Here is a 264663-nt window from a genome sequence, read left to right on the forward strand (position 1 = left end):
CATTCCTCACAGTCCAGAAATCCACGAGGGGGCCTTTCGTCCTTAATTAGTAGGAACAAGTCTAGACAGGAGAAAGTAAACAGAAGCTAATTTCCTGTGTTTTGGCCTCGTCCCGGGGTTAGCCTTGCCACTTAGCTTACAGAGCTAGCCCTCCTTCTGCGTGTGGCTGCTGCAGCTATTGTTCTGCTGACAGGCCTCTAATAAACAGCTGGTTGAGGCCCGTGTTACTGGAGCTAAACAAGCCACAACCGCTGCAAATCACAGGCCCACGGCCATTTGAACATGTTCCCATTGTTTTAAGAGGGAGATCCTTTCTTCAACAGCTGCTTTCAAGTCCTTTTATAGAGTGTTTTGTCTGCAAGTGACAGGCGCTGACACCATTCCTTAAGAACAACTCATGTGTGCAGGAAAAAATATATACAGTGGGGTTCACGGGAAAGTGGTCTAAGAGTTTTGGACCCTACTGTATGAAAGCCACAAAAACATCCTCCTTCTTTGTAGTTTCTAGCAAGAGAAGTTCAACTGTCGTAACTTAGAAGATTGAAATCAAGGTTGGAACACAAGTGACTCTCAGGAATTAAAAACCCATGAAAATGTGATGGCAAAAATTGTTCAGGACTCAGAGAATTCAGTCCTGAACAACTAGACTTACCGCACTGCACTTGAATGCCTCCACCAACCTGTGCAGTTTATCTTTGAACCAAGTGACAACTGGTCAGAATTGGAAGAGATTCCATAAAGACAGACTTGAGACTAAAAGGTGTTCTTGAGATATTGTGTTCACAAGACATGTTGCCTTTGGCCATTGGCTGCATGTCATTTCAACTTAAACCTCATTCAGTTGAAATCATCCTTCCGAACAACCTTTCTAGACTACTGTGTGTAAAGTATCTCCCTATCCATCTGCCTTGTTTCAGTAATTAAAAAGGAGAGAACAGACACAGTCGATATGATAACACAACACTCTCTGATTCTAGTTCTCTGGTTATGACGGGTAAACATTTCTCTGCATGCTCATTAAATTAGATAGAAATACTAAATCAAAAGAGCCTGGAGCTGAGATCCATAAACGTAGAGGAAGTTATATGAACCATCTGGAGTGAGTCCAACCCCCCCCCACACATCTCATCCTGCAGTATTTCTTCAGGAAATGAAAAGAAGACTGTGAGAAAAGGAAGTAGAAGAAGACATGACTTGACTGCTGGAGAACGACAAGCGGCTGGCGGCCTCAGCGTAGCCCCCAGAGAATACTCCGGAATCTCAGCCCCTCTGGGAGAAAGTAAAAATGTTCTCATACCAGTGTTCACACAGGTATTTAATCCTAACTGAACACAGAATGTATTCATCCAAATACCTGATCAATGCATGAAACCACATGATGGTTCAATAATGAGCTGCACTTCTGGGGGGACATATAAGTTTTATTGGTTGCAAAGTTAGTAGGAGCAACATTTAAAGACCGGATGTGCGATATGTTAAAACCTGGACTCAAACCTGCAGCGCACATGGTGTTCATTAGTGCACTGACCCATGAAGAGGAGCAGCTTCAGGCTCATGGTCTGTGAACACAGCTTCATGGTGCTGAAATGACGGGAGATGAATCTGTCTAGTGCCATCAGCCCAGTTTCTTATAAGCAACAAGAGCTGAGGCGACAGTTTTTAAAGCATTTTGCCTTTTTATGAATAATTTTGATCGTAGATACTGACAAGATATATCGGGAGAGAAAATTGTTGTTTTCAGGTGATCAGGTTGTTTGAGCAGCTTTAAGCATGACAAATATTTACTAGAGATGTTACGAAACGATTTGTCCCCTTTAACCAAGTCCCGGTCTGATACCAGTGCATTTTACAAAATCGCCAGAATAAATATAATTTGCATAGATTTGAGTCATTTTCACATCCATGACTTTGACTGAGGAGCGCTGGTGAAGCAGGATATTAAAAGTTGTCTAACGCCTCTTATATCGTCCCAGTTTTATTGTCTCCATGTGACATGTGCTTGTGTGCTAGTACACATCTGCATGAGTGTGTGTTGTGTGACACTACAGTCGAGGGGATAAAAAAAAGGCTTGTTGACATGTCTCCTGATGCTCGGAGGTCGAACGTCCTCCCCGGGCCTCGTTACAGCTCTGGAGACCATGTCGCACTAAAGGCGGCTTGTCCCAATAACAGGCTGTAAAAATGACAGTGCATATCGCTGGCACTCAGACGCTCAGCAATGCTCTGGCAGATGTAAAAATAACCTTCAAGTGTATTTGCATATAAGAGCATATGAAAGATATATATACATACGAATGTCAGCGGTGTGTGTATGTGTGTGTGTGTGTGTGGTTTACATTGTTAGAAGTCACTAATATTGTAATATAGCATCGATAAAATCTTAGAATAACTATATACTAGTCCTATATTTATTTTAATTCTATTATATCTCACGTACGTGTTATGTCATGAGCAGTTTAAGGGCACAATGTCCGTCAGGCTCATGTGAGGTGAATACACTTTAAGCACCCTGTCACTTGGAATTAACCAAAGAAAAGTATTTTTAAAACTCGCTCATTCATCCAGTGCGATGTGTCTTCATGTCGTTGTCGTGTATTTGCAGAAAATGACTAAAGCAGTGTCCGCTGCTGTGAATGCCACAGCCGGGGGTCACTGCAGCAATGAGCGCCGAGCACACGCTACACGCTACACGCTGTTTTAAACACACAAACACAATGTGGAGGGAAAGTTGGGTGCGTGTGCCTGTGTGTGTGTGTGTGTGTGTGTGTGTGGGTCCTCCTGCTCATTCGCTGTAATACTCCCATAAGCCTTTACTCTGCGAAATGACACAGCTGCCAGACATATCCTCTCTGCTGGCGCCTCGGACCTCCACTCCTTTCCTCTCTCGCTCACACACACACACACGTGGATGCACACACACACACACACACACACACAAACACACACACACACACTCACTCACTCACTTAAACCACAGCGTATTTTAAAACAAAATCAATCCCGATGGAGACTCATGATATATTTATGCACTTTACAGTCTTAATAAATGACTTGTATATTAAAAGCATTCAATCAACTGAGCGCGCATTCATGACCATGAAAGTCGATAATTGGAAACAAACAGGAACTCAAGTCATAAAGTACAACTTGTCAGCTCCTAATTCTGATGTGTTGGTGCGTCAGCTTTAGACTGGAGGAGGAGGAGGAGGAGGAAAGAGGAAGATGAAACAGCATGCTCACTTCCTGTTTATAATAACAGGACACACCCTGTTTATGCAGCACTTTTATTTCACACAAAGTCAGATATTCACGTGTACACTTTAAATATGTGCATGTCCCAATAAAGTTCCTGTTTGAAAACGGAAGAGACTTAGTTTGAGTGTGAACCTCACGACTCAACATTTCTAAAACAGAAATGTGATCCATAAGAAACTAAAAACTAAACTCCAGTCCTTCTCCAGGAAGAGCAGGAAGAGGAGGCTGGCGAGGGAAAAGAGCAAGGGATCAGAATGCAGAGAGGCCCCCCCCCCCCCCGCGGCGTGGTGATGCCAGTCTGTCCATCCATCCCCCTAGCAACCCTGTAACCCGGGGCGACGGGACCTTGACGATGAACAGACACAACAGAACTCTGGTTCTCCATTCGCTCGTTGCCAAGAGGCTGATCATGCAGACCTTTCAGACGTGCACACACTCACACACTGACAGACTCGCACGGGCATAAACATACGAAGACACAATTCCAACACATGGACTGACACCTCCTGCAAACACATACATGTGCTCCAGTACATTCACTGACACATGTGTGTACACCTGTATACACACATACAGTCTCTCCTCTGAGCCGTCATTGGAGCGATTACCTTACAGTCGATGCGCTGCCTCGAAGCGAGGGCAGAGAAATTGATGCCGTTACTGAATCCATGCAAGTCATCATCGGCCAATCCAAGAAGAGACAGAACAAGAGCATCAAAGTGAAACCCAACTTTGTCACACACATCCTGTTGAGAATAATTATGTCCAAAAACATGACTCTAACCCGTTTCTAGGCCCTGCACGTTTATTTGTGGAGAGCTCAGAGAAGGAGCAGATTGCGTGTTTGCAGGCAGGCTCACAATGCTTGGATTCTGCCGCTATGTGATTTGCTCTCTTGCAAATCTGTGTTGATATAAATCTGTGCGTGCTCGCCTGAGGAAGCCAGGTTTGGGGGGGGAAGGCGCACGTCGTCTTGAATAGACGAACGGGCCGCACGCTCGCACGCAAACATCAGCGGAGGGGCGATGACAGCGCGGAGACGGAGTGCTAAAAAAGCTCGGGAGCGACGACATCACGACAAATGGGATGTGAAGTTTCTGGAACAGCGTCGATATTGTTGGGAGCAAGTGGGGGGGGGGGGGGGCAGGGGGGTTATGTTACAGTGTGTGCAGAGCTTCTGCTTATTGATGGATTTCCGGAGAAGCACAGAATCCGTCCACATCAACTTACGGCTTCTTCGCTGCTAGTCGGCTCAGGCCGGACGTCACACAACTCTCCAGGACGTGTTCCCTCTTAATTCACTAAACAGCTGGAGCTGCAGTTACCAGGGCACTAAGCCTGAGATATTGTACGTGTAACAGGCGATGCAGAGTCATTAGCCATGTTGCTTTCAGTGTACAGCACGTTTAATGAGAGGGCACGGCCGCGCTGTCCGAGTGATTAGTTACCGCCGAGGCTGAGGGCCAACACTGTGTGTATGTGCACGAGGCAGGGGGTTCATTCGCTTGAATGTGTGGAGGGGAAAAGGGGACACGTCTATAAGTGTGGGTAAAACAAAGATGTAATAAAGTAGGGACTCGATTCAGATCATCTAATCTCAGTTTTAAAACAACGGTTCATAGCCATGGTAGAAAAAGAAACGGAGAATACAAGAGATTTAACGTCTTGGTGCAATGAAAAATTAAGCAGCGTTTCCCACTGAATCTATTCAATCTATGGCGGCAGCAGGGGTGCACATGCCCGTGCACAAAAGTCCAGATAGTTATGACAATGTGGTGCTGATACACAAAAAGATTAAGTATGACGTTATTTGTGAAACCTATAAAAAAGGTATAAGTTAACAGGATGCTCATCATTTTATCACAGGCGACAGACGCACCTTCTGGGATTCCCCCTCTAAAACAAAACATGGCCTAAAATGATGACTTTATTCTTGTAATATCGTGACTCTATTCTCGAAATCTCCTTTTTGTTTCCCTTTAAGTGACCATAATCCTCCATTGTATAGTTTCGAGTCTATAACAATTCATGTCATAAGTCACAAGAAACTCCCTTTCTCATCACACTCTTTGTTAAAAAGACTGGCAGTCAAATCTCAAGTATCAATGTCAACCCCCAGCCCACTGAAACCTCAGCCAGACACAGATCTGAACTCAGATCTGAGCTCTACCCCCTTTGTTGTCTCTTTTTTTTTTTTATGTGGCATTGTGTGCCAGGGAGGAGACTAAAAATAACTTTCATAGCACGGTTGAAAAGAGGCTAATCCCCGCAGCCTCATTTGTCGCTGTGACTCAGGCTTTTAATTTACCGGTTTATGAGCGGATGTGTGTTTATTGCCTTGGGTCCCTGTGAGTGTGTGTGTGTGTGTGTGTGTGTGTGTTTGTGTAGCGCCAGGAGAGGAGAAACACGACAAACAATGTAAAGAGGTGAGGCTTCTGTGGAATCCCCCAGCCCCCCCTCCCATCCTGCGCCTCCTCCTCTAGCACTGCAGCAGCCACTGCAGCCCGCTCTTTATCACACCATTTTTTACTGCTCCTGACAGCTGGGGAGAGAACAATTCTCCCAAACGTTTATTCAAATCAGGGAAACAATGCAGCCGCAGAGCACAGAGCGAAAACCAGAAACACCTCCATCAGTCATGTGTGGGCACGGATTCATAATCAGCTCATATTAATAACTGTGACCATCTGTCAGGATTCTTTTTACTGCAGGTGATGGTCAACACATCAAGAAGCTGATCAACAGAAGAGAAAAGAGCAGAATGATGTATTGTTAAGATAAAATTAGAGCCTTTCACTAGAGTAGTACAGTGATAGTTTGCCAATATGCACCAATTGCAAGCTGTCTTAGTTTAAATTGTTCTCTCTGTTGGTTTAGCTGAGCGACCCCCCCTCCATCCCTGCAACACCTCAATGCTGGATACCCCTCAACCCGTCCAATCAGAAGCCCCCCTTCAGTCCCCCACACGATGCAAACCTCCTTCTCATCCCCTAAACCAGGTTCCTTCATATCCGAAACACCTAATCCAAACGACTTCTTCCATTATCTTCTATTTCCCAATAGGGTCTAAGCATCAAAATCCATTCCACTGTTCAAATTCAATTCAACTTCAGTCTTATTTACTCAGTCCTCTGTTGCTCTAAGTCTCTCTTGACTGAAATAAATGTGAGCTGCAGCCGAAACATAATAAAGAAGGAACCCAATCTTCTGCTCAGACGCTCATTCAAATTTCATTGATGCTCAAAAGTGTTTGAGATGATGCAATTTCTTTCACAAAACTGCATCGGATTACATAATCCTTGTGGAGTTGAGAATCTGACAAGACGTACAGCCCGATATTACAAAGTTTAAATTGTTATTTCTGCTCAGAAATACTTGTACTAGTATTTTTCAAGTCAGAATCAAGTAGCTGTGATTCAAACTTGGATTTCCTGCTTTCACAGTCTGCTCTTTTGCCATTGGCTCATTTCCCCGAAATTCCTCCTCCTCCTCCTTTTCTTTCCCAGTCCCCTGTGCCATCTGTCCATTCCTACATTCCTCCGCATTCAGGGACGCTCCTGAAATAATTTCTAAAAGGCGTCATATCCAAACCTCCACCCAAAGCTAGAGCCTTTAATTCAATCAATCCTCATAACTTCTCCTGGTGTTTGCTTTTCTGCATTACGTCTCCACCTCTGCACAAAGACTGTTTGCACTTGGTTATAAAAGAAAGTCGTCTCCCAGTGAGTTTAAGCCCCACATTAGAAATCTGTCTGCTCCTCCGAGGTTCATCCCAAACTCTGTCAACTTAATAGAAGACACTTTACTTCACTTGACTACCCAAGGCTCCATTTTTCCTCCTCGTTTCATCTTCAGCCCTCCCCGCTAATCCTCCATTTTCTTTACCTTTTCTCTCCTCTCATCATTTCCTGTCTTTTTCCCTCAGTATTCGTAGAGAGCTCAGGGGGTTGGCTGCGGCTCAAAACCTTTTATGTCGCAGTTCAGTGCAGCTCAGCCCAGCACCCTGCTGCGCTGGCTCTCTTGGTTTTTCACGCTCAGGCCTCTCTCTTTCTACAAATTCTCCTCTCTCCCTCTCTCCGGCACTGAGATCACATCCTTCACCGGGAGTTGAGAGGTAAACCACTTTCATCTTCACCTCCTTCTTTTGCTCCCTCTTGTCAAAACTCCCACTCGCGCTATCTGAAGAAAAGGAGCAACTTCCGCAACTCAACCCGGGCGTTTAGGCTTTGTCTGCATTTTTCAAACGCGCTGTCCTGTGCTCCCTGGGCTGCACCTGAACTCATCACAGCCGCTTCACTGAGCCGTGAAGAAGAGATTATACAAGTGAAAGACAAGCATTCTGACAAAACTCAAGGAAGATGCTAGGGTCAGCTGCCGCACATGACCGGAACTTTTCCCACATCCTCTCATACAGTAGATTCTTTAGATCCCACACGGTATTTCAGGACTGCAACCACAGAACATATCTCGTTTTTGGTGAAATCATCTGAACAATTGACTAATTTCCACTCTTCTCTAAGACTTGTTATTGTTTTATTCTCTTACAGATATACCCTGTAGCACTGCCTTATTATAATCAGTTGCATGTTATATTTGTCCAAATGAAAACTTGTGCTGTCGTCCTCTGTTTGATCGGTTGGTCGCTCTACTCTCGTCTGACCAAATTCTCAATGATTAAACAAAAGCAGTGTTAAATATTAAAAGGAGAGCAAACACCGCAGATTTCAAAATCCATTATTTTCCACCAAAGGTTTTCACGTACACTCAGACAACCTTTGGTGTGTAGCTGCGTTATGTTAAAACAGATGATTCAAAAATACGAGTGTAAACATTGTCGATTATTTAAAGATGATGAGATGACTGTTCTGCTCCATCAGCCATGTGTTTAGAACATAGAGGCTTTGAGTGGGATTAATCAGCATTCGTATTTCTGTATGTTTGGTTATGATTTGAATCATTAAATAGGTCAAAGAATAAGAATAGACACTATGATTTCAAGAGGCACCATATCATGGGTCTGTAATTTGTAATTCAACACTTTAATATGAGTTATTGAATCAATTCATTAAGTTATAAATACGGCAAATAGGGTTTTGCCAAATCGTGAAAAATCTCTTTGGCTTTTTTGCAACAACACATACAAAACAAACATTACGAAATAACTGTAGGTAATTTTTTACAAGACCTGGCAACCAATACACTTTTGTTAACGTTTTGACGTTGACAGCATTAGTGAATGATTTAATCGTAACTGTTAAAGCCCATGGTTACCACATAATGAACCTTTTACAAAAAATATTGAAGAGGTGAGCCATAACTCAAGGCCAGACTTTGGAATATGGTGCAGATGCATTTTCCCAAAAAGTAGTGAGGCCTCCAACTCTTATTACTCAGATAAATAATAGCTCTTACTGAAAAATCACATTTTAACTAGTCCAACATATAAAGTTTTCGTCTGGGAATCTTAGAAAAACATCAGGGACAAACTGGCCAGGAACTGAGAGGTCCCTCATTTCCCTCAACAATCACATCTTTGTGCTTCCACTTGGCTCAAACATCTTTGCTCTTATTCTATTTACTTATTCATTCAAGACTCTTTATAATTCTCGGCCTGTGCCACTCTCTCTGCTCTGTAAGTCCTTCTTTTCTCTCCGTCTTCCTCCCTTTATATTCTGCTATTGCCACTGTCTAGTCCTAAATAGTGAAGCATATTTACCCGACGCCAGCGCAGGCAAACAAGCGGCCTATTCAAAGAGCTCGGCTCTGACAGAGATGGAGAGAGGAAGGAGGAGGCAGAGGACAGAGTAGGAAAACAGAAGGAGACAGAGTAAATTCCCTGGATGACTTGCAGTTACCACTGAGCGATCAATCCCCTCGGTTCAAAGAAACAGTACATGTGCAAACAGTCCTAATGGCTTTAATTGCAGCTTGTTGCAGGTTGTTGCAGTCTGACTCTCGCCCTCCCAGACACACATCACGCTCTCTGGTGACATTAGGCCCTGCAGTCCATTAAAAAATATACTCCCCGCTGTAAACAGTCATTTGCAATCAAGCTTGAGGCTTCTCTCTGGAGAAAAATTGATAATAGCAGGCAGTCATTTCCTCTGCGCCGGCTGGATAATGGCTTCAAACAATCACGCAGTGAGGCAAGACAGAAATCAAAACTGATCACTTCCTTTATTGTCAATTTCAAAGTTAGGGCAGAGTTGCTCAGCGATCAAAGAAATCACTCAAAATATAGGAAGTTTTTTAGTTTTATAGTTGTTTTTTTAGAATTGTGTGTTCAACGCAGAGACAAAGCATTTTGTAAATGTGTCCTTTTATATATAAGTGTTGCCAACAGACAATAACAATTTGTCTGACATGACCTTGCTTTTGTCTTTTGTCTTACACACACACACACGTGCGCACACACACACAGGAAACTGGAGGTCTTCTACTCTCACTGATGACCCTGCCCTGACCGCAGCCTCTACAGGCCACATTTTCTGGTAATATGATCAGATTTAATGTTGTTGATGCAGTGAGACAGCGGCAGCAGTACAATACATCACAGTCAGTGGAACTGAGTGTGTAGAACTGGCACTCCAAAATGAAGGCCCGACATTAAACAGTTTACAGCACAAGACATATTGGATCCATAAATGTCCACCATTGGCCAGGGAAAGCTGCCTTGTCCCTTTGAGGGAACGTGGAGGTAGAGATTCTCAAAGCTAGTTTGATGCACAGCTTTTTTATTTAACCTCTGTTCGAGTGTGAACTGCTTCGCAGATGAGGAGTGAGTGAGTAATGACGCAGGGGGGATAATACAAATGTGTCTTTCAATGAACTGTGTGAAGTTGAGACTTAACAAGGGAGGAGACAATTAACCACTAAGGGAATAGAACAGCGTCGGTGGTTGTATGACACATGTCCCACCCCTCCCCCGAAACAGCCAAACGTCTGCTGAACTAGGAACACACAAAGCCAGTTGTTATATTACATTGACACTTGAGGTCCACAACTGTTTCAACTGAAGGTGGCAGTGAGGGAATATCAGAACAAGAACTTGAGGGACGCACCAATTGAATTTAAAGATCAAACACATAGTTTTTATGGCCTGGTGACCATTGAAAGTCCAGTTATGGCTCTCAAACCATTCATTTAAGGTCCTGGTCATGTAATGTCGTTAATGTTTGCCTGGGTTGACCTATATTCCCATGTAAAGCCAACAAGCTTGCTAACGGGAAGTTAGCAAGATCAAAGAAAGTATCAAAGGAATGACTGAAAATACAAAATGGCTCTAGGAAGTTTCTTCTGAGGATTTCTAATGAACAGTAACAAAGTTTGATTGCACTATTTTACCTCAGGGAGTTTTTCTGCTTCTTCAATTCAACTCTTTATCAAACTAAATGATGCACAATACGATAAGGAAGGGGTGGAAATGACCCGGAATAGAGAAACTAGCAAAAAGCATGGAGAGCTGTGGAGATTAGTGCTAGCATATTGCCAGCTGGGTAGCATGTTAGTAGTTAGCTCACCAGCTAAGGAGCTTGACAGGTTCTTATCCTACAGACCTATATTTCTGATGCCACTTTGCTTCCACATTTTTTCTTTTTTTAAACTGCTAATTGTGTGTGCCATTAATCAAGCAAAATAGCAAATCAGAAGCTGGTATGATGCGAGAACAAAAAAAGCAATTAAACGACCAAACAAACATGACAAATAATTAAAATGAAAATAATCATTAGTCCCAGCGGTTTTTTCCCCCCCATACAATGAAGCATTTACAACAATGTGAGACTGACTCTGGCTGCAGATTCCTCTACCATCCACTCAATATTCAGTTCTCTTACCCTCTACATAAAAAAGGCTGATGTTTGACCCCTGGAGATCTCCATCTTTCACTTCCCTCATTTCCCCTCTTCCCCTCACACCTGTCTGTTGTTCACCTTCTCTCGCCCCAGCTCTACACAGATGAGTGCAGCAACCTCGGGGAAAACCGTTTGAAAGGCCTGTCCGTGTAATATCAGCCTCGTACCAGAGTGCAGGCATAGCAGAGCATGTACCCACACCTTGTTTGTCTACGGCTTATATTAATACGCCGGTGCCTGTAGAGATAACGGGGGCATTTCCTATTATGAGCCAGCCCAGGGAGAAGGGAAGAGGGAGGTACTCTTTAATTATAAGCAGGGCAGACTACATTTGTGTGTGAGTGTTTTTGCATGAGTGCCTCTGCTGAAGATTAATGCAAATGGTAGAGTTAGTTTTGCATGTTTTCATTTTTCGTATTCCTGCTGCAAAATAGAGGATTTGAGATAGGGTGATACATGATGACAGAAGTAACCGATTTCTGATCTTTTAATCGCACGAACAAACTACTACTGGCATCGTCAGCTGGTTCCAGGTGTTTGTGCAATGGTTTCCACAGACAATAAAAACATGATAAAGCAAAAAAACACCCATACTGTTACCACAATTACACACGTTTGTCCACCTGGCAAAGGAAACGAGACTCTAATGTACGCTGTAGGCAGTTTCGGTTATAAACACAAGAATGCGACATGCAGCTGGTGACATCTCCCTGTAAGCTCGCTGTCATTGTCTATGGAAGTTATCACTGTTCCTGTTTAGAGCTTCTCCAATTCTCCATTTCTACAGCATCGTTTTGCCAGATAATTGGTTTAGATCAGCCAAAAATCACCCCTGCCAACGTTGGGAGGGCAGAAACAGACCTGAAATCAACCAAATCTAGCATGTGGAGTGAAAATAGAGACTGCAAGGGAGAGTGATTAAAAATATAGAAAGAGGAATCGAGAGGAGACAAACTGAAGGGGGAATGTGAATAAGTGAGAAATGGTGACAGAAGGTCAGAGGAGGAGGAGGAGGAGGAGGAGTGGTATGCAAGTAGAGATGAGGAGGAGGGACAGGTGAAGATAGAAAAGTGTCAGGAGCGAAGCAGAGGAAAAACAAGGCGGCGGGAATCGGAAGGAGAGAAATGGAACAAACTGACAAACAGATGGAGAGAAAAGGTGTAAAATAGTGTCAGCCAATCCAGGGTCCTTAGTGATGTATGGCAGCCAATCCCGTGGCCGAGCCATCCTTCATCTGACGGAGCATACAACCACCCTGCAGAGCCCAGATCCTCACCCTTATTCAGTTTTTATGAAATAAACACATGTTCTTTAACTGCATGCATGACAAATACTAAATATACACACACAGAGACGTCAAAGAGCTCAACAACAATCATCTCTTTGTGTTTTCACTTTTCATTATCTGTCCAATAAGCCTCATTCAGCTGTGGCTACAAAACGCCCAAACACATGATGCTGAACCCCCGACCACATGAACACATGATGACTGCAGCGCTGACAGAACACTGCCTTATTGTATTATTTCTAACACGGCTATCAAAACACAAAAAAGCACAAGATGAAATTATCACTTGTCCAGAAAACGTGATGCCGCGAAAGAAATCCAGAAACGGAAAAAAACGACCAACAGATGTCACACAAAGAAACGAGATATTGTTCTCACAATGACAAAACACAAGCAGAACACAGACACGGCTCGGTATGTGCATGCAGGCCTTTGTGTGTGTGTGTGTGTCTAATCAACATGTACACAATGTGTGTGTATGCATGTGTGTGCCCACGCTGCAGCATTTTAGTCAACAGTTTGAGTTGAGGATCATCCCCTTGGGTGACATTGTAGCCATCAACCCCTGCAGTGTGTGTGTGTGTGTGTGTGTGTGTGTGTGTGTGTGTGTGTGTGTGTGTGTGTGTGTGTGTGTGTGTGTGTGTGTGTGTGTGTGTGTGTGTGTGTGTGTGTGTGTGTGCGTGCGTGCGTGCGTGTGTGTGTGTGTGTGTTAGTCTGTGTGTGTGCTGCTTCAGCAAAATCTCACAGCAAGGACAGTTTATACCCACCCTGCTCACTGAACCACAGCTACTGTTCATTACCGCTCCCCTCCCAATGGCTCTTAATCATTTGTTCACTTTGTACCTCAAGGTGTTTTACGTGACGTATGTTTATCAAAAGTAGAACCACACTTCCCACTAACCCTAGAGCTTCTGCCACAGAGAGGATGTTTCCACTTGTTCCCTCCCAGGCCTTGGCGTCACTCAATTTGACTTGAAGAGAGCAAGAGGCAGGAGACAGCGTCCCTCAATAGCAGCGAATAAACATTCACACGAGAGAAACCAACGTGAAACTGGAATCATTTACATCAGCGGCACAAGTAGAGTAGAAGCACTGTCAGTGGCTGCAACTCTACTCAGAAATGTGATGTTTGCACCTAAGCAAGAAAGATTTGGAGGCATTTTTTTGTTGGACATACACTCAGGAGCACCAAGGTACTATAGCTGTGTCTATTTCTCCAACAGTAGTCTAAAACCTGTTCTCGTTGTGACAGTACCTTGTTATCTGGACTAATCTGGACAGTCTAAAAAACACGCTCCACTGTTGTGTTTCAAAAATGCGCCTCAAGAAAAATGACTTCCATTCAAAAGAATTGGCGACAGAAATCTTGGAGCCAGATCTGAAAAATCTTATCGAACAATCGACATAGCTGAAAAACCAAACTGGGTTCCAACAAGCTCAACAGGTGCTGGGAGGTCGACTGTGTTTCCTCTGGGTAGAGTTCATTCTTTACTTAAGAAATAGTGATTTCCAAGAGTAACAAGCACTTTAATACTAAGATCCATATTCACAACCTCTGAGCCACCTCCATGAACTGACGAAGGCTACATCCACACTACCACGTTTTAGTCTTAAAACACATCACGGTTGCTACGGTTATGCCTGGTAGAAACAAAGACGTGTGAAAACGATAACGCTGTCACTCTCAGTCACATCTGCTTCCTTGTCGTCTGTCCAAGAGAGGAAGTCCTTGCTCTTACTTTTCACTATTGCTGTTTCTCATTATTTTTCTGTAACTAAGAAACCGATTGCAGAGTTGACAATCTGCCTCCTGTTTAGACCAGTGTGTAAAAGCCCAGTGTAGGAGAATGGTCACCTGATATGGGTTTTCTAGTGTGTTAGAATGGACGGAGATTATTTTTGAAACAGAGCTAAACACTCGTCTGGAAGAAGATAAAAAAAGACGTATTAGCACGGATGCAGCTCACGTCTGGGTCATGTGACTGAAAGCTCCAGATAGAGCTTTAATCTCTCCATACATTACACAGCAATGACACCAGAATGCAAATCATTTGAGATGCCTCCACCCAGCGTGTGCTTTCCAACACGGGGGGATGAATACAGAGCGGCCTGAATTTCCCACAATTCTTGAGAGGAGGGACTCTGATTTCCCATTCGAGCTGTCCCGAGGCGATCTCAGCTAATCGCATCAACACCCCCACTTCCTCTGTGTCGGGCTCGGTCTCGCAGCAGCACCGAGGTGAGGTGGGTTTCAGAGCTGCAGCAGAGAGCACACAACACAAGCACAGCAGCAGAACAGGTGAATACAAACTGAAACACAATGTTATCCTTGAGAAAATTGCTTCGGGCTGCACTGACTTGATAAAAGTGTGTGTGCACGCTCTGGTACAGATATCTTTGTGAGGACCATTTTAAGACTATGTCCTACAGAGTAAGGACATTTTGACAGGTCCTCACTTTCTGACAAATCTTTAATGGACTGTTCTGGGGATAAAGACTTGGTGTTAGGGAAAGAATTAGGTTTAGGTTGTCCTCAATAAGACAGAAGTACAAACGTGTGTGGGAGTGTGTGTGTGTGGGGGTGGGGGCTAGTCTCAGAATGAACAGGCAGGATTCCAACAACTGTACAACAGGACAAACAAGTCAGGCTTTTGTTGCAGTGTTTCAGAAAGGCCATTTTACAATGTGTGACATGTCTCTCGCGCACACACACAAAACAACCACACGCACACAAACAAAACAACTACATGTGACATAGGGTATTTCTAAGGTTGGCATGCTTACATAATGAGAGCAGCTGCTACTTCTCTCAAAGGTGTTGCTACTTACTATGGGAGACGCATGTGCTGTTTATAAACAAACACACACACACACACACACACACACACACACACACACACACACACACACACACACACACACACACACACACACACACACACACACACACACACACACACACACACACACACACACACACACACACACACACACACACACACACACACACAATTGATTAACTGGAGCAACGTTTAACATCTTAACTGAGCAGAGCATCGGGTAGTTTCCCCGCTTTGAATATGAGGACAGATGAATTTCCTGGTTTCACTGAGGTGTGCTGAAAAGCTGTTATAATTCGAGCGCCTCTCAACTGTCCTGAATTAGCATATCTGAGGCAAACGCGAATCTAAACCTGTTGAAAATGCAGAAACTCTGTCAAGTGCAGGCTTTGAAGATAGCATGCTTGTGTCCCTTCAGAAGAAGAAGAAGAAGAAAAAGAAGAAGAAGCTGTACAGCTTCTCTAACAACTCTCACAAATGCAATTTCAAAAAGCGTAACAAGTGCCCTTCAAGCTGCACAGAACAAATGAAAAAATCAATTCTGCAAGAGTCAATCGTGCTGAGGAGACCGAGGGGAGCAGCAGTGATAACCCGACTGATGCACGAGAATCGCTCCCTCATTTCGTATTCTGCTTATCTGTCATGGCCTCCATCGCATGACTTTATTCTTGCTCAGTCCCCGACTATAATTGAAACGGTTTCACTTGATCTGAATCGTTTGATCTGAACAAGCAGAGGAGACAAGGCACCTCTAATCCAGCTGGAGTGAACAAGTGCAAAGATAAATAGAAGGATACTGGAAGAGTGTGTACGTCCGCCAAGGCAAATGCTCATGCAACACGCAACTTCACCACTAGATGTCACTCCATCCTACACACTGAACCTTTAAGTTCACCATCAAAATACAAAAATGTTTGTCTGTCTTGTAGCTTTTATCACCAGAATCCTCTCCTGGCAACACGAGGGGGAATAATTCCATTTAGCTCCTCTACCTTCAGATCCATGAGAGAACATGTACTCTCTGCATCGCCATCACAAATTCAGCATTTTCTATTTTCATAACAGAATCCTGCTCCTGACATTTAACAAACAATTCAGAGCTCTGGTAGTCACACACTATTCCTTCAGACTGGATTGTCCGTCTAATTCCTTGAGGTGTGTGTGTGTGCGTGTGTTTGTGTTTCACAGATGGACGGGGGTGTCAAACAGGGCCGGGTAAATGCAAAAACCTGGGATGCAGAGTCTCACACTCCACTGTTTGCCCACAAATGATGGGGATGGGGTCCTCGCTTGTTGAGGCTTAAGTGAGTGTGAAATGTGTGTCGTCTCCTAAACATTGCATATGATGGAACTCTACTTTCACAGGGATCGGACAGAGCGCGATTATACCGTGTCCTCGCAGCAGCAGGACCTTCAGGCCCAGTACAGCAGCATCACTGTGTTCTCGTTCAGCCCACCACACACATCAAGCCCTGATTGATTGAGTCAAATCACAGGCAGCTGTTCGGCCGCCTAAACAGGGAACAGCTAAGGTCATGAGGAAAATGACTTTCCACAAAGTTATTTTACCACAAGGTCAGAAAACAATGAGAGTTACAGCGTCCTGCGGAGGTTAAATTGTTCTGTTTCTAAATTGTTTCCTGAAAGCGATCGACCCGTTTTAGCTGCGTTAATAAACCAAAATCAACATTACAGAGATAGAAAAACACGTCAGTGAAGAGGATTGTTCGAGATGCTCATGCTGCCTCTTATCTGCTGTCCATGTGTCTGAGTGGATACAATAAATAACCAGGTCTAGTGTGGGCATGTCATTTTTACACATAAACGTTCAGATTAAGGGCACTTTCAAAATGACCTTTGACAGTTGGTCCAGCCCCTCTGACTCTTCAGTTTAGTCTGAACCAAATTAACAGGTGTGAAAGGTGCCCCGGACCACAGTCCAGCCCAATGGATCAAACCTTTGTTCGACCAAAAGAGTTGAACTCTGTCTGGATCAAACTGAACCATGGTTTGTTGCTTTTGATATATTACAAAAAACACTTTTATGGATGGTATAGACTTTATATACAGCATTAACAGGACATACCAATGTCATAATAAAGTCTTCAGTGTGCTCCATGCATTACTATCAAATGTAACAAGGACACCAACCTTTGTTTCAGATGTCCAGGTGAGGGAAAGTCTCTTTATCAGCTTCATGTGTATGATCTGAGGAAGGCGGTGGTACACTTCCTGAAACGTATTATTACTTATTCCTATCATCCCCTCATACAACCTGCCATTGATAAGTCAATGGCAGGTTGACGGTCAATCGCTCACAGACTGACCTGGATTCAGACATTCGCAGACATCCAGCTTTAAACACTGAATGTGTTGTATCAGCCATGTGATGTTTGAAAAGGGGGGCTTGTTTTATCTTAGTCATGGTGTCAAGATGTCAGGGAAATACCAATTTCATTCAATGTTTAACACACAACACAAGGAAGTGAAGTGAATAAACCGGGAAGCAAATTGTATTTGACGAAGTGGATGTCAACTTTCTGTGAGAGCTGCTGCGGGGGAGATGTGCTGCCAACGGCTCCTATTCAACCACTGAGCGAGAGGCTTTCTACTGCTGGCATTTGGCTCTATGTGCCTGTGCGTGTGTGTGTGTGTGTAGAAAGAGAGAGAGAGAGAGAATTGCAGGGGGAAAAAGGAGAAAACTCGAGTAGAACTGACAGACTGTAAAAAAGGATGTTTATTTTTTTGGCAGGTCAGCGGAGAGGAAATTCTTATTTACAGTTAAAGAGAGGGATGTGCGGAGAATCATGTACGTCTGTGTCTGTACGTGTGTGTGTGTGTGTTGGTTTGTGTGTCTCAGCACGTGCGTACAGACATCGCATATGTACATACGGCATGTGCGTTTATCCATGCATGCAAGGCTTTGAGCTGGGCTGTACAAGAGGGGAGGCTGTGTACTTGTCCGCGTCAATGAGGACAGTGCTGTTTGTGCACATCTGAAATTGCCCAGGGGGGTCAGCGGCATATACACATGACCATCCATTTACAGTGCACAGAGAGAGATCGTGTGTGCGTGTGTGTGTGTGTGTGAGTGTGACTTGTGTACTGTACTTGTCACCACCGGGCTGGGAACTTGATTTGCATCTCAAAAACCAGTGCAGCTGTTTCTCACGGTAACGAAAGACCATTTGGTTTTTCATAACTGTTCTGAGCCAAGCCTTAAATGAACCAATCACATGGAGCGGAAAGCAAAGTCATATCTGATTTCCTGGAGGGATGCGTAGGCACTGCAAACTGGGAGGAAATAAAGAAGCAATAAGGACAAATTAAGCTACAATGAGATGGGAATGTTGTGGTGGTGGAGACCCTGAAGGTAACAGCAAGGTTACACAGTTGTATTTTATATCCAGTAAAACACAAGGATGGGCCACTGCAGCAGATGATGGGGAGAATAAGCAAGGAGACTATCAAGCTCTAAAGAAGGAATGTGCAGAGGATTATCAGCTGCAGATGCATTCAGACGAGAACATCTTCTTTGCATTTCAATGCATCTGCAGCAGCAACAACAGGGAAACGTGATATGAGGCTTAATTTGTTTTTGCAAAGGCAACAAGTCCCTGCTCAGGCTCCACAGTCCTCGCCGCAGGTTTCACTGCGACCGCTGAGGCTGCCGCAGTCACAACTACTGTCAGGGAAGTTTCCCTCCACACAGACACACACAGCCACACACTCTGATGAAGACACAACCACAAGAAAACAGAACTTTTACACACACACACACACACACAAACGTGAAGATCTGGAGGGACTCACCAGTCAGACAGGGGGGAGAGACGGAGGAGGACTCGTCCAGAAACCAGCATTCAGCGGCTGCTTGAAGGAGAAAGTGGTTCGGGTCTGTTCAGCGGGTCTTTCCCTGTCCTCCTCCCGGGGCTGCACCTGAAGAGGAGCGGCTCATGTGTTCGTCCGCGGCGGCTACAGGGAGCGATGAGTCCCGCTGCTCCTTCTCCGGCGCTGGTGTGGACACACCGAGATGTACAGTTCACTCTGCTCCGCTCCGAGCTCCGCCAGTCTGCAGGAGGAGGAGGAGGAGGAGGAGGAGGAGGAGGAGGGCCAGCAGAGAATCATGGGAAGTGTAGTCCGCAGCTTCGATGACAGTACTGCATAATGCTGCAGCTGTACTGTGGATCGCTCCTCTGCAGTCACTGGAACTCTGGTGTATTTCTCCTCATTCACAAACATATATCAGTCAATCAGTCAATCGATCAAGGTGTATCTGTACAAAACATAAAAGGCAAACCAATAAATAAAAAATAAAAATATCAAATTTATAAAGAAGATAAAAAAATCGATAAATAAAATAAAAACGAATGAATGAAACAAAAATTAATTCAATAATAAATCTTTGAAAGGGAATACACACTGTAAAAAAATAAATCTGTGTCAAAGGATGATGGGAAATGCTCTCAAACTGGATCTGGTATTTGATAGCTTCACATCAAATTTCATTACAACATAAAGTAGCTTAAAGACACACCACATAAAAAGAGAAGAGTCTCCTTACTGGGAAGTTTCACATAATGAACATATGTCATATACTGATTAAATAAACTGGATACAGATACATTATTCACTTTTATTGAATGTGCCTGCAGGCAATTTTTAATTAAATCTAATTAAATTAAATTAAATTTAATCTAAATTGACTAAATCTAATACTATTCGTGACCAATACATTAGAGCTAGATATAGTAATTAAGAGTATACATGAAATAATTGCTGTAAAATTCAATTATATTAGTAATATTCACCATCAAATCAACAAGCAAAAACAGTGGCTGACACATTTCCTTGTTTACATCAGAGACAGTTTGAAAGACAGTTTGAGCTCCATGATTTATGATTTTCATTATGCATGTTCCTGACAATCTGTTTAGTTGCAAGAGTAGTAGCATGGAGTAACAGCACTAGTAGTTTGAAAAAGACACGTTAAACAGCTTAAACAGCCTAAACACGCTATTTCATTATGGAAAAAATTTATATTACATAACTTGTTGTCATGCTCAGGCAGGGATGAGACCCTGCAACAAGACAGTACTGTTTTTCTTCTCTGGGGTCAACCGTCCCCTTGAGCATTCATTGTTTCCCAGCGCCCTCTCACCCACTTTCTTATTACTGTAGTAAAACTACACTTGTGTACAAGTATGTGTGTGTGTGTGTGTGTGTGTGTGTGTGTGTGTGTGTGTGTGTGTGTGTGTGTGTGTGTGTGTGTGTGTGTGTGTGGTAAGGTGGGTGGAAGTCGGGTGTGTATAGGAAATGCTTCTGCCTCTCAGTAGCCGTGTGCGTCTAAATTTAGACCCCCGAGCCTCTACTGTCTAACTGTCACAGGCTGGGGTCGGATTGTCGGCCTTTCAGGAAAGAGATTTGCCGCGTGTTGAAGTCAGGATAAATTGTGCGAGCTGGGGCGTGCTGGACATTTTGTGTTCGTCAAACGCCCTCGAAAACAGCGAGGCTATAAATAAAAAGCTAAACTGCACAGAACAAAAAGGAAGTGCAAATATAGAAGAGTTTTACACAATGTGTACATGGGTTGGTTAGTGTGTAATGTTCACTCTCTCTTCCCTCAAGATTTTTCCTGTCTTGGAACTTAATTATCAGTTTACTGAGAATTCATAACAAACTCACATTCACTTCAAAGTGAGAAGAAATGGCAGGAGTATAAATCCGCCACCACTTGCTCTCAGTTTCCAGCTCATACACTTCCACAGAAAATCTAATTTGACAAGCTTCCCTTCGCAAGAATTGCAAAATGCCAGTTTTGATTTGAGGCTTCAAACCTCTCCTCTTATACGCAGACGCATTCAAGCCATTATTGGATTTGACTCAAGTGCTAACTCAGTCAACATTTCAAATGAATTTCCATTACAGACCTTTTTTTTTTCTTCTAAAAAACCTTGATAGGCTTTTGACCTTTTTTCATCTGCAGAGAGCAGGAAGTGGCAGCGGCTGGGGACCATTTTGTCCATTTGATTATGAGATGTGTCGGTTTGATTGTCTATTTGGAGAGCAGCACCTCCTTTATTGACTTGACCGACCCACCATCCTAATTCTCTTCTTGGACACTGCTTGTCTGATGGTCGCAGGGAGGTGCCACACTCAGTTTATTTCCGATTCCATAAATGAACTTTGTCTCTTTGTGAAGAGTTTGCTGCTGTGTTCACACCTCTAACTGTGTTCCAGTTAAAAACCACAAGCTGGTAGTTAATGACGCCTGTGGTCACTCTAATCTACTACTGTGAGTTTCATAGACGACTAACATTACAGGAGAGAGCAGGAACCTGGTTGTCAGTGATGGCTGCAGAAATCTCAACACTAAAGTCTGATGTTAGACAAGCAAAAACACCTCATCGCCCTGTGTTGGAAATATGTTTACACACAAGACTTACAACATCCATTCCATCTATCATCTGTACCGCTTTTCCTTTGAGGGTGACAGAGCTGGAGCCAATCCCAGCTTGGGAATAGGGCGAGAGTCGGGGTACAACCTGGACAGGTCGCCAGCAGAACACTGGGAGACACAAAGAAGCTGGGATTCAAACTGGGAACGTCACAACATCACAGCTAATAGATTTAATACCTCACCTCAAAAATACAAGATCCGCCAGGAGAAAGTGTTATTGTATAAACATGAAATATTTATATTTATTTAAGTTGATCAGATATGAAGATACTTAAGTGTTTGTTTTGTTTTGTTGGATATTGAGTTTTGGGGATTTTAGTCTGACGGATGTTTTTAATGTCAAGAAATTAAAACGATGAAACGATTTTGAAGGATGTATAAATAATATATATAATGACACTGTGGAGGTGGAAATACAAATATAACCAAAAGTATCGTTGTGTTTCAAATATTCAAATAAACCCCATTAATACTTCATCCCCTTTACCTGTTTGCCTGTCGTTCTTCTTCTGCCACTCGAACACCTGATTTACTTTAATCCTCTGGCGCCCCCTCGTGGTCTTTACTGAGCAGCACCTGTCTCCTTCGGGGTCAGAGGTCAGCGCAGTAAAGATGGCGGCTCCCACTAAAGCATCAGTGCTGCTGAAGGCTGTGAGGACAATAACGGTCCGGTTCTGTCCGTTCGAGTCCAACGTCCGGTCCACGCGGTAAGAAAAGTGTGTGTGATGTGACGGGTCGTGGGGCGGCGCCATCTTGTTTCCGCTGGACTGTGAATAGAAGCAGAATCACGGTCATTAGGGAAACATCAGTGTTTCCAAACAGCAGCGGACACAGGCTGGTTTCATCTGAACGCTGCTGGAGGTCACTGCTAGTTGAACTGAAGTGATTATTAACTGTTTAGTTGAACCTGAGAAGACGCTGCTTACATCTCTTTGTCTTTACTTTGTGTATGAGCAGCTGTCAGATGTCACGTGTTGTTATGAACTTTTTATGTTTATATCTTCTTCTCTGTTAAAGCGAATTCCTTATCAATCTATCTGTCTGTCTATCTATCCATCTATTCATCTTTCTGCCTGTCTGTCTACTGGGTCTATCTTTCTATCTATCATATCTACTGCATCTATCCATCTATCTGTCTGTCGGTCTACTGGGTCTATCTATCTATCTATCTGTCTATCTATCAAGCTGAAACATGTTTATGGTTGTGTGATGCTGTTAAGCTATTACGTAAAAAGTATTATTACAAGTCCTGGTTTCATGGTTTTTCCTTAAAGTATTTTCTCGTCAGTGAAATTCAATTTAACTGTCTAAATAAAAAATGCCTGTTATGTAGAAATGTATGATATTGCTCAGAGTACAACTTCTACGGTCTATGAGTACAACGAGATTGACTAACAATCCTGTCGGTGCATTCACAGAAATATTAAGAATAAACACTTAACTTAATGAAAAAATTGAGATAGCTTATTTGGTTTTAGAATAAACCATAAAATGTGTCAGGTGCTGTTGGATGTAAACATGAATATTCAATTAATATAAGATTCTGTAGGGTAAAGAGTCAGTGTTGGTGTTGATGGTCACCGAGATCGAGACAGTCAGTGTTTAACAGTGTTTCTCTAAGACGCTGTTTTTGAATCTGTTTTAAAGTTCAATTTAAAAGGTGCAGAAAATGGAAAAAAAGTGAAGTAAAAGTACCTCAAAAGGATACTGAAGTGCAGTACTTAGTAACGTTACTTCTGCCCCTCAGGGAGTTTCTGGCTGCGGTGAGCTCAGAGAAAGTCCGGTCGACCAACATGAACTGTGAGGTGACATCCATGGTAAAACATGACCGGTCTGAACCAATAGTGGATATATCTTATGGTAAGTATTATCTGATTAACTGTGTAGGAGAAGTTAGGCTGCAGCTCACACACTTTGATTTAACAACCCGTGCATTTACTAGAAAGTATTTACCTGAGCCGGTGTTTGTAATAATTCAAACTGAAGGAATTGAGGAAAACTTGTGAGTCGTTTCGCTGAAAAACCGAAAATGACACAAGCAGAATAACAAAAATAGATGTCCACGTGTTTGAACACAATTTTAACATGAAATTACAAAATTATTTATTGAGAAGAAAATCTTTAGTTTAGTTTTTACATACATTTATAATGGCAAGAGAAGCCTGCAGGTCCCTTTTTAATTTTTTAGTCTGATAAACACCCAGAGCTTGAAGACATTTTTACTTGTTTTTGCTCTTTGAGACATGTCTACGCTGAAAGACAATATTTCAAAGTAAACAAAGCTGATATAAACTTGCTTCATAGCTTATGACTTACTACACATTAACCATCACTCTCCCACACATCGTGAGTCAAGCGCTCACCAAAAGCAGGAATATCTGCCACAGGTCAGCAGAGCATGGTACGGAAGGAAGAGTGTGTGACTTGACTGTTGCTCAGGGTTAACTGAAGCACTTCTTACACACAGATGTGTCCCTGTGGCTGTGTGAGTCATGTCTCTTTGTCTTTGTCCACCACAGCAGATGGAGAGCGGCTGGTGATGAAGGGGGCACAGTTGACCAGCAGAGAGATGCTGGAGGCGTTTCAGTCCCGCTGCATCGCCAAGGACCCGCAGGGAAAAGCTGCGGCAAAGAAGTGACGATCCGTGTGTTCAACTCATCTGTATTTATCTGTGTACATTTATAATAAATATTCATTTATAATAAACATATCTTGATTTAAATGTGAGGTTTCTGGTGTGAATTGACCTTTGATTCACTGAAGCTACGTAGAAGTTACTTTGGGGTTTTGTGTATCTTCTTCCTGTTAATCACTTGATCTAAATTTCACAACTGTCAACATTTTAAACAACACTTTACTACACTCAAACAAAAAATATCAGAATACTGCGAACTCGTACTAAAGGGGAAATGGTTTGGACATTCCTGTGTGTGGGAGAGGCATCAATTGAAATGCGTTAAAGTCAGTGCAGGGTCGTGGGGGTGTTTTTGCATAATATGTCAATCTGCTGATACAAAAAAAAAGATTGTTCCAGCATTTTATAGAATGTTAAGCAAGCTTCAGTTAGCTTACGTGTCATTTGGCAGAGTTTTAGATGCAGCTTCTTTGAAAAGAAAGAAAAACAACCTTTCACTGAGTCACGGAAATCTGAAATCCTGTCCTCTCCTACTCACCCAGGATTTTATTTAGCGGCATAGTTTCCACATAGAAGTCCCTTTATCTGATTAGCTGAACATGTTCATATGGGAGGGTTGGTAATTCATGTTTTAAACTTAATAGCTACTATCTTTCTCTATAGAGGCAAGTAAAACCGGTATCACCTACCAATAATGTGTTGTTTTATTAGTAAACGGATTTTAAGGGTTAAAAAAAAACCTGTAACTGGTATTTGTCTTTTAATTTTTTAATATAATTTACAACTAAATGCAAATAGATGTATCATTTAATCTATGTTAGTGTTAATAAAATGATTCATAAATGGAATACAGTGTTCAGATTATAACATTTGCAGATGATATGAAGATGTTAATGTGTTTTTCTTTTAGCACATGAACAGAAACAATTACTAAAACCACCAGTCTTAGGGATTTTGTGCAACCTTGTCAAACCCTAAAGCGTTTAATGACTCTGGATAAATTGTATTTGAACAAGTAGTAAATTCTATTTACGATTCACAACCCAGGGGAATCCTCTCACTACACTTCCCATGAAGCTTCACCGGTGGGCCTCTGGTTTATGACTTGTGGGACGCATTCCAACATTTTGGGGTTATTTTTCCGTTAAAATAAAACTGTGACTGTTCCAACATTTGTGGGGGAACAATATAATTAATACAGAGAAACCAGGAATAACATATGTACATATAATATTTTGAGGGTTAAGGGAAGAGGATGTCACACCTTGTCAAAGCGATTTGTGAATATGGGCTTTACCAATAAAATGTGATTGATTGATATAGAATATAAACTAGAGAAGAGATCGACAATATATGCATATAGATGAAAAAGACCAAAATTATTAATAGTAATAACACACACACCAACATTCACGAGTCTAAATAAAGCAGGATTGCTTTGTGGTTTCAGGGAAAATAGTAGTTGCAGAAAACAGATGATTACAGATGCTGCGTTGCCACCGTGTGACGTCTCGGGCTGTGATTGGCCGCTGCCGTGTGGGTCCGTGTCGGGCTGCTCCTTTAAAGAAAGCCAGTGATCCTGTTCCCACACTGGAGCAGAGTTGAATCCGGAGTCAAGCCACCGGCCGAAGTCTGAGGAGAACAAATCAACCAGAGACTGCAAACATGGTCGACAGTTTTGTTGGGACGTGGAAGATGATTTCCAGCGAGAACTTCGATGACTACATGAAGGCCATCGGTAGGAGAGAGTTTCACATGTTATCAACTTGGGAAATAAAGGATTTGAAGTAGTTGGATTTGCAAAATGTGCAAATGCTGCAAGTGAATTACACAGAATGCATTTTTAATCTTTTTTGCTCCTTGTTCTCTGCAGGTGTGGGGTTCGCAACCCGGCAGGTGGGGAACAGAACCAAACCTAATCTGATCGTGAGCGTGGACGATCAGGGGTTGATCTGCCTGAAGTCTCAAAGCACCTTCAAGACCACCGAGATCAAGTTCAAGCTCAACGAGCCCTTTGACGAGACCACCGCCGACGACAGGAAGACCAGGGTTAGTGATGGAGCACAGAGAACTCATCCTGATACCGCCACTGAGTGTTTTCTGTGTCCGTGCATGAGGGTGACAGTTTGTCTCATGATGTTTTCCGCCCCGCAGACCGTGGTGACTCTGGAAAACGGCAAACTAGTGCAGAAACAGAGCTGGGATGGAAAAGACACGAATATCGAGAGGGAGATCACAGATGGGAAAATGATAGCGGTAAGAAAATGATTCTTTTACTCAGTTATTCATTTGATTTTGCACATGAAACCAGGTTACTCGTTGAAAGCTCCACTGTAACTTTTAATAAGTTCAATTAGTTTATGCAGGAGTCTGTAATCAACCAATTCTAATAACCATAACCATTCGATTGATAATAACTTATATTTTACCAGTTTGTCCTTTTTAAATATATGCTCATTCATATTTTACCAAAGCAAAAAAATGAAATTTGATATAAAGTATTTTTTATCACATTATAATTAACATGATGCAAAAAAGACACACTCTTCTGTGTCACATTTAATTTTTAACACGCTGTGAAAATATTGCAAAGAATGACAATGTAAAAAAATACTCATTTCATATCACATTATATTATTGACATGCAATGTCAATAATGCAATATGTTCATAACCATTTACTCCTAATGTATAAACTTTAATGCCCACATATGGGTAGCAAGTAAAAATGAGTATACATGAAGGAATAATGAATTTTAATGTAATTTTAATACTGTAGCTCCTAATTAAACAAGAAGAAAACACTTCATTGTTGTAAATTCACAAATCTAAAATTGAAGTAAGTGAAGTTATATCATAAAAGATGATTTTTTTTTTTTAAAAGGACCACAGACATTCCTACAGGATTAATGCAGGATTAACTCTACACAAATTCTTCAGCCCCAATTCTTCCCTAAATCCAAAGCACGTGTAGGAATTCATCTCCACCTCTTTTTGACAGAAATGCATAATGGGCGACGTGATCGCGGTGAGGACGTACGTGAAGGAGGCGTGACGGAGGTCGTCCCCCAGTCCTCGGCCCGCTCCGTTGGATGCTACTGCTGGATGACAGGCTCAGTTCAATGAGCGTAGCACCAAGCTAACATCCACGGCGTGTGTTCGGCCCCTCTCACTTTCTCTCTCTTCACTGTGTTGCCAAGAAAAAAAGAAGAAGAAAAAAAAAATCACATTTCTGTGCCTCTGTTTTCCAACATGACACATTTGGGTTCATTTTGGAGCTGTTGTGGTGATTTGAATAAAAGACCTTTGGGAAATTGTTTCTGTCGAGAATGGTGTGTGTGTGAGTGTGTGTGTGTGTGTGGTTTGAATCAATGTCAAAGCAATGTCAGCAATTCATTAGGTCAAGCTGAGGAATGTGTAGAGAAAAGATAGGCCCTAATGGGAACATACCACCGAATCTGAAGAGCTGGTTCCTGACTTTAATGGTTTATTCCCAGGCTCCTAATCACTCCACATGCGATCACATTTTCCAGCTGCTTTGCTTTTTTTTTACGCTTCCAGAAGACATAAAGGGTCCGAACATACCCCCCCCCCCCACACACACACACACACACACCCACACCCACACACACACACACTCAAAGGTCAAGAAGCCGACAGTGGTGATGGATGATGAGCGCTGGCAGGAGCTCTCAGAGGAATGTGAACTTTGATTTAGAAGAGAGCGGCATCATGCAGAGAGTTCAGCGAGGAAACGGGTTCCCTCTTCCTTTTTAGGGAGGTCGAACATTTCCCATCGCACATGTATTGGCAGCTGCACGTACAGTACACGAGCAATCTAAAAGCAATATGGGTCATCCCTGTAGACGTTGACGCCTTTGGCTGCCGCTCAAATGTGTGTCTGTGTGTGTGTGTGTGTGTGTGTGTGTGTGTGTGTTGTGAGTGTGGGATTGTTCCAGAGACGACTGCTACTTTCCCATGACAGGAAAAAAGGAGACGATAGCACTGATTGGACGTAATGGCCAAAGCAGCTGAAAACAGGTGGTGGTTGTGGGCTCCTGTTCCCCCCCCAGTGCGGACAATGGTACCAGCAACAGTGGAGGACGCACAGTGTTTGAACCTTTGGGGAGAAGCCAAGTGGATGAGAACATCACTCTGGATGGTTGAAAAAAAGGTCATGGCAGCCGTGTTAGTTCATCATTGGCTGTGTTTTTACGTTTCACCTCTCTGGGGCCATTTGTATTGTTGATAACAGGAACGACAACAGTAGTGGGTTACACGGACCTTTGCACCAGCCTGAAACAGTTACAGGAGGAACCGTTTCCTCTTTACACTGAGCATTTCACCTTTTCCCATTTGTTACCACTTACTTGGCAGTGACGTGGTGGAAAGTTCACCGCGTCGGTTGGTTTGATGACTTGTTTTGTTTCTACCATAAAAGTACAGTATCGATCGCGACTTATAACTTGGGAAAACATCTGTGTCTTTCCCAATGTGTCTAATTCTAGCACCTTTATAATTTTGTTCTCACAAGGCGCATTTTCCAACATGAGATATCGTCCATGCATTCGTTAGCTTGTCCTTTTAGGGTCACAAGGGGAGCTGGAGCCAATCCCAGTTGACATTGTCCGAGTCGTTGCGACACAGAGGACAGACAGAGATGAGAAATCCTCAAAGCTCTCATTCGATGGTCTTTTTGCTACTTTTTTTCTCTCCCATTGAACCTTACACTTTGGACTGTGGGAGGAAGATCTCCCCGGATCTCCCACGCAGATACGGGGACATCCTCCAAACTCCAAAGTCCAAGGACGATCCTCATGATCCAACCCAGAGGATTCTGACTTTGAATAAAAAAAAAAAAAAGTGTTTCAGGACATTATAAACTTACAGACATAAGAAAACCGGGAGAGTTTCACTATATGAATACTGATACAATAAAAATACAATGCAGACATGTCACCAACTGTCCAAAATAAGGGATACGTTTTTGTCCTTGTTGGTCATTAATAACATAATAAAGTAGTAAAAGGTATTAAAAGACATTAAAACTGAGCTTTGACTGAAGTCCTGTGTGTCTGGTCTGACAGAGGAATCAAATTCATCTGATAAATCAAAGGTCACTCAAAGGTCTTTACTGTACAGTTTATATTCACACACATTCATATTGTGTATCTATGTGCCTCATTTTCTCTACCACACACCGGCCACACAGCCGTCAGGGGTAATCTGAGGTCCAGTGTCTTGCACGCAGAACGTGGGAGACTGGGATCGACCCACTGACCTTCTGGTTGGTGTACGACCCACTCCACCACCTGAGCCACGGTCGCCCTGATGAGCCCTTTGCTTTGTCTCTCTGGTTCTGTGTATTCACTCTGCACTTTGTAGAAGTGCTCTGAAAACACTGGGATTTTCTCACAACCAGAAAGAAAAGATCACATCTGCTCCGGATCGACTTACAGGTGCAGTGCTTGTGATCCACAGGCATCGCCGTCACTTTGTTTGGCGAGCGGCGGGGGAGCGGGGCCGAGCACCACCCCCCCATTTTATCTCAGACATCTTGATTTGATGCTCCGTGGTGTTTGCTAACGATGGGAAATGGATCTTGGAAGCAGGAGCTCGAAAAACAGAATACGAGTCACATGCTGGAACTGCCTGTCAGTGATGACTTTGAAATGAGCTGCAGCCTCACTCTGTGAATAGGAGCTGCACACTATCAAACACATTACGGCGCAGAGGTTCCCTCCGAGCATCTGAAATAATATTTTCCAGCCGTGGGCCCGGCAGGATACAGAGGGAGGTATTCCCCTGCAGAGGAGAGGTCCTGATCTTCCTCCGCTGCCCACGGTCAACAGAGGTGAAGCTCGTAGCAGCACAGAGGTTTCAGAGAGCGAACCAGGAAACTGTTAGTGAGGAGGAAGGTAGTGAGAGGCCTGCTGAGAGTTCAGTGTTAACGTCCCCAGGTTAGAATACTTATAATGTCGTGTAAGGTACATGAGTAATGTGACACATAGTGTAGAGTACACAATGCAAACCGCTGATTCCCCCCCCGTCGTTGCATGCTGCTTTTCCCATATGTTTGAGTGTATGTGTGTGTCTGTGTTCTCATGCCTGATAGACAAAGGTATCTTGTTGACACTGGGGGATGTTGTGTGTCGAGGAACGATTATCTCGGGCTGAAGAATGAACTCACATCCTTTGCACAACATCTGCAAAGCTGCACTTGAGCGATGGAGTGGACTCCCTTCCTCTGCTTGTCCTCCTGTCGCCGTCGTCTTAAAGCTGTCAAACAAAAAGCGTCTTTCATGTACGAGTGGATCAACGCGGCTAAAGACACGCTGATGTATGAGCCATAAATTCTCACAAAGCGCAGGATGTATCTAATTTTACTTTTATTTATCGTGCGCTGCCAAAACGCATTCAAAGATTGCTCCAGTAAGAAAATAGTTCAACACAGGTAAACTTCTATTTATATGTTCACATTATGTTCTGCCTTGGTCTTGAACCATGTGAATAGGTTTTAGGCTTGTTCTTAATCATTGAAGTCTCAAATTGTTTTCTTTGTCCCAAAAACAAACTCTTTTCTTTAACTGTAATCTGTTTTAGGACATTAATTCTATAGTGGACTGCTGTATATAAGGAATGGAGTTGGAGATTGTGTAAGTAACACGTGTTCACTGCGGTTGAGCCTGGGTGGTGCATGAAGGATCCAGAACACAAAACGTCTCTTGGCTACCTTGCGACTTGTTTGAGAATTTTAGCGTCGGCCTTAATCCCCAAAAGCTCTCAAATCACATTATTTTTCCAAATTGACATCCTCTTCAGCATCTTGTGTATTAGTAGTGTTATCAACACGTTCACTCACTCGCTGTGAGTCTTCCAGAAATGTTCCTGCTTAATTCAGGGGCTCGCTCTGACAGTTTCCATATGGGTGGCGGGTGGGAAAAGTTCTGGAAAATGTCCGGAGCAACTGACTTGGAATCATTTCTGGAAAACTTCTGGACTTCAGTGCCTGTCTGAAAGTAGCTACAGATACCAGGTTGAAAATGGTACGACTGTAACTCTATATCTCAGTGTTAAATGATGACACAAAAACTTTGCAACAACTGGATAACAGTTCTTCTCGTTGTTTTTTTGCAGTTGCATCTGAATGAACTTGGCCTCAGGGAGGTGAACAAGCAAAAACCAGAATGAGTTTTCTTTCTGTGCTTACAGCTCGAATCCCTCTTCCACTCTGTGTTGATCAACTTGAATGTCAGCTTGTGGGAAGGGGTGGCCTTGAGATCCACCTCCGACTCGACACATCTCACCAGGTGTAGGAGGGTCGCTGTGAACTCGATGCCTCAACGTTCACTCGTGCTGTTGTGCGTTCATCGGGTTTTACCTCGATCCTCTCCGCAGGGCGCCGAGCCGCCAGGATCAGTCTCCAAGGGCAACCAAACAGCTGGGCAGAGCTATGTGGGATGAACTGTGGGGGGGGGGGGCGACAGGTTGCCACGCAACAGGCTTTCTCTCCACTAAACCTCGCCATCCAGTTATACATAACAGTGAACTTGGATTTCTTCAACAAGCGTCTGAGAGTTATGCAGCCTTTCTGGACCCTCTATCCATCCATCCATCCATCTATCTATCTATCTATCTATCCATCCATCCACCTATTTATCTATCTATCTATCTATCTATCTATCTATCTATCTATCTATCTATCTATCTATCTATCTATCTATCCATCCATCCATCCATCCATCTATCTATCTATCTATCTATCCATCCATCCACCTATTTATCTATCTATCTATCTATCTATCTATCTATCTATCTATCTATCTATCTATCTATCTATCCATCCATCCATCCATCCATCCATCCATCCATCCATCCATCCATCCATCCATCCATCCATCTATCTATCTATCTATCCATTGAACTAGATCAGTGGATCTCAAACTTTTTACAGTCGCGTACCCCTTCCGACATTCAATCTCCAGCTACGTATCCCGCGCAGCACGTGCAATAGGAAACAAAAGATGTTGAGCTATGCAAAACCTAAATAAAATATTTCCCCTGCGTACCCCCTGAACCACTTTGCGTACCCCTGGGGGTACATGTACCCCGGTTTGGGAACCGATGAACTAGATAGTGAGCTAACCCTCTTGCCATGTTCACCATGTGTAAGAAAGTCCATCCAAACACTGGTTCCCACCTCTCCAATCGGCCTTGCAGTCACCTGACCTCTCCCCAGCGGTTCCTCATCCCCGATCATCCCGTCACCTGTTCAGCCCTTTGTCCTCTCACTTTATCACTGTGTTTGTCTTCGTTCCTGCTCGTGGAATCTAGTGTTCCTCACGTGATGTATCCTGTTTTTTCCCTGTGTTTTTGTCCACATGCAAGGTCATTCATTCCCCCGCCTTCTTGTTCTTCTGTTCACCTGAGGTATGACCATAATGGCCTGATTTATATCTATGTATGTATTGTACATGCCAGAGAGGGAATGGACAAAACAACAAACTGCAACAATCATTAAATCCGCTCCACTCTAAACACAAACTGATGATGATTAAAGTAGGACAGCTTAGTTTGAGTTGTTTCAGAGAGAGAGAACCGAGCATAGGTTGCTGATGTTGGGTTGGAGCATATGGAAATAAACAAGTGTTAGAGAATTTTTTTCAATACTTTCTGAGTTGTGATTCAAAGGTCTGGAGTTGGGCAACTCCACGGGGATGTCAGAGGTCAGAGTCAGTTCAAGAATGCAGACAGAAAGTCCAGCAGTGTGAAACGCATTAATATGTCTGACCAACTGGATGGTTAGTGGTTTGCCTTTATACTGGGCTAGCGGGTTCCAGTCATTCAGCAGAATGAGAAACGATCTTCAACGTATCAACCTTCAATGCATTTAGTGTTTTCAAACTTCTCAACTATGTGGAGTGAGCTCAACAATATAACTTCCAAATGCAGCTTCACGGTATATGAGGAAATGCAATTTAGCCTTTTGAAGGGACCACAAAGAAGCACTGCTTTTCATGTCCTTCCACCAGGAGTTCCTGTCAAAGTTTAACTTGGAGCGAGGCCCAAGGGAGCGTTTGCATAGCGCAGAGGAAGGAGGGTGGAAATCTTTCAGGGGAAGCTATATAAACCCGATCCTACACAATGGGTTCCCCCCCGAGAGCACTCATACCCTGAGCTCTGCACCAGAGCTTTTATGGATCTATACATATACACAAACACTGTTTACCTGCCTGTTCTTTTGTCCGTGTGTTTGTGCTCGGACGTTTCTTATCGTGAACAGAAAATAATGTCCAGCTAGGCAATAAAAATAACAAAACCTGCCAGTGTCATCTGAGTTCACCACGAGTCGCCACTGGGTTGTGCAGCCGTATCCATCCCTCCTCCTCCTCCTCCTCCTCCTCCTCCTCCTCCTCTGTTGGACAGGACATGTGATCTGTAATCTGGAGGTGTGGTAGTCGCTGGAGTGAGGAATGAGGTGATCTTTGAAATGTGTGCAGTTGAGTCTCTGCTTGAATGTGTGTGTGTCCGATTGTGTTGAATCATACTGTTAGTGGTTTGAAATTGTGGTGACAACACGAGCACCTTTGATGCAAATTTAGCGAAAGAAAACGAGGGAAAGAGTACGAATAATGTGCTTTTATTAATCCTTGTGAATAATTCAAAACGTTACAGGATTCAGATTTTAAATCACTACAAATAAGTTACACATAATAGTTATTAAAGCAGAAGAAAGTTAAAAGAAAATCACAATTCGAGTAAAATCAGCAATAGTTTAAGTCTTGATGAGGGAAATTAGTGAGTCAGGTTACCTGATTTCCTCGGGCAGATCGTTCCACAGCCTCCGGGCCCTGATTGCAGATGCTCCTGTCGCCTTCAGTTTCCGACAGGTCTCTGGGACGGGCTGCAGGCCTCTGCACGGAAAAATCAAGGCTTGAACAGTGCACTAAAAAGGTCCAAGGAAGAGAGGTTACGAAGAGACTTACGATTAATCAGTAGATTTTTTTATGACATTTAAGCAAAGGCTAAAAATGCAAAACTCTCACAATAAAGTTAACAATAGCGGGAGTATTTTGGCTTTTAGATTTATTCAGGGCTCTAATTGGCTCTTAAATTCTCAAAGAATAAAGTATTTGAGTCATTTCTTTGGAAATCTCGAATTCAAAGCTAAACAGGCCATTAGGCTTTGACCTAATAGAAAAGTGTGTTTTCTTTACAAAAAGGAGCTAAAATTATAAAGGTTTGTCAACAGTGCAATATATATATATATTTACATATAAATTTAGTGAGTGTTACATGTCATCACTGGCTCGGTACAGACAGTTCGGACCTGACACAGGAAACTTTTGTCAAATAAACAATAGGCCATCAGGAAATTTGGCTCGATGGTAACTTTGAGACGTGCTGCAGGCAACAGGCACTTCCCCACAATGCACTGGAGAGATAACCGCAGCCCGTGATAGGCGGTAAAAGCACGGAAGCCATTAGTCACGGGCTGACCTTTTCTCCGAGAGGCATACGAAGCCGTACGACAGGCCTCTCAGCGGCATGAGCCGAACAACAAACGTGTCTAAGGTCAGAGGCATTTTGGGTGAAATTTATGAACCGTCACACTTTTCTCTTCATAGGTTTACTGTAGTGTCTGTTGCCAAGGAGACAATCGATGGGTGGCCATGGCACTGTAAGCGTTTTGTCGATGTGCAGTGAGACTATAACAGCTCATCAACAGTCCATAAAAACCTCCAAAGTTATTTGCTCTTACATTTATAGGACAGTCACGTTGCTCTATTAAGCTGAACCGTATGACCATAAATCGGAGGTCTACGGGTTTAGAGCAGCTCGGGTCGAGGCCTTGAGAAACTCGCAGACAGAAGAACTCAGCTGCCTCCTCTGCAATGCACAGCTGCACGTTGAACCAACAAGCAGCCTCTGTGGGTCGGCCCCCACGTCGGCTCTTTGTCTCGTCAGGAACGTCTGACGGCCAAAAAGCAGAAGGGAGAGTAAAGCATGTGACTAAAATCTGGATCCTGACACGCCAGTAGGTGACAGTGGAGTTTAGAGGGAAACTTTCAGAGAGAGCTGCTGCAGTGATTTAAGACGATAGAGTTGGTCACATCTCGGACTAAAGGTGTCAGCCCGTGACCCCCAGAATAACAGTGGCTGAAAATTAGTAACCAAAATAATCTCACAGGATAATAATTTGAACTAGTTCATGGAAATTCTCCTTTTTTGTACGTGGTGTTACGTGTATGTATCTATAAGTTTATCTGCTGCAACTGATGCTATAAGACTGATCTGTCATAATCGCCTCAGAGGTTATGTGGGGATACTCACAAGTAATATCTCTTTATTTGCATGGGTTTATCTTAAATTGAACTATTATGGCTTAAACGTGCTACTTTTAATTGGTTTTTAGTATTGATTTTGTTTTATTTAGTTTGGGAACCACTGTCCTAAAGTAAATAAAATAATATTTAACTATAAGCAGCTAAATTCACTTTCTTCCACTACAGTAGAGTAGTAGAGAAGTAGAAAGAAGTAGTAGCTTTGGTAAAATTAGCTCACCATTCAATATTTAAACCAAGATTACCAAATTTGCATGTGTCGCCTGTAAAAATCAAGATTTTAACCTTTTATTATTGTTTCCAACAAACCCGCAATATGTTTTTCAACAAGCTGTAAACACATCACTGATGTATCATCCATTTGTTCTGATCTTGTAGCTCCGCTTTGGTCTCCACCAGCCCCTGAAATAAACAAATGGTTAAGTTCATGCCTTTATTTAAGTTGCAAATGTTCTTTGGTGCCGGGCACATATGGCACAGTACAGTACAACAGTACAAGTTTTTTATTTGATAAAAACTGCCTGAAGCTCTGGGCAACACATTGATGAAAGAGGTGAGATGGAACTGGACATGTCAAATTGCGAGCGGTACAACCATAACACTGAGATAAGGATTTCAGAGCTGTTCTGTGTATGATTATGAAGAGGAAGGAGAAAACCAACATGAAAACAAAATTGAGAAACAAGGAAGAGGGGAACTGAAAAGAGCTTGCTTTTAAGGACAGAGGAGGGTCGGTCGTGTTACATGATAGACCCCCTCACCACAGTGTACCAGCAGCAGGGGAAAGGTGAGTGTGTGCCAGGATGTTAAAGGAGGCAGGAAATAAAGAGAATTAGGTGAGGGTTAAAGCAATGAGGGGGAACAAGATGAGGGGGATTTTCTGGAAGAAGGAGCCAGTGGTGGTGGTGGGGGCCGTCGTCCTCTCGCTCTCCCCCTGGGTGTTCCTGTCGCGGCTCCAGGGAAGCAGACATAATTCACTTAATTGGTTCTTACTGTTACATGTATCAGACAAAAGCAGCCGAGTCTCAGAGAGACTTTTTCTCCTCTCTGGGACAAAGGGAGCGAGGACTTCCCTCGGTCGCCGTATGAGGCGGTTTGTCTTCAAATCTCTGTTCCAGTCACATTTTCCACTCATCAGCTGCACAAAGTTGTAATTGTAACTCTACTATGCTGATCTGATGCACAGTAAAAGGCAGACTGTGTATTATTGACTCTTTCATTGCTTCATGAAATCAACAAATCAAGAGGATTAATCCCGTTTGTGACTGCTAAGAACTACTCGGACCACAAGGTCATAATGTTGGTGAATACCGCCTGTTCCTCTTATAGTCTGCTCTGATGGATTTAAACCATCACATAAACAAGTCTTAGTGATTTATACACATGACAGCCCCCCCCCCCCCCTGCTCTCTGAAAACAGGATGTGAGTGACCTCTTTCACTACATTCTCTGACCAGCACTTTGTTGGTTTCTCTACCCTGCGACCTGCTGGAGACATTGGGACTGGGCTAAGTCAATGTGTGTTCACCTTTGTGTGCGCAAAGAACTCAAATCAGTGAAGGATTTTGCACCACAAAAAAACATGCATGAAACCAAATCTGCAGAAACCTAAATATTGAGAGTGCGATATTTCCCGCTGAGTTTCCTGATAAACTAAGCTGAGTGATGGATTTGAAAATCCAAGAGTCACTGCTTAATGTAAACTGTGTTTCTCCCTCACAAATCACTATGAGCAGCGATAGGCTGTTATCTATAGAGCCTTTACATAAACTCTGGTTGGATTCAACATGACTTATTGTAAATAAGTCATGTTGACATTTGGCCTGCTAAAAAGCAATTGTCACTTTCCACTTTCCAAGATTTTGTGTTTCCTATCTGTATTAGTCAAGACACATAAACAGTCCTCATGAATTTTCTTTGAAAGTTTTGACCTTGGTTTGCAAAACAACAACTGTATGATGGGGGGGCCAGACTATAGTGCCTATAACGCAATATTTCAATGAAGTCTGTTGATCTTGGTCCCTGAGTGTGTGTCTAGAAGGATGGTGCACACCCTATATGAGTAACGCATCCTTCACTGCTCTGTCTGACTCACACTCAGTGGTGTGTTACTGAAGAGCAAAATGAAATGAATGGAATGAGGAGGCATGTCCTCCCTGCACAGTAGGGCTGCATGTGTGATCATCGGCAGGCACTTTGGGTGCAGCCACAGTAGAGTGGACTATTTTTTCTTCAGGAAAATGTAGCATGCAAACGTCCAATCGTGAGGCTGCAACAGATGAAAAATGGGAGGCTAACTCTACATTAAAACTTGACTCTGATTGGCCCAAGGGCTCCTCACAACATCATCCCACTAGGGTCATATGTAGTATTTGATATATAATACTTGTTAAATATTTTTGCTTCAATGATCAGTGTGTCGGCCTGTGTTTATAAAGGCAATAACAGTCAGCTGGAATGTGTTTAGTTTTTTTTGTTCAATAAAACATTATTTTGTGGGTTCATCATAGATCTTTCATATAATATTTGACTGAAAAATTCACATAAGAGATAAAGTGATTCCTTTCTACGTTAAGTTAAATGGTCCAAACATAAACAATCTAACAACATAAAAACACTGGCCACCTCCGTCCTTTGAGTGAATGTTCTTAGTTACTTTACAACTCTGATACAATGCCCAGCCGCCGCCAGTATAGTCACCAGTCTCCCCCATTCACTCATCCCACTTCCAGTGATCACACGCACACAGACACAAACACACACACCTCCACGCCAGTAATCCCAACAGGTTGTTGGGTTTCTATGGGGGTCAGCGTTTGCCGGCGACAGCTTTTATCTGGGCCCGATTACTTTTGGGCACAGTCATCGTATGGCCTCTGTCGACAGGGATCACGCCCATTGGGGTCGGATTGGCGTTCGCCTCACTGGCTCCATTCAGTGGGCCCGGCACAATCTTTTAGGCAGACCTGACTCGTAGCCCGCAGAGTGGGGGCCAGCCCAGTCAGCAAATATGCCCCCCCCACCCTTTGAATTAGATCAGGGGGGAAGAATAAAATGAGAGAAAGGGGGAGATGGAGAAAGACACGAGTGACTCCTGTATATTAGGGGGTCACAGGGAAAGAGCCTGTGTGTGCCTGTGTGTGTGCATGTGTGGTCCTGTACTTGTTGCTTTGTGAGGAGCATTTTAAGCATAGACCCTTTTGAGGACTTTTTAGGAAAGTGAGACCATTTTGGCCAGTTCTCACTTCTTCATAGGGTTTTTTGAGGGTGAAGACTTGGTTTTAGGGTTAGGGGTTAGAATCAGGTTTAGGTTAGGAATTAAATTTGGATGGTTATGGTTAGGGAAAACAGCTAGGGAATGCATTATGCCGATGAGTGTCCTCAGAGAGAGAGAGCGAGAGAGAGAGAGAGAGAGTGAGAGAGAGAGAGAGCGAGAGAGCTTTTTATCAGCTGACCGATCAGCAGGTCTTTTGAATCAAGGCCACTTCCACAAGAGCAGAGTTTTGAGTTTTTGACCCCAGACGACCTTTGTGGCAGACAATTGTCAGCGAACTCAGATGTTTGAGATTCCTAAAGGCTGCAGACCTAAACTCTCATCTCACCCCTGGGATGTATGTGTTCATCACATGGTCAAAAGTTCTGGACAGTAAAAAGCCAAAGTATCATTTTATGTTAAAATCAAAACACAGCCAACGTAAAGAGGATAAAAGTTAACCAGAACAACAAATACAGCGTATATCAGTTAGAACCATATGTGGACATTATTCTGCTGTTTGTATTTTATGTTTTCAATTTGACTCAATAGGCCTCTGCTGCCCTCTTGTGGTACAATTAAAAGGTTGTAGTCTTTTACTTTGGGGGGCATGGGTGAAGAGCAGTGGCGGTTCTACATGGAATTGCGCCCCGGGCGAGACCCCCTCCGAGCGCCCCCCCCCCCGAAAAAAAAAAAATCAATGCACACAATTCTGCACAACACAGTATAAGTTACAACATATAAGTGGCAAAAATATATAATATCAGATATAGAAAAAAAGTTAACAAGAGCAGGGATACCATAATATAAAAATATTAAGAATAATTTATAGGTTTTTGATGGCAGGTCAGGGAAGTTCTTAATTTGTTTTTGTTTCTAAGAGTCTTCTTAATTTGTTGGTTCTCATAGAGTTTTCAGACATAAATTACACACTGGTGTCTCCTCATGTCCTACCACATTGACTGTGAACCCAAGAGCAAGACAGTCTTCATCATACTTTCTTTTCAACTTGGTTTTTGAACACCGTCTCTTGTTTGTCCCTGACCGGCTGCTTCACGTGAACGAGCTCTGATCTCACTATGTGTGTCTCTGAGCGAGTGAGCGAGGCAGGGGGCGGAGCCCCGGCGCCTGTGTGTGTGCTGTCCACGATGCCGTTAAAGAGATGCGGACGTTAAAACATTGGGCACGCCACACAGTTTGATAATCACTGCTCTATACAGTGGATCCCTCCCTTGTCCGTTCCATTTGGGAGACCCAGAGGTGAACTGTCCCCCGCGCCCCTCCCCTTCCTTTTTCTCAAACAGCATCAAGCAGGGCCGAAAATGATGGTTCCTGCTGCAGCCCAAGTGTGGCGAAACCCCTCTGTGTCCTTCAGGCCTACTATAACTCCTGGAGTAGAAGTCCAAGATGTAGAAATGACCCCAATAGAAGAGGTCAGGCACATTATAATGCGTTTCTGTCAACAACATGTACTGATGCACTGATTAGTTATCAATATCTATAACATTATTTATTATCTATATCTTAACTCTCAATTCTCTCTATAGTTGGTATTTAGAAATAATTTCCACATGATAATCAGCTTTTAAAGCATTTACATTTTTACTGAGATGGTTTTGTTCTACACACTTTTGATGTGCTGGTCATCAATACCTTGTTTGGGTGGTTGGGGGGGTTGAATAAAATATATGTGTTAAGTTTATAGTTGACTATTAAGAAAAGGAATTACCTTTGGTCGTTATGATTATAATCTTCCCCTCTTGAATTCAGATGGATTCTATAACTCCTGGATTACAAGTCCAAGATGTGGAGATGACCCCAATAGAAGAGGTCAGGCACATTATAATGCGTTTCTGTCAACAACATGTACTGATGCACTGATTAGTTATTAATATCTATAAAAAAAAATATTATCTTAACTCTCAATTCTCTCTATAGTTGGTATTTAGAAATAATTTCCAAATGATAATCAGCTTTTCAAGCATTAACATTTTTACTGAGATGGTTTTGTTTTACACACTTTTGATGTGCTGGTCATGATAACCTTGTTTGGGTGGGTGGGGGGGTTGAATAAAATATCAGTGTTAAGTTTATAGTTGACTATTAAGAAAAGGAATTACCTTTGGTCGTTATGATTATAATCTTCCCCTCTTGAATTCAGATGGATTCTATAACTCCTGGATTACAAATCAAGATGTGGAGATGACCCCAATAGAAGAGGTCAGGCACATTATAATGCGTTTCTGTCAACAACATGTACTGATGCACTGATTAGTTATTAATATCTATAAAAAAAAATATTATCTTAACTCTCAATTCTCTCTATAGTTGGTATTTAGAAATAATTTCCAAATGATAATCAGCTTTTCAAGCATTAACATTTTTACTGAGATGGTTTTGTTTTACACACTTTTGATGTGCTGGTCATGATAACCTTGTTTGGGTGGGGGGGGGGGGGGGGGTTGAATAAAATATCAGTGTTAAGTTTATAGTTGACTATTAAGAAAAGGAATCACCTTTGGTCGTTATGATTCTAATCTTCCCCTCTTGAATTCAGATGGATTCTATAACTCCTGGATTACAAATCCAAGATGTGGAGATGACCCAAATAGAAGAGGTAAGGCACATTATAATGTGTTTCTGTCAACAACATGTACTGATGCACTGATTAGTTATTAATATCTATAAACAAATTATTATCTATATCTTAACTCTCAATTCTCTCTATAGTTGGTATTTAGAAAGAATTTCCACATGATAATCAGCTTTTCAAGCATTTACATTTTTACTGAGATGGTTTTGTTTTACACACTTTTGATGTGCTGGTCATCAATACCTTGTTTGGGTGGGTGGGGGGGTTGAATAAAATATATGTGTTAAGTTTATAGTTGACTATTAAGAAAAGGAATCACCTTTGGTCGTTATGATTCTAATCTGCCCCTCTTGAATTCAGATGGATTCTGTAACTCCTGGATTACAAGTCCAAGATGTGGAGATGACCCCAATAGAAGAGGTCAGGCACATTATAATGCATTTCTGTCAACAACATGTACTGATTAGTTATTAATATCTATAACAAAAATTATTATCTATATCTTAACTCTCAATTCTCTCTATAGTTGGTATTTAGAAATAATTTCCACATGATTATCAGCTTTTCAAGCATTTACATTTTTACTCAGATGGTTTTGTTTTACACACTTTTGATGTGCTGGTCATCAAAACCTTGTTTGGGTGGGTGGGGGGGTTGAATAAAATATCAGTGTTAAGTTTATAGTTGACTATTAAGAAAAGGAATCACCTTTGGTCGTTATGATTCTAATCTTCCCCTCTTGAATTCAGATGGATTCTATAACTCCTGGATTACAAGTCCAAGATGTGGAGATGACCCCAATAGAAGAGGTCAGGCACATTATAATGCGTTTCTGTCAACAACATGTACTGATGCACTGATTAGTTATTAATATCTATAAAAAAAAATATTATCTTAACTCTCAATTCTCTCTTTAGTTGGTATTTAGAAATAATTTCCAAATGATAATCAGCTTTTCAAGCATTAACATTTTTACTGAGATGGTTTTGTTTTACACACTTTTGATGTTCTGGTCATCAATACCTTGTTTGGGTGGGTGGGGGATTGAATAAAATATATGTGTTAAGTTTATAGTTGACTATTAAGAAAAGGAATCACCTTTGTTCGTTATGATTCTAATCTTCCCCTCTTGAATTCAGATGGATTCTATAACTCCTGGATTACAAGTCGAAGATGTGGAGATGACCCCAATAGAAGAGGTTAGGCACATTATAATGCGTTTCTGTCAACAACATTGTTCCTACATAATAACTATATCTAGTTTGTGTCTAACACATTCTCTGATGCTAATTATGTTCTTGTTTTATTCCCACAGCTCACAATACAATGGCCTAAACGACCTAGGGCAACCCAAGGTCTATTTCAGAGGTATTGATGCAACACTATCAGAGATGCTCTGATTGATTTGGTATCAATACACAAAATTAATTTGTGATTATACCATAAAGACAATATATATATAATAATTATTATTTCAAAGATTGCTGGAAATTCTGTCAACTTTTTTCAATGTAGATTAAATGTCAACAAGTTGTCTGTGCTTCCTTTTATAATTATTTTGTTGTTCAAAATCTTGTCTTTTGCGATCGTTTCCAATGGAAACAAGATAATTTCCCCAACATTTTTGTAGTAATAAGTTTCAACAATGATAAGGAAATGAAAATGAAAGGCAAGACAATTACAACAATTTTCAAACGTTTTGCATATGTCCGACTTCTTTTTGTGAAGTTTATGAAGTTCGGTCGTACTTACTGTACCCTTGTTACCCATCTATCAGGACAATTGGCCCGTGTAGCCCCATCTATCCTCTGACCAGCAGGCCTGCAGCCAAATGCGGTGGCTCTGGACCAGGGAAGATTATGATTAAATCATCCACTACACGAGCCTTCAAAAAACGCGCCGAGGATGTTGAGGTAAAGAAACCATGTCTCTGTTTCCAAGATAAGTTATTCATTTCTAATACATTATTTATTATCTATATCTTAACTCTCAATTAGTTTTCCAGTGTTTATCATTTTTATACACAGCTATACAATGTACTTTTACACCAGGGCTTATTTTCAGATCAAGTCAAAAGTCATAAATACAGATGAGAAAATCATACACGATTTTATCTCTTTCCATAATCAGCCTGATAAATACACTCCTCAGAAATGGCAGTCATTTTCTGGGTGCGCAATTTCTCAATGTAGAGTATGTTATCTCAGCCCAGCGATTCTCATGTTTGTTTCTGGCTTTAGATGGTTGATGTGTCAGACCCTCCGGCCGTTTACCTTCCCCTCGGCGCCTCCATCTTACCCACTGCCTCCAACATCACTGCTGTCACTCCTGGTATGGCTGTGAGTTTACACACGCAATTTAGGGTGCATCAAAAAACAGAGTTCCAGCATATTGATCTGTCTGGGTGCTCAAAGTGTTACCATCCATGCAAAAACAATAAATGCAAAATAGTTTGGCGATACGTGGTGATCTAGAGGTGGAACGGCACACAGTTTACTAGCTAGCTATCGATAGTGTTGAGATATCTATGTTTCTCTGTATCTTGTGATTATATTTTACCTATATCCTGTGAACAAATATTAGCTGTATAATCCATATAATCAATAATGCTACAACAGTTACTTTTAGTTCGAATGATGTATAATCTTTTTGACTCAGACGCAGGGTCAGGCCCAGAGCACGACCACAGAAAGAGCAGGTGTCAACCTGAATGTCAATCTGACCCAAAATACAATTCGGAGAAAAGTGTGTGATGGAAATTCATCTTGAGATTTGGAATAATGAAAGCACGGATGCTCAGAAAAGAGAGAGGACGTGCCAGAACTAATACAATAAGGTGCTTCATGAAATATGGTGAGAAAAAGATATGAAATCCTCCGGAAAAGTATTATCTGCTGGGTCTCTCCACTGTGGCAGGCTCCCTGTTTGCCAAGGCCACAGTGGTGGGACACCTGGTCAGTTGAAAGTGATGTGCTTGCAAAAAACTGCACTTTGAGGAAACAGTATACATCTGGCCAATAACTGGCCAGATGAATTCCCTCAAAGAAAAAGAACCGCCTCTGTGCCCACCCTGTGTCTGATTATATATACTGTGGACTTAGGATTGAACGGGGCTTCTTCTCGACATGATCCACTGAACCTGGTGACGTGTCCGGCAGAACCCCAGAGACTCTCTGTAAGTATTTCAGTGAATACAATAAATGTTCAATTTCCAGAACTTCATGTATAAGTGTCTAATTATTCCTTCTCAAATCCTGGATCAACAAACACGCTTGTCCAATCGCCGGAGGCGAGTTCAAGTTTAAAAGCCTGGCGACGACAAAATCTAGCATAACTTAGCTCAGCTACCTCATCGTTAGCTAATGCTAGCTAGCTAAAGGTTTTGGAGATCATTTTGGCCTGTCCTATGGGCCTTATTCTATTCTTGACATTTGTTGTTTACTTCCAACCTATTTTGAAGCCACAAGTATTCACTCCCGTTATTGCAGTGCATTGTGTTCTATTTTCTGTCAAGTTATAATTAAAGAGTGTAGAGATATCTATAGGTAAAATGAGTTAAAAGGAGGCCTTACGCCGGGTTCACACCGGACGCGGAAGCGACGCCGAAGCGAGGCGTAAGCGCAGCGCCAATCCTCTGGCTCCCATCCACTCCCATGTTAAACCGCAGCGCTGAACACACCGGAGGCTGAAGCGTAGCGTTGTGCCGCGGCTGCCTAGCGCCGTGAAGCGATCGTTTTGGCGTCGAGTCTATTTTTTCCGCTTGACGCGAGCGTATCGCGACAGGAAACACACTGAAAAATGATTTTAAACGATATTGATGAAATATTTTATGTGATATAAATTATCTAATATGCATCCCACACTTTGTATTCACCTTCTGTTGTCTAGGAGTTTTAATTTTACCACTTTTACCAACCACATTATTAAATGTCCCCCTCTGCCCATCCACTACAGCCACACAAGCAGTGATAAAGATAAAAAGAGAGAGAGAGAGAGGGGGGGCTACGTATTCTCCACATAGGCTTGGGTGGAGAATACGTAATTTACCCTCGACACCCGACATTTAACTGAGCAAACGGCGGAGAAGTTCTTCAACATGGATGACATTAAATTAATAATTGAAGTGGAGAAGTAACTTGAGAATTTGATTCTCAGCATATGTTGTATAAAGACAACACCAAAAAAGACACATGTTGGGATGCTGTTGCTTAATGTTGGAGCAACAAGTAAGTATATGCTTGAAAAAAATGATTAAATGCCGTTTTTGCTGCAGGCTGATAGCAGCAGAAGTATGTGATATTATTAGTAATGCGCGGCGCTTCGGCGTCACTACCGCGTCCTGTGTGAACCCGGCGTTATGTAACACCAGGCACGCAAGAGACTAGAACTAGAATGAGTTAAAAGGAAAGTGTCGTGCAATGTGTCAAGGGGTGAGTAAGGTATTAACCCTTGTGTGGTGTTCATGTTTTGGTCACTCAGCCAATATTCGCGGGTCTGGTGGACCCATGGCATTATTCGGTCTTTCAATCAATACAGCTACAGCAATATATGTAAAAATACATAACAGAGGTTAACTTTATCCCAATTACAAGCAATATAAACAGCATATATGGTTAATTTTGTTTGCTTTTCGTTTTTTGTGATAAAATGCAATTAAACAAAGAAACATCAATTACAATCAAGATATGATTGGAAAAAACGAATATGAAACAAGGTTTTTCATCAGTGTTGAGGTCTATTTCTTGAACTTAATTAGAAATTTAACACACTCATGTCAGTCTACCTAAGACAATGAAGGGGAAGAGTTTAGAGAATATGAAGATCCTGTTTCTATCAATTCAGAGTCTGACAGTGAGTTTGAAGAAGAGGATGAGATTGACCATCAGCCAGCTACGTAAAAAGTTCATTTGCAGCCAGCTCTCACTGGGTCGACCACTGCTCTGGTCCGGACGCCGGCACCAAATAGGGGAGGTGCTCCTAAGCCACATTTTCACCGACCTCAAGGTGGAGACGTCCCGTTCGCCAGATTTTACATTGTTTACACGGCTCCGGGTAAACAAGTCGTCTTCCTTTTATAATTATTTTGTTGTTCAAAATCTTGTCTTTTGCGATCGTTTCAACTGGAAACAAGATAATTTCCCCAACATTTTTGTAGTAATAAGTTTCAACAATGATAAGGAAATGAAAATGAAAGGCAAGACAATTACAACAATTTTCAAACGTTTTGCATATGTCTGACTTCTTTTTGTGAAGTTTATGAAGTTCGGTCGTACTTACTGTACCCTTGTAACCCATCTATCAGGACAATTGGCCCGTGTAGCCCCATCTATCCTCTGACCAGCAGGCCTGCAGCCAAATGCGGTGGCTCTGGACCAGGGAAGATTATGATTAAATCATCCACTACACGAGCCTTCAAAAAACGCGCCGAGGATGTTGAGGTAAAGAAACCATGACTGTGTTTCCAAGATAAGTTATTAATTTCTAATACATTATTTATTATCTATATCTTAACTCTCAATTAGTTTTCCAGTGTTTATCATTTTTATACACAGTTATACAATGTACTTTTACACCAGGGCTTATTTTCAGATCAAGTCAAAAGTCTTAAATACAGATGAGATAATCATACACGATTTTATCTCTTTCCATAATCAGCCTGATAAATACACTACTCAGAAATGGCAGAGTCATTTTTTGGGTGCGCAATTTCTCAATGTAGAATACGTTATCTCAGCCCAGCGATTCTCATGTTTGTTTCTGGCTTTAGATGGTTGATGTGTCAGACCCTCCGGCCGTTTACCTTCCCCTCTGCGCCTCCATCTTACCCACTGCCTCCGACATCACTGCTGTCACTCCTGGTATGGCTGTGAGTTTACACACGCAATTTAGGGTGCATCAAAAAACAGAGTTCCAGCATATTGATCTGTCTGGGTGCTCAAAGTGTTACCATCCATGCAAAAACAATAAATGCAAAATATTTTGGCGATACGTGGTGATCTAGAGGTGGAACGGCACACAGTTTACTAGCTAGCTATCGATAGCTAGCATAACTTAGCTATGCTACCTCATCGTTAGCTAATGCTAGCTAGCTAAAGGTTTTGGAGATCATTTTGGCCTGTCCCATGGGCCTTATTCTATTCTTGACATTTGTTGTTTACTTCCAACCTATTTTGAAGCCACAAGTATTCACTCCCGTTATTGCAGTGCATTGTGTTCTATTTTCTGTCAAGTTATAATTAAAGAGTGTAGAGATATCTATAGGTATAATGAGTTAAAAGGAGGCCTTACGCCGGGTTCACACCGGACACGGAAGCGACGCCGAAGCGAGGCGTAAGCGCAGCGCCAATCCTCTGGCTCCCATCCACTCCCATGTTAAACCGCAGCGCTGAACACACCGGAGGCTGAAGCGTAGCGTTGTGCCGCGGCTGCCTAGCGCCGTGAAGCGATCGTTTCGGCGTCGAGTCTATTTTTTCCGCTTGACGCGAGCGTATCGCGACAGGAAACACACTGAAAAATGATTTTAAACGATATTGATGAAATATTTTATATGATATAAATTATCTAATATGCATCCCACACTTTGTATTCACCTTCTGTTGTCTAGGAGTTTTAATTTTACCACTTTTACCAACCACATTATTAAATGTCCCCCTCTGCCCATCCACTACAGCCACACAAGCAGTGATAAAGATAAAAAGAGAGAGAGGGGGGGGGGGGGGGGGGCTACCTATTCTCCACATAGGCTTGGGTGGAGAATACGTAGTTTACCCTCGACACCCGACATTTAACTGAGCAAACGGCGGAGAAGTTCTTCAACATGGATGACATTAAATTAATAATTGAAGTGGAGAAGTAACTTGAGAATTTGATTCTCAGCATATGTTGTATAAAGACAACACCAAAAAAGACACATGTTGGGATGCTGTTGCTTAATGTTGGAGCAACAAGTAAGTATATGCTTGAAAAAAATGATTAAATGCCGTTTTTACTGCAGGCTGATAGCAGCAGAAGTATGTGATATTATTAGTAATGCGCGGCGCTTCGGCGTCGCTACCGCGTCCGGTGTGACCAGCCAAGCGCCGGTGCGCCAGGGATTAGCTCTTACGCCACGCTTCGGCGTCGCTTCCGCGTCCGGTGTGAACCCGGCGTTTTGTAACACCAGGCTCGCAAGAGACTAGAACTAGAATGAGTTAAAAGGAAAGTGTCGTGCAATGTGTCAAGGGGTGAGTAAGGTATTAACCCTTGTGTGGTGTTCATGTTTTGGTCACTCAGCCAATGTTCGCGGGTCTGGTGGACCCACCGCATTATTCGGTCTTTCAATCAATACAGCTACAGCAATATATGTAAAAATACATAACAGAGGTTAACTTTATCCCAATTACAAGCAATATAAACAGCATATATGGTTAATATTTGTTTGCTTTTCGTTTTTTGTGATAAAATGCAATTAAACAAAGAAACATCAATTACAATCAAGATATGATTGGAAAAAACGAATATGAAACAAGGTTTTTCATCAGTGTTGAGGTCTATTTCTTGAACTTAATTAGAAATTTAACACACTCATGTCAGTCTACCTAAGACAATGAAGGGGAAGAGTTTAGAGAATATGAAGATCCTGTTTCTATCAATTCAGAGTCTGACAGTGAGTTTGAAGAAGAGGGTGAGATTGACCATCAGCCAGCTACGTAAAAAGTTCATTTGCAGCCAGCTCTCACTGGGTCGACCACTGCTCTGGTCCGGACGCCGGCACCACATAGGGGAGGTGCTCCTAAGCCACATTTTCACCGACCTCAAGGTGGAGACGTCCCGTTCGCCAGATTTTACACTGTTTACACGGCTCCGGGACAACTGGGATCTGGTGCCACATAAGGAGCGCAGCCCATTGTCCCGCTACATTCCTGACGAGGCCAAACCACCGTTCCTGGGCAAGTTGCGTGCTGAACTCATTGCGTGCACTGCAGGAGTGCTCGACTACAAGCGAGGCGACTACTGCGAGTTCATGCAGCTGTGTCTTGTGTATCTGGGTGCAGACGGTGCAGCACACACTCCAGTTACCTTCCAACGGCCAGGACCACTGCACAAGGCACGGTGGATGGCCAAGCTGCTCTACACTCTCAAGCAGGCCTTGATGGAGCAGCACATTGAGTTGCTTCCTCAGGGGACCATCACAACGTGGCAGCAGGTGCGGAAGATTCCGACGTTTGCCAACTTCATTACGCACATCTACGCATCATGGTGGCTGACCTGTGACATGGCCGTAGATGCCGCATGGAATGACCTCACACTCTACCACCACCTGTACGCGTACAAGTCTGTTGACGAGCGCATTGCAGCATCAGCGATCACGGCACTGGAGCGGCACCTATGGTACCTGACAGGCGAGATGCTGCCCCTAGCACTCTTCAGCACCAAGGTGCCAGTTGGCGAGCGGCGCGCACTTGCAGATGCCATCTTGGAGCACAAGCCTGTGGACATTCTCTGATGCTAATTATGTTCTTGATTTATTCCCACAGCTCACAATACAATGGCCTCAACGACCTAGGGCAACCCAAGGTCTATTTCAGAGGTACTGATGCAACGCTATCAGAGATGCTCTGATTGATTTGGTATCAATACACGAAATTAATTTGTGATTATACCATAAAGACAATATATATATAATAATTATTATTTCAAAGATTGCTGGAAATTCTGTCAACTTTTTTCAATGTAGCCGCTGTGCTTCCTTTTATAATTATTTTGTTGTTCAAAATCTTGTCTTTTGCGATTGTTTCAAATGGAAACAAGATAATTTCCCCAACATTTTTGTAGTAATAAGTTTCAACAATGATAAGGAAATGAAAATGAAAGGCAAGACAATTACAACAATTTTCAAACGTTTTGCAGATGTCTGACTTCTTTTTGTGAAGTTTATGAAGTTCGGTCGTACTTACTGTACCCTTGTTACCCATCTATCAGGACAATTGGCCCGTGTAGCTCCACCTGCTATCCTCAGGACAGCAGGCCTGCAGCAAGCAGCCGTGGCTCTGGACGAGGCAAGATGAAGAAACGCCCCAAGAAGAATGAGGTAAAGAAACCATGTCTCTGTTTCCATGATTAGTCATTAATTTCTATAACATTATTTATTATCTATATCTTAACTTTCAATTAGTTTTCCAGTGTTTATCAGTTTTATAAACAGTTACACAATGTACTTTTATACCAGGGCTTATTTCCAGATCAAGTCAAAAGTCATAAATACAGATTACATAATAATATATGATTTTATCTCTTTCCGTAATCAGCCTGATAAATGCCCTCCTCAGAAATGGCAGAGTCATTTCTGGGTTTGCAATTTCTCAATATAGAATATGTTGTCTCAGCTCAGCGATACTCATCCTTGTTTCTGACTGTAGGTGGTTGAGATGCCAGACCTTCCGGCAATTTCTCTTCCAATCAGCGCATTCAACCTACCCACCTTCAGCTTCTCCCCTCTTTCTGCTTCCACCACCTCCACTGCCTCAAACATCACTCCTGGTGTGGCTGTGAGTTTACACAGGCAAGGATGAACACTGCAGATCAAACTTGATTTAAGCTGCATCAGTGGTTTTCTATTTTGATAATGTCTTTAACATCTTATGAAAGCAGGTGACTAATATTCTCAAATGAATTGTGATGATGGCCAAACACCAGAATTAATTTGATCAGTTATGTCCAACAAAAATGTCCTGGAGTAAGATGAAATGTGGACAGGACCCCAAGAGAAACAGTCAGTCACATAATGCTGTGTTTCTGTCCACAACATTGTTCCTACACACTAAATATAACTAGTTTGTGTCTAACACATTCTCTGATGCTAATTATGTTCTTGTTTTATTCCCACAGCCCACAAGGCAATCGCCTCCACGACGTAGGGCAGGCCTAGGTCTATATCAAAGGTACTGATGCAACACTATCAGAGATGCTCTGATTGTTTTGGTATCAATAAACCAAAATTCATTAGTAATTATACCATAAAAACAATATATATAATAATTATTATTATTTCAAAGATTGCTGGCAATTCTGTCAACTTTTTTCACTATAGATTAAATGTCAACAAGTCGTCTTCCTTTTATAATTATTTTGTTTTTCAAAATCTTGTCTTTTGCGATCGTTTCCAATGGAAACAAGAGAATTACCACCACATTTTTGTAGTAATAAGCTCCAACAATGATAATGAAATGAAAATGAAAAAAAAGACAATAACAACGATTTTCAAACGTTTTGCATATGTCCGACTTCTTTTTGTGAAGTTTATGAAGTTCAGTGGTACTTACTGTACCCTTGTTACCCATCTATCAGGACAATTGGCCCGTGTAGCCCCATCTATCCTCTGACCAGCAGGCCTGCAGCCAAATGCGGTGGCTCTGGACCAGGGAAGATTATGATTAAATCATCCACTACACGAGCCTTCAAAAAACGCGCCGAGGATGTTGAGGTAAAGAAACCATGACTGTGTTTCCAAGATAAGTTATTAATTTCTAATACATTATTTATTATCTATATCTTAACTCTCAATTAGTTTTCCAGTGTTTATCATTTTTATACACAGTTATACAATGTACTTTTACACCAGGGCTTATTTTCAGATCAAGTCAAAAGTCTTAAATACAGATGAGATAATCACACACGATTTTATCTCTTTCCATAATCAGCCTGATAAGTACACTCCTCAGAAATGGCAGAGTCATTTTCTGGGTGCGCAATTTCTCAATGTAGAATACGTTATCTCAGCCCAGCGATTCTCATGCTTGTTTCTGACTTTAGATGGTTGATGTGTCAGACCCTCCGGCCGTTTACCTTCCCCTCGGCACCTCCATCTTACCCACTGCCTCCAACATCACTGCTGTCACTCCTGGTGTGGCTGTGAGTTTACACACGCATGGATGAATATTCCAAATCTCTGCAGATCAAACTTGATTTAAGCTGCATCAGTGGTTTTCTATATTGTTAATGTCAACTTAGCTTCATAATATTTTAGTATTTTCCTTGATAATTATGTTCTCTTAAAATATTTCATTTTGGTTTTTTTCATCTGTAGGATGCCAAGAGAGTCCCAGCAGCAGCCTCATCCCCCCTGTCACCAGTAAGTGTTTATTTAATAATGCTCCTGTAGTTGTCTAAGTTGCTAACAATGTGGAAGTGTCTGAAGTACATACAAATGTCTGTGGCCTGTCTGAGCCATACACATTGATTATCCCATTCTTATGCTCAATTGTCTTTGAAATATTAAGCTTTTCTGCTGTAGAGAGGTTGACTCAACTCTGCTGGTTATAAAGCAGGAGCATGATAAGACATGCAGTGTTTGCACCATCACAGTCTTTATTCATCACTCCACTTTCCTGATGACTTAGTCTTAACAGTGGAAGTCTTTATCGTCTTGACATGGCATTTGGCGTCCACACATTTCTTATTATGGACAATTTGTTGTACACAATGGCCAATGTTGTTTTTCCTTTGTAGTTCCTGTAATACCTATTTGTGACCATACTGATCTATTCTCACTATAGTTGGTGTTTAGAAATAATTTCCACATGATAATCAGCTTTTTTAAGCATTTACATTTTTACTGAGATGGTTTTGATTTACACACATTTGATGTGCTGATCATCAATACCTTGTTTGGCAGGGTGGGGGTGTTGAATCAAATATATGTGTAAAGTTTATAGTTGACTATTAAGAAAAGGAATCACCTTTGGTCATTATGATTCTAATCTTCCCCTCTTGAATTCAGATGGATTCTATAACTCCTGGATTACAAGTCCAAGATGTGGAGATGACCCCAATAGAAGAGGTAAGGCACATTATAATGCGTTTCTGTCAACAACATATACTGATGCACTGATTAGTTATTAATATCTATAAAAAAAAATATTATCTATATCTTAACTCTCAATTCTCTTTATAGTTGGTATTTAGAAATAATTTCCAAATGATAATCAGCTTTTCAAGCATTAACATTTTTACTGAGATGGTTTTGTTTTACACACTTTTGATGTTCTGGTCATCAATACCTTGTTTGGGTGGGTGGGGGGGTTGAATAAAATATATGTGTTAAGTTTATAGTTGACTATTAAGAAAAGGAATCACCTTTGGTCGTTATGATTATAATCTTCCCCTCTTGAATTCAGATGGATTCTATAACTCCTGGATTACAAGTCCAAGATGTGGAGATGACCCCAATAGAAGAGGTTAGGCACATTATAATACGTTTCTGTCAACAACATTGTTCCTACATACTAAATATAACTAGTTTGTGTCTAACTCATTCTCTGATGCTAATTATGTTCTTGTTTTATTCCCACAGCTCACAATACAATGGCCTCAACGACCTAGGGCAACCCAAGGTCTATTTCAGAGGTACTGATGCAACACTATCAGAGATGCTCTGATTGATTTGGTATCAATACACGAAATTAATTTGTGATTGTACCATAAAGACAATATATATATAATAATTATTATTACAAAGATTGCTGGAAATTCTGTCAACTTTTTTCAATGTAGATTAAATGTCAACAAGTCGTCTGTGCTTCCTTTTATAATTATTTTGTTGTTCAAAATCTTGTCTTTTGCCATCGTTTCAAATGGAAACAAGATAATTTCCCCAACATTTTTGTAGTAATAAGTTTCAACAATGATAAGGAAATGAAAATGAAAGGCAAGACAATTACAACAATTTTCAAACGTTTTGCAGATGTCTGACTTCTTTTTGTGAAGTTTATGAAGTTCAGTGGTACTTACTGTACCCTTGTTACCCATCTATCAGGACAATTGGCCCGTGTAGCTCCACCTATCCTCTGACCAGCAGGCCTGCAGCCAAATGCGGTGGCTCTGGACCAGGGAAGATGATGATTAAATCATCCACTACACGAGCCTTCAAACGCGCCGAGGATGTTGAGGTAAAGAAACCATGACTGTGTTTCCAAGATTAGTTATTAATTTCTAATACATTATTTATTATCTATATCTTAACTCTCAATTAGTTTTCCAGTGTTTATCATTTTTATACACAGTTATACAATGTACTTTTACACCAGGGCTTATTTTCAGATCAAGTCAAAAGTCTTAAATACAGATGAGATAATCATAAATGATTTTATCTCTTTCCATAATCAGCCTGATAAATACACTTCTCAGAAATGGCAGAGTCATTTTCTGGGTGTGCAATTTCTCAATGTAGAATATGTTATCTCAGCCCAGCGATTCTCATGCTTGTTTCTGACTTTAGATGGTTGATGTTTCAGACCCTCGGGCTGTTTACCTTCCCCTCGGCGCCTCCATCTTACCCACTGCCTCCGACATCACTGCTGTCACTCCTGGTGTGGCTGTGAGTTTACACACGCATGGATGAATATTCCAAATCTCTGCAGATCAAACTTGATTTAAGCTGCATCAGGTGTTTTCTATATTGTTAATGTCAACTTAGCTTCATAATATTTTAGTATTTTCCTTGATAATTATGTTCTCTTCTAATATTTCATTTTGTTTTTTCTCATCTGTAGGATGCCAAGAGAGTCCCAGCTGCAGCCTCATCCCCCCTGTCACCAGTAAGTGCTTATTTAATAATGCTCCTGTAGTTGTCTAAGTTGCTAACAAAGTGGAAGTATCTGAAGTACATACAAATGTCTGTGGCCTGTCTGAGCCATACACATTGATTATCCCATTCTTATGCTCAATTGGCTTTGAAATATTAAGCTTTTCTGCTGTAGAGAGGTTGACTCAACTCTGCTGGTTATAAAGCATGAGCATGATAAGACATGCAGTGTTTGCACCATCACAGTCTTTATTCATCACTCCACTTTCCTGATGACTTAGTCTTAACAGTGGAAGTCTTTATCATCTTGACATTGCATTTGGCGTCCACACATTTCTGATTTTGGACAATTTGTTGTACACAATGGCCAATTTTGTTTTTCATTTGTAGTTCCTGTAATACCTATTTGTGACCATACTGATCTATTCTCTCTATAGTTGGTATTTAGAAATAATTTCAACATGATAATCAGCTTTTCAAGCATTTACATTTTTACTGAGATGGTTTTGTTTTCTGATCATCAATACCTTGTTTGGGTGGGTGGGGGGGTTGATTGTTGAATATATGTGTTAAGTTTATAGTTGACTATTAAGAAAAGGAATCACCTTTGGTCGTTATGATTTTAATCTTCCCCTCTTGAATTCAGATGGATTCTCCCTTCCCAAAGGTGCAGAGTTGATGGTTCTTGCTGCAGCCTCAGTGTCTGGAAACCCCTCTGTGTCCTTCAGGCCAACTTTAACTCCTGGAGAAGGACGACAAGATGTGGAGATGACCCCAGTAGATTCGGTCAGGCATATAATTCTGCGTTTCTGTCCAGAACATTGTTCCTATATACTAAATTTAACTAGTTTGTGTCTAACACATTCTCTGATGCTAATTATGTTCTTGTTTTATTCCCACAGCCCACAAGACAATCGCCTCAACTACCTAGAGCAACCCTAGGTCTATCTCAAAGGTACTGATGCAACACTATCAGAGATGCTCTGATTGATTTGGTATCAATACACCGAAATTCATTAGTGATTATACCATAAAAACAATATATATAATAATTATTATTTCACAGATTGCTGGCAAAAAAAACATTTTTGTAGTAATAAGTTCCAACAATGATAATGAAATGAAAATGAAAAACAAGACAATTACAACGATTTTCAAATGTTTGGCATATGTCTGACTTCTTTTTGTGAAGTTTATGAACTTCGGTCGTACTTACTGTACCCTTGTTACCCATCTATAAGTCCAATTGGCCTGTGTAGCCCCACCTATCCTCTGTTCAGAAGATAGTTATTTACTGTAGTATATATAAATAAATAAATTAGTGAGTTAGTAGTCACGCAATGAAAAATGTAAATGTGATTGTGTTGTGGTATTGTGTGTGTAAAACCTCCTAATTTTCAGACTTTTAAAAATGGATATTTAATTTTATTCCAATGGTTTGCATCACTGTCATATTTAAAAGATAAAAAATTACCAACAACATATCGAACTCAACAAAAATATTGACTACTCTCTATTTTTTCACTTGCTTGTTTGTTATTATGTCCATGACATCATACTTGTAAGCCTGATGAGGGCGCTCTTACTGACCATAAGGAGAAATACAGATGCGGCTCCTTTAAATGGCTCATACCATTAATGGCGGAAGAGGGGTGGTGGTAATGTAAGTGTTTCAACAACATGTTGGCTTTATCTTCTGATATATGCTGCACAGAGGGGAATATGCGTTGTATTAATATCTGACACGTTGTACACATTGTGTTAACGTGGAAACAAACACATGTGTTAGTGTTGTGCCTGTGAGCAGCGGGGATCTGAGGAGCGGAGGGGGATTAACAGAAGAAGAAGAAGAAACTCTCATGTCAAACAGCCCGAGTCGGTGAAGAGGCGCAGACATGTCGGGTCACAGCCGAGCTAACGGCCCCGGATCCGGCGGCAAACCGCCGCAGCCCACGGTGACAGCGGAATACTGCGCGCAGCTTCAGCAGTGGATGTGGGGCTACTACTGGAGCTACACCGGGTGGCAGAGCTGGCTCTCCCTGTCCGCCCTCTCCTTCCCCCCGCCCGTCCGGACACCGGCTGCCGGTGGTGGTGTAGGTGGTGCACCGTGGCTCAACTGGAACCCTTATCTCCCCGGCCTCCCCCCGCCCCCGGGGTCCTCCCCTCATCCCGGGGGTGCACACATCCAGCACAGCGCGACCCCTGATCCCCGGGCAGCCCAGGAGCACGACCCCCCTCAGGCAGGTGAGTCAATGCTGGGAGCCCCCACAGCCCCCTGACCCCCTGACCCCAGGGACTCCAGACCCCTGTATCCCAAGATATTGAGTAGAAAATAACAACAACAATAATAATCAGCAGGTGCAGCAGCACATGCTCAAATGTTTCCTTTGTTGCTCTAAATCCACCTTCATGCAACAGATGCTGTCACTTATTTGTCTCAATCACCGAAGGAATCACTTAATGAAGAAAATCAGAAGGCTGATAATATTCATTTGGAACAACTTGTGCAAACAACATTCACCGACATACAAGTTACAAGGGAGTTAAACAAGGGTTAATACGAATAAATAACAAAGTGACAATGACAATAAAAACAGATGAGAAAGTGGATCAGAAGATCAGCCACTAACAAGGCGGGGATCTAAGAAAAAGAAAAAAAGATTACAGAGGTGAGAAAGGATTTGGAGAATTCACAAGCAGGTCAAACACAAAGACGTCTTAGAGACAACAAGGAAAATCTCATATAACAGCCTCATATATAACACATGAAATATATATCTCACAAAACAAGGAAGTCTCACAACTTGTTCAGGAGGCCATGTTCTCTGTGCTGCCCCGGAGAAAAGAACACGCATCTCTTTTGTTTTACTCCAGTGACCTCAGAACAGTTTTTAGCAGATGATTTTCAGAAAGTATTCTTTGGGATCCGCTGCTGTAGCAGACAATGTTCTGCCTCATCCTCCACTCGCTGTGTGAGGGTTATTGTGTCTAAGCTCGGTCATGGGTCTGTTAGGAAGCAGGCTTAAGTGAGGAAACAAGCTTATATGCTTAGAGTCGGTGTAAGAGCTCTCTGAAGCTTTGTTAGCTCTGATCAGACCTATTGTACCTGGTCAGTGATTCAAGTTTATACATTAAGTTAATGCAGAATTATAAACTGTATTCATTTAGCACCTTTCAGCACAGCTTGAAGCTCAAAATGAATAATTGAAGGCAAACAACTGGAAGCAATTCAAAAGCATTTGAAGATCACACAGGAACTTTGCACAAATACAGCAATACAAAAATTGGTATTGATACTGGTTGTAAGATAGTAAGGCAGAAGAAAGCACACCTATAGAAGTTGGTCTTTAAGGAGTTTGCCAGACGGATCTTGTCCTGGTCCTGAGCCGGGACTGGGGAAAGGTGAGCAGGGCCTCAGGTTCTGACCGGGAGTATGGTGTCAAAAGATCTGTACTTAGGTGCAGGTGCTGAATAGGGCCTTTAAACGTCAGCTATAAAATCTTAAAATCAATTCTAAAATGTACTGGGAGCTAATAAAGAGCAGCTAAAGAGTAATATGCTCTCTTTTAGCAGATTGGAGTCTGGTTGCTGCGTTTCGGTTGATCAGTAGTTTATGTCGACTCTGTTGCTTAAGGCAGGTGAAGAAAGACCTGCAGTGATCCAAACAAGAGGAAACGAATGATCATCTCTGAGTTTCTTCTGGAATATAAAACAATCTTGATCCCTTGCTCGACAGGACGGGAGTACACCATCCCCTCTCCTCTGCAGAGGTTCCTGGCAGAGACAGTGGACTTCTTCATCCTGTTCTGTGTGAAGGCCACCATCGTGCTGTGGATCATGCACCTGAGTGGGATGAAGTGAGTGAGAGGAGCTCGGGCAAACAGAGCGGATGGAAGGAAAGAAAATAACAGACGACAACACGGAAGTTGGCGACAGTTGGTGTGACCACGTGATTTGAAATATTCCTCAAGTTTTTCAAGTTGCATATTCTCTTTCTCTTTCTCTCCCTCTCCCTCTCTCTCCCCCTCTTTCTCTCTCCTTTTTAAAGGGACATCACCGTACTGATCACCCAGTTCATCGTGGAGGAGATCGACGAGAACACGTCCATGGAGGACCTGCAGAAGATGATGGCTGTGGCTCTGGTCTACAGGGTGTTGGTGTGCTTCTACGAGGTGGGTCACACTTTAATAACTGGGTGTATAAAATAACACATATATATCATAGAGATATATGCAGAATTGATCTTATATGATTATCAAATGACAGTAAATATTCAATCTTATTTGATTAATTAAAAATGATTTAGTTGTAAGGAGCAGGACTGAACAACTGTCCTAAAAGCAGTTTGAATAAATGTGGTTCAGGAGATGTCAATCAGAAGGTTGGCAGTTCGATTCCCTCCACTCAAAGAGTAAGAAACACAGTTTGTCCCTCACGCTGGGATCGAGCCGCCTTGTTGCCACGTGCTCTCGTGACATGAGAAGAGTCATTTTCTCCTCAACACAACATTGGTTCCCAGGACACTGATGCAACGCTGCATTCACAGTTGCCTGAGATGAAGTCATGCATCATGTCTCCTGTTTGACTCCTGAGTCAGTGGCTGGTTTTCCCAGGTGGGAACCAGCACTGGGACATTTGGGCACCTATGCGCTGACTAATGACATCACACACTGTAAACCTGAAAAATGAATTCCATCCTTTTCTAACTGCTGTGTTGTAAAGTACTTTTTTAAAGACATTGTCAGGCGTCTTCTTGGTCGTTGTTTGATTGCAGTCCTTGTTGTCCAATCAGACGATCTGTATTTGGGGAGCCGGTGGTGCCACTCCGGGGAAGTTCCTGCTCGGCCTGCGGGTGGTGACGTGCGACACATCCACTCTGGTGCGACCCAACCGAGTCTTCGTCGTCCCGGCGTCTAACGTCTCGCTCTCTGCGTGAGTGATTACATTCTGAATAAGCTCCTGGTTAATGCCATTCACTTTAATGTCATATAATTGCACAGTGTTTAGATGCAGGTACTGAGAGTGTAACTTTTAATAATACACTTTACTTGATATTATTAATATATCCTTTGATACCTGCTTATACTGCTGGACAAGTACAGTTTAAATCCTCGTGAAATCATCCTGATCTTTACTCAAATACATTTCTGGACAAGCAATATGTCTGTAGTGAAAGGTGTATATTATGTACAAAGTTGTATTTTTATTTAATTTATTTCTTTTCTATTGCCTTTATTATGTCCTTATCTTATCCTGTTTGTTTTGTCTCGTCTCTTGTGTCTCGCTGTTCTCAGATCTACGGTGCGGGCGTTGAACAAGAACTTCTCCATCGCCTTCCTCTTTCCGGTCTTCATCACCCTCCTCTTCTTCCAGCACAACAGGACTGTGTACGACATCGTGGCCGGCACCATTGTCGTACAGAGACGAGGGGGCAGATAGCCTCTCCTGCGGCAGGGGACTCTATTGGGGTAATGATAAAGTGCGATAGCCCTGAAAATGAAATCAATCAATCACCAACGGCAGCAACGGCAGGAAAAGAGGTTGACCCATTTCTGCAAATCTAACATGGACATGAGTGCCCTTAAAATGGGGGGGGGGGGGGCATGTTGATGGAATTAAAAAGAAAATCCATACTGACTTCTTTTGTTGTAAGGTATTCATTTAGCTACAAAGAAAGTATTGTGACTTTTGATGATGTTAATATAAGTGTAGGAGAAGGTGCTGTCCAATGTTTCCAGAAAAACCTGTGACTCATAACATTTGAATTAGTTTGTGTTATTTTATTTTATCTTATTTTTCCAAAATAGCTCATCTGTGTATGATCTGAAACCTTTGGTGACACCTAGTGGCTGCACCGAAAAATGACTCCCGAGATGCCTGTTAATATTCATAGTGATAATTTTATTTTTCTACAGAGAGAAACTAATAATACTTAAAGATGGATTAAACATCAGGATGTTGTGAATCTCTTCAAACGTTAAATCAGCCAGTATAACCCTAAAGTAACATTTTTATATATATACACAACTTAAAAAGCTGCAGATGAATGGAACTTCATGCACGAACCTGTTTGCTTTGCTTATGATTTTTATGTTTGTGAATGTGATTATTGTTATATTGTTCCCAGGCTTATTTGTTTCAGTGGATATTTTGATGAAGCACTGTTAAGATGTATCTGCTGAAAAGTAACAATAACTCAACAAGCCGAGGCGCTGTTTGTCTCGGCGCCATCATTGAAATAATGATTGTCCACATGGATGTTATTGTATTGGTCTGGTATTGTCCACATACTAGAGCATCATACAAACTGATGCCGATGTTGATGTATAGTTAATATCTTCACAATTAAAAACACATTTGAAAATGACCATAGTGCAGTCAATAAATAAGTACTGCATGACTTTACACTATCACACCTGTATAAACAGCAGGAATGAGGGGAGACTGTTTAATTAACAGTAAATATAATTGACAGAGGATTTTCAGAATGAATTAAGAAAAACCAATTTTCTTTGTGTCACGCCTGAGAATGTGGTTGAGTCAGCAGCTGTACAGTATATATGCAGAATTAAGGAAGGATGAGTCTTAACTGAAAGAGCTGTGAAGTTAATCACGTGTCATGAGACACCAAGCATGTTGTGTTTAAACTTAAGAAAATCTATTGATGTATAATGCCGGTTGTTGACACTGATTTGATTACTTGTGTGTTTTCTTTGTAAATTCCCCTAAACCGCATTTTCATCTTTATGATAATTTCATCCAGAGTCTTTATTTTGTCATCTTTTAACTTTTCCCTCCACTTGCTGCACCACTTGTTGCCACATGGGGGCGACAGTAGTCAGCACAGATTAACTTGTGGTCTAAATCCAGTGAGAGGAAATAGACTCTAGTTACTTGATGTTGACATTTTTATAAAGATATTTGTTCTCATAATCTTAATGGAATGGTGAAAAGCATGTATCTTCATAAGTGACCAGATTTATTATATATAATTAAAGTAAGGTAAGAACACAAGCTGTCTTCCTGTCGTTGAACACTATCCCAGCTCCTGTATTTTTCCTGTCTCGTCAGATGTACCCTGCCCAGCTAATGATGTGGACACACATTACACACGTACACACTTTTCGTGACACACTTCCCTTTTTAATCCGCAGATAATATTATCTTTGCTGCGTGATATCTGAAGCCGCCTTTTTTTGTCAGCTGACGTCTGCAAACTCCCGACTGGAGCAGAGATATCAGTGTGTGAGGAATCATTAGGCCACAGGTCACACCAGGCAATGTTTTACTAGGAGATAAAAAAAAAGAGACTGCAGCTGTTTACAAAGCCTGTAACTGGTTTGAAAAAAACGGTTTCTTTCACGCAGGGTTGTTATGTTCTCGGTCAGGTGCAGATATTGAGTATATTACGATCATGTGTGCGTGTGTGTAAATTTAAATGTATATCCCAAGACCCAGTATTGAGTTGTGAGATCAAAGTAAATGCAGTTCTTTAGTTCAATATACTTTGGCAACCTTTTTTTTGCTGTTGAAAGGTTTTCCAGCTTTTAAACTATTAAATCTGTATTTCTCACATCATATATTTATCACTGGCGATAAAGTGGAAAAAATATATTATTATTTATAGTCTTTACACTCAAGTTGTGAGGTCAGATCTTATTTTTGCACCAAAACAAATCACCAACTTTCAGCAGACCTAACTGGTTGCTGAATCACAAGAATGTGATGTCGTGATGAAAAGAGAAAATCTCTTGTGAAATAATGGGAAATTATTTGACCGTTAGCTTAAAAAGCTGAGTAGATGCAATAAGAGCATTTACTTTGTTACTTGAGTACTATTTACGTGTATCTGTACTTTATTGAAGTTGAGTTATTTTCAGAATACTACTTGTATCAGCAAATATCTGTACTTTCTTATTGATGGATCAATCATCATTAACGAGAAGGGAGTTGATGCACTGATCCAATCCAAACGAGCAGTATTAGATGATTTTTGTGCATAATATTGTGCAGTTTACAGCTATTTTCCTCATGATGCTACAATGTCTGATCCTAATCGAGCTCTGCAGTGATAGTACAGTTTCAAGGTCGTGTGTGTGTGTGTCTGTGTCTGTGTGTGAGAGAGATTCGCCTGTAACCCAATGATTAAACTACCTGATTGGATAAGAAACAAAAATATCAACAATCTACAGGAAGTCAAGTTATCGATAATTCAGCTCATCTAGATCTTATAGTAATGATGAAGCAAACCAGATAAATAACCTTTTTGTTTTTTTGATTTATTTAATGTAATCCCAGATAATCAATAAATATTTAAAATGGCAGACAAGATGCGTTCACCAGAGACGGTTCATTTATGTAACATGATTTAATTTTGTGATTTCCAGTGCTGAATCGCTGCCGAGTTCAATTTTGAAGTGCTGCGTTCATGTTAAAATTAGCCAGGGGCATATCTTGTCTCAGGGTCCCAGTAGGAAGTGCGTTTGCTCGGCTCTTCTCAGAATGGCGAGGTTTTTAAATAGCAACCATTAATCCTTATGAATTGGTAATCATCAGCGGCCTCATGCCAACTTTCTCAAACCAACATGCGCACAAAACACAAATCACAGCCAATAATCAGGGCTTTCTATGAGTCAACATGTTCCTACATTCATTTCTGCCTATGCATCAGTTGATCAACTTGCACCCAAATGTGGCCTAATGCATGAACCTATGTAATTGCACTCTCTGAATTATAAATGTAACATCTCACATAAATTTTAAGCTTGTAGAACTTAGATATAAGTATTAAAGTCCCTGAAGGGGCTGTGAGGGAGTGAGAAAATGAGCTTTCTGTTGTATAATCTCTGTGCATTGGGGGAAAAAGAGAAACCAACCAAACATTTTGTCAGCCATTGTGCGCGATTTTAAAAAGTTCATCACAGCATTTTGTCCTTCAGTGGCAAGTGTTTTTTTTTAAACGCTGGGAGTCATGAGTTGTTCTCTGTGCCGGGGAGCTGAGAGAAGCTTAGCAATAATTACGCCTCAAGTGGCTCTAATACAAATTTCACAGGGAGCCGGAGTGGCACAGAGAACGCTACAGAAAGTGTGAGACACAGAGAGAGGGATTAAGAGAGAGAGAGAGACAAAAAGCCCAAAAGGAAGGGAAGGTTTGGAAACGGGAGTTCAAAATCAGTAAGGAGGGAGTTTGCAAAAGATGGGAAGAGAATTTGAAGGGAAAAGGGTGGAGGAGGAGAGAGAATGAGAGAGAGAGAGAGTGAGTGTAAGCGGCTGAGGGACACCATGCTTGGAAATTCTCTCTGATCTTTGAGCCGTGGGACCAGAGGCGATGGAATACCCCGCAGAACTCCATTAAAATTCAACCAGCCCCACTAAAGCGCTCACTTATTATACAAGAAGTACACTGCACAGCTCAGCTCTCTGTGTTTGCTCTCTGTCGCATGTACTCACAGTGCATGAACACGCATGCAGATGGCAAACACACACACACACACACACACACACACACACACACACCATAGCCAACGTTTTCCTTACTGGGAGACAGACAGAGACACTTGAGGATTTCTGTTGCAATTCTTGTGAACTGAACTCAAGCACAGAACATGACATTTGCAAAAACAGAGCTACCAGAGCCGGAGCTTTGAAGGGAAGTTGTTCTACAAAATGATGCATGTGTTGCTTTATGCCTCCTCTTTGAGTCTCTCAGTGGATTTGCATTGGCAGAGCGGCTTGTGATTGTCGAGTCTGAACCAACTTCAGATGTTTACTTCACTGAAACCGGTTCAAATGGAAATCATTGGCAGTTTCGGGACATAGACATATCCTGGCCACCATAAAAATGGACACCACGTTTAATCTTCTTTCGTCCAATTTTGCCAGTTTGGAATAATCAACATTTCTGCTTATTCACTCTTATTTTACTTCTACAGCACCAAATCTTCACATGCATTATCTCAAGGCACTTTATATCACAAGGTCGAGAAATCGTATCTCCCTCCCAGACCCGAACTGTCAGCTGGTTTCACAGGAGAACAACCTGACAGCCGGAGGCTCAATCTCCCGTTCTCCATCCTCTTAGAGATTCTGTGAACCACAAGTAAGCCCACGAACAGATCTGTGGGGATACACACGGACTAAAAGCTCTTCCAAGATACTTTGGAGCTTGTTCTTAAAAGTCTTAGTATAAGGACAGGTGTTTTTTTTCTCTTGTTCAGACAGCCAATGCAGATACGCTATAAGCTTTTCCTACTTCTTGTCAGTACTTGCACTGCAGAATATTGTATCAGCTGGAGGATTTTTACAGACTCATCGGGGGCATCCTAATAATAAAGAGTTATTATATTGCAGAAAGGAAGTATATATAATGTGAAAAGTATCAGTCCCAGCACAGAGCCTTGTGGAACTCCATGACTAACTTTAATGTGCATGGAAGAGTCATTGTGAACTTGAACAAACTAAAATCTATCAGATCAATACGACGTAAACCAGAATATTGTTTTGTATTAAGATAAAGGCTGCTGTTTGACACTGAAGCACTGACATCTTATCATCTTGTTAACTTAATACCGTAAATATGTTAGCAAAAAATAATCTTAGTAGAGACAGACACAAAGCAACAATATCATTTATTCGAAGTCGTCTCTTAGGAAAACTGTCTAGTCCTGGGGGAATAATCCCCCAGGACTAGACAAACACACACCAAGAGAGAGAGAGAGTTACACAACGTGATCCACCTCCGACAATTCTGTCACAACTGGTCTTTTCCTCTGACTCAGCAGACTGATATTTTCATCACTCCACCCTCAGATACCTCACAGAAACACCTTCCAGGCCTTTGAACGCTCTCCAACACTGCAATGGTTTCAGCCGCAGGTCGTTGTGCTTGAACTCGTGACTCTGCTGCGTCTGCATGACTCTATGCAAATCATGTGGATCATGTGAAGTAATAAAGAAACCCTTTAGTGTGTATGTGCGTGAAAGGCTCAGCTTACTTCCACCCACGGCCTAGGGGCATGGCTGCAGCAGTCTTGACTGCAGGTCCACTCTAATGAAGGTGTATGAGGAAGATTTAATCTAGAGATTTGGAAGGAAAAAGAGAAAATTGTAAATAGTAAAATGTCAGTGGAGGTGGAGTGTGGGAAAGAGAGCAAATACAACATAACAATGAGTGTGAGTAAATGTTATAACACACACGTAACCTCTCATATGGAGTATTACATTACACTCCATGAACACACAGTTGTGTTTGTCTGGAAAAACCCAGGCATTCTCTCTTTTGCCCAGTAGATGGCGTCCTCCTTGACTTTACAGTCTTGTGTCTTCACTCCACGTAGCAGGCTCCTCATTGGTTCTCAGCAGCCTCCGTGCCTGGCCGCTCGGCCAATCAGCGAGCCTCTGGGCCACAAACATCTGAAGTAGTAATAATGTGGAATGTGCTGGCTCGGCATGAGCTGTCAGCCAGAGCATGTAGTACTACACTATATACGGATGGAGGGAGGAGAGACTAGAGAGGAGGAGGAGGAGGAAGTGGCAAGCAGCCGACGACAGAGCAGGAGTCTCATTGTGCAGTGGGATAATGCCAGTGTGTGTGTACGTGTGTGTGTGTGTGTGTGTGTACAAAGCAGCTGCTCTGCATTGCCCAACATCCACGAGCGCCCCACCCTCTGCCTCACCCTCTCGAGAGTTCACACTCACACAAACACATCACATCATTTCGCTCACGTGCATACTCTTACACAACTTAAGCTCATGCAACGTGAACAATAACACCAAACCTTCACTGTCACTCTTTAAATAAACACAAAGAGTCACTCCTCAGAGAGTTTATTGTTCTTACGTCCAAAGACAAATCCCTCAGGGCCTCGCAGAGGGTGTCAGTGTGTGTGTGTGCATGTGTGGTCATCATCAACATACTGAACATACAGTACAGAGTCGTGAATTTAATCCCTCGCCCGACAATCTCTGTGGAGTGTGTGCGTCATCTGTGAGGCTGCGTGGACGCTCAGCAGCAGGTTGTGTTTTTACGAACAGAAGTTTTTACGATCCAGGCCACAACAGCCAGCAGTGAACCCAGGATTAGTGGCTCTTCCCTGGGGCCTCAGCAGACCCACCACCTGGTCCCCCCCCTGGTGGAGGTATGTACTGTATGCCAGGGGTCCCATAGAGAGCTAAAAAAGAAATCCCTCATGTGTAGGCGCACTGTATGTCCTTATGTGTAGATGGGCATGTCTGTGTAGGCAGAGGATGAATGCATATGATTGGATGTTTTTATTGAATGGCTTGAAGAGTAGAGGGACATACAGAGGACCTGAATGGAAGGTTAGAAAGTGGGAAGTGTTATCACTGTAACATGCTGTGACATACAAATCCATTTCCCTCACTGGTGATGTGTACAAAGCTGTTGTTTGTCCTTCAAACAATCTACATTAAAACAAAATGGGATATTTAATCATCCAATTTTGTTCATATCCACTATGTTGGCATAAGTTGCAGAAAAATTAACTTTATAATGTGCAGGACTGAGATCTCCTCCATACATATTTGATGATAGTGAAGTACAGTATGTACAGTGAGCATGACAAGTGGGTTTTAATGTCTATACGTGTGTGTGTTTGTGTGTGTGTGTGTGTGTGTGTGTGTGTGTGTGTGTGTGTGAGTGTGTGAGTGAGTGAGTGAGTGAGTGTGGGTGGTGCATCTGAGAAATCCCATCCCAGATGGCAGAGCGACAATCTGATGGGTCATAATCTGGCCTGCTGACTGACAACATGTGTTAATGCTCGGTCAGCTACTGGAGGTCTGCTATTTATAGCAGGGCAAGCGCATTCATGAACACAAGCACACACACGGTCATATCACACGCATGCATATCCTTGCAGAAAGTGCACAGATCTAGAAATGATATTGTAATGTTCACTGTTATATTAGTATCCTAGCTTTATTGAAGTACTACGTTCAGAAGACCATATGTGAAATGATCTCACCATAAAGGTCAAACTTAGATTCTGTAACATAGATTCCCGTTTTTAGATCCTCAATAAGGAGTTGTATGCATGCAGGTTTTTAAGGTGTTTTGAGTTGTAGTTTCACCTCAGCACTCAGATGGCATATCTGAACCATGGACTGACGGTAAAGATGGACAACATGACTGAATCCAAAGCATCCCAATCGCTACCTAGTGACTGGCTGCAGTGTAAGTTATGAAACCATCTCCACCATGTTCAGGGATGGGACACGGACCAAACTAAAAAGTCAAAGTACATGTCAAGTACATTCTTCTCAAAGATGGTTTCGGTCGTTTTAGGTAGTTCTTATCACGCAGATGTTTGTCCAAGTCTTCATTTGCCCATTAGTTTGGTTTGTTATGTGTCAAATGTTTGCTATGCCCGTCCTGTTGCCACAGCGGACACACATACCATTCATTTCCTGTACGACATAGAAAGCAGACGTCACAGTCTATGAATAAATCATTTCATAATCAGCTGCTGTCTTAAATGTGTCTTTGTTCCAGGTAGAACTTTTACGAGTGTTTAGTGCACTGTCATATTTCTGAGAACCAGGAAACCCCTAGTTTTCCACTGTATATGAGCTGTGCATTCTGTCTACACACACACACACATACGCACTCACACAAAGAAAAAGAGACCATGAGTTGCAGTATATGACTCAGATACACACACTTTGGAGAGGGGGTGATCGTAAGCTTGTGTCGCGCTCTGGGGGCATTTATAGGACAAAGTGTTCCCTGTATTTTATGCTGCATATACAGCTTTATATTGAATACAGCCCGCTGTGGATACTGAAGCCAGCTAATGATCCATGGCCAGGCCTGAGTTATGTTATGCTACTCCAGCTAATATACTTAAAAGAATCTGCATAATTGAAAATCCAGAGTACTGAGAATTGAAAGAGGAAGTGAACTATAAATAGAGACTAAGGGTTGTTTGAATAGGGAGGAGAGAGCCGAGTGAAACCACTGCAGGCCTTGCAATAAAACTAGGCAGCTTTTATTTGAATCCAAAATTCTGAAACTCTTTTCACTGTATTTCTTTGCATTAATATTCTACAGAGGCGGGATGTGCAATCATCTCTGTGTCCCTATCTGATGAGTTCATCTATAGTTTATAACATTAATCCGTTCATTTTAGAGTTCAAACACTGACGTGCTCTCCGTGTTGACAACACGTTTGAGGGTGACCATCAGCTGATGTGAACATCAGGAGGTTGCAGAGGAAGCCTGCCAACAGAATACCGAGCTTGTCTAACTTGATTCAGATGAAAATGAGAGGCTGATCCAGCAGTGTGACGTTGATAGAGTGAACACACGATGAGGCGATGAGGTATCGAGGCACACAGTCAACAATCACATGCAAGTTGTGGAGCATAACATGGGCCAAAATGATGAATATACACACATCTGTGCAGTAGATTCTGCCTTTTTAAAGATAAACCGCTGCTTCATTTAGACTTTATGATGTAAGTGATTTTTCCCAAACCTCAAAAACCTTAATTCACAGGCAGACACTGAGACAAAAGGTCAAGAAATGACCTTTGAGGGAGAATGTCACTTTTCTCAGACACAAATTAACCATGGGGAGTGTGTGAATTCACAAATAGCTACCTCATATACTGTAATAATTGAATCCATTGTACCCCCCACGCAGAGACAACACATAATCCCACATAATCACATGCAAACATTAAGGTTTGACTCTCGTCCAGTGTAAAGAAAACAAGTCAGAACACACTCAGCAACTTTGTACTGCGAGTCTCTCAATTAGAGAGCTTTTCTCCACTTACGCGAGCGCTCAGACGCGCACGCACCAAGAAGCACAGTGATAAAGATTAATCGATGGTGTTGCAGAGTTTTCACAAGCACAACGTTTTCAGGCCTCTTGTGGCGTGTGTGTGTGGGGGGCGGGGGATTGGGGGGGGAGCTTGGTGTTGATAACTACTTTATTGATTGTTTTTTGAAAAAAAGGCTTTTAAAATTGAATATCCTTCTACACGTCCAATTTGTTTGAAGATGGCGGCCTCTTCGGTCAAATAACTTTAGTGGCAGAATCAGAGGATGAGTGAGATTACAGATAGAGATGCAGTGACCAAAGTCTAAATATTGAACTAGAATGACACTCAGCCCATGCCTCCACCAAGGCTCAACAGTCCCCTTAAATTCAATCAAGCTGCACCGCTAGCAGACGATTGCAGTTCCTTAAACATGCCTGACTTTTTTTATCAGTGAAAACGTCAAAAACAGCTTCTCACAATGTTAAAGAGAGTGAAAAAAGATTCCTTCATCTGCCCCCTCATCCGTATCCGCAACAAAATAATAAGACATGCAAAGATACAAATACAGATGAAAACATAACCACCTTGGCGAATGTTACTGCATGGTTCACACTCTGATAGGGAGAAGCAGTAAATCACTTTAACCTGCACAGACTAGAGTGAAATGACTGTGCTTCAAATATAACCATAGTTTGAAAATCAGAGGAAACCGAGGAAGAGATAACATGAAAGCTGCGGTAAGACTCAGTCCTTTAAATAAAAATGTGTCTGATTTCTGGGGGAAACTCTCACTCACCTTCTTGCCATTACTGAGATGACAAGATTGACTCCACTCTCAAGCTGGTGCGGCATCCACTTAGCATAGCATTAGACTGTAAACGGAAGATTTACTTTTCAGTTCTCTCAGAAAGTTACAAAATCCGCCCATCAGCACCTTTAAAGCTCGATAAAAGTGCCTGTAACTCCTCCCCGCAAAGAAAGAGGAGCTGCTGAGACAGGTGGCTGATGGCGTCGGGGGGGGGGGGGGCTACAGAGGTGGAACGCGATGGAAGGTGCTAATGATGGCGGTCAGCAGGTAAAGCCGCAGAACAGTATTGATCGACGGCCGTGACGCATTGTGATCAATGCCCGGGGCAAGACGGGGCATCTGCAGTAGTGTGCTGTCTTCTCGCTTCACTTGTCCTTTTACAACCTTTACAATAATGCAGGCCTGAGAGCTACAGGACAATTCATCTGGTGTTAATCAAAATTCAGCATAAAGATACTGAGAAATAACCATAGTGCAGATATATCTTCAAATAGGTTTCGAACAGCAGTTCCAAATCCAGCTCAGTTCACAGTTGTGTAAAATCCTCGACTGTTTCTGGAGGTGATCCTTGTGAAATAAATGAAATAATTGTTTAAAATTCTATCATTAGCTTTCTTGCTACATTTCCTTATCGGTCGATATTGATAATTATCACGATAAATATCACAAATGGACTGGGTGAAAACATCTTATGATCCTGAGGTGGATCCATTATGTATTGAAGCTCCTCATTGTGCTTTCACGATCCACAAGGACTACATTGATATATATTTTTGACCTTTCTTATATTGCTATTGATGAAAACGATATTGCAATAATTATAAATATTGTTTTCTGGCCCAGCCCTAAGTCTAACACATAGTGCTGCATATGAACTTTTTCTAATTTATATGCTAAGCTAAGCAAACTGACCGCTGGCTAGCGTCACACTGATGAAACGACGCTAATATAAGAGTATAATATCGATCTCGTCCAGTTTTTCTATTTCCTAAAATGTCAGACAATAAGCTCTCATCGATTGTCAGAGTTGTTGAAATTTTTCTCAAAGCTGCTCTCGCCGACTTCGCAATAGATCAAAAGGGAGATTCTGCTCCACTTTCCCTCCTTCGCTGCTTGCTCGCCGGCTCCTAGCGCTGTCACTGTCTCTCTTTGTTCAAACACAGTCACACTGTCTCGCACAAACAAGCGGGGGGGGGGGGGATATCAGACAGGCTGGGGTGTACGAGGCGAGCGCCGCAGATTTGTGAGAGGCCTCTTCCAAGCTCATGTATTATCCAGCTGACTCCTCGCTGACCCCGGAGTTTGTGGCTGTGCACTGCAGAGACCTGTCCTGATATCCCTGCTGTTTGCACAGGGGTGTGCCTACAGGGTGTTTGTGTGGGTGTGTGTGTGTACTGTAGTGTAGTCTCTCCCTCGCCAGGTCAATAATTAAAGTCACTGCTCAGTTGGAGGAGGGTGGCTCAGATATGACAGTGTTATCCATGTACAGCCCTTATTAAACCAACACAAGCATGATTTACAAAGCATTCTCTTTTTACCTCGGCCAAGAAGGAGGATTGTTTATTTCTTTGCAGCACTACATAAAACTACTTAATGGCTCATTATAAAACTCAGTGGAAGGATGTTGTACGGGTGAGGGGAGAACCCGTTGGTGCTGATTCAAGGATTTAATTTTACTTGGGTGTTTATTTGGGGCATTTTCACCAATTTCCCAGATTAATTTATGAATCTTGAAGAGAAAATCAGTGTTTACAGGACTGATATTTATATGTTCAAGTCCGGATGAGGTGATTTTAAATGTTGTTTAGAAGGGAACTTTATAGAACTGACGCCTTCAGCAAAGTCAATTACTATAAAGGTTAACGTGGCATTAAATATTAGCACCAATCTGATTAGAGATTCAAACAGGGACTGGAAAGGGTAAAACAACACTTCAGAGTCTGTGTAATAAGTAAAAAATATATATTATGTGTTTCTGTGATATTGCAGTCTCATCTACAAAGGCAGCAGTCTAATAATAAGTTTCTGGTCTAGAACTGAGAGACAATTATTTTCCATACAGAAGGAGCTCAGCTGAAACACACCATACCCTCCTCTGCTCTGCGCCTCCCTTTCCAGTCGTCTTCATGTTTTATCAAAGACGAAAAAAAACATAATGTCACTTCTGATCTCCTGCACGACAACATTCAGATGTCACGTTTCTCCGTGAGCATGCAGGAGCAGAATGGAGTGAGCAAACTATGTCTATGTTCCTCAATTCCAATTAGCTCTGGGATTCTTTGACACAGATCACACTGAGGTTCTCCAGATTAGTTCCCAAAATCTGACGGCCCAGGTCGGACAGATTCAATTGGCTGCTGTTAATTCACAGATTAGGGAACTCTCTTTGCATTCTAATCCTCGCCGCTTCGTTCTCCCTCCTCGCAGAATGGGGAAGGTGTGTGAGAACAGGTTGGCCAATAGCAGGCGTTTGCTGTAGGATTACACTTGCAAGGGCAACTTTAAGCCTGTGTAATTTGGTTCATAGAGAAGTGGTGTGAAAAATTTGGTATTTTAGAGAGTTTGTGAAAGTTAATTACTGATTCAGATGCTACTGAAACTCTTCTAACATTTAGAATTCAACATGAATATCACAAGTGACACCGGCATTATAGGAGAGGAATGGGAAACAAGATTTAAGAAGTGAAGTGATGAAGCTGTCGTACGAAAGCAAGAAAGAATCAAATTAAGACTAGATCACACATCATACAGACATGCCTTTGTTGGGCGGTATCAATCATTAATTATGATCTGGATCTTAAAGATAACATTGAATAATTGAGTTAGCAGTAACCTGAACCCAATTTCTTAGAGAATACAAGTGTTAGCAAGTGAAACCGGCAGCTCACCATGTGAACTCATGGAAAAACAGATTGAACATTTAACATTGTCTATAAGTGGAAATCTGGAAAAAATCTGGAATTCTTTTTTAAGTAGTTAAAGTTAGTTGTCTAATGGTCAATTGAATGAAAATAAACAGGTGACACGGAAAGCTAACTGTAAAACTGGGCGATATGACTTGCAATTATATCAAGATAAAAAAAAATCACATCTGTCAAAATTCCCATTTATTTAATTATTATGAAATAATTACAAGCCCTAGCTAATGCTTATGTAGGAGTATGTTATCTATGATTTATAAGCAGATTATAATGAATGAAAAGTATTTGAGGACAATATATACATGCATAGTGTTTGATAGGACGCTGTCTAGCATTTGACCCTGAAACGTGGTAAACACTTCCATATTTGAGCAAAAGGGGGAGCAGTGAGCAGCTGCGAGACACTGTGGGGAGAGAACCTCAGCCGACATTGGCCTTGAAATCTGAAGTGACATTTGCTTTCAAAGCACACTGCACCAGCGTTACTCTTCCACAAACAAAGTCCTTATTGGATATCGCTGAGAATGTGAAGAGCTAACATGTCAGCGCTCTGGCTCACCCTTCCTCCCTGATCATATTTCACACCGGCCGAGCGGGTAAATCATAAAACACTCACACACAAACATGAAGAAAATGAAATCATCTGAAGAGAGCCCAGGGTGCTCAGTAACTGAGTGTGTCATAGTAAGTGGCGTGCACTTTAGACACTGTCGGTCCGTCCTCCAGTAAAGTCGACATGTCCGTGACCATCAACATCTCAGAAAATCCCCTATGAGCAGGATCCAAAGGCTGATGATGATGAATTATTTATCGATCTCGGTGCATGTTTTAAGTTTGGTGGGTTATTTATTCATATCCCAGGTGAAGTGTCCAATCCCTTGTTTGTGTTGACTTGTTGGTGAAGTGTATAACTCTGATTAGCTGAACATCTATGGTTGAGTAGACTTGTGCAAGTTTAAACCAGACTCAAATAGTCTGGCATTCGCTTTTCTGCTTTTATTTTCATTGACTGGTTCGACTGCTTGATAATCTGTCTCTAATAATTAATTAAGAACTCTTTCCCCTGAAATAACCTTTTAATCGCTAGGATTTAAAAAACTTTACATTTCAAATGTTAGTCATATCACCTTACAAAATGGTCTTAGAGGGATGGTTTAAACAGCCGCTCTCCATATCTGCGGGCCCGTCCCATTCAGGCCACACCTTGTACACTTTGGTTGTCCCTGGCGGTGTATGGTTCACACCTTCTACAAAGAACACAGGAACATCTCCAGGGAGTAAGCCAACCCTCTTAGAATCTGCTCCTCCTCTGAGAGTACTTCTTTATTATTCCTCAGACACGCCATGGCCCTGCACACGCCCACATACAACCATAGAATGCATTCCCATTGTGCTCAGAATGGTGCAAGGCATTGGAAGTAAGACTTTAACAGATTTCCTCTGCCTGCGTTGCTTTAATTGTGGATCCAAATAGCATACGGATGTGGGCCACTTCAGGCGATGATGCAGCACCCTCTCTGTGGCCAGCACAAAATGGATGTGAGCCCAAAGTGGCTCTCTTCTAACATAGCAAACGATAGCCTCAAATAGCCTGATACAAGTGTGGGCTGTTTTTGGCAAATGTGTGGAGCTCTAGGCATGGTGTAATCTGGATGTGAACCTAAAGCAGCCCAAGTGGTAAATGGAGAATATGGCCCAAATAGCACAAAACAAATCCGGGCCACATTTGGTTGACAACTGGCAAACAGGGGTGGGCCGCCGCTGTGCCATCGTTCCGTGCCGCATGTGGGCCGGAAGTCAGTGTGACAACATGGGCCAAATCTGGGCCCAAACAATTTTGCTATAGTAGTATCAAGCCTTCTATATGTAAAGCCTTGCATCCTTCTAGAGTGAGAGTAAGAGGGTGTATACCTGTAGGCACACGTAGAGTGGGACTGCTGCAAGTACATGCTTGTGTGAATGCAAATGTGTATATGCAGGCAGCTATGTGAGCAGGCAAGACACTAAGCAGCACTGCAATTAAATCACTAATCCGGTAACTCTGTGATTTATCCAGAAACAAGTTGTTCTGTGGGCTCTTCCTTTTCTCAAGGTAACTCAAACACAGTGCGACAGGGAGCTTCACAGGGACGTCAGGTATCACACAGCAAATTACATAGTCTGCAGGATAAATGGTTGTGAACTGAGACATTTCCATTCAAATATCAAAGTCCATTCACCCGCCAGACTGTGCCCCTTCATTTCTATGCATCCAGGCCATGAATGTAATGCTAGCCTCCTGGCACACAGGGCCGTCTACCTCTCCGGCCCTTTGTTTGGCGTGCATGTGACAGGGGCACAATGGAGTGCTGCACAATAGGCCACTTATTGAGTGACTGGCAGGGAGTGGAATACATCCCTGATCGTCTGTCACTCTCCGCGGCCTCGTGCACCCTGAAGCTCATGGTCAGTGTCAGGTTGCACTCTCCCGTGACGAAGAGGCGAAGACGCTCGCTGCCATATTGGAAATCTGGACGAGGTCACTGAGGTCAACATTATAAAAAGATATGCTCAAAACAGAGGGGAGGGGTTAAATGGACTGACTTTGCCAGCTGATTCAACTCTTTCCTGTGTGTTTGCCAATTCTGTATTTGATTTGAACGTGGGTTTTTTTAAATACTTGTTCCTTAGTGTACTAACAGATCATGTGTAGGAAACTGCTGAACCTGGCAAGCTTATTGAAATGGCCAAGTATGTAAAGTCAATTGAATTTAGCATCTTAGAGTGAAACATAATAAACTGAATCATGAGAACACATATTTCTTTCAACAACATGAATTCCAGTAAAGCTCCATCATGGTTTATGTGTCTTTATGGGTATTTGTGTGCATGTGTGTTTGTGTGCCTACGTGTTTGTGTGCGTACGTGTGCTTGTGTGTATGAGATTTTCCACCTTGTCACGGTCAGCTGACTGTCAGTCGTTGCCTCCGGCTGAGAGCTGAGTCTCTCCACGATCCCAAACTCTGCACCTCAGACGCCTGCCAGGACCTTATGGCCTGACATCGGCATTCTGAGAAAGGCCAAAGGTTTAGGGTGCAATCACATGTAAACATGGCAAACATGTGATATCACATACAGGCCTGAGCTCAAGATGTAATCAATAGCAACCAGTGTTTCGTAAAAATCAGATACATCCTCAACATGTCTGTGGTGACCTAATTAGAGCAGTGAATGTAGCTCAATGATGTAATGATTTGTTTCATATATATATTTCATATTACTGATGCTGATTATTGTATACATTCAAAATGTGTCTATGAAGATTTAGAAAATGCTAGTGCAAAGGTAAACAGAAGATTCAGGTGCTTACAATCCAATGATGTAGTTTATAGATTTTTTTAACATGACAAAAATATCTGATTATTTGATTTCTCTTTTGCATGTTAATTGTCAGATTTTAATGAAAAAATATAAACACTGTTATATTAATTGATGGTCATGAGAAAAGATGGGGGCCAAGACGACTGCCCTGGGGTACTCCTGTGCAGTAACTCAAAATGCAGCCTGTTGCATGAACTGTTCAGATTTCCTGTGTGTCCTGACCTGAGTAAAGATGACATCTCTATGTTTGGGTCCAGGTATTTGTAAACCACTTGAGCTAATGAGCTATTGCATTGTATAAAAACTAGTGCTCTAATGATATTTACTCACTTTTATTTACTGGCTTTTGTTATTTGTATTGTACACACTTACATTAACAACAAATTCATCCTATCTTATGCAGTATTGGTATATAAATAATCACATCTATTACTTTTATTTACCTACTTAATTTAAAGTAGTAACACTAGAATATACCTGTATACTCAAGTACAGAAAAATTACTTTTAGAATTTAGAATAGACATTTTAAAATACAGTGAAACATGAAAACATCAATTCAAATGTAAAATATGTTTCCTCTTCCTCTTTTTATCCTTTTCCTCTCACACACACGTGTAGCTACATTATGATCCACTCTTCTTTTGTGTCACAAAACAAATCGACCTATGAAAAATATGGTGGAAAATTAGCAGAGAATAGTTCATCAAAGCTGCACTCGTGAGTCTCATAACTTAAAAATTAATGGCGCTGAGGTTTGCAGCTTTTAATGTTCATTATCACTGGGTAAAGAAACTGATATATATTCAACTTTTTAGAATTTAGAATAGACTTGTTTACTAGAGTCAAACCTTAAACTATTATTTGAAACACAGACACACACTCCTGGTGCTTGGATATATATGTGAATTTATGCTGGTGGCTACTGTCACTGAACTTACCTTGTAATTCTTTGTGTGTTTGCTCAGTCTCACACACTTTTGCATGAGTAGCTTACAAACTGCTCCATTTCTGCTCTCTCTCTCTCTCATGGTGTATCTTTCTCTCTCTCTCTCTCTCTCTCTCTCTCTCTCTCTTCCTCTCTCTCTCTCTCTCTCTCTCTCTCTCTCTCTCTCATAGTGTATCTCTTTTTCTCTCTCTCTCTTTCTTTCTCTCACTCACTCTATCTCATAGTATTGCTCTCGGTCTCTCTCTCTCTCTCCCTCGCTCAACCGCTCTTTCTCTCTCTACCTCGCTCAGCCTCTCTCTCTCTCTCTCTGGAGGTGGGGGCGGGCAGAGAGCTATTAGCTGCCAGCCGCAGACATCATTAGGCGGGGGAGACGCTTTCCACCGTCAGCGCCGGAGCAGAGCCGTGGAGCCCTGGCAACAAGGAGAGACACAAACTCCGCAGCAGCCCGTTACACACCACAGTAAGTCCCAGTGAACTCCTTCCTCCGGCCTGTCATTGCTTCTCCTCCACCTCTACTTGTTCTGTATTTGGGAGCTGGGTTAGAGAGAAAATGGCTGGAAGAACCGGGGCAGGGTGGCGCTTTGGTTTACTTAAAAAAAAAATGTTTACTTCGCCTCCTGACCTCGTTTTTAAGTGCCCGAGCGGTAGCGGGTCGTCCGGGGCTCATGTGCGTGTCCCTGTCACGTCCGTCCGAGAGCGCAAGTAGTGTTTAAGAACCTGGGAAGGCAGCGGGACCTGCGGCCGGGCTGTGACCGAGCGAGGCGCGCAGTCCGCGGGGCGAGCCGGCGTCGGGCGGCCGCTGCGCTTCTCACTAACTGCGCCACTCGAGCTCGGCTCTTCTTACTCTGTTCCTCGGCAGTGAAACAGCGACAAACACCGCTGAACACCACGAACCCGTGAACCGTCTTCTTTTAAAAACTCTTTTCGCACTTGCAAGCACTGTCAAAGACGGAGTGGGGCTTTTTTTATTCACGGTTCCCCATCGCGGAAGTGTCGAGACGAGCAACTGCTCTGTCTGTCCGGCGCTGGAGAAACCGCTCCATCGCTTGTGCACGTTCTGACTCTCGGTTGTGTGTCCGTATTTGTGTTACACGCTGCCCCTCGGTGTTTTCTACATTGCCCCGCTGGCCGTAAAGGACATAGGGGTTGTGATCGCTGGACTGCCCGTGATGTCATTCATCCGAGCTTGGACTATTATATAACGGGACCGTAGGGAAGCCTGTGATCGCGGACTATTTTTACTCTGTTTACACCTCGGAGTTGCACTCGGGGAAGGCGGCGAGTCCCCGGTGGATCCAACACTGCAAATCCAAATGAGATAGACGGACACGTGTGAGCGGGAGAAGCCGCAGCTCTCACGGAGAAGCTGCAACCAGTTGTTCTGCTCTTTGCGATGGGGTCTGTGTTCTGCACAGAGGCAGTGGTGCAGCTTCCATGTACTTGTTGATTGTGTGTATTCTCATGTTCTAAGCATGTCCTGGTGCTTGTTGACGTGTTTCCCCTCGGGCTATAGACTACACAAACATGTCATCACAAGCCCTGAAGGCACCTGAACCAGGAATATAAATTATAAATATATTGATATATGCATCTTTAACTTAATATTTGGGAACATAAAACTGTTGCACATGTATTTTTTAACTCCAATCTTTACTTATTATCTTGAACAAGGAGGCTATGTTTTCACCCCCTGTCTGTTTGTTTGCAAGATTACACAAAAACCCACTGGAATTTTTCCAAAAGACACTCGGTGGAAAGATGTGAGTCAGAGAAGAGAAGATTGGTTAACCTCTAGATCAGGGGGTGGAACTGGGAATTTTTGAGCACTTACTTTAATATTGGGAGATAAGACTGTTTTCAGCTTTTCCCCTAACATCTCAGGGAATAATTCATGGGTCTTGATGAAAGAAATCAGCTATACAAATGTCTGCAATTCAAAGCAGATCCAAATAGAAATCTTGATCTAGTGAGTTAATATGTGGTCTGATAAGTGGGCTTTGGGGCCTTGGTGGAGATATGCACTCCACTGAGTGACATTCTAGTTTGTTTGTTTGTCTGGTAGTTTGTAGAATTACACAAAAAAAGGGACTTCACAGAAAACCACAAAAACTTGCTGGGGGAAAATTCTGGTCCAATCTCTGTGAGCGTGTGCAAATTGATGCTGCTGGATGGAATTTAAGGGGATGGTTGGACCCTGTGTACTTGACTAATGCTATTCTAGTTTTTTTTTATAATTGAGTGTCTGGCAAGAAAATATTTATGTGATATAGTAATTTACAGAAATGTGGCTTCTCACGCCGATTGTATCATTCAAGCACTTCCATTATCCATTAAAACGTATTAATTGACTTCAACGTTTTGGTAATTTCATCTGCTGCCATCACATTGTGTCTTATCTTTATTGCTTGAGGAAAAATGGATGACTGCTTTTAGAAGCACTGTTCGCTGTGAGTGACGCAAGTAAACATGTTTAATTATGGAGTGAATACCGATATATTGAATTTGTTTTTTATGCTGTAAACACAATTTTCTTCGACACTTAATTAGTCAGTTTACATGACTTTAACAAGTTTGAATATTTTTTCTAGTTTTCTGTGATCAGGTTCCAATTGCTATTTTCTTTACCAGGAGAGGAAAAAGCTAATAGTAATAGCAATCTACACTGCAACGTCTGTTTAGCACAACTTCTTCGCACTGTGCTTATTAATAAACATTAGTAGAAGAGAAATGACACGTGATCTTATGTGGTGGTCATTAATCAGTTCTCCTGATATAGCTAATTCGTATGCCCTCAGCATATCAATATATTACAGGGTATATTTTGTATGAGCTAGGAGAACTGTCGATACATTTGTGAATAATTTAATTTAGACCGCAGCCATAAGGTGATTTTTCATGATCAGTGGTCTGTTTGCCCTATACATTGACGGATGCAGCAACAGGAAAAAGAATAAACATACTAATAACTTGCTATACCTGCTTGTGTTTGTAATGTTATACACAGTTTGTCATCGGCGTAAATCAATAACAACAACAAGGAGCAGGGCGAATCTGTGTTGTGTTTTTAAAAGTGAAAAAGAGATGGATGACTAAATATCCTCAGGTGTAAGGAATACCATAGAGAGGAAGGTTTATTTCAGTCTTAGGTCGATGGCTGATGACAAAACTGTAGGTGACAAAGAGGTCACTGATCTTGAGAGTTTTTCTGATAACCTGAGACAGGGAGCGGAACTATCAAAGTCAAAAGACAGACATAAAACCCCATGTCTTATCTTGTGCAGAGAAGGAACTCTGATCAATAGAGATGTTAAGACCATGATATTATATTTTACAACACATTATTCGATTTTCAGTTTCCTGTACTGCAGTGGTGGCAGATTGCAGAAGGGAGCGACAAGTTGAAGAGGGACGTTTTTGGTGCCGTGACAGATATTGCCTCGCAGATGTGAGTTAAGCAGAGTGGAAACTGTACATGCCATTATTTTTAAGAAGGAATTTCAAGTTTGAGGGTGAACAAAGGTTAAACTCAGCTGTTTGGGCAGCAGGTATTTCAGGATGGAGGCTGACAGCTAACGTCTTGCTGTCTTATGGATGGTGTGTAAATGGCCAGAGGAAGGAGATGTTAATACATAGGGTTGAGTGTGGAGATAGACAGGATTTTTGACAAGGTGGCTAAACAGAGGTTCGAGGGAAAGTTTGACCTTGTGAGGAGCTTTCAGACATGTCAAACTTCGACACTAGAAAATCACCATTAACTCCGCCAAGGAGGCTATGTTTACACCCACAGTCAGCAGAATCACACAAAAACTACTTAACGTTAAACTTTGTGCAAGGATGGGACATGGGCTTAGGATAAACCCAATAAAAATGTGCACAGATCCAAGATTTCTTTTATCACTTTCTTTAAAACTGCAAGATTGGACATTTTCACAGATTTCCAAGGGAATAATTCATGGATCCTGATGAGAAGAATCACGCTATCTATGGGTGTGTGAAATTTTGTGCAGATCTAAATATTATTTCAATAGGGAAGTAAAGAAACTATAGGGAAAAGTACAGGGAGTATCTTTTGTCGGGATCTGGCTGGAGTTCCAGAGTTTCAGGTTGGACTGGCAAAGGTTCTGATTCAGTTTCTAGGAGAAGCAGATGCAATACTTTTTATTTGATCAAAGTCAGGGCTTAGTTATTATGGAGAACCTGAAGGTTTTGAGGCAGAGAAAGACGACACTATAGTACTCTATTGTGCGGTCATGCGTTTGAGAATCAGGTTTGCTGTTCCACCCACCCGCCACACACACACTCTCACACTTACACACGCGTGCGAACATGCACCGCACTGCACTTGCACTGTGCTGCACTTTACCACTGCCACCGTAGCCTTTGATTTCAGCCGCCACTCACTTTCAAATGGTAATGAGAGGCAATTAGACGCCAATGTGTCCTAATCACAAGCCATTTAACTGAGCCTGCCTCATTTGTCAGAGACATATGTGTGCGCCGATGCACACACTCAGACCCACATGAATACACACATCTGTGAGACCAAGCTAGAGTGTTTTCTTTGGAATTCGATGCCTACAAAAGGGAAAATAGGGAAATCGTGTGTTAGTGAGTATGTGTGTTGTGTTGTGTGTTTAAGGGAGATAGAGAGATGTCCAGGTAACTACTGGGTGGAGATTTCAGGGTTGAATGAACTCAAGAGACAGAAATGGCTTTATGCTTAAACCTGCAAATACTGGCAGTGGTAGAGTGAGTGATGAGTGGGAGGGGCAGACAAATCAAATCAATCACCTGAAAAAGATGGATGTGGGCTTCTGTGTTTATTTATAGAGAAAATAGCTGGAATGGCAGAACTTACTCTTAACTTCTGCATAGAGAATAACTTTGACAGGTTACACGCTGCAGGCAGATGTGAAGTGGAGTGTAAACTCACAGAAGCACCTTTTTACCCATCTCTCTGAAAATCTGAAATTGCATTTACTCAAACCCCCCTGAGATGTTTGGAGTCTGCATTGGTGAGTATGTCACATCAGGGTGTCTACTTATCAGCACCAATGAAAACAACTCTGCACTGCACTTAAGTCTGCAAAGGCTTTTAGTGGTTCTGGGGCAGAAGAATTATGACATTGGTTTCCTCTTTGGCCACACAGGAGTATTTAAATCATGCTGCATCAAACACTAATCTGTATAATACGACATCAGTATAGTAAGAAATAAGACAGAATTTGACTTAGCTGTGACCACTTTGTCTTAGGAGATAATTGTACACGGAAAAGAGACACAGCAAGGCACAAAAACCAATTCCACACAAACGATGTGTGTTTCAGAAAGACGCAGTGTTAAGCATATTGATTAGACACCCTGCTCTCCGGTCTCCTCCCTCCCGCCTCTCCTTCAGACATTGTTTCCATGTTTTCTGTTACTTTCCCAAACAAACCTTACGTTTTATGTGGTATAATGAAAATGATGTCAACCCAGATTTTCTGCGACCGCACGCGACTGCCGTCACGAGTTAATCCTTCGTCGTCTCCTTGAACACAAGACGCATGAGCTGCACAGGAGAAGATGTAGTGTTGTAGGTAGTATAGGGGATCGAAGTGGGACAAAACAAAACGTGCGTGTTTGTGTGTGTGAGAAAAACGACTTTTTGTAAAACTAAAGCATGGGGGCAGATCTCGTTGAGCCATGCAGTGCGCTCAGACCTTTCAGCTTTTTCCTTTTCATCCTGCTCTATTCATGAGGGCACAAAGTACACATGCATGCATCCAATAGAGAGGACACACACTCACATTCACACAGAGCTCTGATTTTAAAGGGGATCAATGAAAGTTGTTTTGTATTTTGTGTTGTCATTGTGTGTTTCTGAAGCTGCTTTTAGACATTCTCTGAAGTCTGAACATTTTGGAATTTTCTGGAAAGCATCCTTCATATATGAAAGGCAAACTCCAGATAATGCCTGTGCCCAATTTGCCCAACATTTCCCAGAGTCATTTCAGAGAACAAAAGCATTAGTCTTCTGTGAGCACGGAGATGCCATTGCATATACTGGAATCTGTTTTTCATCTATTATGCTAATGTACCTGAAGTGTCATTAGTTGTTTTTAAAGTGTAATTCACTTAAAGCACTCGTCTTAATATACTCGTCCTTGGGGATTTCTGCCTTGTACGTGTGTGAACATTACACTGTATTTACAAATGTGCAGCCCTGTTGATCCTATTTCCGTGCCGTCTCTATTTTGAAGTGGCGACATAATCTTACTTGTCCCAATGTGTGAATGACAGAGACAAAGGGAGGGGGATAGGGAACTGAAGCAATCCTACAAACTTGTGGCGGCTCATCGATCATGAGCTGCTTCATGGTTTAGTAACCATGTGATAAAGGGAAGCTGGTGATGGGACTTAAGTTGGCTGTATGTTTGTGTTGCCTCTATAATGGTCTTCAGTCTAGCTGACAAGATATACAGTTGTCCATATGTCAAGCAGGCTGCCTTAAGAGGCTAAATTGGATTGAAGAGTGCAAAGTGTCCAAATGATGACCGAGTGCTTACGCGGGCAAACAAACAAGCGAGTCAGGCTGGAGATTCAAGTTTTCCGCATCAGTTTCAATCTGAGCAACTTATCAAGTCAGTGAAGATCCTCAGAGCCGCTTTAATAAACTCTCCCTAGAAAGATTTCTGTGCCTCAACTCTACATCAAATGTGAAACTCCATGTAAATCATCATGCAATAGTATATGCAGCATGCTCGTCCTGTGATCTTGCTGCCTTGATTCATATTTCATCGTATTCCATGTAAAGCCTGGCGGAGAAAGAAGTTTTTTTTTTTTTTAAGCATTGGCCAAGTTAAATGAGGGAGAAACTGTTAACTGCTCGCTCTTTATATGACATTCAGATGTGGCTGGAGTTATTTTCTCTATGCTTATTGTTATTATATAGTGCATTATAGAGAAGTGGCTCTTAGCTCTTTCATAAAAAAGCCACTGCAGTTTTCGGGAATTGGAATCTGGTTTTGTAGCTGAAATTGTTACCCTCCCTCCTTCGTCTCAATACTATTTCTACTCATCTCACCACTTCAAAAAACGTTTTATTGTGTCATGTACTTTTCTGCGTCTGTTGCTCCTTTCGATCTGCCAAGTCTACATAGCTGGATCCTTCTCTTCTCTCCTCTCCTCTCCTCTCCTCTCCTAGACAAGTCGTCTCTGCCTTATCCTTATCAGAGGCAGTTGAGGATTACAGTGGGAAGTTGACAAAGACTGGCAGTCAGACAGCTACTACAGGCTCTTCTCTTCCCTGCAGAGCTCCCGGCCTGGGACGTGGATAAGCTGACAACCTGGGACACAGTCAGATAGATTGTGATGAGAAGGAGAGATGAAAGAAGAATTCTAGGAGCTGGGGTCATACGTACTGTCGAGATTAGAGCGCAAACATTAGCATATATCCGTGGGATTATGATAAAAGTTTATGGGACAGTGACAGCGGAGGACAGGAAATTTCCATGAATGCTCTCTTTCTCGCTTTCACCAACAAAAGTTCTCTTTTGGGTTGCAAAGCCCCCTGGACCCTGAGCTGTAAAGTGGGTGTGTATGACAATTACTTAAGTTGAAGCCAGGAGGATATGCATTGAGACAGAGGAATTCAATAACAGGAAAATGGCCAGTGATAGAAACAATCCCTGGAATACCAAAACCCACCCTTCATCAGTGTTGTTCTTGGCACAAACTTTCTTTCCATTACTACTGTTTACTCCTTCGGATGCTGATGTCAAGTCTCAGCATGGGACTGTGTGGGCAGCGTCCATGCAAAATATCTGATTTCATTAATGGTAAGCTCTATCGATGTCAATCTGACAATACCTCAGTGAATGAGAACAAACCGGCCTGGGTCATCTTATGGTCTGGGGTGTTTTTGGTTGGGCACTGAATGAGCGGGTGAGATAGCATCATGCAAATCAGACCCCATGCACTATTTTACAAAAGTGTGTATACAAGGCTGAAAATATTCCTCTTCTTACATTAGCTGCAGTGTGGTTTCAAGAGAGCAAGTGTCTGGTCTGTCTCTCCATCTGGCAGACTGGTTGCTAGCTGTGGCTCGGCCAATTCATCCTTTTCACTGGATGACTGAGTGGCTGACTGGCCTTGGATCAGCTTCATCTTGCTGGACATTAGGCTTGATGCTTGGCTGCAGTCTCGCTATAGCTGACAAGCTTTCACTGACACGCTGGCTGCCTGACTGACACGCTGGCTGCCTGGCTGGCTGACTGACTTACTGGCTATTATTTCTATCCCTCCCTTTAGCTATGTAGTAAGCTCATGACATTGGAACAGGGACTGGCCATGACTGTCAGGGAGCTGTGCTGTAACACTGCAGCAGAGATAAGAGCCACCGAGCCGGGATGTTCCCTGCCTCACGTTTCCATCACCAATTACAGTATCAGAACCTCTGTGTAGAGAATCTTTCTCTATTTGTCATCCGCCCTCTGAGACTGTAATATTTGATAACAGATTATATTCTAACACATTTCTCCAGTGGCCTGCTAGTATTGCTTGACAAGCACAGAACCATCCCTTCAAAGCAAATGGATTTTATACATTGTTGGCCGAGGAGGGGCCATGGAATTGGAGCGATAAATTACACAGACATGTTGTTGGACAGTCGTATCACTTGCACTGCGTTGAGAGTAGAGACAAAAGCTCAGTGACATACTGCACCTACATGGAATTTATTTCTGTCTATGTTTGCCCGGTACAATGCTCCACCATTCCTTTCGAATGACCTACCCATGTCGACAAATATAATCCTTTACCATTCAATTCATGGCCTGCATAACAAAGCCATTTTAAATATTCATGACTGTATGTGTCTTTGTGTATTTTTGTCTTTAATATGTCTAGTGCCCACTGTTTGGAATGTGCTGTATGCTGTTTTTGAGGCCTGTGGTGAAGCTGGTTGCAGCTTTCTTTATCAAACTGTAAAAATTACCTGCAGTAATTGAGCTGTGGCAAGTAAAGACCTGGTGCCAGACTCAGTCTGCAGAGTCTTGTAGCTGTGCCACGGCCAATGCTCAAATATCTGTTCACCTGTTCGACAAATCGACAAACTGGAAAATCAGTTGTCATTGCGGTTGTCATGATCGCCGTCACCCATGTTTATGAGTCCCAGCTGCGGCTGCTTAAGGGCACTGGTCACCTGTTTATTAATAATTAAAGTATCACATGTCCAAATCGCATCATATTTGACACTGCACTTCCTTGGGCCCTTAACAATACACGGGGCAAGTGTGAGATATGTGTTCCACAGGCAAACAGGGAGATTTTAAATTATATTATAGATACTGCTCTGCATAATTGCCTCCTCTGCACATCAATCCCTTGTTTTTGCCGTTGTGTTCATCAGAGAGTGAGTGAGTGTGTGTGTAGCAGGGTCAGGTGAAGAGCTACGACTCAGATAAATGAGGTTAATGTGAGGTTGCACTGTAGCCCGGCTAGTTCTGCTTCTTTGACACTGTCATCTCCAATCAGCTGCCACAGTAGGAAAGGAAATTTGGCTGCAAAATAGCCTAGGGCCACACCTGCCCTGGATGTGCACTACACATTGTTTAGAGTAATGCATACTGTAAGGTAGCACTGTTTGTACAACCCCAGACAGACAAACTCATGTGCCGTCTGACAGTTCACATCATTCTCAATGACTGCCTCTTACATGACTTTCATTATACACACACAGTCACAGCAGATGTGTATATGGGCATACAACAGACACACAAACTATTGGTTCAGCTGTGCTTATGTATGTGTGCACGCCCATTGCAGGGGCTTGCCCAGGGAAAATACCTGTGGTAGGAGAAGAAAGTTGACCTAATGGGAAATTACTAGGCATCATCATCAGACCAAAATAACTTTTCTTTTACATTCCATAACCTTAATGGCTCTTACGGGAACGTTTCAACTTCCCACGTGTCAGATTTCAGAAAGCCATGGTTAACGTACCAAGTGCTTTGAAAATCATCATCAAAGCAAGTAAACAGATACCTCATCTAAGGTGGAAATATGTGTCCATATTGTGTATTTATTGACTTTCAGTATTGCCGCGTTGCAGTATGTCTGCTGTGTTGATGTGGATCTGGATGATTCATTCAGTTGTCGAGTAGTAGACCCTTGTGTAAGTATGTGAAGGTCTAAGATTTTGGAGAATAACCCTCCTAATAAAGAAGCTGAGTCCCACTTTGTTTGTCAGTTGTTGATGCAGCTTCTTTACACTCCACTCTTCGCCTCTGATAACATGCACCATGCATTTACTCCAATGTGTAAAGGGTAATACATTCTGAAAGTGTTATTACAATTTTACCACACCACTTCTAGACATCCTGCATCAAGACAGATTCTGAATGGTTTCTTACTATGCCTGTCAGATGTGCTGCATTAACCGCTAACCTAAAAACACGCGGAACTCCCCCCGTTCTATCAAAACTCTCACCGCCAATCAGCCTCAATACCCACCAACAGAATATAGTAAAAAGATGCTTTTCTCCCCCCTTTCCTCTGCTTCTCTCAGCCCCTTGGCTTTTGGGTTTTTGAGGCGAGCGCACAGTCATCTTGGCTTAATGCTACATGACGTGCCATTAGCTCTGCTAGCGATGTGCCCCCACACTACCTCTAGCGCAGCTGCCTGAGATGGATAGCTGAGTGCATTTGCAACCTGACAGGACACGCTACCTAACTGTAGACTACGGGGGGTGGGGGTTGGAAGTACAGGGGTAGCGTAACGCTTTAAGAGGCACTTCATGGATACCATATACACAAAAGCAAGGGGACTGGTGTTTTAAGAGTGTCTATGTGTGTTAGGGGTGGGGCGGTCCGAGCATGTGGGTCCCAGGTGCAGTCATTGTAAGTAAGGGCCTGCAAAATTAATGTAGTTGCAGAGTGTCAAACTAAATACGGCCTTCAGAGCCACCATCTTTAATGTAGCACATATTTATTACATATTAATATACCTTTATCAAAATGAGGCAATCTCTCCCTATATTTATAGTGTAGGAACAATATGTCTGATACTGAAGAAAAGGATTGCCCTTAAATCTCATTTAGAGCTAAATGGGAAGCGTGACAAAATACCCAGTATGCTTTTTAAAATGGTGTTCCTTGTTTATGTGTGTTTGTGTGTGTATTCATACGTGCCGGTGTATGTTTCACATCCTATCTATCTGCTGACCGGCAATAAATATTGCCCTTTTCACCATGACCTGAAGGCTATCTGCATTTCATAAACGCTTCTCGTGGAACTGGTAATTTGTGGTGTCAAACTTTTTTCTGTTTATCTTGTAGAGATGTTGAGACCCGGTGATCAATAATTAAAAAAATGGACACTTACACAAGTTCAAAGATTCACATAGAAAAAGCATCCTTTCAACCCCAAAACCACAGCATGGTGTTCCCTCTCCCACAATCACCCTCTGATGTAATTCTCGGAAACCTTGCACAAGGCTGCTAAGAAGTTGCTGGATTTGCAGGTTTTGGTTTGAACTTTTTGCAACGGTTTTCCTCCGTCCTAGGTGCGTTTGCCAAGCGCAACACATGATTTGAGGCCACTTATGGTAATACAGCTGAGTTCCAGCTTTGGAGGAGAGATTTGTAGGGTTTTATGTTGTTGTTGTTTTCTTCTAATCTTTTAAAACGGAGGCACAGTTTCATAATACCTCGTAAAAAGTAGTAAGCTTGTGTCCTGTAGAGAAGAGAATTACCTTTTGGCTGTGATTTGTACCTTCCACCAGTTTTCATCTGCACTACCCTGGACAACTTGTGTCAGTGGCTTTAATCTGGAGAGCTGATGTTCAAGACAGATGTGACCCAGTTTTTTGAGTGAAAAAACTAAAATAAACAAACACTAGTGGTTCCCCCTAAATTCTGATGAATCTGAGATATACTCAGTGTTTGGGGAAAAATCCTGCTCATGCCCATTTTAGGTCAGTGTTAGTAGAACAACGGTTCATCTCAGGCAAATTTTCTTGTAAATCCACAGAACTGAACATAACAGAAGTTTGTCTCTCTCAGTCCAAGGAGCCCTGAGTCATTACAGATTTCCAGCCTGATTCTCAACATTAGGGTATGACTGTATGAGCCGAAATATGTATGTGTCTGATCAGCTCAGGAGATATGAGATTTTATCAGTGGTTGTTTAGTTTGCTTTTGGGTACAGAACAGAGAAAAGTGCTTGGTTCCAAGCAGTATAGGTCCATGTTTTGGAAAATGATTGATTCTTGAAACTGTGGTTCAAAACAACAAAATGTTCTATTCTAAAAAGGTATGAAGCATAACATCAGGCAACTCCTCCTACTTTATATCAGAAATCACAATATTCAGAATCCCAGGTGTTATCTGAGGACTGTTGCCTGATTTCTGTTAGATATCTAAATAAAGAGATTTGTTTTCCTTCACCAGATAAGAATTGACCAGTTCAGAGTACAGCTAAAGCAACGTGACATTTGACTTCTACGAGAGCTAATTTTGGTGCTCACAAAGTTTGCAGATGTTTTCCGTGAAAAGTTCAGAGGTGACAAACGAAATGCCCCCATGATAACTTGACAGTGGAGATAAAGTTTGAACACAAAATGCAGTGACGCAACTTCTGCTGCTTGGCTTTCAAACTAATGTGTGACAGTTCTATTACCCAAGAATGTCTCAGTAACCAGCATTTTGCAAAAGCAAGACAAGCTTCACGGCCACTGAATTTGACTTTAATGGGGCCTTTCAATTCCCCAGGATATTTTTTGAATCCTTTGAATTGATTATTTCATTTCTCAGCTAAAATGCTTTTTAAAAGGCGCAATGATATGCAGTGAGAACATATTCTATTCACAGACAACCACTTGGAATTAAAAGCTGATTTATTACAAGAAATCCATAAAAGATTTCTAGATCGTATTCACATATTTTGTGCAACATGGAGGTTTCTTGGAACAGTTTGTGGACCCTTGCAGAGCCCTTGATGGGTGGGGGCTTAATGTCTATTTGAGGTATTGAGAATGCTGTTATAAAAGAATTGTCCAGAGTCCTGTCAAGTGCATAGCAGCAGGAAAGCATTTTGTCTTGGGGGATGAGTAGAAGGGAGGGGCTGAGGTTTTAACATAAGGCGTCTCTCTTGTCTGTCCAGCTCCAATAAGTTGTTGGCTCTTGCGCTCTCCGCTCCCCTCCCTCGCTCCTTCATCAGGGGAATCACTCAGTTATTGAACCAGTGCTATGTGTATTGGACATGGAGCTTCTTGGATGTGTGTGTGTGTGAAGTGAACTGGAAGAAACTGCAGTAATTTTACAGAGCTAGAACTGTGAGCCTGCCCCACTTTCAGTCTTTTAATCATGTATAGACACTTGGGGCACTCCTGTGAGCGAGTGTGTGTCTGTGTGTGAGTGTGTGTACACATGTATGTGTACTGTAGCTGTGTTAGGTGGAGTACGAGAGAGGGTTTTGGTACAGTATGTATCAGACGAGATTGCATTTAGAACTCCCTGACCTGGGACTACTCTCTCTCTCTCTCTCTCTCTCTCTCTCTCTCTCTCTCTCTCTCTCTCTCTCTCTCTCTCTCTCTCTCTCTCTCTCTCTCTCTCTCTCTCTCTCTCTCTCTCTCTCTCTCTCTCTCTCTCTCTCTCTCTCTCTCTCTCTCTGTGTGTGTGTGGATATGAGACTTTCTAATGCATATGTATTCCCCTGTACAGAGAAAATTGAATATGGTAATATTATAAATATGTTAAATGATACTGTTTCGATACTACATTACACACCTATATCTAGACTAGACAACACAGTCTTTTCACTAAAGGACAGTTTTTCACCAAACTCCTGGTAATATAACCTGGGATGGTATCTCCAGATGATTAACTTTTGGAGCTGATCAGTTGAAAAGGGCGGCAAACGTTGACACTTGCACACAGTACCCTCTCATAGAGTGGGGGCCAGTATTAATCTGTAGAACTGGTATGCTTATCATGCGAACGTGCACAGCTAAAGCGAAATCTGCTGAGTTTCAGGTGAATTTTTATAGCCTGCAGCGGACGGTAAAACGTTAGGGTTGTTTCAAAGTGCCACTGATGCAGGCAAGATTTCTTCCAGTGCTTCTTCTGATTTTGACAGATTCGTCTACATGATTGCCTGAGACAGTGAGAGCCCCAGTGACAGCGGGGTCTCAGATCTGTTTTTGCAAAAAAAGTTAAATATTATGAAACCGTGGCAGGACACATAGTGCATACACCATTTGCACAGTAAATTCCTTTCATTTCAATCTGGATATAGCTCATTCTTTGTTTATCTGTAGTAAGTAGTAACACCTATCCACAGCTAACAAAATTCTCCTTGTGACACAGTATGTGTGTGTTTGTGTGAGCACACATTTGACGTAATTGGTTCACCTCCACAACAATGAAATCTCAGTATGACCTTGCAGCAGTTTGTAGCCCCATGGTGCCCATCCCTGTGACTAACACCCAGTCTAACAAGCTGCCACAAGCAACTGCACTATTTTACTTGACAAGAACACAGTATAATATATAGTAGGGCAGTGAGCTCCCACAAGCCTCCTCTGTGTGTGAGGCACAGCATGTTGTATTTTTTTTATATATCTGTGAGGGTATAACGTAATTCCCTGGCTCAATGATTACAATTGTAAACTGGAGGTAGACATCATCTTTTAAAATAGAGCAGTATTAACTCCTAACACTGTGCAAGTATTTAAGCCAAAACAGTGAGCTCACTGAAAGAGACAAAATGCTCAAAGATTACATGTGACTCTCACACTACTTCGTGTTTCCTCATTCCTTGACATACCTGTACAAACCAAACATTGGTCTATTTGCTTGGAGACATTAGTCATTGGAATAAAAATTGCAGCAAGACTTTCCAGAATTTGTTTTGGATTTGACCAATGAGCTTAGTATTTTTATTTACCCTCTACTCCAAATGGATTGGCGTTTTCTCATGGCTGCAGGGATAGAAGTCACACTAAGCACTAGATGTGCCTGGGCCCTGGAGACAGGAGAGCTGTGCAGTAGATCTCCCATTTGACACGCATTGACAGTGTAGCTCACTATGGAATGCAAACAGCCAGGCAGGGTGTGGCTACGCTATGTTAGCGGCTCTGACCCTGTGACCTTGGTTATATAACCGATTGTAAGTGCTCTGTCGGAGTCTGATGTGTCATGCAGCTGATATAACAAGACTGCGACATAACCTAAAGTCGCAAGAACCGACAACACTGGCCTGAAACGCCTGAAAAGTTATGATTTCTGAGGAGGCTTTGTTGTCTTTCCTGATGATTTTGCAGATTTAAATGAGCACCCATGATGCTCTTGTACTTTGTCAGTGGTCACAAAGGTCATGGTGTACAAACACACACAAACGCATATGCACATAAATATACACAAATGGCACATAGCAGCCAAGGTTAAATAAAGATAACTGGACTTTATTTGGGTTAAGGGCAGTGCAGCATGCTGGAAGTGAGCCATGACCTGACACACACAGACACACACAGACACACACGCACACACTGTGCTGTCAGTGTTGGTCTCTGCTCAGTCCTCTGTCTTGTAGTTCCTCTTTTCCCTTCGCCCTCTCTGTCTTGTTCATCAGACCTTGGAGCCAAATCTCGAGGGACAGCTGGCGGTGCAGCATGAGCACCTGCATGTTGTGTGTGTGTTTTTGTGTGCATCTTTATGATTGCGGCTATGTACATTGGTGGGTCTGGGAGGGGGTACCTGCAGTGATCTTGCCAAAAGTCTTTGTGTCCGTGTGTGTGCATTCAGTGTGTGCATGTGAGCAGCTGTGCTGCCAGCAGGAACCTGCCACAGTTGTGATACTTTGTGACGTATGCTGGTGACTTCCTAAGGTCGTGCTGTGAACCCTATAATAACTATTATCTACCTGCGGTCCACTCACCTTCGTGTCCAGAGAAGGGTATTAAAGTATTTGGTGCATTACAGATACATGATCGAATAGATCGTAAATCAAGAGGATTTGTGTTAGGGCCAGACAGATATATCAGTTGGTCAATTGATTTCTAGAGGCAGCAGCGTGTATGTTAAACGATGTGCCTCGATATGAAAACTTTTTTCTGAATATAATGCAAAAAAAAAGACGCATGGCCAAGAAGTGGTGTCATCATTGTTTGTTTAGCAAGGACCATAAACTTCTCCCTTTATATTGCATAGTATTTGTCGTCTCTGGGCAGTTGAAAAGAGGCAATAACACACAAAGAAGACCTGTAATCTGCACCACTAATGGACCAACAACCTCTTACAATCTACTTGAGTAAGAATATTGATCAATATATCTATCAGAATTCTTTACTCCCTAATAGTGTCTTCTAGCCTGACGTTGTCAGACTCACAATTCTAGTCAGAATATCTGTCTGAGTCTGAGACCGCTCCATTGGGCTGTGATTATGGGGCGTGTTTCAACTGACCAGGAAGTAAAATTCTTCTTCGCTCAATTGGATAGACCTACAACCAATCAGAGCAACGTAGTATGTGACGTATGCTAAGCAACGCATTGTGAGTTATTTACTAACGCCGGGTTCACACCGGACGCTTCAGCGCAGCGCCAAGCCTTAAATAACAGCTGGCTCCCATCCACTCCCATGTTAAAACTTTGTGCCGGTCACACCGGAGGCTGAAGCACCACGAGGCAGCCTTGGCGCAGCGCGGTGCTTCAGCCTCCGGTGTGACTGGCACAAAGCCGTGCAGCGATCTACTGGATCAACGGGTGATATTATTAGCGCTGCCCGGCGGTTCAGCATTGCTTCAGTGTCCGTTGTGAACAGCCAAGCGCCGGGGCGATAGGGATTAGCGCGGTGCTTTGGCGTCGCCTCCACGTTCTGTGTTCCTCTTTCAAAATGAATGCGCTGTCGATGTCTTCTAAAACAGACTCAATGGCAGCATCTACACATCTCAGCTCGCCAGCGGCAGGCATGTTTGTTGAAAACGAATTCAACCCAAGGGCACTTTGATGACGTGGTTGATTACGTTACCGTTGATCATCTGTCAATCATCGTATAAAGCCCACCGTGACAATCTGATTGGCCCGGTCGAGCATAATTTTTTCCCAACGGAGCGACTCCAGACCGAACCGCCCGACCTAAAATGTTGTGGGCGGGGCTAAATTCGTCTGGCATCCAGGCTAAGTGTCTTCAGCATTGTCTCTAATAATCCAGTATCAATCAGGTTCTAATTCTGCCTGTGGGTCTCCACTATCAAATATTTGCTCTTCTTAGTTAAATCTTTTAGCCATTTCCTTTTCTATTTGACCCACTTTCTTTCTATCAAGCACTATGGTTTTCGACATGTGCTTCTGTTATGAGTGGTCGAGTCTGATACATTGGCAAATTTAAAAATAGCTCAATCTGATCCTTCTTTTAACTCTCCACTGTGTGCTGTCCTATCAATTAGATTTGCCTTCAAACATAGAACAATCTTTTCTTTTACTTTTTAAGTTGGGTTTAACTTTTCAGCAATGCAGACAACTTTGAGATATGACAAGGACTGTCTGATACAAATTATATTTAAGCGAGTTCACCCATGATGTTCTTTTTTGGAAAGTGCCACTTCAAAATTATTTTCAGTCTGAACCATTTATCTTGTGGCTTGTTCAAACAACGGGGGCCATTAAAATGAAACCTGTTAATGCATGACATACAGGATAATAAAAAGATTACAGGTCAATTCAGCACACTCTGACAGTGAGTGGAGTTGTGGGGCTGAGTGCGACTAAAGGTTTGTGTCAAGGAGTTGAACGAGGGCTCATGAAAGCTGCTCTGTCAACCCCAGCTTGTATCTCCTTGCTGTAATTCTGTGGTAGAACATCTGTAATCCAGCCATTATACCTGCCGTCTGCCTCGTTGTCAGATTACTGCCGCAGAGGAGTCCCATCACATTAAGACTGTTTGCCGCCATTTTACACATCACTTATTTCTCGATTTGATCAATTTGAATGCCTGTTTTTAATTATATTCATTATTTAACTAAATGAATTGCACATAATGTAATGTGCTTCCATTTTTTCTCTTCTATCTGCTGGGTGCACTTGATGTTTATGTTGTGCGCTGAAGTATTTGTGTGTTATGCAGGTTGGTGAGATGATTTACTCTTTGTGTAGATGACATTAAGAGCTTTCCATATTTATGTTTTTCAGATTATATGTACGTGTGTGTGTGTAGTGTAATGTACAGTCTGCATGTGAGACAGGGAGAGAAAGACTTGGAGAAGGATCAAAAGCTGCAGAGAATTACTATGCATGCATGGGCAGGATATGTCTTTCGAATGTTTGGAAACGTTTACGTGGACGAACGTGGTGTGTGTGCGCATGTGTACATCTTTGAAGATGTGACTCTGTGTGTTCCCTGCAGGCCCCCTCGGAGCATATTCCCCTTATCCCAGTGTTGGGATCTTTAGTGGACGATCAAAGCCCGGCTCCCTGCGACTTCCCTCTGCGCTGTAACGCGGCTCAACTGAAGAATGCTGCGTAATTCCCTTAGGTGGCAGCTTGTGCTCTGATGTTCGGCGTTGGCGCACTCTGTCAGTCTCACATTATACCTCCCCACACACATGTACAGTACGTTCACATGGGTAAATGCTGTACATCCAGCACACACAAACATGGAAGAAGGCATTTCCTTCTCAGTTGCTCAGTAATCTTTTCTCTCAATACTGACAGCTTTTTTTTAAATACTTGAATGTAATAAAAAAGGCCAAACACAACCTTGACTTAGTAGTTCCTACTCATCATCACATTAACCAGCTGGTATTATTAATTCACAGAAGGTACAAATGCATCAGGAGAGGCTCAATTAACGTTGTGAAGACCTGACACAGAGGAGTTGGAGATTGCTTAGTTTCTTTTAACATAAAGGTCTGTAGTGTTTTTCCTAGAGAGCTGGTTCCAGATGATGTCTCAATACGGTGTGCGTGCTAGCCGATATATTTGCTGGTGTATGTAGTATCATCTTGATTTTATCTTGATTTTTTTTCTGGATTTATCGCCCTACACCAGGCTACCTTATCTAAGTTGTGTACAGAGTGTTGTCTATCTTAGCTGCAACGCTATCTACCCTATCATGGTTGCTAGGCATTGTGTATGCATGCAGACTGTATGAATGGTAGTGGGGACGTGACTTGTATTTATCAGCAGCGAAAAAACAGCATGATCATCAGGTACACAGAAGCACATTTGGGCAGCTTTTAACAGCCCTGAACTTTGACCTGTACTGATTGTGTTAGCGGGTGAGTTGCATAACCAGGAGGCAGTTCATGTTTCTCTTTGAGACTCATTGTACATGCAGGTCCCCTGTCTCCCGTATGCTTTCCAGTTTAACCATACCAGCATAATAGTTCAAAAAGAGTATTGCAAAAGAAAATAGATGTGACTAAAGTAGAGAATTTAACTTGTTGTTTTAACTTATGTCTGCAACTGAACTGATGAAACAGATAAATATTTAAAACAGTAAAAAAATATTACGAAATATTTCATATGGGTTCAGTTGTTTTGAGAATTTAGTTTTTAATATATAATATTTAGGTAAGTAGGTGGAGTAGGTGTTTGCCTATTGATATATCGTTGGCCCTTTTATTCCACACCCTTAAGCTTGATGTAGTATTTACAGACAGCATTAATTTATTAATCCTGACTTTACAGTCATAAATGGGTGATTACTATGATAAAATTGTATAATATTGATATAGTGGTTCGTTCACTTGTTGCTTTACAAGTTGAAACCTTAATGTTGTAGGTCCCCAATCATTTGGGTCATAGTTATACCCCTCTTGCATATGTTGCAGACACGTTGTCGGGCTCAATGCACCTTTTATTGGCCTCTTAAGGTTCATGCTGTTTTAAATACGATGTGACCATCACTATACGCCCATGTGTCATACATCAACTAGAGGGCAGCGCAGACAACAACAAACATGGCAATGGTGGAGGAGGTTGTGGTTAAGGTCAAATCATATAGATGCCTGTAGTTTCTTACCGACTCTTACCTATCTGTCCTCAAATAGTTCGTTCAAAGTTCTTCCTTGTGTCCTATGATTGTCTTGCTTGACCTATTGGCTACACTGCCCCCCACAGTATTTTCAACGGTACTGCTCTGTTTAATCAGTTTCGTCTGGAAGCTTTTAGAAGCTGTGCACAATTACAGACAAAATTAACTCAGAGTACAGGCTGACGGCTTTGTTCATTTTTCGTACACTTATCTAGCGTTGATTTTAAAGGAGCCCTAAAGTTTTGCTGCAGTGATACAGCCAGTGAATCCAGAGCCCTCAATGCAATCCCACAAACCTTTTCATGTATTTTCCTTCACATTTGATAAGGAACATTTATTTTAAACATATTTGTTTGGATAGCACTGTAGCTTTTGCAGAATGGCCAAGTAAAAGTCAGATTCAGTGGAATTCCCTGCTGAGGCCAATTGCCTTGGTGCATTTGGTCCAATCCTTTTATTATAAGCTTCATTAATTTGTTGTTTTCATCCACATGCAAAGATACAAATAAAGAACAAAGGCAGCATAAGGAAGGACATGCTTACTGAGCCAAACAAGCTCTCAAGGGAGCATGGAGTACCCTTCTATAACCTCCGGAGCAAGACTTTAATCACATTAATTATGCACACAGAAGAAGCTAATGTGACTTGAAATGTGACATTGATCGAGAGGTACAACTTTCACATAAAAGAGAGGGATGAAAAAAATACTGTAGCGTGCTGTAAATACCAAGAGAGTTGAGTGTCTGGTGTCTGTCTGTGTAGTAACAGTGTGGATGTCGGTGGTAACAGACGCATTAGCAAAACAAGCTAGGTCAGCATGTTATGGCACAACCGATACTGCTCTGTTCCTCATTACACACACTCACATGCACACTCACATGTGCACGCCCCACCTATGGCTCTGTGTTCTCTGTTGACAGCTGTGCCTGCTGAGTCTCTTGAGTGTGCTGGGCATGTGGGTGGGGACACGACTGTCCAACCCTGTGTGTGACTGAGGGACAGCAGGCAGGGGACCAATAGAAAAGCAGAGTGAAAGGGGTAGGGAACAGTCCGATAGGTGGATATGGACACACACACGCACAAAAGAAAGTGTGTGTATGTGTACAACTTTCGCAAACAAGGTGAATCCAGGTGAAAGCTTTGTCCCAATATTGATTTCCATCATGAAATCGACCAAAGGTAGATATTGAATTGAATAGAATTGAATTTAAGACAGGTGAACAGCTCTAAGAGTTTTTTATACTTTATGTTCTGCTTGTATTTCCATGCTGATTATTCTTGCATTATCATAATTAATATCTTGTCTACCTTTGTGAGTAATTTCCTCATTAGATTTTTGGCACAAGTTGCATCTTGAAGATCTTTATTTTCATAATCCCTGTGGCAGTTACAGTATAGTAAAAACTGTTCATTTGCTGCAGGTTGTTCAGGTTCAGGTATGTTTACTATGATGATTAAGCTGTTAATCTCAGCTTTTAGCACAGGCAGCCACTACAGTAAATGGTTTCTAAGCTGTAGTGTAAATAGAATAATAATTCTTTGGACCTGCGAAGCAGTGAGAATCAATAAATATTAAGTATAGAAAGGTTGTATTGAATATCTGGTCCAATTTGTATTTATATTTTCTTAAATGTCCATATATTCTTGATTAAAATAAAAAATATATATATTTATTTTTTTCCGTATCGATGCAATATTTTTGAAATACTCAAAGAAACAAAACATATGACTGTCACAAGTCAGCAGGTCTGAAGCAGATGCTGAGTCGATCTTGTGTCCATCAACCAGCCTAAGACAAACAGAAAGCATCACATTCTCTAAAGACTAAAATAACTAGTTTGCCATCCTTGCTTAAAAAAATGTTTTTATCAGTGTTTTCATCTTGTATGTGTGTTATGTCTCTGTTTTGGGTTTGTGAGGCTGTACGTGACTGTAAATACAGTGTGTACGTGTGGTGTTCTGCAGGTTTCACAGGCCTGAATGCCCGTCAGTCCCTCAGTATGTGTGTGTGTGTTTGTACACTTGTTGCGTTTGTGTCAACTTAGTAAAAACAAGAACACGCAGTGTGCTTTAGTGGCAGTTTCTGTCCCCAGGGCCTGGTTGTCACATGATCAACTGACCTGATTTTGTGTTTCCAAGGAGATGCCTTGTTTCAGGGTTCAACTAAATGCTCAGCTCTGCCCTGTGACCTTGGGACATGTCTTTGTCGCTGTAGTAATAGCCTCCAGGGTTACTGTAAACGACACGATTGCAGTGGGTTGGTGCACTTAGTATGACTCCCTCCTCCTCAGTTTAGGCACATATAGATACATTTATTTACCAGGGAAAAAATGTACTTTCTGATTTTCAGGGCTACACCTGGATGACATAAGATACAAAAGTCTTCTTGGGTTTTCACTATTCCCCATTTTAATGCAAAACCTAAACCAAGTCAGACAAACGGTCTAGAGTTTGATACCACTGTATAGAGAGAAAGTAATAGCTTTAAAACAAGACAATGTCTTATGTTTCAGGACTAGACAGTGTTCATCGATTCCAACTATAGACCTTATATAAAGATGGATTACACGACAGAGGCTTGCATACGTATCATTAAAGCCGTATTGTGTTACTAAGAGTAGTGTGTGTTTTATATAGTGAGACTTAAAGAGGTGACCTGCCCGTGTTTCCTTTGTCCAGTTTAACTCACAGGAGTTTCTGAACGCTGGTGTAACATGTTCTGCTGCCACAGTGAAATTATTTCACACCAAGTGAACACCACTCTTTGGCTTCACCCCCGACGTCTTTTACTTTGCAAAAAACAGGCTGAAAATCGGTCAAACAGTTAATAATTACCTATTAAACATATGACCTCAAAGAGAGTTTTTAATATGTCAACTGTCAGAGAACATATTTAGTCGGTCAACTGACTTTTGGAAAGTGGGCCGTCTGCAGACTTGCAAACTAAGACAAAGTTTGGTAAGCAGCCAAACGCTGATACATTGTCGGATGACTTTGAGAGGAGAAGAAAATTGCAGATCAAATCAGCAGTTTAATTATTTTAATACTGGTGGTAATTTGTTTGGTGCGCATTGCAATCAGTCACAGAAATGTGGAGAATTACTTCAGAATATAAAGATCACTTCATCAGCAAGTATTTCCCTCTTTCTTCTTGCTTATATCTTACAACAACAGTGTTTTTTAAAAATACTGTTATGATAATGATCCAACATGAGATGAAAATGCATATTTCCCCACTGCACAAATACCTCGGTCAAAAACAGTCCTCACCCACTGTTCCCCTCGACCCCACCAAACATATTTGTGACTGTTAATCATCGCTATAGAAGAAAAACCACTTACTATTTGTTGTAACTACTCCGTCAGGCTAATAACCAAACAACAACAAAATCAACACATTTGCTTTCCTCGGAAATATTAGTTTTGTCTCCAGCTCTTCATCTCATCACAACAGCCCTCAGCTTACCGGAGGCATTTGGTTCAAGTGAGACGCCGTCCTCGCCAGAAAGGAAGCCAACCTCATCAGAGGGACCTAAATGCCTCCAAATAACTGTTTTTGTTTGGAGGAAAAAAAGGAGGACACATGCCTCAAACCAGTGTCTCTTGCGGGTAAACAAAGTGTGGTTGCCATGCTGATGGGGCGTCAGTGTATAAATAGCATGGGTGTTTGTTCTGATACTCCTAAGAGAGAGCGGCACGAAGAGGGAATCGCAGGGGGACAGTGATAGTCACTGAACGAAATCACAAGCACAGTCTGAAATGAGAATCTTATGAAGGAACAACCAATGCAGACATAGACTGTGTGTGTGTGGGCGTGTTTGGAAAAATGGACTCTGCTCACATTGTAGATACAGGAGCAAATACTATGGAGTCAAAGTTAACAGGTTGCCTCTTTGAATTTACAAACCCATGTGTCATGGGAGAGCATTGTCCTCATTGGTTTTATAGTTATTTTATTTTAAGTCTCTGCTGAAAGATTAGTTTAGTTTAGTGAGTTTTAAAGAAGACAGTAGATGATCTGAATACAATAGATTTAATGAGACATCATTTAAATTTGGGTTATAACTTGAATAGGTTTACATTCTCCAATGTTCAGAAATCTCATCACTTTCCTCATATTGTGAAGATACACAAAACACCCATATAACACACAAGAGGAATGCTGAACTGAAAAAGCATCATATGTCTAATTTAAACTAAGTTTTTAATAAAATCAAAGTATTCTGCACAACTGCCATTAAAACTGAAAGCAAACCCTTTTGTGAAAAACCACACTTGTCTGAAGGTTAAGCTGAAGATTGTGATTGCAAAGTGTGGCCTCTGGTTATTATGCAGTGATAATTGAGGTAGAACAAGCAATAGCTGTGACCTCAATACATTCTACAAAGTTTTTCAGAATACAGACGAACACATGTATTTTAAATTTGGGTTAATGTTTACTCACTCTCTGTTTTTCCTGTAGGGAATGGTGACAGCACCTGCAGACAGACAGACGTGGACAGACAGCGCTGTCATCTGGGACGCTTCCCTCCCACTGGTGGAGAGATCCAGACTTAACACCAGGAACTGCAGCTCCAATCGGGTGACAGCTCTCAACTGAGCGGCAGGCTCCACCTACTCCGCCCAAGTGGCTCTGCCTCCTCTGCTCAGGTAGGATGGAACTTCTGTTTGTAGCGTGAAAGTAAAACTCATCAACCAAGAGGTCAAATGGATTGTGAGGGATTAGTGATGACAACTGGCATCTTACATTTCTAACCTTCCACAACTCATTGACAGCAATGTGAGTTAACACTCTACTGTATGATTCTGTCCTGTGTCAGGTCACACTTATTGTTGGAACCCTTGGGGGTCTAAGTCCCCAGCCAGGAAACCTTGAGTCATGGAGCATTTAACACAGTTGTAATGTGGAATAGTCACAAGAGCAGAAGTACTGAGTGTTTTTTGGGGGGGTTTATGTGTATGTGGCCCAGAGGATATTCTTGTCCGGCCCCTTTCTGCTCGTATCTTTCTTCATCCCTCTTTCTTCCTCCTTCATGTGATTTTACTTTTCATTGCATTCTTTAGTGTCTCATTCTTCAATTTGACCCTCCCACTGTGATGTCTCTCAACTCAGTTTTTGCCGATTTATCTTCTGCCAACCTCCCTCCCTGTCGGTCTTTCGCCCTTCTCCTCTCTCAGTGTCTCGACCCCATTCTCTAACTGAGCTGGATCCCCCCGCCCCTCTTTTCACTGTATCTATTGAAGCCCCTCCGTCAGTCCTTTATCTCCGTCTCACCAGCTGTGTGTTGAGGCTCTATTCTGTCCTACGAGGGAGAGGAGGGTGAATAGAGTGACTTACTGAGGACAGTGAGGAAACCAGTCTTCCTCTCCTCTCCTCCTCTATTTACAGTCTAATCTGTTTTTAAAAAGTTACAAATCCCAAAGTATCTTCAGAGTCTCATCCCTGCTTACCTGCTTTTTGCTTAACAGTTTTTTGTATATTACCCTTCAGCATTATTATACAGTTGCAATTGACCCACCAGCAGCATCATTAGATTTTTCTGTGTGTACTTCAGTGTGCTCTGGGACTTGCCTCATAACTATACAAATATGTTTTGAAGTACAGCCTAATTAGTTTATTAAATTAACTAATTCAAGGAGGGGGATAAAAGAAGGAGAGCATCCGAGAGAAAGTATGAAGCAAAGGTAAGATAGATGTAGATGAAACAAATGCAAGACAAGTATATAATTACATCAAAATGCTGTTACAAAAGAGCATCATTTGATAAATTTAATTCCATGTCTTGGCTCTATTTTGCCTCCCTAGTCTCCTCCTTCCTTCACACATCAGACTTGGGCTGGAGAGAAGTTAAACATTTCACTCTTGCCATCAATCTGTATCCTCTCTACCTCTCTTTTGTAAATCCGCCGCTGACAGTCGGCTTTCTCTGAGCAGAAAGCCTCAGAAATGAGCAGATGGAGGGCTGACAGTCTCGAGGCTCCAACAATGACGCCGGGCGGCACTTTGTGGTGATCAACACATGTCAGAAAATGGCTGTTAATTGGAGCACTATATAGAGACTGTCAGTCATCAGCTATACGTGGGCTGGATCCATTTTAGTAACGCTGCCTTTTAGCGAGGTAGAGTCAGAAATCCCGGTTTGTGTTAAGATGTTTGCCTTAGAGCATTTTATTTACTCATCTTTGCAAGTGGTAAAAAACTATCTTTTGAATTTTAGTTTATAAAATGATGATTATGTGGATTCTGTTTTTTTTGACTGTGTTAAAAAGTTGTTACTTTTATACAAGTCCATGTTGAATCCACTGTAGCTGTTTGGACAATTAAGTGTAGTAAACAACACATGACTGTTGTTGCAGTTCCCATTATTTAATTGTAATGCATTGTTTGTATGTAGGTCTGGTAAACATGCACACATTTGACACATTGGACACATTTGACACTTAACTTCCATTTTCATGGCACTTAATGTTTTTAAATATTAAATATGTATTTACTTGGGTTTAATTGGAGCTTTTCTTTAAAGGAAAATAATTTACGAATTTTTTATTAAAAACATACAATTATTCAAGATGTTGCGATATCATGTTTTTAGTGTCGGATAAAGGTGTCTATCTAAATTTAAAGTAAAAACTTTGCAATGTTTTTTGGTCTATCAAAGGTTAGATAATGATGAATTATCAGTTGAATGTCAGTCAAACAAAAAGATACTTTAATCTTTACTTAGGTTATCTCTTGAAGGAAACAAAATTGAAATGAAAGGGTCGTCCCTTTACTTTCCTCCCTCTCAGTATGTGAGCATGGTTTCCCCCCCTACTCTGCCCCCTTGTGAAAGCTGTGCTCCAGTTTATTTGATCTGGGCTCGGATTGAATTGGTTTTGAGGAGCAAGGGAAATGCACACTCGCACGTATACACACACCTGAGACTGCCAATGGCAACAGCAGCTGCCCCAGACCACGGAGAGAGGGGAGAGTAAAGCTGGAAAGTGAGATATATGAGGAGTTTGAGGAGGTGTTGAGAGAATAAAGATGAGAGGAAAAGGTTTTGTGCTGACCACAGACAAGCAGAAGGAACTACATTAATACATTAATTCCATTTCTCTTTTTCTCTCCTCTGTTCTCTTCTTTCTGCTGTTTTCTCTTCGGTTCTCTATCCATGACCCCTCTGAAGTCTCACTCAGCCCTGCTTTTGTCTCGCAGACACACACAAACACACACACACACGCACACACACCAAACAATTACATAATTACCCTGCCCCGTGTCGCTGAGTTCGCCCGGTCTGCTGGTTGTTTCTGAATCATTGAGAGAGCGAGAGAGAGAGAGAGAGAGAGGTAGAGGAGACAGAGCGATGAATGAAAAGAGAGATGTTTTCGAGGTTTTGCATATACAGAATTATCTTAACAAAAGAGAGAGAATATAACACATTGAAGTGAAAATGTTTTTTAATGTATTTTCACCAAGGTTTGAAAAATGTATAATCATGTCTCCTGTGTAAAGATATTTGTCAGGACACAAAAATTGTATGAATGTCAGAAAGTAGAAATATTGTTTTAACACAGGTGGGGGATCATTATAGAAGAGATTATATTTGAGCTCAGAAGTTTTCTTTTCTTTATTTATCCTAAATTAAACGAGGAAGGTACAGTGTTCACACAAACATGGTAAAACACAGCAAACAGATTTAAAACTATACATAGAAGCATGTAGCTAAAAAACATAATAGAAAATAAAAGGCACATGACGGGGGTTCCTACATCCATCATAAACTACAGACCACGCTTGCTGTTGCCATGGCAATAGCAATGAGTGAATTGAGACACCACTTGATGACATCACTAATTGCATCATCAAAGGTCACACTCCAGCTTGACGGGCTCTGCACTTGTCCAACTAACAAACTTGTTAACCTTTGCAATCTCTCTAGATCTAGTTTCCATATTAACTGAGCTCATATGTGGTGCAGACCAAAAACTGCAGCGTTAACCTTTCTATAAGGTTTTAAATTCCGTAGCAGAGCAGTACGATACATCTTCTGTTTTTCCTGCCAAACGCCATTCGACAAAGCAGTTCTGTCGTAGCACTGATAAAGACAGAAATCTTTTCAGCACAGTTGACACAATCGTAAAAAGGAATTTTCCCCCACATAAGAGGAATAACTCTTTTGCAGCAAACTCCAGCAGCAGCGCCTTATCTTCCATACAGCTGCCGTCTGTTTACAAAGGAGAGATGTTGAAGTCGAGCTCAATAATCTTACGGAAGGTCCAATGGCTTCTCCCATAGGAGCTAATCAGCGTGTATATCTCTGCTCAGCTTCGCCAGTGTGTTCCATTACTCCGTCCCGATAAACATCACTGGGTGTACTCTTGTACTCTCTTTAAGTGTGTGAGTCAGTGTCTGGCTGCCGGCATGTTGGTTGTGTTAATACAGCATATACCTTCATCTATACCTGTTTGTGCGTGTTTTCAGTAAAGTACATGGGTGACCATACGACAGAGAGACAGTTTGTCTTTGTGCTCCATAACATACTGAATGCATATGTATGTGAAATGTGAAATGTCATATGTAGCTGTGGGGTATTGAATGGAATTCAGCCATCAGCATGGAAAAAAAACATGATGATGATGTGGGGCCATTACTAATGAGCCATACATGTGTGTCTGTCAGCGTGACTTTATGCAGCGGGATGGGGGCTCGATGCCCTATGTCTGTGTTCTGTATCTTTGTGTGCATGCACTCCTTAATATGTACTTTAGGAACTTAAGACTCTCTGTGTGGGCTCCATTATTTACACAGCCGGGTTTGTCTACTGTCTGCATGATTAATCCACTGTCCTTCCTAACTCCGACCCACTTTTGCTGCTCTTTTCTTTGTTTGCTCTTGATTACCTCCTGCTTTATAGCATTAAGCAATGAGAAATGATGACTGGAATCATCTCTGGCTGGGCTACACTGACTAATTGGCCAGAGCGATCTGATTGCATTAGATGTTATTCCTTCAGGGTATCCCTGTCCTCTCGCCCCCGCTTTGAAAGATATCCCACGCTGTTTGCAGCTTGTGCAACATATTGCTTTTGTGAAGCATTTGTTTTTATTTTATTGTATTCAGAAGAGGAAGACACCCAATCAGCAATTGGTTGTAAGCAGGTCTGGAAATTAGCACGTATGATTTATGGTATGTGTGTTTTATCCTGAAAAGTGAATAGTGCTGAAAGCTATCATTGCTGTTGAGCCTCTTCTGATCTTGTTAATGGTTTATAATCTAAAATGCAAGATATCTCAAGAAAATTACAAACATTCTTTAGGGACTGAAAAGTATTTTGTTGTGTGGATGCTGTGGGTGATCCTGCGAGAAAGCAATAAAAGCCCCAAATCTGCATCTCCTCGCCTGCCTTCTCTTTTGCACAGAAGCCCCTATAAGAGTCGCCATTTCAAGTTAGCTAAAATGTTTATAGTAATGGATGCCCAACACTCCAACCTCTCTCTTGCTCTCCTTCAAAGTAACCACTCACTTGTACATTCTGTTCTGTACATTAGCGTGGCCCCCGGGATGCCCTTGCTCACTGTGGCTTAATGCAATCACACCTCCAGTACAAGTGTACTATGAGAAAGAGAAAGACAATTGAGAAAAGAGATGGAAAAGTAGGGGAGATCCAGAAGGGGACTTGTGGGTGGCAACTGGCAGGAGTGATCACATCAGAGGATTGTAATTACCTTTAAATGGGATCCAGACCTCATGCAAATTAGATAATTTACAGGTTTTCCTGTAACACTATAGTTTCTTTGAACAAATGTCATCGGTACAATCTTGAAACTACCTGTTGCCTTTATATATTTAAGTTTTCAAGGCTGATATATGTGGAGCATCTGTGAATATGACACAGGGTATCAGATTAAAGCATCTTTAACACTAAAAAATACAAAATATCTCAGCATAAGAAATAGGGAACAACTTCAGACCAGCTTTAAATCATTCTTTCATTAATTACCCTGCATGCCGGCAAAGCATCGGCAGATTTCATAAAGCATGGTAGGAATTACTTAGGGGGGCATCTCCAGATGATTAACTTTGGAGATGATCGGTCATGGGAGGCCAGGGAGATGACGATGAGCAGGGCCGGTATCAAACTGAGTTCTGCCCTAACGCATGATAACCGTATGCTTCATGGTGTGAAAACACGCACAAATAAAGCCATATCTATTAAGTTTTTACTAAATACTGCCTACCTGCTGATGATTGTAAACAAATCAGGGATGTTTTAACGGGCCACTGACGTGACTCTGTTGCCTATATGGACCTTGCCTCAGAAATTGTTTCCTATTCTCAGATATTTTAATGGTTTATGTGCCTGGATGTTCTGAAAGAGTTAAGAGTTCATGATGATAAACAATTTTCTCCAAGAGGAGTTGAGCTCAGTTCAGCAACATCAGCTTTTAGTGAGATGAATGGGGATGGCCTTTGTGGCACCTGGAAAGTCCTTATGCTGAGACCTATAGAGACTTTATTGCTTTAACAACTGATAAATGATAAACTGTCGTCTCTCTCACCACCCACATACTTTTTTCTCTTTATATCCCACTGTCTTCTGTGTTACTCCAACTCTGTGCCCTGTGTGGCTCTGTTATCTTGTTATTTTTTTTTCACCTCTTTGTCAATGTTCCCTTCATTTTTCTCGCTGTCATCTTCCTGTGCTCTTATATCTCTGTCCCTTTGCTCTTAGCTGCATCGCTCAGCGTCGTTGACTTTGCCAATCCCTCCCCTTGTCTCCCTTCCATATCCTCTGCATCCCTTGTCTCCATACTCCCTAGGTAACAGTACCTTGACATTACCAGCCACTGCTTTTTAGTCGTATGTATGTTAGTGTCTGTAGTGGTCAGCATGGGCAGACTCAGAGGAGTGTTTCAAAGTGACTCACAATAAGTGCATTCAGCTACGAGGGTGCAATTAGCTTAAAAAAAGCCAAACTACAAGTGCAAGTTTGTAGTTTCTGAAGTCTTAATTATCTTAATAATGACCTGAGAGACAAATACACTTAATTTTAAGACTATTTCCGTCAGTAATCATGTAGAAACACCACTTCACCAGCAGGCATACTTCTTTAGAAACATTTATTTGTGTCTTTGCTGCTGAGAATTTTCATTTCTACAGAAGCAGCAGGATCACTTTAGTTCTTGTCACAAGAGCTTTTACAAGTTCTGCAGTGGGATCTTTTGTTTGTCAAAAAAGAGGGCGGCCGTCTAGTACATTATAGTACTGTATATACCAGGCCCTCCTGCCATCACGTAATTGTTGGTGCTGTCAGTACAGCAGTGGTGATGGATGGCCACTTACCAGTTTCCCCATATACTCTCCACTTACGCTCCACTATCCTTTTATGTGTGGAGAGGTGAGAGCTAATAGCCCATTGAGCTAAACTAGTTTCCCTTCACTTGGGGGGGGGAACAGAGAGAACTTGGGGCTAATGTAGCGCCCTGTGGTTCCCTCAATGGTATAACAATGACAGACGGGCCTCAGTTGAGCGATTTTAATGGAAAAATGCAGAGTTATTATAACATGCTGCTACCTTAGAGGTTTTTAAAGCCCACGGTATGTGTTGGTTCACACCTCAACATCACTAGACCACTATTTGACGTTTAGTGAAAGTTTTACTTTCCCTCAAGGTATCTGTGTGTCTTTTAAAGCTATTTCTCTGTCAGTCTGAGCAGAATACTGATTCTGCATTTATTCCCTGTGTATGGACTATGGTACTCCCTCTTCCTCCCACAGTCCAGAGACATGCAGACCCAATGGGGACTCCAAATTGGCTGTTGATGTGAATGTGAGCGTCAATTGTTGTCGCCATATGTTGGCCCTGTGATATGCTGGTAAGCCTTCCAGGGTATATCCCAACTCTCGCCCAATTTCAGCATGGGATCTGCTTCCGTTCCCCTGTGACTCTCAAACAGTTCAGAATCTATAACGTATGCCATACGGCAAAGAATAGAAACTGAAACAAGGGAATATTTGCGATTTGTGCTTGAAAAGTGAGTGATGCAGCAACTACCTGTGTTTTCATCTGTTATAATGAGTCCACACTGGTTTGTTGCCAGAATAAATTGATTTGGCCTCTGAAGAAAGAATTACACTCAAGAAAACAAATCTTCTCAGTCCTTTACATATTTGTATTAGTTCTCTGTTAAATAAAATATCTTTGTTGGACCAAAATCCCCAGACCTTTTAATGAATGCATTTGTACAACCCAGCCCCACTCAGTAATAATTCAGTGCTGTGATGCTACGCTCAACTGGGACTTCATACAGTATTGTGATAACCTTAGATGGGGAACGTGCTGTTCACATCACAGAGCAGCACAATGCTATGAGCCTGCCACTGTACATAACTGTAGGCTGTGTTGAATGGTGCGTGGGAGGTTTCATAAACGAGAGAAAGGGACTGCCATAATGTCACATTCATAAATGTGTGGATTACAGGAGTTCACGGCTGGAAAGTGGACAGTGAATCGAAAGCAAGTCTAGTTGCTCTTTGACTATACAAAAAATTATATTGTGCAAAGTAAAACAGACTTTACTTAAGTTGCTTTCTAAAAATGACTGAACAATAAGTTTGGGACCGTGCTATGTTTTCTTTTGATAAGATTGAACACATCCATTCAGTCTCTATACCACTTATCCTTAAATGGTTAAAGGGGATCACCTGGAGCCAATTTCAGCTGGTATTGCTCGAGAGGTGGGGTACAAGCTGGACCAGTTGCCGGTGTATATCTGACATACAGTGAATGCTCACATTCACACCAACGGACAATTTAGAGTCTCCAAATAACCTGACCCCAATCTGCAGTGCTAATCACTGCACCACCAATTTCAATGTCATCCTTAAAATTCTTTAACCATCAGTATAAATAATGACTAGAGAGCAGCAGTCTTGCAGACATCAGAACCATTCATTTCACTATTTAGTTATTTAGAGCGCCTGCTGTATGAGGGAGGAACACACGTCTTGATGGTGCAGAGATAGCACGCAGGGTTTTCTCACCATGACTGAAGAATAACCACAGGCAGATGTTTGTGTGTGTGTGAGTGTGTTGTGTGTGTGTGTGTGTGTGTGCACGCGTATATATGTGCACTCATGCAAAGTGTGTTTGTGTTCCAAGTGTGTATATTTGTGTGTGTGTGTGTGTGTGTGTGTGTGTGTATATATACGCATTTGCGGAGGTGTGTGTGAACGTGTTTGACAGCAAGTATTACATAACAGAGATGCCTGCTGCTGTAGGTCACATTGAATGAAACACACACACACACACACACACACACAAACACACAAACACACAAACGCGCACACACACACACACACACGCTTTCCTGTAGGGGCTAAACCATGATTAGCTGAGGTGTTTTTTTACACAATGAAATTTCCCCCCACACAATAGTACGTTTTTCTGCTTGTTGTCTTCAGCACATTGACATTTTAAGTAATGGCTTTCAGTCAACATTGTCTTGTTTCCTTCCTCCTGTAGTGTCTTAGACACATTACTGAGTGACACGGTACAATTCTTGGAAAGTGTTTAGCATGGCACAGTTTATGCAAATCATCACATCAAATGAGAATACAAGAACAAATCGGCTGAAAGGACTGAACACAGACATGCTCAAAGGGAGAAGCTCAGGCCTCCTGGACAAACACACGCACGCACACGCACACGCACACGCACACGCACGCATACATACACACTCAGAAGCATCCTTCTTTTTCTGCATGTTACTACGTTCAGGATTGTGGACTTCTGTTGCTCCACATATGCACCAACCCCCAGGAGCAATGGAGTAACCAGCTTTATGGAGACGGCTATTTTAAGGTATTTTTAGACTTTCTTGGTAGAATGGTTGTAGCTGTGTCTATTTTTTATTGTGTCACACTTGAGACATGAACTGGACTTTGCCTTTCAGTAATGAAGAACATGGCAGAAGATCTTCCGGGTTTTGCTGCTGAAAAAACATGTTTTTGTTTCAATCACATCCACGCCTGAATCGTCCCTCATCACCAAAATGTCTCGACATTTTTCTTAAAGATATTTAAATACTTTATAAAATTTTTCTTTTTTAGTTTTGTCTTTGTCACATGTTAGAAACTTGATCAACGCACCCGTCTAGCAGTGAATCCACTAGACAATATCCGGCTGTATTTTCACATGAACTGATATATATGTCTAAAAGTAGCTAGCCATTTGGGCCATCGCAGGCAGAAAAAGGAGATATTATATAAAGATATAATGCGGTCTGTTTCTCAGCCCTTTCCCCTCTCTCCTCTCACTGCACCAGTCGTACTAATGAATCTACATTACTCCTTTAATAGAAATCCATATCTGCTCGTCTGTAGAGCTAACCTCCATGCACCCACACATTCATCCTCACACGTGTTGTTTCTTGCACAAATCCACACACAAATCCACGGGCAGAGTTTGTGAGTGAGCCCGACCCAGTGGACGATGTGTCATATGCAGAGGACACACGGGTCCAGTTTGGGCACTGATTCTGTTCTAAATGAAGCAGGAGATTGTGAATTATTGAAACGCCTGTCCTCTCTTCTCTGCCTCCATCTCTCTTTTCTTCCCTCCCTCTTCAGATCTTTTTTTTGCCCTCTCTCTCTTTCTATTCTACTCTTTTTCACACACAAAAATTCCTTTCCTTTCTTTCCTCGCCCCTTCCCTCCTTCTTCTTTTTCTTTTTTTATTGTCCTTTTGTTAAATAAGTGGGAGGAGGGCTGGGAGGAGATTGATCCTCACTACTACAGTGTGTGCGTGTGCATTTATGGGATTTGAGTGATGTTGGTTAATCCAGGGTTGTCCTTGGGGACAGATTTGGCCCATATTACAGCCTGCTATTACAGTTTCTAAAAATCTCTTGTGCATTGAGACAGTCATTATTTACTGCTGTGCGTCCTCCCAGCTCCCTCACTAAAGCTCCACCCTGATCTGCAGAAGCACAGACCAGGAAAGAGTTTTTCACAATATGTTTGTATTTCATTATACTGTACTACACTGGCTGCTATACTGCACTAGATGCAAAAGAACATCTTCAGCATTACAACTCCTATCCAATGTGTCTTTGTCGTCTATTTTAAACCCATTAAGCTGCATTATAAAAGCTTTCTCTAAACAAGTAAAGAATAATTTCCACGATAAGAATCTTAGATTGCCCTAAAAGGAAAACTAGTTTTTAATTGAAAGGACAAAGAAATAAAAGGTCGTCAACATTTAAAGTTTATCTTTGACCTTGAAATCAGCAAATTACAATTTCATCTCAACAGGGGGTTCACTCATAGAGCTGTTCTGGTCCTTTAAGTCATATCTTCTAATTTCACTTTTTCTGAGCGCTTTAAGAAGTTGTTGATGTGTTGCCTTTTAAAGTTAAGATGGAAATTTCACTCTGGACTTCAGAGACCGCAGTCGTCAGTCCCTAAAGATGTTAGCAGAGGAATCGCCATCGATAACTTGAAATTCATAACTTTTAAAACCGCTGCGAGCCCATCAACATGAGTTGCAGGGGCTTTGCAAGACAATCTCTATACCTAGCTCTCAGTCCCCTTGGTATAAGAGGGCTCTGTGGAGTGGCAAACAATTTGAACACAACCCAGGGACTTTTATATATGACACACACTGAGTTGAAGAACAAAGATTAAGAGTGAGAATGACTCTTCAGAGGTCAGATTAGCTTTAACAACACCATAAACCACCCACTGGTTATGACTGACTGGGAGTCACAGGAATGTCGGAAGTGGTGGTAAAAAAAACCCCTTTTATTTACAGTATCTATGATTTTCATCACCCAGAACTTATTACTCACAGTGGTTGTGTCCATTTTGCATAGATTTGGTGTCACCAATCAATACATGGTGCCATATCAAATGAACGCTTGAGTGCGGCAGATGGATTCTGTGGTTCGGCGTCGGCAGTACGACAGGTCTCTATCCAGTTCTTATACTAGGAGTTGATGGATGGGGCACTTCTCACTTTTTTCCCCTTTAAACAGATCAGCTGTTAAATGTAACCTTTAATGCCTGCGATGACATTAACAATTTAATGCAGAGGCATTTAAATGCACAGTGACAAAAAAGTCACAGCTAACATCACAGGTTGCATTTTGTAAATGGTGGTTGGTTGTTTATCAGTCAGTCAGATTAACAACATGTCTGTGTGAACTTTGACGAGCTCAATCTGGCTTAATTTGTGAGAAGAAATTGATTGCAACACTCAAGTAATGTAGTCCCTCAAATTTGTATACAGTTTTTGAATAAATGTACTCAGTTAAGTTGTTTACCCCACACCAGTATAAATCAACAACAATAATAATATAAATAAAATACTATTTTGTTGGACTTTCAGTTGATCTAGTCTCCTAGTCTTTATGTAATATTGTATAAGGGTGACTGTCCACCCTTTTATTAACGGTGTGAGAAACCTTCTTTATTTTTTTTTACCACAACAGCATTCTAATAACCACTGCGGCTCTACAGGGAAAAGTATGTTGAACATGTCAAATGGCAGCAATTATTACTTTGTGCTGAGGTCTTCACTTTAAAGAAAATGTAAGCGAAAGAGATGACACCCGGGATGGATACAAAAGATAGATATACCCAGATGATGTATGGACGGAATTATTTTCTTTCATTCAAATCACAATAAATGTTCTATGGGCTCTGGTACAAATCGTGTTCGGAGAGGGAAGCTAATGTGGACGACTGTTTTTCACCAAATATGATAGAGAAAAAGCAAGAATATAATCATCAGGTCGACTGTAAATGGAAACCATACAGCTCTACTGTCATGTTCAACACTTTGAACACAAATTCCTGAAATGACTCCTGTGCTTCTGTGCCCCTGCCTCCTTTGCCCTCTCTGCTCTTCAATATTGATAGGAGCTGTCATTTATCCAGTTATTTATGAGGCCCCTCCCTGGTATTTTTCCATTGGCCTAAGCTCTGCAGTCAAAATTCTTCTGTAGTCAAATCCAGAGCAGCCTGATATATATATTTTTTGTAGGAACATCTAAAACGGACTGACCCTTTCAACAGACATGTAAAATATCAATGGCATGTTGTCAGTCTCCTGTTTGATTACATGCATGTACTGTATAGATGTTTTACAGGCCACCTGCGCTCTTTTTATTGCTTTCTTCTCTCTCTCTTTCACTACCTCCCTTTTCAAAACGCAGCCAAAGAGTCTTTCCCATAACCTTTTCAGACCCGTGTGTGTATTTCTGTGTGTGTTTCTGCACAGTCTTCAATAAAAGATCGAAAGGCATGTACTGTAGGCCTTGCACACACCCGTGTGTGAACACACACATATACACTAGCATTTGTACAGCTTAGGCCTCATTACACATCCCCCAGGGATTTTGTGTAGGAAATATTTCCTGTCTGGAGTCAGGGAGAAAGAGGAAGTGAGGATGAAATATGACGTGACAACAGCCAATGTCTTCCTGTGTGCTCTATAGGGCCTGGGTGTCACCTGGAGTTTAGTTTTCTATGTTCATTACTGGAACGTTTGTGGAGCTGGCATAAGCTAAATTAAATTAAAGGTGACCTAAATAAAACACAACACTAGTGACAATGTAAGAGTGTGATATGAGTGTTTGTAGCTACTGCTTTCCTGTGTGTATTTCAGAAGCAGCACAATCTTCGACCAGTTGTCTCTCCTTGTGTGTATGAGAAACACCCTCATGTGCTTCGGCAGGTGAAGGCATTAGAAATGCAGCGAGGGGTTTCATTTCCTCTTTTTAGACGACACATAACTTTACAGTTATTTTGATTTCCACATATTTCACACTTTCCCCCACTTTTTAACACCTCGAGTGGTTCCTTCCTGACGAGGAATAAAATGTACCACCTAAACGTAGGAGTGGAAGATTCATTGAAGTACTTGTTTTGATATTAGTCTGTTTTTCAACGCACAAATAACTGTTTGTAGTTGTCATAAATGTTCTTTGCCATTTGCCGTCAACACACTGGTTCCCTTTCAAGGTTTTGTTGTGAAGTACTTAGGCTGATATGAGTAATACAGGGAAGAAACCTGTAATAACCATACTAAATGCAAACTACTAGATAACCCCAGACAAACAAGTGTCAAAGCCATGCATTTGCATTCAGGAAATAATTATTGAAATGACTTAGGTGATGGTTGCAGGTAAGAAAGCTGGGATTCACCATTACATCAGGAAGGCTGCAAGCTCCTGTGCCTTTCTACCGAGGTGTGAAGCCGTCTGCTAAAAACACAGACAATGTTAACACCTCATCAACTGTGTGGATCTTACACATTCACCTTGAAACTAAAAACTGCACACAGTCTCTCAAAATAGGCGACCAAATCTATTAACTCTTCATGCAAACGACTTAAATTAAAAGTTAGCATGTCACACAAAGTAGGTGAGTGGGACTGTTCCGGGCATAATGCATGTAAGTGGAATTTTTCTGGATTTAATAATTCTAAGATAAAATGATCGTTACCTCATTGTGTTTATAAGAATTCATTACACAAATAGACTCGATTCACAGCCTGATGTCTTCATTTCATTTTGGTAGACTTGATTAGTTACAGATCAGTAGCAGCAGGGAGGCAAATAATTAAGCCTGGTAATTAAAAAGCATCTCACACTTGCTTTACAGTGTTGTGGCGATGCTTGCCATCACAGTTTGTTTGATTCTGACATATGTAGCGGAAAGAAAGCAACACCAGCTACCTTAAAATAGACCAGAAAGCCATGTTTTTCCTCTCCATAGCAACAGTTCGCTGTTGAAGACTGAGTCGGAGCTGATGTACTGGATTCTTTCAGCGCTGTATTTGCTTTGTGTGTATGTGTTAGTGTGTGAGATAAAGGGTGTGTATCGTCCTCTCCAGAGTGTTTTTGTTTATTTGTGGATGGAGACGTTGTTTCCGTGGCTGATCTCTGTGGGAACCCAGAACCAGTAGTCAAACAGCGAGGGTTTGGCTCCTGCTAAGCCCGATAATGAAGTCTTCACCATCTGTTGTCAGCTGTCAAACACCCAGAGGACAATACCACAAAGAGATAATGGAGAATTACCCTGGATACATTTATTGATGCATGTACCCTAGCAGAAATACGTGTGTAGTCCAGATAGACACAACAAATACGTACAGTAAAAATGCAGCATTGCACTCAATTTCCTCCCTGTAATTCGTCATGTACATGAACCCAGGAACCTAACTACTGTAGATGACGCTGTATCTATTTGTAGCGGCAGGGAAGACACAGACACACAAACACACTTAAAAAAACGAACATAGACACACAAGCAGTGTGTAGTGTCAGGGACGTCAGCGGTGGCATCTTTCCAGATGGTGGGAGCCGCCCACACACTGCCAGTTGTTATACAATATGTATTGTGTAACAACAGAGAGCAATAGCAACCCTCCCTGCAGCAACAACACAGGGTCCAACTCACACACACACACACATACACACGCTCACACATACACACGCTCACACACACACCCTAAACATGGTCATTCAGGGAAAAAGTGGGCTGCAATGAAAAATGTATATAGATGTTTGTCTCCATTTATTGCACACACGTATTCATAAGAATGTGGTCGACTATTCTGTCAGTTACTCAGCTAATCACGGACACTAAAAACATTGGCGGCTCTCAGTCATCAGACAGCTCGATCGGTCAGCAAGACAGCTGCTCGGTAACCAGCCAGTCAAACAGTCAGACAGATATTCAGTTTGTCTGTTATCCAGCCATACTGCTGTGCAGTGAGCCAGACAGCTGTTCAGCTAACCAGGCTTTCAGCCATTCAGACAGCTGTGCAGTCAGTGAGCCAGTCAGACACATACTCTCTCTCTTTGCCAGTATGAGGTGTAACATGCTAGTTTTCAGTGCGTCAGAGTTAAATGACTAAAAGCGAAGTTGCACTAATTAAAGTTGTGATTGCATTGAATTTCATAGGATAACCTTTTACTGAAGCTTGCATTGCATGGGGAAGATTCACTGCTTCACTGTTTTCTTTCTTTCATCCTGTCTCGCTTTCTTTATGTCTTTCTCTTTCTCTTTTCACAGCCTTCATGAAGCAGGACCATACTCACCTTTCTTTCTCAGGAATAAACAGATCTTTGACATGGCGTGTTTACTCAGTGTTTCTGCTTTACCTAGATCCTGTGTCTATCTCCAGTCAGTAGTAGGTGAGGAATGTTACCTTTTCAGCCAATTTCCTCATTCAGACCTTGAGCAGATGCTGAGCAGACATTCCTCTCCTCTGTGGAATGCAGTCGATTTGTTTCTGCACTGTGTCACAGACCTGATGCAAGTTGTAGTTTTTCTACCAATGATTAAACACAATGGCTTCATTGTAATGATGCCCCCTCCGTTCTGTCTGTCTCACTCACTCCATTTCTCCCTCTTTTGTCTCCCTTCCCTCCACCTTTCCCCTCCTTTGTGATCCACCTGGATGCTACCTCTCTCCTCCTCTCTCTCTTTACAAGCATTAACAGATTGATATTGAAAAGGTATTATAAAAGCTCCAGTGTGCCCCTGCAATCATATGACTTCATTACAGTGTATTCACACTAGCACATACACACAATCACACACAGCTACAGATAAAACATTGTAAGTACTTTTGTGTTTGTGTGTGCATATACTGTCTTTGTATTTTTGTGTGAGGTTTCTCTTTGTGTGTGTGAGTGGACCCACAACACCATGTGAGGATGTAATGATACACAAACACACACACACACAAATTGTTGTTGAACTTGAAAGTAGCATATAGGAAAGTCCCTTCAGTAAAATACGTGTACCAAGTTTTTTTTACTTTATTGGATCTGCTGCAATGTTGTTTTAGTGGCTCGCCTCTGTGCACTAGACTTCCCCACACACACATACACACACACACACAAACACACAAACACAAACTTACAACTCTCTCACATTTACTCTTTGTTTTATCTCTGGGTGTGTTTCTCTACAACACTATAAGTCTGAATGACAGCAGTGTCAGCTTTATGATCGCACTGTTTATGCGCAAAGCAAGAGCGTGCATATAAATGTGTGTGTGTGCGTGCGTGTGTAAAGTGATACTTTATGAATATCACTGGGGGTAGCTCACCTACCAACTGAGCGACAGTCAGTGCATAAAGGTGGGTTGGATGGAGGGTGTGGTCTGCGGATACAGGGAGGTGAAGGACGGCGAGGGTGGGGGTAGACAGATGGAGGAAGGGAGGAAGGAGAGAAAGTGGCAAGGAGGACGAGCATGTTATGGAAAGGGAGGGAAGGGAAAGAGAAGAGGTGGAGGAGAGGGACAGGAAGGGAGATATTTATGTTGAGAGGGAGAGAGGAAAGAAAAAAAAAGAACATTGCTCAACGGGGAGAGATAAAAAAGAGGGAGGAAAAGAGGAAAAGATCAGACAACGACTATGTGTTCTCTCTGTGTGATAAACACCATCAAAATACCTGCTAAATGGCTGACTATACAAATCAATTTACCTTGGCTTGCCTTAGATTTCATTTGGTATGCGGCACGGCATTGAGATTAGACAGAGTAAAAGTGCCAGAGGGATGGATGACATGTAGGTCGTAAAGGAAAACAAGGAATGGATAAAGAGAGAAGGAAAGAGAGGAAATGGAAAGAAGAATGTAGAAAGACAGAATACACACCCGTACACTCACACACAGACACACACACACAGACACAGAGGGGGTGATGTTCACACTCGCACATGCCCACAAACTGAAAGCTTGTGGCAGTGAGCCATAACGACCTTCCTTCAGCCAGCGCCCAGTCATAGTAATGATGTCATCCTTTTTACACACACAACTCTGTTTCTCTCTCTCTCTCTCTTTCTCTCTCTCTCTGTCTCTCTGTCTCTGTCTCTCTCTCTCTCTCTCTCTCTCTCTCTCTCTCTCTCTCTCTCTCTCTCTCTCACTCACTCACTCACTCACTCACTCACTCACTCACACGTACACCCACACACAATGGAACCAATGCATGACACATATTAGCACTTCAGTCTTTCACAGCACTCACCGGATCTTGCAGCACTGCCTTGCAATATCGAAACAAGGTATTAAAGTCATGAGAGCAGCTTGACTGAGAAGTTTCTCAAGGTCATTTTTATAATTTAAGTCACGCTAGATGTGATGTATACAGATGTTTAATATTATTTACATTATAAGGGCAATCTGATGTTATTTCATCATGATCGATCTTGAAGACGTCCTTGTTGTTCTATAAAGTGAAATATTATCACTTTAACATTCAACATGTAATTTTAACCATAATAATGAAGATCCATGCTACTTTCACATACTAACATAATGTTTGTCTAAAATGGTTTTGCTGACTCTCCAAATCACATCAAGTGTGTGTCATGGGGTCTATTTCATGCATGACCCATCAGATAATGAATTCAACGTGAGCTAGCAGCTTGACAGATGAGGAGCCAGTGTCAAAGTTATATGTAAACTTCTGGTGATATAACAAATCTATTGAACCAGCTTAAACATATAGCAACCGTGGAAAATACCAAAGATCATTTTACTCCGGTCACGACACCTGAACACAAACAATATAAACAAGTCTAACCCCATCCGTCTGTACAACAGAGGGAAAATCACAAAGGTGCATGTAGATTTATTCTTTTTCCTAGTGCATTCATTTTTGTTGTACTGTCGTTCAGTACTGCTCTTTTAATGCAAAGGAGTGTTTGTGAGACTGCAAGCTTGTTTGTGAGTCCTAAACTACAGTGTTATTAATAGATGGGTCTCAGTGTGTATCTGAAGAACACACACTCTTAAATAGGGCTGTAACGATACTCCAAATCCACGGCTCGGTTTGGACCTCGGTTTGTGTTTTTCGGCGACAACACACAGTCATGACATGAAGACACTACTCACTTCTGGGTGTTGGTTCAGATTACTCAGGTTTGTGGTCCTGGGGTTGTGATTGGAGTGTGATTGGACACGCAACAGGCTGCACCAGCTGCTGTGGCAGTGTGTTGGGTTGGGCAGGGAGACGTATCGCTGCTCTAACCGTGGATGTCTGGACCACGATTTCGGTTTGGGTTTGAGAAACGCTACAACCCTCCCCTTTAAGGAGTAACACGCCAATTTATCTGCCTCTGTTCATCTTGTCATCTTTTCATTAACATGAACGACAAAGTGCAACTTGAGTCAGGTGCCTTCTCTGTGGTAGATGACAAAGTGGAGCATTAATAACCTATTTGCTTTTACCATCTCTCGTTTATCCTCTTTTTTCTTTTCCTAGTGTTAAAAGTACCTTTACTTCTTATATAAAAGAGTTGAAGACAAAGTTTTCTTTACATTGTTGCTTCTTTCGTTTACATAATATATTTTTCATTATAACAGGCACTAAATGGTGCTTGTATTTAATTCAATTCTAATTAATTTAATTCATTACAGAAGTATTTTAAAAACCTTCTTGAGTACAGCCAGGCTAGTGACATAGCTTCTTTTGGTTATTGTCTGTGTGCAGTAGCTTAGAGCACACATGCTGCACAGTCACCAGCAACATACATAGTTCTCTTCAAACACAACAGCCTGTTAGTTGATCAATTGAGCGTGGGAATTGAGCTGTGTATAAAACATCCTTTGAGTGCTTGTTTGACAAGTGTATACAGTGTGCAATAGGCCACACATGAGTAGACTGACTCAGAGAGCAACAGCGTTGTTATACCCACAGGGGGGTGGGGGGTGGTCGATGGTGGGTGAAGGAGAGACAGAAAGCGGGAAGGTCAAACAAGGAAGAGCGAGATGCACGCAGCCTGGGGCTACAGTACAAGGCAAAGTGAGGGAGATTGAATGACAACAGTGAAGAGGCGGCGAGGGGAGACGAGAGGGTTCGACGGGTTGAGCAGAGAAAGACAGAGACAAAGAGAGAGAGAGAAAAGCAGACGGTGAAAGAACTGAGGAGAAACAGATTGAACAAAGCGAGCAGCAAATAATGAGTCTGACTTTATCGGCCGTGCAGATTTGTGATAAAAGCTGTGTGCAGCACACACTTTCATGCTGCCGAATAAGACTCATCTGCTAAGATGTGAGAAGTAATAGTCTCTTTGCTGCTTTTATATTTTGCTGTGTTTTATTGAGGAATATTGACATATTTTGACTAAATTGGTCACAAATAATAGAGAAACATGTCGCTATTGATGCAGCTTAACTTTTTCGGAAAGAAATTATTACAATTTGTGATGTTTCATTTTGTTTGCCTTTTTACAGTTTGTTATTAATTTTACCTGTGGCTTTGCCCGTCTAGGTCTTTTATAATTGTTTTGATTGAGTTACCGATAGCTGCCCAAGTTAAACATCGTAAGGTAAATTGCTGTTTTTGAGTTTTTCCGCTTCACTTCTCATTAGATGCACATACAGCGGTTTGGTAAACTGATTCTGTAAACATACCTGACTGGCATTTGGCCTGCAGGTTTCCTCCCATCACTTATCTTGAATATAGTTTTATCTAATTCCTTCCTCTTTCCTTTCATGCCATCAGTGTTTTCTTCTTCTATGTGACTCAGCCTCTTTCTCCCTTTTCATCTGTCTGCCTGAGTTTCTAGTGTATCATTACTTTGTTTCAGAGGAGGGAAGCACAGAGCTTGTCTCGCATCTGGGGGTATGTGTGTGTGAGTGTGTGTGTGTCCCACCAGTGCAGTGTCTCAGGAGTGCTGCATTAGTCTTTGAAGATCTTAGAATGAGGGAGAGAGAGCGAGAGAACGAGAGAGAGAGAGAGAGAGAGGGAGAGAGAGAGAGAAACTCAATGCTCTTTTATCATACTCAGCCTCAACTCTGTTTCTTCATTTCTTCTTTTGTGTTCTGTCTCTTTCTCTTATTCATTCTTTTTGTTATCACCCCTCCCTCATCTGCCAACGCATTTTTTTTCCACTTTTCTGTCTCTTTTTTTCCATCTTTCTTGGGTTCAAAGAAACTCTGTTGTCATTCTGCAGCAGTGCAGTGCAGTTTGTTTGAGTCTGAGCTGAACTACTTTTGATATTCTCACTTTCTGTGCAAGGAAACTAGTTGGCTTATCGTCCACATCACCAAATACTCTTTAAGAAATTGTGACCCACCAGACAACCACTAAGATAATTTACCTTTTAAGTGATGCACCTAAGTTGACAGAGAAAAATAAATGTATTTGTAGAGGATAATGCTCTATCAGTAAAGGACACATGACTCTTGCATTAACCGGTGACCTCCTTTATCAGATGATCAGTATAATCACAAGGTTTCACTGTTGCCCTATTTATAAAATGGGACATAATCAGCAAGAGGTTTCATACGATGACCTACTGGATTAAATCTGCTTTGTCTTGGTAGCCCTTTGACCTCCTGTTTAGTCATTTCAGATTCCTTTTTATGTGTGAAGTCTGCCGAAGAGCCTAATAAGCCCCAGCCGCTCAGGTGTCACCAGAGCAGGCCAGGCCATGGTTGTTGTTGTGCGACGTGATGCCAGCGTTGTGTTTCATTCATTTGCTTCTCAATGGGTGGTCATCTGAGAAGTGGGCCGGCGCGTATGTGTGAGATCGGTAAACCGATAGGGCGCATGTGACAGGTCGAACAGAGTATCTCCTTACAAGTCAGTCAGGGTTGTACTACCTAGAAAGAGAAAAGAAAAGTCTACCTGAAAGCTTTGCGGCGACCTCTTCATCACCTTAATTTCAGACTCCTCATGAATTAGCCCGCATGTAATCTGTGAACATGAGTTATGAAGGGAACCACTTATAGTGCAAACTGTAAAGAGGGTCATTCAATTTTGGAGCTACATGTCCTGAAGTGATCAAAAGTTTTTCTGATATTAATTTCATATGGAAACCATTAAAAGCCATGACCTGCTGACTCTCAAGCACCAGTTTAATATGTCTTTACCATCCACAGACCTAAAACCCAAAGAAATTGGTGTCAACTCTTTTATGAAATATTGACCACAGGGAGAGTCTGTCAGAAAATCATAACTAGCCAGACAGGAAGCAGAGTTAATTAGGACACATAATCCAACATCTAATGTAATTACAATCAAAACTAGATGCAAACTTGAATGTCTGCAGATTAAGTCCTCACCTGCCATCAGTTTAGAGAGAAATAAAACCGGGCAAATAAATACATTTTGAATAAGAGAGGCTGGAAACACACTGTAAATAATGTTCTAGAGCCAGATGTTTCACGTCAACTGTGTTTAATTAATGACACTGCAGCATTGTAGTAGTTAGAGTCAAAGCCAGCATGTGGTCACATGTTCAGATACTGGTGCATCTGTGTGTGTGCTCTTGGAAAGTAATCTGCTCATCTGATTGATTATCTGCAGAGCAGTAGGATACGGGGATATCCACACGTACCACCGCACAAGCACACGTGTCAGTGCGTGAGACTCTATGTCCGGTGTTGTGTGAGTATTTGTGTGTGAGACAGGCTGACGTGTCCATCCTGCGAGTTGCAAGACTGCGATCACACATAAAGATACATGCTCACAGAAACAGTGACAAGGTCCAATTGTCTGGTTGCGTGGGAGATGAGCTCACAGCATTACTGACCATAACAACCTCTCCCTCCATCAATCAGCTACAGAGTGCTCTGTTGTAGTAATGATGTCATCACTCACACACACACAAACACAGCAAGAGAGAGACCACACGCACCATCCTCTTTGTTTTGACCTTGAGGTGTGTGTGTGTGTGTGTGTGTGTGTGTGTGTGTGTGTGTGTGTGTGTGTGTGTGTGTGTGTGTGTGTGTGTGTGTGTGTGTGTGTGTGTGTGTGTGGTGTGTGTGTGTGTGTGTGTGTGTGTGTGTGTGTGTGTTAGTTTGCAAGAGAAAATAGTGGTGATTGCATTGCCTTGCCAAATTTGCCTGAAGAGGATGACTCCGAGGTGCATCAATCTCAAACACACACACACATTGTTGAACAGACAGTATGAGGTATGTCTACCACATTCTGTTCAATCCAGTTGACTTTAAACTATCACTTCCCTCGGAGTGTCTGAGTCTATTTTCTTCTTCTTTCTGTCTGAGATGCTCTGCAGCACACCCACGTGGTTACACACGGTCATACTTTAAAAGAGTCCCAGTTCAGCAGATCGTGCTCTGTGAGACTCTGAGCAACACCACTGGAACAGCTGGGCCACAAATCCTGTGTAATGTCCTTTTGTAATAACCTCTGGTTAACACAAATGTGTCGGTGATACTTCTACGCTGCATGGCTGCAGATAGCACAACTAGAAAGTGTATGAATTGGAAATGACACCATCCTACATGTGCACGTATACACAGGAACACACACACTCTTGTGGAACCAATTACTTCAGGATGCCCACTCATGCTCACATTCTTCAGGTCCAGCTGTGTCCCTGCCAGGCTCTGGGGCAGGGGGCCAGCACAGTGAGGTTAAGAGAGTGGCAAGAACACTAACTGGCAAATCAGCAGCCAATTAAAAGCACTCCGCAGTGGGTTTGTAGTGGGTGTGTGTTTTTGTGTTTGTGTGTGCTTGGGTGTGTGCATGTATTTGTGTGTGTGAGCGTCCTTGTGTGTGTGCCAAAGAGAGGGTTGGCATAGAAAGCATGCTTCCTATTCTCTCAGCGTGCCCTCTCAACGCACAGACTGAACACTAAATCAGAGCCTTGGATTTTTCTAGCTCCATTGTCTTCATTTGGGACAAATGAGTGCCTCTGCTCTCTCTTTGTTTGTGCCTGGAAGAATGTATGCGTGTGTGTGTGTGTGCACAACACCCACCAGGGAAAGTGTACAACCTTACAAAGTACAAAATAGCTTCACTAAGGACACAACACCTTATGCATGTTATTATACGACAAGAGACGTTGTCATGAATATAGAAGGAGGGTACGAGGAAGTGAAAGAAACCATGGAAACAACACCTCCTTTAGCTGATCAGTCAATTAACCAAATTTGGTATTTTTTCATCTTCTTCGTCTTTATCTTTTAATTGATAATGAGCAATGAAGAGTCATTTCCAACTTTTATCCATATTATTGGATGGTGTGTGAATTAGAACTATAATCTCCATCAGTAAATCCATGTGAAATGAACCAGGTTGATTTGATTCCAAATATCCCTGATGGTCCCTTTCAGGATCTTCCGTCTTGAGGGAGAGAATTGTAAACCTGGAAACGCTGGCCTCTCTTTTATGTTTTTCTCAGCCGAATGATTTGTACTTGCATCCTGGCTTCTGATCTCTCCCTCTTTGCCCCTTAAAATCTGTATTTAAAAATAGTTCAGGTCAGTTACAGGAATTCTTTTCATGCCACTGATGCCGCCACGCACACACTTCCAGCAACAAAAGAGTGTGGCACGGTAGATAGAAGATGGCGATAAGTACGAGGGCCATAGGCCTTTTGCAGACATGTGTGCACCCGTGATAACGTTCCTCCCTGCTCTTAAGCACCTCCAGCCTCCAGAGGGTTGATTCTCAGAGGTGGTGCGGCAGATGCTGAGTGAGTCCAGGAAAATGGGGCTGTGGTTGAGGAAGGCATTTCCCACGCATTACAGTGATGGTCAGTCACTTGGGCTGTACACACACACACACACACACACACACACACACACACACACACACACACACACACACACACACACACACACACACACACACACACACACACACACACACACACGTTAAAAAAAAGTCACTGCATTCTTCGGCCTCAACCAACCAAGTAGCACTCAGACACTACGTCAGCTCCAGAAGAATTCTGTCTATGTGTGTATTTGTGTGTGTTCGAGATCCTGTAAATGTGTTTGTTATATTTATCATAAGTCAGGCCTTTGTACAACAAATGCTATATTATTTATAAATGCTTAAGCATTCAAACATTCAGATTTACAAGTTACCCATCAACTTATTTCCAAGGAGAAAGTAAGAAAGAAAGAAAGTAGATATCCCAAAAACCACCACCTTGTAGGAAGGATGTGGTACAGATCAGAGAAAAACACATCAAGTTTTGGTTACGGATATGACTCATAGGGCGGATCCCGGATATTTTTCTCTCACATTTTCGACGTTGCGAAATTTTACCAATAATTTACGGATCTTGCTGAAAATAATGAGGCACATTTAGGGAACTGATATTTATGAGTGTATGAAAGTTTGCACATCTTGATTGAATTTATTTGTTGAGTTTATGGTAAGACCTTGACGGAGGTATGCGCTCAACTACTATTAGTAATGTTTGTATCATCTCCTTAAAGTTACATTTATCCACAGAGGGTTTGATGTTTCACACTGTATTTTCTCTGTAACTGGGATACAGTGGCGAATGCGACCTTCAGAAGCATTTTTGGGTAAACCCTCTGCTGATGTTAGTATTTGAACCCAGTACTTGTGGTTCCACAGTCTACAGCCATTTAAAAAAAAAGAGACTCCTCTGCACTGTTATAGGCAAAGCTTGTTCGGTAGGCAAATGATTTGGCAAGAGCCACAACAATTGTGGGTGGACAACATTTTTTTGTGGATACACTTGGCGATGACAAAATGGCAAGAATGCAGACACTTAAACAGATGAAGTGACGGTCGAGTGGACAGAAGTATTCATGGTGTTATCATGCCAGCCTGTAGTCAAGTACAGAGAAACGCTCACACACAGGGAACATTTGTGTGGCATGTTGAACGTGATCGCTGCTTGATCCAGAGCGCCATGCAAAGCCACACAATTTGTTTGTTTGTGTGGAGGTTGAATTCACTTTTACTTTAGACAAAAGCATCTGCTAAATGAATGTAATGGGATGTGGCGTAGGTACAATGAAGAGAAAAACATACAGGCACCTTGATAACACACACACACACACACTCACTCATTCACTCACTCACTCACTCACTCACTCACTCACTCACTCACTCACTCCTCTCCTGGAGCTGTCTGCACCGATGTGCTTTGCAATTCAATCAGCCCTTCACTTAATGTTGTCTACACTCAACCATTCACTACTAAATTAGCCTGCCTGATTTCTGGTTTGGACATGATAGATTGAGACAAAGTGTGTGTGCGTGTGGTTTGTGTTGTGGGGGAGAAGCTTGTAATGAGGCAGAAAATATATTAGGTTAATGAGCATTTAAAGGTTTGGTGTGAAATATTTAGTGACATCTAGTGGTGAAGTTGCATGTTGCAGCTGAACACCCCTCACCTGAACCTCCCCTTCCAAACATGAAGGAGAACCTGTTGCAGCCTTCAGTTGTCATAAAGACTCAAAAGGTCTTTAGTTTGCCCAGTTTGGACGACTGTAAAAAAACTAAACATGGCGGCCTCCGTAGAGGGGACGAGCTCCCGATGTAAATATGAAGTATTTAAATAAAAAAGACCCATTCTTGGGTAAAAAAACAACAACAATATGTACAATTTAGATAATTACAGAGTAGTGAAAACATCACTAGGATTATTATATATTAAATACATCCCAATAGATCCCTTTCAACTAAATCTTACACACTGGACCTTTCAAAGTCACATCTGATTCACTGCAGGCCCATTCCTCTCCATAAACAAAGTGCTTCACAGAACAAGTATTACTGTGAGACATTTTCTTGCTTTATGACATTAAGTTTGATGATTTTGTCTGACTTTTCATTATATGGTAAAATGTAGAGATGAGCCGGATACTCGGCTGAAACGAGTATCCGGTACGGATAAAGCACTTTTGCCGAGCACGAGTATTATACGAGTAATACGAGTCAATATCTGTGCTCGGACTGAATGAAAATCCTCACACAGCGTCACAGCGCTCCTCCCCTTCACACACCGCTCTGCTCACTCACTCAAAGAACAGCTCTCTGTCTCTCAGTCACTCAGGTTCGCGGGTCTTTTCCGTTAACGTTTAGGGTTTCTTCAGCTTGAAGTTTGTTTTTATTTCAGTTTGTACTTACTTATTAACCAGTAGAGTTCTGTTAAACGTGGGTTCGTTCAGACGTGGTGCTGGTAGAAAGCGACTCGCGTTGCGTCTCTGCCTGTCGGAGATTTTTTTTTTTTTTTTTTAAACAGTTTTTTTTTTTTTACTTTAACGGTTTAAACTTTTTTTAAACCGTCAGTTGGCTCTAACCAGTTTTATTTTACTTCACGCACTGAGTGTCTGACAAGTTCTAGGTAGTAGTGGTATAAAAAATATTACAAATTAAGCTACACACACACACACACACTCCCCCTCTCTCTCTCTGTCTCTCTCTTACTCACTTACACACACACACACACACACACACACACACACACACACACACACACACACACATACACACACACACACACCTGGTGTGGAAATAAATTTAAAAAAATTCAAAGTTAAAAAAGAAAGTTATGTTGAGTATGAAAACACTTGTTATTACATTTCACTTCATAATTGCAACAGCATGTGTTGTATTCATTGTTACAAAACTTGTTCTGTAAATAGTTCGTTTGCTATTGTGATCAAAATCATTGATCTGAAGCTCAATGCTGATGCTGTCCTGTAATAGTTTTCTAATCAGCAATAAATATAACAATTTCTGATCAACCCATATCAATTGCATGCTTAAAATAACATACTGGTTAAAGCCCCGCCCATTTCAAGACAACCCGACCCACTTCCGGGTTAAATCACACCCACTTCCGGGTTAGGCCCCGCCCACTCCGAGTACGGATACGGATACAGATAATTGATATGGTTAACAGATACAGATACAGATACAGATAATGCTGTACTCGCTCATCCCTAGTAAAATGTCTGCCAAACTAACAAGTAAGACATTTTACAAGATGGCTCTTTACTTCCAAGTGCCACTTTCATGTCGGAGTGTTAAGAGCTTCTTGGCTTTGCCTGAGCTACATTTATCACTTTTAAAGCATGCGGGTCTGATTAATCTGTCTCATAATATTCTCACCAGTTAGCTGCTTTCTAAATCGATACTGGAACTTTTTCTTGAACATTTGAATGGGTAGCTAGGCAACTTGGTATTTCCTTAGTTGTTTTATTTGTAATCAGTTGGTAACTCTAAATGGATGAGTCATTAGAGAAGAGCAGGAACTGAACATTTCCAGATAAACTTAAAAAACCCTTAAAATATGGTTTAAAACAACACCTTGAGTCTAAGGTCGGTATGTTTGAACTGAACAGAGTTTTTATAGGATTTTGGAATGAATCCTCCTCTCTCTCTGTTCTCCCTTTAACCATCTTCCTCTTCCTCCTCCCTTCCCTCTGACATTTTTCAGCTTGCCATACTCCCCACCGTGCCTCGCTGGCTGAGCCAGTGTTGTGCTCCCATTGAGTTTCTATCTGTCTCTTCTCTGCCACCATCTGTTTCTCTCTCTCTTCTTCTGTGTCCTCTCTATTTTCTCCATCTGTCTTCCTTTTTTGTCGCCTCTGGATCCCCTCTCTTCCACTTTTCCTCTCCTCTTTTAACTTTTATTTGAATGCGATTTGTCATTGTTTTTCACTTCATTTATGCCATATGATGGATTCAATTGCCAGTTGGTGTCTGGTAATCCAAGCCCTCAGTAGACACTTTTTTCCTCGTCCTCTATCTCTCCCTTACATTTACACTTTACCAACATCTTAAGTGCATACAAACCCTACAGCTTATCATGTGCTGGTACATTTATCTGTCTACATATAGTACATGCTTAGCTTAAGCAGCTGACTCTACACTATATCCCCTTGAGACCTATTGATTTTCCGGCACCTGAAATACTCGACGTTCTCTCTCTGTCTCATTCCCTCGCTCTTCCATTATCGTATTTCACTTTCACTGTAGCACTTAATCCCCAGAAGACTACAGTCGCTGTGCGTAACATAAAAAGTGTGCATGAAATTATGTATTTTACTGTAACTAATGTGGCACAAAACAACCGGCCACTTACTCTATTTTCCTTCTCTGTCTTCTATAAGCTGCACCAAAACACAATTTTTTTTAGATCAACAGCTACAATCACACACGTCCCTGCCTCTTTTCTTGTTGTCAGGCATGTAAGATGTGGGTCAGTGTGTTTGACATCCCACACACCTCCACAGACACACACGCAAACACGCCAGCTGCAGCTTACTATCAGCAGGGAACATGTCTCTTGTATCCTCACAACATCCCCATCATCCCACCACAACCTGCCTAATTAGTCCCTCAGAGTGGGAGCACTCTGTCGGTTTGTCTCTCCTGGCGGTGTGTGGGCGTCTGCATACATCAGCTTGTTGCACATTCAATGTTTTTAAAGACGCACCGACAATTTCCTTTTTTATATATAAACCTGGCATGACCTCAGCTTGCATTAAAAAGATACTCTTAATTTGAACTTTGAGTTTCGCCTGATTCCTCTATGTGAATCTCTGTTCTTGGGCCAGTCACCACAAATGTGTTCTTCCTTGGCCCGTATCCCCCCCTTCCACCACGTTATGAGAATATTGGTTCTGTAGTTTCTGCGTAATCCAGCTAACACATAAACTAACAAAAATGAAAAAATGTTGACCTTGTCAGAAAAAAATATATAGCATGTTGAAAATATTTACACATGATTTCCTTAAAAAATATATTTAAAGCTTGTTTCATTTCATTTTTGACATGTGTAACAGTAGTGGATATGTGTCAGCTTGTTGAACAAAATGTAATCATAACAAATCCTTTACTTAACTGTCTCTGCCGTTACAGATATTTTCTCCAGATATTCCTTATACAGTGCCTTGCATAAGTATTCACCCCCTTGGACTTTTTCCCATTATGTACTGTTACTAACTGGAATTCAAACTTAAATAAATGTTTTCCCGTTTGATCAACAAAACATGCATAGTACTTTGGAGGTGCAAAATAAATTTTATTGTGACACAAACAATAATGAGAACAAAAAAGTTGACATCTGTTGGGTGCATAAGTATTCACCCCCCTGTGTCAATACTTGGTAGAACCCCCTTTCGCTGCAATTACAGCTGCAAGTCTTTTGGGGTATGTCTCTACCAGCTTTGCACATCTAGAGATGGAAAGGTTTGTCCATTCTTCTTGGCAAAAAAGATGAAGCTCAGTCAGATTGGATGGAGACCGTCTGTGAACCGCAATCTTCAAGTCTTCCCATAGATTCTCTATTGGATTGAGGTCTGGGCTTTGACTGGGCCATTTTAAGACATTAACATTCTTTAATCCAAACCATTCCTTTGTAGCTCTGGCTGTATGTTTAGGGTCATTGTCCTGCTGGAAGATGAACCTCCGCCCCAGTCTCAAGTCTTTTGCAGACTGCATCAGAATTTCTTCAAGGATTTCCCTGTATTTGGCTCCATCCATCTTTCCCTCTATTCTGACCAGTTTCCCTGTACCTGCTGAAGAGAAGCATCCCCACAGCATGATGCTACCACCACCATGTTTCACTGTTGGGATGGTGTACTCAGGGTGATGGGCAGTGTTGGGTTTTCGCCACACATAGCGTTTTGCATTGAGGCCAAAAAGTTCAATTTTGGTCTCATCTGACCAGAGCACCTTCTTCCACATGTTTGCTGTGTCTCCCACATGGCTTCTGGCAAACTCCAAACGGGATTTTTTATGGATCCCTTTCAACAATGGCTTTCTTCTTGCCAGTCTTCCATAAAGGCCAGATTTGTGGAGTAGACGACTAATAGTTGTCCTGTGGACAGATTCTCCCACCTCAGCTGTGGATCTCTGCAACTCCTCCAGAGTAACCATGGGCCTCCTGGTTGCTTCTCTGATTAATTTTCTCCTTGTCCGACTCTTCAGTTTGGGTGGACGGCCTCCTCTTGGCAGGTTTGCGGTTGTGCCATATTCTTTCCATTTTCTTATGATGGATTTTATGGTGCTCAGAGAGATGTTCAAAGCTCTGGATATTTTTTTATAACCTAACCCTGCTTCATATTTCTCCACAACTTTATCCCTGACCTGTTTGGTGAGCTCCTTGGTCTTCATGATGCTGTTTGTTCAGTAATGATCTCCAACAAACTCTGAGTCCGTCACAGAACAGGTGTATTTATACTGAGATTAAATTGCAGACAGGTGGACCCTATTTACTAATTATGTGACTTGCAAATGTGACTTGTGAATGCAATTGGTCGCACCAGATCTTTGTTAGGGGTTTCACAGTAAAGGGGGTGAATACATATGCACTCAACACTTTTCAGATTTTTATTTGTAAATAATTGTGAAATCCATGTAATATTTCCCCCCCACTTCCAAATGATGCACTATTTTGTGTTGGTCCATTACATAAACTCACGATGAAATAAATTTTAATCTGTGGTTATACCATGACAAAATGTAGAAAAGTCAAAAGGGGGTGAATACTTATGCAAGGCACTGTACATCTGGGTTTTTTATTTAAGTAGAAAGCTTCATGCATCTCTTTACGATATTGCGCACTCACTCAGATTATCATCAGTAGCAGCACTGAAAGCTTTTGTTTTTTTTCCATGTTGCCAGGTTGCATCTACAACTCTGTTTGAAACATGATGTGACAATCTCGTGTCATAGTTTCTGCTTGTTGATTAAAGCTGCGGTTGTGCGTTGCTTTGTGTTGAAACCTGTGACGCATCCTCAGCTGTCTTTCCAAATCCCTTCTGCTGTGTGCACTTCCTGCTTATGCTCACAGCCCAGTGCATAACAACATATCCTGCCATATTGTGCTTATGGCATAATTTGCGGCAAACGCGGGCGTTACAGTTGGTATTGTTGGAGGAAGGCAATTTTTCCTCTAGTTTTGTTTCAACTTCTTTTGTTTTTATCCACCAGGGATTCCTGAGTTCCCTGAGTCAACACATTGCATTCTGGGATAGTCTGGAACCCTCTAAATGGGCTGTACCACCTGCTGACAAACCAGGGGGGTCTGGAGGAGTTGTGTTGAATGAGGTGAGAGTATTCCTGCTCTAACTGTTAACTACTGCATCTAGATCAGTGTATTGAGTTCAGTGTATTTTTTTTTGCTGTGTAAGCTGGTCTTACAAATACATAGAGATCTATATCATGTCTGCACTCAAGCTCGAAATTATGTTGTGCTAGATCAGCTATAAAACAGCGGTTGACGTCTACCATGTTGCTATTCCAAGCTAAAAGCTGTTAGTTATGACTGTCATGTTTAATTTGATGTCATTTGTTCTGACATCAAGGACTTTCCAGCCCCATGTTTTATTCATGACCCTGAGTCTTGTTTTGCTGATAAACCTGTCACCGTGGTCACAGCACGGATGCATGTAAAGTCCACTTGATATGAATGTGAGTGAAGTGGCGGCTCATCACATGCACAGCACGCACTGAAGGAACTGAGGTTGTGCCTTTTCTGTTGCTTTGAACCGAAACACATCACGAGTTTATGGCTTGGTTCAAACTAGTGGCGGACTCTTATTATCCACATTCTCTCTCATGTAATATAGAGCTGATGGTAGATGATGATAAGATAAGGAGTCCATGATCAGTTTGGATATGAAGCCAGTAAAGTTTGCCTCCTGTCCATGCTGTGATTGGACGAGAGGCGTGTGTAGGGTAAGGGAAAGCTAGTGTGTTAACTCAGGAGGCTGTGTCTGACCTCTCTGTTGGAGCAGCGATATGTAGTATGTGATATGCTCAACCCCTTTGTGAGGGATGTCTCACTGTGAGAATAGAAGCCTTATTGGCAGCACTGACAGTAGGAAAAACTCCCTTTGAATGGAGTCCCTGTAAGGCCTGGAGACGGGAGGGAGGAGGTGTATTGTACTTGCTTTGTTTATTACTTGTGTGTTTGGGTATCTGATTACTGTGCCTGCTAACTGAGGAATTGCGCGAGTGGCCAAAGGCATTAGGTTTTCGCATTTTCCATCCATCTGTAAGTCTCATTCCTTTAAATGCAATATCTCAAGAGGCCTCAAGGGAATTTCTGCAATTTGGTACAAACCTACACTTGGACTAAAAGATGAACTGATTAGATATTGGTGACCCAAGGTCAATGTCGCTGTGTCCTTGTGAACACGTTCTCTCAACATCGGCACAAGATAATCCTTTTAAATTTTGCACAAATGTTCACTTAGATTTACGGATTAACCGATTTAGATTGGGATGGTCAAAGGTTTAAGGTCGAGATCACAGTGACCTCACAAAATAAGTTTTTGGCCTCGCAAGTCCATCTTTAGGGAATTTCTTCAAATTTTGACCAGCAGTCACTTGGACTCAAAGATTAACTGATCTGAGAGGTCAAAGGTAAATGTCATTGTGAGCTCCATGAGTCTGGAAAACAATGTATGTAGACTGAAACTGCCCTGGATGGTGGAGGGACACAACCCCAAGGTGGTTATTCTAGTTTGTTTTTGGTTACTCGGAGCACATGCAGTCTCTCTTGTAGCAGTATTGATCCCCAGTGGAGCAATTCTCTTCTCACCTTCTCCCCCTCCATTACAAAGTATAACCTCCGAGTCAACTGCAGAACAACATCTTTGCAGCTGATGGCAATTATTATGTTTGCAGGCATTTTAGACAAAGCAAATGCATGAGGTGAAGGATCAGAACGTAGCACTTCTGTTTGATGGATCGTCTCTCCCCTCAGTACGAGTCATTTTTCCAGTGAGTCATGAAAAATCAATGTGAGCAAACATTTAAACAAAGTTTTGAGATGAGTGTTATTTTCCAGTTGCCTCTCACGTGCAGGGATACTTGTTGTTTATTGCATGAGCGATAAACAACAGACACGTGTAACATTTATTACAAACACTTACTGACCCCCATGAGGCTGCAGTCAGACTGGAAGATTAATATTTGAGTGTCATCATACTAATTGGAAGATTAACCCTCAAGGCAGCACTGATCTGTTTTGGCTCTGAGATAATAATACAGTATATATGACAAACTAATTAAAACCATTTACTTATTGTATTGCACAGCCATCAACAGTGTTGATATTAAAACGTGTGTCGCTGGGCAGCCCCCTCTGTCCTAAGCAACAACCTCAGCTGTAGAGCTAATCACTGGCAAAAATCCATCTCGGTTAATAATTTCCTTGCATGAGTTATTGATGTGATCCAGAAAACAGTGTTGTGGTTTTTAGAACTTGATTTAACACATGATTAAACCAATTTATTCGCAAATATTAAGGGTCATTAAGGTTCATTTCATGACCAGGAGAGATGCTACATTAAAACGTTTTGAGATGCAGATGTTTGAGGAAGAGATAAGTTAAACACAGTTCTTTATCAATTTTAAAAAGATCAAATAAAGTGAATAACTACAAAATATGAGGATATCAGAGCACAGGTGCTTCTGTTACCTTCATCTCTGTAGCTCCTGAAAGGTATAGATTTTCAAAATGGCTGACACTGCGGGCTCGTCCACGACCTAGTGTTGAAAACAGTGATACATTTTTAATGGGCCAGAAATATATGCAAACAAACCTGGGTTGCAGAGGAAACCGCATCATCCATCTTGATTCTTTACTACACCTTTCAGGACCTGGGGCGGCGATGAAGGCAGCAGTCTCTCCTTTAAAAAACAAACAAATCTTAACTCTTTTTACAAACAAAATATTTCCTGAGTTTTTTTTATTATTACAAAGGTCGATTTACAACTACAAGCTTTGAAATTATTTGAATTCCAAAATAACAATAAAATGTTGTTATCTGCAAGTCTCACGAAAAAATGCTAGCTTAAATATGCATACACACAAATGCACATGCATGTAAACATTTACAGTGTTGTCATTTACCCCATAAAGAGCAGAGAAATTTGGGAGTACTGCAGTTTCATTTCTGAGATCTCTGTCTCTCTCCCTCTTCCCTTTTTATCTTCCTCTTTCACTTGCCTTTTCTTTTTTTCTCCTTAGATGATCTGCCTCTCACGTCATACTAGTTCATTTCCTTGAACCTTATCACCTTTACAATTTGATCATAACCATGTTGCCAAAGTGAACCTTGCCCAACAATGCTGGTTACATAACATTAACCATTCTAAAAATGTCCCTGTGTCTTTTTTTTTTCTTTCTCATACTGTCTCTTTAACTGTGCTGACTGAATCCTATGCCTTTACTTTCATCCTTCACACTATCACCCTCTTTCTTGTTGAAAGAGAGAGTAAAATGTGTGAGTGTCTGTGTGTGTGTGGGTGAGAAAGAGAGTAAAAGAGATGGGGAGTGAGAGAGAGAGAGTGAGAAAGTCTGCGCTATTCTTGGATGGTTGGGGAAGTCTTGGCTCCCTTGCGTATGGGAAAAGTGCTCTTGGCAAGTCTTGAACCGCCGAGGCATTCCATTATGCTGTCCTCTCGAAACAGACACACAAACACGGACACACACAAATGCGCACACACACTTGTTTTTTGTCACTTAGGAGGACATTGCAACGACTTACATTCCCTGGAGACTTAACGATAAGCGCTTCTTGCCAAACCAAACACTACATTAACCAAGGACCAAGCATTTAACCTAAAATGTAATAGTTCACCTTGTGTGGACAAGATCCACAATACAAGTTACACACACACACACACACATACACAACAGGCTTATTTAGTGAGAGATTGTAAGGTTTTCGTTGCTTTTTTTTGTCTCTCTCAAACTCAGATATGTATTCACACAATCCACATGTATTCTCACAAACAAACACACTCTCACACTGAGAGGAGAGAGACTGAGAGCAGTCTCAAAATATAGATTTTTAGTAGTGCATGATTGAGGTGCCATCAGGTACCATCCTCAGTTCCAGTAGCTCCCCCAATCTGCCTCTTATGGTGCTGTTTTGCAGAAAAATGCTGCTCTTTTTTTTTACAAGTCATGAATGTGCGTATAATATTCAGTGGCTTGTGTGAGAGTATTTTAGATGTTTTCCCATGAATGTGTGTGCAAAGTTTTCAGTGTCGTATGTGAATGAGTTGTTTTTGGCGATGTTCCATGTCCCCTGATGGCCTTCACTCACTCACTCACTCACTCACTCACTCACTCAGTTGCTTAGGGAGTGTGAAGTTGTGTGCGTGTCTTCTATCAGCTAATAGATCTCTTAAGTCTCTGTATTGATGTCCCGTCATGCTCTCTCTCTCTCTTTGCATCTCTCCATCTCTCTCCTCTCTCTCTCTTTCTTTGTCCCTGTGACTGCAGTGTCAGTATAAGGTGACGTCACTGTTTCTCTCTGCTACTCCTTCATGAACCTTTATCCTGCTCTCCCTCTCCTCCTCTCCTCCTTTCTTCGTCCTCCTTTCCTCTGTGCACATAAGAAAAACCTACTGCTGGAAGTAATGATGTTGAAAGAAAGTGAGTAATTAGTTGTAAATGTGAGTCAGGCAGTGAAAAGCCTGTTTTGCCAGTCTGTCTGTTTCTTGACTCTCTACATCTCTCTCCAGGCTTAGTCTCAGGTAGTTGATTGGAATACAGCTGCTCTTCCTCAAACTATAGTACAGCGGGTTAGTTACAGAATCATGTTGTTGTTATTTATACTTCTATTCTCAAGTTGCAATCCAGCATTTGTTGCCCCCTAAAACACCAACAAACAACAGTGTTATTGACCACAAGTTACTTAAATTTGAAGTGGATCAAATATCCTGTGTGGTCTAAAAATGACACAATGCAAGATACGCTCCCACTATACATGGAGGTCATTTGTTGACAAGCTGACAGAGCGAAAACCTCAGAAGCCGAATAACCATTTGACTGATCAGGATATTTTACACAAATATGACGGATAAACCTTTATTGAAATAGTTTTACGTGGCTTCTGATGATAAACCAGTGAGTCAACAACTTCACTTACCCAACATATAGAAAGCAGAACGTCACAAGACATTGCAAACAACCACAAGTTATGACTTACTTACAATAGCAATGTCAGGTCCACATCTGTCCTGTATCCTTTGCTCTCGCAAACAATAATAAGGAATATGCCCCAAATATTCTCTCTTTATCTTGTTATTTTAACATATAAAATCTACCCAGTGCTGCTTTATAATTTTTTAGTAATTAGAAATACATGCAGTTAAGCTTATATGAGCTGGGGTAATATTTTCATTATTCATTAAGCCAAAAGATTAACATGGTAAATCAATGTTTTTATATCCTGTTATGTGGTGCAGTATTTCCAGCTGGTCGCTCACTTGCAACATAAAACCTTCTCCCTTTGTTTGTAAAATGTGGCTCACTGTGGGGAAATAGCTCAAATTGACTGGAGTCATTTTCCCTTGTGGGAGCCCGACATCAATCGACTGGGCTATTCAACATGATTACATACATTTGACTGTATACAGTAGCATGAAAGGACATGCATCTGGGTTTGTGTATTTTAGTAAAGGTGATTGTTGTGTGCAACACGCAGCTTTCGGTCTCAGGATGAGGCCATTCAGACACCTGTGGAGTGCGCTGTGAGTGTGTGAGTGTGTGTGTGAGTGTGTGTGTGCTGCTGTGGATTTTATTATTTTCTTTTTTCATTTGATGATGGCTTCTTGTATGGCTCTGCTGCGCGCTGCATGTTCAGTCTCTGGGGTCTCAAAGCAGAGGACTTTGATGAATGTGTGCGAGTCTGCTTGCTCCACTATTGCTGCTGGTTGTCTGACATCTTTGTCCGTGTGCTTTTGGGAAGGTGAAACACATTATTCACAGACAGGGACACATGCTGAGCAGTCGGCCACCTCTTCCACGCCCATTCATGCCAATTAGTGCCAGTCTGCCTCTCTCTGCCCGTTACAGTGGGGCACTTCAGCTTCAGCCCACACGCTACAATACGCTTCTCTGGCCGAGACGTGGACACACGCAGGCATCATCACAAATGTTTGTGTGAGTTCTCTTTTCTTCTCCCATTCAAACATGCGAAAAGGAAAATAAATGGTGTTTGCAGACGAGCAAATCAAAAGGCATCAGTGTACCACATTGTGGGTGTGTATTACAAAGCAGGGGTTTTATTCAGCTCTGTTCTCCCTGTAGAGCCAGAAAGTTGCACATCCCACACATATCAGCCTGTCCTCAACTTAGAAATGATATCTAATTCAATTAAATTCAATGCTCATTGCACAGTGAAAATAACTCTCCCAGATAAATAGTATAATATGTAGGGAAGGTTAAACAGATAAGTATACAGTTATATTGCATTATAAACATTAGAGGATTTACTGTTAGGTAACTTCTATTTGACTGACGGGTATGATTTTTCTTTTTAAGAGCAGTGTGCTCTATTATGACTAACATTGTATATGGAGTGTATGGTGTGTTGTTATTAAAATGTGGGACATTCTTTGTTATTTACACAAGGCAAATAATATGAAAAGACCTTTTAGTGCCTGTAAGTGTGGTATAAATAAATACATTGTTAAACAACAATGTATGCTACTACTCATCTCCCATCAAAGAGATTTGACCTGATAACAACTGGATGATGAATACAAATGATTTGGCGATTATTTCTAAGGAACAAACAGAGGAACAGGAACAAACAGAGAAGTGATATTTGTGTGAGTGGATGGTGTAATGATGAATAGAGTATGAGTGGTACTTATGTCTCCCTTTCCTTTCACTCCTTCTTTATGCTCTTTTACGTCTCTCTTCCTCTAATCTATGGGCTCTTTTATTAATCTAGGCCTTTTATTATTATTATTTATTTTTTCCCTGCGTCTAATTTCTTTTTTACTGTTTGTATATTTACGCATTTGTGTGTGCATGCATGTGTGTGTTTGTGTGTATACTCACATAGGATTAAAGAGCAATAGAGGAGCTTAGCAGTGATTTGCCCATCCATTCCAGTCCCTCCCTAATCCTTCACAACACACTCTCTCTCTCTCTCTCTCTCTCTCTCTCTCTCTCTCTCTCTCTCTCTCTCTCTCTCTCTCTCACAATGACAAACACACACACACGCACACACACACAGATGCTTAATTCATTGTGTGTGTATGTGACTAGCCGAGATCTAATAGTCTGTGTGGTTAGTAGGTTTGTGAATGGGATGTGGCTTAGGCTTAAGCAGCGACACTACACTTGCCAGGGAGTTAACGCAGCCTGGCAGAGGGTTTATGAGCGAGACAGAGGGATGAAGGGTAAGGGAAGGAAGTATTTGTACAGTGTGTTAATGGCCCATGGTTCAGAGGGCACTGCTAACATGATTATGTAACGATTACAAAAGGTTATGAATGATGGATTATGTAGAGAACACTGGCATGATATGATTAAGATGATGTAATAAGTGCGTGCCTTCATTAAGCCATCCTTGCAAGCTTCCTGTGTATGTGTGTGTTTGGTATGTGACCATTAGGTGCCCCTGCACCTTCCGTCTCACAACCTCCGGCACGCCCACGGACACACAATCACACATACACCCAGGGAAAGATTGAAAGGCGTGGTGATTAAAAAGGAGAGCTGAGACTTTCGCCAACAGTAACGACGTGGGGTGGGTAGAGAGGCTAAAGAGAGTGTAGGACGGTGGGGGTTGCCATGGTCATAATCGCAGCATGTGTGAAGTTTGAGTGGGCGACCGAGAGAGTGTGAAAGTCGGAGTATAAGAGCAGAGGAGTGTGTGATATGTATATATGTGTGTGTGTGTGTGTGTGTGTGTGTGTACATGTATAGATGCTTTTCAACAGTTTCCTTAGTGACTGCCTGTGACAGACAGACAGAAGAAATGAAGTGGAGCAAGAGCAGAGCAGCGTTGCCTGTGGAAAATTTCACTTAGCATCGCATTGATTCATATTATCAGGTGGTTATTGATGAAGTTTTTCTGTTACGTTCCAGTTCTCAATACTATACTACGAATGTAGTATTTCAATTAAAGGAAATGCTATTCTCTTTATTCAACTGTTTAAAGGTTCATGATATAAAACACATCAGTCAAGAACTTTCACTGAATATAAAGATGGAGGACATGACTGCTCTCCAAAAGTGAAGCCAAAGCTTCTAGTCATGAACACCTCCTGGTTTCTGTCATATTCGGTAGATATTGTCACACTCATATGTTCAGGTTTTTAAGCATTGGGAAAATAAAATATATTTTGCTGAGGGAATGATAGTGCCGCTCTGTTTTGATCAATCAATACTGGTTTGACATTTACTGTTGGTCTCCAGTAGGTACTAACATCCAACCAAAATAGGTTCCTTGATTGATTTGATTAAACCGCAGGGAAGAGGAGAAATATAAAAAAAAAAAAAATCATGGGTTGTGTGGAGAAGGAGAGGGAGAGAGAGAGTTTTCGTTATTTCAGAAATGATCTGGGGCATTGACGTGTGGCGATGTCAGCCAGAGAGAGCGACAGACCAGCCGAACAAAGGCGGAGACTTTAAGACAGAGAAGTCAAATCCCAAATCTGAACTGCTGAACTGATTCTCTCCCTTCTCATCTTGTTCTGCCTGTTTTCTTCACTTTCTCTCTCTCTCTCTCTCTCTCTCTCTCTCTCTCTCTCTCTCTCTCTCTCTCTCTCTCTCTCTCTCTCTCCTGTTCTGCTTTTACTAGACGCCAGATTGTACACAAATGAATTATGATTAAATACTGTGAGGCTCCAATTGGTTACCAAGGCAACAGACAAATGTTTCTGTGCCGTCGAGGTCACCTGACGAAGCAGAATGGACTGTGAAACAAATACAGTCTGGTCTGGTTTTCTCAGAGTATCTGTTGATTTTCTGTCTCTAACTTCTGTTACTGAGTCTGTCCATCTGTTATATGTTTTCTGTCTTTCTATTTATCCTTTGCCTATAACTTTTATAGGCATTTACATAAAGTTATTTTCAAACTCTATTGTGAAGCCTTAGGAGCAGTAGTGGTTTGTTAATAACTTCCAAAACTTTGCACAAAACCCCAAATTATGTTAAAAGTTATGTTTCCAAATAGCCGCATGGTTTAATTTCAAAATAGGAAGGACTTTTTGCGATATCTAGGTATTTTTCATAGCTATTGAAAATCAGGAACTGTACCTTGAACATCAACAACAACTTATTACTACACCAACAAAACTCTCGACAGATTGTAATGGAAAAGCATGATAGCAAGGATAAGAGTTATTATACCACCAGGAAAGGGACATACAAATCTTCAACATTAACACTTTTTAATAATATATAGGTAGAATATGTTTCTTCTGTTGGTTATTTAAACCAAATAAGAATTTAACTTTGAAACAACTTTAGTCCTGCTGGAGTCAGAATCCATGATTATCCAAAGTTTAACTCGGGGTTGAAATCTGGCCGACAGGAAGACAGACCAACACAAACAGGAAGTGTTTTTAGAACATGTTTAGACCCACTGAGTCTAGTGGGAATCATCACTGTGTGTGTGTGTGTGTGTGTGTGTGTGTGTGTGTGTGTGTGTGTGTGTGTGTGTGTGTGTGTGTGTGTGTGTGTGTGTGTGTGTGTGTGTGTGTGTGTGTGTGTGTGTGTGTGTGTGTGTGTGTGTGTGTGTGTGTGTCATGAGTGGGTGCTCGCTCATGTCTTCCCTGTGAACGGTACGTCTCTTAGCATTGAGCAGCACATTTTGTCTATATTTACTTCCAAATGATATTTTAACTAGGTCAGCTAAATTACGGAAATAGACTGCTGTACATCAGTGAGGCAACCAGTCATGACATCTAGTGGTCAAACGATTGAAGTGCAGCCCAATGTGTTGGTTATAACTTACTGGTTATAAAGTTGATTTATAATCATTGAACTCAGTATTCCTCTCTAGCCTGTGTGTGTACTGTGTAGTCCCTGTGTACATGTATGTGGCTGTATTTGCTGTATTTACCTTATGTCAAGCAAACATTTGCTGGTTTCTGCCTCTTAAATGTCATGATTAGCCTCTTTTTTGCTGCTTTAACAATTTTAAATTTCCAATAACCATTTGCAAACATCACTTTGAGCTCTGAGGAGTTGAAAGGGGCATTCTTAACTATTGTTTGACATTTTACAGATCACTTAATTATCAATATATTGTCCATGTGTCACTCTCTCTCTTTCTCTCTCTCTCTTCAATCTCTACTGCTCACTATCCTTCTCCCTCCCTCCCTCTTGATCTCTCCCACACTCCCACTCTCTGCCCTTCTCACTGTAACACCCTCTCTCTCTTTCTCTCCCACTCTCTTTCTCTGCTTGTAAGCGTTCTCTGGGCGTGCAGCCAGCTGGCGTGTGTGTGTTTTTTGAATGAATACCTGATGAAGTTGGCCGAGCAAACCGTGGGAGGGGCCCTATGTGTGAGTGTGTGTGTGTGAGTGTGTGTGTGTGAGTGTGAGTGTGAGTGTGTGTGTGTGTGTGTGTGTGTGTGTGTGTGTGTGTGTGTGTGTGTGTGTGTGTGTGTGTGTGTGTGTGTGTGTGTGTGTGTGTGTGTGTGTGTGTGTGTGTGTGTGTGTGTGTGTGTGTGTGGGGTAGACAGTGTGAGAGCTCTGGCTAGCATTCAACCCCTTGCATAATACACGTTGGAGCTCAGCATGCGGGACTCCCTCCCTGTGGGCGTGTGCAAGTTTGTGCTACCAATTTTTTTGTGTTTGTGTGTGCGCACGTGCGTGATCACCTTTGCTGTGTGTCAGTGGTAGTGAGGGAGCTTCCTGCCCCGCTGTCAAGATTTAGTAGAAGGTCGTTGGCTGTGTGTGTGTGAATGTGTATGGGTGTGTGTGTGTGTGGAGGGTGAGAAAGGCTGAGAGCAGTTTGTAGCACAAGTACACTGAATCTGCTTGGGATTTTCCGCTTGAGGGGGAGAGAGGGAGTTGGAGTGAGACTCAGGGTGCTTTACAAGGGACACGACAGAGCAGGAGAAGAAGAGGGGAGTGAAGGGAGGAGAGGAATGAGAGAGAGGGAGAGCATGCTGCAGAATTGGGCATCTCCTGCTACCCTGGTAAGTACACTTCACACAGTTTTGTGCTCACTCTGAATGAAGTGTGTGTGGGGGCGAGAGAGAGTCTGTGTGTATGTTTGTGTGTGTGTGCGTGTATGTGTGTGTGTGTGTGTGTGTGTGTGTGTGTGTGTGTGTGTGTGTACGTGCACCCTGAACGCTTGTCTTGTTGTATCACAGTATGTCGTTTGTAAGTGCGTACTGCGTCTGCCCTAGTTTTCCTACAATTTTCATGGCTTGTTTCTCCCATCTGACTCGTCCTGCACTTCTCATCTCTTCTCTCTTGTCTTGTCTTCTCACTTGTCTTTGCTTATATCTCTTCTCTTCTCTTCTCTTCTCTTCTCTTCTCTTCTCTTCTCTTCTCTTCTCTTCTCTTCTCTTCTCTGTTCTCTGTTCACTTCTCTCCTCTTCCTGACTGTTCTTACTCCCCCAGTCACCCTCGCAACCTCAGGGTTGTCGAGGGGTGAGAAAAATGCAAGTCATGCAAAGCTGCCTAAGTTTGTTTACTGAAAAGCACAGTCTATATTTCCCCAGTCATTTGTTTCTCTCCATCTCTGTCTATCTTTGTCTGTAACTCTTAACCACACTCTCTCTTTCTTTTTTCTTTCTCTTTTTTTTGCTTCCCTTTTTCTTCGTCACCCCTCCCTTTTCTGTTCTACTACTTTCCAACTCTGTGACTCCATCTGTCAATGGCAGATCCTCCATTACTATCTCACTATCTCACCATAGTTTTGTGTTTGTGTGTGTGTGTGTGTGTGTGTGTGTGTGTGTTTGTTTGTTGTTGTTTGTTGTGTGTAATCACTAGTGGAGGGTGTCGGTGAATAAAGTGGCAGCCTTGTCAGAGTTCCCAGTCTGGCAAGCGTCCCTGTAATGCTCACACACACACACACACACACACACACACACACACACACACACACACACACACACACACACACACACACACACACACACACACACACACACACACGCACATATGTAAAAAAAAAACTTAACAAAAAAAACAACACAGGGTCAAATACCTTGTACTTAGAAGAGGTAAGAGAGAAGTAAAGAGAGACAGAGAAGTATAAGCCTGCAGCAACTATGTTTTCCACTCGCACTATATTTAGCAGTGAGATAACACATCACGTTGGACTTATCCCTTTGATCATGATTATGATTATGACTGGGCAATCATACACACACACAGACACACACACACACACACACACACACACACACACACACACACAAACTCAGATGGAACAGACATACTGTAGCCCGTGCACACAGTGCATGTGTGTGCAAATTGTATGCAGTTTTATGAGTATATTCTGAACTGACTTTAATAAGTAAGATTCAAAGATGGGAAATCAACACAATAGCTGTGCACAATTGACATATACTGTGAAGGCCAACACACCATTATCCACATCACATACACACATTGTTGCTATTACAAAATTATTATTCTTGTTTTTATTTATTTTCTATTATACACATTAAGTTATGATTGATAAGCTGATTCTTATAGGCATAATATCATTTCCTGAGTTTTGATTTGGAATTTTCAGATTTGTTTTTACGTTGATATTTTGTAAGTAAAAGCATAAAATAAAAATAAGCCCACTTCACTACATATTGTTTATCTAATTTTCTATGTATTTTTTAAAGCTGCACAAATAAATTAATTACAATATATGATCTTTTAAGCCTAATGATACCTTAACAGAAACTAAAATAACATATAGAATACATTTTCTCCTCTTCACATCCTGGTGAAAGCAGAATTGGAGTTTAGCTCTGTGTCTCTTGAATGGATTCAGTCAAAGCCATACATGTCATATGTTAATCACTCATAATATTCTTCATAATGGGCTGTATTGAATCCTCTAGGGCAGATGCAATAAATAATTGTAAAGTGTGTGCTATGCATGGCACAACAGGGAACATATATTGCAGACACATTTTTAACCCCAAAATATTTTGCATGTGATATATTTATTGTCAGATGAAGTTTAGGAAGGATTTCAGGTGCTACTGTAGAAACAGGATTAGTGTGGGTATACAGATGCGGTGCTGGCGTCATAGCCTCAGAGTGCTCGAGCACTGCTTGCATAAAGTGGAAGGATTCGTAAATTATATATAAACATCTAAGTTGAATGCATAAACCATGTGGTGTGTGTAATCTAACTAATAACTCTGAATATGCTGGTTTTAGGCCTAAAAAGACGAGTTTAACTCTGTCCCACTGCAGGTTCTTTTCCACTTTTAGCTTCACTGTTTAATAGACCAGAAGAAGTATTGTGTGTGTGTGTGTGTGTGTGTGTGTGTGTGTGTGTGTGTGTGTGTGTGTGTGTGTGTGTGTGTGTGTGTGTGTGTGTGTGTGTGTGTGTGTGTGTGTGTGTGTGTGTGTGTGTGTGTGTGTGTGTGTGTGTGTGTGTGTCTCTCTCTCTCTCTCTCTCTCTCTCTCTCTCTCTCTCTCTCTCTCTCTCTCTCTCTCTCTCTCTCTCTCTCTCTCTCTCTCTCTCTCTCTCTGTGTGTGTCAGTCTGTCTGCTTCAGAGTGAAGGAGAATGAGGGCGACATGTACACACATCCACTGTTTTGACCGTAGAAGGACAATAGTATATTGCGTGAGTGAATGATTCAGGTTACTGGCACACACACATTGAGCTTTTTCACTATGTCACTAGTGCCCCAGAGAGAGAGCGACAGAGAGAGCGGGGGGGAAGAAAGATAGAGTGTGTGTGGGACCCAAAGCACATGGAGGACTGACGGCTTGGGTTACAGGTCATCTGATATACAGTCCACGCACACACACGCACGCTCACTTACGCACACATACGCACGCTCACTTACACACACACATACATACACCCATAGACATTGAAAACTCAGCAAGATTCAGGTGGCATGGCTTTTCAGTGAATGTGTGTTTGAGTGTCAGTTTCAGTAAAGCACTAAGCTCTTTTTGCAATGTAGGTCAATTGAGCCTCTCCCTCACTCTCCCCCATGCATATCCAGCCTCTACTCCCTCTACCTCTCTTCATCCCGTTCTCAAATCCCTAAATGCTATACTTAAGTTTAGTAATTTTTCCCTTTTTAGTTTAGTCTTTTTCTTTACTTTCCTTTTTTAACTCCTCCTTCTCCCTTCATCCCAACTTCTTTCTTTCTGCTTTTTATTTTACCATCACAAGCGTTAGCATAAAGTTGAAGAGAACGACCCATATGTGAAAATTACGTTTTTTGTGTGTGTGTATGTGTTGCTCATCCGCCAATCCTGTATATTAGTAAGGTCCTGCATTTTATTTTTGTATATGCTATCCTTCCCTAATAAATAACTATTATTCATGGGTCTTATTCTTCAGTCTCTCATTCTATCTCACAGGCTTTTATTTCTTTCTTATTTTCCATTACTTTTCTCCAACTATTTTTTATTCATTGTATTTCTTCCTTTTAATGCAAATGCACCACTGTAAAGCACTTTTAGCTGGAATTCATATATAATAGGTTTTAGGCTATATAGATAAAGATTATTAGTATTAGTATTAGTATCCTTATTGATTATATTATATTATGTCATTTCTATTTCCTTTTGTGTAGAAGTCAGCGTTAATGCAAGGGGTCAAGTTTTCTGAAGCTGCAGTGCAACCCCACACTTATTGCACATGCTGAATGTAGCAGCAGTGCAACATATCCCATTACATAATGCATGCCATTTCTCCTGCAATTTTCAGGAACCTTTAAAAAAAAAAGTCATACGTCAGATTCAGCTGTCAGAAGTGACTGTTCCATTCTGACATCGCTGAAGATAAAAGTGGTCACAGTGACGTGAACAGATCTGTGGCTGCATGTACAGACTCTGCCCGTGTTTGATGTGGCAGCTGATATGAAATGGCTCTGAAACACAACATTCCTCTTATCTCAAAGTTTTAATTCGTGGAGGACGTCGGGGAATAGAAAGATATTGGTCTTGTCTTATTCCCTTATTGTCTTCATTGTGTGATGGAGCAGGAGAGACAGGAGCATCACAGTGAATGAGGAAGGTTACAGCAGAGAGACGAGATGAAGATTAATGTGAAAAGATGCCAGGAGAGGAGAAGCAAAGACATTGAGAGACAGCCGATTAGGAACATAAAACCATTAGATGGAAGAATGATAATAGATAATGGAGTGGTGAAGCAGGAGAGGGGGGCAGGCTGAGACAGGAGAGGATGTAGAGTGACAGAGAGAATCTCAGTGCTAAAAGTTCACCGATCAACAGTACCTTCTGAGTGTGTGTTCGTGTTCAATACTATGAAACAAAGTGTGAGTGTGTGTGAGTGTGGGTGCTCTTCCTCTGTGTTTGAATGTGAATTTGCATGTGTTTACTCCTGCGTCTGTCTCTGTAGTTGTGTTGTTGTAGATCTGCAACAAATGTTAAATCACAGGAATCTTCAGCATCAGGAAAAGAGTGTGTGTGTGTGTGTGTGTGTGTGTGCGTGTGCGTGTGTGTATGTGTCTTGAAATGACTGTACATTATGTATGAGTTTCACACCAAGCTTTCAATCTTTTGCAGCAGGGGGTCTTTCCTAACAGATGGCATATATGCAGACACACACACTAGTCTGCTATTGGAGAGCCAAGTACTGCAAGATTGGGAAACTTCTTCGAGTTCTTTAGATTATAATTACTACGGGGCCAGGCTCCTGCAATTCTATCATACCAGGTTGAATTATATAGATTTTTATTCTTCTGATCTAAAAGTGGTCTCATAAAACCCTCACTAGCCTAACATGGTCTCACTTACTATTAAGGGAAGAAAAATTACATCAACTATCCACCTGGTGGTGCTACAACTACTTTTACTATGTCCTATATCTCCCACAGAGCTGTCAAGTTTTCAAAAAGGGTCTAGTTTTTGGCGATTTTTTTATTTAAATGTAGCTATTATCTGTGTGTAGAGCTCCAATCACACATTGATTCACTTCTGCTATTGTAAGCAGATTTCTCTAACAGCTCTTGGTTGAAAATTTACCGAATTTCTTCTCATTATGTCGGCTTGTGGCTTCTCAGTCATCCTTCAGAAAACTCTAGGTCGTTTCATGTTGAGCTCCTGAGTTTGTTGATGGCATTGTTCTGTTGGCTCGTGGCCTGTTTGTCAACCTTGATGGATAGAAACATATTTCTAAAAAGTTTCTCCTCTCAGGGCCTTGTTATTGTTCTCCTGAGTCTGGTGGTGCAGAGCATCATTTTGCTCCTGTCTTGTCTTTCTAATTTTCATGTCTCATTTTTAGAAACATGTATTCTTCTCCATCTCTCAGGCCTCAAAATGACTTTGCACTTAAAAGTTTTTAATTTCTCTATCAAGATTGACCTGATTTATTTTTGTCTTTCTCCTCCACAGGTTTGAGCTGCGTGTGGGCAGGCTTGCTTTTGCAAGGAAATGATTCCGCATGAAGTGCGACGCACTCGGCCCCCTGTCGTCCTCGGCGGCAGTAGCAGGTGTGATGTCGTAACATTCTCCCCCACCACACTGAGCTCACCCCTCAGACGCTAAAGACCCCTGGACCGAACAGACCGCTCTACGCCTCCTCTCTTAACCATCCCTCCATATCTTGTTATCCATCTTTAATCCTTCTTCACCTGCTCCTAAGGGCCTGGATTTTCTTTGTTATCAAGAAAAGACCTGATAATCAACGGCCTCGGCTGAGCTGTAAAGAAAAAGAAACAAGATTAGGAAGGTTATTTTATAGCTAATTAAAGTGAGACAAAGGACAGAACATCAAAAGGGAGAAAAAGTAAAGTATAATAGAAAGTCAGAACTTGGGGGGAAACAAAGAAGAAAGAGGAAAGCCAAAAAGTCTCAAAGTTGAGGAAGGATAACGTAAGTACAGTTTAGGGACGAGAGGCGAAATCATGAAGTCCAACCATGAACGCAGTAATGAATGTCTGCCCCCAAAGAAGAGGGAGATCCCCTCATGCACTTTACCATCTGAAACCCGTTCGATCACCATGCCACCTGCCAGTGACAGTCAGCGCTCAGAGAACATGGCCTGGCTTGCCAGTGTGGCTGGGAATGAGAGCAGCGTGGGTGGGCACCGTAGCGCCAGTCATTCTGATGGGCACCATTATAAATCGCTCTCCTCCACACCAGACTCTTCAACCTCCTCTTCGTCACTGAGGCTGGTCTCATCTCTTCCCACAATTTATACATCGCCCATGTCACAATCTACAGTTGGCGGAACGGTCCATTACACCCAACTGCCTCACAATCTGCAGTTCATAACGTCACCTTACACTGCCCCGTACGCAGGCTACATCTCCCCTCAACTGCTCCCACCTCCTCCTCCACCTCCCCCCCTCTCCTTGTTGTCGCCCCCCTCCTCTTCTATGGCCGCACAGAGACCCTCACACACAGAGACAGCCTCTGCTCCTTCGCAGGCCTCCAAGCATGACCAGCACAGAGCGTCCTCTGGGCGGACCTCCATGCCACCGCCTTCTACAGAACCCCCCCATCACCATACTCACATGTCCACTTCCCTACGGACTGTCCCGTCAACTCATCACCAAGGAGGCGTTCACCTCTCTCACCAGTCGCTGCACCACCATCATACTTTGGGTCATGGAATGTCCCAGGTTTTGGTGCAGTACATGGACGGATCCAACAGGAATGAGGACGGTGGCTCTAGACACAGAGACCTCCACAATGGAGAGCTGGAAAGGGGCCGGCGGTTTGGAGCATCCCCTGAGTTCAGCCTCTCCAGGTCGGGGAACAAATCACGGGAGGTCAATTCTTCTTTGACCTCTTATGAGGCCCACCAGCTGGTTCTGCCATCTGAATACCCTACTCATGATCCCTCAGGGCTGAGAACCTCTGTTATGCTAATGCACAACAGCCATGGAGACCATCAGCTGGTACCACCCAGAGCCAGCCCTGATAAGATGACAAATTGTTCCCCCGCACACTTCGAGAGAGGTGGCATCATCCTGGGCAAGCCAGTCAATCGCACATCATCATCCTCCTCCAATACCACCTCCTCGTTCACGTTTCCACCACCATTGAGTGTAGACAGTCTGAAAGCGGCTGTACGTACACTCTCCCCCCAGACCGTTATCCAGACCACTCACAGTGCCACAGAGGCACTTTCAATGGGGCTCCCCTCCAGCAGTATCTACCCCCATTCACCTATCATCGGTTACATCGCAGGGGGCAGCGGAAGCCAGCATACGTCAATCAGCTACCACACCAGCCTACAACAACACTTACTCATTCCTGGTCCCCAACCAGTCATAATCCCAGTTAGTGGCAGTGGAGTCACCACATTGGAACCTGTAACCTCCCACATGACATCATCCACCCAAGCTTCTTTTCCCAGCGCACTCCCACACACGTACATTGCTGCCAGCGCTCCCAAAGAAGAGACTCTTGTAACCTCCAGTGGCTCGTACCACCAGGTCGCTTCCGGTGCAGTGGTCCCAGCCCAGCTTCATCTCCCCATTGTTTCCACGCCACCAGGTTTGGTCGCTCATACTCCTCCTCCCCCTTCCAATACGGTGGCGCCTCCCGCACTCCCCCCCTACTTCATCAAGGGCTCCATCATCCAGCTGGCCGACGGGGAGCTGAAGCGCGTGGAGGATCTTAAGACAGAGGACTTCATCCAGAGTGCCGAGATCAGCAATGAACTGAAGATCGACTCGTCCACGGTGGAGCGCATCGAAGGCAGCCACGCCTCACCCAACGTAGCTGTGGTTCAGTTCTCTGTTGGTGAGCACCGTGCACAGGTAAGTAAAAAATAGCAACCTCTGTTAAACCCTGTTTGGATCACACAACACATGAGGACCCATCACCATGACTAATGCTTAAACTTTTAGTTGATTAATAGAGCAAGCAATTGCAGGATTTCCCCCAGGTTTAGCCCCTCAGTAAAACGAGGCTGATAGTGAATGGAATTGTTCTGCAATTATCTTATCCTCCCATGGCCATGTTACGATGTAAAAGCATAACTTACCAAATCATCTTCTCGTGGTTGTCAACTCACTGGGTGTAGTATTCAGTCAAGTGACTGAGAGTCAATTCCTCACTCAAAATCTTTTCCTCTCACAGTATTTTTCAGGCTAAAGTAAAGATAATTCGTTCTCCTGCAGGTCAAACACTCGAAGGGCTGACTAACTCTCAAAGATTCACGATACACAGACTGGGAAACAATAGCCTAGTTATATGGAGACAATACACGCCCATAATGCAATATTCGTGTTACATGGACGCTCTTAGAGGGAATGTGTGAAAAGGTAATTGTCTCATGCTAAAATATAGGATTTTCAAACCCGATTTCCAGAGGAAAGAAATAAATTATTTTAGTTTTTATACTACATTTTATCTACAGATGAAACAATCAAGATGTACTGTGTTAACTACTTTTGAATTTATTTTATTTGAATTCTTTCAAAGAGCCTGGATAGATGCAACTGACTGACTCCATGCTTTATGCTAAGATAATTTGCTGCTAGGTATAGTTTCATATTTACAGTAACCAGCTTAGTCATAAGGTCGACCTCTAACAGGGAGCTCTGAGCGGGATTTCATCACCGCTTGTGTTATTAATGTTGTATGAGAAGAGATGAGATGCTTCCATATTAATGACTCAATTATTTTCACTCTCACAGGACTCTGCTACTCCCTCTGTGATTAACTTCAATTTAATAGTACGACAGTCACGTAACAAACATGCTCTGATATTGAGATGTTCCAGAAGTTCAAAGAATTATGTGTCGAAACCTATGTCATCAGGTTTTCTATTAAGTATTTATTCACTGGGAACGTGACATACGCTCAATATTAATACACTTTGAATAACTCTGTAGCAGCGGCAGCTCATCATATGTGATGCTGTCGATCACAGCAAATAGCAACAACAAGGGATTCTCCGGTTTGGGAGTCGAGCTTCACAGAACTTTGAATAAACAGAAGCCCAACTAGCCACAGCTCAATTACTGCAGGTCAGTTTCAGAAAGGTGGAACCAGCATTACCACCTGACAGTGAGCAGCCCATTCCAAAAAGGCATGTTTACCCTGCGTGCAAGTTCAGGCCTAGGTTAATCGTGTTATTTACCGGTAATGTTTTGCTTTCTGCAGCTTCTAAATGGTCTCATAGACCGATCACTCTTTTATAACTAGGGTAATCTCCTAGTATCTATCTTATATTTTTACGCTTTCTTTTTCTGGTTTTCTTGCACTCACTCACACACACATCCTTCTCGCTGTATTTGAGGGTGAGCGTTAAAGCCAGTTAATCTATTTCATCTGTCCATGCACTGACTCGTCCGCCCACACAGCACATCTCGAACCATCTTTCCCGCCCCCGGCTGCTACCCCACAGAAGCTGACCATCTTTCAAAGACTTATCCTTCTCTCTTGTGCTCCCTCTGTGGCTTCTCGTACTGTTTTTTTTTTCTTTTCCCAAAAGGTGGTAGCAGCTTGGAGTCCACGCTCAGAAGACTCACTCTGAGAAGTCAAAAATTATATAACACGGGAGGGAAAATGTTGCCTGACATTTGCTTAGAGAATGTTTGATGCTTCGAAAACTTGAATCGTTCTTGACATTGTTTTCTTTCACACTCACTTCCCTCGCTCCTCTCCTTGTTCATCCCACCCTCCCTTTGAAAACTTGCCTTTCCATCTCCATCTCGGCAACTTCCTTCCACTCCCACCTTCTCATTCTATCTACATTGTTTCAGATCTTCAGATGCTCCTTTCATAATTTTTTCCTTCTCAGGTTTATTTTCTCTCTCGCTTTACCCATTATTTCTCAAAGCACCCTTGGCTTCTCTCTGTCATCTCTTCGTTTTTCCATACATACAAATGATAGTACAGCATCCAATGCTCTGACTACTTTATGTTGGACTTCCTTAAAAATATCACGCTTAATTTCTGTGTTGATATTGTTGAACATGTTGTCCCTTTGGTCGATAAGACTATCTATTGCCAAAGAGTTCTGGCTATAGATAAAACTGTCTTGCTGAAATAAAGAACCGTATCTCCTAAAATGTCTTTCAAATGGCTTGAGTAAACTAAACTAAAGTTAACCCTGACAACATAATCCAGGAATACATTTTCAGACTTTGGAGCCACTAAAGCTATTATACAACTGTTTTAGTATTCTGGAAGAGACCCAGAAGGAGCTAACGCCCAGGCCACACTGGATGTGTGAGCTTCGCATGTGCGTCGAGGAACGGCATGCTTTACTTTTTGGCGCCCATGTTATGAGGTTAGAGAGGCCCCCTCGTCTAGAGGGTCAGGGTCTTGTCTATTTTCCCTCTGTACGCAGTTCACAGGGACATCTATCTGTTGAATATGTCACAAATATTAATACCTGTTTAAAAGCACTCTAGCATTTCTGTTAACTGAATCCATTCATTTGTGTTTTTATGTTATTATTGCAGGATCAAAAGATGCCTCGCATTTAGTTGAGTACATAGACCCATTTTTAAGCAAAGAAATAAAGTAGTCTTTCCCTCTCCTTCAGGTAAGCGTGGAGGTCTTGGTGGAGTATCCCTTCTTCGTTTTCGGCCAGGGGTGGTCTTCGTGCTGCCCGGACCGGACCACCCAGCTTCTGGAGCTGCCTTGCACCAAGCTTTCTGTGGGCGACGTTTGTATTTCACTTACCCTCAAGAACCTGAGGAACGGATCTCTGAAGAAGACTCAGCCCCTGGAGCTGGCCACCGAGGCCTCTGTCCCAGCCTCAAGCCACGGGCACCTCAAACCTCCCAGAGCTGTCTATGACGCTCCCCAGATCTTTAGGCACAACGAGCGGGAGAATGGCATCAGCCAGCGGGGAAGCGGTGGAAGTGGGAGCGGGAGCGGAGGAGGCCCTAATGTGGCAAACGGGGATGGAATGTTTGGGGAACGAGGGTCAGTTTCTAAAGGTCAGGCTGCCAGCATCCCAAAAGCCAGCAGGAAGCGGAGGTGGTCTGCCCCTGAAGGTCGAAAAGTGGAGAGAACAGAAGAGGAGCCACCTTTGACCCTGCCCAAACCTTCCTTCATCCCTCATGAGATGAAAATAAGCATCGAGGGAAGGTCGAATATTGGCAAGTGAAGGCTAACAGGACTGTTAATAACCCCTGGGATTCGGGGAAAAACAATTATAAAAGGACTCTACAAAGAAAAAAACATGAATGCCCACATCAATGTTTCATGTCTTGGTTTTAAAGTTTTGTTTTAGTTTTATTTTGCTCTTGAATACTGTACTGTAGAGGTAAATTCACCCTACATGGTATCACCTTACATGAAGTCCATGTAGTCTATAACACATTTATACAGGTGGATTTCCTATCCCACAAGCAATCAGTGCCGTTTTGGTGGTTTTCATGAGATGACTTATGGTGAGAGATTTGTGAAGTGTGCTAAATGTTGATCTGTGGCTGTGTGGCACACGGGAGCGATGCAGGAGGATTCTGCTCGGCTGCACTTTACACATTATGTCAATTTCAAATTGAATTTGTGCACAGTCAGCTTCTCGACAGTCTCTGAGCACTGCTCGTGAGGCTTCTCAGACGGAAACATGTTCCCACCATCTCCTGCCTCTCCTGGTGATTTCACACTGGACCACAGGAGAGCTGTAACATCAGATGATCCTGAGCACGATACATTTTAAACATTTTCATTTGCTTAATCTGAGTGGGACTGAGTGTGCGATTCAGACTGTGTCTCAATTCAGGGGCTGCCTCCTTCTTATGACATAGAGGTGGTCTATGTTGCCCACGTAGACCGCAAAGGAGTCTTTGTCTCCCCGGGATGGAAGGATACATTTGTAGTAGCCGTCTAGTCGCGCTGCTGTGACGCGATCGGTCCTCAAATGCAGCCTCCAAAGGAAGCGGCCCCTAAATTGAGACACAGCTCCTGTGTCACCGTCATGTGGAAGACCTGATCTGTGATGTCATCAAGAAGCGCCAGTGTGCCACACAACAGAGAGGGAACAACTCCTACTCTGTTCAGTTTGACGACGGTGGAGTCTTCACCTTCATCTTTAGCGTTTTTGCTTTTTTCACTCAGACCCTCTCGTCTTCTATCTCTGCAGTTACTTTTTGTCATCGATTGTCAGGAACCTTAATCATCAGGGGTCTGTTAGTTGTAGATCGAAAATGTTTGGGTTAATGTATAAAATGTGCGAGGCCCTAATGTAATACAAGCGCAAACCCACCAGGTTGAACTGAGGGAAAGTGAAGAGGAAGACCTGCACACAGTCCTAATTGTGTTTTGATGAATTACTTTATATTTTTTTAAGCAGAAAAGGCTGTGTGACAGGAACCCGAGAGAATCCACATGTCAGGTCTGAGAGGGTCAGGATGTTTCAAAGCATTTAACACACCTGTCACACTCACCATACGGCCGACAAATCTTACTCGTCTCTTTATTTACACAGTACTGTACATTTTTAGATGTTTTTGTCGTTGTTATTTAGAGGGTAGAAAGTAACAAACAGCACTTTGGAAAGGTGAAGCTTTAGGAAAAGTGAAGGGGTCGCTTGGTAACGTGGGAGCGGATGTGCCATGGGATTACAAAAAGGAATGACAGGTGCTGGAGGAAATTCCAGTCAGTTGATGGTCTGAGGAAACTTGAAGGTGGAGTTAGAAATAACGATGGGGTTTTTTGAGCATGTGCGTCATTGTATTAGGAATGTGTTTTGAACGGATGAGATTGGGCGTAAAAAAGAATTAAAAAGGAAAGAGCCTTCGAAGTATCCCAGTGATGTTCTGTACCAGACTGAGAGCAACGACTAGAAGCTCACGCCACAGAATTTTTGGAGGGTGTCATATATTTGCAATGTATGTGCGTATGCTAGAGTGTGCATGATGCTGGTCTGTGTCTGTCCATACACACACACACACATGCGAACACAAACACAGAACATCTCTAAAACTTAATGACCTACAATAATTATTTATTTGTTGTGAAGCAGTTGCTGATTTAGTCCCTACTGCAAAAACACTAGTGGACTCATATTGAATGGAGTTCACACTGCAAACAGTACAGATGTAAAGGAAGTGTTTGTGTACATGTGTGAGTGTCTGTATGAGTATATGTATACTGTGTATAGGAAGAGGACATATACTATATAGACAATACTAAATGTCCAGTGTTTCTACTTGGAGTCTTTTACTTAAGAGAATATTGCAATTTGCACATCAGGAGGAGGGAGTTCGGTGGAGACGTGATTTATTGTTGTTGTTGTTTTGACGGCCCTGTCCTGAGAGGAGCCCTAGACCGGCAACACACTGGAGGAGACGAGAGTTTTTATTGTTTTGTTCCTCAACAGGCACTTATCACATATTCGAGGAAAGAGTTTCTGCATCAGTTAAGGTCAAATTACTTTGGAGTTTTTAGGTGTAACGCAGATTTTTAACACGTGCCTGCCTACTGAATTTGTTTGAAGATGAAGTGACGTAATGTGTCTCGACGAGACTCTCGCTCTGCTGTGGACGCCGACGTGTCCAGGGTGGAGGGACGACGGCTCAGCTGAAATCGTGTTTTGCTAAGATGTAGCAGTTACCTCAACAGATGTGCTTGCTGGGTTGACCCAACGTTCATTGCTCTGTAAGCAACTGATTGAATGTTATTACCAGCTCTTTCTTCTTCATATTAAAACGTTTTAAAGTGCAATGAGAAGTTTGTACAGCAGAGTGTAATATAAATCATGTTTTGAGTGAAAGTAAGGTGGCGGTTTTTAAAAGTGTCATAATGGACACTTAAAAACTCTTGATACAGGATCACCAATAAGTAGGGCACTGGCCCTAGCTGAAATCTGATTGGCCCCTGAGGTGCCCCTGTCCTGTTTTCTTTGAATAAACTAGTCATTTACTTACATTAAATATGACAGTTTAAGAATTTTACTTTCTAAACTTTTTTGAGGTAAACAATGTGCCTGAACAAGGAACAATTTTCAAAATATATAAAATAAAGCGTGGCTTTGCTCAAAGCTATAGAGTTCACAGTAAACAAGAAGTGACTTAAATTGTTTTTTGATATAGAATCGGCCCCTCTGTGTAAATCGTGGCCCCCAATCTGTAAAAATCCTTGATTCTTTACGTTCTGATCACATGTATTGTATAAATATTTCCTCTTGCCGCATGTGACAGTTCACTATGATTGTGCACTGCTGCCATGTTATCAAGCACAGGTTGCCCACAACACTTAAAGATGTGGAGAAGTTCCTGCAGGCATATCTGTTGAGTTTCCTTCTCGCCCTCTGTATTAGGACGTGGTTCATTAGTGTCATTGATTAACCTCTCAAGAAGTGGATCAGTCGTATTTTCATCCCATTGACATAACACTGAGCAGGAGGATAGGTGACTGTGAGGGGCAGCACTGTTCCAGGTGGTGGGTGGATTACCAGGCTGATGGTGGGATCGACTTAGATGGATGAGAGATGGAAGTGTAGGTGGATGGTGATGGTGAGAGAATGAGATTTGAAAATGCTTTTTTTTTAAATAATAAACCATGTTTGTCAGATTACCAACGCCACAGTGGTGCATTTTCATCTCTTCCTTTTCCTACTGACACATCACAATCATTAGCGGTAGCAGTTGTAGTGCGCGCGTTCATGTTTTGCAATGTGTGTGTGTGTGTGTGTCTTTGTATGTGTCGTACTTGTCCTTTTTGTCCTTCGTCCACCGTTTCCTCCCAACGAATGAAAAAGCAAACACACAAACTCACCTGTCAACCACTCGATCCACACTTTCACAGTCGGTCAGGTAAAAACAACAAGAAGACATTTTGAGCCAAAGCCAAGTGATTCTGTCGTTTCTTTGGTTACTTAAGAAAGCAATAGTATTCAGGCACTCTCCTCATGTGTGTGGGAGAGGAACACACCCACACGCACCAGTCCTCTGCAATAAACAACAACAATAACCATCAAGTATCACAACAGAAAGTGAATACACCTGAAACCACTCATTTCAGTATCCCCCCTCTGGTTCTTTAACTATAGCAGTTGCAACACCAGTTGCTAGTTTTTCAGGGAAGTGTCTCATATATGCAGTAAGTCAACACAACCCCCAGAACCTCCAGTGTCCAGGCTGCTCAGAGTCCTAAACTCCGCAGGGGATCCCGCGCACCTGAAGGAACCGGTCCACATTCCGACCTCGGCCCAGGCGCCGCTGCCACGACTCCCGTAGTGACCTCGTTGACCTTGTTTCAGGTACCCAGTCATAGCCAGCCAGCCTCACAAGCACCTCCTCCTGAGGCGAAGCAATCGAATAACCCTCAACAACCGATAGCTACCTGTCAGTGTGGCCTGCACTGCCTGACCCCCCCCCCCCCCCCACACCAACCCGCTCATAACGTCAGATTTTTGATATTCTGTCTCCTTTTCACTGCTCAGCTCACACAGGTCATTGTGTTTATACTTCAGTGGAAATGCATGCCTGACAATAGACTTTAAAGCAATCTGATGCGTCGGAGCGGGAACGTCACTTCGTAGCGACTGCTCCCGGGGGGGGGGAGGGAGGGAATGGTGTGTTGTGGTTTTTAGTTTTTCGTCAAAATGATCCCGAGTAGAACCTTTCGATCCCCCCTGACATGTACCACGATGTGCAATACTTCGATTTTTTTGTTTTCTCCCCTTTGCTGTGCCAAGTGTATGTAGCATAGACCTACTCCAGTGTCTCATCGTGTTAATGGCTTGTGTATTTCGCTGTGTGCTGATGTGTTTGTGTGTGTGCGCGTCGCATCTGTAAAGCAAATTGAGACGTTTGTGAACAGAAACTAATGGAGAGTTTGTCCGTTCTTCTATTTCCCTGTTGTCATTGCAGCCTTCCTTAATACGAGTGGGCAGGAAACCATGTTAGTGTGTGTGTGTCTGCGCCGTGAGTCGTGTTTAGTGTGCGTGCTTACGTACACTTGGTGTTCAGATGTGTATGAGTGTGTGTGTGTGTGTGTGTAACTGTGTGATCACAAACCCTTACCCTCGATGGTTAGTGGTAAGACACACAGAAAAAACAAAACTCATCGCTAGTGAGGACCACTTTTTTTTGGTAAAAAAATATGAAAAAAATAGTAAAAATAAGAAATAATTTAAAAAAAATAACTACCAACCAACAGAGATGCACATGTAAGTAGATGTAAAAGACTTGATAATGTTTCAGCACTTTCTAATCCTAGGATGGGCTTGGTCTAACCCCTCTGTCTCAGACCGATACCTTCCCCTAGGTGTAACATTCATTCAAAACAGACAGAGAGAATGAGAGCGGGGGGGAAAGGGGGAGAATAACGTTGAAAAAAAGAGAGTGACAATGAGAGAGAGATGGCTCAGTTTAAGTTTTTTGCACATCACCTTGCCGTAACCTTGTGTTTATCTGTCTGTGCTCCATCTCACTTGGCGCCCGGCGCGTTCTTGGGTCCAACGGGCCGAGGTGTTAGGTGATCCCTTGGTTCTTTTCTTTTAAGGAAAACCTTTTTCTCATGGAATGCATCCCTTCTTTTTGTTCGTAGTCTTCCGCCACGTGCCGACCAGGCTGTGCTGTTAAATAGTGGTTTTGTTCCCATTTGGGGTTTTAATTTTTGGCGGATTTCTCTGTCAGGAGCTCGGCGCAGCTTGGTTCGGTGGCAAGGTGTGAAAACGCAGCGTTCCAAACTTTTGCTTTATTTTATTTTTAATTTTTTTTGCATTATCCTTGGTGCAGGAGCTTTTTGGTGTTTTCGGTCTCCTTGTAGCACTCACTATAATGTCAGGGGACTTAAAACTACATGTAGAGAATGTGTCATTGTTGAGTTTTTATGACAAGCTTCCTCATTGGAGGAACACTGCTAATGTCTTTTTTTTTTAATTGGCTTCTTCTTGCACAACTTGACAAATAAAATGAATGTTGGTGTGTGAGCTTTGGACTTTTTCGATCAGAAAAAAAAGGCATGTGTGCTCTTTGATGTTTCTACTTTCATTTTGCGAAAAAAGGACATGTTCTTGGCACTTTGTCGTGTTTTAAAAGTGAACAGAATTCAATCAGGATTCCTTTTTTTTTAATTTGTATTCTTTGTTTTTCTCTTTTGTTTTGTATGATGTCTCGTCGATGTCCATAGCGCTGGATAACCAACTCAGGCAGAAAGAAAAAAAAAAACTTGTAGAGGCCCACGTAACAGTTTAGTTTCACCCCGATCAATTTACAAAGTGGGCTGTTTGATATGGGTTATAAGATATGTACATTTATGACATATGATTTGATATAATTAACAAATGTCATTATTGACAGTTAACTATGAATTATTATTAATATGATATTATGTGTAAAAAGCTGGAGAAGGCTTGGTCGTCTCTTCAGTGTACTGAACGTCTGCCTCTCTCTGCAAGGCAACAAACTCTTCAGCGGGGGGGACGGGCCGCACATGACCTCTGACCCTACCAACTGCCACGGAGGGGGTGGGGCTTATCCTGCAGGTGTGGCCTCAATTTGACTCCTCCCCCGTTTCTGATCACGCGGCCCTCCGCGGCCGGCGACCAGTCTGTTGACATGTGTCTCTGCTCACGTGTTGCACCGAGAACTGAACTGACACTTTGTGGCCCTTTGAGACGGTGGCAGAGAACATCAGCACAGACCTGCACGGACACGGTCTGGCCGCCAGGGGGCTGCAGCAGGTCCCAGCCAACTTGTTTGTACTATATTGTACTCACCAAGTCCCTGTGTCTCACCACCCCCCTTTTCCTCTATAGCAATGGAGAAACCCTGTTGGTGTATGTATTTGACATCTGTACAAATGCACCTCTTTGAAAAAGAAAATGAAACCTTGACATATCTGGAATAAATGAGCAATTTGTGTCTTTATTTGACTCGTAACCCTATTTCTACATGGAAACCCTTCGAGCCACATCTGTCATTGAATCAGGATCTTTTTACTCAATTTGTTTAGCTGAACCTTAGCCCCCTCTAGTGCATATAAGGCTGCATGAAGGGTGTCCAGGGGGTATTAAAAGTTGATATATCAATTTAGGGAAAATCTAAATTCAAGACTCTTTAGATGTGTAGCTGATGTTTTTTTCCTCCTATACTGTCAGGCCTCAGCCGACACGAGAGATGGTTATTGAATCTGGAAATCACACCCGTTTAGTTTACTTCACACTTCAAAACCAACACCCTGCTTATGACAGGAACTACACATCAACCTTCCACAATAAAGCCACTGAATAACATAGCTTACAGATGTGTTGTTCGATGTGTGTAGCATATTTGTCAAAAGTTGTCAAAAGTCAAAGAGTTTGTGAATTCATTTATTCTAGTCCTCACAACAGCACAACAAAAAAAGACCTGGCATTCAAGCGGCGACGGGTCTCGAGCGGCGTTGTATAGATTAAGAGATTTTTCAAAGTAATGTCCAACATGTGTACAATCAAATCAGTTCATTTCTGGATATTTCAAAGTTCTATAAAAAACACTTTGCTCAATAAGTTCAGAGAGAAACTGATATGCCTGTGTTCAGGACCTCTCTGACTTTAAATATACTGAAGATTAAAAAAATTAATTAGGTGGTTCTCCTGCTGAGCTCCTTCAGCTTGGCGGCGCCCACGTAGGTGCAGGTGGAGCGCAGCCCCCCCAGCACATCACGGATGGTGTTCTCCACGTCTCCCCTGTACGGCACCTCCACCGTCCTCCCCTCAGATGCCCTGAAGGAGAAGGAGGGAGACACACACACAGAACTCAGGCCCAGTGAGTACAAGTCTTTGTTGAATCATCAGGATGAATCAGAAACTCGCAGCATCTCCAGACACCAGTGTCTCACCTGTACTCAGCGACCCCGCCCACGTACTTCTTCATGGCCGTGTCGGAGCTCATGCCGTAGAAGAGTTTGTACTTCTTGCCGTTCTTCTCGATGACCTCCCCGTTGCACTGGTCGTGGCCGGCGAGCATTCCCCCCATCATCACAAAGTCGGCCCCGGCCCCTGAGGAGCGGAGGCAGAGCGGACGTGGTGCTGGTTAGATTCTGTAGATCATAACTGTGAATCTGTGACATGAGAAGAAACTACAAAAACCACAAGTCTCACCAAAGGCCTTGGCGACGTCACCGGGGCAACTGCAGCCTCCATCCTATACAGAGAACAAATTAGTCACATGGGCTCAGCCAGACAGACTGAGGCCCCCCCCTAGTGGCCACATCATAGTACTATATTTATCATCATGAGACTATGACTAATCACTAACTGTGATTTCAGTAGATAAACATATTCTCTTAAAAGCTGAGGCTCTTATATTGATCTAATCAATGGATCAGGTTAATATTAGTTTTTTGTTACACTATCTTTACCTGACTCGAACATAGTTGATATTTTTGACAGGTGACTGATTCCCACCAGCAGAATAAGAAGCTTTAAGTATAGTGTACTTATTATATATACTCTACAATAATACTTGGTTTTTGTACTTACAGAGATGATGTGTCCTTTCAGTCCATGGGCTGAGTCTGCACACTCTATGACAGCACTGAACTGTGGGTAACCCACTCCGGTCTTGATCCTCGTCGTGCACACAGAACCTGCAACACACACATTGGAAAAGTCAATCTTCAGACCACTATCTATAATAATAATAATAATATGTACTTCACGTACAGCACCTCATAATCAAACCAGTGCTCCAGTCTCTCTTTAGCAACCTGAGAGCTGTACCTCTCACCCTGAGAGTGGAGCATGGACTCAGTGACTCTATAATGCGTATATATGCTAAATGTGCTGTAAGAAGCACCTGGAGACTATAAATTAAAAAGAGAAAACACCAGGAGGGGCAGCACTAAGTGAGGAGGTTACCGGTCCGAATCCCAGTTTGGGCCTTTTTTGTGTGGAGTTTGCCTGTTGTCCCAGTGTCTACATTGGTTTTCTCCGGGTTGCTCCCAGATTGGGGTCAAACTGTTGGACACTCTAGATTGACCCTAGGTGTGTGTGTGTGTGTGTGTGTGTGTGTGTGTGTGTGTGTGTGTGTGTGTGTGTGTGTGTGTGTGTGTGTGTGTGTGTGTGTGTGTGTGTGTGTGTGTGTGTGTGTGTGTGTGTGTGTGTGTGTGTGTGTTTTCTGTGTGGACCCACTCCTCAGACTATGATCAGATGCACCCACCTGGCCCGATGCCCACTTTGATGATGTCGGCCCCGGAGAGGATGAGCTCCTCCACCATCTCCCCTGTTACCACGTTACCGGCCTGCAGAGACACAGAGGACGTTACAGTTCAGCACGCAGCTCTAACCGGACACACAACCGCCGGCCTCTCTCTTACCATGATGGTGTGTTTGGGGAACTTCCCTCTGACCGTCTTCACAAACTCCACAAAGTACTCGGAGTAGCCGTTGGCCACGTCCAGACAGATGTACTTGAGGGTGGGGACGGCTTCCACGATGGCACACAGCTTCTCCAGGTCTGCGTTGCTGCTGCCGGAGCTGGCCGCTAAATGCTGTGAGGAAGAGTGGAAAAGATCTGTATAAATGAAATGTGCACTCTCAGGTTGAGACGTGGGCGACTCTCACCTCCATGCATTCTGGATGAGCAGCAGCAAAGTTCTTCCATTCCTCTACGGAGTAGTGTTTGTGAATGGTTGTGAAGAGGGTGTGCTGCAGAGAGACAGAGAATATACAATATTAAATACAGTAGAAATCCCCCCTGTATGTTGAAATAAAGTGGATTCACTTGGTCTGATGTTTTCGATCACATCTTTATAAAACACCTCATAAGCTTCACACTACAAACCCTATGGGGGGGAATGTTTTCTGAGAGAAGATCCCAGATTCATTCACTAGACTGGCACTCAGTAGAGCTCAACAGAGCCGTATAGGTTCATCTCTGATCCATGCAGCTTCCTTCTAGCAAGTTGTGTGGTTATTGGTCCAGTAGTTTATTACATAAACCTATTGACTGACAAATCAGAGATGAAAACATAACCTCCTTAGCAGAGGTAATAAAACCTCCACCCATTTATCAAGGAAATGTCACCAACATTAATAATTATTAGAAACACAACAGGAAATTAGTAGTATGAAATGTTTCAAGAATATCTAAATAGTTGATGGGTAATTTTCTGTTGGTCGACCTATCAATTCATTTATTAAAAGCTAATTTCCCCCTCTCCTTAGTCAATAGGGTTTTTATATCGTGTTTTATTTGCAATGTATAAAGTGGTTTATTTTTGTTGTGCTGGTTGTACATCAAATTGCACTTGAAGGATATTAAAGATTTTCTTTCATGGACAACTTTAGTTAATCACAAGCTGCACAAACTAAGCAGGAGCAGCAGAGGAACCCAGCAGCCAGCAGGGGGCAGCCTCAGGACATCACAGCAGACTGTGATTCTTGTAAGGGGTCCGAACTGGGTTATTCTCTAACAATAGGTTTTTAAAGCATGTTAAATCATCAAGTATCTAAAATCCAATAATATAAAAGTAATTTTTAAGTAAGGCTGTCAAATATATGTATTAAGGTAGAAAATATTTTCTCTGAAGTGTGTATCAAAAGCAGCATAAAATAACACGGACACGCACACGGTAATTTGTACATCTTGTTATTCTGATTAGTTCCTCATGGCAATCATCAGGCGGTGTGGCCTAGTAGATAGAGAATCAGTTCTTCAACCAGAGGGACCCGGGTTCGACAAAGTTCCACTCTTTGAAATGATCTCTTAAAATTGGCAGGATTTCTCCTATTAATTGCAAATTATCCTACACTATATAAATTTAAATTAATTAAATTAAAAAAAAGGAAAACATTTAATTTAATAAAAAAAACAAAAAAACAATGCGCAATTCCTGCGCATTGGGCTTCTGCGCAGGATGTGCACAATGGACTTCTGCGCAGAAGGTGCGCAGTGGGCTTCTGCGCAGGATGTGCGCAATGGTCTTCTGCGCAGAAGGTGCGCAGTAGGCTTCTGCGCAGGATATGCGCAATGGTCTTCTGCGCAGAAGGTGCGCAGTAGGCTTCTGCGCAGAATGTGCGCGCAGTTTCAAATTTTTTTTTTTTTTTCCCCATTTAATTTAATTTTAAAAAACATATATTTAATTTGATAAAAATCATAATTCTCCGCGCTGGTTCAGGGGTAAATGATGCTGGTCTTCACAGGTGACTGACCTTCGCAAGCCTGAAGCCGCCAACCCCCCACAGGAGATTATGTGCTTGTGTGTGTGGCCGTGGCGCTTCCTGGTTCTTCCCGGCACTACGCTGCCCGTGCGAACAGCCAAAGTATTTACCATGGGCGAAGAAAGGAGGCGGAGCGCTTTTCACAGCGCTTCTACCTCCGGTGCGTCTCCGGGGTTAGAGGATGATGGTGAGATGTTAATGTATTGTTTTACATTGCATGTGTCACGTCATGATGAATCCGTCTCCTATGTCTCTGTACCTGGAGCCGCCCCTGTCACTGGTTATCTTGGCTCGCTGTCTGGCCGGTAACCAGCCGTCCGGACCGCTCCGTGAATAAGGAGGAGGAGATGTTTCTTTACTTGAAATGCGGCCACTTTATTTCTCGGATCTACAGCAGGAGCAAGACTCGCATCACCTCTAGGTGGTCCGTCACTTCTCGTTATACACACTTTTAGCATCTTTTCCCACAATGCCCAGGTGCACTACGTCACACACTACAAACGTTCCTTAAAGGGGCAGGCCATACCTGCAACACAACAGCTCTCGGTCTCAGATGGAAAGAGAAAGCAGAGAGGGACTTTTACACACTGTCTGATAAAGATTCCGACCGTAAAGGCAAGGGGTAGTGATGGATAAGGTTTTCTTTAACAAGTTAAGTCTTTCATTCTCACTTTCCACCTTAAAACTATGAAACGAACTGAACTATGAACTAGTTCAGAATTTAAATGGTGAACTATGACCGTGAACTATTCATGTTTACTTGTATGAACTGAACTTTGAACTAGTTCATGAGTGGTGTGAACTTGCGCAACACTGCCTACAACAGAGAACAAGCCTCATCCCACATGTGAGCAGATGTTTTACTGCTGCTAGGACGAGGCTTCTAATTCATGTATTTCCCCCCGGCAGCATTCTGGTTTCTGCATTGTGTGGAAGGGGACACGCTGACGAATGCAAAAAAAACAACAACAACACAATGATGCTGTTGTTTATTTTATTTCTACCCATTCACTCACTTGGCTGAGGACCTGCGCCATCTCAAACGTCCCTGTGGTGTCCATGTTGGCGGCGATGACAGGGATGCCGGTGTACGTCTGCTTGGAGTTGCGGAATGTGTAGGTCCTCTGAAGGTCCACCTGCAGGCGAAGAGAATAAAAACAAAAAAAAATGTTATAAACCTTTTCTTCCTTCGCTTATCATGTATTCTCTTTTTTCAATGTGACTGATAGTCAGAGAGGTCCTGAACACAGGCATATCAGTCTCTCTCAGAACTTATTGAGCAAAGTGTTTATATAGTACTTTGAAGTATCCAGAAATTAGCTACTTGAAGCAAAACATGTGTGAATTATTATGTAAAAAACGGACGTATGCCCACACGTGTTCTTCCTCTAACTTCGAGTACTCCGTAGGATTCAAACTACAACTCTTTCACTTTTCCTCCGACTCTTGAGGTGAGTTCGTCACGCGCAGTCGTTTGTTGTTCGCCGGGCGCACAGATACACGGATCCGGTACCGGAGAACACGCAGGGGCCGCCGGGTGTCCGCTCCTTTCCGCCTCTCACGCTCACTCCAGCACCGGCGTGTGTTGTTCTCCTCCATGCGAGCAGCAGCGACTCCGACCCAGGAGAAGGCCCCTCCGCTGCAGCAGAGAAAGGTGAGGCCCCCGGGGTCGAGCATTACCTGAGCTCCAGAGCCCTCCAGCTCCCAGCCCGGAGCCGGTCCCCCTGATGCCCCTCACACACACACACCTACCTCCCTGATTCTTGAGGTGGAGGTGTGGTCATCACTTTTTTTTTATTTCATAACCATAATAATACCTTTATATATATGTAGCAATTTTAACACTGCACTGATACATAGAACTTACTTAGAAGTATAAATAAAGCCAATGTAGAGTCCAAATCATATTCAAATGTACATGTTCATCACACAAATAAGATAATTGTGTCACTATCAAGTCCATGACGTTGTACTCACTCATAGATGTCGGCCCTTTCATCAACATCCACAAATTATCCCCTGAGAAAACACTAACACTGTCAAAAAAACAATATCTCGGGCAAGTCGTCCTCTGACCAGAAGGTTACCAGTACAATCCCAGTCTTTCCATGTGAATGTCTGTGTGTCCTTGGGGAAGGTGCTAAATCCCCAAATTAGCAACTTCTCATCTTGAAAGTGCTGCATGTTGATTTATGAATAGTTGAATAGCAAGAATGGTACTGAAGCACTTTGATAGGTCATCATGACTAGAAAACAACTACATAGATAAAGACCATAAAGGAAATGATCATAAATCTGTTGTGTCATTGTTGGGGTTCAATTAAAAGTTAATTCTGCCCCCCCCCCCCCCCCCCTCCCTTCCATTCAGATCTGCTCCAAACGTAATTGGTTCTTCTCTGACCCAATCTGCTCCTTTCCACATAGTTTGCTGCTCTAACTTTGCAGTTGTTCTTGGGTAATTTGACAGCGGTGAAAACAACGGGTGACGTCTTTAATTGTCTAGGTTTGTCACAACTGAAGGAGATGCTGAACATCTCTACCAGTGGATACAAAAATACTTAAGGGTCCTGTGTCCTTTGTCGCTAATCCATGTCTCCCCCTCAGAGCCCGAAGCCTTGGAGGAGTCGCCCTCTCCTGAGGAGGAGCCGGCGGCATCTTCACCCGGAGCAGTCGAGACTAAGGAGGGTGAGAGCGAGGCGGCGGCATCTTCACTTGCAGGCGATGCAGAGCCCACAGAGAACGGAGAGCAGAAGGCCGATTACGAAGCCGGGGAGGAGAAGGAAGGAAAGGCCACAGAGAAGAAAGAGTGAGTCTCAACCAGAGAAGGAGTTTGTCAACTCTGAACGCTGCGATATTTCACTTTTATCTGTTTATATTATCCTCACCTCTGCTGGATAACTGCAGACTGCTCCTCCTGGCCGCAGTGTTGCATTTCCACAAGATTACATTACATTACATCTCATTTCATTACATTACATCACATTACATTACATTATATTACATTACATTTCATTTAGCTGACACTTTTATCCAAAGTGACTTACAATAAGTGCTTTCAACCTCGAGGGTACAACAAGAATCAAGAAAGTACCATTTCTTCAAAAATAAAGCAAAACTACAAAGTGCTATAAGTAAGTGCCATTTAAGTGCTACTAAATTGTTAGTTTCAAATTGTATTCAAGGTATAGTTGAGGTATGTTTTTAGTTTGCAGCGGAAGATGTATAAACTTTCTGATGTCCGGATGTCGATGGGGAGCTCATTCCACCATTTAGGAGCCAGGACAGCAAACAGTCGTGATTTGGATATGTGACCTTTCACCGCCACACTCATCCCCCTCTTTACGTAGCTGTCAGACAGATGTACCAGTCTCTTGCAGGAGACCAGGAGGAGGAGACCACGATGGCATCAAGAAACTGTTACCAGTTCAGTCCGCATCTGAAAACTCAAAGAGCAGCATTGGCTGTGATGGATTGTTCTGTACATTTCAGAATAAGGCTCAGATTATATTTTGGCTTCCGTACAAAAATAAATCATCTGAATTCCAGAAAAAATCAGTTTACCTGTAGAAGATTAAGTTTTGGATGGTTTTACTTTTAAAACAGCTTTTTATTGTCAACGTAACACAGAGTGGAGTCAAATCCTATATTTTTACAGTGCTCTCTGGGAAGGCTCCACCCTCAACCCTTCTTTGGCTCATCGACGAGCCAAAGAAGGGTTGCGCCTGTACCAGGTGCACTCTCTCTATCACAAATGAGTGGGAATGTAATATAATTAACTTCTTCCAGTTTTGCCATATGAGGCCCAGACGTCCTTGCACAACATGTTTTGGCACAGTGGGCTGCAGGAGAGGCCAGATCCCGGTCGTTAGCCAACGAGCACCCACAGATCCAGGGGTCTCATTTATAACCTCTGCGTACGCACAACATGGGGCCTGAAACGTGCGTGCGCCACTTCTCACACAAACGTTGGGATTTATAAAAACAAACTTGACGGGACAAATGTTGTATGTCCACGCAAACTCTGACCCATGGGTACAAATGTTTTGGAAAGTGGCGACGCAGACTTGAGTTGGTGAACTGAAGCAGATTATTGATCCAATTCATCAATAACATTGAAACCAACAGCTGAGTTTTGCTCGCGGGACATATTATATGTCCCCCCCATAGAATAACAAAGTGCTGCTCACTGCTCACAGATGCACTGTATGAATGTATGGGTGAATGTAAAACTGTACTGTAAAGCTCTTTGAGTGGCCATCAAGACTAGAAAAGCGCTATATAAATATAAAACCATTTACTAACCTTTTTAATACAAAAATATACAAAACAACTTACAGCAAATTATGCTCAGATTCCATTAAACAGCGGCGTTATGGAGCCGAGTCATTAATAGGGTTTAATAATATCTTCTTACACTGTACGTGTATCATCAAATCTCTGTAGTGAATGGGACTGTGCCTTCAAGCGCAAAGGAGATCACTTACAATAAATAAATAAACTTTCCAAATAATATCCCAGAGTGGAGGTGAGGATCCACAGATGTGAGGGAATCGGTCCGATACTCTAAATAAATAAATACTGCCGTGACAGTAGTGCGGGGTTCTGATGTGTGATGTGTGCACGTGAATGGAAGGACGGGGAGGAAACGAGGGTTTAGCGATGTCTGATCAGCTGATATAGATTCTATTGATATGTGATCTGTGATCTTTTTTTTCTTCAGGCTCCGTTCTTTCTCTCGTCTTCACTCTCACACATTGTGTTATCCACAACAGCAGCAGAGTATCAGTGTATTTTCTTTATTAGTGACATCACTGCTGTCCCATGAGTCGCTCTTCACCTCCACCTCACGAAACAAACACCTCGATGTCAGTGTCAGAAAGTTTCGCTTCCTCTTCTCATCGCTTGACACTGTGACGCCGTCAGGACTCACGGTGGTCACCCATTGGTCAGCAGCATCATTTAATATTCGAGCTGTGCTTTGCATTGACCATTTATGGTTGAAAGTGGGCGTGTGGAGGGCGGATTTGGAGGCAGATCCACGTACGAACTTTTCCAGGTGGACTGTGATTTATAAAGCGAACATTGCGTTCAGGTGTGAGTGCACACGGTTTTACAAATCAGAATTTTCTTTTGCTCATGAGTCCAAGGGCTGGGTGATATATCAAGAATTATCATGATAAACGTCACATCAGCTTTTTTTCAAGTTTATAGGCAGATTTTTGCTCCTTAATGAGGTCTATGTTATTAAAGTCATTTTCCTATGTAGGAAAAGGACTCTATGTCATTAAAGTCTTTTTCCTTTGTTGAACCGTACTTGTAAAGGCAAAAATCTGCATTTAAACTTAAAGGCAAAAATCTGCTATTAAAGGTGAGAAGACAAGGTGCTCCAGTAGTAACTAACAAACCATCACTCTCCTCACTATCTTCCCAGTAGTCAGGCGAGAAGATTGATTAGACAGTGTCACTCTGAACCTCTCCTCACATCCAACCAGATTGCTACAGGCACTCGACCGACCCATATTCAGGTAATTTACCCAACTGTAAATTACCTCCTGCTTCTGTTCTTTCACCATCATCATCATATCAGCAAACTGATATGATGATGCAAAATCTCACAAAGCAACATGCCTTGTAAGAAGTATCCAAATATGATATTTTCCAACATTCTATGTTTAATTACACCTAATATTGATTGGTTCCTTCCAATCAAGAGAGCAAGACTAACCAGAGCTGAGTCAGTGTATTCACTCATACAGGAAGTCTTGTTTTAAACCTGTTGTGTTTGTCACTTATTGACAATTTGGAATTCTAAACATTGTCCAAGGGCTGGGTGATATATCAAGAATTATCATGATAAATGTCACATCAGCTTTTTTTTTCAAGTTTATAGGCAGATTTCTGCTCCTGAGTGATGTCTATGTCATTAAAGTCATTTTCCTATGTAGGAAAAGGACTCTATGTCATTAGAGTCCTTTTCCTTTGTTGAACCGTACTTGTAAAGGCAAAAATCTGCATTTAAACTTAAAGGCAAAAATCTGCTATTAAAGGTGAGAAGACAAGGTGCTCCAGTAGTAACTAACAAACCATCACTCTCCTCACTATCTTCCCAGTAGTCAGTCGAGAAGATTGATTAGACAGTGTCACTCTGAACCTCTCCTCACATCCAACCAGATTGCTACAGGCCCTCGACCGACCCATATTTAGGTAATTTACCCAATTGTAAATTCCCTCCTGCTTCTGTTCTTTCACCATCATCATCATATCAGTTTGCTGATATAATGATGCAAAATCTCACAAAGCAACATGCCTAGTAAGAAGTATCCAAATATGATATTTTCCAACATTCTATGTTTAATTACATCTAATATTGATTGGTTCCTTCCAATCAAGAGAGCAAGACTAACCAGACCTGAGTCACTGTATTCACTCATACAGGAAGTCTTGTTTTAAACCTGTTGTGTTTGTCACTTATTGACAATTTGGAATTCTAAACATTGTCCAAGGGCTGAGTGATATATCAAGAATTATCATGATAAATGTCACATCAGCTTTTTTTTAAAGTTTATAGGCAGATTTCTGCTCCTGAGTTATGTCTATGTCATTAAAGTCATTTTCCTATGTAGGAAAAGGACTCTATGTCATTAGAGTCCTTTTCCTTTGTTGAACCGTACTTGTAAAGGCAAAAATCTGCATTTAAACTTAAAGGCAAAAATCTGCTATTAAAGGTGAGAAGACAAGCTGCTCCAGTAGTAACTAACAAACCATCACTCTCCTCCCTATCTTCCCAGTAGTCAAGCGAGAAGATTGATTAGACTTATACAGCATCTTTTTGTCAAATAAAGTGACCACCAACAAGAAAGATCATCATGAGCCAGGTAAGACCAGATATACACAAACTGAAATCCACAAAGCAGTGGGCATATATAGAAATTACATATACAGACTTTTCTGATAATTAATGTCAGTCTACTCGATTGAAGATTGGTGAGTGGTTTATTTCATTTGCACAATTGTAAAGAGTCCAACCTTCAAATTCTTCAAAATAAGATGGAATGTACCACAGAGATTTATTTCACCGATCTGATTGATGACCAGGAACATCATACTGGATATTCTGGTCATATTCTGTTTAATAAATAGATATTCATTAAATATCTATTTAATTGAAGTCATTAAAATATTCCTCTGTGATTGACTGATTCCTCTGTTTATGCTAAAATGTATATAGCACTGTGTGATAAAACCCATTCATGCTCATAAATTCTCTGATCTGTCAAAGATAAAGATCAAAGAAATCTGTTTAACACTACATAATCTGTCTGATTCAGGTTTGAAGTCATTGTGGTTCTGTACATTTTTTTTCAGAGAAACCTTCAGCGTGTAGTGTACTCCAGGGCCAAGAGACAGCCAGGTCAGTTCTGCAGTCTAAATCCTCTTTAAGGCTTAGAATCACATCGGCACAGCTATAGTGACTCAAGAAGCCAGGCTGTAGACCTCCTGTCCGTATAGACTGCAGAGATGCTCTAGTACCCAACAGCAGACATGGAAGCCCCCTCACTCCCTCCCATCTGCTAGCTGAGCTATAATATTTCATCTTGTCACGCAGCATGCCACAGAAATGTCACTCTGTCTGCCACTTTCACAGCCGCTTGACTCCACTGTATATTTCCTGTGAACTAATCTTAAACCTGTATTTCCTTTTTGTTTGTTGTTTTGTTTTTTTGTGTGGGTGTGTCTCCACAGATCTTAAGGATCCGTACGCAGAGGGAGAGGGGACCTCGAACACCATCGACCGCAGCAAGATGCCAAAGTTCTCCAAGGTGAGACGAACTGTCAGAGGCTTCGACGCAGATCTTACCATTCTACCTTTTTCTTACCTTCCATTCTGATTCTGGTTCTGTGAGGATTGTACAAATGCACTGCATACAGGAGACGTGAAGCTGCTATCTACTTTCTGTACATAGTTGATTTGCTCATATTTCTACATTGGAATCACAAAACAATGACAAACAATTACAACGATTGCACGCCCTCAACTCAATTCAACAATATACATTATGATTTGTATAATGAGTTTAATATTGTGAAAATGCATCAAAACAAGAGAAGTTGAATATAGTAGATTTTGTGAAGTCAGCAGTGACCTCTGAGCAGAAACTGAGCACAGTCAATGTGAAACGCTGTGAGGCTCATTTCTTGTGCCTGATGGTCTGTGCTGAATCTGGAGGCTGTTTTGAAAACTCAGTCTCGTTGGAACATCGAAGCTTAGTTCTCCCTCTGCTGGACATTTTGAGAACACGGAAGAGTAGAAATCTTTACCTGTAGATTTCAGGCTAAACTTTCAGACTTTTCCTTTCATATTTTCTACTATTGTCATCTGTAGTTTTTATTGCTGGAAATGTGACAAGTGATCATAATCACTTCTCTTTCTGCAGCCTAAAATGGACAAGAACACCTGCAGTGGAGGAGACGAGGACAGTGACTCAGGTGAGGTCACACCACATGACTTTTGAAGCTGTCGGTTCACTGTGCAGTTCACACTACATGACCTGCTGTCTTGTAGCTGTTTGGAGTTTTTGATGACAGGGTGTCACACACTTCACAATGTTTCGACTGTTCCGCTCTGTTTAGCTGTCGTTGTCGATGGTTCATCTAAGATATTAAGCCTGTTAGAAATCTGGGAGTCTGATAGTCTTTCATATCTATTACATTTTACGAGAATTTCCTTCAGTATATTCTCAAAAAGGTTTTAATTTAAACTGATGAAACCCTGATATTAAACAGTAACTTACAGCATATCCTGTATATGGAGTCAGGTGAAGCATCTTCCTCTAAATGACTGAACCATGACTCTGATCATCCACAATCGTTATTTTTCACTTATCTCTCTTGTAACGTTTCATCTCTGGAACAGAACTATCACTCACAGCGTGCCACAACCGCTTCTCATTGCTGCAGTCCAGCCCCTCACCCCCATCCTCCACCACTCGGAAAAGGTATGAGATGACAAAGCTGTCTGATTTTAAGGATCCTGTTGGTGTTAGGTTTCTCTGAAACATGAGGAGAGTGTTTCTGTGATTCTGATATTTATCTCTCCTGTTAGCAGGATATTTATGACTCTGATTAACTAGTTTCCATTGACTTAAAAATAAATTAGTTTTGTTATTAGGGTTTTGTTTCACTTCTGTTTAGGTGAGTGATAATAATTTGCAGTAGGTTCCAAATTGGGTGAAAAGCTTGATATTCACAGTTTCTCATTTATACTGACATCCTTCCTGACTCTTTGTTTATTCGTCGTAGCAGCACAGCCAAAAAGCGCAGAAAGCGCAGAAAGCGCAGCGACAAGTTGCAGAGCTCTTCCCCGGCATCGTCTATGTTTGGTCCATTCACCAGGGGAAACAGTTCAGAGGAGCTGCTGGAGAGTCCAACTCCACAGAGTGTCAAAGACGACCAACCTGAGCCGGAGCTCAGCAGCAGCGACCCAGAGCCTGGTGAGACGCACGTCACTGCCCAACACCGGACAGACAGGACGATAATACTGACACATTCACTCTCTGCTGATTGAATTCTGAAGACATGTATTCATCTGTACTTTTCCGTCTTCCAGATGATGTGCCAAAAGTGCAGCCAGTTGGTGAGATGTCTTCCTCACCTGGGTTTGTGCAGCCTGAAGCCCCCGTGGAGAGACCGGAAGCTCAGCCCACTCCTCCTGCAATTGAACCGGAGCTTCCCCTCCCCGCCAGTCATAGCAGTACAGGCAGAGAGCGCAGAAAGCGCAGAAAGCGCAGCGACAAGCTGCAGAGCTCTTCCCCGGCATCGTCTATGCCTGGTCCATTCACCAGGGGAAACAGTTCAGAGGAGCTGCTGGAGAGTCCAACTCCACAGAGTGTCAAAGACGACCAACCTGAGCCGGAGCTCAGCAGCAGCGTCCCAGAGCCTGGTGAGACGCACGTCACTGCCCAACACCATACAGACAGGACGATAATACTGACACATTCACTCTCTGCTGATTGAATTCTGAAGACATGTATTCATCTGTACTTTTCCGTCTTCCAGATGATGTGCCAAAAGTGCAGCCAGTTGGTGAGATGTCTTCCTCACCTGGGTTTGTGCAGCCTGAAGCCCCCGTGGAGAGACCGGAAGCTCAGCCAACTCCTCCTGCAATTGAACCGGAGCTTCCCCTCCCCGCCAGTCATAGCAGTACAGGCAGAGAGCGCAGAAAGCGCAGAAAGCGCAGCGACAAGCTGCAGAGCTCTTCCCCGGCATCGTCTATGCCTGGTCCATTCACCAGGGGAAACAGTTCAGAGGAGCTGCTGGAGAGTCCAACTCCACAGAGTGTCAAAGACGACCAACCTGAGCCGGAGCTCAGCAGCGTCCCAGAGTCTGGTGAGACGCAGCTCACTGCCCAACACCATACAGACAGGACGATAATACTGACACATTCACTCTCTGCCATTCATCACACTGTTGTGACTGTGGTTGTTTATTTCTCATGTTAAAGGAGATATGACCAGTTAAAGTCAGAGAACCCCTAAATAATAAACTTGTAAAGCCCATATCTCCATTAATTAGGAGGCTTGTTGAACTTGAAACTGTCACAGTAACAACATGTCACAGCTTGTAAACAGATTCATATATTTTTATTACATTACTTATATGTGAAGAACTGTTAAGTGTAGTTTGTGATACAAATATTACCTTTTGCTGATTGAATTCTTTCAGATGATGCGCCAAGACTGCCAGTTGGTGAGAGGTCACAGAAACTCCCGTGTCTTCAGTCAGACGCCTCCAGCTCTGAGGCGACTCTGTCTCAAGGAAGCTGGTCTCCCAGGGAGCTGAGACACCAGATGTTGAGACTCCTGCTGGAGGACATGGCCAGTGACGAGGATATCTTCAACTGTGTGAAGGTACGAAAAGTGACATCAACCAGTCTCTGCGAGTTAGTGGTAAAAATCCTGAAGGGCAGACGGAGTGGGGCTGAGTTACACCTCATTGTAAAGTAACAGAATATACTTATATTTCGGACCTTGAGGCTGATATTGGTCCACCACTGTTGATAAGATCTCATCAATACAATTCCTGGATCCACCTGTGCTCCAAAATGTTACGGTTTCCCCCCTGGGTCACACAAACGTTCATGGAAATCACTTCAGTAGTTTTGGATGAATCCTGCTGACAAACTAACAAAACAAATGAAAACATACTCCTCCTCACCTCCTCTGTTCTCTGTTTCTCAGGAGAAGCTGGAGAGAACTCAGAAGAGCTCGTCTCCCTACCTGAGGGAGTTGATGACGGCTGTGTGCAAGGCAGCAGTGAAGGGTAAGCTCTCCACCATCCGGAGCAGACACTCCTCTGCTCTGCTCCAATCGCACACCGCTGATTACAATATGTACTCTCTGCCGAGCAAATGAATTTACTCTGCCTCCTGCTTCACTGTGCAGGAAACACCAACTGTCGAGTGCACGCGGCCCTCCTTCAGAAGAGAGTGCCTGTAACACTCGAGTACCGTTACTCAGAGAGGGAGCAACAGATGCAAGCTCTTCGGGAACTTCAGGCGCTGATCGTCGCCCTCGATCAGCCTCCGGGTAAGTTCTGCATCAGAGTTCACTCCAAATGAAACTCACACATGATCCTTTTTCTTCTTTTCTTAAGAATAAACTGTGCAACAAGTTCTCAGTTGTGATCAAACCAGTGTAACAGATCACTCTCACTACAAGGTCCATTTAGTAGCTTCTCTGGAGCTTTGCTTCTTGTCACATGATTCTCATCAGCAGAAGAACTTCGCCTTGTTATATGGAATTGTAGATTTTCAGATTTCCGTTTATTTTTTAAGCACTTTAAGGACATGTGGAACAATTTGGTTTAAACTTTGAATCTCAAATTTGTTCTCCACTGACATTAACTTCATTTGGTAATTTGAGGAACATCACTCCGACTCCAATTCCCTTTTGCAAAACACAATGCCGTCTTCAGTAATTTCTAAACCATCACATTTAATGTTTCCTATCTAGATACAAATCTCATTAATTGAATTGATAAGATTAGGAATTGGTCTCACTTCACAGAGCATGGGATTTATTTCTGTTTCATCACAGCTGAAACAATAACTGACATGTATTTGTTCTCCAGACCTCCTCCGGATTTTCTTCCATTGCATGTATGACAAGGACGTCAGTTCCAAGGGCGCGTTCTGCAAGTCGGGGACGAGCAATGACCTGGCCGATCAGCTGGGTAATGGCGTGGCCCTCAAGACCGTCACGGCCTTCTTCACCTGGCTGCGGGAGGCAGAGTCCCAAGATGATTGAAGAGAGGAGAACCCCCGGGGGACAGGGCGTAGCAGAACTACGTCCTTACAGCAGGACGACAAGTTTACGTCTGGAATTTTTTCTTCCTATTTTTTCTTTTTTCTTCCTTTTCTTTTGAAAAACATAAACAAAGACAATAAAAAGTATTTAAAAAAAGCTCGTCCTCATGATTTGTTCCTTCCATGGTTTGGTGCTTATAGGGGATATGACTCAGTTTGTCTGTGTGTGACGAACTGAGACAGTTGTGTTGTGTTGGAAGTTGCCGTAGCATCGTCAGAAGACCTGTGTGATCAGACCAGGAGAAGCAGCTGAGCGAAGAGCTGCCTTCTCTTCAGGATCAACGACACAGGTTCCACTCGTTTGGTCTGTTAAGTTGTCGAAGCCCAAACAGTCAAACAGCACTGTGTCGTTGAAAGTGTCTCAGCAGCTTGTCGCCTCATATATTTCTTATTTGTACCATCTTTTGTATGTGTGTATCTAGGTTGTGTGTTTATGAAGCTATGACATGTTGGAGTGTTGTCCGGCATAATGTGGTCACGTGACCACCAGATCGCCCAAAACACACCCACTGTGAACATGGATACCGGAGACTTATTGGTTGACTGGTGATTCAATTACTTGACAATGATTTAGTTTATGTCCAAGCAATAAATTTGCATTGATAAATATGACTGTATATAATTGTTTAACAGGTATTTTCCAGAACTGAAGATTAGACCCAAAACCCTGAAATATTAACTTTACAATTAAATATGCAAATGTTGTACAAATGTTTTTTTATTGCTACTGTTGCTTTTCCTCAGTGAAGGTTAAACGCTCATGCTTCAGGATATGAGTTCTCTGTCAGTGTGTGTCTGTGCGTGTGTGTTCTTAAGGGGTTTGCTTTTTTTACTCTTGAAACAAGTCACTTGTGTTTACAGATACAAAACGGTTGTCTACCACTGCTGATCAGAAGAAGTTTTTTTGTTGTGTCTCATTAGACAGAGGTAAACAGATGTTTGTTCCACTTTATTTCCCATGAAGGTTTTTACTGAGGTCGTTTATCTATATTCACAAATATTGATTCAGTTCATGTTTGTCATGATTTTAATTTGTCAAATTGCTTCAATTGTTTCTCTGTGACAAGAAGTTAAACACTCACTGAACCTCAGGCACAGTAGTATTAGTAACCAACCAGTTTCAGTTGAGTTAGTTATAGTTAGATAGTTAAATAATTCAAACTTAGCAAGTTAACAAGCTGTCAAAACAACCAACATGTTTAAACTCCAAGAAAACTGTCGGTTTGACTCAGATGTGACTCTATAGCCGCATAAACCATCTGAAATATACTGAATGTGTGAAACAGTTGCTCATCTTCAGGTTCCTCTGACTCAGATGAATCATCCCGACACAAGCATGCAGACATAAAAAGACACATAAAGAAAGTCGAATGTGGTGGTGAAAATGATTTGCAGAGCTCGGAGAAGCTCCGAGTAATGATCAACACGAGAGGTGAAATCAGCAGAGTGCTCTGCATGCACTTTATTGCGACAGGATGTTTTCTCCAGTGACAATTAAAGGGCGGCGTTTCTGGGATCTTGCACACATTGATTGAAACATTCCTTCCAACCGAACGGTCTCTGGAGACGTATCAGACTCCTGCTGCCGAGTGTGTTTACATGCAAAGTGTTAGCTCCCATCCTTGATATGCTGTTACTGTAGAAATGCTCAGGGTAAACGAGTCTTTAGAAAGATATCAGAAGTACACATGCCTCAGTGGAGGGTTTCATGTCCCTAGGCTGTTATAACTGAAACATGACATTTGAACATGACCCATTCAGAAATGAAATCAATAGCACATTATGTCTGTAAGCATGTAAACACACTCGCTGTAGGTTTAAGGGAGGTGATGCCTCTGGGAGAAAGTTTCAAGTCAACCTGCAGGAAAATAACATTCATGACAGCAGATATCCTGAGTGACAGCGGTAAGGTCATTGTGTGTGTGTGTGTGTGTGTGTTTCTCCTCCTGAATGTTACACCACTGTCCTAATATTGCACATTTGAACTCTGCATAACACATGTACAATGCATATTACGCAGCCTTATATGTGTGTGTGTGTGTGTGTCTACAATCCGCTAAGTGAACATGTGGCTTGACTGTTGTGTGACACGGATGAAGGTGGTTCTCCTGCTGAGCTCTTTCAGCTTGGCGGCGCCCACGTAGGTGCAGGTGGAGCGCAGCCCCCCCAGCACATCACGGATGGTGTTCTCCACGTCTCCCCTGTACGGCACCTCCACCGTCCTCCCCTCAGATGCCCTGAAGGAAAAGGAGGGAGACACACACACAGAACTCAGGCCCAGTGAGTACAAGTCTTTGTTGAATCATCAGGATGAATCAGAAACTCGCAGCATCTCCAGACACCAGTGTCTCACCTGTACTCAGCGACCCCGCCCACGTACTTCTTCATGGCCGTGTCGGAGCTCATGCCGTAGAAGAGTTTGTACTTCTTGCCATTCTTCTCGATGACCTCCCCGTTGCACTGGTCGTGGCCGGCGAGCATTCCCCCCATCATCACAAAGTCGGCCCCGGCCCCTGAGGAGCGGAGGCATAGATAAACATATTCTCTTAAAAGCTGAGGCTCTTATATTGATCTAATCTATGGATCAGGTTAATATTAGTTTATTATTACACTATCTTTACCTGACTTGAACATAGTTGATATTTTTGACAGGTGACTGATGCCCACCAGCAGAATAAGAAGCTTTAAGTATAGTGTACTTATTATATATACTCTACAATAATACTTGGTTTTTGTACTTACAGAGATGATGTGTCCTTTCAGTCCATGGGCTGAGTCTGCACACTCTATGACAGCACTGAGCTGTGGGTAACCCACTCCGGTCTTGATCCTCGTCGTGCACACAGAACCTGCAACACACACATTGGAAAAGTCAATCTTCAGACCACTATATATTATAATAATAATAATATGTACTTCACGTACAGCACCTCATAATCAAACCAGTGCTCCAGTCTCTCTGTAGCAACCTGAGAGCTGTACCTCTCACCCTGAGAGTGGAGCATGGACTCAGTGACTCTATAATGCGTATATATGCTAAATGTGCTGTAAGAAGCACCTGGAGACTATAAATTAAAAAGAGAAAACACCAGGAGGGGCAGCACTAAGTGAGGAGGTTACCGGTCCGAATCCCAGTTTGGGCCTTTTTGTGTGGAGTTTGCCTGTTGTCCCAGTGTCTACATTGGTTTTCTCCGGGTTGCTCCCAGATTGGGGTCAAACTGTTGGACACTCTAGATTGACCCTAGGTGTGTGTGTGTGTGTGTTTTTCTGTGTGGACCCACTCCTCAGACTATGATCAGATGCACCCACCTGGCCCGATGCCCACTTTGATGATGTCGGCCCCGGAGAGGATGAGCTCCTCCACCATCTCCCCTGTTACCACGTTACCGGCCTGCAGAGGCACAGAGGACGTTACAGTTCAGCACGCAGCTCTAACCGGACACACAACCGCCGGCCTCTCTCTTACCATGATGGTGTGTTTGGGGAACTTCCCTCTGACCGTCTTCACAAACTCCACAAAGTACTCGGAGTAGCCGTTGGCCACGTCCAGACAGATGTACTTGAGGGTGGGGACGGCTTCCACGATGGCACACAGCTTCTCCAGGTCTATGTTGCTGCTGCCGGAGCTGGCCGCTAAATGCTGTGAGGAAGAGTGGAAAAGATCTGTATAAATGAAATGTGCACTCTCAGGTTCCTGTAGAGACGTGGGCGACTCTCACCTCCATGCATTCTGGATGAGCAGCAGCAAAGTTCTTCCATTCCTCTACGGAGTAGTGTTTGTGAATGGTTGTGAAGAGGGTGTGCTGCAGAGAGACAGAGAATATACAATATTAAATACAGTAGAAATCCCCCCTGTATGTTGAAATAAAGTGGATTCACTTGGTCTGATGTTTTCGATCACATCTTTATAAAACACCTCATAAGCTTCACACTACAAACCCTATGGGGGGGAATGTTTTCTGAGAGAAGATCCCAGATTCATTCACTAGACTGGCACTCAGTAGAGCTCAACAGAGCCGTATAGGTTCATCTCTGATCCATGCAGCTTCCTTCTAGTAAGTTGTGTGGTTATTGGTCCAGTAGTTTATTACATAAACCTATTGACTGACCAATCAGAGATGAAAACATAACCTCCTTGGCAGAGGTAATACAACCTCCACCCATTTATCAAGGAAATGTCACCAACATTAATAATTATTAGAAACACAACAGGAAATTAGTAGTATGAAATGTTTCAAGAATATCTAAATAGTTGATGGGTAATTTTCTGTTGGTCGACCTATCAATTCATTTATTAAAAGCTAATTTCCCCCTCCTACTTAGTCAATAGGGTTTTTATATCGTGTTTTATTTGCAATGTATAAAGTGGTTTATTTTTGTTGTGCTGGTTGTACATCAAATTGCACTTGAAGGATATTAAAGATTTTCTTTCATGGACAACTTTAGTTAATCACAAGCTGCACAAACAAAGCAGGAGCAGCAGAGGAACCCAGCAGCCAGCAGGGGGCAGCCTCAGGACATCACAGCAGACTGTGATTCTTGTAAGGGGTCCGAACTGGGTTATTCTCTAACAATAGGTTTTTAAAGCATGTTAAATCATCAAGTATCTAAAATCCAATAATATAAAAGTATTTTTTAAGTAAGGCTGTCAAATATATGTATTAATAAAATATAAATATTTTCTCTGAAGTGTGTATCAAAAGCAGCATAAAATAACACGGACACGCACACGGTAATTTGTACATCTTGTTATTCTGATTAGTTCCTCATGGCAATCATCAGGCGGTGTGGCCTAGTAGATAGAGAATCAGTTCTTCAACCAGAGGGACCCGGGTTCGACAAAGTTCCACTCTTTGAAATGATCTCTTAAAATTGGCAGGATTTCTCCTATTAATTGCAAATTATCCTACACTATATAAATTTAAATTAATTAAATTTAAAAAAAGGAAAACATTTAATTTAATAAAAAAAACAAAAAAACAATGCGCAATTCCTGCGCATTGGGCTTCTGCGCAGGATGTGCGCAATGGACTTCTGCGCAGAAGGTGCGCAGTGGGCTTCTGCGCAGAAGGTGCGCAGTAGGCTTCTGCGCAGGATGTGCGCAATGGTCTTCTGCGCAGAAGGTGCACAGTAGGCTTCTGCGCAGAATGTGCACGCGCAGTTTCAAATTTTTTTTTTTTTTTTTCCCCATTTAATTTAATTTTAAAAAACATATATTTAATTTGATAAAAATCATAATTCTCCGCGCTGGTTCAGGGGTAAATGATGCTGGTCTTCACAGGTGACTGACCTTCGCAAGCCTGAAGCCGCCACCCCCCCACAGGAGATTATGTGCTTGTGTGTGTGGCCTCGGCGCTTCCTGGTTCTTCCCGGCACTACGCTGCCGGTGCGAACAGCCAAAGTATTTACCATGGGCGAAGAAAGGAGGCGGAGCGCTTTTCACAGCGCTTCTACCTCCGGTGCGTCCCCGGGGTTAGAGGATGATGGTGAGATGTTAATGTATTGTTTTACATTGCATGTGTCACGTCATGATGAATCAGTCTCCTATGTCTCTGTACCAGGAGCCGCCCCTGTCACTGGTTATCTTGGCTCGCTGTCTGGCCGGTGACCAGCCGTCCGGACCGCTCCGTGAATAAGCAGGAGGAGATGTTTCTCTACTTGAAATGCGGCCACTTTATTTCTCGGATCTACAGCAGGAGCAAGACTCGCATCACCTCTAGGTGGTCCGTCACTTCTCGTTATACACACTTTTAGCATCTTTTCCCACAATGCCCAGGTGCACTACGTCACACACTACAAACGTTCCTTAAAGGGGCAGGCCATACCTGCAACACAACAGCTCTCCGTCTCATACAGATGGAAAGAGAAAGCAGAGAGGGATTTTTACACACTGTCTGATAAAGATTCTGACAGTAAAGGCAAGGGGTAGTGATGGATAAGGTTTTCTTTAACAAGTTAAGTCTTTCATTCTCACTTTCCACCTTAAAACTATGAAATTAACTGAAATATGAACTAGTTCAGAATTTAAATGGTGAACTATGACCGTGAACTATTCATGTTTACTTGTATGAACTGAACTTTGAACTAGTTCATGAGAGGTGTGAACTTGCACAACACTGCCTACAACAGAGAACAAGCCTCATCCCACAAGTGAGCAGATGTTTTACTGCTGCTAGGACGAGGCTTCTAATTCATGTATTTCCCCCCGGCAGCATTCTGGTTTCTGCTTTGTGTGGAAGGGGACACGCTGACGAATGCAAAAAAAACAACAACAACACAATGATGCTGTTGTTTATTTTATTTCTACCCATTCACTCACTTGGCTGAGGACCTGCGCCATCTCAAACGTCCCTGTGGTGTCCATGTTGGCGGCGATGACAGGGATGCCGGTGTACGTCTGCTTGGAGTTGCGGAATGTGTAGGTCCTCTGAAGGTCCACCTGCAGGCGAAGAGAATAAAAAAAAAAAAAAAAATGTTATAAACCTTTTCTTCCTTCGCTTATCATGTATTCTCTTTTTTCAATGTGACTGATAGTCAGAGAGGTCCTGAACACAGGCATATCAGTCTCTCTCAGAACTTATTGAGCAAAGTGTTTATATAGTACTTTGAAGTATCCAGAAATTAGCTACTTGAAGCAAAACATGTGTGAATTATTATGTAAAAAGCGGAAGTATGCCCACACGTGTTCTTCCTCTAACTTCGAGTACTCCGTAGGATTCAAACTACAATTCTTTCACTTTTCCTCCGACTCTTGAGGTGAGTTCGTCACGCGCAGTCGTTTGTTGTTCGCCGGGCGCACAGATACACGGATCCGGTACCGGAGAACACGCAGGGGCCGCCGGGTGTCCGCTCCTTTCCGCCTCTCACGCTCACTCCAGCACCGGCGTGTGTTGTTCTCCTCCATGCAGATTCATGCCGTGTGCGTGATGCCGACACGCCGAGCAGCAGCGACTCCGACCCAGGAGAAGGCCCCTCCGCTGCAGCAGAGAAAGGTGAAGCCCCCGGGGTCGAGCATTACCTGAGCTCCAGAGCCCTCCAGCTCCCAGCCCGGAGCCGGTCCCCCTGATGCCCCTCACACACACACACCTACCTCCCTGAGTCTTGAGGTGGAGGTGTGGTCATCACTTTTTTTTTATTTCATAACCATAATAATACCTTTATATATATGTAGCAATTTTAACACTGCACAGATACATAGAACTTACTTAGAAGTATAAATAAAGCCAATGTAGAGTCCAAATCATATTCAAATGTACATGTTCATCACACAAATAAGATAATTGTGTCACTATCAAGTCCATGACGTTGTACTCACTCATAGATGTCGGCCCTTTCATCAACATCCACAAATTATCCCCTGAGAAAACACTAACACTGTCAAAAAAACAATATCTCGGGCAAGTCGTCCTCTGACCAGAAGGTTACCAGTACAATCCCAGTCTTTCCATGTGAATGTCTGTGTGTCCTTGGGCAAGGTGCTAAATCCCCAAATTGCAACTTCTCATCTTGAAAGTGCTGCATGTTGATTTATGAATAGTTGAATAGCAAGAATGGTACTGAAGCACTTTGATAGGTCATCATGACTAGAAAACAACTACATAGATAAAGACCATAAAGGAAATGATCATAAATCTGTTGTGTCATTGTTGGGGTTCAATTAAAAGTTAATTCTGCCCCCCCCCCCCCCCCCCCCCCTCCCTTCCATTCAGATCTGCTCCAAACGTAATTGGTTCTTCTCTGACCCAATCTGCTTCTTTCCACATAGTTTTCTGCTCTAACTTTGCAGTTGTTCTTGGGTAATTTGACAGCGGTGAAAACAACGGGTGACGTCTTTAATTGTCTAGGTTTGTCACAACTGAAGGAGATGCTGAACATCTCTACCAGTGGATACAAAAATACTTAAGGGTCCTGTGTCCTTTGTCGCTAATCCATGTCTCCCCCTCAGAGCCCGAAGCCTTGGAGGAGTCGCCCTCTCCTGAGGAGGAGCCGGCGGCATCTTCACCCGGAGCAGTCGAGACTAAGGAGGGTGAGAGCGAGGCGGCGGCATCTTCACTTGCAGGCGATGCAGAGCCCACAGAGAACGGAGAGCAGAAGGCCGATTACGAAGCCGGGGAGGAGAAGGAAGGAAAGGCCACAGAGAAGAAAGAGTGAGTCTCAACCAGAGAAGGAGTTTGTCAACTCTGAACGCTGCGATATTTCACTTTTATCTGTTTATATTATCCTTACCTCTGCTGGATAACTGCAGACTGCTCCTCCTGGCCGCAGTGTTGCATTTCCACAAGATTACATTACATTACATCTCATTTCATTACATTACATCACATTACATTACATTATATTACATTACATTTCATTTAGCTGACACTTTTATCCAAAGTGACTTACAATAAGTGCTTTCAACCTCGAGGGTACAACAAGAATCAAGAAAGTACCATTTCTTCAAAAATAAAGCAAAACTACAAAGTGCTATAAGTAAGTGCCATTTAAGTGCTACTAAATTGTTAGTTTCAAATTGTATTCAAGGTATAGTTGAGGTATGTTTTTAGTTTGCAGCGGAAGATGTATAAACTTTCTGATGTCCGGATGTCGATGGGGAGCTCATTCCACCATTTAGGAGCCAGGACAGCAAACAGTCGTGATTTGGATATGTGACCTTTCACCGCCACACTCATCCCCCTCTTTACGTAGCTGTCAGACAGATGTACCAGTCTCTTGCAGGAGACCAGGAGGAGGAGACCACGATGGCATCAAGAAACTGTTACCAGTTCAGTCCGCATCTGAAAACTCAAAGAGCAGCATTGGCTGTGATGGATTGTTCTGTACATTTCAGAATAAGGCTCAGATTATATTTTGGCTTCCGTACAAAAATAAATCATCTGAATTCCAGAACAAATCAGTTTACCTGTAGAAGATTAAGTTTTGGATGGTTTTACTTTTAAAACAGCTTTTTATTGTCAACGTAACACAGAGTGGAGTCAAATCCTATATTTTTACAGTGCTCTCTGGGAAGGCTCCACCCTCAACCCTTCTTTGGCTCATCGACGAGCCAAAGAAGGGTTGCGCCTGTACCAGGTGCACTCTCTCTATCACAAATGAGTGGGAATGTAATATAATTAACTTCTTCCAGTTTTGCCATATGAGGCCCAGACGTCCTTGCACAACATGTTTTGGCACAGTGGGCTGCAGGAGAGGCCAGATCCCGGTCGTTAGCCAACGAGCACCCACAGATCCAGGGGTCTCATTTATAACCTCTGCGTACGCACAACATGGGGCCTGAAACGTGCGTGCGCCACTTCTCACACAAACGTTGGGATTTATAAAAACAAACTTGACGGGACAAATGTTGTATGTCCACGCAAACTCTGACCCATGGGTACAAACGTTTTGGAAAGTGGCGACGCAGACTTGAGTTGGTGAACTGAAGCAGATTATTGATCCAATTCATCAATAACATTGAAACCAACAGCTGAGTTTTGCTCGCGGGACATATTATATGTCCCCCCCATAGAATAACAAAGTGCTGCTCACTGCTCACAGATGCACTGTATGAATGTATGGGTGAATGTAAAACTGTACTGTAAAGCTCTTTGAGTGGCCATCAAGACTAGAAAAGCGCTAGATAAATATAAAACCATTTACTAACCTTTTTAATACAAAAATATACAAAACAACTTACAGCAAATTATGCTCAGATTCCATTAAACAGCGGCGTTACGGAGCCGAGTCATTAATGGTTTAATAATATCTTCTTACACTGTACGTGTATCATCAAATCTCTGTAGTGAATGGGACTGTGCCTTCAAGCGCAAAGGAGATCACTTACAATAAATAAATAAACTTTCCAAATAATATCCCAGAGTGGAGGTGAGGATCCACAGATGTGAGGGAATCGGTCCGATACTCTAAATAAATAAATACTGCCGTGACAGTAGTGCGGGGTTCTGATGTGTGATGTGTGCACGTGAATGGAAGGACGGGGAGGAAACGAGGGTTTAGCGATGTCTGATCAGCTGATATAGATTCTATTGATATGTGATCTGTGATCTTTTTTTTCTTCAGGCTCCGTTCTTTCTCTCGTCTTCACTCTCACACATTGTGTTATCCACAACAGCAGCAGAGTATCAGTGTATTTTCTTTATTAGTGACATCACTGCTGTCCCATGAGTCGCTCTTCACCTCCACCTCACGAAACAAACACCTCGATGTCAGTGTCAGAAAGTTTCGCTTCCTCTTCTCATCGCTTGACACTGTGACGCCGTCAGGACTCACGGTGGTCACCCATTGGTCAGCAGCATCATTTAATATTCGAGCTGTGCTTTGCATTGACCATTTATGGTTGAAAGTGGGCGTGTGGAGGGCGGATTTGGAGGCAGATCCACGTACAAACTTTTCCAGGTGGACTGTGATTTATAAAGCGAACATTGCGTTCAGGTGTGAGTGCGCACGGTTTTACAAATCAGAATTTTCTTTTGCTCATGAGTCCAAGGGCTGGGTGATATATCAAGAATTATCATGATAAACGTCACATCAGCTTTTTTTTCAAGTTTATAGGCAGATTTTTGCTCCTTAATGAGGTCTATGTTATTAAAGTCATTTTCCTATGTAGGAAAAGGACTCTATGTCATTAGAGTCCTTTTCCTTTGTTGAACCGTACTTGTAAAGGCAAAAATCTGCATTTAAACTTAAAGGCAAAAATCTGCTATTAAAGGTGAGAAGACAAGGTGCTCCAGTAGTAACTAACAAACCATCACTCTCCTCACTATCTTCCCAGTAGTCAGGCGAGAAGATTGATTAGACAGTGTCACTCTGAACCTCTCCTCACATCCAACCAGATTGCTACAGGCACTCGACCGACCCATATTCAGGTAATTTACCCAACTGTAAATTACCTCCTGCTTCTGTTCTTTCACCATCATCATCATATCAGCAAACTGATATGATGATGCAAAATCTCACAAAGCAACATGCCTAGTAAGAAGTATCCAAATATGATATTTTCCAACATTCTATGTTTAATTACACCTAATATTGATTGGTTCCTTCCAATCAAGAGAGCAAGACTAACCAGAGCTGAGTCAGTGTATTCACTCATACAGGAAGTCTTGTTTTAAACCTGTTGTGTTTGTCACTTATTGACAATTTGGAATTCTAAACATTGTCCAAGGGCTGGGTGATATATCAAGAATTATCAAGATAAATGTCACATCAGCTTTTTTTTCAAGTTTATAGGCAGATTTCTGCTCCTGAGTGATGTCTATGTCATTAAAGTCATTCTCCTATGTAGGAAAAGGACTCTATGTCATTAGAGTCCTTTTCCTTTGTTGAACCGTACTTGTAAAGGCAAAAATATGCATTTAAACTTAAAGGCAAAAATCTGCTATTAAAGGTGAGAAGACAAGGTGCTCCAGTAGTAACTAACAAACCATCACTCTCCTCACTATCTTCCCAGTAGTCAGGCGAGAAGATTGATTAGACAGTGTCACTCTGAACCTCTCCTCACATCCAACCAGTTTGGCACTCGACCGACCCATATTTAGGTAATTTACCCAATTGTAAATTCCCTCCTACTTCTGTTCTTTCACCATCATCATCATATCAGTTTGCTGATATAATGATGCAAAATCTCACAAAGCAACATGCCTAGTAAGAAGTATCAAAATATGATATTTTCCAACATTCTATGTTTAATTACATCTAATATTGATTGGTTCCTTCCAATCAAGAGAGCAAGACTAACCAGACCTGAGTCAGTGTATTCACTCATACAGGAAGTCTTGTTTTAAACCTGTTGTGTTTGTCACTTATTGACAATTTGGAATTCTAAACATTGTCCAAGGGCTGGGTGATATATCAAGAATTATCAAGATAAATGTCACATCAGCTTTTTTTTTCAAGTTTATAGGCAGATTTCTGCTCCTGAGTGATGTCTATGTCATTAAAGTCATTTTCCTATGTAGGAAAAGGACTCTATGTCATTAGAGTCCTTTTCCTTTGTTGAACCGTACTTGTAAAGGCAAAAATCTGCATTTAAACTTAAAGGCAAAAATCTGCTATTAAAGGTGAGAAGACAAGGTGTTCCAGTAGTAACTAACAAACCATCACTCTCCTCACTATCTTCCCAGTAGTCAGGCGAGAAGATTGATTAGACAGTGTCACTCTGAACCTCTCCTCACATCCAACCAGTTTGGCACTCGACCGACCCATATTCAGGTAATTTACCCAATTGTAAATTCCCTCCTACTTCTGTTCTTTCACCATCATCATCATATCAGTTTGCTGATATAATGATGCAAAATCTCACAAAGCAACATGCCTAGAAAGAAGTATCAAAATATGATATTTTCCAACATTCTATGTTTAATTACATCTAATATTGATTGGTTCCTTCCAATCAAGAGAGCACGACTAACCAGAGCTGAGTCAGTGTGTTCACTCAATCAGGAAGTCTTGTTTTAAACCTGTTGTGTTTGTCACTTATTGACAAATTGGAATTCTAAACATTGTCCAAGGGCTGAGTGATATATCAAGAATTATCATGATAAATGTCACATCAGCTTTTTTTTAAAGTTTATAGGCAGATTTCTGCTCCTTAATGAGGTCTATGTCATTAAAGTCATTTTCCTATGTAGGAAAAGGACTCTATGTCATTAGAGTCCTTTTCCTTTGTTGAACCGTACTTGTAAAGGCAAAAATCTGCATTTAAACTTAAAGGCAAAAATCTGCTATTAAAGGTGAGAAGACAAGGTGCTCCAGTAGTAACTAACAAACCATCACTCTCCTCCCTATCTTCCCAGTAGTCAAGCGAGAAGATTGATTAGACTTATACAGCATCTTTTTGTCAAATAAAGTGACCACCAACAAGAAAGATCATCATGAGCCAGGTAAGACCAGATATACACAAACTGAAATCCACAAAGCAGTGGGCATATATAGAAATTACATATACAGACTTTTCTGATAATTAATGTCAGTCTACTCGATTGAAGATTGGTGAGTGGTTTATTTCATTTACACAATTGTAAAGAGTCCAACCTTCAAATTCTTCAAAATAAGATGGAATGTACCACAGAGATTTATTTCACCGATCTGATTGATGACCAGGAACATCATACTGGATATTCTGGTCATATTCTGTTTAATAAATAGATATTCATTAAATATCTATTTAATTGAAGTCATTAGAATATTCCTCTGTGATTGACTGATTCCTCTGTTTATGCTAAAATGTATATAGCACTGTGTGATAAAACCCATTCATGCTCATAAATTCTCTGATCTGTCAAAGATAAAGATCAAAGAAATCTGTTTAACACTACATAATCTGTCTGATTCAGGTTTGAAGTCATTGTGGTTCTGTACATTTTTTTTCAGAGAAACCTTCAGCGTGTAGTGTACTCCAGGGCCAAGAGACAGCCAGGTCAGTCCTGCAGTCTAAATCCTCTTTAAGGCTTAGAATCACATCGGCACAGCTATAGTGACTCAAGAAGCCAGGCTGTAGACCTCCTGTCCCTATAGACTGCAGAGATGCTCTAGTACCCAACAGCAGACATGGAAGCCCCCTTACTCCCTCCCATCTGCTAGCTGAGCTATAATATTTCATCTTGTCACGCAGCATGCCACAGAAATGTCACTCTGTCTGCCACTTTCACAGCCGTTTGACTCCACTGTATATTTCCTGTGAACTAATCTTAAACCTGTATTTCTTTTTTGTTTGTTGTTTTGTTTTTTTGTGTGGGTGTGTCTCCACAGATCTTAAGGATCCGTACGCAGAGGGAGAGGGGACCTCGAACACCATCGACCGCAGCAAGATGCCAAAGTTCTCCAAGGTGAGACGAACTGTCAGAGGCTTCGACGCAGATCTTACCATTCTACCTTTTTCTTACCTTCCATTCTGATTCTGGTTCTGTGAGGATTGTACAAATGCACTGCATACAGGAGACGTGAAGCTGCTATCTACTTTCTGTACATAGTTGATTTGCTCATATTTCTACATTGGAATCACAAAACAATGACAAACAATTACAACGATTGCACGCCCTCAACTCAGAGTAAATCAATTCAACAATATACATAATGATTTGTATAATGAGTTTAATATTGTGAAAATGTATCAAAACAAGAGAAGTTGAATATAGTAGATTTTGTGAAATCAGCAGTGACCTCTGAGCAGAAACTGAGCACAGTCAATGTGAAAAGTTGTGAGGCTCATTTCTTGTGCCTGATGGTCTGTGCTGAATCTGGAGGCTGTTTTGAAAACTCAGTCTCGGTGGAACATCGAAGCTTAGTTCTCCCTCTGCTGGACATTTTGAGAACACGGAAGAGTGGAAATCTTTACCTGTAGATTTCAGGCTAAACTTTCAGACTTTTCCTTTCATATTTTCTACTATTGTCGTCTGTAGTTTTTATTGCTGGAAATGTGACAAGTGATCATAATCCCTTCTCTTTCTGCAGCCTAAAATGGACAAGAACACCTGCAGTGGAGGAGACGAGGACAGTGACTCAGGTGAGGTCACACCACATGACTTTTGAAGCTGTCGGTTCACTGTGCAGTTCACACTACATGACCTGCTGTCTTGTAGCTGTTTGGAGTTTTTGATGACAGGGTGTCACACACTTCACAATGTTTCGACTGTTCCGCTCTGTTTAGCTGTCGTTGTCGATGGTTCATCTAAGATATTAAGCCTGTTAGAAATCTGGGAGTCTGATAGTCTTTCATATCTATTACATTTTACGAGAATTTCCTTCAGTATATTCTCAAAAAGGTTTTAATTTAAACTGATGAAACCCTGATATTAAACAGTAACTTACAGCATATCCTGTATATGGAGTCAGGTGAAGCATCTTCCTCTAAATGACTGAACCATGACTCTGATCATCCACAATCGTTATTTTTCACTTATCTCTCTTGTAACGTTTCATCTCTGGAACAGAACTATCACTCACAGCGTGCCACAACCGCTTCTCATTGCTGCAGTCCAGCCCCTCACCCCCATCCTCCACCACTCGGAAAAGGTATGAGATGACAAAGCTGTCTGATTTTAAGGATCCTGTTGGTGTTAGGTTTCTCTGAAACATGAGGAGAGTGTTTCTGTGATTCTGATATTTATCTCTCCTGTTAGCAGGATATTTATAACTCTGATTAACTAGTTTCCATTGACTTAAAAATAAATTAGTTTTGTTATTAGGGTTTTGTTTCACTTCTGTTTAGGTCAGTGATAATAATTTGCAGTAGGTTCCAAATTGGGTGAAAAGCTTGAAATTCACAGTTTCTCATTTATACTGACATCCTTCCTGACTCTTTGTTTATTTGTCGTAGCAGCACAGCCAAAAAGCGCAGAAAGCGCAGAAATCGCAGCGACAAGCTGCAGAGCTCTTCCCCGGCATCGTCTATGCCTGGTCCATTCACCAGGGGAAACAGTTCAGAGGAGCTGCTGGAGAGTCCAACTCCACAGAGTGTCAAAGACGACCAACCTGAGCCGGAGCTCAGCAGCAGCGACCCAGAGCCTGGTGAGACGCAGCTCACTGCCCAACACCATACAGACAGGACGATAATACTGACACATTCACTCTCTGCTGATTGAATTCTGAAGACATGTATTCATCTGTACTTTTCCGTCTTCCAGATGATGTGCCAAAAGTGCAGCCAGTTGGTGAGATGTCTTCCTCACCTGGGTTTGTGCAGCCTGAAGCCCCCGTGGAGAGACCGGAAGCTCAGCCCACTCCTCCTGCAATTGAACCGGAGCTTCCCCTCCCCGCCAGTCATAGCAGTACAGGCAGAGAGCGCAGAAAGCGCAGAAAGCGCAGCGACAAGCTGCAGAGCTCTTCCCCGGCATCGTCTATGCCTGGTCCATTCACCAGGGGAAACAGTTCAGAGGAGCTGCTGGAGAGTCCAACTCCACAGAGTGTCAAAGACGACCAACCTGAGCCGGAGCTCAGCAGCAGCGACCCAGAGCCTGGTGAGACGCAGCTCACTGCCCAACACCGGACAGACAGGACGATAATACTGACACATTCACTCTCTGCTGATTGAATTCTGAAGACATGTATTCATCTGTACTTTTCCGTCTTCCAGATGATGTGCCAAAAGTGCAGCCAGTTGGTGAGATTTCTTCCTCACCTGGGTTTGTGCAGCCTGAAGCCCCCGTGGAGAGACCGGAAGCTCAGCCCACTCCTCCTGCAAGTGAACCGGAGCTTCCCCTCCCCGCCAGTCATAGCAGTACAGGCAGAGAGCGCAGAAAGCGCAGCGACAAGCTGCAGAGCTCTTCCCTGGCATCGTCTATGCCTGGTCCATTCACCAGGGGAAACAGTTCAGAGGAGCTGCTGGAGAGTCCAACTCCACAGAGTGTCAAAGACGACCAACCTGAGCCGGAGCTCAGCAGCAGCGACCCAGAGCCTGGTGAGACGCAGCTCACTGCCCAACACCATACAGACAGGACGATAATACTGACACATTCACTCTCTGCTGATTGAATTCTGAAGACATGTATTCATCTGTACTTTTCCGTCTTCCAGATGATGTGCCAAAAGTGCAGCCAGTTGGTGAGATGTCTTCCTCACCTGGGTTTGTGCAGCCTGAAGCCCCCGTGGAGAGACCGGAAGCTCAGCCCACTCCTCCTGCAATTGAACCGGAGCTTCCCCTCCCCGCCAGTCATAGCAGTACAGGCAGAGAGCGCAGAAAGCGCAGAAAGCGCAGCGACAAGCTGCAGAGCTCTTCCCCGGCATCGTCTATGCCTGGTCCATTCACCAGGGGAAACAGTTCAGAGGAGCTGCTGGAGAGTCCAACTCGACAGAGTGTCAAAGACGACCAACCTGAGCCGGAGCTTAGCAGCGACCCAGAGTCTGGTGAGACGCAGCTCACTGCCCAACACTGGACAGACAGGACGATAATACTGACACATTCACTCTCTGCCATTCATCACACTGTTGTGACTGTGGTTGTTTATTTCTCATGTTAAAGGAGATATGACCAGTTAAAGTCAGAGAACCCCTAAATAATAAACTTGTAAAGCCCATATCTCCATTAATTAGGAGGCTTGTTGAACTTGAAACTGTCACAGTAACAACATGTCACAGCTTGTAAACAGATTCATATATTTTTATTACATTACTTATATGTGAAGAACTGTTAAGTGTAGTTTGTGATACAAATATTACCTTTTGCTGATTGAATTCTTTCAGATGATGCGCCAAGACTGCCAGTTGGTGAGAAGTCACAGAAACTCCCGTGTCTTCAGTCAGACGCCTCCAGCTCTGAGGCGACTCTGTCTGAAGGAAGCTGGTCTCCCGGGGAGCTGAGACACCAGATGTTGAGACTCCTGCTGGAGGACATGGCCAGTGACGAGGATATCTTCAACTGTGTGAAGGTACGAAAAGTGACATCAACCAGTCTCTGCGAGTTAGTGGTAAAAATCCTGAAGGGCAGACGGAGTGGGGCTGAGTTACACCTCATTGTAAAGTGACAGAATATACTTATATTTCGGACCTTGAGGCTGATATTGGTCCACCACTGTTGATAAGATCTCATCAATACAATTCCTGGATCCACCTGTGCTCCAAAATGTTATGGTTTCCCCCCTGGGTCACACAAACGTTCATGGAAATCACTTCAGTAGTTTTGGATGAATCCTGCTGACAAACTAACAAAACAAATGAAAACATACTCCTCCTCACCTCCTCTGTTCTCCGTTTCTCAGGAGAAGCTGGAGAGAACTCAGAAGAGCTCGTCTCCCTACCTGAGGGAGTTGATGACGGCTGTGTGCAAGGCAGCAGTGAAGGGTAAGCTCTCCACCATCCGGAGCAGACACTCCTCTGCTCTGCTCCAATCGCACACCGCTGATTACAATATGTACTCTCTGCCGAGCGCATGAATTTACTCTGCCTCCTGCTTCACTGTGCAGGAAACACCAACTGTCGAGTGCACGCGGCCCTCCTTCAGAAGAGAGTGCCTGTAACACTCGAGTACCGTTACTCAGAGAGGGAGCAACAGATACAAGCTCTTCGGGAACTTCAGGCGCTGATCGTCGCCCTCGATCAGCCTCCGGGTAAGTTCTGCATCAGAGTTCACTCCAAATGAAACTCACACATGATCCTTTTTCTTCTTTTCTTAAGAATAAACTGTGCAACAAGTTCTCAGTTGTGATCAAACCAGTGTAACAGATCACTCTCACTACAAGGTCCATTTAGTAGCTTCTCTGGAGCTTTGCTTCTTGTCACATGATTCTCATCAGCAGAAGAACTTCGCCTTGTTATATGGAATTGTAGATTTTCAGATTTCCGTTTATTTTTTAAGCACTTTAAGGACATTTGGAACAATTTGGTTTAAACTTTGAATCTCAAATTTGTTCTCCACTGACATTAACTTCATTTGGTAATTTGAGGAACATCACTCCGACTCCAATTCCCTTTTGCAAAACACAATGCCGTCTTCAGTAATTTCTAAACCATCACATTTAATGTTTCCTATCTAGATACAAATCTCATTAATTGAATTGATAAGATTAGGAATTGGTCTCACTTCACAGAGCATGGGATTTATTTCTGTATCATCACAGCTGAAACAATAACTGACATGTATTTGTTCTCCAGACCTCCTCCGGATTTTCTTCCATTGCATGTATGACAAGGACGTCAGTTCCAAGGGCGCGTTCTGCAAGTCGGGGATGAGCAATGACCTGGCCGATCAGCTGGGTAATGGCGTGGCCCTCAAGACCGTCACGGCCTTCTTCACCTGGCTGCGGGAGGCGGAGTCCCAAGATGATTGAAGAGAGGAGACCCCCGGGGGACAGGGCGTAGCAGAACTACGTCCTTACAGCAGGACGACATGTTTACGTCTGGAATTTTTTCTTCCTATTTTTTCTTTTTTCTTCCTTTTCTTTTGAAAAACATAAACAAAGACAATAAAAAGTATTTAAAAAAAGCTCGTTCTCATGATTTGTTCCTTCCATGGTTTGGTGCTTGTAGGGGATATGACTCAGTGTGTCTGTGTGTGATGAACTGAGACAGTTGTGTTGTGTTGGAAGTTGCCGTAGCATCGTCAGAAGACCTGTGTGATCAGACCAGGAGAAGCAGCTGAGCGAAGAGCTGCCTTCTCTTCAGGATCAACGACACAGGTTCCACTCGTTTGGTCTGTTAAGTTGACGAAGCCCAAACAGTCAAACAGCACTGTGTCGTTGAAAGTGTCTCAGCAGCTTGTCGCCTCATATATTTCTTATTTGTACCCTCTTTTGTATGTGTGTATCTAGGTTGTGTGTTTATGAAGCTATGACATGTTGGAGTGTTGTCCGGCTCAATGTGGTCACGTGACCACCAGATCGCCCAAAACACACCCATTGTGAACATGGATACCGGAGACTTATTGGTTGACTGGTGATTCAATTACTTGACAATGATTTAGTTTATGTCCAAGCAATAAATTTGCATTGATAAATATGACTGTATATAATTGTTTAACAGGTATTTTCCAGAACTGAAGATTAGACCCAAAACCCTGAAATATTAACTTTACAATTAAATATGCAAATGTTGTACAAATGTTTTTTTATTGCTACTGTTGCTTTTTCTCAGTGAAGGTTAAACGCTCATGCTTCAGGATATGAGTTCTCTGTCAGTGTGTGTCTGTGCGTGTGTGTTCTTAAGGGGGTTTGTTTTTTTTACTCTTGAAACAAGTCACTTATGTTTACAGATACAAAACGGTTGTCTACCACTGCTGATCAGAAGAAGTTGTTTTGTTGTGTCTCATTAGACAGAGGTAAACAGATGTTTGTTCCACTTTATTTCCCATGAAGGTTTTTCTGGAGTCGTTTATCTATATTCACAAATATTGATTCAGTTCATGTTTGTCATGATTTTAATTTGTTAAATTGCTTCAATTGTTTCTCTGTGACAAGAAGTTAAACACTCACTGAACCTCAGGCACAGTAGTATTTGTAACCAACCAGTTTCAGTTGAGTTAGTTATAGTTAGATAGTTAAATAATTCAAACTTAGCAAGTCAACAAGCTGTCAAAAAACAAACATGTTTAAACTCCAAGAAAATTGTCGGCTCAGATTTGTCTCTATAGCAGAATAAACCATCTGAAATATACTGAATGTGTGAAACAGTTGCTCATCTTCAGGTTCCTCTGACTCAGATGAATCATCCCGACACAAGCATGCAGACATAAAAAGACACATAAAGAAAGTCGAATGTGGTGGTGAAAATGATTTGCAGAGCTCGGAGAAGCTCCGAGTAATGATCAACACGAGAGGTGAAATCAGCAGAGAGCTCTGCATTCACTTTATTGCGACATGATGATTTCTCCAGTGACAATTAAAGGGCGGCGTTTCTGGGATCTTGCAAACATTGATTGAAACATTCCTTCCAACCGAACGGTCTCCGGAGACGTATCAGACTCCTGCTGCCGAGTGTGTTTACATGCAAAGTGTTAGCTCCCATCCTTTATATGCTGTTACTGTAGAAATGCTCAGGGTAAACGAGTCTTTAGAAAGATATCAGAAGTACGCATGCCTCAGTGGAGGGTTTCATGTCCCTAGGTTGTTATAACTGAAACATGTCATTTGAACATGACCCATTCAGAAATGAAATCAATAGCACATTATGTCTGTAAGCATGTAAACACACTCGCTGTAGGTTGAAGGGAGGTGATGCCTCTGGGAGAAAGTTTCAAGTCAACCTGCAGGAAAATAACATTCATGACAGCAGATATCCTGAGAGACACAGGTCAGGTCATTGTGTGTGTGTGTGTGTGTGTGTGTTTCTCCTCCTGAATGTTACACCACTGTCCTAATATTGCACATTTGAACTCTGCATAACACATGTACAATGCATATTACGCAGCCTTATATGTGTGTGTGTGTGTCTACAATCCGCTAAGTGAACATGTGGCTTGACTGACCAAGCTGAGCTCCTTCAGCTTGGCGGCGCCCACGTAGGTGCAGGTGGAGCGCAGCCCCCCCAGCACATCACGGATGGTGTTCTCCACGTCTCCCCTGTACGGCACCTCCACCGTCCTCCCCTCAGATGCCCTGAAGGAGAAGGAGGGAGACACACACAGAACTCAGGCCCAGTGAGTACAAGTCTTTGTTGAATCATCAGGATGAATCAGAAACTCGCAGCATCTCCAGACACCAGTGTCTCACCTGTACTCAGCGACCCCGCCCACGTACTTCTTCATGGCCGTGTCGGAGCTCATGCCGTAGAAGAGTTTGTACTTCTTGCCGTTCTTCTCGATGACCTCCCCGTTGCACTGGTCGTGGCCGGCGAGCATTCCCCCCATCATCACAAAGTCGGCCCCGGCCCCTGAGGAGCGGAGGCATAGATAAACATATTCTCTTAAAAGCTGAGGCTCTTATATTGATCTAATCTATGGATCAGGTTAATATTAGTTTATTATTACACTATCTTTACCTGACTTGAACATAGTTGATATTTTTGACAGGTGACTGATGCCCACCAGCAGAATAAGAAGCTTTAAGTATAGTGTACTTATTATATATACTCTACAATAATACTTGGTTTTTGTACTTACAGAGATGATGTGTCCTTTCAGTCCATGGGCTGAGTCTGCACACTCTATGACAGCACTGAGCTGTGGGTAACCCACTCCGGTCTTGATCCTCGTCGTGCACACAGAACCTGCAACACACACATTGGAAAAGTCAATCTTCAGACCACTATATATTATAATAATAATAATATGTACTTCACGTACAGCACCTCATAATCAAACCAGTGCTCCAGTCTCTCTGTAGCAACCTGAGAGCTGTACCTCTCACCCTGAGAGTGGAGCATGGACTCAGTGACTCTATAATGCATAGATATGCTAAATGTGCTGTAAGAAGCACCTGGAGACTATAAATTAAAAAGAGAAAACACCTGGAGGGGCAGCACAAAGTGAGGAGGTTACCGGTCCTAATCCCAGTTTGGCCGGAGCCTTTCTGTGTGGAGTTTGCCTGTTGTCTCAGTGTCTACATTGGTTTTCTCCAGCTTCCTCCCAGATTGTGGGTGTGTGTGTGTGTGTTTTTCTGTGTGGACCCACTCTTCAGACTATGATCAGATGCACCCACCTGGCCCGATGCCCACTTTGATGATGTCGGCCCCGGAGAGGATGAGCTCCTCCACCATCTCCCCTGTTACCACGTTACCGGCCTCCAGAGGCACAGAGGACGTTACAGTTCAGCACGCAGCTCTAACCGGACACACAACCGCCGGCCTCTCTCTTACCATGATGGTGTGTTTGGGGAACTTCCCTCTGACCGTCTTCACAAACTCCACAAAGTACTCGGAGTAGCCGTTGGCCACGTCCAGACAGATGTACTTGAGGGTGGGGACGGCTTCCACGATGGCACACAGCTTCTCCAGGTCTGCGTTGCTGCTGCCGGAGCTGGCCGCTAAATGCTGTGAGGAAGAGTGGAAAAGATCTGTATAAATAAAATGTGCACTCTCAGGTTCCTGTAGAGACGTGGGCGACTCTCACCTCCATGCATTCTGGATGAGCAGCAGCAAAGTTCTTCCATTCCTCTACGGAGTAGTGTTTGTGAATGGTTGTGAAGAGGGTGTGCTGCAGAGAGACAGAGAATATACAATATTAAATACAGTAGAAATCCCCCCTGTATGTTGAAATAAAGTGGATTCACTTGGTCTGACGTTTTCGATCACATCTTTATAAAACACCTCATAAGCTTCACACTACAAACCCTATGGGGGGGAATGTTTTCTGAGAGAAGATTCCAGATTCATTCACTAGACTGGCACTCAGTAGAGCTCAACAGAGCCGTATAGGTTCATCTCTGATCCATGCAGCTTCCTTCTAGCAAGTTGTGTGGTTATTGGTCCAGTAGTTTATAACATAAACCTATTAACTATTCCTATTTAGCGTCTTTTCCCACGTGTTCTTCCTCTAACTTCGAGTACTCCGTAGGATTCTAACTACAACTCTTTCACTTTTCCTCCGACTGTTGAGGTGAGTTCGTCACGCGGTGTCGTTTGTTGTTCGCCGGGTGCACGGCTACACGGAGCCGGTACCGGAGAACACGCAGGGGCCGCCGGGTGTCCGCTCCTTTCCGCCTCTCACGCTCACTCCAGCACCGGCGTGTGTTGTTCTCTTCCATGCAGATTCATGCCGTGTGCGCGATGCCGAAACGCTGAGCAGCAGCGACTCCGACCCAGGAGAAGGCCCCTCCGCTGCAGCAGAGAAAGGTGAGGCCCCCGGGGTCGAGCATTACCCGAGCTCCAGAGCCCTCCAGCTCCCAGCCCGGAGCCGGTCCCCCTGATGCCCCTCACACACACACCTACCTCCCTGAGTCTTGAGGTGGAGGTGTGGTCATCACTTTTTTTAATTTCATAACCATAATAATACCTTTATATATATGTAGCAATTTTAACACTGCACAGATACATAGAACTTACTTAGAAGTATAAATAAAGCTGATGTAGAGTCCACATCATATTCAAATGTACATGTTCATCACACAAATAAGATAATTTTGTCACTATCAAGTCCATGACGTTGTACTCACTCATAGATGTCGGCCCTTTCATCAACATCCACAAATTATCCCCTGAGAAAACACTAAGACTGTCAAAAAACAAATATCTCGGGCAAGTCAATACTTAAAGGGTCCTCTGTCCTCTCTCGCTAATCCATGTCTCCCCCTCAGAGCCCGAAGCCTCGGAGGAGTCGCCCTCTCCTGAGGAGGAGCCGGCAGCAGGCGATGCAGAGCCCACAGAGAACGGAGAGGAGAAGGCCGATTACGAAGCTTGGGAAGAGAAGGAAGGAAAGTCAACAGAGAAGAAAGAGTGAGTCTCAACCAGAGAAGGAGTTTGTCAACTCTGAACGCTGCGATATTTCACTTTTATCTGTTTATATTATCCTTACCTCTGCTGGAAAACTGCAGACTGCTCCTCCTGGTCGCAGTGTTGCATTTCCACAAGATTATATTATATTACATTACATTTCATTTAGCTGACGCTTTTATCCAAAGCGACAAGAATCAAGAAAGTACCATTTCTTCAAAAATAAAGCAAAACTACAAAGTGCTATAAGTAAGTGCCATTTAAGTGCTACTAAATTGTTAGTTTCAAATTGTATTCAAGGTATAGTTGAGGTATGTTTTTAGTTTGCAGCGGAAGATGTAAACGAGGGCTCAGGGATGTCTGATCAGCTGATATAGATTCTATTGATATGTGATCTGTGATCTCTTTTTTTTCTTCAGGCTCCGTTCTTTTTCTCGTCTTCACTCTCACACATTGTGTTATCCACAACAGCAGCAGAGTATCAGTGTATTTTCGTTATTAGTGACATCACTGCTTTAGCTGAAATTTTGATTAATGATAGTTTGATCGGAGAGATTTGAAATGTCACTAAATGTCTTCATGCTTCCTCCTCACGCCCACGATTGCACGCCCTCAACTCAGAGTAAATCAATTTAACAATATACATAATGATTTGTATAATGAGTTTAATATTGTGAAAATGTATCAAAACAAGAGAAGTTGAATATAGTAGATTTTGTGAAATCAGCAGTGACCTCTGAGCAGAAACTGAGCACAGTCAATGTGAACGGCTGTGAGGCTCATTTCTTGTGCCTGATGGTCTGTGCTGAATCTGGAGGCTGTTTTGAAAACTCAGTCTCGTTGGAACATCGAAGCTTAGTTCTCCCTCTGCTGGACATTTTGAGAACACGGAAGAGTGGAAATCTTTACCTGTAGATTTCAGTCTAAACTTTCAGACTTTTCCTTTCATATTTTGTACTATTGTCATCTGTAGTTTTTATTGCTGGAAATGTGACAAGTGATCATAATCACTTCTCTTTCTGCAGCCTAAAATGGACAAGAACACCTGCAGTGGAGGAGACGAGGACAGTGACTCAGGTGAGGTCACACCACATGACTTTTGAAGCTGTCGGTTCACTGTGCAGTTCACGCTACATTACCTGCTGTCTTGTAGCTGTTTGGAGTTTTTGATGACAGGGTGTCACATACTTCACAATGTTTCGACTGTTCCGCTCTGTTTAGCTGTCGTTGTCGATGGTTCATCTAAGATATTAAGCCTGTTAGAAATCTGGGAGTCTGATAGTCTTTCATATCTATTACATTTTACGAGAATTTCCTTCAGTATATTCTCAAAAAGGTTTTAATTTAAACTGATGAAACCCTGATATTAAACAGTAACTTACAGCATATCCTGTATATGGAGTCAGGTGAAGCATCTTCCTCTAAATGACTGAACCATGACTCTGATCATCCACAATCGTTATTTTTCACTTATCTCTCTTGTAACGTTTCATCTCTGGAACAGAACTATCACTCACAGCGTGCCACAACCGCTTCTCAGTGCTGCAGTCCAGCCCCTCACCCCCATCCTCCACCACTCGGAAAAAGGTATGAGATGACAAAGCTGTCTGATTTTAAGGATCCTGTTGGTGTTAGGTTTCTCTGAAACATGAGGAGAGTGTTTCTTTGATTCTGATATTTACCTCTCCTGTTGGTGTAACCGGTCTCTCTCTGGTGGTGATTTTCTCTGCGTTGTGTCTAAAAATGGATGACCAGGACTTGTTCTTTTCTTGACACAGGACTTTTATTTCTGTTCAGAGGTTCAGCAAAAGAACAGAAAACATTCATCATTTGGTCACATGCCGGTCTCAGCCAGATCTAGAACATCCTAGTGTCTAATAAAAACAAAAAGACCTATATAAAAAATAATAAGTTCCAAAATACTCAAAGTATTCATAAAAATAAATAACAAAACTATAATTTACAATTACCTTTGAATGTCTCACATTCAATCAAACACGTCATTAAAATAATCAAATCTTCTATTTACAAAATCAACATGAGTCTTATGCAACCAAACATACCTGTTCAGAGGTTCAGCAAAAGAACAGAAAACATTCATTTGGTCAAATGCCTAATGTCGTCGCCAGGCACTAAACTTGACCTCGCCTCCGGCGATTTGACAAACGTGTTTGTTGATCCAGGATTTGAGAAGGAATAATTAGACACTTATACATGAAGTTCTGGAAATTGAACATTTATTGTAAAATAAAGAAATACTTACAGAGAGTCTCTGGGGTTCTGCCGGACACGTCACCAGGTTCACTGGATCATGTCGAGAAGAAGCCCAGTTCAATCCTAAGTCCACAGTATATATAATCAGACACAGGGTGGGCACAGAGGCGGTTCTTTTTCCCTGAGGGAATTCAGCCATTGGCCAGATGTACACTGTTTCCTCAAAGTGCAGTTTTTTGCAAGCACATCACTTTCAACTGACCAGGTGTCCCACTACTGTGGCCTTGGCAAACAGGGAGCTTGCTACAGTGGAGAGACCCAGCAGATTAAACATTTCAGGAGGATTTCATATCTTTTTCTCACCATGTTTCATGAAGCACCTCATTGTATTAGTTCTGGCTCATACAATGAATTTCCATCACACACTTTTCTCCGAATTGTATTTTGGGTCAGATTGACACTCTGATTGACACCTGCTCTTTCTGTGGTCGTGCTCTGGGCCTGACCCTGCGTCTGAGTCAAAAAGATATACATCATTCCAAATATAAGAAACAGTTGTAGCATTATAGAGAAACATAGATATCTCAACACTAACAAAAAAAATACACAGTTCAGAAGGCATTCTTTAGGACACTGTGATATTCACAGTTTCTCATTTATACTGACATCCTTCCTGACTCTTTGTTTATTCGTCGTAGCAGCACAGCCAAAAAGCGCAGAAAGGACAGGAAGCGCAACAACAAGCAGATGATCACTGAGACACCATCACCGTCATCAGCAGACATTGAGGACCAACCTGAGCCGGAGCTCAGCAGCAGCGACCCAGAGTCTGGTGAGACGCAGCTCACTGCCCAACACTGGACAGACAGGACGATAATACTGACACATTCACTCTCTGCCATTCATCACACTGTTGTGACTGTGGTTGTTTATTTCTCATGTTAAAGGAGATATAACCAGTCAAAGTCAGAGTACCCCTAAATAATAAACTTGTAAAGCCCATATCTCCATTAATTAGGAGGCTTGTTGAACTTGAAAGCGTCACAGTCACAACATGTCACAGCTTGTAAACAGATTTATATTTTTTTATTACATTCTTATATGTGAAGAACTGTTAAGTGTAGTTGGTGATACAAATATTACCTTTTGCTGATTGAATTCTGAACACATGTATTCATCTGTACTTTTCCTTCTTCCAGATGATGCGCCAAGACTGCAGCCAGTTGGTGAGAGGTCTTCCTCACCTGGGCTCGTGCAGCCTGAAGCCCCCGTGGAGAGACTGGAAGCTCAAACCACTCCTCCTGCAAGTGAACAGGAGCTTCCCCTCCCCGCCACGCTCAGCACACATGTCAATCTCCCACTTGCAGTGGCCAATTCAGGTGAATGTCCCTCAGACAGGGAGTCAGTCACTTGTAACTTGTCCTCAGACGAGGAGCAGGAACCCTCTGTGGCACCACCTCGGCCTCCCAGCACAGACGAGCCTCTCTTGGACGCCCCAAGAACTCTGGCTGCCTTGTCTGTATTAGCCACAAAGGATTTGAACGGCCTTGCAGAGTCAAGGACTGAGCTGGCGACAGCGTCCAATGAGCCTTCTCTCATGCACCCTGCTGGACTCCAGCCCCAGGCCTCTAGTCCTGAAGCCTCCAGTGAAACTGTGCCTCCTGACATGAGGCCACAGGTTGCCTTTCCTGCACTGCTCCCAGACTTCGACCCAAGGAGAACTCTGGAAAGGTATGAGATGACAACACTGTCTGATTTTAAGGATCCTGTTGGTGTTAGGTTTCTCTGAAACATGAGGAGAGTGTTTCTTTGATTCTGATATTTATCTCTCCTGTTAGCAGGATATTTATAACTCTGATTAACTAGTTTCTATTGACTTAAAGAGAAATTTGTTTTGTTATTAAGGTTTTGTTTCACTTCTGTTCAAGTCAGTAATAATAATTTTCTGTAGGTTCCAAATTGGATAAAAAGCTTGATATTCAGAGTTTCTCATTTATACTGACATCCTTCCTGACTCTTTGTTTATTCGTCGTAGCAGCACAGCCAAAAAGCGCAGAAAGGGCAGGAAGCGCAACAACAAGCAGATGATCACTGAGACACCATCACCGTCATCAGCAGACAATGAGGACCAACCTGAGCCGGAGCTCAGCAGCAGCGACCCAGAGTCTGGTGAGACGCAGCTCACTGCCCAACACCGGACAGACAGGACGATAATACTGACACATTCACTCTCTGCCATTCATCACACTGTTGTGACTGTGGTTTATTTCTCATGTTAAAGGAGATATGACCAGTCAAAGTCAGAGAACCCCTAAAAAATAAACTTGTAAAGCCCATATCTCCATTAATTAGGAGGCTTGTTGAACTTGAAACTGTCACAGTCACAACATGTCACAGCTTGTAAACAGATTTATATTTTTTTATTACATTCTTATGTGAAGAACTGTTAAGTGTAGTTTGTGATACAAATATTACCTTTTGCTGATTGAATTCTGAACACATGTATTCATCTGTTCTTTTCCTTCTTCCAGATGATGCGCCAAGACTGCAGCCAGTTGGTGAGAGGTCTTCCTCACATGGGCTCGTGCAGCCTGAAGCCCCCGTGGAGAGACTGGAAGCTCAAACCACTCCTCCCGCAAGTGAACAGGAGCTTCCCCTCCCCGCCACGCACTGCACATGTGTTAATCTCCCACATGCAGTGGCCAATTCAGGTGAATGTCCCTCAGACAGGGAGTCAGTCACTTGTAACTTGTCCTCAGAGGAGGAGCAGGAACCCTCTGTGGCACCACCTCGGCCTCCCAGCACAGACGAGCCTCTCTTGGACGCCCCAAGAACTCAGGCTGCCTTGTCTGTAGCAGCCACCGAGGATTTGAACGGCCTTGCAGAGTCAAGGACTGAGCTGGCGACAGCGTCCAATGAGCCTTCTCTCATGCACCCTGCTGGACTCCAGCCCCAGGCCTCTAGTCCTGAAGCCTCCAGTGAAACTGTGCCTCCTGACATGAGGCCACAGGTTGCCTTTCCTGCACTGCTCCCAGACTTCGACCCAAGGAGAACTCTGGAAAGGTATGAGATGACAACACTGTCTGATTTTAAGGATTTCCTGTTGGTGTTAGGTTTCTCTGAAACATGAGGAGAGTGTTTCTTTGATTCTGATATTTACCTCTCCTGTTAGTGTAACCGGTCTCTCTCTGGTGGTGATTTTCTCTGCGTTGTGTCTAAAAATGGATGACCAGGACTTGTTCTTTTCTTGACACAGGACTTTTATTTCTGTTCAGAGGTTCAGCAAAAGAACAGAAAACATTCATCATTTGGTCACATGCCGGTCTCAGCCAGATCTAGAACATTCTGGTGTCTAATAAAAACAAAAAGACCTATATAAAAAATAATAAGTTCCAAAATACTCAAAGTATTCATAAAAATAAATAACAAAACTATAATTTACAATTACCTTTGAATGTCTCACATTCAATCAAACACATCATTAAAATAATCAAATCTTCTATTTACAAAATCAACATGAGTCTTATGCAACAAAACATACCTGTTCAGAGGTTCAGCAAAAGAACAGAAAACATTCATCATTTGGTCAAATGCCTAACAAAAAAAATACACAGTTCAGAAGGCATTCTTCAGGACACAAAATGACGGACACCTACGCACTTACACAAGCAAGCTAGCAACCTTAATACATGTTTGCTAGCTTGCTGTAACACTCTGAACTAACTAAAAAATGAAAATAAACCATAAAAGAATGAAGCAACTCGACTACTATGATCGTATGAAACACATGACACATTTTAAATAACTTACAGATTACTTAAATTACAAACTTTACACATTAGTGTCGCGCTGTAAACGATACGTACCGGTCTCAGCCAGATCTAGAACATTCTGGCGAAAACCGGGAGGATAAATACAATAGCCACTCGCGACCAACAGAGGGCACCAAACACATGTGAAACACAGTACAAAATCATTAATTAACAAAAACAGAAGGATTTCTGGCGGAATTAAATAATACTTTTAATACATGCTACATTCGCAGGATATTTATAACTCTGATCAACTAGTTTCCATTGACTAAAAAATAAATTAGTTTTGTTATTAGGGTTTTGTTTCACTTCTGTTTAAGTCAGTGATAATAATTTGCAGTAGGTTCCAAATTGGGTGAAAAGCTTGATATTCACAGTTTCTCATTTATACTGACATCCTTCCTGACTCTTTGTTTATTCGTCGTAGCAGCACAGCCAAAAAGCGCAGAAAGGGCAGGAAGCGCAACAACAAGCAGATGATCACTGAGACACCATCACCGTCATCAGCAGACAATGAGGACCAACCTGAGCCGGAGCTCAGCAGCAGCGACCCAGAGTCTGTTGAGACGCAGCTCACTGCCCAACACCGGACAGACAGTCGATAATACTGACACATTCACTCTCTGCCATTCATCACACTGTTGTGACTGTGGTTTATTTCTCATGTTAAAGGAGATATGACCAGTCAAAGTCAGAGAACCCCTAAATAATAAACTTGGAAAGCCAATATCTCCATTAATTAGGAGGCTTGTTGAACTTGAAATTGTCACAGTAACAACATGTCACAGCTTGTAAACAGATTTATATTTTTTTATTACATTTTTATATGTGAAGAACTGTTAAGTGTAGTTTGTGATACAAATATTACCTTTTTCTGATTGAATTCTGAAGACATGTATTCATCTGTACTTTTCCTTCTTCCAGATGATGCGCCAAGACTGCCAGTTGGTGAGAGGTCACAGAAACTCCCGTGTCTCCAGTCAGACGCCTCCAGCTCTGAGGCGACTCTGTCTCAAGGAAGCTGGTCTCCCAGGGAGCTGAGACACCAGATGTTGAGACTCCTGCTGGAGGACATGGCCAGTGACGAGGATATCTTCAACTGTGTGAAGGTACGAAAAGTGACATCAACCAGTCTCTGCGAGTTAGTGGTAAAAATCCTGAAGGGCAGACAGAGTGGGGCTGAGTTACACCTCATTGTAAAGTAACAGAATACACTTATATTTCAGACCTTGAGGCTAATGTTGGTCCACGACTGTTGATAAGATCTCATCAATACAATTCCTGGATCCACCTGTGCTCCAAAATGTTATGGTTTCCTCCTTGGGTCACACAAACGTTCATGGAAATCACTTTAGTAGTTTTGGATGAATCCTGCTGACAAACTAACAAAACAAATGAAAACATACTCCTCCTCACCTCCTCTGTTCTCCGTTTCTCAGGAGAAGCTGGAGAGAACTCAGAAGAGCTCGTCTCCCTACCTGAGGGAGTTGATGACGGCTGTGTGCAAGGCAGCAGTGAAGGGTAAGCTCTCCACCATCCGGAGCAGACACTCCTCTGCTCTGCTCCAATCGCACACCGCTGATTACAATATGTACTCTCTGCCGAGCGAATGAATTTACTCTGCCTCCTGCTTCACTGTGCAGGAAACACCAACTGTCGAGTGCACGCGGCCCTCCTTCAGAAGAGAGTGCCTGTAACACTCGAGTACCGTTACTCAGAGAGGGAGCAACAGATACAAGCTCTTCGGGAACTTCAGGCGCTGATCGTCGCCCTCGATCAGCCTCCGGGTAAGTTCTGCATCAGAGTTCACTCCAAATGAAACTCACACATGATCCTTTTTCTTCTTTTCTTAAGAATAAACTGTGCAACAAGTTCTCAGTTGTGATCAAACCAGTGTAACAGATCACTCTCACTACAAGGTCCATTTAGTAGCTTCTCTGGAGCTTTGCTTCTTGTCACATGATTCTCATCAGCAGAAGAACTTCGCCTTGTTATATGGAATTGTAGATTTTCAGATTTCCGTTTATTTTTTAAGCAATTTAAGGACATTTGGAACAATTTGGTTTAAACTTTTAATCTCAAATTTGTTCTCCACTGACATTAACTTAATTTGGTAATTTGAGGAACATCACTCCGACTCCAATTCCCTTTTGCAAAACACAATGCCGTCTTCAGTAATTTCTAAACCATCACATTTAATGTTTCCTATCTAGATACAAATCTCATTAATTGAATTGATAAGATTAGGAATTGGTCTCACTTCACAGAGCATGGGATTTATTTCTGTTTCATCACAGCTGAAACAATAACTGACATGTATTTGTTCTCCAGACCTCCTCCGGATTTTCTTCCATTGCATGTATGACAAGGACGTCAGTTCCAAGGGCGCGTTCTGCAAGTCGGGGACGAGCAATGACCTGGCCGATCAGCTGGGTAATGGCGTGGCCCTCAAGACCGTCACGGCCTTCTTCACCTGGCTGCGGGAGGCAGAGTCCCAAGATGATTGAAGAGAGGAGACCCCCGGGGGACAGGGCGTAGCAGAACTACGTCCTTACAGCAGGACGACAAGTTTACGTCTGGAAGTTTTTCTTCCTATTTTTTCTTTTTTCTTCCTTTTCTTTTGAAAAACATAAACAAAGACAATAAAAAGTATTTAAAAAAAGCTCGTTCTCATGATTTGTTCTTTCCATGGTTTGGTGCTTATAGGGGATATGACTCAGTGTGTCTGTGTGTGATGAACTGAGACAGTTGTATTGTGTTGGAAGTTGCCGTAGCATCGTCAGAAGACCTGTGTGATCAGACCAGGAGAAGCAGCTGAGCGAAGAGCTGCCTTCTCTTCAGGATCAACGACACAGGTTCCACTCGTTTGGTCTGTTTAGTGGTCGAAGCCCAAACAGTCAAACAGCACTGTGTCGTTGAAAGTGTCTCAGCAGCTGGTCGCCTCATATATTTCTTATTTGTACCATCTTTTGTATGTGTGTATCTAGGTTGTGTGTTTATGAAGCTATGACATGTTGGAGTGTTGTCCGGCATAATGTGGTCACGTGACCACCAGATCGCCCAAAACACACCCACTGTGAACATGGATACCGGAGACTTATTGGTTGACTGGTGATTCAATTACTTGACAATGATTTAGTTTATGTCCAAGCAATAAATTTGCATTGATAAATATGACTGTATATAATTGTTTAACAGGTATTTTCCAGAACTGAAGATTAGACCCAAAACCCTGAAATATTAACTTTACAATTAAATATGCAAATGTTGTACAAATGTTTTTTTATTGCTACTGTTGCTTTTCCTCAGTGAAGGTTAAACGCTCATGCTTCAGGATATGAGTTCTCTGTCAGTGTGTGTCTGTGCGTGTGTGTTCTTAAGGGGTTTGCTTTTTTTACTCTTGAAACAAGTCACTTGTGTTTACAGATACAAAACGGTTGTCTACCACTGCTGATCAGAAGAAGTTTTTTTGTTGTGTCTCATTAGACAGAGGTAAACAGATGTTTGTTCCACTTTATTTCCCATGAAGGTTTTTACTGAGGTCGTTTATCTATATTCACAAATATTGATTCAGTTCATGTTTGTCATGATTTTAATTTGTCAAATTGCTTCAATTGTTTCTCTGTGACAAGAAGTTAAACACTCACTGAACCTCAGGCACAGTAGTATTAGTAACCAACCAGTTTCAGTTGAGTTAGTTATAGTTAGATAGTTAAATAATTCAAACTTAGCAAGTTAACAAGCTGTCAAAACAACCAACATGTTTAAACTCCAAGAAAACTGTCGGTTTGACTCAGATGTGACTCTATAGCCGCATAAACCATCTGAAATATACTGAATGTGTGAAACAGTTGCTCATCTTCAGGTTCCTCTGACTCAGATGAATCATCCCGACACAAGCATGCAGACATAAAAAGACACATAAAGAAAGTCGAATGTGGTGGTGAAAATGATTTGCAGAGCTCGGAGAAGCTCCGAGTAATGATCAACACGAGAGGTGAAATCAGCAGAGGGCTCTGCATGCACTTTATTGCGACAGGATGTTTTCTCCAGTGACAATTAAAGGGCGGCGTTTCTGGGATCTTGCACACATTGATTGAAACATTCCTTCCAACCGAACGGTCCACGGAGACGTATCAGACTCCTGCTGCCGAGTGTGTTTACATGCAAAGTGTTAGCTCCCATCCTTGATATGCTGTTACTGTAGAAATGCTCAGGGTAAACGAGTCTTTAGAAAGATATCAGAAGTACACATGCCTCAGTGGAGGGTTTCATGTCCCTAGGCTGTTATAACTGAAACATGACATTTGAACATGACCCATTCAGAAATGAAATCAATAGCACATTATGTCTGTAAGCATGTAAACACACTCGCTGTAGGTTTAAGGGAGGTGATGCCTCTGGGAGAAAGTTTCAAGTCAACCTGCAGGAAAATAACATTCATGACAGCAGATATCCTGAGTGACAGCGGTAAGGTCATTGTGTGTGTGTGTGTGTGTGTGTTTCTCCTCCTGAATGTTACACCACTGTCCTAATATTGCACATTTGAACTCTGCATAACACATGTACAATGCATATTACGCAGCCTTATATGTGTGTGTGTGTGTGTGTCTACAATCCGCTAAGTGAACATGTGGCTTGACTGTTGTGTGACACGGATGAAGGTGGTTCTCCTGCTGAGCTCTTTCAGCTTGGCGGCGCCCACGTAGGTGCAGGTGGAGCGCAGCCCCCCCAGCACATCACGGATGGTGTTCTCCACGTCTCCCCTGTACGGCACCTCCACCGTCCTCCCCTCAGATGCCCTGAAGGAAAAGGAGGGAGACACACACACAGAACTCAGGCCCAGTGAGTACAAGTCTTTGTTGAATCATCAGGATGAATCAGAAACTCGCAGCATCTCCAGACACCAGTGTCTCACCTGTACTCAGCGACCCCGCCCACGTACTTCTTCATGGCCGTGTCGGAGCTCATGCCGTAGAAGAGTTTATACTTCTTGCCGTTCTTCTCGATGACCTCCCCGTTGCACTGGTCATGGCCGGCGAGCATTCCCCCCATCATCACAAAGTCGGCCCCGGCCCCTGAGGAGCGGAGGCATAGATAAACATATTCTCTTAAAAGCTGAGGCTCTTATATTGATCTAATCTATGGATCAGGTTAATATTAGTTTATTATTACACTATCTTTACCTGACTTGAACATAGTTGATATTTTTGACAGGTGACTGATGCCCACCAGCAGAATAAGAAGCTTTAAGTATAGTGTACTTATTATATATACTCTACAATAATACTTGGTTTTTGTACTTACAGAGATGATGTGTCCTTTCAGTCCATGGGCTGAGTCTGCACACTCTATGACAGCACTGAGCTGTGGGTAACCCACTCCGGTCTTGATCCTCGTCGTGCACACAGAACCTGCAACACACACATTGGAAAAGTCAATCTTCAGACCACTATATATTATAATAATAATAATATGTACTTCACGTACAGCACCTCATAATCAAACCAGTGCTCCAGTCTCTCTGTAGCAACCTGAGAGCTGTACCTCTCACCCTGAGAGTGGAGCATGGACTCAGTGACTCTATAATGCGTATATATGCTAAATGTGCTGTAAGAAGCACCTGGAGACTATAAATTAAAAAGAGAAAACACCAGGAGGGGCAGCACTAAGTGAGGAGGTTACCGGTCCGAATCCCAGTTTGGGCCTTTTTGTGTGGAGTTTGCCTGTTGTCCCAGTGTCTACATTGGTTTTCTCCGGGTTGCTCCCAGATTGGGGTCAAACTGTTGGACACTCTAGATTGACCCTAGGTGTGTGTGTGTGTGTGTTTTTCTGTGTGGACCCACTCCTCAGACTATGATCAGATGCACCCACCTGGCCCGATGCCCACTTTGATGATGTCGGCCCCGGAGAGGATGAGCTCCTCCACCATCTCCCCTGTTACCACGTTACCGGCCTGCAGAGGCACAGAGGACGTTACAGTTCAGCACGCAGCTCTAACCGGACACACAACCGCCGGCCTCTCTCTTACCATGATGGTGTGTTTGGGGAACTTCCCTCTGACCGTCTTCACAAACTCCACAAAGTACTCGGAGTAGCCGTTGGCCACGTCCAGACAGATGTACTTGAGGGTGGGGACGGCTTCCACGATGGCACACAGCTTCTCCAGGTCTGCGTTGCTGCTGCCGGAGCTGGCCGCTAAATGCTGTGAGGAAGAGTGGAAAAGATCTGTATAAATGAAATGTGCACTCTCAGGTTCCTGTAGAGACGTGGGCGACTCTCACCTCCATGCATTCTGGATGAGCAGCAGCAAAGTTCTTCCATTCCTCTACGGAGTAGTGTTTGTGAATGGTTGTGAAGAGGGTGTGCTGCAGAGAGACAGAGAATATACAATATTAAATACAGTAGAAATCCCCCCTGTATGTTGAAATAAAGTGGATTCACTTGGTCTGATGTTTTCGATCACATCTTTATAAAACACCTCATAAGCTTCACACTACAAACCCTATGGGGGGGAATGTTTTCTGAGAGAAGATCCCAGATTCATTCACTAGACTGGCACTCAGTAGAGCTCAACAGAGCCGTATAGGTTCATCTCTGATCCATGCAGCTTCCTTCTAGTAAGTTGTGTGGTTATTGGTCCAGTAGTTTATTACATAAACCTATTGACTGACCAATCAGAGATGAAAACATAACCTCCTTGGCAGAGGTAATACAACCTCCACCCATTTATCAAGGAAATGTCACCAACATTAATAATTATTAGAAACACAACAGGAAATTAGTAGTATGAAATGTTTCAAGAATATCTAAATAGTTGATGGGTAATTTTCTGTTGGTCGACCTATCAATTCATTTATTAAAAGCTAATTTCCCCCTCCTACTTAGTCAATAGGGTTTTTATATCGTGTTTTATTTGCAATGTATAAAGTGGTTTATTTTTGTTGTGCTGGTTGTACATCAAATTGCACTTGAAGGATATTAAAGATTTTCTTTCATGGACAACTTTAGTTAATCACAAGCTGCACAAACAAAGCAGGAGCAGCAGAGGAACCCAGCAGCCAGCAGGGGGCAGCCTCAGGACATCACAGCAGACTGTGATTCTTGTAAGGGGTCCGAACTGGGTTATTCTCTAACAATAGGTTTTTAAAGCATGTTAAATCATCAAGTATCTAAAATCCAATAATATAAAAGTATTTTTTAAGTAAGGCTGTCAAATATATGTATTAATAAAATATAAATATTTTCTCTGAAGTGTGTATCAAAAGCAGCATAAAATAACACGGACACGCACACGGTAATTTGTACATCTTGTTATTCTGATTAGTTCCTCATGGCAATCATCAGGCGGTGTGGCCTAGTAGATAGAGAATCAGTTCTTCAACCAGAGGGACCCGGGTTCGACAAAGTTCCACTCTTTGAAATGATCTCTTAAAATTGGCAGGATTTCTCCTATTAATTGCAAATTATCCTACACTATATAAATTTAAATTAATTAAATATAAAAAAAGGAAAACATTTAATTTAATAAAAAAAACAAAAAAACAATGCGCAATTCCTGCGCAGTAGGCTTCTGCGCAGGATGTGCGCAATGGTCTTCTGCGCAGAAGGTGCGCAGTAGGCTTCTGCGCAGAATGTGCGCGCGCAGTTTCAAATTTTTTTTTTTTTTTTTTTCCCCATTTAATTTAATTTTAAAAAACATATATTTAATTTGATAAAAATCATAATTCTCCGCGCTGGTTCAGGGGTAAATGATGCTGGTCTTCACAGGTGACTGACCTTCGCAAGCCTGAAGCCGCCACCCCCCCACAGGAGATTATGTGCTTGTGTGTGTGGCCGTGGCGCCTCCTGGTTCTTCCCGGCACTACACTGCCGGTGCGAACAGCAAAAGTATTTACCATGGGCGAAGAAAGGAGGCGGAGCGCTTTTCACAGCGCTTCTACCTCCGGTGCGTCTCCGGGGTTAGAGGATGATGGTGAGATGTTAATGTATTGTTTTACATTGCATGTGTCACGTCATGATGAATCAGTCTCCTATGTCGCCTGTACCAGGAGCCGCCCCTGTCACTGGTTATCTTGGCTCGCTGTCTGGCCGGTAACCAGCCGTCCGGACCGCTCCGTGAATAAGGAGGAGGAGATGTTTCTCTACTTGGAATGCGGCCACTTTATTTCTCGGATCTACAGCAGGAGCAAGACTCGCATCACCTCTAGGTGGTCCGTCACTTCTCGTTATACACACTTTTAGCATCTTTTCCCACAATGCCCAGGTGCACTACGTCACACACTACAAACATTCCTTAAAGGGGCAGGCCATACCTGCAACGCAACAGCTCTCCGTCTCATACAGATGGAAAGAGAAAGCAGAGAGGGATTTTTACACACTGTCTGATAAAGATTCTGACAGTAAAGGCAAGGGGTAGTGATGGATAAGGTTTTCTTTAACAAGTTAAGTCTTTCATTCTCACTTTCCACCTTAAAACTATGAAATTAACTGAAATATGAACTAGTTCAGAATTTAAATGGTGAACTATGACCGTGAACTATTCATGTTTACTTGTATGAACTGAACTTTGAACTAGTTCATGAGAGGTGTGAACTTGCACAACACTGCCTACAACAGAGAACAAGCCTCATCCCACAAGTGAGCAGATGTTTTACTGCTGCTAGGACGAGGCTTCTAATTCATGTATTTCCCCCCGGCAGCATTCTGGTTTCTGCTTTGTGTGGAAGGGGACACGCTGACGAATGCAAAAAAAACAACAACAGCACAATGAAGCTGTTGTTTATTTTATTTCTACCCATTCACTCACTTGGCTGAGGACCTGCGCCATCTCAAACGTCCCTGTGGTGTCCATGTTGGCGGCGATGACAGGGATGCCGGTGTACGTCTGCTTGGAGTTGCGGAATGTGTAGGTCCTCTGAAGGTCCACCTGCAGGCGAAGAGAATAAAAAAAAAAAAATGTTATAAACCTTTTCTTCCTTCGCTTATCATGTATTCTCTTTTTTCAATGTGACTGATAGTCAGAGAGGTCCTGAACACAGGCATATCAGTCTCTCTCAGAACTTATTGAGCAAAGTGTTTATATAGTACTTTGAAGTATCCAGAAATTAGCTACTTGAAGCAAAAAATGTGTGAATTATTATGTAAAAACCGGACGTATGCCCACACGTGTTCTTCCTCTAACTTCGAGTACTCCGTAGGATTCTAACTACAACTCTTTCACTTTTCCTCCGACTCTTGAGGTGAGTTCGTCACGCGGTGTCGTTTGTTGTTCGCCGGGCGCACAGATACACGGATCCGGTACCAGAGAACACGCAGGGGCCGCCGGGTGTCCGCTCCTTTCCGCCTCTCACGCTCACTCCAGCACCGGCGTGTGTTGTTCTCCTCCATGCAGATTCATGCCGTGTGCGTGATGCCGACACGCCGAGCAGCAGCGACTCCGACCCAGGAGAAGGCCCCTCCGCTGCAGCAGAGAAAGGTGAGGCCCCCGGGGTCGAGCATTACCTGAGCTCCAGAGCCCTCCAGCTCCCAGCCCGGAGCCGGTCCCCCTGATGCCCCTCACAGACACACCTACCTCCCTGAGTCTTGAGGTGGAGGTGTGGTCATCACTTTTTTTTTATTTCATAACCATAATAGAACAACACAACCATTCACCTTTCAAACCTCTGTGATCCAAGATGGCCGCATGTCTTTTGTCTCTGTCAGGTGTCTGTCTTGTTTTATTGTTTTTATTTGGGATTTTTTAGGATTTTTTAAGGATTTTTTAGGATTTTTGTGCTGATGAACGGTCAACTCTCAAAGGTCTGTGGATTATTCATGTTTTTGTCTGCTTTAGAAGGCTGCTCTGCCTCTTATGCTTCGGCCTGTTCCTTCTGATTGTGCCCTGAGTTGCTAGCCGTAGCCGTGGCCTGTTCTCAGCTTCTTGGAACTGTGAGGTGTGATTGACTTTCTGCCTGTTGCTGCTGTGGTTGGGCTTGAGATTGTTGCTAACAGCAGCATACAGCAGTCTCTTGTACACTGCCTTGGGATCCGCTTCATCCATTCTGGATTGCTTTTGAGGCCTGTGCCACTCACCCTGCTCTGCAGCCTGAGGCCTGTTCCATCTACCCTGCTCTGCAGCCTGAGGCCTGTTGCATCCACCCTGCCCTGCAGCCTGAGGCCTGTTGCATCCACCCTGCCCTGCAGCCTGATGCCTGTTCATCCACCCTGCACCGCAGCCTGATGCCTGTTCATCCACCCTGCACCGCAGCCTGATGCCTGTTCATCCACCCTGCTCTGCAGCCTGAGGCCTGTTCCATCTACCCTGCCCTGCAGCCTGAGGCCTGTTCCATCTACCCTGCTCTGCAGCCTGAGGCCTGTTCCATCCACCCTGCTCTGCAGCCTGATGCCTGTTCATCCACCCTGCCCTGCAGCCTGAGGCCTGTTCCATCTACCCTGCCCTGCAGCCTGAGGCCTGTTCCATCTACCCTGCCCTGCAGCCTGAGGCCTGTTCCATCTACCCTGCCCTGCAGCCTGAGGCCTGTTCCATCTACCCTGCCCTGCAGCCTGAGGCTCGCTTCATTATCCTGCTCGGATACACCGTTTCTTGCCCCTGGTTTTCTCTTTGGGACTGAACTCTGTGCTGGTACTATGTGTTCTCTTTTCATGGTCCTCATCGCCACTGTGATTCTCTCGGATTCTGGGTTAACCTGCTACCATGGGGAGTGCACATCAGGTATTGTGCTCTCTCCTCCAATCATTCCAAACCCTGAAACCAATAACTTGCTCAGTGAACGAAGTGAACAAGTGCTGACCCATTCTTATTTGGATCCTTTTGTCTTTGCACAATGGTTATGTCTTGTTTGCACCTCTGTCCTGGAATCAAACTTTTTACAGTCTGATAAATCTCTTGTCATGTTGCATGCTAGATTACACTCCAAAACAGAAACACCTAGCAACCCTGAAATTAGTAGGAAAAGATTTCTGTTGCTACTTTTACTCTTGATTTCTGGTATCCAGCCAAATCCTGGTCCTGGCATTGCTATTTGTAACACACCTGCTGAATTTAAGGATAGGACCGGGCTAGGTTTAATACATCTGAATATTCGTAGTCTGCCATCAAAGATTGATATGCTGCATATCTGGGCAAAATCAACTGATGCAGATGTCATTGTTCTGTCGGAAACGTGGCTCAGTAAATCTTATTCTGACAAAGCAATCGCCATCAAAGGGTATAATGTATTTAGGGCTGACCGTCCTAGGAAAGGGGGCGGGGTTGCAATTTATTGTAAATCAAAATTTAATGTAAATGTCCTGCAGTCCAAATCAATCAGTAAACAGTTTGAATTCTTAGCCATAAAACTTGATATTTCAAATGGGTTTTCCATCACTGTTGTGGGCTGCTATAGACCCCATCAGCTACTGCTGAAGCGCTAACTTCTCTGAATCAGCTATTAGCTGAACTGACCTATAATGAAATAATATTAACTGGTGATCTAAATTGGGATTGGCTAAATTCTAACTCTGATGCCTTCAAAGATTCCTGTGTTTCATTGAATCTTACGCAGCTCATTGAAAGCCCCACACACCGAAATTTGAAGTGTCCAGATAAATCATCTTTAATTGACTTGGTCTTGACTAATGTACCACACAAGTATTCGATGTCAGGTGTTTTTGCAAATGATATTAGTGACCACTGTGTGATTGCTGCAGTCAGAAATGCCAAAGTTCCAAAATCCAAACCTCGTATTCTGATAAAACGTAATATGAGGGCCTTTGTTGAACAGGCGTTCTTCCGTGATTTATATGATCTTAACTGGGATCGTATTGAATTAATTAATGATGTAGAGACTGCATGGCAATTTTTCTCTGAAGGTTTATCTTCCCTGCTTGATAAGCATGCTCCCTTCAGAAAATATAAGGTTAAGGAGAGGGATAATCCCTGGTTCACGCCCGATTTAGCCGATCTACTGCATAATAGAAATCTTGCATGGGCTAAGGCCAGAAAGACACAGTCTGAGGCAGATAAACTTATATTTAGGCAACTCAGAAATAGTTTTACCTTTCTTATTAAAAAAGCAAAATGTAGCTTTTATCTCTCTGCAATAACGAAAAATTTAAACGACCCTAAAAAATTTTGGAAAGTGATCAAATCTATCTCAGCCACTGAAAATCATAGCGAACTCCCACCCTGTATTGTTAATGATGCTACCACTGTAACTGACAGGGCAACTATACTTGATTGTTTTATTACTCATTTTTCTGCCTCTGGCTCCTTATTCTCTCGGTCTTCTTCCACGATTGCTATGCCTGCCCTTAATATTGCGTCTTCTGCCCCAGATGTTGGAAACATGTCTCAAGGCCTTATCCCTGCTGGTCAACCTTCCTTTGTTTTTAGGTTGTTTTCAGTGGAAGAGGTCCATAGAGCTCTTTGCTCTCTTGATATCAGTAAATCTGCAGGTCCAGATCACTTGGAACCATATTTCTTAAAGTTAGCAGCTGATTTTATTGCCAAACCGCTCCAATATCTTTTTAACCTCACTATCACCACAAATTGTATTCCTGAAATTTGGAAAGTCGCTTACGTCCTTCCCCTTTTGAAAGGAGGGGACCCTACTTGCTTGAATAATTATCGACCCATCTCCAAGTTGTCCATCCTGTCAAAGGTCCTTGAAGGTCTAGTAAACAATCAGTTGAAAGATTTTCTCCATACTAACAACATTCTCTCCCCATACCAATCCGGCTTTAGGAAACAACACAGCACAACTACAGCCTCACTCAAACTCACTAATGATATAATAGACTGGCTGGATCAAAAGAAAGTGTGCACAGCTCTCTTTGTTGACCTTTCTAAGGCCTTTGACACAGTGGATCATTCCATTCTGAAGCAACGCCTGCTTGATATAGGTTTATCTGAGCAGGCTGTTGGCTGGTTTAATAATTATCTGTCTAATAGAAAACAATGTGTTTGTTTTGAAGGCAGCTCATCCACACTGCTAAATGTCTCTACTGGTGTGCCACAGGGCTCAGTTCTTGGCCCGATTCTGTTTGTTATTTATGTAAATACATTGGGCAGTAACGTCCCAAATGCCAAATTTCATTTTTATGCTGATGACACAGTTATATACTGTTGTGGCACCACTCTTGCCGAAGCCCTTGGCAACTTACAAATTGCTTTTAACCTTGTGGAAAATCAGCTCATTGAACTTAGACTTGTCTTGAATGCCGCCAAAACCAAACTGATGATATTTTCCAATGGCAGAAAAGTGCCTGTGTCTCCACCCAGCATTTTGTCATTGCAAGGGTATGAAATTGAACTTGTGAACTGTTACAAGTATCTCGGCATTTTAATTGATGATCGACTTTCTTTTAAACCACATGTAGAAATCTGGTAAAAATATTAAGAGTGAAACTGGGATTCTTCTTCCGTCACAAATCTTGTTTTTCTTTTTTTACCAGAAAAAAGTTGATTGCTACCACTTTCCTCCCTGTACTTGATTACAGTGATCTCTTATATATGAATGCCCCAGCAAACTGTCTGCGTTCTCTAGACACTGTATATCATGGTGCCTTAAGGTTTGTCACTGGTTGTAAAGCCCTCACTCACCGCTGCATCTTATATGCTCGAGTTGAGTGGCCATCTCTGGCAGCACGCCGCCTTATACATTGGCATATTTTTATTTATAAAGCTATCTTGGGTCTGCTCCCCCACTACTTATGTAAGTACATCTTTAAATCCCAGAGCAATTACTGCTTACGTTCAAATGAGCTTTATTTATTAATTATGCCCAAAGTACACACTGAATTTGGTAAGCACTGTTTTAAGTTCGCTGCACCTGCTGCTTGGAATGTACTGCAAAAAACCCTAAAGTTAAAGGAGCTCATAAACCTTGACACTTTGAAGACTCGTGTGAGAGAAATTAGAGCGGCTTCATACCACACTTGTTCTTGTTTTGGTGGGAATCCGGAGCTTTAGTCCTGTTGCCTTATCTTAAGGGAACAGGGAACTTATCTTGTTTGATCTGTGTTATGTGATTTGTGTGTGTCTTGTGACTGTTTGACATTTTGTATGCTGCTGTCTTGGCCAGGCTTCCATTGCAAAAGAGGTCATTGTATCTCAACAGGACCGACCTGGTTAAATAAAGGCAAATAAAAAATAAATAATAATACCTTTTTATATATATATATGTAGCAATTTTAACACTGCACAGATACATAGAACTTACTTAGAAGTATAAATAAAGCCAATGTAGAGTCCAAATCATATTCAAATGTACATGTTCATCACACAAATAAGATAATTGTGTCACTATCAAGTCCATGACGTTGTACTCACTCATAGATGTCGGCCCTTTCATCAACATCCACAAATTATCCCCTGAGAAAACACTAAGACTGTCAAAAAAACAATATCTCGGGCAAGTCGTCCTCTGACCAGAAGGTTACCAGTACAATCCCAGTCTTTCCATGTGAATGTCTGTGTGTCCTTGGGGAAGGTGCTAAATCCCCAAATTAGCAACTTCTCCTCTTGAAAGTGCTGCATGTTGGCCACAGAGAAGAAAGAGTCAGTCTCAACCAGAGAAGGAGTTTGTCAACTCTGAACGCTGCGATATTTCACTTTTATCTGTTTATATTATCCTTACCTCTGCTGGATAACTGCAGACTGCTCCTCCTGGTCGCAGTGTTGCATTTCCACAAGATTACATTACATTACATCACATTACATTACATTATATTACATTACATTTCATTTAGCTGACGCTTTTATCCAAAGTGACTTACAATAAGTGCTTTCAACCTCGAGGGTACAAACCCAGAACAACAAGAATCAAGAAAGTACCATTTCTTCAAAAATAAAGCAAAACTACAAAGTGCTATAAGTAAGTGCCTTTTAAGTGCTACTAAATTGTTAGTTTCAAATTGTATTCAAGGTATAGTTGAGGTATGTTTTTAGTTTGCAGCGGAAGATGTATAAACTTTCTGATGTCCGGATGTTGATGGGGAGCTCATTCCACCATTTAGGAGCCAGGACAGCAAACAGTCGTGATTTGGATATGTGACCTTTCACCGCCACACTCATCCCCCTCTTTACGTAGCTGTCAGACAGATGTACCAGTCTCTTGCAGGAGACCAGGAGGAGGAGACCACGATGGCATCAAGAAACTGTTACCAGTTCAGTCCGCATCTGAAAACTCAAAGAGCAGCATTGGCTGTGATGGATTGTTCTGTTCATTTCAGAATAAGGCTCAGATTATATTTTGGCTTCCGTACAAAAATAAATCATCTGAATTCCAGAAAAAATCAGTTTACCTGTAGAAGATTAAGTTTTGGATGGTTTTACTTTTAAAACAGCTTTTTATTGTCAACGTAACACAGAGTGGAGTCAAATCCTATATTTTTACAGTGCTCTCTGGGAAGGCTCCACCCTCAACCCTTCTTTGGCTCATCGACGAGCCAAAGAAGGGTTGCGCCTGTACCAGTAGCACTCTCTCTATCACAAATGAGTGGGAATGTAATATAATTAACTTCTTCCAGTTTTGCCATATGAGGCCCAGACGTCCTTGCACAATATGTTTTGGCACAGTGGGCTGCAGGAGAGGCCAGATCCCGGTCGTTAGCCAACGAGCACCCACAGATCCAGGGGTCTCATTTATAACCTCTGCGTACGCACAACATGGGGCCTGAAACGTGCGTGCGCCACTTCTCACACAAACGTTGGGATTTATAAAAACAAACTTGACGGGACAAATGTTGTATGTCCACGCAAACTCTGACCCATGGGTACAAACGTTTTGGAAAGTGGCGACGCAGACTTGAGTTGGTGAACTGAAGCAGATTATTGATCCAATTCATCAATAACATTGAAACCAACAGCTGAGTTTTGCTCGCGGGACATATTATATGTCCCCCCCATAGAATAACAAAGTGCTGCTCACTGCTCACAGATGCACTGTATGAATGTATGGGTGAATGTAAAACTGTACTGTAAAGCTCTTTGAGTGGCCATCAAGACTAGAAAAGCGCTATATAAATATAAAACCATTTACTAACCTTTTTAATACAAAAATATACAAAACAACTTAGCAAATTATGCTCAGATTCCATTAAACAGCGGCGTTACGGAGCCGAGTCATTAATGGTTTAATAATATCTTCTTACACTGTACGTGTATCATCAAATCTCTGTAGTGAATGGGACTGTGCCTTCAAGCGCAAAGGAGATCACTTACAATAAATAAATAAACTTTCCAAATAATATCCCAGAGTGGAGGTGAGGATCCACAGATGTGAGGGAATCGGTCCGATACTCTAAATAAATAAATACTGCCGTGACAGTAGTGCGGGGTTCTGATGTGTGATGTGTGCACGTGAATGGAAGGACGGGGAGGAAACGAGGGTTTAGCGATGTCTGATCAGCTGATATAGATTCTATTGATATGTGATCTGTGATCTTTTTTTTCTTCAGGCTCCGTTCTTTCTCTCGTCTTCACTGTCACACATTGTGTTATCCACAACAGCAGCAGAGTATCAGTGTATTTTCTTTATTAGTGACATCACTGCTGTCCCATGAGTCGCTCTTCACCTCCACCTCACGAAACAAACACCTCGATGTCAGTGTCAGAAAGTTTCGCTTCCTCTTCTCATCGCTTGACACTGTGACGCCGTCAGGACTCACGGTGGTCACCCATTGGTCAGCAGCATCATTTAATATTCGAGCTGTGCTTTGCATTGACCATTTATGGTTGAAAGTGGGCGTGTGGAGGGCGGATTTGGAGGCAGATCCACGTACGAACTTTTCCAGGTGGACTGTGATTTATAAAGCGAACATTGCGTTCAGGTGTGAGTGCGCACGGTTTTACAAATCAGAATTTTCTTTTGCTCATGAGTCCAAGTGCTGGGTGATATATCAAGAATTATCATGATAAACGTCACATCAGCTTTTTTTTAAAGTTTATAGGCAGATTTTTGCTCCTTAATGAGGTCTATGTTATTAAAGTCATTTTCCTATGTAGGAAAAGGACTCTATGTCATTAGAGTCCTTTTCCTTTGTTGAACCGTACTTGTAAAGGCTAAAATCTGCATTTAAACTTAAAGACAAAAATCTGCTATTAAAGGTGAGAAGACAAGGTGCTCCAGTAGTAACTAACAAACCATCACTCTCCTCACTATCTTCCCAGTAGTCAGGCGAGAAGATTGATTAGACAGTGTCACTCTGAACCTCTCCTCACATCCAACCAGATTGCTACAGGCCCTCGACCGACCCATATTCAGGTAATTTACCCAACTGTAAATTCCCTCCTGCTTCTGTTCTTTCACCATCATCATCATATCAGTTTGCTGATATAATGATGCAAAATCTCACAAAGCAACATGCCTAGTAAGAAGTATCCAAATATGATATTTTCCAACATTCTATGTTTAATTACACCTAATATTGATTGGTTCCTTCCAATCAAGAGAGTAAGAATAACCAGACCTGAGTCAGTGTGTTCACTCAATCAGGAAGTCTTGTTTTAAACCTGTTGTGTTTGTCACTTATTGACAATTTGGAATTCTAAACATTGTCCAAGGGCTGGGTGATATATCAAGAATTATCATCATAAATGTCACATCAGCTTTTTTTTCAAGTTTATAGGCAGATTTTTGCTCCTGAGTGATGTCTATGTCATTAAAGTCATTTTCCTATGTAGGAAAAGGTCTCTATGTCATTAGAGTCCTTTTCCTTTGTTGAACCGTACTTGTAAAGGCAAAAATCTGCATTTAAACTTAAAGGCAAAAATCTGCTATTAAAGGTGAGAAGACAAGGTGCTCCAGTAGTAACTAACAAATCATCACTCTCCTCACTATCTTCCCAGTAGTCAGGCGAGAAGATTGATTAGACAGTGTCACTCTGAACCTCTCCTCACATCCAACCAGTTTGGCACTCGACCGACCCATATTCAGGTAATTTACCCAATTGTAAATTCCCTCCTACTTCTGTTCTTTCACCATCATCATCATATCAGTTTGCTGATATAATGATGCAAAATCTCACAAAGCAACATGCCTAGTAAGAAGTATCAAAATATGATATTTTCCAACATTCTATGTTTAATTACATCTAATATTGATTGGTTCCTTCCAATCAAGAGAGCACGACTAACCACAGCTGAGTCAGTGTATTCACTCATACAGGAAGTCTTGTTTTAAACCTGTTGTGTTTGTCACTTATTGACAATTTGGAATTCTAAACATTGTCCAAGGGCTGGGTGATATATCAAGAATTATCAAGATAAATGTCACATCAGCTTTTTTTTTCAAGTTTATAGGCAGATTTTTGCTCCTAAATGAGGTCTATGTCATTAAAGTCATTTTCCTATGTAGGAAAAGGTCTCTATATCATTAGAGTCCTTTTCCTTTGTTGAACCGTACTTGTAAAGGCAAAAATCTGCATTTGAACTTAAAGGCAAAAATCTGCTATTAAAGGTGAGAAGACAAGGTGCTCCAGTAGTAACTAACAAACCATCACTCTCCTCCCTATCTTCACAGTAGTCAGGCGAGAAGAGTGATTAGACTTATACAGCCTCTTTTTGTCAAATAAAGTGACCACCAACAAGAAAGATCATCATGAGCCAGGTAAGACCGGATATACCCAAACTGAAATCCACAAAGCAGTGGGCATATATAGAAATTACATATACAGACTTTTCTGATAATTAATGTCAGTCTACTCGATTGCAGATTGGTGAGTGGTTTATTTCATTTGCACAATTGTAAAGAGTCCAACCTTCAAATTCTTCAAAATAAGATGGAATGTACCACAGAGATTTATTTCACCGATCTGATTGATGACCAGGAACATCATACTGGATATTCTGGTCATATTCTGTTTAATAAATAGATATTCATTAAATATCTATTTAATTGAAGTCATTAGAATATTCCTCTGTGATTGACTGATTCCTCTGTTTATGCTAAAATGTATCTAGCACTGTGTGATAAAACCCATTCATGCTCATAAATTCTCTCATCTGTCAAAGATAAAGATCAAAGAAATCTGTTTAACACTACATAATCTGTCTGATTCAGGTTTGAAGTCATTGTGGTTCTGTACATTTTTTTTCAGAGAAACCTTCAGCGTGTAGTGTACTCCAGGGCCAAGAGACAGCCAGGTCAGTCCTGCAGTCTAAATCCTCTATTAGGCTTAGAATCACATCGGCACAGCTATAGTGACTCAAGAAAACAGGCTGTAGACCTCCTGTCCGTATAGACTGCAGAGATGCTATAGTACCCAACAGCAGACATGGAAGCCCCCTTACTCCCTCCCATCTGCTAGCTGAGCTATAATATTTCATCTTGTCACGCAGCATGCCACAGAAATGTCACTCTGTCTGCCACTTTCACAGCCGTTTGACTCCACTGTATATTTCCTGTGAACTAATCTTAAACCTGTATTTCCTTTTTGTTTGTTGTTTTGTTTTTTTGTGTGGGTGTGTCTCCACAGATCTTAAGGATCCGTACGCAGAGGGAGAGGGGACCTCGAACACCATCGACCGCAGCAAGATGCCAAAGTTCTCCAAGGTGAGACGAACTGTCAGAGGCTTCGACGCAGATCTTACCATTCTACCTTTTTCTTACCTTCCATTCTGATTCTGGTTCTGTGAGGATTGTACAAATGCACTGCATACAGGAGACGTGAAGCTGCTATCTACTTTCTGTACATAGTTGATTTGCTCATATTTCTACATTGGAATCACAAAACAATGACAAACAATTACAACGATTGCACGCCCTCAACTCAGAGTAAATCAATTCAACAATATACATAATGATTTGTATAATGAGTTTAATATTGTAAAATGTACAAGAAAAGTTGAATATAGTAGATTTTGTGAAATCAGCAGTGACCTCTGAGCAGAAACTGAGCACAGTCAATGTGAAACGCTGTGAGGCTCATTTCTTGTGCCTGATGGTCTGTGCTGAATCTGGAGGCTGTTTTGAAAACTCAGTCTCGGTGGAACATCGAAGCTTAGTTCTCCCTCAGCTGGACATTTTGAGAACACGGAAGAGTAGAAATCTTTACCTGTAGATTTCAGGCTAAACTTTCAGACTTTTCCTTTCATATTTTCTACTATTGTCGTCTGTAGTTTTTATTGCTGGAAATGTGACAAGTGATCATAATCCCTTCTCTTTCTGCAGCCTAAAATGGACAAGAACACCTGCAGTGGAGGAGACGAGGACAGTGACTCAGGTGAGGTCACACCACATGACTTTTGAAGCTGTCGGTTCACTGTGCAGTTCACACTACATGACCTGCTGTCTTGTAGCTGTTTGGAGTTTTTGATGACAGGGTGTCACACACTTCACAATGTTTCGACTGTTCCGCTCTGTTTAGCTGTCGTTGTCGATGGATCATCTAAGATATTAAGCCTGTTAGAAATCTGGGAGTCTGATAGTCTTTCATATCTATTACATTTTACGAGAATTTCCTTCAGTATATTCTCAAAAAGGTTTTAATTTAAACTGATGAAACCCTGATATTAAACAGTAACTTACAGCATATCCTGTATATGGAGTCAGGTGAAGCATCTTCCTCTAAATGACTGAACCATGACTCTGATCATCCACAATCGTTATTTTTCACTTATCTCTCTTGTAACGTTTCATCTCTGGAACAGAACTATCACTCACAGCGTGCCACAACCGCTTCTCATTGCTGCAGTCCAGCCCCTCACCCCCATCCTCCACCACTCAGAAAAGGTATGAGATGACAAAGCTGTCTGATTTTAAGGATCCTGTTGGTGTTAGGTTTCTCTGAAACATGAGGAGAGTGTTTCTGTGATTCTGATATTTATCTCTCCTGTTAGCAGGATATTTATAACTCTGATTAACTAGTTTCCATTGACTTAAAAATAAATTAGTTTTGTTATTAGGGTTTTGTTTCACTTCTGTTTAGGTCAGTGATAATAATTTGCAGTAGGTTCCAAATTGGGTGAAAAGCTTGATATACACAGTTTCTCATTTATACTGACATTCTTCCTGACTCTTTGTTTATTCGTCGTAGCAGCACAGCCAAAAAGCGCAGAAAGCGCAGAAAGCGCAGCGACAAGCTGCAGAGCTCTTCCCCGGCATCGTCTATGCCTGGTCCATTCACCAGGGGAAACAGTTCAGAGGAGCTGCTGGAGAGTCCAACTCCACAGAGTGTCAAAGACGACCAACCTGAGCCGGAGCTCAGCAGCAGCGACCCAGAGTCTGGTGAGACGCACGTCACTGCCCAACACCATACAGACAGGACGATAATACTGACACATTCACTCTCTGCTGATTGAATTCTGAAGACATGTATTCATCTGTACTTTTCCGTCTTCCAGATGATGTGCCAAAAGTGCAGCCAGTTGGTGAGATGTCTTCCTCACCTGGGTTTGTGCAGCCTGAAGCCCCCGTGGAGAGACCGGAAGCTCAGCCCACTCCTCCTGCAATTGAACCGGAGCTTCCCCTCCCCGCCAGTCATAGCAGTACAGGCAGAGAGCGCAGAAAGCGCAGAAAGCGCAGCGACAAGCTGCAGAGCTCTTCCCTGGCATCGTCTATGCCTGGTCCATTCACCAGGGGAAACAGTTCAGAGGAGCTGCTGGAGAGTCCAACTCCACAGAGTGTCAAAGACGACCAACCTGAGCCGGAGCTCAGCAGCAGCGACCCAGAGCCTGGTGAGACGCAGCTCACTGCCCAACACCGGACAGACAGGACGATAATACTGACACATTCACTCTCTGCTGATTGAATTCTGAAGACATGTATTCATCTGTACTTTTCCGTCTTCCAGATGATGTGCCAAAAGTGCAGCCAGTTGGTGAGATGTCTTCCTCACCTGGGTTTGTGCAGCCTGAAGCCCCTGTGGAGAGACCGGAAGCTCAGCCCACTCCTCCTGCAATTGAACCGGAGCTTCCCCTCCCCGCCAGTCATAGCAGTACAGGCAGAGAGCGCAGAAAGCGCAGAAAGCGCAGCGACAAGCTGCAGAGCTCTTCCCCGGCATCGTCTATGCCTGGTCCATTCACCAGGGGAAACAGTTCAGAGGAGCTGCTGGAGAGTCCAACTCCACAGAGTGTCAAAGACGACCAACCTGAGCCGGAGCTCAGCAGCAGCGACCCAGAGCCTGGTGAGACGCACGTCACTGCCCAACACCATACAGACAGGACGATAATACTGACACATTCACTCTCTGCTGATTGAATTCTGAAGACATGTATTCATCTGTACTTTTCCGTCTTCCAGATGATGTGCCAAAAGTGCAGCCAGTTGGTGAGATGTCTTCCTCACCTGGGTTTGTGCAGCCTGAAGCCCCCGTGGAGAGACCGGAAGCTCAGCCCACTCCTCCTGCAATTGAACCGGAGCTTCCCCTCCCCGCCAGTCATAGCAGTACAGGCAGAGAGCGCAGAAAGCGCAGAAAGCGCAGCGACAAGCTGCAGAGCTCTTCCCCGGCATCGTCTATGCCTGGTCCATTCACCAGGGGAAACAGTTCAGAGGAGCTGCTGGAGAGTCCAACTCCACAGAGTGTCAAAGACGACCAACCTGAGCCGGAGCTCAGCAGCGACCCAGAGTCTGGTGAGACGCAGCTCACTGCCCAACACCATACAGACAGGACGATAATACTGACACATTCACTCTCTGCCATTCATCACACTGTTTTGACTGTGGTTGTTTATTTCTCATGTTAAAGGAGATATGACCAGTTAAAGTCAGAGAACCCCTAAATAATAAACTTGTAAAGCCCATATCTCCATTAATTAGGAGGCTTGTTGAACTTGAAACTGTCACAGTAACAACATGTCACAGCTTGTAAACAGATTCATATATTTTTATTACATAACTTATATGTGAAGAACTGTTAAGTGTAGTTTGTGATACAAATATTACCTTTTGCTGATTGAATTCTTTCAGATGATGCGCCAAGACTGCCAGTTGGTGAGAGGTCACAGAAACTCCCGTGTCTTCAGTCAGACGCCTCCGGCTCTGAGGCGACTCTGTCTCAAGGAAGCTGGTCTCCCGGGGAGCTGAGACACCAGATGTTGAGACTCCTGCTGGAGGACATGGCCAGTGACGAGGATATCTTCAACTGTGTGAAGGTACGAAAAGTGACATCAACCAGTCTCTGCGAGTTAGTGGTAAAAATCCTGAAGGGCAGACGGAGTGGGGCTGAGTTACACCTCATTGTAAAGTAACAGAATATACTTATATTTCGGACCTTGAGGCTGATATTGGTCCACCACTGTTGATAAGATCTCATCAATACAATTCCTGGATCCACCTGTGCTCCAAAATGTTACGGTTTCCCCCCTGGGTCACACAAACGTTCATGGAAATCACTTCAGTAGTTTTGGATGAATCCTGCTGACAAACTAACAAAACAAATGAAAACATACTCCTCCTCACCTCCTCTGTTCTCCGTTTCTCAGGAGAAGCTGGAGAGAACTCAGAAGAGCTCGTCTCCCTACCTGAGGGAGTTGATGACGGCTGTGTGCAAGGCAGCAGTGAAGGGTAAGCTCTCCACCATCCGGAGCAGACACTCCTCTGCTCTGCTCCAATCGCACACCGCTGATTACAATATGTACTCTCTGCCGAGCGAATGAATTTACTCTGCCTCCTGCTTCACTGTGCAGGAAACACCAACTGTCGAGTGCACGCGGCCCTCCTTCAGAAGAGAGTGCCTGTAACACTCGAGTACCGTTACTCAGAGAGGGAGCAACAGATGCAAGCTCTTCGGGAACTTCAGGCGCTGATCGTCGCCCTCGATCAGCCTCCGGGTAAGTTCTGCATCAGAGTTCACTCCAAATGAAACTCACACATGATCCTTTTTCTTCTTTTCTTAAGAATAAACTGTGCAACAAGGTCTCAGTTGTGATCAAACCAGTGTAACAGATCACTCTCACTACAAGGTCCATTTAGTAGCTTCTCTGGAGCTTTGCTTCTTGTCACATGATTCTCATCAGCAGAAGAACTTCGCCTTGTTATATGGAGTTGTAGATTTTCAGATTTCCGTTTATTTTTTAAGCACTTTAAGGACATTTGGAACAATTTGGTTTAAACTTTGAATCTCAAATTTGTTCTCCACTGACATTAACTTAATTTGGTAATTTGAGGAACTTCACTCTGACTCCAATTCCCTTTTGCAAAACACAATGCCGTCTTCAGTAATTTCTAAACCATCACATTTAATGTTTCCTATCTAGATACAAATCTCATTAATTGAATTGATAAGATTAGGAATTGGTCTCACTTCACAGAGCATGGGATTTATTTCTGTTTCATCACAGCTGAAACAATAACTGACATGTATTTGTTCTCCAGACCTCCTCCGGATTTTCTTCCATTGCATGTATGACAAGGACGTCAGTTCCAAGGGCGCGTTCTGCAAGTCGGGGACGAGCAATGACCTGGCCGATCAGCTGGGTAATGGCGTGGCCCTCAAGACCGTCACGGCCTTCTTCACCTGGCTGCGGGAGGCGGAGTCCCAAGATGATTGAAGAGAGGAGACCCCCGGGGGACAGGGCGTAGCAGAACTACGTCCTTACAGCAGGACGACAAGTTTACGTCTGGAATTTTTTTCTTCCTATTTTTTCTTTTTTCTTCCTTTTCTTTTGAAAAACATAAACAAAGACAATAAAAAGTATTTAAAAAAAGCTTGTTCTCATGATTTGTTCTTTCCATGGTTTGGTGCTTGTAGGGGATACCGGAGACTTATTGGTTGACTGGTGATTCAATTACTTGGCAATGATTTAGTTAATGTCCAAGCAATACATTTGCATTGATAAATATGACTGTATATAATTGTTTGACAGGTATTTTCCAGAACTGAAGATTAGACCCAAAACCCTGAAATATTAACTTTACAATTAAATATGGAAATATTGTACAAATATTCGTCCAATATTGTACGAATGTTAATAGAAAATAACATTCATGACAGCAGATATCCTGAGAGACAGCGGTCAGGTCATTGTGTGTGTGTGTGTGTGTGTGTATGTGTTTCTCCTCCTGAATGTTACACCACTGTCCTAATATTGCACATTTGAACTCTGCATAACACATGTACAATGCATATTACGCAGCCTTTGTATATATGTGTGTGTGTGTGTGTCTACAATCCGCTAAGTCCTCGGTTCCCAAACTGGGGTACATGTACCCCAAGGGGTACGCGAAGTGGTTCAGGGGGTACGTGGGGAGAACATTTTATCTGCGTTTTCAAAGTGAAAAAGCCCATTATATTTTCAAACTGAGCTATAAATAATCGCGCAATATTAAATAGTCTGAATAGCCTACTCGCATTGCCAAAAATACCCATATTCAGCTAAATAATTACACTGCCAAAAAAAGTTACAGGTAGGTTAGTGACCGTTAGTCAAAACTAGGGATGGGCATAATTAATCGACAATCGATTAATTGATCCTTAAGAATTTCGTAGATGACATTATTTTGTCATCTACGATTATTATAAGTCCTGAAATCCCTGACAATTTCAAAGTTTCAAGTGTTATAGGCTGTATACGTGCGTCGGGGGGGGGGGGGGGGGGTACGTAGCTGGAGATTGAATGTCTGAAAGTTTGGGAACCACTGATCTAGATTAACCTCCATTCATTTGAATTGGTCTCCCCAACTTCTTAATATTTATGATTTATTCTTTTATTTATTCATTCACAGCCTCATTCTTTGGTGCATGATATGGCAAGAAGACAGCAGAATCGCATGCTCTTAAGTAAAACCGACACTGACAGTATTGTGCGAACCCAGTGTCAGATTTCAAATTCTCAGTTGCTCATTATTCAGGAATAATCTCAGTTATTTGTCTGTCTATCCTATTATCTGGGAACTCATGAAGCAATGAATATATTCTTTATACGTGTACAAATGAGAGAAATAAATCCTTAAAGCACTGTTGTAATATGCCTTAATTTTAATGCCTTGTTTGTGATGACTATATATTTACATAACTCGAAGAAGCTCATGGGGCCAAGGAAGACAATCGGTGCAGTACTGCCTGTTGCACAACTTTTCATGTAGTGAGTGCATAGGACGTTTTGGCAGGCCAGGCCAACCCATCCATGCAACAACTGTCCCACTTAAGATACAAAGGAAACACATTTTTAGTCCAGGGCACAAACATAAGCTCACAGACAGAGTCTCTGAGTTTCAGCAGACGATACTGAGCCAATTTTAGGAGTCTGACCTCGGATGCCGTATTTATTAAACATGCACTGAAATATCTAAAGGATTGGTTGAAAATAGTGTTATTCAACACAAAGCTGCAGTTTGTCTGTCCTTGTCAAATAATATCATGCTCTTGCTGATGATATAATAAAGCCAAGCTTTTTGTCCATTCATAAATATCACTCTCCAGAGGCTTATATTGAATATCCTCACAGCTTGAAGTGAAACTAGTGGTACACAACCAGCTGTTAGGAGATAAAATATGAGATCAATTATGTTTTTTTTACTGAATTCTCATTTGGATTTGATGTTCAGTTCAGAATAAGTACTTTTGTCAAATGTTGTCCCAGAAACTCTCCAGGCATCTGTGCTTTTCATTGATTATTGGGAAAAAGGGAAATGTATAAGTTGTATTTCCGACATGTGTTTTAATTGAAATGTGAGGGCAGCTGCATGCAAGACATAAAAACACCCAAATTAAATTTAAAACATTTTATTCATTAGTCGACAACATAGTACAAACCAGAAACAGAGTACAGACATGATGTCACCCAGTGCAAATTATACAGAGTAGGAGCAGGGGTTGCAGTGGGGGGTTTCTGTCCATTTACAAATATCACTGTATAAGTTGTATAAGTGTATAAGTTGTATTTCCCACATGAGTTTTCATTAAAAACTTAGTGGGGGGTGGAGTATGCCATCTTCCTGGCATCCACTGTTTCCCTCAACAAAAGGGAGAGCCTTGGTGCCCTCTTCCCTTTCTCTGCCATATGGTCCAGCTGGTTATAGTAGGTGTCCATCAATTCCTTTTCCGTCACCACCTCCAGGTCCTGCTGGATCATCTGGAGGAGCTGACAGAGGCCCTCAAGAGACGGCCCGTCTCCTTTCTGCAACAGCCTCCTGATGCAGCAGTGCATGGATTTCTCTGCCAGCACCTTGGAGAGGAACAGCTCCCCAATAAACCTCAGCATATTGAGGAAGCGACCGGAAGGTTTGGTGTTCTGTTGCTCTTCCCTCAGCCGGTCGGTGACCCTCACGTCCTGGACTGGCTTCAGGCAGGACCCACTCTCTTGATGAATGCCCTCCTTGTCCAAGTTCTTCATGAACTCTGCCTGGCAGTGTTTAACCAGCAGAGACCTGAAGGAGACGCTGGCTGACCAGTCAGACAGGATTGGAACTCCACCTGAAGAGGAGAAAACCATAAAGGAATATTAACACTAATGTAACTCACATACATACATAGTGATCAGTGTGTTAAATTAAGGTTACAACCTGCATACAAATACAAGGTGTCCAACTAAGTAAGAAACAGGATAAAGTAGCTTCCAGTCATAGATGCATCACTTACTTCTGAGAGGTGTTGACACAGCTCCGCGAAGACTGCAGCAGAGTCTGGTTTCTTCACGGCCCTCTTGAAAATGAGCTCAACCATTTCCTGCAGGTTCTCCTCAACGTCCAAGTCCTCGTGACTCAGATCCGTCACGAAGGCTTGAAAGTTTGCTGTGACGCAGCTGACGGACCTGTAGGAGGCAGCGCCGAGAAAGCCCACGTGTGTTGGTATCATGTTGATTCAAATCAATCGTAGTTCTCTTAAAGGCAAATCCAAAGAAACGAGTTCAGGAGCAAGAACAGAGTTCAGGAGCAAGAACAGAGTTCAGGAGCAAGAACAGAGTTCAGGTGCAACGAGCCAAGTATTCCGAAGAGAACTGACTGAAAACTGACTGAAAACTGACGCTTATGTAGGGACAGACTTCAAAGGTATGTGGCTGCTGCTTTGGTGACCTTCAGTGACATTCATCAAAGGAACAAAGCCTGAGTGATAACGTTCAAAAAAATTCAGAAAATGCCTATTTTTTTTTTAAATGTATAAGTTTAATTTAGATATACATTAAATTCAAACTTAACAGTTTGAGTGAAAAATCCCTGATGATGCTTCTGAAACTGTGTGTTACAAAAATAAAGTACATCTATTTATCTACATCAATTTAGATCTATCTGGGGGGGGGGGGGGGGGGTGTTGGGGTATAGGGGGGCTAGTAGCATTCATGCTAATAAGGAACGATAATGCCTGTTTCATATTGGTAAATGTGTCGCTTTCAAGAGTCTTTACAACAACAGTTTTAATTTGGTCAAACCACCACGTGGGAATGTGTCCTTCGAGGGAAATCACTGGCACTAATATGGCAGGCAAAACGTTTGCAGCGCTGTTTGAAGTCAGTGGGCACGATGTACAGTCAGAGTCCGCCTCCGTGTCTTTATTGAACGGGTGTCTCCTCTTCTTCGTCAGCTTCTTCTTCCTCTGCGTTATTTTGAAGCTTTAACGCTCCTTCAACCGTCGCTGGACAACTTTAATGTGCGGGCAGTGAAATAAAAAGATCTCGGCTCGTAGCGTCTCAGCAAGTAACAACACTGAGGTCGGACATGTTGGATACACGTTTGAGGGACTTCTTGCTTCCGTTTTAGTGCGAGACTACCACGGTGTTGTCTGATGCTCCACACCGCCTCCGGCCGCTCCGGGGTGGGATTACATGGTTACGGTGGCCGAGAGAGCTGAACGCACTGCAAATGAAGAAAACACTTTCTGTTAATAGCAACATTTGTTAGAAAATGGACACTTGCATCTGTAAATGCCTTTAATTTACATATAATCATTTATTGCACAGATGGGACCAGATCATAGTTCTTGTAAACATTGAATACATTTTCTTTTTGACTCATTTCAAACAAATGATTATGCTTGAAATCTTACCCCTAAATAGGATTGTTCCCTAGGAAATCGGTAAAATGTCCTTTTAAAAACCCTATTGAAAGGCAGGGATAAATCTAGTTAAAGTGAACATGTGGCTTGACTGTTGTGTGAGTGACACGGATGAAGGTGGTTCTCCTGCTGAGCTCTTTCAGCTTGGCGGCGCCCACGTAGGTGCAGGTGGAGCGAAGCCCCCCCAGCACATCACGGATGGTGTTCTCCACGTCTCCCCTGTACGGCACCTCCACCGTCCTCCCCTCAGATGCCCTGAAGGAGAAGGAGGGAGACACACACACAGAACTCAGGCCCAGTGAGTACAAGTCTTTGTTGAATCATCAGGATGAATCAGAAACTCGCAGCATCTCCAGACACCAGTGTCTCACCTGTACTCAGCGACCCCGCCCACATACTTCTTCATGGCCGTGTCGGAGCTCATGCCGTAGAAGAGTTTGTACTTCTTGCCATTCTTCATGATGACCTCCCCGTTGCACTGGTCGTGGCCGGCGAGCATTCCCCCCATCATCACAAAGTCGGCCCCGGCCCCTGAGGAGCGGAGGCAGAGCAGACGTGGTGCTGGTTAGATTCTGTAGATCATAACTGTAAATCTGTGACATGAGAAGAAACTACAAAAACCACAAGTCTCACCAAAGGCCTTGGCGACGTCACCGGGGCAACTGCAGCCTCCATCCTATACAGAGAACAAATTAGTCACATGGGCTCAACCAGACAGACTGAGGCCCCCCCTAGTGGCCACATCCTAGTACTATATTTATCATCATGAGACTATGACTAATCACTAACTGTGATTTCAGTAGATAAACATATTCTCTTAAAAGCTGAGGCTCTTATATTGATCTAATCTATGGATCAGGTTAGAATTTGTTTTTTATTACACTATCTTTACCTGACTTGAACATAGTTGATATTTTTGACAGGTGACTGATGCCCACCAGCAGAATAAGAAGCTTTAAGTATATATACTCTACAATAATACTTGGTTTTTGTACTTACAGAGATGATGTGTCCTTTCAGTCCATGGGCTGAGTCAGCACACTCTATGACAGCACTGAGCTGTGGGTAACCCACTCCGGTCTTGATCCTCGTCGTGCACACAGAACCTGCAACACACACATTGGAAAAGTCAATCTTCAGACCACTATATATTATAATATAAAGGTATGCCGTGTGCGTGATGCCGACACGCCGAACAGCAGCGACTCCGACCCAGGAGAAGGCCCCTCCGCTGCAGCAGAGAAAGGTGAGGCCCCCGGGGTCGAGCATTACCTGAGCTCCAGAGCCCTCCAGCTCCCAGCCCGGAGCCGGTCCCCCTGATGCCCCTCACACACACACCTACCTCCCTGAGTCTTGAGGTGGAGGTGTGGTCATCACTTTTTTAAATTTCATAACCATAATAATACCTTTATATATATGTAGCAATTTTAACACTGCACAGATACATAGAACTTACTTAGAAGTATAAATAAAGCTGATGTAGAGTCCACATCATATTCAAATGTACATGTTCATCACACAAATAAGATCATTTTGTCCATATCAAGTCCATTACATTGTACACACTCATAGATGTCGGCCCTTTCATCAACGTCCACAAATTATCCCCTGAGAAAACACTAACACTGTCAAAAAACAAATATCTCGGGCAAGTCGTCCTCTGAGCAGAAGGTTACCAGTACAATCCCAGTCTTCCCATTTGCATGTCTGTGTGTCCTTGGGGAAGGTGCTAAATCCCCAAATTAGCAACTTCTCATCTTGAAAGTGCTGCATGTTGATTTATGAATAGTTGAATAGCAAGAACGGTACTGAAGCACTTTGATAGGTCATCATGACTAGAAAACAACTACATAGATACAGACCATAAAGGAAATGATCATAGATCTGTCGTGTCACTGTTGGGGTTCAATTAAAAGATCATTCTGCCCCCCCCCCCCCCCCTTCCATTCAGATCTGCTCCAAATGTAATTGGTTCTTCTCTGACCCGATCTGCTTCTTTCCACATAGTTTGCTGTTCTACCTTTGCCGTTGTTCTTGTGTAATTTGACAGCGGTGAAAACAACGGGTGACGTCTTTAATTGTCTAGTTTGCTGAACATCTCTACCAGTGGATACAAAAATACTTAAAGGGTCCTCTGTCCTCTCTCACTAATCCATGTCTCCCCCTCAGAGCCCGAAGCCTTGGAGGAGTCGCCCTCTCCTGACGAGGAGCCGGCAGCAGGCGATGCAGAGCCCACAGAGAACGGAGAGGAGAAGGCCGATTACGAAGCTTGGGAAGAGAAGGAAGGAAAGTCAACAGAGAAGAAAGAGTGAGTCTCAACCAGAGAAGGAGTTTGTCAACTCTGAACGCTGCGATATTTCACTTTTATCTGTTTATATTATCCTTACCTCTGCTGGAAAACTGCAGACTGCTCCTCCTGGTCGCAGTGTTGCATTTCCACAAGATTATATTATATTACATTACATTTCATTTAGCTGACGCTTTTATCCAAAGCGACAAGAATCAAGAAAGTACCATTTCTTCAAAAATAAAGCAAAACTACAAAGTGCTATAAGTAAGTGCCATTTAAGTGCTACTACATTGTTAGTTTCAAATTGTATTCAAGGTATAGTTGAGGTATGTTTGTAGTTTGCAGCGGAAGATGTAAACGAGGGCTCAGGGATGTCTGATCAGCTGATATAGATTCTATTGATATGTGATCTGTGATCTTTTTTTCTTCAGGCTCCGTTCTTTCTCTCGTCTGCACTCTCACACATTGTGTTATCCACAACAGCAGCAGAGTATCAGTGTATTTTCTTTATTAGTGACATCACTGCTGTCCCATGAGTCGCTCTTCACCTCCACCTCACGAAACAAACACCTCGATGTCAGTGTCAGAAAGTTTCGCTTCCTCTTCTCATCGCTTGACACTGTGACGCCGTCAGGACTCACGGTGTAAACCCATTGGTCAGCAGCATCATTTAATATTCGAGCTGTGCTTTGCATTGACCATTTATGGTTGAAAGTGGGCGTGTGGAGGGCGGATTTGGAGGCAGATCCACGTACGAACTTTTCCAGGTTGACTGTGATTTATAAAGCGAACATTAAGTTCAGGTGTGAGTGCGCACGGTTTTACAAATCAGAATTTTCTTTTGCTCATGAGTCCAAGTGCTGGGTGATATATCAAGAATTATCATGATAAACGTCACATCAGCTTTTTTTTCAAGTTTATAGGCAGATTTTTGCTCCTTAATGAGGTCTATGTTATTAAAGTCATTTTCCTATGTAGGAAAAGGACTCTATGTCATTAGAGTCCTTTTCCTTTGTTGAACCGTACTTGTAAAGGCAAAAATCTGCATTTAAACTTAAAGGCAAAAATCTCCCATTAAAGGTGAGAAGACAAGGTGCTCCAGTAGTAACTAACAAACCATCAGTCTCCTCACTATCTTCCCAGTAGTCAGGCGAGAAGATTGATTAGACAGTGTCACTCTGAACCTCTCCTCACATCCAACCAGATTGCTACAGGCCCTCGACCGACCCATATTCAGGTAATTTACAAAACTGTAAATTCCCTCCTGCTTCTGTTCTTTCACCATCATCATCATATCAGCAAACTGATATGATGATGCAAAATCTCACAAAGCAACATGCCTAGTAAGAAGTATCCAAATATGATATTTTCCAACATTCTATGTTTAATTACATCTAATATTGATTGGTTCCTTCCAATCAAGAGAGCACGACTAACCAGAGCTGAGTCAGTGTGTTCACTCAATCAGGAAGTCTTGTTTTAAACCTGTTGTGTTTGTCACTTATTGACAATTTGGAATTCTAAACATTGTCCAAGGGCTGAGTGATATATCAAGAATTATCATGATAAATGTCACATCAGCTTTTTTTTCAAGTTTATAGGCAGATTTCTGCTCCTGAGTTATGTCTATGTCATTAAAGTAATTTTCCTATGTAGGAAAAGGACTCTATGTCATTAGAGTCCTTTTCCTTTGTTGAACCGTACTTGTAAAGGCAAAAATCTGCATTTAAACTTAAAGGCAAAAATCTGCTATTAAAGGTGAGAAGACAAGGTGCTCCAGTAGTAACTAACAAACCATCACTCTCCTCACTATCTTCCCAGTAGTCAGGCGAGAAGATTGATTAGACAGTGTCACTCTGAACCTCTCCTCACATCCAACCAGTTTGGCACTCGACCGACCCATATTCAGGTAATTTACCCAATTGTAAATTCCCTCCTACTTCTGTTCTTTCACCATCATCATCATATCAGTTTGCTGATATAATGATGCAAAATCTCACAAAGCAACATGCCTAGTAAGAAGTATCAAAATATGATATTTTCCAACATTCTATGTTTAATTACATCTAATATTGATTGGTTCCTTCCAATCAAGAGAGCAAGACTAACCAGAGCATAGTCAGTGTATTCACTCAATCAGGAAGTCTTGTTTTAAACCTGTTGTGTTTGTCACTTATTGACAATTTGGAATTCTAAACATTGTCCAAGGGCTGGGTGATATATCAAGAATTATCAAGATAAATGTCACATCAGCTTTTTTTTTCAAGTTTATAGGCAGATTTCTGCTCCTGAGTGATGTCTATGTCATTAAAGTCATTTTCCTATGTAGGAAAAGGTCTCTATATCATTAGAGTCCTTTTCCTTTGTTGAACCGTACTTGTAAAGGCAAAAATCTGCATTTAAACTTAAAGGCAAAAATCTCCCATTAAAGGTGAGAAGACAAGGTGCTCAAGTAGTAACTAACAAACCATCACTCTCCTCCCTATCTTCACAGTAGTCAGGCGAGAAGATTGATTAGACTTATACAGCCTCTTTTTGTCAAATAAAGTGACCACCAACAAGAAAGATCATCATGAGCCAGGTAAGACCGGATATACCCAAACTGAAATCCACAAAGCAGTGGGCATATATAGAAATTACATATACAGACTTTTCTGATAATTAATGTCAGTCTACTCGATTGAAGATTGGTGAGTGGTTTATTTCATTTGCACAATTGTAAAGAGTCCAACCTTCAAATTCTTCAAAATAAGATGGAATGTACCACAGAGATTTATTTCACCGATCTGATTGATGACCAGGAACATCATACTGGATATTCTGGTCATATTCTGTTTAATAAATAGATATTCATTAAATATCTATTTAATTGAAGTCATTAAAATTTTCCTCTGTGATTGACTGATTCCTCTGTTTATGCTAAAATGTATCTAGCACTGTGTGATAAAACCCATTCATGCTCATAAATTCTCTGATCTGTCAAAGATAAAGATCAAAGAAATCTGTTTAACACTACATAATCTGTCTGATTCAGGTTTGAAGTCATTGTGGTTCTGTACATTTTTTTTCAGAGAAACCTTCAGCGTGTAGTGTACTCCAGGGCCAAGAGACAGCCAGGTCAGTCCTGCGGTCTAAATCCTCTATAAGGCTTAGAATCACATCGGCACAGCTATAGTGACTCAAGAAGCCAGGCTGTAGACCTCCTGTCCCTATAGACTGCAGAGATGCTATAGTACCCAACAGCAGACATGGAAGCCCCCTCACTCCCTCCCATCTGCTAGCTGAGCTATAATATTTCATCTTGTCACGCAGCATGCCACAGAAATGTCACTCTGTCTGCCACTTTCACAGCCGTTTGACTCCACTGTATATTTCCTGTGAACTAATCTTAAACCTGTATTTCCTTTTTGTTTGTTGTTTTGTTTTTTTTGTGTGGGTGTGTCTCCACAGATCTTAAGGATCCGTACGCAGAGGGAGAGGGGACCTCGAACACCATCGACCGCAGCAAGATGCCAAAGTTCTCCAAGGTGAGACGAACTGTCAGAGGCTTCGACGCAGATCTTACCATTCTACCTTTTTCTTACCTTCCATTCTGATTCTGGTTCTGTGAGGATTGTACAAATGCACTGCATACAGGAGACGTGAAGCTGCTATCTACTTTCTGTACATAGTTGATTTGCTCATATTTCTACATTGGAATCACAAAACAATGACAAACAATTACAACGATTGCACGCCCTCAACTCAGAGTAAATCAATTCAACAATATACATAATGATTTGTATAATGAGTTTAATATTGTGAAAATGTATCAAAACAAGAGAAGTTGAATATAGTAGATTTTGTGAAATCAGCAGTGACCTCTGAGCAGAAACTGAGAACAGTCAATGTGAAAAGTTGTGAGGCTCATTTCTTGTGCCTGATGGTCTGTGCTGAATCTGGAGGCTGTTTTGAAAACTCAGTCTCGGTGGAACATCGAAGCTTAGTTCTCCCTCTGCTGGACATTTTGAGAACACGGAAGAGTGGAAATCTTTACCTGTAGATTTCAGTCTAAACTTTCAGACTTTTCCTTTCATATTTTGTACTATTGTCATCTGTAGTTTTTATTGCTGGAAATGTGACAAGTGATCATAATCACTTCTCTTTCTGCAGCCTAAAATGGACAAGAACACCTGCAGTGGAGGAGACGAGGACAGTGACTCAGGTGAGGTCACACCACATGACTTTTGAAGCTGTCGGTTCACTGTGCAGTTCACACTACATGACCTGCTGTCTTGTAGCTGTTTGGAGTTTTTGATGACAGGGTGTCACACACTTCACAATGTTTTGACTGTTCCGCTCTGTTTAGCTGTCGTTGTCGATGGTTCATCTAAGATATTAAGCCTGTTAGAAATCTGGGAGTCTGGTAGTCTTTCATATCTATTACATTTTACGAGAATTTCCTTCAGTATATTCTCAAAAAGGTTTTAATTTAAACTGATGAAACCCTGATATTAAACAGTAGCTTACAGCATATCCTGTATATGGAGTCAGGTGAAGCATCTTCCTCTAAATGACTGAACCATGACTCTGATCATCCACAATCGTTATTTTTCACTTATCTCTCTTGTAACGTTTCATCTCTGGAACAGAACTATCACTCACAGCGTGCCACAACCGCTTCTCATTGCTGCAGTCCAGCCCCTCACCCCCATCCTCCACCACTCGGAAAAGGTATGAGATGACAAAGCTGTCTGATTTTAAGGATCCTGTTGGTGTTAGGTTTCTCTGAAACATGAGGAGAGTGTTTCTGTGATTCTGATATTTATCTCTCCTGTTAGCAGGATATTTATAACTCTGATTAACTAGTTTCCATTGACTTAAAAATAAATTAGTTTTGTTATTAGGGTTTTGTTTCACTTCTGTTTAGGTCAGTGATAATAATTTGCAATAGGTTCCAAATTGGGTGAAAAGCTTGATATTCATAGTTTCTCATTTATACTGACATCCTTCCTGACTCTTTGTTTATTTGTCGTAGCAGCACAGCCAAAAAGCGCAGAAAGGACAGGAAGCGCAACCACAAGCAGATGATCTCTGCAACATTATCAGTGGTCAATGAGGACCAACCTGAGCCGGAGCTCAGCAGCAGCGACCCAGAGCCTGGTGAGACGCACGTCACTGCCCAACACCATACAGACAGGACGATAATACTGACACATTCACTCTCTGCTGATTGAAAACCTGAAGACATGTATTCATCTGTACTTTTCCGTCTTCCAGATGATGTGCCAAAAGTGCAGCCAGTTGGTGAGATGTCTTCCTCACCTGGGTTTGTGCAGCCTGAAGCCCCCGTGGAGAGACCGGAAGCTCAGCCCACTCCTCCTGCAATTGAACCGGAGCTTCCCCTCCCCACCAGTCATAGCAGTACAGGCAGAGAGCGCAGAAAGCGCAGAAAGCGCTGCGACAAGCTGCAGAGCTCTTCCCCGGCATCGTCTATGCCAGGTCCATTCACCAGGGGAAACAGTTCAGAGGAGCTGCTGGAGAGTCCAACTCCACAGAGTGTCAAAGACGACCAACCTGAGCCGGAGCTCAGCAGCAGCGACCCAGAGCCTGGTGAGACGCACGTCACTGCCCAACACCGGACAGACAGGACGATAATACTGACACATTCACTCTCTGCTGATTGAATTCTGAAGACATGTATTCATCTGTACTTTTCCGTCTTCCAGATGATGTGCCAAAAGTGCAGCCAGTTGGTGAGATGTCTTCCTCACCTGGGTTTGTGCAGCCTGAAGCCCCCGTGGAGAGACCGGAAGCTCAGCCCACTCCTCCTGCAATTGAACCGGAGCTTCCCCTCCCCGCCAGTCATAGCAGTACAGGCAGAGAGCGCAGAAAGCGCAGAAAGCGCAGCGACAAGCTGCAGAGCTCTTCCCCGGCATCGTCTATGCCTGGTCCATTCACCAGGGGAAACAGTTCAGAGGAGCTGCTGGAGAGTCCAACTCCACAGAGTGTCAAAGACGACCAACCTGAGCCGGAGCTCAGCAGCAGCGACCCAGAGCCTGGTGAGACGCAGCTCACTGCCCAACACCGGACAGACAGGACGATAATACTGACACATTCACTCTCTGCTGATTGAATTCTGAAGACATGTATTCATCTGTACTTTTCCGTCTTCCAGATGATGTGCCAAAAGTGCAGCCAGTTGGTGAGATGTCTTCCTCACCTGGGTTTGTGCAGCCTGAAGCCCCCATGGAGAGACCGGAAGCTCAGCCCACTCCTCCTGCAATTGAACCGGAGCTTCCCCTCCCCGCCAGTCATAGCAGTACAGGCAGAGAGCGCAGAAAGCGCAGAAAGCGCAGCGACAAGCTGCAGAGCTCTTCCCCGGCATCGTCTATGCCTGGTCCATTCACCAGGGGAAACAGTTCAGAGGAGCTGCTGGAGAGTCCAACTCCACAGAGTGTCAAAGACGACCAACCTGAGCCGGAGCTCAGCAGCAGCGACCCAGAGCCTGGTGAGACGCACGTCACTGCCCAACACCATACAGACAGGACGATAATACTGACACATTCACTCTCTGCTGATTGAATTCTGAAGACATGTATTCATCTGTACTTTTCCGTCTTCCAGATGATGTGCCAAAAGTGCAGCCAGTTGGTGAGATGTCTTCCTCACCTGGGTTTGTGCAGCCTGAAGCCCCCGTGGAGAGACCGGAAGCTCAGCCCACTCTTCCTGCAAGTGAACCGGAGCTTCCCCTCCCCGCCAGTCATAGCAGTACAGGCAGAGAGCGCAGAAAGCGCAGAAAGCGCAGCAACAAGCTGCAGAGCTCTTCCCCGGCATCGTCTATGCCTGGTCCATTCACCAGGGGAAACAGTTCAGAGGAGCTGCTGGAGAGTCCAACTCCACAGAGTGTCAAAGACGACCAACCTGAGCCGGAGCTCAGCAGCAGCGACCCAGAGTCTGGTGAGACGCAGCTCACTGCCCAACACCTGACAGACAGGACGATAATACTGACACATTCACTCTCTGCCATTCATCACACTGTTGTGACTGTGGTTGTTTATTTCTCATGTTAAAGGAGATATGACCAGTTAAAGTCAGAGAACCCCTAAATAATAAACTTGTAAAGCCCATATCTCCATTAATTAGGAGGCTTGTTGAACTTGAAACTGTCACAGTAACAACATGTCACAGCTTGTAAACAGATTCATATATTTTTATTACATTACTTATATGTGAAGAACTGTTAAGTGTAGTTTGTGATACAAATATTACCTTTTGCTGATTGAATTCTTTCAGATGATGCGCCAAGACTGCCAGTTGGTGAGAAGTCACAGAAACTCCCGTGTCTTCAGTCAGACGCCTCCAGCTCTGAGGCGACTCTGTCTGAAGGAAGCTGGTCTCCCAGGGAGCTGAGACACCAGATGTTGAGACTCCTGCTGGAGGACATGGCCAGTGACGAGGATATCTTCAACTGTGTGAAGGTACGAAAAGTGACATCAACCAGTCTCTGCGAGTTAGTGGTAAAAATCCTGAAGGGCAGACAGAGCGGGGCTGAGTTACACCTCATTGTAAAGTAACAGAATACACTTATATTTCGGACCTTGAGGCTAATGTTGGTCCACAACTGTTGATAAGATCTCATCAATACAATTCCTGGATCCACCTGTGCTCCAAAATGTTATGGTTTCCCCCCTGGGTCACACAAACGTTCATGGAAATCACTTTAGTAGTTTTGGATGAATCCTGCTGACAAACTAACAAAACAAATGAAAACATACTCCTCCTCACCTCCTCTGTTCTCCGTTTCTCAGGAGAAGCTGGAGAGAACTCAGAAGAGCTCGTCTCCCTACCTGAGGGAGTTGATGACGGCTGTGTGCAAGGCAGCAGTGAAGGGTAAGCTCTCCACCATCCGGAGCAGACACTCCTCTGCTCTGCTCCAATCGCACACCGCTGATTACAATATGTACTCTCTGCCGAGCGAATGAATTTACTCTGCCTCCTGCTTCACTGTGCAGGAAACACCAACTGTCGAGTGCACGCGGCCCTCCTTCAGAAGAGAGTGCCTGTAACACTCGAGTACCGTTACTCAGAGAGGGAGCAACAGATGCAAGCTCTTCGGGAACTTCAGGCGCTGATCGTCGCCCTCGATCAGCCTCCGGGTAAGTTCTGCATCAGAGTTCACTCCAAATGAAACTCACACATGATCCTTTTTCTTCTTTTCTTAAGAATAAACTGTGCAACAAGGTCTCAGTTGTGATCAAACCAGTGTAACAGATCACTCTCACTACAAGGTCCATTTAGTAGCTTCTCTGGAGCTTTGCTTCTTGTCACATGATTCTCATCAGCAGAAGAACTTTGCCTTGTTATATGGAATTGTAGATTTTCAGATTTCCGTTTATTTTTTAAGCACTTTAAGGACATTTGGAACAATTTGGTTTAAACTTTGAATCTCAAATTTGTTCTCCACTGACATTAACTTCATTTGGTAATTTGAGGAACATCACTCCGACTCCAATTCCCTTTTGCAAAACACAATGCCGTCTTCAGTAATTTCTAAACCATCACATTTAATGTTTCCTATCTAGATACAAATCTCATTAATTGAATTGATAAGATTAGGAATTGGTCTCACTTCACAGAGCATGGGATTTATTTCTGTTTCATCACAGCTGAAACAATAACTGACATGTATTTGTTCTCCAGACCTCCTCCGGATTTTCTTCCATTGCATGTATGACAAGGACGTCAGTTCCAAGGGCGCGTTCTGCAAGTCGGGGACGAGCAATGACCTGGCCGATCAGCTGGGTAATGGCGTGGCCCTCAAGACCGTCACGGCCTTCTTCACCTGGCTGCGGGAGGCGGAGTCCCAAGATGATTGAAGAGAGGAGACCCCCGGGGGACAGGGCGTAGCAGAACTACGTCCTTACAGCAGGACGACAAGTTTACGTCTGGAATTTTTTTCTTCCTATTTTTTCTTTTTTCTTCCTTTTCTTTTGAAAAACATAAACAAAGACAATAAAAAGTATTTTAAAAAAGCTTGTTCTCATGATTTGTTCTTTCCATGGTTTGGTGCTTGTAGGGGATATGACTCAGTGTGTCTGTGTGTGATGAACTGAGACAGTTGTGTTGTGTTGGAAGTTGCCGTAGCATCGTCAGAAGACCTGTGTGATCAGACCAGGAGAAGCAGCTGAGCGAAGAGCTGCCTTCTCTTCAGGATCAACGACACAGGTTCCACTCGTTTGGTCTGTTAAGTTGTCGAAGCCCAAACAGTCAAACAGCACTGTGTCGTTGAAAGTGTCTCAGCAGCTTGTCGCCTCATATATTTCTTATTTGTACCCTCTTTTGTATGTGTGTATCTAGGTTGTGTGTTTATGAAGCTATGACATGTTTGAGTGTTGTCCGGCTCAATGTGGTCACGTGACCACCAGATCGCCCAAAACACACCCATTGTGAACATGGATACCGGAGACTTATTGGTTGACTGGTGATTCAATTAATTGGCAATGATTTAGTTAATGTCCAAGCAATACATTTGCATTGATAAATATGACTGTATATAATTGTTTGACAGGTATTTTCCAGAACTGAAGATTAGACCCAAAACCCTGAAATATTAACTTTACAATTAAATATGCAAATATTGTGCAAATGTTTTTTTATTGCTACTGTTGCTTTTCCTCAGTGAAGGTTAAACGCTCATGCTTCAGGATATGAGTTCTCTGTCAGTGTGTGTCTGTGCGTGTGTGTTCTTAAGGGGTTTGGTTTTTTTACTCTTGAAACAAGTCACTTTTGTTTACAGATACAAAACGGTTGTCTACCACTGCTGATCAGAAGAAGTTTTTTTATTGTGTCTCATTAGACAGAGGTAAACAGATGTTTGTTCCACTTTATTTCCCATGAAGGTTTTTACTGAGGTCGTTTATCTATATTCACAAATATTGATTCAGTTCATGTTCGTCTTGATTTTATTTTGTCAAATTGCTTCAATTGTTTCTCTGTGACAAGAAGTTAAACAATCACTGAACCTCAGGCACAGTAGTATTAGTAACCAACCAGTTTCAGTTGAGTTAGTTATAGTTACAGTTAGCTCTGCATGCACTTTATTGCGACATGATGATTTCTCCAGTGACAATTAAAGGGCGGCGTTTCTGTGACCTTGCACACATTGATTGAAACATTCCTTCCAACCGAACGGTCTCCGGAGACGTATCAGACTCCTGCTGCAGTGTGTGTATACATGCAAAGTGTTAGCTCCCATCCTTGATATGCTGTTACTGTAGAAATGCTCAGGGTAAACGAGTCTTTAGAAAGATATCAGAAGTACACATGCCTCAGTGGAGGGTTTCATGTCCCTAGGCTGTTATAACTGAAACATGTCATTTGAACATGACCCATTCAGAAATGAAATCAATAGCACATTATGTCTGTAAGCATGTAAACACACTCGCTGTAGGTTGAAGGGAGGTGATGCCTCTGGGAGAAAGTTTCAAGTCAACCTGCAGGAAAATAACATTCATGACAGCAGATATCCTGAGAGACAGCGGTCAGGTCATTGTGTGTGTGTGTGTGTGTGTGTGTGTGTGTGTGTTTCTCCTCCTGAATGTTACACCACTGTCCTAATATTGCACATTTGAACTCTGCATAACACATGTACAATGCATATTACGCAGCCTTATATGTGTGTGTGTGTGTGTGTCTACAATCCGCTAAGTGAACATGTCTCTGGGAAACACATGTTGATTGCTGTGTTTAGCAAATGACAAGATCCCATCAACTGTATTATATGATTCAGACGTCTCAAAAAACAAATGATGTTGAGTTTCTTTGCTTCAGATTCATTGTTGTTTTTCAACACCATGAACACAAGCTTCAGTAATTGTTTTCCTTGTGTTGTTCACATGCACCCACCAATCTGTACACGTACACATTGAATGTCACAAATATGTTAAGTGTGTGTTCAAATTGCTTGGTATGTGTTTAGATCGGACCACACATTTCTGATTTGGGACGAATTGTTGTACACAATGGCCAATGTTGTTTTTCATTTGTAGTTCCTGTAATACCTATTTGTGACCATACTGATCTATTCTCTCTATAGTTGGTATTTAGAAATAATTTCCACATGATAATCAGCTTTTCAAGCATTTATATTTTTACTGGTTTTTACTGAGATGGTTTTGTTTTCTGATCATCATTACCTTGTTTGGGTGGGTGTGGGGGTTGAATGTTGAATATATGTGTTAAGTTTATAGTTGACTATTAAGAAAAGGAATCACCTTTGGTCGTACCTTTGAATCTTCCCCTCTTGAATTCAGATGGATTCTCCCTTCCCAAAGGTGCAGAAGTTGATGGTTCTTGCTGCAGCCTCAGTGTCAGGAAACCCCTCTGTGTCCTTCAGGCCAACTTTAACTCCTGGAGAAGGAGGACAAGATGTGGATATGACCCCAGTGGATTCGGTCAGGCATATAATTCTGCGTTTCTGTCCAGAACATTGTTCCTATATACTAAATATAACTAGTTTGTGTCTAACACATTCTCTGATGCTAATTATGTTCTTGTTTTATTCCCACAGCCCACAAGACAAACCCTAGGTCTATCTCATTGGTACTGATGCATCACTATCAGAGATGCTCTGATTGATTTGGTATCAATACACCGAAATACATTAGTGATTATACCATAAAAACAAAATATATAATAATTATTATTTCAAAGATTGCTGGCAATTGTGTAAACATTTTTCAATGTAGATTAAATGTCAACAAGTCGTCTTCCTTTTATAATTATTTTGTTTTTCAAAATCATGTCTTTTGCGATCGTTTCCAATGGAAACAAGAGAATTACCCCAACATTTTTGTAGTAATAAGCTCCAACAATGATAATGAAATGAAAATGAAAAACAAGACAATTACAACGATTTTCAAATGTTTTGCATATGTCCGACTTCTTTTTGTGAAGTTTATGAAGTTCAGTCGTACTTACTGTGCCCTTGTTACCCATCTATCAGGACAATTGGCCCGTGTAGCCCCACCTATCCTCTGACCAGCAGGCCTGCAGCCAAATGCGGTGGCTCTGGACAAGGACCATTATCTATATCTTAACTCTCAATTAGTTTTCCAGTGTTTATCAGTTTTATACACAGTTATACAATGTACCCACTGCCTCCAACATCACTGCTGTCACTCCTGGTGTGGCTGTGAGTTTACACACGCATGGATGAATATTCCAAATCTCTGCAGATCAAACTTGATTTAAGCTGGATCAGTTGTTTTCTATATTGTTAATGTCAACTTAGCTTCATAATATTTTAGTATTTTCCTTGATAATTATGTTCTCTTCAAATATTTCATTTTGTTTTTTCTCATCTGTAGGATGCCAAGAGAGTCCCAGCTGCAGCCTCATCCCCCCTGTCACCAGTAAGTGTTTATTTAATAATGCTCCTGTAGTTGTCTAAGTTGCTAACAAAGTGGAAGTATCTGAAGTACATACAAATGTCTGTGGCCTGTCTGAGCCATACACATTGATTATCCCATTCTTATGCTCAATTGGCTTTGAAATATTAAGCTTTTCTGCTGTAGAGAGGTTGACTCAACTCTGCTGGTTATAAAGCAGGAGCATGATAAGACACATCACAGTCTTTAGTTTATAGTTCTTTGTGTTTCATCAGCAGCATTCAGGCATCATCCGTTGGTTGACAGACAAAGTCAAGAGCATCGTTCCTTCCTGGCTGCAGAAACACTTCAAGAATGAAGATGCTACTGAAGAAGAGGGTGCTGTACCAGGGACAGACCAGAACTGCCAGTCGCCGCCTCCTCCTCCTCCCAAAGGCAATGAAGAGGGACCTCCTCGTCTTGATGGACGTGACTCATCAAAACCTAGCACTAGATACATAGGTGAGGGATCATTCAGTCTCTTGGGTCATCCCAGATTTTCTGGAATAGTAAAGCTCTTGCATGAGAATTTCATTTTCACATTGTCCTCAGTGCCTGCATACTAAACTGTAATTTTCCCTTTCATGCACAGAGCCCACCACAAGTGGGTTCTCTTCCCGAGCCTCTGACAAAGGTAATATCAATCCAACTTCCGTTTAATGCACCTTTTAAATAGATGTTAAATCACCTGCCCAGGTGATTGATTGGAATGAAAACCTACAGTCTGTTGAGTCTCTTAGGGACACTGTTGGAATCCTTTCTGTGAAAATGGCATTCATCACTGGTCTTGTGTGATGAACAGGTTTGAACAGGATTTCTTTGCACTGGCTGAGATTGAAAATGTCATAAATTATTTGTGTTGCAGTAGGTAGAGGCTCCTGTTTAGTTGGTGTTTGCGACTCTATTTCTCCTATGAATGGAGATAGAATTCAGACTGAATTCGAACTGGTCTGAGATGAATCTCCTTTTGCTTTTCAGATGTCCGCACTTAAAAAACGGCATCACTTCCCAAGCTTTGTTCCACAGAGATGAACAAAACAAACTCTGGACCTCAGCCTTTCAAGCTCAGTCTGAAAAGGCCTCCATACAGACTGCCCGTTTCCAATGTGAGTATCTGGGTGTCTATTCATCCTCACTGTGAGTCTGTCAGTGTATAATAAAAATATTACCATCCCATGAAATATTATGGGATGTTATACTTATTAGTAGAAGCAATCAGCCCACCACAGTTTTATAACAAAACAAGAATTAGGAGCTCGGGAGAAATCCCGTCATATCAGTGGCCCACTGGACTGTAAAGGTTTATACTCACCTCAGCAAGCAGGCAGAAAAGTCAACGCCAGCCCCTTCTGTGAACTGATTATCATTGGAGGTGCACATGGTAGCGAGCTGCTTGGGTTACTCTGCCTTCTCACATGTTAAGACTATCCACCCCCACAGCTCAGGAGTTTATTTATTGGCCAAACACGATCTGCGTCAGAATCTATGGGAAATATTGAAAAACTATTTTTTTTGTTTGAGGATGCCATTAATTAATAACCCAGTGAACGAGTTTTGCTCAAACCCTAACTAATGTAAGCCTTTGTCTTGCAGTCGACATTAAACAGCACAGCACTGAACTGCAGCCAACTTGGATATTCACCCTTCTACCCTGGGAACACCATGTATGGAGGGGCAGCGGCAGTCAGGAGCCTTCACACACGTTCTGGAACACCATACCAGGTACGCTAGTGAGAACCATACACATTAAAACCTGAGTCGAGTTACTTTATAGTAAACATTAGTTTATTATGGTCATTCTTTGTGTACATTCAATGTCATACATTTTTCATCCCTGAGTAGGTTAGCAATGAATTTCTGACATGACAGCGACTGGATGTTAGTAATTAAACTGGAGACTAATTTGGCTCATCTGATCCATAGGCCCCAGTGAGGAGACAGATCAAGGCCAAGCCTTATGGAGCTCAGCCCTGTGGGGTGACGAGTGCCACGGCCAGACGCATCCTGCTGTCATATTAACGCATTTCAATCCCATCAGCGCCTCCACCTTCCCCACCTTCAGCTTCTCCCTCCTTTCTTCTCCCCCCTTTTTCCCTTTTTCCCCTTTTCCACCTTCCCCACCTCCAGTTTCTCCCCTCTTTCTGCTCCCACCACCTCCACTGCCTCAAACATCATCCACCTTCAGCTTCTCCCCTCTTTCTGCTCCACAACCACCACCCCCCTCTCTCCATCAACAGGGTTTGGGGATATCAACCCGCTTAACTGGACCTGTGAAGTCTGCTTGGTGCCGAACAAGCCATCAGATGCAAAATGTGCTAGCTGTAGTACCCCACAGCCCAAATCCTCATCCAAATCTATGGATAGTAAGCCATCAGCCACAACCTCAGTTGGGATGGATAGCAGCACGAAGGCCACCTCCACCACTATGACCACCTAAGGCAGGGGTGTCCAAACTACGGCCCGCGGGCCATCTGCGGCCCGCCATCCATTTTAAATTGGCCCACCTCAATAAAATTAAAATTAGAAAAAAGAAAAAAAAAAATGATAATTCTTTTTTTTTTTTCTTTTTTTTTTAAACTAGCAATTTAGTAGCACTTAAATGGAACTTACTTATAGCACTTTGTACTTTTGCTCTATTCTTGAAGCAATTGTACTTTCTTGATTCTTGTTGTTCTGGGTTTGTACCATCGGGTAGGGGAGAGCGGGGTAATGCAAATTTTTTACATTTGCTCCCCTTTAGGCAAGCTAAAATTATTTATCAGTAAAACTTACAAATTTCCCATTAATTCAGGATATTTCCTAGCAATGGAAATGATCAGAATGTCTTCAGGACAAAGGGAGGTAAAAATATAATTGTTTTAAAAAAAAGTGGTGTTGTGTCTCAATTTACCCCATCTTAGGGGTAATGTGAGACAGACCAGAGAAATCAAGGGGGTAAGGTGATCCACTTACTTTTTCCACTTTAAAACTACCATAACAACACATGTTGTAATAGTTAAATTAAGCACATTTATGATTATTATGATTCATGTGATCTCTTGCACACCCTAGCTTACCTGCACATTGTTTCTCTGTCAAATTACCCGATGTCTCACATTAACCCGCTCTCCCCTACCCTTGAATGCATTGATTGTAAATTGCTTTGGATAAAAGCAACAGCGAAATGAATTGTAATGTAATGGACTAAGGCCCACTGTTTTTTACTTCTCAGTTTGACCTGCCAGCTGTCCCTCAGAACGCCGCTAAGTGATTGAGGCGCACTGTCAACAGTCCGCTCGGGGGCAGGGGGGCGTGGCGGCGTTAGTGGCCCAGTACTTCGAATTTTTTTCTGTATGCGGCCCTCGGGATAAAAAGTTTGGACACCCCTGCTGTACGTGTATCATCAAATCTCTGTAGTGAATTTGACTGTGCCTTCAAGCGCAAAGGAGATCACTTACAATAAATAAATAAACTTTCCAAATAATATCCCAGAGTGGAGGTGAGGATCCACAGATGTGAGGGAATCGGTCCGATACTCTAAATAAATAAATACTGCCGTGACAGTAGTAGGGTTCTGATGTGTGATGTGTGCACGTGAATGGAAGGACGGGGAGGAAACGAGGGTTTAGCGATGTCTGATCAGCTGATATAGATTCTATTGATATGTGATCTGTGATCTTTTTTTTCTTCAGGCTCCGTTCTTTCTCTCGTCTTCACTCTCACACATTGTGTTATCCACAACAGCAGCAGAGTATCAGTGTATTTTCTTTATTAGTGACATCACTGCTGTCCCATGAGTCGCTCTTCACCTCCACCTCACGAAACAAACACCTCGACGTCAGTGTCAGAAAGTTTCGCTTCCTCTTCTCATCGCTTGACACTGTGACGCCGTCAGGACTCACGGTGGTCACCCATTGGTCAGCAGCATCATTTAAAATTCGAGCTGTGCTTTGCATTGACCATTTATGGTTGAAAGTGGGCGTGTGGAGGGCGGATTTGGAGGCAGATCCACGTACGAACTTTTCCAGGTGGACTGTGATTTATAAAGCGAACATTGCGTTCAGGTGTGAGTGCGCACGGTTTTACAAATCAGAATTTTCTTTTGCTCATGAGTCCAAGGGCTGGGTGATATATCAAGAATTATCATGATAAACGTCACATCAGCTTTTTTTTCAAGTTTATAGGCAGATTTTTGCTCCTTAATGAGGTCTATGTCATTAAAGTCATTTTCCTATGTAGGAAAAGGACTCTATGTCATTAGAGTCCTTTTCCTTTGTTGAACCGTACTTGTAAAGGCAAAAATCTGCATTTAAACTTAAAGGCAAAAATCTGCTATTAAAGGTGAGAAGACAAGGTGCTCCAGTAGTAACTAACAAACCATCACTCTCCTCACTATCTTCCCAGTAGTCAGGCGAGAAGATTGATTAGACAGTGTCACTCTGAACCTCTCCTCACATCCAACCAGTTTGGCACTCGACCGACCCATATTCAGGTAATTTACCCAACTGTAAATTCCCTCCTGCTTCTGTTCTTTCACCATCATCATCATATCAGTTTGCTGATATAATGATGCAAAATCTCACAAAGCAACATGCCTAGTAAGAAGTATCCAAATATGATATTTTCCAACATTCTATGTTTAATTACACCTAATATTGATTGGTTCCTTCCAATCAAGAGAGCACGACTAACCAGAGCTGAGTCAGTGTGTTCACTCAATCAGGAAGTCTTGTTTTAAACCTGTTGTGTGTGTCACTTATTGACAATTTGGAATTCTAAACATTGTCCAAGGGCTGGGTGATATATCAAGAATTATCAAGATAAATGTCACATCAGCTTTTTTTTAAAGTTTATAGGCAGATTTTTGCTCCTTAATGAGGTCTATGTTATTAAAGTCATTTTCCTATGTAGGAAAAGGACTCTATGTCATTAGAGTCTTTTTCCTTTGTTGAACCGTACTTGTAAAGGCTAAAATCTGCATTTGAACTTAAAGGCAAAAATCTGCTATTAAAGGTGAGAAGACAAGGTGCTCCAGTAGTAACTAACAAACCATCACTCTCCTCACTATCTTCCCAGTAGTCAGGCGAGAAGATTGATTAGACAGTGTCACTCTGAACCTCTCCTCACATCCAACCAGTTTGGCACTCGACCGACCCATATTCAGGTAATTTACCCAATTGTAAATTCCCTCCTACTTCTGTTCTTTCACCATCATCATCATATCAGTTTGCTGATATAATGATGCAAAATCTCATAAAGCAACATGCCTAGTAAGAAGTATCAAAATATGATATTTTCCAACATTCTATGTTTAATTACATCTAATATTGATTGGTTCCTTCCAATCAAGAGAGCACGACTAACCAGACCTGAGTCAGTGTATTCACTCATACAGGAAGTCTTGTTTTAAACCTGTTGTGTTTGTCACTTATTGACAATTTGGAGTTCTAAACATTGTCCAAGGGCTGGGTGATATATCAAGAATTATCAAGATAAATGTCACATCAGCTTTTTTTTTCAAGTTTATAGGCAGATTTTTGCTCCTTAATGAGGTCTATGTCATTAAAGTCATTTTCCTATGTAGGAAAAGGTCTCTATATCATTAGAGTCCTTTTCCTTTGTTGAACCGTACTTGTAAAGGCAAAAATCTGCATTTGAACTTAAAGGCAAAAATCTGCTATTAAAGGTGAGAAGACAAGGTGCTCCAGTAGTAACTAACAAACCATCACTCTCCTCCCTATCTTCACAGTAGTCAGGCGAGAAGATTGATTAGACTTATACAGCATCTTTTTGTCAAATAAAGTGACCACCAACAAGAAAGATCATCATGAGCCAGGTAAGACCGGATATACCCAAACTGAAATCCACAAAGCAGTGGGCATATATAGAAATTACATATACAGACTTTTATGATAATTAATGTCAGTCTACTCGATTGCAGATTGGTTTATTTCATTTGCACAATTGTAAAGAGTCCAACCTTCAAATTCTTCAAAATAAGATGGAATGTACCACAGAGATTTATTTCACCGATCTGATTGATGACCAGGAACATCATACTGGATATTCTGGTCATATTCTGTTTAATAAATAGATATTCATTAAATATCTATTTAATTGAAGTCATTAGAATATTCCTCTGTGATTGACTGATTCCTCTGTTTATGCTAAAATGTATCTAGCACTGTGTGATAAAACCCATTCATGCTCATAAATTCTCTGATCTGTCAAAGATAAAGATCAAAGAAATCTGTTTAACACTACATAATCTGTCTGATTCAGGTTTGAAGTCATTGTGGTTCTGTACATTTTTTTTCAGAGAAACCTTCAGCGTGTAGTGTACTCCAGGGCCAAGAGACAGCCAGGTCAGTCCTGCAGTCTAAATCCTCTATTAGGCTTAGAATCACATCGGCACAGCTATAGTGACTCAAGAAGCCAGGCTGTAGACCTCCTGTCCCTATAGACTGCAGAGATGCTATAGTACCCAACAGCAGACATGGAAGCCCCCTCACTCCCTCCCATCTGCTAGCTGAGCTATAATATTTCATCTTGTCACGCAGCATGCCACAGAAATGTCACTCTGTCTGCCACTTTCACAGCCGTTTGACTCCACTGTATATTTCCTGTGAACTAATCTTAAACCTGTATTTCCTTTTTGTTTGTTGTTTTGTTTTTTTTGTGTGGGTGTGTCTCCACAGATCTTAAGGATCCGTACGCAGAGGGAGAGGGGACCTCGAACACCATCGACCGCAGCAAGATGCCAAAGTTCTCCAAGGTGAGACGAACTGTCAGAGGCTTCGACGCAGATCTTACCATTCTACCTTTTTCTTACCTTCCATTCTGATTCTGGTTCTGTGAGGATTGTACAAATGCACTGCATACAGGAGACGTGAAGCTGCTATCTACTTTCTGTACATAGTTGATTTGCTCATATTTCTACATTGGAATCACAAAACAATGACAAACAATTACAACGATTGCACGCCCTCAACTCAGAGTAAATCAATTCAACAATATACATAATGATTTGTATAATGAGTTTAATATTGTGAAAATGTATCAAAACAAGAGAAGTTGAATATAGTAGATTTTGTGAAATCAGCAGTGACCTCTGAGCAGAAACTGAGAACAGTCAATGTGAAAAGTTGTGAGGCTCATTTCTTGTGCCTGATGGTCTGTGCTGAATCTGGAGGCTGTTTTGAAAACTCAGTCTCGGTGGAACATCGAAGCTTAGTTCTCCCTCTGCTGGACATTTTGAGAACACGGAAGAGTGGAAATCTTTACCTGTAGATTTCAGTCTAAACTTTCAGACTTTTCCTTTCATATTTTGTACTATTGTCATCTGTAGTTTTTATTGCTGGAAATGTGACAAGTGATCATAATCACTTCTCTTTCTGCAGCCTAAAATGGACAAGAACACCTGCAGTGGAGGAGACGAGGACAGTGACTCAGGTGAGGTCACACCACATGACTTTTGAAGCTGTCGGTTCACTGTGCAGTTCACACTACATGACCTGCTGTCTTGTAGCTGTTTGGAGTTTTTGATGACAGGGTGTCACACACTTCACAATGTTTCGACTGTTCCGCTCTGTTTAGCTGTCGTTGTCGATGGTTCATCTAAGATATTAAGCCTGTTAGAAATCTGGGAGTCTGGTAGTCTTTCATATCTATTACATTTTACGAGAATTTCCTTCAGTATATTCTCAAAAAGGTTTTAATTTAAACTGATGAAACCCTGATATTAAACAGTAGCTTACAGCATATCCTGTATATGGAGTCAGGTGAAGCATCTTCCTCTAAATGACTGAACCATGACTCTGATCATCCACAATCGTTATTTTTCACTTATCTCTCTTGTAACGTTTCATCTCTGGAACAGAACTATCACTCACAGCGTGCCACAACCGCTTCTCATTGCTGCAGTCCAGCCCCTCACCCCCATCCTCCACCACTCGGAAAAGGTATGAGATGACAAAGCTGTCTGATTTTAAGGATCCTGTTGGTGTTAGGTTTCTCTGAAACATGAGGAGAGTGTTTCTGTGATTCTGATATTTATCTCTCCTGTTAGCAGGATATTTATAACTCTGATTAACTAGTTTCCATTGACTTAAAAATAAATTAGTTTTGTTATTAGGGTTTTGTTTCACTTCTGTTTAGGTCAGTGATAATAATTTGCAATAGGTTCCAAATTGGGTGAAAAGCTTGATATTCATAGTTTCACATTTATACTGACATCCTTCCTGACTCTTTGTTTATTTGTCGTAGCAGCACAGCCAAAAAGCGCAGAAAGGACAGGAAGCGCAACCACAAGCAGATGATCTCTGCAACATTATCAGTGGTCAATGAGGACCAACCTGAGCCGGAGCTCAGCAGCAGCGACCCAGAGCCTGGTGAGACGCACGTCACTGCCCAACACCATACAGACAGGACGATAATACTGACACATTCACTCTCTGCTGATTGAAAACCTGAAGACATGTATTCATCTGTACTTTTCCGTCTTCCAGATGATGTGCCAAAAGTGCAGCCAGTTGGTGAGATGTCTTCCTCACCTGGGTTTGTGCAGCCTGAAGCCCCCGTGGAGAGACCGGAAGCTCAGCCCACTCCTCCTGCAATTGAACCGGAGCTTCCCCTCCCCACCAGTCATAGCAGTACAGGCAGAGAGCGCAGAAAGCGCAGAAAGCGCTGCGACAAGCTGCAGAGCTCTTCCCCGGCATCGTCTATGCCTGGTCCATTCACCAGGGGAAACAGTTCAGAGGAGCTGCTGGAGAGTCCAACTCCACAGAGTGTCAAAGACGACCAACCTGAGCCGGAGCTCAGCAGCAGCGACCCAGAGCCTGGTGAGACGCACGTCACTGCCCAACACCGGACAGACAGGACGATAATACTGACACATTCACTCTCTGCTGATTGAATTCTGAAGACATGTATTCATCTGTACTTTTCCGTCTTCCAGATGATGTGCCAAAAGTGCAGCCAGTTGGTGAGATGTCTTCCTCACCTGGGCTTGTGCAGCCTGAAGCCCCCGTGGAGAGACCGGAAGCTCAGCCCACTCCTCCCGCAAGTGAACCGGAGCTTCCCCTCCCCGCCAGTCATAGCAGTACAGGCAGAGAGCGCAGAAAGCGCAGAAAGCGCAGCGACAAGCTGCAGAGCTCTTCCCCGGCATCGTCTATGCCTGGTCCATTCACCAGGGGAAACAGTTCAGAGGAGCTGCTGGAGAGTCCAACTCCACAGAGTGTCAAAGACGACCAACCTGAGCCGGAGCTCAGCAGCAGCGACCCAGAGCCTGGTGAGACGCACGTCACTGCCCAACACCGGACAGACAGGACGATAATACTGACACATTCACTCTCTGCTGATTGAATTCTGAAGACATGTATTCATCTGTACTTTTCCGTCTTCCAGATGATGTGCCAAAAGTCAAGCCAGTTGGTGAGATGTCTTCCTCACCTGGGTTTGTGCAGCCTGAAGCCCCCGTGGAGAGACCGGAAGCTCGGCCCACTCCTCCTGCAATTGAACCGGAGCTTCCCCTCCCCGCCAGTCATAGCAGTACAGGCAGAGAGCGCAGAAAGCGCAGAAAGCGCAGCGACAAGCTACAGAGCTCTTCCCTGGCATCGTCTATGCCTGGTCCATTCACCAGGGGAAACAGTTCAGAGGAGCTGCTGGAGAGTCCAACTCCACAGAGTGTCAAAGACGACCAACCTGAGCCGGAGCTCAGCAGCAGCGACCCAGAGCCTGGTGAGACGCACGTCACTGCCCAACACCGGACAGACAGGACGATAATACTGACACATTCACTCTCTGCTGATTGAATTCTGAAGACATGTATTCATCTGTACTTTTCCGTCTTCCAGATGATGTGCCAAAAGTCAAGCCAGTTGGTGAGATGTCTTCCTCACCTGGGTTTGTGCAGCCTGAAGCCCCCGTGGAGAGACCGGAAGCTCAGCCCACTCCTCCTGCAATTGAACCGGAGCTTCCCCTCCCCGCCAGTCATAGCAGTACAGGCAGAGAGCGCAGAAAGCGCAGAAAGCGCAGCGACAAGCTGCAGAGCTCTTCCCCGGCATCGTCTATGCCTGGTCCATTCACCAGGGGAAACAGTTCAGAGGAGCTGCTGGAGAGTCCAACTCCACAGAGTGTCAAAGACGACCAACCTGAGCCGGAGCTCAGCAGCAGCGACCCAGAGCCTGGTGAGACGCACGTCACTGCCCAACACCATACAGACAGGACGATAATACTGACACATTCACTCTCTGCTGATTGAATTCTGAAGACATGTATTCATCTGTACTTTTCCGTCTTCCAGATGATGTGCCAAAAGTGCAGCCAGTTGGTGAGATGTCTTCCTCACCTGGGTTTGTGCAGCCTGAAGCCCCCGTGGAGAGACCGGAAGCTCAGCCCACTCTTCCTGCAAGTGAACCGGAGCTTCCCCTCCCCGCCAGTCATAGCAGTACAGGCAGAGAGCGCAGAAAGCGCAGAAAGCGCAGCGACAAGCTGCAGAGCTCTTCCCCGGCATCGTCTATGCCTGGTCCATTCACCAGGGGAAACAGTTCAGAGGAGCTGCTGGAGAGTCCAACTCCACAGAGTGTCAAAGACGACCAACCTGAGCCGGAGCTCAGCAGCAGCGACCCAGAGCCTGGTGAGACGCAGCTCACTGCCCAACACCATACAGACAGGACGATAATACTGACACATTCACTCTCTGCCATTCATCACACTGTTGTGACTGTGGTTGTTTATTTCTCATGTTAAAGGAGATATGACCAGTTAAAGTCAGAGAACCCCTAAATAATAAACTTGTAAAGCCCATATCTCCATTAATTAGGAGACTTGTTGAACTTGAAACTGTCACAGAAACAACATGTCACAGCTTGTAAACAGATTCATATATTTTTATTACATTACTTATATGTGAAGAACTGTTAAGTGTAGTTTGTGATACAAATATTACCTTTTGCTGATTGAATTCTTTCAGATGATGCGCCAAGACTGCCAGTTGGTGAGAAGTCACAGAAACTCCCGTGTCTTCAGTCAGACGCCTCCAGCTCTGAGGCGACTCTGTCTGAAGGAAGCTGGTCTCCCAGGGAGCTGAGACACCAGATGTTGAGACTCCTGCTGGAGGACATGGCCAGTGACGAGGATATCTTCAACTGTGTGAAGGTACGAAAAGTGACATCAACCAGTCTCTGCGAGTTAGTGGTAAAAATCCTGAAGGGCAGACAGAGCGGGGCTGAGTTACACCTCATTGTAAAGTAACAGAATACACTTATATTTCGGACCTTGAGGCTAATGTTGGTCCACGACTGTTGATAAGATCTCATCAATACAATTCCTGGATCCACCTGTGCTCCAAAATGTTACGGTTTCCTACCTGGGTCACACAAACGTTCATGGAAATCACTTTAGTAGTTTTGGATGAATCCTGCTGACAAACTAACAAAACAAATGAAAACATACTCCTCCTCACCTCCTCTGTTCTCCGTTTCTCAGGAGAAGCTGGAGAGAACTCAGAAGAGCTCGTCTCCCTACCTGAGGGAGTTGATGACGGCTGTGTGCAAGGCAGCAGTGAAGGGTAAGCTCTCCACCATCCGGAGCAGACACTCCTCTGCTCTGCTCCAATCGCACACCGCTGATTACAATATGTACTCTCTGCCGAGCGAATGAATTTACTCTGCCTCCTGCTTCACTGTGCAGGAAACACCAACTGTCGAGTGCACGCGGCCCTCCTTCAGAAGAGAGTGCCTGTAACACTCGAGTACCGTTACTCAGAGAGGGAGCAACAGATACAAGCTCTTCGGGAACTTCAGGCGCTGATCGTCGCCCTCGATCAGCCTCCGGGTAAGTTCTGCATCAGAGTTCACTCCAAATGAAACTCACACATGATCCTTTTTCTTCTTTTCTTAAGAATAAACTGTGCAACAAGGTCTCAGTTGTGATCAAACCAGTGTAACAGATCACTCTCACTACAAGGTCCATTTAGTAGCTTCTCTGGAGCTTTGCTTCTTGTCACATGATTCTCATCAGCAGAAGAACTTCGCCTTGTTATATGGAATTGTAGATTTTCAGATTTCCGTTTATTTTTTAAGCACTTTAAGGACATTTGGAACAATTTGGTTTAAACTTTGAATCTCAAATTTGTTCTCCACTGACATTAACTTCATTTGGTAATTTGAGGAACATCACTCCGACTCCGATTCCCTTTTGCAAAACACAATGCTGTCTTCAGTAATTTCTA

The 264663-nt window shown here is 42.5% G+C and overlaps 10 protein-coding genes across 15 annotated transcripts in view; 5 read left to right on the plus strand and 5 right to left on the minus strand.

Moving 5' to 3' along the window:
* The window catches only part of pag1 (phosphoprotein membrane anchor with glycosphingolipid microdomains 1), a 48318-nt gene extending 29018 nt beyond the window's left edge, over nucleotides 1-19300 (minus strand). Inside the window, 1 exon segment of the mRNA XM_053446635.1 lies at nucleotides 19050-19300. The gene's annotated coding sequence lies outside the window, so the exon portion shown is untranslated.
* Nucleotides 19301-22292: 2992 nt separating this feature from the next.
* On the plus strand, nucleotides 22293-24418 carry mrpl53 (mitochondrial ribosomal protein L53). Its single transcript, XM_053447395.1, has 3 exons — nucleotides 22293-22403; nucleotides 23444-23556; nucleotides 24216-24418. Exons 1-3 carry the CDS (start codon nucleotides 22309-22311, stop codon nucleotides 24332-24334), a joined length of 327 nt encoding a protein of 108 aa, XP_053303370.1. The 5' UTR covers nucleotides 22293-22308; the 3' UTR covers nucleotides 24335-24418.
* Nucleotides 24419-25905: 1487 nt separating this feature from the next.
* fabp4a (fatty acid binding protein 4a) lies at nucleotides 25906-27644 on the plus strand. Its single transcript, XM_053447396.1, has 4 exons — nucleotides 25906-26069; nucleotides 26205-26380; nucleotides 26486-26587; nucleotides 27332-27644. Exons 1-4 carry the CDS (start codon nucleotides 25997-25999, stop codon nucleotides 27383-27385), a joined length of 405 nt encoding a protein of 134 aa, XP_053303371.1. The 5' UTR covers nucleotides 25906-25996; the 3' UTR covers nucleotides 27386-27644.
* Nucleotides 27645-56712: 29068 nt separating this feature from the next.
* On the plus strand, nucleotides 56713-62096 carry fam8a1a (family with sequence similarity 8 member A1a). 2 transcript variants are annotated; one of them, XM_053447224.1, is made up of 5 exons: nucleotides 56713-57326; nucleotides 58819-58939; nucleotides 59131-59254; nucleotides 59875-60014; nucleotides 60377-62096. In XM_053447224.1, the coding sequence occupies exons 1-5, from the start codon at nucleotides 56978-56980 to the stop codon at nucleotides 60519-60521; spliced, it is 879 nt and encodes a 292-aa protein (XP_053303199.1). In that variant the 5' UTR covers nucleotides 56713-56977; the 3' UTR covers nucleotides 60522-62096. The 2 variants fall into 2 exon arrangements, with proteins under 2 accessions (XP_053303199.1, XP_053303200.1); XM_053447225.1 differs by having other exon boundaries at nucleotides 59875-60018; nucleotides 60377-60504.
* Nucleotides 62097-78207: 16111 nt separating this feature from the next.
* On the plus strand, nucleotides 78208-162378 carry atxn1a (ataxin 1a). 5 transcript variants are annotated; one of them, XM_053446006.1, is made up of 5 exons: nucleotides 78208-78366; nucleotides 102384-102571; nucleotides 133624-133740; nucleotides 149972-152349; nucleotides 155091-162378. In XM_053446006.1, the coding sequence occupies exons 4-5, from the start codon at nucleotides 150484-150486 to the stop codon at nucleotides 155658-155660; spliced, it is 2436 nt and encodes an 811-aa protein (XP_053301981.1). In that variant the 5' UTR covers nucleotides 78208-78366; nucleotides 102384-102571; nucleotides 133624-133740; nucleotides 149972-150483; the 3' UTR covers nucleotides 155661-162378. The 5 variants fall into 5 exon arrangements, with proteins under 5 accessions (XP_053301981.1, XP_053301982.1, XP_053301983.1 ...); XM_053446008.1 differs by lacking the exon at nucleotides 78208-78366 and adding an exon at nucleotides 98981-99100; XM_053446007.1 differs by lacking the exon at nucleotides 133624-133740.
* Nucleotides 162379-163072: 694 nt separating this feature from the next.
* LOC128462172 (GMP reductase 1) lies at nucleotides 163073-168254 on the minus strand. Its single transcript, XM_053447471.1, has 9 exons — nucleotides 168120-168254; nucleotides 167672-167791; nucleotides 165057-165140; nucleotides 164810-164983; nucleotides 164653-164734; nucleotides 163974-164080; nucleotides 163593-163635; nucleotides 163331-163490; nucleotides 163073-163214 (listed from the first exon to the last, which is right to left on the minus strand). The coding sequence occupies exons 1-9, from the start codon at nucleotides 168252-168254 to the stop codon at nucleotides 163073-163075; spliced, it is 1047 nt and encodes a 348-aa protein (XP_053303446.1).
* A 12821-nt stretch (nucleotides 168255-181075) lies between these two features.
* LOC128462173 (GMP reductase 1-like) lies at nucleotides 181076-185923 on the minus strand. The gene is made up of 8 exons (XM_053447472.1): nucleotides 185789-185923; nucleotides 185339-185458; nucleotides 182739-182822; nucleotides 182486-182659; nucleotides 182329-182410; nucleotides 181737-181868; nucleotides 181373-181532; nucleotides 181076-181256 (listed from the first exon to the last, which is right to left on the minus strand). The coding sequence occupies exons 1-8, from the start codon at nucleotides 185921-185923 to the stop codon at nucleotides 181076-181078; spliced, it is 1068 nt and encodes a 355-aa protein (XP_053303447.1).
* A 12146-nt stretch (nucleotides 185924-198069) lies between these two features.
* LOC128462174 (GMP reductase 1-like) lies at nucleotides 198070-201586 on the minus strand (the record flags this gene model as incomplete). The annotated part of the gene is made up of 7 exons (XM_053447473.1): nucleotides 198070-198144; nucleotides 199913-200042; nucleotides 200157-200316; nucleotides 200521-200652; nucleotides 201084-201165; nucleotides 201241-201414; nucleotides 201494-201586. Coding segments are annotated over 7 exons (846 nt in total), but the record flags the coding sequence as incomplete, so codon positions are not given.
* A 563-nt stretch (nucleotides 201587-202149) lies between these two features.
* Nucleotides 202150-207561, plus strand: LOC128462175 (translation initiation factor IF-2-like). The gene is made up of 7 exons (XM_053447474.1): nucleotides 202150-202159; nucleotides 202677-202815; nucleotides 205725-205858; nucleotides 206226-206252; nucleotides 206394-206757; nucleotides 207062-207190; nucleotides 207558-207561. Exons 1-7 carry the CDS (start codon nucleotides 202150-202152, stop codon nucleotides 207559-207561), a joined length of 807 nt encoding a protein of 268 aa, XP_053303449.1.
* A 5898-nt stretch (nucleotides 207562-213459) lies between these two features.
* LOC128462176 (GMP reductase 1-like) lies at nucleotides 213460-218880 on the minus strand. Its single transcript, XM_053447475.1, has 8 exons — nucleotides 218785-218880; nucleotides 217648-217767; nucleotides 215123-215206; nucleotides 214870-215043; nucleotides 214713-214794; nucleotides 214121-214252; nucleotides 213757-213916; nucleotides 213460-213640 (listed from the first exon to the last, which is right to left on the minus strand). The coding sequence occupies exons 1-8, from the start codon at nucleotides 218878-218880 to the stop codon at nucleotides 213460-213462; spliced, it is 1029 nt and encodes a 342-aa protein (XP_053303450.1).
* Between the last annotated feature and the right edge of the window lie 45783 nt (nucleotides 218881-264663).

Source organism: Pleuronectes platessa, chromosome 18 (genome assembly GCF_947347685.1).
Source record: "Pleuronectes platessa chromosome 18, fPlePla1.1, whole genome shotgun sequence".
Lineage (NCBI taxonomy): Eukaryota > Metazoa > Chordata > Actinopteri > Pleuronectiformes > Pleuronectidae > Pleuronectes > Pleuronectes platessa.

What these genes read in the sequence shown, in the direction of transcription:
- mrpl53 (XM_053447395.1), top strand. Translation starts at nt 22,309, where the DNA reads ATGGCGGCTCCCACTAAAGCATCAGTGCTGCTGAAGGCTGTGAGGACA. An exon ending in TCCAACGTCCGGTCCACGCG is followed by an intron (nt 22,404 to 23,443) that starts GTAAGAAAAGTG and finishes TCTGCCCCTCAG; the next exon opens with GGAGTTTCTGGCTGCGGTGA. An exon ending in AATAGTGGATATATCTTATG is followed by an intron (nt 23,557 to 24,215) that starts GTAAGTATTATC and finishes TGTCCACCACAG; the next exon opens with CAGATGGAGAGCGGCTGGTG.
- fabp4a (XM_053447396.1), top strand. Translation starts at nt 25,997, where the DNA reads ATGGTCGACAGTTTTGTTGGGACGTGGAAGATGATTTCCAGCGAGAAC. An exon ending in TGACTACATGAAGGCCATCG is followed by an intron (nt 26,070 to 26,204) that starts GTAGGAGAGAGT and finishes TGTTCTCTGCAG; the next exon opens with GTGTGGGGTTCGCAACCCGG. An exon ending in CCGACGACAGGAAGACCAGG is followed by an intron (nt 26,381 to 26,485) that starts GTTAGTGATGGA and finishes TCCGCCCCGCAG; the next exon opens with ACCGTGGTGACTCTGGAAAA.
- fam8a1a (XM_053447224.1), top strand. Translation starts at nt 56,978, where the DNA reads ATGTCGGGTCACAGCCGAGCTAACGGCCCCGGATCCGGCGGCAAACCG. An exon ending in GCACGACCCCCCTCAGGCAG is followed by an intron (nt 57,327 to 58,818) that starts GTGAGTCAATGC and finishes CTTGCTCGACAG; the next exon opens with GACGGGAGTACACCATCCCC. An exon ending in TCTAACGTCTCGCTCTCTGC is followed by an intron (nt 60,015 to 60,376) that starts GTGAGTGATTAC and finishes CGCTGTTCTCAG; the next exon opens with ATCTACGGTGCGGGCGTTGA.
- atxn1a (XM_053446006.1), top strand. Translation starts at nt 150,484, where the DNA reads ATGAAGTCCAACCATGAACGCAGTAATGAATGTCTGCCCCCAAAGAAG. An exon ending in TTGGTGAGCACCGTGCACAG is followed by an intron (nt 152,350 to 155,090) that starts GTAAGTAAAAAA and finishes CCTCTCCTTCAG; the next exon opens with GTAAGCGTGGAGGTCTTGGT.
- LOC128462172 (XM_053447471.1), bottom strand. Translation starts at nt 168,254, where the DNA reads ATGGAGGAGAACAACACACGCCGGTGCTGGAGTGAGCGTGAGAGGCGG. An exon ending in CGAACAACAAACGACTGCGC is followed by an intron (nt 167,792 to 168,119) that starts GTGACGAACTCA and finishes CTTCGCCTGCAG; the next exon opens with GTGGACCTTCAGAGGACCTA. An exon ending in TCCCCAAACACACCATCATG is followed by an intron (nt 164,735 to 164,809) that starts GTAAGAGAGAGG and finishes GTGTCTCTGCAG; the next exon opens with GCCGGTAACGTGGTAACAGG.
- LOC128462173 (XM_053447472.1), bottom strand. Translation starts at nt 185,923, where the DNA reads ATGGAGGAGAACAACACACGCCGGTGCTGGAGTGAGCGTGAGAGGCGG. An exon ending in TGGCGCAGGTCCTCAGCCAA is followed by an intron (nt 182,823 to 185,338) that starts GTGAGTGAATGG and finishes GTCTCTCTGCAG; the next exon opens with CACACCCTCTTCACAACCAT. An exon ending in CAAAGTGGGCATCGGGCCAG is followed by an intron (nt 181,869 to 182,328) that starts GTGGGTGCATCT and finishes TGTGTGTTGCAG; the next exon opens with GTTCTGTGTGCACGACGAGG.
- LOC128462175 (XM_053447474.1), top strand. An exon ending in CAGCAGCGACCCAGAGTCTG is followed by an intron (nt 205,859 to 206,225) that starts GTGAGACGCAGC and finishes TCCTTCTTCCAG; the next exon opens with ATGATGCGCCAAGACTGCAG. An exon ending in GCCAAGACTGCAGCCAGTTG is followed by an intron (nt 206,253 to 206,393) that starts GTGAGAGGTCTT and finishes TCCCACTTGCAG; the next exon opens with TGGCCAATTCAGGTGAATGT.
- LOC128462176 (XM_053447475.1), bottom strand. Translation starts at nt 218,880, where the DNA reads ATGGATGAAGCGGATCCCAAGGCAGTGTACAAGAGACTGCTGTATGCT. An exon ending in CTCATCCAGAATGCATGGAG is followed by an intron (nt 215,044 to 215,122) that starts GTGAGAGTCGCC and finishes TCTTCCTCACAG; the next exon opens with CATTTAGCGGCCAGCTCCGG. An exon ending in TCCCCAAACACACCATCATG is followed by an intron (nt 214,795 to 214,869) that starts GTAAGAGAGAGG and finishes GTGCCTCTGCAG; the next exon opens with GCCGGTAACGTGGTAACAGG.